This window comes from Ostrinia nubilalis, chromosome 16 (assembly GCF_963855985.1).
Source record: "Ostrinia nubilalis chromosome 16, ilOstNubi1.1, whole genome shotgun sequence".
NCBI classification, from domain to species: Eukaryota; Metazoa; Arthropoda; class Insecta; order Lepidoptera; family Crambidae; genus Ostrinia; species Ostrinia nubilalis.
Genome location: NC_087103.1, coordinates 4,160,247 through 4,398,474, shown reverse-complemented (window position 1 = coordinate 4,398,474; position 238,228 = coordinate 4,160,247). Strand labels below are relative to the sequence as shown.

General features: G+C 38.0%; 14 protein-coding genes, 11 non-coding genes and 1 pseudogene across 43 annotated transcripts; 21 read left to right on the top strand and 5 right to left on the bottom strand.

Annotated features, from left to right (window-relative positions):
* The first annotated feature begins 3,949 nt into the window (after positions 1–3,949).
* Positions 3,950–5,982, top strand: LOC135079260 (ubiquitin-conjugating enzyme E2 J2-like). The gene has a single exon (XM_063973870.1). It carries the CDS (start codon positions 4,172–4,174, stop codon positions 4,847–4,849), a length of 678 nt encoding a protein of 225 aa, XP_063829940.1. The 5' UTR covers positions 3,950–4,171; the 3' UTR covers positions 4,850–5,982.
* Positions 5,983–6,947: 965 nt separating this feature from the next.
* On the bottom strand, positions 6,948–17,311 carry LOC135079107 (centrosomal protein of 120 kDa-like). Its single transcript, XM_063973706.1, has 12 exons — positions 17,201–17,311; positions 14,405–14,574; positions 13,170–13,445; positions 12,640–12,707; positions 12,443–12,552; positions 11,961–12,143; positions 11,131–11,307; positions 10,646–10,732; positions 10,086–10,246; positions 9,454–9,578; positions 8,875–8,917; positions 6,948–8,252 (listed from the first exon to the last, which is right to left on the bottom strand). Exons 1-12 carry the CDS (start codon positions 17,240–17,242, stop codon positions 8,108–8,110), a joined length of 1,587 nt encoding a protein of 528 aa, XP_063829776.1. The 5' UTR covers positions 17,243–17,311; the 3' UTR covers positions 6,948–8,107.
* A 205-nt stretch (positions 17,312–17,516) lies between these two features.
* On the bottom strand, positions 17,517–21,645 carry LOC135079518 (centrosomal protein of 120 kDa-like). The gene is made up of 9 exons (XM_063974174.1): positions 21,519–21,645; positions 21,305–21,452; positions 21,096–21,228; positions 20,856–20,966; positions 20,229–20,334; positions 19,902–20,050; positions 19,631–19,719; positions 18,962–19,113; positions 17,517–17,758 (listed from the first exon to the last, which is right to left on the bottom strand). The coding sequence occupies exons 1-9, from the start codon at positions 21,568–21,570 to the stop codon at positions 17,517–17,519; spliced, it is 1,182 nt and encodes a 393-aa protein (XP_063830244.1). The 5' UTR covers positions 21,571–21,645.
* Positions 21,646–22,466: 821 nt separating this feature from the next.
* On the top strand, positions 22,467–52,315 carry LOC135079517 (uncharacterized). Its single transcript, XM_063974173.1, has 12 exons — positions 22,467–22,551; positions 22,745–22,840; positions 27,926–28,712; positions 29,442–29,623; positions 30,569–30,686; positions 41,912–42,155; positions 42,524–42,855; positions 42,937–43,084; positions 43,949–44,142; positions 49,577–50,357; positions 50,804–50,960; positions 52,093–52,315. The coding sequence occupies exons 2-12, from the start codon at positions 22,815–22,817 to the stop codon at positions 52,313–52,315; spliced, it is 3,192 nt and encodes a 1,063-aa protein (XP_063830243.1). The 5' UTR covers positions 22,467–22,551; positions 22,745–22,814.
* On the top strand, positions 45,835–45,953 carry LOC135079579 (5S ribosomal RNA). Its single transcript, XR_010258821.1, has one exon. It is a non-coding gene; the product is annotated as a 5S ribosomal RNA (ribosomal RNA).
* LOC135079578 (5S ribosomal RNA) lies at positions 46,736–46,854 on the top strand. Its single transcript, XR_010258820.1, has one exon. It is a non-coding gene; the product is annotated as a 5S ribosomal RNA (ribosomal RNA).
* On the top strand, positions 47,231–47,349 carry LOC135079582 (5S ribosomal RNA). The gene has a single exon (XR_010258824.1). It is a non-coding gene; the product is annotated as a 5S ribosomal RNA (ribosomal RNA).
* Positions 47,952–48,070, top strand: LOC135079593 (5S ribosomal RNA). Its single transcript, XR_010258833.1, has one exon. It is a non-coding gene; the product is annotated as a 5S ribosomal RNA (ribosomal RNA).
* LOC135079581 (5S ribosomal RNA) lies at positions 48,455–48,573 on the top strand. The gene has a single exon (XR_010258823.1). It is a non-coding gene; the product is annotated as a 5S ribosomal RNA (ribosomal RNA).
* LOC135079592 (5S ribosomal RNA) lies at positions 49,168–49,286 on the top strand. The gene has a single exon (XR_010258832.1). It is a non-coding gene; the product is annotated as a 5S ribosomal RNA (ribosomal RNA).
* Positions 50,597–50,715, top strand: LOC135079590 (5S ribosomal RNA). Its single transcript, XR_010258831.1, has one exon. It is a non-coding gene; the product is annotated as a 5S ribosomal RNA (ribosomal RNA).
* Positions 52,316–52,412: 97 nt separating the features above from the next.
* On the top strand, positions 52,413–63,554 carry LOC135079264 (uncharacterized). Its single transcript, XM_063973877.1, has 5 exons — positions 52,413–52,553; positions 58,551–58,684; positions 60,003–60,114; positions 61,432–61,912; positions 62,839–63,554. Exons 1-5 carry the CDS (start codon positions 52,414–52,416, stop codon positions 63,517–63,519), a joined length of 1,548 nt encoding a protein of 515 aa, XP_063829947.1. The 5' UTR covers position 52,413; the 3' UTR covers positions 63,520–63,554.
* On the top strand, positions 57,787–57,900 carry LOC135079584 (5S ribosomal RNA; annotated as a pseudogene).
* On the top strand, positions 58,339–58,457 carry LOC135079588 (5S ribosomal RNA). The gene has a single exon (XR_010258829.1). It is a non-coding gene; the product is annotated as a 5S ribosomal RNA (ribosomal RNA).
* Positions 60,151–60,269, top strand: LOC135079583 (5S ribosomal RNA). The gene has a single exon (XR_010258825.1). It is a non-coding gene; the product is annotated as a 5S ribosomal RNA (ribosomal RNA).
* LOC135079577 (5S ribosomal RNA) lies at positions 60,615–60,733 on the top strand. Its single transcript, XR_010258819.1, has one exon. It is a non-coding gene; the product is annotated as a 5S ribosomal RNA (ribosomal RNA).
* On the top strand, positions 61,230–61,348 carry LOC135079580 (5S ribosomal RNA). Its single transcript, XR_010258822.1, has one exon. It is a non-coding gene; the product is annotated as a 5S ribosomal RNA (ribosomal RNA).
* Positions 63,555–65,980: 2,426 nt separating the features above from the next.
* On the bottom strand, positions 65,981–78,543 carry LOC135079265 (aldehyde dehydrogenase, mitochondrial). Its single transcript, XM_063973878.1, has 11 exons — positions 78,351–78,543; positions 77,729–77,877; positions 76,159–76,255; positions 74,443–74,611; positions 73,410–73,558; positions 69,465–69,567; positions 69,036–69,212; positions 68,523–68,641; positions 67,891–68,055; positions 66,912–67,046; positions 65,981–66,163 (listed from the first exon to the last, which is right to left on the bottom strand). The coding sequence occupies exons 1-11, from the start codon at positions 78,450–78,452 to the stop codon at positions 65,993–65,995; spliced, it is 1,536 nt and encodes a 511-aa protein (XP_063829948.1). The 5' UTR covers positions 78,453–78,543; the 3' UTR covers positions 65,981–65,992.
* A 2,196-nt stretch (positions 78,544–80,739) lies between these two features.
* LOC135079258 (dolichol kinase) lies at positions 80,740–85,002 on the top strand. Of its 2 annotated transcripts, XM_063973867.1 has the most exons (9): positions 80,740–81,064; positions 81,185–81,435; positions 81,516–81,733; positions 81,883–82,071; positions 82,537–82,746; positions 83,015–83,089; positions 83,397–83,577; positions 84,404–84,481; positions 84,582–84,897. In XM_063973867.1, the coding sequence occupies exons 1-9, from the start codon at positions 80,946–80,948 to the stop codon at positions 84,728–84,730; spliced, it is 1,470 nt and encodes a 489-aa protein (XP_063829937.1). In that variant the 5' UTR covers positions 80,740–80,945; the 3' UTR covers positions 84,731–84,897. The 2 variants fall into 2 exon arrangements, with proteins under 2 accessions (XP_063829937.1, XP_063829938.1); XM_063973868.1 differs by lacking the exons at positions 80,740–81,064; positions 81,185–81,435 and having other exon boundaries at positions 81,644–81,733; positions 81,917–82,071; positions 84,582–85,002.
* A 59-nt stretch (positions 85,003–85,061) lies between these two features.
* Positions 85,062–87,296, bottom strand: LOC135079259 (NAD-dependent protein deacetylase Sirt6). Its single transcript, XM_063973869.1, has 6 exons — positions 87,147–87,296; positions 86,941–87,068; positions 86,596–86,838; positions 86,179–86,352; positions 85,609–85,732; positions 85,062–85,466 (listed from the first exon to the last, which is right to left on the bottom strand). The coding sequence occupies exons 1-6, from the start codon at positions 87,210–87,212 to the stop codon at positions 85,077–85,079; spliced, it is 1,125 nt and encodes a 374-aa protein (XP_063829939.1). The 5' UTR covers positions 87,213–87,296; the 3' UTR covers positions 85,062–85,076.
* A 145-nt stretch (positions 87,297–87,441) lies between these two features.
* LOC135079257 (nuclear cap-binding protein subunit 1) lies at positions 87,442–112,452 on the top strand. Its single transcript, XM_063973866.1, has 11 exons — positions 87,442–87,622; positions 87,696–88,477; positions 88,628–89,046; positions 89,422–89,559; positions 89,645–89,748; positions 101,832–101,940; positions 102,552–102,696; positions 107,955–108,198; positions 108,791–108,906; positions 109,773–110,189; positions 111,063–112,452. The coding sequence occupies exons 1-11, from the start codon at positions 87,583–87,585 to the stop codon at positions 111,174–111,176; spliced, it is 2,628 nt and encodes an 875-aa protein (XP_063829936.1). The 5' UTR covers positions 87,442–87,582; the 3' UTR covers positions 111,177–112,452.
* Positions 112,453–113,280: 828 nt separating this feature from the next.
* On the bottom strand, positions 113,281–118,445 carry LOC135079106 (fructose-1,6-bisphosphatase 1). The gene is made up of 6 exons (XM_063973705.1): positions 118,185–118,445; positions 116,666–116,810; positions 116,219–116,325; positions 114,618–114,844; positions 113,949–114,127; positions 113,281–113,510 (listed from the first exon to the last, which is right to left on the bottom strand). Exons 1-6 carry the CDS (start codon positions 118,358–118,360, stop codon positions 113,334–113,336), a joined length of 1,011 nt encoding a protein of 336 aa, XP_063829775.1. The 5' UTR covers positions 118,361–118,445; the 3' UTR covers positions 113,281–113,333.
* A 1,261-nt stretch (positions 118,446–119,706) lies between these two features.
* Positions 119,707–122,159, top strand: LOC135079105 (mortality factor 4-like protein 1). Of its 2 annotated transcripts, XM_063973703.1 has the most exons (6): positions 119,707–119,784; positions 119,895–120,012; positions 120,152–120,264; positions 120,605–120,685; positions 121,000–121,090; positions 121,299–122,159. In XM_063973703.1, exons 1-6 carry the CDS (start codon positions 119,757–119,759, stop codon positions 121,870–121,872), a joined length of 1,005 nt encoding a protein of 334 aa, XP_063829773.1. In that variant the 5' UTR covers positions 119,707–119,756; the 3' UTR covers positions 121,873–122,159. The 2 variants fall into 2 exon arrangements, with proteins under 2 accessions (XP_063829773.1, XP_063829774.1); XM_063973704.1 differs by lacking the exon at positions 120,605–120,685.
* Positions 122,160–134,726: 12,567 nt separating this feature from the next.
* LOC135079254 (tropomyosin-2) lies at positions 134,727–170,777 on the top strand. 16 transcript variants are annotated; one of them, XM_063973855.1, is made up of 10 exons: positions 134,727–134,836; positions 141,951–142,102; positions 143,470–143,595; positions 155,482–155,615; positions 159,473–159,590; positions 160,497–160,567; positions 163,097–163,172; positions 163,527–163,589; positions 165,654–165,723; positions 170,473–170,777. In XM_063973855.1, the coding sequence occupies exons 2-10, from the start codon at positions 141,989–141,991 to the stop codon at positions 170,556–170,558; spliced, it is 858 nt and encodes a 285-aa protein (XP_063829925.1). In that variant the 5' UTR covers positions 134,727–134,836; positions 141,951–141,988; the 3' UTR covers positions 170,559–170,777. The 16 variants fall into 16 exon arrangements, with proteins under 16 accessions (XP_063829925.1, XP_063829927.1, XP_063829926.1 ...); XM_063973857.1 differs by lacking the exons at positions 159,473–159,590; positions 160,497–160,567 and adding exons at positions 158,530–158,647; positions 161,806–161,876; XM_063973856.1 differs by lacking the exon at positions 159,473–159,590 and adding an exon at positions 158,530–158,647.
* A 4,555-nt stretch (positions 170,778–175,332) lies between these two features.
* On the top strand, positions 175,333–188,583 carry LOC135079256 (tropomyosin-1). Of its 2 annotated transcripts, XR_010258767.1 has the most exons (8): positions 175,333–175,441; positions 183,135–183,301; positions 184,116–184,375; positions 185,899–186,016; positions 186,728–186,829; positions 187,096–187,273; positions 187,550–187,966; positions 188,344–188,433. XR_010258767.1 is itself a non-coding variant. In XM_063973865.1 (7 exons), exons 2-7 carry the CDS (start codon positions 183,188–183,190, stop codon positions 188,424–188,426), a joined length of 855 nt encoding a protein of 284 aa, XP_063829935.1. In that variant the 5' UTR covers positions 175,333–175,441; positions 183,135–183,187; the 3' UTR covers positions 188,427–188,583. The 2 variants fall into 2 exon arrangements, 1 of the variants encoding a protein (XP_063829935.1); XM_063973865.1 differs by lacking the exon at positions 187,550–187,966 and having other exon boundaries at positions 188,344–188,583.
* Positions 188,584–205,517: 16,934 nt separating this feature from the next.
* LOC135079471 (synaptotagmin-4) lies at positions 205,518–237,735 on the top strand (the record flags this gene model as incomplete). Its single annotated transcript, XM_063974128.1, has 9 exons — positions 205,518–205,599; positions 213,210–213,394; positions 214,746–214,900; positions 222,828–222,962; positions 223,852–223,965; positions 224,480–224,591; positions 234,224–234,351; positions 235,232–235,424; positions 236,680–237,735. Coding segments are annotated over 9 exons (1,221 nt in total), but the record flags the coding sequence as incomplete, so codon positions are not given.
* Positions 237,736–238,228: the final 493 nt, after the last annotated feature.

Below are 238,228 nucleotides of genomic sequence, written 5' to 3'. Positions count from 1 at the left end.
ATTATTATCTTCTTCTGTCTTCATTTCTTGTTTTTTTTTGTCTTATTTCTTCTTCTTTTATCTTCTGTATATTATTATTTTCTTTTTTCTTCGTTTTCTTTTATTTTTTCTTGTTTCTTCTTCTTGATATAATATCTTTATGATAAGAAGAAAGATAAGAAGAATAAAAATAGTAAAAACAAGATGAAATACAGACAGAATAAATGAATGAAGAATAAGACAAAAAAAGGATAAAAACAAATAAAATATGAGAAGATAAAAGAAAAAAAAATAATAAGAAGAAATAAGACGAAAAAAAAAACAAAGAAAATTAATTTTATTATGTATCCAACTTATAACGTATTACTTCATTCAGAGCTTCCTCGTTGTGGATAAAAAAATACTAGAAAACGATTCTAAGAACTCCACTTGCATTTTAGTCGGCCGCTTGGTGTAGTGTTTCGAAACGGACTACTATTCCGGAGGTTGCGGGTTCGATTATCGCACATTACAAACAAATTGTATGCATGAACATATTTTTGTTGGTATTGGACTGGGTGTTTTCTATGTATTATGTATGATTTAAAAAGGAAAGCATTTAATATGTTTATATCCGTTGTCTAGTACCTATAGTACAAGCTTTGCTTAGTTTGGGACTAGAAGCGCAGTCTAAAATGTCCAAGGATATTATTTATTTATTATTTCTTATTCTTCAACAGATAATCAAGAGAAAGAGGTATTTATTATAAATTGCTCTTCCAGCATTTCAATTTTATTATTCAATCTTGCTTGATGATTAATAATGATTTTGCTTGATGAAATCTTATCAAGTTTCTTTACATGGTTACAACATTTTCACCATTCCTCTGCACCAATTTGTGAGATTCAGGGTTAGTCCCAACGGCCCCGGTGGATCTGCCCCGTCAACGGGGTGGATGGGAAAAAGTGTTTCAACGACCCCGGTAGTCATAGTCTTAGCGTTCAACGGGGTGGATGGAACACATCAAGTGTCAACCACCCCGGTATACCCAAATCTCGTAATTTGTTTTGACAGGTGACAATAAAGCCATAGACAATTCCCTTATGAAAGCCACACTTTTCCAATATTTTTGTTTGCCATGAGATTCTGGTATAGATGACCCACGCTGAACTGTCCCACCAAACTCAATGACAGGGGGGCGCTACCATCGTTCAACTATATGGTTTCCAACATGGCAAAAATCTGAACCAGCGATCCGGTATAGACGGTGGCGCCCCACTGTCAATGTCATCGACAGGACAGTCCAGTATTTTGGAACTATAGACCTATACAGGAGAGCACTTGGCACTACTATCAATCAATACTTTTAAAGGCTAAATGACAAATTTTTAATTATTTGTCCGTCAGACAGATATTAGAAAATATTAAACTCATATTTTTTATTTTCTTTCATAATTAAATAATAACAGTCCTACATCGAGTTGAATTGGCGCGTTACGTCACGCTTGAGTAGATTTTTTACTCAAAAGTGACGTCACGCGACATTTCAACTCAATATAATACTGTAATTATTAGATTATGAAAAAAAAATGTCTCCAAAATATTTTTATTATCTGTCTGACGGACTGAATAGAATTTCGATTTCATTACCCAGTCAACATCCCTATTATTGCCACGTTGGACAACCTTATGACATTTACAGCAGGGCGCTACTATCAATACTTTTAGATTTTAGGAAAGTATTGGCATTGGCAAATGCACAAGTGTGCATGCCATAAAAAACAGACTTAAAAAATATCTGTATGGTATGTATTATCTGTGTCAGTGTCAACTTTCTAACTTGTTAAAAGAAATGGTGGCCATCAAAAAAATGGTGGACATCAAATTTTTCGTATCAATTTTCTCGTTAATTATTCGTCGCATTTGGTTTATCATAATATATTTGTGAGGTACATTTGAGGTACTAAATAATGGTAAATATAAGAAAACCATAACTTACCTGTTTCGTCCAATTTCAGCATACACCCGCCAACCTGATATCAGGTTGGCGGCTCATTTTGTAATTTAAATTGTTCCCGTATTAGGGAAGTACAAAATTAATAACTAAAGGTACATAAAGGTACACCTCAGGTATTAAAAATTCATATTTATATTATTCATTTCTGTGACCATACACCCGCCATTCTGACGTTCACGAATAAATGCCTTTAGGAAATAACTAAAGTTTTCCCACTTGCCTAGGCTGTTGATACAAATATTAATAAGTGCTTACAATCTTGATTCTTAGCGATAGAAAAAGTTGATAGGATAGAACTATATTACTGTGGAAAGCTAAGACCAAGTGATCCTTAATCTGAGGTGGAAAGAGACTCGGCGATCCCGAGTTCGATTCCCAGTGGGCCATTTTATAATGGCCTGCTCGGTTTGATTAGTAGGGTCTGTTCTAAGTCCGCTTGGCTAGATAACTAGGACTAGTCTCCATTGCAGCATTGTTGAAAAACGACATCTCCAATTCAGAGGCTAATGGAGGATTTAACCTGCACTACCCGCCCTAGCCAGATGGGTTGGAGAGTAGGTGGTATATTATTCTATATCTACTTCAAGTTGTGCTTGATAGCCATTGATAGCACCACAAACCACTGCAGACCCACGATACCCCTGGCGATACCCCTGGTGGTATCGTGGGTATCGTTAAAGATCTACACTTCAGACCCACGATACCCCTGGGAGTAAAGTTGGCAAACGAGGTCCGGCGCGGGCGCGGCGGGCGGGGAGGGGGACGCACAGTGCACACGGCCTGTGCATAGTGTTGTGGAATACCTCTATGAATTCTAAATTGATTTCATTGAACATGCAATAAAATGTATATCGTTAAAAATAAAATAACAACAATTCATACCTATACGAATAAAATTAATTAATAGCACTTATAAAATAACTTTAATTATTTATTTTTGTTCTGATACTTTAATCTATGTTATTTGATGTGATAAAAAGATAATTTCATCTACCACGTTGTGTGTGACAATGATTTAAAATGAGTAGTTTGCCCTTGGGAAAAAAAAGAGATATTATCAATAATTTATATTTATTCACACAATATTAATTTTACGCTATATTTTAATTTTATGAAGTGAAAATAAAGTTTTTTTTAACATTACAAAACTTCTCCTGTAGAGCAGTTTGTATGGGAAAATTATACAGTTGAACAGTTGAGCAGTCTAGTTGAGCAGTGGGGAAAAAAGGAATTTACTACGGTATATAAAAGGTACCAGGGTAACATAACCTTATGGGAGCTATTATCAAATTCTTCTTGGTTGACCCGAGAAATAAATATGTATCACAAAATAGCTCCTTTATGGTTATGTTGCCCTGGTACTTTACCTGATACTACGTAATCATTATACGAGTTTGTAGATATGAATTGCTGTTATTTTGTTTTTAACGATATACATTTTATTGCATATTCAATGAAATCAATTAAGAATTCATGGAGGTATTCCACAACACTGTGCACTGTGCGTCCCCCGTCCCCGCCCGCCCGCGCCCGCGCCGGTCCTCGTTTGTCAGCTTTACTCCCAGGGGTATCGTGGGTCTGAAGTGTAGTTCTTTAACCAGACCCACGATACCACCAGGGGTATCGCCAGGGGTATCGTGGGTCTGCAGTGCAACTAACTTGAGCAAGTAATTTTGATAGTGGCAACATCAGTTCTGTGGTAGCAACACTAAAAGTGGCACTACCAAGACCTTGTGGATGACGTATTTTTAAGTAGGTAATAATAAATCAACCAAATTACTAATGAGTTACCTACTAGGAGTGGTAACAGGCACATAGGCCTCGCTATAATAGGCCCCATACTGACGCTTGCGCCTATTCAGATACAATAAATCACTTTATTTGGTAAAAAAAGAAACACTTGTTCCACCAAAAAACCGCAGGCCTTCCGATCACTTTACTATCTTGTCGTTGTCAGTTGTGTTGTGCGCTGTCACTTTGCTCGCTTGCTTTTTGCAATATTGACGTTGTTACTCTTGATTGACGTAATATTTCATATTTATTCGTTTTATGGCGTAAATGTTGAAAATTACCTATTGTAGTGTTTCACATGAAGCTTCCTACGTCTTTCAATGACAATAAAGTGCGTTACAATTGATTGCGAGTAGCGGAAATTACGAAAGTGTTTCATGTTATACTCTTTGGAATAGTGAACAATGGCTAAAACTAAAGTAACGGGAGCAACTAGCAGGCTAAAACAAGACTATCTCAGGCTTAAAAATGATCCTGTACCCTACGTTACAGCTGAACCAGTGCCTTCTAATATTTTGGAATGGCATTACGTGGTGAAAGGGCCGGAAAAAAGCCCGTACGAGGGAGGATATTACCACGGAAAAATAATTTTCCCCAGAGAGTTTCCCTTCAAACCGCCGTCGATTTACATGATTACACCGAACGGAAGGTTCAAAACGAACACAAGACTGTGCCTTAGCATTACGGACTTCCACCCGGACACATGGAACCCCGCGTGGTCTATTTCCACCATTCTCACGGGGCTTCTGAGTTTCATGCTCGAGAAGACACCGACGCTGGGATCCATCGAGACTACGGAGTATCAGAAACGCTGCCTGGCTGCTGAATCCTTAGAGATAAATTTAAAAAATAAAATGTTTTGTGAACTGTTTCCTGAGTACGTTGAGGAAATAGAAAAACAACTGAAAGAGCGGCAAGAGGCCATGCTGCAAGCCGATAGCACCGAGCAAAGTGAGAGTGAAGTGACATCAGAACAACAGTCGCATATGTACTATATTTTGACTAATTTGTTTGTGCTTGTAGGATTTGCCTTTCTTGCATACATGGTGAAGTACGTTCTGGTATCCATATCCAATGACTAGTGGTTGCAGGTTGTACTTTATGTAAATAATGTAATTTATTTTGTAAATATGTATTCCATTAGCAGCGAATAGTATAAATACAAATAGACTTGATTTAGTTAAGTGGTAAAATGAGTTTGAGAAATGTATGATGTGAAACTAAATTACTTTTAATATTTTTTCTTTCTATATTTTTATTTTCTATGGAAGATGATGATGATTTGTTACACTATAGAATTTATTTTGATTTGTTTTTGTTCATGTTCCAGGCATCATACATCATTAGTTGCATATGCAAGGCCTTATTGCAACTCTAGAGAAAGTCGTTGTGATATTACCTTAGTTATTTAAGGCAATATTTAATTTGTTACCATTGTTAGCCATCATTAATAAAAATATCATTAGGTAGTTCTTTAATTCACTGTTTATGGTATATGCATAAATATTTTATTTCAAAAAAGTTTATTTTATATTTTCGTCATAATTACATTTATATAAAAATTAAACCTATTAAAGTACCAAACTTAACTAAACAAAAAATATAGTTTCTAGTAATCTATATTTAATTAATTCAATACATTAAATACACTTTCAATTTACATCAGCTGTAATTCAGGTAATTTTCTTTGAATAATATTCAAAGATTATGCCCTAAATATTTAAAAAATTGTCATGTTTTTGTAGATGGTATCTTTGTTTAGTTAAAGAATTTTAGCACTAAAATTTAAATACAGTGGACAGATTATATTTTATTGGTTGTTTATTTATAAACTAATTTCTGCTTCCAGAATGCAGGATATGTTATCCTTAAATAATTAATGTTTTGAAGAAATTCTTGTACTTGTAATAGCATGTACTGCATTTATTTATTGTATGTCTTATCTCAGAAAAATAATATAATTTGTAAAGGTGGTGACTGTCTTCTGTACTCGACTGGCTTTTAATGTTACCACACTGAAAGTGTGCGAGTTGTGGCACTACAAAGCTACTTTGTATTATTATGATAAAATATTAGTAATAGAGCACTTGAATTTGAAGTTATAGATAATAAAGGCATCTTGTAAACAAATTTGTATGTTATGCTTCTGCAATCACTGTAACTTGATTTTATTACTGCAGCAAAAATCAAAAGCAGTAAACTGTTATTTTTATAATTTGGGTTGTTTTATTTTATACCTATATTTTATTTATTAGGTATAGCCTGACCAGGAACATAAAAACCCTGGCATAGAGGCGCGTCAATTGCATTTGATAGTGCAACACTGAGTACAGTCGTACCTGTGTTAAATTAATAGGCTAACTTTATGTATCAAAGTTCAGGATTACGGGCTAATTTGATATTTTCATGAATTAACGAAAAAATATTATTATAGGTAACCTGGTTTAAATAAATTAAATGAAAACATCAATCGAGCTAGTAGGATTTATTTTATTATTCATCAATAAATCAAATTCAGAACTTGAATATTCAACTGCAATGTCTGCTCATGAACGCTTCAAACTCGGTACTTCTTTCCCAATTCCATAAAATTCAACAGTTAGAAAGTGACAAAAAACTTTAAAATAGGTAGTTGAAACAAACCACAGCTAATTTTCATAGTGAACTGTACTATACGATAAACATGTCAGTCAATTTGACACCCTTGTCGGAAAAATTATTCAATGAAAATATTGTCCGAACCCTTAGTATTTCTCTTCGACAAATACTTTAACACATTGTGAACCACTTTTCTTTCACGACTATAAAAAGATTTTAGCAATTTAATTCACAAAATCAATTGCGCACATTTAAAATAAAGTTTGTTTACACTTTGACAGCAATAGACTGACATGCAAGATGACATGTCGATGAAGTTTTCAGTTACTGTTGCCATTAAAAGAAATTAGTACCATTGGTTTTCCGCAACATGGCGAGGGTTTTTATGTTCCTGGTCAGGCTATACTAGCTTTCCGCCCGCGTTGAATTTTGTCTGTCACAGAAAAACTTTATCACGCGCGTCCCTGTTTCAAAAACCGGGATAAAAACTATCCTATGTCCTTTCCTGGGACTTAAACTATCTCATTATCTGTGCTATCTCTATGCCAAATTTCATCAAGATCGGTTCAGTGGTTTAGGCGTGAAAGCGAGACAGACAGAGTTACTTTCGCATTTATAAATAATATTAGTCTAAAGAATGTGTGTGACCTAGGTAAATTGAACTATTGCAGTTTAAAATGTTGTACTCCCTTATTAGAATACTTTCTGGTGTGAAAGAAAACAAGTATAGTTACATTATTTAACAGAATTTATTAAATAACAATAGTATAATACAAGTAAAAATTATCACAAAAATAATTGTTTATAACAATAATTGGAGCCATTCTTTCATTTTGTCATCATGTTGCAACATTATAATAATTACCAATATAACAATGTAATGTACAACTAATGAGCAATTAAGAATTTAAATTACAACATAATAATATTAATTGAATGACTAACTTCTAAATTGTCATTAGCATAACATTAAAGACAATCCTTGTCAAATAGTAAGTTTATTATATTTGAGATTCCGTTGATTTGAATTGATAAACGATTTTTAAGGAACTAATGAACATAGTATGTCACTCGGTGTACACATACATCGTAGATGTCGTAAAAAACTAGCTAAATCGAGTGGCATCGACAATCAAATGGCGAGGTAAATAACATTACTACCCTTTTTCCCTGCTCAACTTCAGCATGGAAGCAAACAGCTGGCTGGCAGACACAGTATGGTTGATCACTAACATACACAGCTTGAAGTTAAGACCACATTTAGTGGTGACCATCATTTTAGCCCTGATGAAGTCCATAGCTAGGTATACCGTGACAGCTTTGATATTTCACGTGTCACCCCCACCCGCACCGCTAATTCTTTTTTGATAATGGAAACAGCATAAAAAATTACCATGGTGCGTGTTTAAGGGACTGGTTTCGTCGATCGAGAGTGTAGAAACATGGCGGAGTCGGAGAACTTATGAATAAAAGAGAATTTGGCCTATTTAAGAGGTGAGCAGCTATAGTCTGGTCGCGGAGCACGTAGAATTTTGTCCAATGACCCCAAGCTACCCATCCTTATCGCTCGCGCGTAATATATTGCTGTCGCGACTGTGCGACGGGCGCCCGCAGTGAGTGTGCGAGCGCAACAGCAACATAATTACGCGAGCGATAAGGATGGGTAGCTTGGGGTCATTGGACAAAATTCTACGTGCTCCAGAGACCGGGCTTCAGTAGTGTAGTGTAGTTTGTGAGCGGCGTCACGTGGCGCAGTTGAGCAGCATGGCGCGGATGTCTGTGTTGAGCGCTTGCAGCGCGGCCTCGTCGGGGCTCCGCTGGGCCACGAGCGCCTCGCGCTGCGCTATCAGCGCCGCCAGCTTGTCGTCGGCCGGGTTGCGCGGCGGGCTGCGACAACAATCAATAAATTAGCAAAATAATATTACTAAAACACAACTTCTCTAGAGGACATTTCAAATAAGGATGATATGGATATGTAGTTTCGGTTATGGATGGATACGGTTACGGATATAGGATTAATATTATACCGGTTACGGTTACGCATATTTTTTTATTTCGGATATCCGAAAGTTGCGGTTACGGTTACGGATATCCATAACATCCCTGATTTCAAAGTATTGCGTAATGAGGGCTATCGTTTTAGCGCTCACCAGTTAGCGCCACTGTAGAGTAAGGTCCTGTCACTTGCTAGTAGCGAAGACAGTGGCGCCAACTTGTGAGCGCTAAAGTAGTAGGAGGACTATCGCATTTGCACTCATCAAGATGGCGCCACTGTAGAGTAAGATCCTGTCAATCGCCAGGGGTGCCAACTGTTAAGTATAAAAACGATAGCCCTCATTGCCAAGATAAATAGATGCGTAGGCTTGTGTAAGACTTATTTTTTATATGCTACTTGTATTATAATATAAGCTGTATGTTTTCCAAATAAAGAAAATATAATAAATTAGTACATATTTCTACAAAACACAATTTCATCGCAGCTCCAAATACTTCAGTTACATTTACTTACTTTTGGTCATCAAAGATGTCCATTCCATCGTGGCCAGAATTACCTAAAAACAAAAATTTCATAACTAATAATCCAGAAATCATCTCTTGATGGATCCGTATGCTTAGTGAATGTTCAAACTTGACTGTCGTTATTTATTTAGACGTACGGACACTCATCAAACTGGGAACAACAGAAGAAAAACAGATTTTGCATCGTGTCCTTTCTGGAAATCGAATCCCAAATCTAGTATAGGTACCTAATGATCATAATGGCGTAATTGATACATACATACTAATGTTGTAATCAATAATAATAATAAATATCCTTAGACATTTTTACACTGCGCTTCAAGTCCCAAACTAAGCAAAGCTTGTACTATGGGTACTAAACAACGGATATAAACATACTTAAATACTTTTTTTTTGTAAATACATACTTATTATACATAGAAAACACCCAGTCCAATACAAACAAATATGTTCATGCACACAAATGTTTGTACTGTGCGGGAATCGAACCCGCTACCTCCGGAATAGTAGTCCGTTTCGAACCACTACACCAAACGGCTGACAGTGTAATGATGTAACGTAAACTCACTGATGATGGAGGTGGAGTCGATGGCGGGCGTATTAGCGAGGATGTCGACGTAGAAGTCGTCCTTGAGGCGGTTGATGTCCACCGCGCGCGGGCTGCCCTCGTCCTGGTCCAGTATCGTGTCCAGTCTGCAGGGATAGATAACAGAATAAGTTAAAAGACAGTTGGTAATTGAAATCAGTGGCAACTGGCACCTAATTAACTTGACAATTTATTGGTTTCAAAGCCATTAAAATTTTGTAGTCAACGGGATTCAATACGGAAGGCTTTTTTAATTTTTCGAATTTACAATTTTTTCAGTTCGTTTCCATACGTGGCATGCATTGATGTACAAGTTGTGCAAGCCAATTAAAAAAAATAACATGATGCATGCAAGCCTGGCGGAATAAATTCGCAGTTTGGAACCCTATTCATGACTCTTTTTTAAGGCTAGAAAGATTTTTTTTTATAAGCCGTACCTTGGAAAACAAAATAAAAAAATTGTGTCGATATTCTGGCATGATTTACAAATGGTCAGTGGCATTTGATGTCTCATTTTTTTTTCTTCTGCCAGCGCTTTGAAGCCAACTTTTGGCAAATGCTAATAAAAAACGCCTTAGTGACTCTTGACAACTATCCAATGACTCTACACTGACCCCTCGTCTCCCAGTTGCTGCCTCTCTCGCTGCAGCCGCGCGAGCAACTGCCGCCGCGTGTGCAGCTTGTTGAGGTGGAGCTCTCTGACGGCGCGGCCCCACTGCTCCTTGAAGAACGCTTTGGATTGCACCGCGCTGTCTAACTTCTCTTCTAGGCAGCGCTGGAAATTACATACATATTACATATCATTAGATAATGAGGGCTATCGTTTTAGCGCTCACCAGTTAGCGCCACTGTAGAGTAAGGTCCTGTCACTTGCTAGTAGCGAAGACAGTGGCACCAACTGGTGAGCGCGAAAGTGGTAGGAGGACTATCGCATTTGCACTCATCAAGATGGCGCCACTGTAGAGTAAGGTCCTGTCAATCGCCAGGGGTGCCAACTGTTAAGTATAAAAACGATAGCCCTCATTAAGTTGTGTCCAGATACAAAAAGTTGAGATCCAATTTCAGGCACACATTGAGAATTTTGATGTATAATTTCAATATTTTAAATGGGGAAATTGGCCTACACTCCCAACGCTATCGTGCTAGAGCCAGTATGTACGATAATAATACTTACCAACTCCTGTATGAGACTGGCAGTTTGATCTTTGGTTAATCCTGAATATCGACTCTCGGCGTCCTTTTCAACATTCTTGAAATTCGTCTGAAAAATAGTTAAGACAATTAAAGATCGAATATAACACAAAAATTTGCCACACATAACCTTTTTATGTACAAATAAACTCGAAAATTACATAAAATCTATCATTTTAGGTAGATATTATGTTTATGTTATAGTCGTCGTTTCAGCCGAAAGACGTCCACTGCTGGACAAAGGCCTCCCCCAAGGATTTCCACAAAGACCGGTCCTGCGCCGCTCGTATCCAGGTACCTTCCGCTTATGTTATAATGTCTGGTATTAAATTACGAAAAAGGAAATTTCATTAATAATAATGAAGGGTTAGTGGTTATTTGAATTCACTAGTAAAAATCGAATAATAACCCTACACGAGTTACTGCTAGGTTACGCTATACAACTTATTATAAATTTACAAATATTACCCTCATCGCTTCCAGCCGTTTCTCCAGCTGCTGTACGGTAGTCTCCAGCTCTTCGATGCGCATGTCCTTGAGCTTAAGGCGGTGGTTCATGTCGTCCTCCATCTTTTGGGACGCGTCTCTCAGTTCCTGGTATTTCGCTGTATAGTGGGATTCCAGCGCTTTTTTTGCTTCGTGCAACTGATTAATAATAAAAAATCGATTAGAATTAGTTCTTCTGTTTGTGAGCTACGATGCTACAACAGAGACATCGTCACCTGTGTCAGTGCGTACCGTTCCCAAGAACATAACTGGAAATGGCTGGCTAAAAATAGCTTTTTTTTTCCATTCCATCGTACACAGTATTACAGACTTTCTTACTTTTTGTTAGTATGGTTTCCCAGTGAACCCATTCCTAACACAAACAATTCGGCTTATTTTAGCGGAGAGATTAACTGGTATAATTATTAGGAATTTGTTGACAGCAATTTAAAATGTAAGACTAAAAAAACTATAGCTGCTGCTATCGAGACACTCACGTACGCGCCAATAAGTCGTATGTACTGTGTCTTATAAAGAACTTTTCACAAAAAATGAAGGTTTTGATGTGGCCCATATAATCTGAAACATGAACTTGGGCGATGCAAACTTACTATCGCAGGAATCAGCGAGACACATTGGAAAGATAGCGGCCACTTTGACTCAGAGAAACACACTATCTACTTCTCCGGTAACGATAAGAGTAGCTTTTCGGGTGTGGCTATTGCGATCCCTAAATTGTGGAAAAACTCGGTGCTTGGATACCATCCTATTAATGATCGAAGTTTTGCGTCATATGTCGGTGTTTTAGCTACCTTCTTCTCTCGCTCGGTGTTCCTATATCCCCTCAGCCTGAAGTCATCGGTAGCTCGCGCCAAGTCAGCAGCCAACGCGCGACATTGCTGCACGCCACGACTTAGCTTGGTCTCCACCTCCAAGCGTTTCTTGGCCCACTCCTTGGCTAGGAGATCAAGGTGGTACTCTTCTTTGCGTTTCAGCTGGAAGCAAACATTTAATAATGAGAGGTTTCCCATTCTAAAAGGCTGAATGTGAATTTATTCTGTTGTTTGAAATGCCAACACTGTCTGGACAATCATAAAAAGAAACTCATTCTGCCAAGTCATTTTTGGGGCCCACTGCAGGAGTACGATCGTCTCTTTAATTTACTAGCAAATGGAAGAATTGTCCTACACTTCCTACGCTGGCCAAGCGGGCCAAACTTCCCTTGATGAGCGCATATTTGTCCCTTAGTCGCTTTTACAATCATACAAAAGTGGTAGTGGAAGAATAATCCTACCTGTATTTTAAACAGTTCCTGTTGCTTTTCCTTCCAGTCTTCTAATTCATCAACGAATTTCTGCATTATGGAGTCACGTTCAGCGTGCGTGAGAGCTATTTTTACCATATCTGAAAACATTAAAATAAATAAATATTAAAGTATTATGTTTGCACATTTAATTTTGCGAGTATAAATTGTGTAAAAGGATTACTTGCCCCTTTCATGATGAGATATGTATGTTTCGCTCTTACTCGTTTCCAGTCGGATTGGTTTACTTTCAATACTGTAACAGATACACTTAGTGATTTAAATGGAAATCCAAACAGGCAATAATATTTTACAAGATTTACTTTTACGAAAATTCGTGATAATAAAAAAGATAACTTTCTAACTAGCACCTAAAAATAGCATTACTAGTAATTTCTTATAACGCTAGCTACTAGGTACTATTATTTTTTATTTTATTTACTACCCGTTCGCGCTAAGTTAGCTGGTCCGTGGATGCGCGTCCCCTCTCCCAACCGCGATTAAACGCAATTAGTTAGTGATTAAACGCAATTAATGTGTCTTATTTTACGCAAATACACAATTTTTATCAACAGTAATAAAAAAATTATAGTTTGTTATAGTTATAGACGCTTCCCTTCGAGGACGTGACGTCATATCGGCCAGCGGCAAACTTAAAGCGAACGGATAGTAATTGATTCACCAGTTTATGATAAGCGTATTACAAAATTCAACTTACACGTCACTATTCCTATCACAATTCAGGCGGCTTCCCCCACTTTTCACGCTCCCCTCTCTGCATTCCGTTTCACCACTTTCCGTAGTACCCCGTTGCCCAACAGTCGGATTATCTTGCCCAATCCCTTCGCACTGCACCTGCATATCGCTGGTTGCAGGACGAGCTCGAGCAGCGAGGAGCTTCTCTTGGGTCAAAGTGAAGGAATCGCACATTTTCTTAATTAGTTCCGTTATTTCGTTCGTCTGGATTATTGCGTCGCCTGATGCGTTTTTGTATCTGGAAATTAGATAGATATTAAGGTTAATATTAGGGTAAGTATGGAAAGACAGTGAGAGTTGCTTATTAACAGAAAATGTATCAATAAAAAATATTAGTAATTTGTTATTACACAATGTCAGTCCCGTTAGCCCCTCGTACTAAGCTAAATATGCTTGTGTCACGAGTGAGCTCACCATAATAATAAAAAAAAAACTTTTGTTATTTTTAGTTCAATTTTATTCCGCTAGTGGCGCTAGTTTTGTTTGTGTGAGAAGTAAAATGGTTTTTTTTTTCATATTTCGATTCAAATTACCACTACATGGACGATGTATGGAGTAAGTTATCCAATTTACAACTGGACTTTAGAGTTTTAAGCTTTCAGCTTCAGTCGAAGGTCCAACCGTTTCTGCCGTTAGCTGACTTGCGCTGCGGGACTATAGCACTTATATCTACTGTAATAACAAGCAAACTAACCTGTAGGCCTAAGATGCGCACTGCGATAAGCGGTTATCACGCCATTTTATCGATTTTGCCCATACATTTTGACGTCGATAAAAGTTATCACGGCGCGCATCTTAGGCCTACTGGCAGTGTTTCCGACAGCGATGTTGGTGAAGGCTACCTCGCCTACATCTTGGTCTAGATTGGTACAGCTGCCGCTCTTATAGTCCAGTCTGACGTCACGCTCGGGCGCGGATCCTTTCTAAAGCCCGGTCTGTGAGCACGTAGAATTTTGTCCAATGACCCCAAGCTACCCATCCTTATCGCTCTCGCGTAATTATATTGCTGTCGCGACTGTGCGACGGGCGCCCGCAGTGAGTGTGCGAGCGCGACAGCAACATAATTTCTCGCGAGCGATAAGGATGGGTAGCTTGGGGTCATTGGACAAAATTCTACGTACTCGCAGACCAGACTATAGTTGGCTCGCGCTGCGGGACTATAGCACTTATATCTACTGCAATAACAACCAAACTGACCTGGCAGTGTTTCCGACAGCGATGTTGGTGTAGGCCACTTCACCTACATCTTGGTCTAGATTGGTGCAACTGCCGCTTTTGTAGTCCAGCCTGACGTCACGCTCGGGCTCCGATCCTTTCCTGCTGCTTTCGAGTTGGCTCGCACTACGAGCCGTGAGAACTGCTGGCTTCTGGAAGTAAAATATGGTAGTTATACAACCTATAATAAGGAATCGGAGACATAATGAAAGCTACAAGAGCGAAGTCCTATTCTATTAAACTCGTATTTGCGCTCACCAGAAGGCGCTACTGTCTAAGCCACTAGTAAATCACAGGACCGCAAATTCGGTAGTCGTTCCCTCAACTAGCTCACAAAAATTACGATTTTGCATGAAAAGCTATTTTCGTTCACCGCTTTATCCCAGAACCAGCTCTGATATGAATCGTATCTCGTGGTAACCAACCTCAAATATAATATCGTATATCTAACAAGTAACTAATCTCACCTGTGCCTTATCCTTTTTGGCCCCAACATACTTCAAGCTCATCTCCACATCAACAAAGGGTCTCCTATGGTCGTCACTGGGTCTACCGTCGCAGCGCAGTATGAAGCATCACTCGTGGAAACCTCAATGACAATCTAACCTACATCATTTCATCATCATCATCGTCTTCTATGGTCGTCACTGGGTGGGTCTACCGTAGCAGCGCAGTATGAAGCAGCGCTCGTAGTAACTTCAAAGACAATCTAGCCCTTACTTCATGCATCGAAGTATCAAAAATGTTATTTAAACTCACCTGTATCTTATCTTTCTTATCCCCAACATACTTCAGGCTCATTTCCACATCTACAAAGGGTCTTCTATGGTCGTCACTGGGTCTACCGTCGCAGCGCAGTATGAAGCATCACTCGTGGAAACCTCAATGACAATCTAACCTACATCATTTCATCATCATCATCGTCTTCTATGGTCGTCACTGGGTGGGTCTACCGTAGCAGCGCAGTATGAAGCAGCACTCGTAGTAACTTCAGACAATCTAGCCCTTACTTCATGCATCGAAGTATCAAAAAAGTTATTTAAACTCACCTGAGCCTTATCCTTTTTGTCCCCAACATACTTCAAGCTCATTTCCACGTCCACAAAGGGTCTTCTATGGTCGTCACTGGGTCTACCGTCGCAGCGCAGTATGAAGCAGCGCTCGTAGTAACCTCAAAGACAGTCTAACCTATTTACTGAATTAAATACGTTGTTGATCTCACCTGTGCCTTATCTTTCTTATCCCCAACATATTTCAGGCTCATTTCCACGTCCACAAAAGGTCTTCTATGGTCGTCACTGGGTCTACCATCGCAGCGCAGTATGAAGCAGCGTTCATAATACTCTCAAAGACAATCCAACCTACTTACTCAATTACAAAAGTAAATAATCTCACCTGTGCCTTATCCTTTTTGTCCCCAACATACTTCAGGCTCATTTCCACATCCACAAAGGGTCTTCTATGGTCGTCACTGGGTCTACCATCGCAGCGCAGTATGAAGCAGCGCTCATGCCATGGTAACTACTAAGATAGTCTAGAATCTACTTACTTAATGAAGTAATCTCACCTGTGCCTTGTCTTTCTTGTCCCCAACATACTTCAAGCTCATCTCCACGTCTACAAAAGGTCTTCTATGGTCGTCACTGGGTCTACCATCGCAGCGCAGTATGAAGCATCACTCGTGGAAAACTCAAAGACTATGTAACTTACTTACTGAATTAAGTACGTTGTTGATCTCACCTGTGCCTTATCCTTTTTATCCCCAACATATTTCAGGCTCATCTCCACGTCCACAAAGGGTCTTCTATGGTCGTCACTGGGTCTACCGTCGCAGCGCAGTATGAAGCAGCGTTCATAATACTCTCAAAGACAATCTAACCGACTTACTCAATTACAAAAGTAAATAATCTCACCTGTGCCTTATCCTTTTTATCCCCAACATACTTCAGGCTCATTTCCACATCCACAAAGGGTCTTCTATGGTCGTCACTGGGTCTACCGTCGCAGCGCAGTATAAAACAGTATTCCAGGTAACTTCAAAGACAATCTAACCTACTTACTGTATTCAATATGTTGTTGATCTCACCTGTGCCTTATCTATCTTGTCCCCAACATACTTCAGGCTCATCTCCACATCCACAAAGGGTCTCCTATGGTCGTCACTGGGTCTACCGTCGCAGCGCAGTATGAAGCATCACTCGTGGAAACCTCAAAGACTATGTAACTTACTTACTGAATTAAATACGTTGTTGATCTCACCTGTGCCTTATCTTTCTTGTCCCCAACATACTTCAAGCTCACTTCCACATCAACAAAAGGTCTTCTATGGTCGTCACTGGGTCTACCGTCGCAGCGCAGTATGAAGCATCACTCGTGGAAACCTCAAAGACTATGTAACTTACTTACTGAATTAAGTACGTTGTTGATCTCACCTGTGCCTTATCTTTCTTGTCCCCAACATATTTCAGGCTCATCTCCACGTCCACAAAGAGTCTCCTAGGGTCGTCACTGGGTCTACCATCGCAGCGCAGTATGAAGCAGCGCTCGTGGAAACCTCAAAGACAATTTAACCTACTTACTGCATTACACAAGTAACTAATCTCACCTGTGTCTTGTCTTTTTTATCCCCAACATATTTCAAGCTCATCTCCACATCAACAAAAGGCCTTCTATGGTCGTCACTGGGTCTACCGTCGCAGCGCAGTATGAAGCAGCGTTTATAATACTCTCAAAGACAATCTAACCTACTTACTCAATGACAAACGTAACTAATCTCACCTGTGCCTTATCTTTCTTGTCCCCAACATACTTCAGGCTCATTTCCACGTCTACAAAGGGCCTTCTATGATCGTCACTGGGTCTACCGTCGCAGCGCAGTATGAAGCAGCGCTCATGGTTATCGAAAGCCAATCTAGCCCTTACTTCATGCATCGAAGTATCAAAAATGTTATTTAAACTCACCTGGGCCTTATCTTTCTTGTCCCCAACATACTTCAGGCTCATTTCCACGTCCACAAAGGGTCTCCTATGGTCGTCACTGGGTCTGCCGTCGCAGCGCAGTATGAAGCATAACCTCAAAGACAATCTAACCTACTTACTGAATTAAATACGTTGTTGATCTCACCTGTGCCTTATCCTTTTTGTCCCCAACATACTTCAGGCTCATTTCCACGTCTACAAAAGGTCTTCTATGGTCGTCACTGGGTCTGCCATCGCAGCGCAGTATGAAACAGCGCTCGTGTATGGTGAGCGAGCGTTCGTGGTCGCAGAACTGATCCACAAACTGCTTGGGGTCTTCAGTGGGAACCAGTTTACGGAGATCCATGCTGCAGATGCCTGAAAATATTTGAATAGTTACAAAATGAATACTAATAATTTAAAAAAACTAAAAAGGACCATTTTCCCAAGTGAAGTTACTGGTCTATATTAGTAGTATTTCAAAATTAATTATTAAGAATAGAATAGAATAGAAATCATTTATTTGCGTAAGAGACACGGTACATATTTGTTCAAATTATACATAAAGCAGTATGTAAGTGCATGCGTGCTCTACCGAATGTCGGCATGCAAAAACTTAACAAAAATGTCACATTAAATAAATTAAAATTAAAAAGATGTCCATTAATAAAATCATAATAATATTACATGCTTGTCAGGTACAGATTCATTTACATTGTTTATTAGTAGTGTCAATTTATTATAGGTCTAACTGATACTCTTCAAGATCGTTCAAAACGTGTTTCGTGTTTCAAATTCATTCATTCATAGATTCAAACCTGTTAATAATTATTATGGTTCACTATCAATCATGTCATTGTTTTGATTGCAGTGTGAGAATCTAATTATGGCTGAATATTCGAGCAGGTGCTATGAAATTAAATATGCGATACATAGAACCTTCTCCTTTTTTTGAAGTGGGTTAAAAATTTGTCTTCTATGATACAAAAAGTGAGAATCCAACTTTACCATTTAATTTAAAATCTATCCAAGTTTAAAGTTGATATTCTGATCCAAAAATAATCTCAAAAAATTATAATAAAAATAAACTTTTTTAAAAACAAGCTTTTATTCTGAATTTCGAAAGTTTGTATCGCGCATGGAATTTATTCCTCTTTTTCTCTGTTTGCGCTACAAGCTTTCGAAATTCCGAATAAAAGCTTGTTTTTAAAAAAGTTTATTTTTATTATAATTTTATTTTACACTTTTTAGTTATATCTTAATCTCAGGACCCTGGACATTATCTAATACTAAAGTGCTCGAAAAGACAAATCCAACGAACCCAAACTCGATGAGTTTCCGCCGTTTTGTTTAGGAGTTCCTATGGCCACCTCCCGACTCCATCATCAGACCAGCTCAATGGTACCATAATATTGCATTGTCATCGTACTTACATAAGTATACCAAATTTCAGCTCAATTGGTTGAGGAGAACTGGTCTTAAATTCAGTTGCAAGATTTGTCCCACACATACTAACAAGTGAAGTCAATATAAAGCTTGTAAATAAAAAAAGCCCACAAAATTGATAAAGTAACTACTAACCCACGTCCTTATCGCCCGCATACACCCTGGTGACCAAGTAGGGACACTGCGCGAAGTACCGGCCCAAGGCTGCCAGCCGCGAGCGCAGCCGCAGCGACGTGCGCTGGTTGAAGTGCGCGGAGCACCCGGCGCCCGACGCGCTGGCGGCAACCCTGAAGCATTGGTAGAATATTTCATTACTAGCTAAGAAATATGAAAAAGATTAGCATTTGCAGTGGCTTCATTTCGATCTGTCAGTCCTCAGTACGTTACTAAATAAGTAGGTAGATTTGCATCATGTATGTACTTTTAAGACGGGCTGTACGGGCTGGAAGACGTAGCGTGGGCAGGCCTCCTACTAGGTGGACCGACGATCTGGTGAAGGTCGCGGGAAGAGCCTGGATGCGGGCAGCGCAGGACCGTTCATTGTGGAAAACCTTGGAGGAGGCCTTTGTCCAGCAGTGGACGTCATTTGGCTGAAAACGAAATGTACTTTTAAAAGTCAGTTGGCGTAAAAATACAATAGGCCTTCTACCACTTCAGCGCTCACCAGTTGGCGCCACTCTTTTAGCCACTAAAGAGTAAACAGTGTCTTTGCCTATGGCTTTATATCGAAAAACTATTTAAGACCCTATTTATTTAAGGTTTAAAATCTATAATAATAAAAACTTGAATAGAAAAAATAATTACCTATCTGTCATAATATTGTGTGTGAACACTGAATAACTGACGTAACAATCCACTGCATCCTTTTGAGCTCTGTTAGATTCAGGCAGGAGCTGAAATCATACCAATATTTTTATTGCAAAATGTAAATACATAGAAGGGAACATTAATTCAAGGGAATAATAATTACACAATAATCTTTATACATATAAATTCAATTTGTTCTTTCAATGACACATTAAACTTAACCAGCATCATTTAAAATTTTAGAACTACTAAAAATTAAAACACATACCATGTCCAAATTCTCCACAGCCCCTATAACGAAGCTGAGTACGTAGAGATGCCTGCCATCGCCTATTTGTATGAGGCCTTCCTCACACAACAATCGTGGCTGAAGCTCAGGAGATGACACCGTCTTCTTGCTTTCTGATATGTACTCCTCTGAGAAACAAAACAAACAAATGCTCAATTAATCAATAATTTATCTTCTTGGAGAATCATGGAAAGACTGATTGACAGTATCAAATAGTTCATTACACCAAAAGTTGATGGCACAACCTTATTCCAATTGAAACAATGACTTTGGATATTTGCGACAAGAATGGCACATTATACTTACCTAATGTAAACAAAATAGTCCTGCCTGCACTTGGATTGGGATTTGGAGCATAATTTGAAGCTGGATATGCTATTTCATTGCTGTGAAACATCCTCAACTCGTTTCTCTAGAAATAAAACATGTTTTAATTAAAATAACAGCAGTGCATACATAATAATATTAAAGGTTTCTACTTCCACCAACAACAATCTGACATTTGATTGAAAGTGATTTAGAACCAATATATTTTATGTACAATAAACCCATTAAAGCCTTGAAACAATTAATAAAATTAATACCTGCAGTGTATATTTATGCCCCTATTTATTTACTACAATTATAATTGAAGAGGTCTTGTAAATTAATATAAGATTTTAGACTTTCATGTTCCATTTCAATTAAAATCTTTGGACAATAATTAAAAGTATTTTCCCCAACAGCCAGACAGTTTTGACAGGTCCAACTCCTTGCTAGACAGTTTTTTTAGGGTAGCTCCCAAAGCCACCATGACCCAAACTTCATAATTCACCAACATTATATCATATATTGGGAGCATACGCTGACAAACTTTCAGCTTTTATACAATGACATAGGTCTGGTGTTCACTAGCTCTTAGTCTATTAGGCAATAATATTTCCTCAAACTTACAGGTGTTGGAATATTAACTCTGTCTTCAACAGAGAGGCTCATGAGCAACTGAGGATGGCAGCACTTGCCTTCTGACTTCACGCCCAAAAGCCTGTGCCATGTATGTTTTACCTAAAAATTTAAAATACCATTTTGAAGATGTTTCAGTACTTGTACTATAACTGAGTTATAAGCTTGTTGTTTTGTAATGCTTATACTTTTCATATGATCAACCAATAAACGAAATCAACTGTTTCTTACATCATTCAATTTATTTGATGGACATGGCTGGGCACCCAGCAGGCTTAGAAGAAGATATCCAATTTTGTCCTTCCTGCCCTGTGTACCCATGGTGAATACCTCCACTTTGACGGGCACATTTTGTACTCGAAGGCTGAAAACTTAGCACTTTAGCAAAAGTTATGTTTCATAGATTGTAAGAAGGCACAGAAGGTACAATAAAAAAAAACCTTCGAAATCTTCTTTTGTCAGCTTCCCAAACGAGCTCTGCATCAAAGACTGGTGCGTGTGTTGGCACCACCGGATCAGTCTCCAGCATATATCCATTCAGGGAGCCGCTTACAATAAAAGGACTCCGTAAAAATCCAAACCCAAGCCCTGAAAATTAAGTTACACTAAAGAGCAGGGAAAACAGAATGTTAAAAATACTTTGAACGTAACAACCTTCTTTGACATGAAGAACTATTTGTATATTTGGCCCTCTCAATTCGTCCATGAATGAATCAGTCGAATTAACAATAAAATCTTGTAAAATTCAATTCAAACAACGTAAACAAACTTTTCCAAATCAAACAAATGACAATTGACAGCTATGCCTATGATTTTTTCGAAAAGCACATGAAACTGGATAAAGTGTTTTTGGCCGCAAACAGTCTGAACAGTGTTGCCATGTTAATTTAGATTTTAATCTACAAATAAATATTTGCTTGTGTTATTAAATTCTTATTTAACTTTGTTGCTTCAAAGTTGATCATCAAAACTTTTGCTGCTCCAAATGGCTCCAAAGATTAGCGCATATCATCAGCTCGAAGCTTAACTCTTTTTTAGCTCGAAAGCAAAAACCTGCGAATACGGCCTCTATTTTTACTAATCTGTGGATTAAAATAATATGTTACCGGAAGTCAATTAGATCAAAAAAATAACTTTCAATTAAAAAAATAATATTTTCTTATAAAATAATTTAACACAAATATATTTTTATATTCTTTTGTATTTTTCAACTAATTTTATAAGCTTCTCCCCTGCTATAAGTTTATGGATATTAAAAATTTAACTCAGTTGTTACTTTAAGATTACTCTACGTCATAAAATAATTTTCAGATTTCCCAGTTTACCAAAGAATTTTTTAAATTTCTAACTAAAAAGCTGTGGTTTGTTATGTTAGTTACAAATGCGTTTTATCTATTTTTAATTCCGATTAATCTACTAAAATGAAAAAGTTTTTGTACGAGTATAAAGCTTTGAAAAGTAAATCCGATACAGAAACGTCAAAAGGGTAAACAATTAATTCAAATTAATAACATTTAAGTTTAAAACTACCTTACATTTGTATTTGTGTAGAATTTATAAGTACGTAACGCTACGCTTGCATTTAATTTGGTGCGGTAGACCGATCCGCCTGTGACCGCGACAGACAGACAAGCGAGGCCCAGCCTAACTGGCGCGGATGAAGTGGATCACCGGAGCGCAACGAAAAGTAATTTGTACAAAAAACTAAATTCAGCTCATTGCGAATGGCGTGCCGTTCGTGATGTTTTGTCTGACCGCACAATATATCGGTGGTCATTGTTGCTAGTTGTTTTTTGTTGCGATCGGACTTCTAATGCGCCGGTAATGCCCGCGTGCTCGCGTAGACGCTTTCAATTTTAATTATTCGCATTTACGTATAGTTACTTAGACTGACGGATAGTTTTTGTATGTAGTGTAAGAAATAGACGAAAAGTGGATTCGCTGCAGGACATGGGAGTCTTCAAGTGGCTGCGTCGGTAAGTACCTACATAATTCCCTACCTACCTGTACAGTGCACAAGTGTTTTGATGCAATACTTTTCGCCTAACGAAAAATATTGAAACTTGTCTTGTAAAGGTCAAACTTCGGTATTCTGCTTTTAATTTACTTTTCATTTTCACGGTTTTTGCATGAGTCAGTGCTATACTGTTTTTATTTGGGGTGATTGAACTTTCTGAGCCTTTAATAATCAGTATAATTATTTTAAAACTGGTCTAATAAATATCTTATTAGTTAATTAATTATTAATGCAGGACACATAAATTTATTTGTGATCCTACTCCAAATTAATTAATTAATTAGGTATTTATTAATGTATTACATTCTTTGGAGGAATGTAGCAAACCCTAAAAGATATGAATGAGGTTCCATAAGTTAAATTATCTTTTTTATCTCAAATTCTAAACTAGTATAATTTATGAAAGGTTTGTTTTGTTCTTAGTTTATTTCAATCAGCTGATACATGTTTTTAATAAAAAAAACTTGTAAGCGATGAAATTCATCCAAAATCCCTATCTAATTACTCAGAAAATAATATAAATGTTTGGGTCTTAAATTAATTTCCAATGGGGTTAGTTACATTGAAGGTCCTTTATACAGGATGTTAGGTAAATGGGTATATGAGCCGACACTAGCCCATGTTAACATGGGCATATAAATGGTAGGGTGAAGTCAGAAATTTGATATCATCATTTTAATTTTTTTTTATTTTCATACAAAATAAATTTTATAAAATCCGATTTGTATGAAAATTAAAATAATTAAAATGGAGGTATCAATTTTCTGACTTCACCATACCATTTTTATGCCCATGTTAACATGGGCTAGTGTCGGCTCATATACCCATTTACCTAACACCCTGTATAGATTTGATGGATGGATATGAAAGCTTGAAAAGTTGTGAAATTATATTTTAAAAAGTTATGATTATCATTAAAATTGCAATTTAAACATCATTTTATAGTAGGTATTTAATGGTAAGGCCCTTACCCATTTACCCCCTTACTAATAAAAAGTTACAATTCTTGTTGAACACTGATTTAAAATGACATTTCCATATTAAACATCACTTTAAAACACTGTTCAATGAGCATGTAAGTTTTATTAGTAAGGGGGTTAGTGTTCTTATTGTATTTTTGCTGATGAATAAATCCAGGATATAAGCAGAGGAAGGACTGGTCAGTGAGAAACTTATAGTCCACTCAGATTACTGTTCCCTTATATCATTATTTCTGTTAACATTACCTAAATGTTTATTTATAAATTCAATACTTTTATTTATCACAATAATTGTTTTATTTCAATAATGTGTGTATTGAAAGTAGTTTTAACCATCTTTTTACTCATATTCAATTTGATATTTTTTTATGTTTCTTTAGTGTTATAAATACAGGATAATAAATTCAACATATTCTCCACTAACAATAATAACACTAAAATGGAAAGTGCGTTTCTAAATACGCGCTCAAATTGCATTAAGTAGATTACAAATGATTGTTCATTTTTGTAGGCTGTGAATTCAATGGGTACAGGTTTTAAAAGTTCAAATAACTCATAATAAAACATGTTACAACGTCCGACAATAGCCCGTCTGCGGCATTGTGGCGGCATGATGTAACTGTCTCCACCTAGACCGCCGAATCATCAGCCCAAAGCTTTTCAATGGTATGGTCTCAATACATGGAGGCCATGCATTGTGCCGATCCTCCCGCGAGCCCATTGTTGCGTTTGATGCAGTTAATTAAAACATTTGTGAGGTACCGCTTAGGGGCTTGTGCGATCATTGACGATATGCAGTTAGGCCTACTTAGTTCGTATCTGTCGGGTTTAGCCTGAAGCCTATCGAACATCGCGATCGGCATCGGCAATCACTGGGAAAGAAGTGCCGCGGATCTATGGCTTACCAAATCTACCTTGGGATCTTCCTTAGGTATGTATTTAATACTAGATGACATGGTGAACTTCGTACCACTTAGGTACGTCTAATTGTTTCTCCCTTATTTTCTCACCGTTAACATTTCCCTGGACTAAGACAAACATTTGAAAACCAAAATTAGCTAAATCGGCTCAGCTGTTTTCGATTTTTAGCGAGCCGAAGAGCAATTCATTTTTATATTAATTAGCTTTTCGAACGCGTGTAGAGAACTGTAGACCATATAGGTACATAATTATACCTATCGTCGAACAATCCTGAATAAAATTTCAGAAATACGTAGTATGAAACATACTAAATTCCGACGCGCTTTTACAGTATCAGTCATATTGTTGGCCCGATCAAAAATTAAAGAATTCTTTTTCTTTATATTGATGAGTCACTGTCTCACTATAGTTGCAGATACGCATCTTCAGCCTTGTGTTACCAATCCTGATATCAAGGTTTGATTTACATTCCTTTCTAATTGCAAACTTCATAACTAGATAAACTAGCGTTATAATTCATTTTATTTACCTCTATACTTAATTACGTTTACTTGAACTACCAATTTACTGAGGATTTCCTCGTGAGTCAATGATGCGTACACGCGTTACCTATAACTTTCAATCAATTTCCGACGTAATATATTTGTAAGTAAATTACTGCTAAAGTAATTATTGTTTCACCTGTACAAAAGTCTTGTTAATGAAGTCACGAAGAGCAAGTTGTTTGCCAATTATTTACGATATGAGATAATTGCAAAAATTGACGCAGAAATAGGTCGACAATGTTGTATGGGTCATGGACTCATGGACGAATTTATGCCGGATATGGACACTTCGCAAATGATATGGCGAAAAATTCTCAACAATAACTTTGATCAAATGATATCGGATCTACTGACACCTTTGATTGCATAAGCCGAGATAACAATAAGATTAAGAATGCAAAATAAGTCTTCTATTAATCAATGACATAATAAAGTCAAGAAACAATGCCTGCTGCTGGTGATTGAACTTTCTATAAAGTGGTTTTCTGTGTTTTGAAATACCAGCGACATGTTCGATTTGTTTTGAGATAAAACTAGCCTTTATCAATTAACGGGGAAAGGGGAGGGCCCTATTTTGTGGTAGCTCATGGTAAAAGGCAGCCATTCTGCTTCATTGGATCACTATCCTGAAATTAATTCTTCTGATTAATTTCGGTGCGGGTCCAATGACAGTTTAACTTTCCTCCGGGATAAGTAGGTATTTGATATTCACTGGTTGGGTTTTTATTGGCGGTCAAGCTGTTGATCCTGGCTACTTAGAAGTTGCAGCTGTGGGAACGAGAGGTGGGAATAGACCCGATCCTGAAATTAAACCACATTAAGCAGTATAAGTAGTATGCATAGTGAAGAATCCCTTTTCATCAACACCAGCAGGTATTACATCAGAAGTTATGTCTGCTGAAACGAATACGAGTATAAAGCATAATTACTAACATCATGATACTTCACGAAAGTTATTTATTTATTGATTCACCTTTCGCGTAACATCTTTGTTGCCAGATTTTGAAAACCGACAAGAACTTCTGCACGAATAAGTAATTTCGCCCGACAACAAAGCGGCATCGGCGATCATGGTCGTGATTGATGCCTCCGTTAATTACCCGATTGAATCGAAACCTCTCATCGGAATCGATCTAAAACAGTATTATTGAAATTTCACTTTCACCAAACTATTTGTTGATCGCAACCGAATTATTTTCTTATTGCGTTCAAATACCTAAATTGATGGCTGGACAGCTTATTTATGTAAGCAATGTTATCGTCGTGTCACTCAAAACTCTTGATATTCAAGATGCTTTCTATTTTAATAATACGTTATGCAACTCATTGTTTGTGTACCCTTCACATTATTTCTAAGAGTTCCCAGTGAATAGGTTAATCAATGTTGCTGATAGAATCTTTATTAATTGTAATTAAAGTATCATCTAACGGTACCCAAAATGCCATGGATCATAAACCATGAGCACCTTTTTCTGTTGACACGAACATTTTCGCGCCTGAACGTCTTGGGACACGCTATAGAGAGAGACAATACGGAAAACTGTACAAAAACACCGATTATAGAGTTGATTATTTTTATAGCATCTCTTTGAAGAGATTGTCGTTCTTCCAGACACTTATCTAATAAGACCATCTTCATGTTTCTTTTCTATTCAAATGTTCTATATCAGTCGGTGCCATTTTAAATAATTTGCTCCCTTGGGTTACTTTGATGAGTTAACTGATAGTTATCTTCAGGTTAATTATTTCCAGGCCATGTATCAATACTTTGTGATCAGTTTCTTACATAAACTTTTATTCATTTACCTAATTGTTAAATTCTAGAGTTCTTTTAGTCTTTTATGCCTTCTTGTCTTCACAAATAATCTGAAGTAGGTACATCGTAGGATTGGTGCGTCCTGCTTTTGTTTTTAACGATAGCATCAAATTACTGATATCAATTTAAACCGGTTTCAGATATGCAATAAAGTAACCAGCTTGTTAGTTTACTCATTTGTTATTATGTTTGTGTGTATGCAGTTCGTATTGTAGCAAAACAGAACCTAATACAACAACATACGTTACCTTGATGCACCGCGTCTACATAAAGTTGTTAAAAAAGAATAAATATAACATATGCTCTGCTCTGTATCGGCTTACGAAAGATTTTAAATAAACTAGAAGAAATGATCGTAGCATTCATCGTAATTAAAATTGCCTTTTACTTTTTAATACATAGATTTCTTTCAATATCGTAGTCTGAGAAACGCGGTAGAGAATACATTTTAAGAAACATTTATAATTGCCTAAATGTACAATTTTAAATAAGAGTGCTGTAAGTAGTAAGGTAGTTACTTTTAATAAATTACACCTTCCAAATGTCGACAAGTCCTTGAAAACTTATGTTTTCCTCGAAACGACAATACGTTCCAACATGACAAATCCATTCGTTTACATGACTGGTACAATAAAAGTCCATTGGCCAAGTAGATCACGTCTCTCTTGACCCGCGACATTTCCACGCTTTATGCCTCGACGCGATCCAAATTATTGGAAGCGAAAAAACCGGAGTTAATCTAACCGGATGATGATCGATTATAACACCAAACACTTTTGCAGGGAACGTGTAACGGTGACCACTCGTCACGTGAGTCCCGAGCCCACGACTCCAGAAGAACAATGCCCAAAGAGTGCCTCGCAGGTGGGCACCATACGCACCGAGGAGTACAAGCGGGACTTGGCAGAGTTCCAAGCGAGGAGGTCCGCGGGAAGCAAAGACCTACAAGTCACACCCTCCAAGAAGAAATGCGGCCGCCACTCGCTACCGGTCTCCTGCACAGACTGCGCAGAACACGATAACACATTCAACTACGAGAAGAAATCCGCCGTCAAATACAAGAAGAAAACCCACAAACGAATCAGAAGCGCCATGTCCGAAGAGAAGATTTACGACGGCCTCCCAAACATACAATTTCTGTTCCAAAATCAAGTTTTTATGCCCGGAAATATGCTGGCGACGTCTACTTACTCCGAACCACACAAATCGCGGCGAAATTCTCGGCAAAGATGCTACAGGCCGCCAGATCCTGAATTCCAAGCCCAAAGGCATATAGATTTTAAAGACGAAGATCGCGTGGATTCTCCAGAATTCTGCAAAAAGAGTTCCTTGCCTTTCGACCTGAGGAATTTTTTGGATGGTACTAGAAGTGATGTGGAGGAAGTAGACGGTGCGAAGGAGGGGGGAGACGTGAAGATATCTAGTCAGTTATCATCAAACGGCGTTAACAATGACAGCGGGGAAGATAAGCTTTGGGAGGTGATGAGCGAGCTGAAGAATCTTGACCAGTGGGCAGACGAGCAACTGCAGCCCCGGTCGCCGAATACGACCAAGTCTGAAGACAGCAAAGTAAGTATCATAATAAATATGGGGTTAAGATTTCGTAATTTGTTCCTTTGTTTACGTAACTTATAGATCACAGTTTAGTCAGTGAGTGACATTGTCTTCGGTAAATCTCACTTTCTAATCAGTTATGTAATGGTCAAATTGTCCAGTAACTTTAAAAATAAATTTGCCTGGCAGATCCTAGCCTTAGATAGACGTTACTGGTGTGAGTTGGGGAAAGGATGTCCAGCTGTGGAACAAAAACAAATCAGGCTTCTGATAAAATTGGTACAACACACTGCACGTGATCTTCAGGAGACTAATAGGGGTTATGATCGCAACATAGTAGTTTTTTTTTACTTTGCTTTACTATGTTGCCGGTTCAATGACAGTTTAACTTCCCCGGGACAAACTTGACCTTCACTGGTTGGGTTTTTATTGGCGGTCAAGCTGTAGATCCTGGACATACATGAGTTGCAGTGGTGGGAACGAGAGGAGAAATAGTCCCGTTTTCATGCTTTACTATGTTGTATTTTAAGACTAGCGGCCGTCCGTGTCTCCGTACGCTTGGATCCCGTTTTACCTCCTTAGGGGTTGAATTTTGCAAAATCCCGTCTTAGTGAGCACCTACGTTCTAAAAGCAACCCCCATGCAAAATCTTAAGACTCCTAGCACTTGTAGTTTCTGAGATTTCGTGATGAGTCAGTCAGTGGCCTTTCGCTTTTATATATTTGAAGATGTGTTCCTTCATAGAGTGACACAAGCGCATTGGGGCTGCCGATCGCGAGCGCAAGCAACCTAGACGTGAGCTCAGACAGTAGTAAGGTGTGGAACCACGGCCGCTGGGGCGTGGTCCCGGTGCAAATCAAGAGGATGCCCGGTGTCACAGGCGAGCACGTCAGGAGGAAACGGAACACGGAGATAAACATATTGAGGTATGTTCTATTCTAATGAAGTGATCCCTGAAAAAAATGTAATTGGATAGGGTCCCTATTGGTCGAAACCGCGTCACTACGGGAACGGGAGCTACTTTTTAAACCGACGCCAAAAAAGGTGACCTACTACGTTTCTAATTATTATTATAGCCCAAGATTATGTTAGTTTTTTTTTTGTATCAAAAGTTTATGGTTTATCAAAGGCAAACACCAAACCTAATAAACAAACTAGTTTTTACTTCTTCAAATTGTAATTGTCATAAGTACCGTAATTGGTTTAGAAAATGTTTTCTCCTTAGAAATGGCGTTCTTTATTGTTTCTTTAGCGAGATGTCATTCGAAACTGAATTAATGAATCGAGTGATTTATAAATGCACTCTCCATGGCACTGTGATTGAATGATATCAATGTTTTCACTTGTTAAAGCAGTTAGGTGACAGCATTTTCGATCTAATTCTTTAGTTTCTTGACTCAAGTTTTTCAAGCTGTTCAAAAATACTAATATTTTTGCCTAAAACCACACTGAGGAAGGTTCTGGAATAGAGGCCACATACCGGCAAGCGCAGCGTTGAATTTTCACCGACAACGGGCCAATCTGGAAATCATTGGGGGAGGCCTATGTTCAGCAGTGGAAGTCCTGTGGCTGAAGTTATGACTGTTTCTTGCGCTGCTTCTTCTTAGCACTGCCCCATTTTAAGCTGGGTCCAGACGGGTGTAATGTAAGATTACGTGTAAATGTAACAAGAATTCTACGTGTCATACTGTCTCCATTACATTACACGATACATTTCATTACGCGTTACACCCGTCTAGACCCGGTTTTACTGTCTCGAAGCAGAGGTAGGGTTGGGACGTGTAAAAGTGATCTTTGATTTTGAAAACAATGATAATGATTTTACCGCTAGAACATAGAGGCAGTTAATTAGTTCTTCTCTTTTTTTGCAGAAAATGTCGCCACCCTAACATCATCCTGCTAATGGGGCTGTATCCCGACGTGCACAATAACGTGCATATCGTCTGCGAGCGCTGTGTCGATACGTTGTATGGCATAATACATGTGCAAGTGAGTTTAATATATTTTAGACTTTATCGTCCACAATTTTTATGATGATATACCAATGAAAGCTTTTGCTGCGTTCAGAAGTTCAGAAGAACTTTTATACTTATTAGACGTGCGCGCCGCCGCGGCGCGCCGCCGCCATAAGGAGTCAGCGCGCCGCCGCCGCCGCCGGTTGTTTAAAATTCGCGCCGAGACAAAACCCGCAAGAGAGTACAAGTTTAAAATCAATCTAATGTGAAGCGGGCAATGGAGCTGGCAGATATTGACAACCATCTTCTGGGGGCACGGCAGTGCCCCCACCAAGTCGAGCAAAAAAGCGGCACGGCCCGTACCATCCTTTTCTCGAAGCAATTCAGGCCATTTTCGACCGCCTGTAACTTCGTTGTGGATAAAACTAGAAGGCTGAATTTTCATTAGCTATGCAGGTCAATTTCGGTCCAGTTTTCTAGATACATAACTGCTGTCTACAAAATACAAAAAGAAATGAGATCCCATCAAAAACAATACTTGTCAAAAAAACAACTCAGTTGTTCTACGGTAAAAAGTTGTGAGATCCATGTAATACCAAGTCCAGGCCAGGAAATCTTTAACGTTTTACATAAATATATTGACTTGGCCATCGCATGAAAACACGTGTAAATTAAATTGTTTAGTGCGATGGCCAAGTCAATAATTTATGTAAAACGTTAAAGATTTCCTGGCCTGGACTTGGTATTACATGGATCTCACAACTTTTTACCGTAGAACAACTGAGTTGCGAGACTTGGTTTTTTTGACAAGTATTGTTTTTGATGGGATTCGTTTTACTCAAGGGAATAACGCCAGAGGCATGGAACAGAAGCGTGGTGGTGCTTTTCTTCAAGAAAGGAGATAACACCTTACTGAAGAATTACAGACCCATCTCGCTTCTGAGCCATGTTTACAAGCTGTTTTCGAGAGTCATCACGAATCGTCTCGCACGTAGGTTCGATGACTTCCAGCCTCCCGAACAAGCCGGTTTCCGGAAAGGTTATAGTACCATAGACCACATCCATACGCTGCGGCAGGTTATACAGAAGACTGAGGAGTATAACTTGCCACTATGCTTGGCGTTCGTGGACTATGAGAAGACCTTTGATTCGATTGAGACGTGGGCAATGCTGCAGTCTCTCCAGCGGTGCCGTGTCGACTATCGGTACATCGAGGTACTAAAGTGCTTGTACAAAAACGTCACCATGTCGGTCCGAGTACAGGAGCAAAGCACGAGGGCGATTCCTCTACAGCGAGGCGTAAGACAGGGAGATGTTATATCTCCGAAACTCTTCACCGCGGCATTGGAAGACGCTTTCAAACTCCTGGAATGGAAAGGATACGGCATAAACGTTAACGGTGAGTACATCACTCACCTTCGGTTTGCCGACGATATCGTGGTCATGGCAGAATCGCTGGAGGACCTCGGCACCATGCTCGAAGACCTTAATCGAGTTTCCCAACAGGTAGGCCTTCGGATGAACATGGACAAAACGAAGCTTATGTCGAACGTCCATGTTGCGCCCTCGGCCCTACCCGGTGTCGGTTGGGAGCTCGATTCTTGAGATTGTTGACAAGTATGTCTACCTCGGACAAACGATTCAGCTAGGTAGGTCCAACTTCGAGAAGGAGGTTAATCGTCGAATCCAACTCGGCTGGGCAGCTTTCGGGAAACTACGCAACATCTACAACCAATGTGTGTTACCTGTGATGACTTATGGCTCGGAAACGTGGCCCCTCACTATAGGCCTTATACAGAAGCTCAAAGTTGCATAGCGTGCTATGGAGAGGGCTATGCTCGGTGTCTCTTTACGAGATCAAATCAGAAATGAGGAGATCCGTAAACGAACTAAAGTCGCTGACATAGCCCGACGGATCAGCAAGCTGAAGTGGCAGTGGGCAGGGCACATAGTACGTAGAACTGACGGCCGATGGGGCAGCAAGGTTCTGGAATGGAGGCCACGTACCGGAAAACGCAGCGTGGGACGTCCACCCACAAGGTGGACCGACGACCTGATAAAGGTAGCAGGAAGGCGCTGGATGCAGGCCGCTACCAACCGTGCGATGTGGAAGTCAATGGGGGAGGCCTATGTTCAGCAGTGGACGTCCTGTGGCTGAAATGAAGATGATGATGATCTTTGCCTAGGGCACGCTCTCCATAACTTAGTTACGGTTGATAGAATAAAAAAACACCCGAAGTTTTAAGTCTGGTGACGTAATGCAAGAAAATAGGAAAAACAGTCAGGTATCGTTTGCCAGAATTGGAGAAAGAGGCAGAAATGAACAAAAGTTTTTAAGCTCTTTGGAGACTGTTTCTCAAGTGATAGAGAAAGATGAAGACGATCATGGATGCATTATTAGACTGTAGGTTTATGAAGCTTGGAGAAGTTGACCTCTATCTGTCTGCTAACGAATGAACTCCAGCTGGTTTCTTAGCAGAATATACCAAAGAATTAATCCCTTACTACGAACATAATCAACCATTATTACACCAGGAGGGTCACCAGGAAGAAGCGAGTACAAGTTCGTTCGTTTCAGCCGAAAGACGTCCACAGCTGGACAAAGGCCTCCCCAGTCCTGCGCCACTCGCATCCAGGCACTTCCCGCGACCTTCACCAGACCGTCGGTCCACCTAGTGGGAGGCCTGCCCACGTCACGTCTTCCGGCTCGTGGTCGTCACTCAAGAACTTTCCTGCCCCAGCGGCCATCAGCTCTTCGAGCTATGTGCCCCGCCCACTGCCACTTGATTTTAGCGATTCTGCGGGCTATGTCAGTCACTCTGGTTCTCCTACGGATCTCCTCATTTCTGATTCGATCACGCAGGGAAACTCCGAGCATAGTACGCTCCATCGTTCTTTGGGTGACCTTGAGCCTTCTTATGAGGCCCATAGTAAGCGATCACGTCTCAGATCCGTATACTATCACTGGCAACACACACTGGTCAGACGTTTGACTTGAGACACTGCGGTATTTCGGACGTCAGAATATTGCGAAGCTTCCCGAACGCTGCCCAGCCGAGCCAGAAAACAAGTAAAGTTTCAATACTTTCCCAACTCTTGCGCAAATACAGCATGCAACACAGTTCTCATGGTTCCGGCTTCGATGATGCTGTTGACCAGCTTGAAAATACCTAGCTACTGCTGATCCTGCGAAACTTGAAGACGGAGACATCTTGTCCTACTGGCAAACCAGACAATCTGCCTACCCGCGTTTATCGTCATTAGCACAAGAGCAAAAGAGTGTTTACGGTTGCTGGATTGCTTTTAACAGCCAAAAGGTCCCGGCCCGAGTCCATTTAGGGTGAATAAAATAATTTTTGTGCACGACAACTATAAAATTTGCTAAAAAAAATTTTTCTGTGAAGAAAAGTGATTAGTCATCTTATTAGTTTACTTAATAAAGTTCTTTCGTTTAAGGGTGGTTTTTCATTATACGTCTTAAGGCTTGGTATTTCTGCTAAAGTAGGTATTTCGCGCTGTCAAAATCTGCGCGCTCAATACTTTGCCGAAGACAGCGCGCCAAAGAGCTCTCGCGGCTACACAGTATAGAAATACGCAGTTGGTTAGGTTAGGTTGACTTCCTTCCGTTCAAGCGTCACACTCACAGGACTTTCTAATACAAATCATATCCAAGTGATACAAATTAAAACAACTTTCAAAATTTTTGGGAATATATTTTAGAATCGAATAAATAGAGAATATAGCTGCCAAAGTAAACACGGTTCAAAGAGGCGTGCGTCACCCGACCTTCCGGAAGTTCCGCGCCGGCTAAAAGAATTTCAAGATTACGTCACCCGACCTATCGGTAGATCCTCGGGAGCTTGAGCGATTGGAAAAACATTTTATGATCAGTTACTCGTAGTAGCGATTATTTAGAGCTTGGATAATAAATTATAGTTGTTGCAATTCACAAAGCTTTGCATGTGGTTAATTACATTAATCAGTTCACGCATCAATTTTGTTCAGTCTTTTTGTTTATTAATAAATAAAAATATCATACTAAAATTGCATACATATTTGTTTGTATTGGTCTGGGTGTTTTCTTTCCATAATTTATGTATAACGTATGTACGGGGCTCTGTATCAATAAGCATCACACACGGTTACCTGGAGTGCATTACCGCAGCAAAAAGCTTGCCATCTTAAATGAACGGTATAATATCGAGGTTTCGTCAGTACAGTTGCGAACAAAGGTGTTTGTGTAGTGTAGTTGAGTTGAGTGGTCAGATTATTGAAATAATAAAACGAACATTTTATTTTTTAAATACATTTTAAAAATAATTTAGGTACATTATCTGTAATGTACCTAAATTATTTTTAAAATGTATTTAAAAAATAAAATGTTCGTTTACGTAAGATAACAATGAGAGGGGATGACATTGCAAGGTGGTGCCAGTCCAGTCTTAAATCCGTTGATATATGCTGCATCTGCCATGTTTTTGGCTAAAAGATTCTTCTATCTTGCAGTTTAGACTTTTATTACAGACCTCAGACAGTATTTTTGGAAAACTTTTACGCATGGTGGAGGAAGGGACGCTCTAGAGACTCAAGTTTAGAAGGAGTCACATGAACTCCAAGTTTTAAATCCGTTGACATCTGCTGCATCTGCCATCTTTTTGGCTAGAAGATTCTTCTATCTTGCAGCTTAGACCTTTAGCTACAGACCTTAGACAGTATTTTTGAAACATTCTTACGCATGGTGGAGGAAGGGACGCTCTAGAGCAGTGGTTCTTAACCGGTAGTCCGCGGACCACTGGTGGTCCCTGGAGGCATTCCAAGTGGTCCACGATGTGCACTTGCACACCTTGGTCAAAACCACTTTTAACTGATTTTTGCAGTCAAACTGGTTTTGACCGATTATGAGGTGGTCCCTGACAAGACAGAAATTTGGTAAAATGGTCCCTCGTGACTTAAAGGTTAAGAACCACTGCTCTAGAAACTCAAAACTACAAGGATACACATGAACTGCAGTTTTAAATCCGTTGATATCTGCTGCATCTGCCATCTTTTTGGTTAGAAGATTCTTCTATCTTACAGCTTAGACCTTTAGCTACAGACCTTAGACAGTATTTTTTATTATTTATTTGTGTCAGTGTGCTAAAGAGTGTAAGACGATTGTATGTAGGTACTATTAAAATGTAATTTTAACACATTGGTTTTGTCTCATATTTGAGGAATGTACTACACTCGACAGCAAATAAATCGCACCACCCGCGACAAGCATTTTCAAACGTATGCATCCCTACTTCCCACCAATATTGGCACCATTTAAAAGCCTAGTTCTAAACTTCATTTTATTAAAGGAAAGGTTTTTACCCCAAAAATGTGTCTTTACAAGGATCCAGAGTCACTTCTTCAAAAAATAGGTAGTTACGCTATAGCCATTTTTATAGTCATAAAAAACTGTTAAGTTGGGATTAATCGCTATCCATCTTTTAAAGAGGACACGTGTGATCATTATTTGGTTTTATAACCATAAAATTTGGTCTAATTGATCCCAGAGGTGAGCCCAAAGTGAGGTCTTTTTTCAAGGTACATTTATGGTATATGTTAATCATTTATTAAGAAATTAAATGTGTTTTTCTTTAAGGATATTTATTGGGCTTTCAAATAACACGAATATTGTTGGGGCACCATTATTGTGTCAAAAGAAAATCTTTAAAGTTCGCGTCGCGGGTGGTGCGATTTATTTGCTATCGAGTGTATGTATCATGAGTAGAGTCTTCGTTTAAAAGGATGCGAACCATTTAAATTTCAATAGGTAGACAAAATTGATAATTTTTAATTATCAAAAATTTAAGCTTTCTCCAGTAACACTGATATTATTATACTGTGACTCATCAAAGTCATCATTGTCAAAAATATTGACAAATCGCGAACTGTCACGGCCAAAAAACTGACACGCGTCCGTCCTCCGTAAGCGCCACCGCGCGACTGATTGAGATTGTCCAAGCCGTCATGGACGATTTTTTCCACATTTTTTAACATAGTAACTAAATAAGACGCAATATAAAAATTTCATCCGTTAAAAGCCCTCAAGTTATTTCTGAACTTTAGTTTAGTAAAAGATTTAGAATCTCAAATCGCTGATTTTAAAAATAAAACCATAAATAGAAAACGAATAGAGGTAACTTTGGGAATTTATTCTATCGAGTCAACTTCATCAAATCGTGTTTCCATCCGTTAATAGCCCTAGAAAATATCCTCAACTATGCCCAATAAAAATCTTAGCCTTTAATTTTACTGTTTAGTACCTCAAAAATGAAAAATGAAAACCTCATTTTCGCCATTTTCTCTGCTACCCGGCCTTAAGGCTTGGTATTTCTGCTAAAGTAGGTATTTCGCGCTGTCAAAATCTGCGCGCGCAATACTTCGCCGAAGACAGCGCGCCAAAGAGCTCTCGCGGCTACACAGTATAGAAATACGCAGTTTAGAAATACGCAGTTGGTTAGGTTAGGTTGACTTCCTTCCGTTCAAGCGTCACACTCATAGCACTTTCTAATACAAATCATATCCAAGTAATACAAATTAAAACAACTTTCAAAATTTTTGGGACTATATTTTAGAATCGAATAAATATAGAATATAACTGCCAAAGTAAACACGGTTCAAAGAGGCGTGGCGTCACCCGACCTTCCGGAAGTTCCGCGCCGGCTAAAAGAATTTCAAGATTACGTCACCCGACCTATCGGTAGATCCTCTGGAGCTTGAGCGATTGGAAAAACATTTTATGATCAGTTACTCGTAGTAGCGATTATTTAGAGCTTGGATAATAATAATAAATTATAGTTGTTGCAATTCACAAAGCTTTGCATGTAGTTAATTACATTAATCAGTACACGCATCAATTTTGTTCAGTCTTTTTGTTTATTAATAAATAAAAATATCATACTAAAATTGCATACATATTTGTTTGTATTGGTCTGGGTGTTTTCTTTCCATAATTTATGTATAACGTATGTACGGGGCTCTGTATCGAAAATCACTATGAGCAATGAGCATCACACACGGTTACCTGGAGTGCATTACCGCAGCAAAATTTTTATAAATGTTGTGCTTTAGAGAGTCGAGAGTATAGCAGATAATTAGTCCTTTGTTTGTTTGTTTTGTGATGTCCCAGATCTCGTAAATGGCTCAACGCAGAAGTTTGAAAAAAATACCAATGATAGACCTTAATATTTCCAAATTAGTTCAAATATTAGTCATTGATTTGAATGATAAACCCCAGTGTAATTAAAAGATTTCAGAAAATCAGATAAAACGGATTTGTGAGTAAACCAGTACTCTTACAATCGAATAAAAAGGTGTAGCATGTACCCTTGGTACACCTTTATAACCACAGTATGTTTTTGGCTAAAATATTCTTCTATCTTGCAGTTTAGACTTTTATTACAGACCTCAGACAGTATTTTTGGAAAACTTTTACGCATGGTGGAGGAAGGGACGCTCTAGAGACTCAAGTCTAGAAGGAGTCACATGAACTCCAAGTTTTAAATCCGCTGACATCTGCTGCATCTGCCATCTTTTTGGCTAGAAGATTCGTCTATCTTGCAGCTTAGACCTTTAGCTACAGACCTTAGTATTTTTGAAACATTCTTACGCATGGTGGAGGAAGAGACGCTCTAGAGCAGTGGTTCTTAACCGGTGGTCCGCGGACCACTGGTGGTCCCTGGAGGCATTCCAAGTGGTCCACGATGTGCACTTGCACACCTTGGTCAAAACCACTTTTAACTGATTTTTGCAGTCAAACTGGTTTTGACCGATTATGAGGTGGTCCCTGACAAGACAGAAATTTGGTAAAATGGTCCCTCATGACTTAAAGGTTAAGAACCACTGCTCTTGAGACTCAAAACTACAAGGATACACATGAACTCCAGTTTTAAATCCGTTGATATCTGCTGCATCTGCCATGTTTTTGGCTATAAGATTCTTCTATCTTACGGCTTAGACCTTTAGCTACAGACCTTAGACAGTATTTTTGTGAAAATTCTTACGCATGGTGGAGGAAGGGACGCTCTAGACACTCAAGTCTACAAGGAGTCTCATGAACTCCAGTTTTAAATCCGTTGACATCTGCTGCATCTGCCATCTTTTTGGCTAGAAGATTCTTCTATCTTGCAGCTTTGACCTTTAGCTACAGACCTTAGACAGTATTTTTGAAACATTCTTACGCATGGTGGAGGAAGGGACGCTCTAGAGACTCAAGTCTACAAGGAGTCATATGAACTCCAGTTTTAAATCCGTTGACATCTGCTGCATCTGCCATCTCTTTGGCTAGAAGATTCTTCTATCTTACAGCTTAGACCTTTAGCTACAGACCTTAGACAGTATTTTTTATTATTTATTTGTGTCAGTGTGCTCTTCTAAAGAGTGTAAGACGATTGTATGTAGGTACTATTAAAATGTAATTTTAACTCATTGGTTTTGTCTCATATTTGAGGAATGTACTATGTATCATGAGTAGAGTCTTTGTTTAAAAGGATGCGAACGATTTAAATTTCAATAGGTAGACAAAATTGATAATTCTTAATTATCAAAAATTTAAGCTTTCTCCAGTAACACTGATATTATTATACTGTGACTCATCAAAGTCATCATTGTCAAAAATATTGACAAATCGCGAACTGTCACGGCCAAAAAACTGACACGCGTCCGTCCTCCGTAAGCGCCACCGCGCGACTGATTGAGATTGTCCAAGCCGTCATGGACGATTTTTTTCACATTTTTTAACATAGTAACTAAATAAGACGCAATATAAAAATTTCATCCGTTAAAAGCCCTCAAGTTATTTCTGAACTTTAGTTTAGTAAAAGATTTAGAATCTCAAATAGCTTATTTTAAAAATAAAACCATAAATAGAAAACGAATAGAGGTAACTTTGGGAATTTATTCTATCGAGTCAACTTCATCAAATCGTGTTTCCATCCGTTAATAGCCCTAGAAAATATCCTCAACTATGCCCAATAAAAATCTTAGCCTTTAATTTTACTGTTTAGTACCTCAAAAATGAAAAATGAAAACCTCATTTTCGCCATTTTCTCTGCTACCCGGCCTTAATATGCAAAGTTGAAAAATCCCACGCCGCCGGCGTTACGCCGCCGCCCGATTTTTTTTGACCGGCGCGCACGTCTAATACTTATTCTGTAAACTAGCGGCCGCCCGCGACTTCGTACGCGTGGATCTCGTTTTTCTTCATCTATCTTACGCGGTTCAGATTTTTTCATACAATTTTTTTTCCCGCTAACTCCCGTTCCCGTGGGAATTTTGCAATATCCTGTTGTAACTAAGCTTTAAGTTTACTAAGGTACCTGCATGCCAAATTTCAAGCGTCTATCTTACGCGGTTTAGATTTTTTCATACAAATGTTTTTTCCCGCTAACTCCCGTTCCCGTGGGAATTTTGCAATATCCTGTTGTAACTAAACTTTAAGTTTACTAAGGTACCTACATGCCAAATTTCAAGAGTCTATCTTACGCAGTTTAGATTTTTTCATACAAATGTTTTTTCCCGCTAACTCCCGTTCCCGTGGGAATTATGCAATATCCTGTTGTATCTAAGCTTTAAGTTTACTAAGATACCTGCATGCCAAATTTCAAGAGTTTATCTTACGCGGTTTAGATTTTTACATACAAATGTTTTTTCCCGCTAACTCCCGTTCCCGTGGGAATTTTGCAATATCCTGTTGTAACTAAGCTTTAAGTTTACTAAGGTACCTTCATGCCAAATTTCAAGGGTCTAGCTTACGCGGTTTAGATTTTTTCATACAAATGTTTTTTCCCACTAACTCCCGTTCCCGTGGGAATTTTGCAATATCCTGTTGTAACTAAGCTTTAAGTTTACTAAGGTACCTGCATGCCAAATTTCAAGCGTCTAACTTAAGCGGTTTAGATTTTTCATACAAATGTTTTTTCCCGCTAACTCCCGTTCCCGTGGGAATTTTGCAATATCCTGTTGTAACTAAGCTTTAAGTTTACTAAGGTACCTGCATGCCAAATTTCAAGCGTCTAACTTAAGCGGTTTAGATTTTTCATACAAAAGGATTTTCCCTTTAATTCCCGTTCCCGTAGGAATTCCTAAGTATCCTATAACCTGCCCAGGAGTATGAAAAATAATTGTACCAAGTTTTGTTAAAATCCGTCGAGTAGTTTTTGTTTCTATAAGGAACATACAGACAGACAGACAGACAGACAGACAGACAAAAATTTTACTGATTGCATTTTTGGCGTCAGTATCGATCACTAATCACCCCCTGATAGTTATTTTGAAAATATATTTCATGTACAGAATTGACCTCTCTACAGATTTATTATAAGTATAGATGTCTGAATATAGTTAATATCTCAAAAATATACTTACAGTGGTATCTTTGTTTTTTCTCTCGGTTTGGTCTCGATTAGTTTATTTTGTAACAACTTTAAAATTATGAATACTGAATGCTAATTTAATCTGTTTAAACTTTAGCAAACCTAAGAGTCAAGGTAAGTAAAGTTTAATAATAATTCCTGATTCCCATACTTCAAAATAATTACAATGATTAATTGTTTCATTTACATTCCCACGATATTTGTATTGCCTTAGCTTAGTATGAAAGGTTGAACTCTTGAACATTGTTAGTTTTTATAAATTAAAAAAACATTCACTTTGCATGCATATTCTGTCAGTCTTTCCGTCATAATAACGCAAAAACCCTCTTAAAGTAACATAAATTCCAGAAAATTAACATTCATAAAATTGTAGTTGTGCCCTAGAGCTTAATTAAAGACTTTAAGGATACAAAAACTCTTTTTCTGAGATCAAACATGTATGAAATCGATTGTTAGTCAGCTATTACCATACGCTTAGTAAAAAAAGAGCAAAAATCATCGGCGCACGGCGCTTGAATGCTAGAAAACCTATATTTAGCGAAACAAATTACATAACATCCACAACCACATGTTTGTTTTTATAGTTGTAAATACTACGAGTAGAGAGTAACACTAACTACCATGATTAGTTCTTCCTACGCTAGTAAAACGTATTTGCCCCATATTAGCATACTTTCGCGCGTCTATTGAATGCACATCCGATTTGCACCTTAGTGGTACTAAAAAGCTAATTGTTCCACGCAACCGTTGTTTTCATACACAATTTTATTGCAAAATAGAATTTAATACACCTACCGTAAGTAGCATTTACCTTGTACCTTGTTTCGACTACGAAAGCTCTTTTGTTTTTACCCAGGGCCGGATTCTAACCGCTCAAATATCGGTGCGCTACGCTCTGGACATCGCGAATGCTCTAGTCTTCCTTCGGATGCAAGGATACGTGCACAGCGAATTAAGCAGCCACAGCATCATGATAACTGGCCATGACGCGGCCAAACTGGCCGACCTTAGTCCGTGCCTGAAGCTGCCGAAAGCGAGGGAGAGAAGAGATAAGGGGTACGAGATTTACTCGCCGGAGCCGCAGTATGCTACTATTGAAGGTTAGTCAGAACTAGAAGCAGATCAAAGTTACTCGTATTTGTTATTTCTTTATGCTATCCAGTAGGCCTAAGATGCGCGCCGCGATAAGCGGTTATCACGCCATTTTATCGATTTTTCCCATACATTTTGACGTCGATAATAGTTATCACGGCGCGCATCTTAGGACTACTGGTGTTAATAGTCCCAAAAAGAAACTACTGCTTCATGCATGCGCTTCGATTTTAATATACCAGTCGCCGGCATAACGTGCTCTTCGAAATCATCTAGGTATAACGAATATTATCTTTTAATGTTGTACTTACTTGTCATAAGTTCACTAACATTTTACTATCTGAAAATATGTCTGAACTTCTTACATTTCGTACAGATACGCGTGAAACCAACAGCGCGGAATGCGAGCCTCTCATATCGGAGCGTTCGTCAGAGGCGTACCTGACCTCCCACGCGGTGTCAAAGGACTACCTGACGTGCCGGAACTCTGAGCACTACCGCTGGCAAGCGCCGGAACTATTCGAGCCAGATGAAGAAGGCTTTGTTCACGCGTGTTCTCGCAGTGATGTGTACTCGCTCGCACTCATACTGTGGGAGTGCTGCAACGGTGAGTCTCTCTCCTACCTCTTAGGACTACTGATGAATCGGAACTCTGAGCACTACCGCTGGCAGGCGCCGGAACTGTTCGAACCTGATGAGGAGGGCTTTGTTCACGCGTGTTCTCGCAGTGATGTGTACTCGCTCGCGCTTATACTGTGGAAGTGCTTCTACGGTGAGTCTCTCTCCTAGCTCTTAGGACAACTGACTTGTTGGAACTCTGAGCACTACCGCTGGCAAGCGCCGGAACTATTCGAACCAGATGAAGAAGGCTTTGTTCACGCGTGCTCCCGAAGCGACGTCTACTCGCTCGCGCTTATACTGTGGGAGTGCTGCAACGGTAAGTCCCCGCTAGCTCGAAGGACTACTGCCGGAACTCTGAGTACTTACTATCGCTAGCAGGCGCCGCCGGAACTATTCGAACCAGATGAAGAGGGCTTTGTTCACGCGTGTTCTCGCAGTGATGTGTACTCGCTCACGCTTATACTGTGGGAGTGCTGCAATGGTGAGTCTCTCTCCTAGCTCTTAAGACTACTGATGAATCGGAACTCTGAGCACTGCCGCTGGCAGGCGCCGGAACTTTTCGAACCAGATGAAGAAGGCTTTGTGCACGCGTGTTCCCGAAGCGACGTCTTCTCGCTCGCGCTTATAATTTGGGAGTGCTGCAACGGTGAGTCTCCTAGCTCTCGGGACTACTGATGAATCGGAACTCTGAGCACTACCGCTGGCAGGCGCCGGAACTATTCGAGCCAGATGAAGAAGGCTTTGTTCACGCGTGTTCTCGCAGTGATGTGTACTCGCTCGCGCTTATACTGTGGGAGTGCTGCAATGGTGAGTCTCTCTCCTAGCTCTCCGGACTACTGATGAATAGGAACTCTGAGCACTACCGCTGGCAGGCGCGGAGCTGTTCAAACCCGACAAGTAAATATGTACTTAAAGAATTGCAAAAGAGTTTAAAGGTATTCATTTGTGTGTGTGAACGTGCCCCACACGTAATATGAGCCCTCAAGCTGATGCATGCGCAGGATTCTTGCTTCTCTATTTGTTCTTGAACTCCCATTTTGTTCGGCAGGTTAAGAAGTTAAATAAAATGCCTATAGTTACGGATACATACATGTTTAGATTCGCTTAAATTCACTACATCGAATTACAAACTATTATAACTAGTATTTCCATTCACTAAATTAACTCATACCACTTCCAGCTGCGCTCCCATGGAAGACACTATCCTACGACAAGCTCAAAGAGCTCTACGTGCTATGGAAGACGGGCATCCGTCTACCAAACAACGGGACCTACCCGGGCAGCCTACTGGCCCTGCTGCAAGGCGGGCTGAAGGTGCAACGCGGGGAGCGCATAGACCTGGCTGTTATGCAGGACACTTTGCAGAATGTTAAGGTAACAGTACTATTTGTAAGAACTCTACGTGCTATGGAAGACGGGCATCCGTCTGCCGCACAACGGGACCTAAAGTCTAAAGTACGCCGAGCACGTAGAATTTCGTCCAATGACCCCAAACTACCCATCCTTATCGCTCGCGCGTAATTATATTGCTGTCGTGCTCGCACACTCACTGCGGCCGCCTGTCGCACAGTCGCGACAGCAATATAATTACGCGCGAGCAGTAAGGACAGCTTGGGCTCATTGGATAAAATTATACGTGCTCGGCGACCGGACTTTACCCGGGCAGCCTGCTGGCCCTGCTGCAAGGCGGGCTGAAGGTGCCGCGCGGGGAACGCATAGACCTCGCCGTGATGCAGGACACTTTGCAGAATGTTAAGGTAACAACACAGAATAATAATAAGTACTACGTACAGAAGGTTTTCTTCACGAAGGTACCTATTTAAAAAAAATATGCTCAATGTCATTAACAATATGGTGTAATTTAGCCTGTCTCAAGAGTCAAGCACCATTTTGTTGACAAACGTCAGTGATCGGTACTGCGCCGAAGCCATAGGGCTGACTTCGGTAAAATGATGTGTGACGTAAGGTGCCAAACTGCGGAAAATGGCGGAGGAAATACATTAATATGCATGAATTGTATTTTGTGTTTCTATTATTATTCAGGCAGTTAAAATACTGCACAGTATTAATTACACCACCGTTTTTACACACATAGTTTAATTTTATTGTCTTTACAATGCAAATGGGTGAAGAATACACGTGCGTGCGTCAATGCTCGCTTGTGATTGTCCTGTCGATTAGATATCTCAGGAGATGTAGTCGCGCGTGTTTTGTTTTCGATGCAAAGGCAAACTCGCGGAGATGAACAGACCTGGTAACAGTACTATTTATAAGAACCCTACGTGCTATGGAAGACGGGCATCCGTCTGCCGAACAACGGGACCTACCCGGGCAGCCTGCTGGCCCTGCTGCAAGGCGGACTGAGGGTGCCGCGCGGGGAGCGCATAGACCTGGCTGTTATGCAGGACACTTTGCAGAATGTTAAGGTAACAGCACAGAATAATAATAAGTACTACGTACAGAAAATTTTCTTCGCGAAGGTATTTAAAAAAATGTATGCTCAATGTCATTAACAATATGGTGTAATTTAGCCTGTCTCAAGAGTCAAGCACCATTTTGTTGACAAACGTCAGTGATCGGTACTGCGCCGAAGCCATAGGGCTGACTTCAAAAAATGGCGGAGGAAATACATGATTAAGCATGAATTATCATGAATAATATTTAGTACACCATTTTCTTTATTTTTTTCCATCATACACAAGAATACGCGTGTGTGAGTTATGCTCGTTCGTATGTGAGGCCTTGTCGAATAGTAATCCTGTAGGGTGCCATCGTGCTTGTTTTGATTTCGATGTAAACTCGCGGAGATGAACAGGCCTGGTACTACGTACAGAAGGTTTTCTTCGCGAACGTATTTAAAAACTCAGTAGAGTAGTTTTTTTTTCTTTAATTTATTATCGCGTATGAAATTCTAACGACTACTACTTTGTAAACACAAATCAACGATATATTTAATTCGTTCCTTTCTATGTATAGTCAATTCAATCCATCTATTTATAGCCAGTTTTAATTGTAAATCTTGAACATTGCTCTTGTGATGTGGTTGCTAATTTTACACAAGCTACCGCCAACGTCCATACCACGTTGAAAACACCGGTTCTCGTCCGATCACCGAAGTTAAGCAACGTCGGGCGCGGTCAGTACTTGGATGGGTGACCGCCTGGGAACACCGCGTGATGTTGGCTTTTTGCACTTAGGATTTCGCCAAAAGTAAAAAACCTTTTTTTTTGGTTAATTACTTTTATTGAAATGTAACAAAAACTAATACATTGTATAAATAATACACATAAATTAATATTTCTGATGCAAATTGTGTCAAGGTCGCATAAACACATAATGAATTAACTATATGCCTCAATAAAAAAAATATTACCACATAAAAAACACTAACTGCTATTATTCAGGTTTTCTTTTTGCGACCAAAGACAGCCTATGTATTTTTCCAACGTGATTGCAATAAAACGAAGTTAGTCTATTATAGTAAAATTAGTTTGGTTGGATTTGTCTTTTATAATACACACTCTGTTATACACAGAAGAGAAAAAATGAGAGATAAATTCATCCTAATATAAAAATAACTAACTGATCGATCTGTGTGATTGTTGCGGTGTTATTTATAGCGTTCAGTATGATCTTTCAGCAGCAATTATTTTGTTATTTACGATACATGTTTCCTTCTTTTGTTATTTGTCCAACTAAACTATTACAAATTATAATTGCATTGTAAATTATCACGTATTAATTAACGTTATGTATAGCCTCATCATAATAATATTACCAGTATCAAAAAACGATACCGATCATAGAAGATAGATAACTGACTCCGCTCTGCCATAGTATAATAATGAGTACTGCGGCTCTGTATAAATTGGACACAACTCTAGCATAAAAAATAACTCAATGATTAGTCTATGATAAATGGCATTAAACATAGAACATTGTGTTCTTAAAATTTACCTCATGTGTCGCCAACGTCCATACCACGTTGAAAACACCGGTTCTCGTCCGATCACCGAAGTTAAGCAACGTCGGGCGCGGTCAGTACTTGGATGGGTGACCGCCTGGGAACACCGCGTGATGTTGGCTTTTTGCTATTTGAGTTTGCATCTTTTTACACAAAAAGAAGAACGCGGATTTGTGTACAGCTCCACATTTTGAATTTTTTGATATCATATAAATTTTTAAATCCTTTATTTTGTTACATTTTTAGAATTCGGAGGAAAAGAAAAAGCATAATTCAAAAACTGCTAACGAAACAGATTTTAAATAGCAAAAACTGGCAAATGTATTTTTTTGTGTTCTCGATCATTATGTTTACTAACTAACTAGTAACTACATCTATCCGAATTACTCTACACGAAATCCTTAAACTGACCAAGTTCACAACAATTTAGTTCATTGTAGCCTCATAGAGGGCGGTATATAAAAGCAGCTTATCTTTATCATTTTCTGCTCCTCATTTGCCAACGTTCATACCACGTTGAAAACACCGGTTCTCGTCCGATCACCGAAGTTAAGCAACGTCGGGCGCGGTCAGTACTTGGATGGGTGACCGCCTGGGAACACCGCGTAATGTTGGCTTTTTGCTGTTCTTTCGTTTTTAACTTTTCATAACGACTATTTTATTTTTTTGTTTATTGAGTTTAATTCTACACAAAAATGCAATTTAAAATGTTGCATTATTTTTGAGCCAGTAAATTATTTAATTAACAACGTATTACGATACAAACATCCTAGTTAATTATCTTATAATGATTATATTGCATGCTGTATTTTTCTTCGAAATTAATTATTCGGAATCGGTAATTTTTTTCAATGTGGTATTTATTACTAACTAGCTTCCAAATTCTGTATTATGATATTGTCAATTTGTCATTTAATTTTAAGTTCTGCAAATGCAATGAATATGTGAGCATTATTGCCTTTATGTATTTTATTTTTACATTCATAAATAAGTAAAATAGCACTCGTTCCTTTCGGTTATAATAATTACAATGAAAATTGTTCTCAATTCAATACTAACTACATCTATCCGAATTACTTCGCACGAAATCAGTAAAAAATTTATGGTTGACAAAGGGCAAGGCACCCTTCATGCTATATACAACAATTTAGTTCGTTGTAGCCTCATAGAGGGCGGTACAAAAGCAGCTTTTTTTATTATCATTTTCGACACTGCATTTGCCAACGTCCATACCACGTTGAAAACACCGGTTCTCGTCCGATCACCGAAGTTAAGCAACGTCGGGCGCGGTCAGTACTTGGATGGGTGACCGCCTGGGAACACCGCGTGATGTTGGCTTTTTGCTATTTGAGTTTGTATCTTTTTACACAAAAAGGAGAACGCGGATTTCTGTATAGCTCCACATTTTGAATTTTTTGATATCATATAAGTTTTTAAATCCTTTATTTTGTTGAATAACAATTAAATGTTATATTTTTAGAATTCGGGGGCAAAGAAAAAACATAATACAAAAACTGCTAACGAAACAGATTTTAAATAGCAAATGTATTTTTTTGTGTTCTCAATCATTATGTTTACTAACTAGTAACTAGGTACATCTATCCGAATTACTCTACACGAAATCCTTAAACTGACCAAGTTCACAACAATTTAGTTCGTTGTAGCCTCATAGAAGGCGGTATATAAAAGCAGCTTCTCTTTATCATTTTCTGCTCCTCGTTTGCCAACGTTCATACCACGTTGAAAACACCGGTTCTCGTCCGATCACCGAAGTTAAGCAACGTCGGGCGCGGTCAGTACTTGGATGGGTGACCGCCTGGGAACACCGCGTAATGTTGGCTTTTTGCTGTTCTTTCGTTTTTAACTTTTCATAACGACTATTTTATTTTTTGTTTATTGCTTTTTGAGTTTATTTCTACACAAAAATGCAATTTAAAATGTTGCATTATTTTTGGCCAGTAAATTATTTAATTAACAACGTATTACGAAACAAACATCCTAGTTAATTATCTTATAATGATTATATTGCGTGCTGTATTTTTCTTCGAAATAATTATTCGGAATCGGTAATTTTTTTCAATGTGGTATATTTATTACTAACTAGCTTCCAAATTCTGTATTATGTTATTGTCATTTAAGTTCTGCAAATGCTAATGAAATGAATATGTGAGCATTATTGCATTTATGTATTTTAATTTTACCTTCATAAATAAGTAAAATACCACTCGTTCCTTTCGGTTATAATAATAACATTAAATAAAAATTGTTCTCAAGTCAATACTAACTATATCTATCCGAATTACTTCGCACGAAATCAGTAAAATTTATGGTTGACCAAGGCACGCTTCATGCTGTCTACAACAATTTAGTTCGTTGTAGCCTCATAGAGGGCGGTACAAAAGCAGCTTTTCTTTATCATTTTCGACACGGCATTTGCCAACGTCCATACCACGTTGAAAACACCGGTTCTCGTCCGATCACCGAAGTTAAGCAACGTCGGGCGCGGTCAGTACTTGGATGGGTGACCGCCTGGGAACACCGCGTGATGTTGGCTTTTTGCTATATTTTATGTTTTTCATAATACATACCAATACATTTTGTAACAATATATTTTTGAGTATTTTTTTTTATAAAACAGGATGTTGAAGTAAACTTAACAAAATTAATTTTTGGTTCAAGAAGATTGTAAAATAATTGTTTTCAAACAGTTTTGTAAATCCAGTTTTCCCAACCTTATTAAAAATAATTATTTTTGTTAAAGTTACTTTTAATTTTTAGCCAACAGTAGTAGTTAGTAGTCCAATGGTTTGGAAATCGTTCTAACACATATCATTTTCATTACAGCGCAACATTGACGATCTGGAGTACATAGTCATACCGGCGAGGCTAGCTAAGAAAAAGTCTGACTTCAGTTCTATGGCCTGGGACACCACATCGCCTACCGATTCCGACTGCCTGAGTCCGCGCGACATACAACACGACGTCGTGGTCCACAAAGAAAGAGACAGCTCTACTGAGAGCAGCGAGAAAGACTGCAGCAAAAGCGACAGCCCACATTACGAACAAATCCTCAAATCGCGCACCGAAACTTATACCATCCCCGAGAAATGCTTCATATCGGATGAGGACCAAGTCGATGATAGGCCAGTTCTAAAATACAACCACCTCCCAGAGAAAGACTTTTCTAGCGCCTGCTCGACTCCAATAGCAAAAATCAGGGCGCGCATCAAAGATATAGGCACGCCAGGCTTACACAGAAGCGACTCCACCGAATATTGCAGCATTCTAAGCCCGAACCGCACGAACCATTTTGCGTCTAATAACGAAACGTTCAATCTCAATGAAAGACCCACGACGAAACTCAGCAGGAGTTTCACCCCTAAATCGTACAAACCCCTTCACATCAAAGTGCCGGAGTGCAATTTGGACTCTATTAAAGATATATTGAAGGAACATAATGGCAGTGAACGTTCGTCGTACAATTTTGATATTAAAAACTACAGTTTGCCGACGACGCCGATCGCGCGGAGCAATAAGCTCAGGAAAAACGCGTGGCTCTCAGGCGACTTGAGTATGACACGACAGAGCAACGAGGCGTTGCAGGATTCAAAGAATAGTAGTAAAGGTAAGTTTGATCAAAGTGAAGTAATAATAATAATGACATGCAGGAATGAAAAAATGATGTAAAAAGAAAAAAAAAATATAGCAGTGGGACATATTTTGTGGTAGTCAAATACATTTGTTGCGATACAATATGAAGCTTATTATGCGTTCTTATGATTAAAAAATCCAAAGATCCTTTCGCCAACTACCATACATTTTCAAGCAAGTAAGTATTAGACAAAATATTTCGGCAGAGCTGTCGCCAACGTCCATACCACGTTGAAAACACCGGTTCTCGTCCGATCACCGAAGTTAAGCAACGTCGGGCGCGGTCAGTACTTGGATGGGTGACCGCCTGGGAACACCGCGTGATGTTGGCTTTTTGCTTTACCTATGTAAAGACTATTCATCACTTAATTTTGATATTTTAATTTTGCAATTTCTATTATAACACTGTTTTCTTTTCAGACAAAAATGAAGATTCGCCGCCAGACACTCCAATGATGTCTAATAACACATCGTTGGAAAAAGAACAGCCTGTTGAAACGACAGGTTTTCAATATCCCACAAAAGAATGCTCTCCGCAAAGTGTCGAGACTCAAGACAGCTTTTCCGGACTCAGGACGTAAGAAACTAATTTCTTTCATTCATCCTTCAGCTTTCATTAAAAAATAAACAGATACAAAATAATATGCACAAAGATAGCAGCGCCATCTGTTTGCATTTTATAGAAATGTTTGTCACTTGTTTCGTAAAACAAGTCACTATCATCGAGTCGGGTGATAAATCATTAATAAATTAATGCTTTTTATTTAAATCCAAGGCGGCCTATAAATTATAGTTAGTTATTGTATATTAGAGACTACCGCGACCTTGTCATAAAGAATATGAACAGTATGTTTTTCAGTAAATAGTAACTTTTTTGTGTCGCCGCAAGATGGCGTTAATAACATAATTGCAATTATTATAAAATGTGCTTTTTGTATTTCAATAATTCAAATAGGTAACTATACTAAGTTTTATTCGCTTCTGTTTTATGACAATAATTTTCTTTAGGTTGTAGTAGTAAAGATCACGTCACGAAAGCAAAAAGTGATTCGTTCCAAACTAAACACAGTACACAAGCGACATTTTAGTTCTTGCAACTCACGAAGGCGAGTGAGCTTTACTTGTGTGTGTACATGCACATAACGATAGTGTAATGTCTATCAAAACTTTGAACAACGAACAGTTAGCGAGCCACCACATATGTAAAGCTCACTCGTCTTCGTGAATGAGGGTTTTCGCGATTGAAAAATCCGCCAGATGGCAATACGTAGACGGGAGGTCCAAATGCTACATGATTGGTGGATTTTGACATATCTATGGTTTAAGACATTTATTTCTCTAAAAGAATTACATTCACTTACAAGAGAAATACAAAATTAACCTTAAAACTATAGATTATTTAAAGTTTATACAATTTTAATTGTTTACATTTTAATATTTTTTGCACGAAGCAGACGCGTACAATAGCAGTCACTCGAGTATTAATATATTGGCCATTCGTGGGTACACTAAGAAAACAGTAGTTATAATTCGTAACGACAGGTCCAATTACGTATCGTATTCTAGTTTCTATGAGAATGTTGTATCTGTCAATGTCATGTCAAAAATAACCAATCATGCAGCATTTGGACCTCGCGTCTACGTATTGCCATCTGGCGGATTTTTCAATCGCGAAAATCCTCATTGCAACAACTATCCTTCTTCTCCAGGGCGAATCAGACCCAATTGTCGCCCGAGTGCGAAGACCCAGTGCGGGAAAGAAGCAACTCCTGGTCATTCCGCACCTCCATGGACCGCAGCAAGTTCAAGATGGAGGAGGACGTTCTAACAGGCGTCAACGTGAAGCCTCTGGTGGCCATACACGAGCGCTGGATATACGAGGCCAACCGCAAGACCGGCCGGTCCATGTCGCTGCCTGAGGACCACAAGTGAGTATACGCAGAGTAGATTCTAAGACCAGAGCAAACGACACAGTCTCTTGAAGATTTACCACTAGAAATGGCTGTAACTCCTGGTCATTCGTCACCTCCATGGACCGCAGCAAGTTCAAGATAGAGGAGGACGTGCTAGCAGGCGTCAACGTGAAGCCTCTGGTGGCCATACACGAGCGCTGGATATACGAGGCCAACCGCAAGACCGGCCGGTCCATGTCGCTGCCTGAGGACCACAAGTGAGTATGCTGAGGTTAGATAAACTGATAGATTAGATACTCATTATATTCTTGACGATAACCCACTATATGAGGCGACGAACGAAAAATTAATGCAAGCTTAAGGCCTCAGCCTCGAACTTAGCGGGCAGCGGGGCGGCGGCGGCGGCGGCGCGGGAGCGGGGCGGGCAACGCAGACCCGTTCTCGAAACCAGCGGGCAGCTCGCGCGGCGCTTTAGCGGCGAAGTGTTGTGTTCGGGGTTTGTATTGTCGAGATATTTGTTTTTATTCGCAAACGAAATGTCTGAACAACGGCGACAATTTTATTTCGATTCCAATTTATTCCTAACGCTCGATTTATTGTGGGCAAAAGAAGGAGTGCGCTGCCCGCTCGTTACCCGCTCCCTCGCCGCTGCCCGCTCGTTGCCCGCTCCGGCGCCGCTGCCGCGCCGCTGTTTTCGAGAACCGGTCTATTTGATTTCACGCATAAGATCCTGCCGCTGCCGCGCCGCCGCCGCTCCCGCCCCGCTGCCCGCTAAGTTCGAGGCTGAGGCCTAAGAGTAGGCGCACACCGTGGATTTTTGTCAGCCGATAGTTTAGTCGGGCAGTTGATCAGTATGGGCATGTATGGGAGTGCGCACACTACGCCGATTCGATTTGGCCGATTCTTCATACAATTTGAAATCGGGCACAACTATCGGCCAACTAAAAATCAACGGTGTGCGCCTACTCTAATACAACTGACCTCTCCCTTCTCTTCGTTGTCTTGATAATTTTCAAGCAAGTAAGTATTAGACAAAATATTTCGGCAGAGCTGTTGCCAACGTCCATACCACCACAGAATAATAATAAGTACTACGTACAGAAGTTTTTCTTCGCGAAGGTATTCAAAAAAATGTATGCTCAATGTCATCAACAATATGGTGTAATTTAGCTTGCCTTAAGAGTCGAGCACCGTTTTGTTGACATACGTCAGTGATCGGTACTGTCTTGATGCCATAGGGCTGACTGCTACAAGAAGCTACTGTGTCGCCATCTAGCGCACCACACTTGCATTCACTGCTCTTCGCGGCAACGCGCAGCTACATGCGGCCGCCAGTTATACAGTGTGAGTCACGTTAAAGTGTACATATGAAAATAGATGAAACTAGACCTATTTTTATCGACAAAAAGAGGTCAAAAAATTTTTGAGATTTTTTTTTAATTTTTTATAGAATTTTTTTCTTCCAATTACTTATTGTAAAGAAAACGTAATAACTTTTAAACTAAGCGGTATATCCTGATAAAATAAAAACAGTAATAATGCTAAATAACAGGCGATACTATAAAAATACATAAAATACACAAAATAGGCCAACAAATGATACTTTTTGAAAAAAATCTGCTTTTAAATTCGTGTTTTTTTGGTTATTTGATAAATTTCTCAAAAAAATGCCCCTATAACCGGTGGTTTTTACTACTTTGTATTATTCTCTATCGTATTACCTTCGTAAAACCAAAAATTGCATGTCTCTATCCCTATCACAACATTTGCAATGATCGTTTGAACTAAGCCTCTCCGGGCGCGCTATTCAACGCTTCGTTAACAACGAAACTGAAAATGGCTCTAGATTTGTAATTTAGATAAAGACAAGTTAAATTTCAAATAAAAACAAAAGATTTCGAAGTAAAATAAGCATTTTAGTTAAAATTAAAATTTTCTCTACCTGCAGCGGAGAATAATGTTGTGGCAGGCCTTTGTTCAAACGCTCATAGCAAATGTTGTGATAGGGATAGAGACATGCGATTTTTGGTTTTACAAAGATAATACGATAGAGAATAATACAAAGTAATAAAAACCACCTGTTATAGGGGCATTTTTTGGAGAAATTTATCAAATAACCAAAAAAACACGAATTTAAAAGCAGATTTTTTTTCAAAAAGTATCATTTTTTATTATTTGTTGGCATTTTTTGTGTATTTTATGTATTTTTTTAGTATCGCCTGTTATTTAGCATTATTACTGTTTTTATTTTATCAGGATATACCGCTTAGTTTAAAAGTTATTACGTTTTCTTTACAATAAGTAATTGGAAGAAAAAAAATTCTATAAAAAATTAAAAAAAAATCTCAAAAAATTTTTGACCTCTTTTTTGTCGATAAAAATAGGTCTAGTTTCATCTATTTTCATATGTACACTTTAACGTGACTCACACTGTATAGTGTAAGAGCTAGCACCTAAATATTTTATAACACACATAACTGTGACAATTTATTTCACGTGGGCGAAGCCAAAAAGCTAGTAAGAAATAAAAATTCAATTCAGTAGGTATTTCAAACCAAATTTTATTACATAAACAAAAATTATACTAATTTCATTATGGGCCCTTAGTATGTGAAAACTGCAATTGACGATATTTCGCACTGTTTTCAATATTATGTATTACAGAACGTATGTGTGATGGGATGATATTTTCGAAAACACGATTAGAAAAAATTTTTCTCGAAAAAAAAAACATTTACCTCTGGATTTTTTTATAAAAGTTTAATATGACCGTGTTTTACAATAAAATTCCTATAAAATCACAAAGGTATCATGTTTGCCTCTTTGATTTCCTGGCTGTTTTAGATTTCAAAAACCTAAATATATTAATTTATTAACTTTCTGATAAAAATGTGAATGGCTCTTACGATGTCCCCCCCTTAAATCAAAATGTCTTTATTTGGTCTATATGCCCATCATCACTACGTAATAATTATAAAAAAAAGTCGCTTTCCTGTCTGTCTGTCCCTATGTATGCTTAGATCTTTAAAACTATGCAACAGATTTTGATACGGTATTTAGGGTTCCGTAGCCAAATGGCAAAAACGGAACCCGTATGAAACAGCCATTTTTTTCCGAAACTATAAGAAAAATACTGATGAAACTTGGTATGTAGATGTATTCTGTGAACAGCATTAAGATTTTCACACAAATTAATATAGAAAAAAGCAATACATTTTGGTTTTCATTAAACCCATACGTGTGGGGTATCTATGGATAGGTCTTTAAAAATGATATTAAGGTTTCTAACATCATTTTATATGTATGTACATACATTGTACATCATGAAAACTTCCAACGAAAATTGGTTTGAACGAGATCTTGTAAGCAGATTTTTTTATAATATATTTTTGAAAAACCATTTCCGGCGCCTGAAATAAACGGGTATTTCAAATAAACTCGACCTTGAAATCATATTCCATTACATTTAAGCATTCTAAGTTACTCTAGGTTAGAATTTTTATTTTTGAAAATATATTATCAAGGTTCACTTTTAAAGCAACATAGCTCATTCGACAGATTTAAAAATGTGTACATTGACCGAGAACCCTTCCACATTCATTATTAAAAAAAATACGCTGAAAAGCTTTCAAACATAAAATTAAAAAATCTACTATACCTAAGTAGCATCGCATACGAAATGAAAACATAGAACGTTTTTGTGCACTTTTTAAAATGAGTTAACCAAGTATATGGCTATTAGACTTGCACACGTCCGTCCGTTTTTTGTAGGATTAATATAATTAAGTAACATTTATTTTTTGCATTCGGCTCTTGGTCTAACCCAAACGAAACACGAACAACTAATGAACTAACAATGAACAAAGTTGATAAATTAGTAATATGTAAATAATGAATTTGTTTTACGAGCTGTCCTGGCGTACTTCGTACCGCAAATTAATATAAAGTTGTTTAAGTGATTTATAAAATCGCAATATTAATTTTTGAAAGTAGGGTCATTGTGCTGGTTTTCTATCTAACTTCGGTTTTCGTCCATTTCACTGAGCTGCCATAAACACATGCGTAAAATTTGAATACAAAGTATTGTATTCACAGAAGGCAGTAGCCATCCCGCGCTAGTTTTGTTGCAATCTATAATGCCTAAGCAACAGTTCTACCTAAATGAAAATGTAATTTAAAAAGTAGTGAGTTCCAAAAAATTACGTAAATGCGCGGCCATACACCGGTCACCGGTACATTGCAGAAATCATCGCGCTAGAAAAAAAACGTGCTGACAGGAAAAGTTTTTGGCACGTATGTCTAATTGATAACATTATAAACACAATTTTAAGTGTTTATTAAACTTCTTCATACAAAATTAAATCTTAGATGACTAAGGGTCATTTTTTTAAAGCATAGCTTAGGTCATATAGCAGGCAAATCAACTCGGAAAGGGATCAACAACGTATCGCCTTTTGTGACATGGAGGTAATAGTGGAGAGGAAATATAGATCTATACAAAAATTCGACAAATTAATGACAAACAGCTGTTTATCTCTTTCTAACTTACCCCTGGTGATGTATAAAAAAAAGAAATAGATAATGTTTGGTCAGTACTCATTCTGGCAACATTTTCATGTGACGTCACTAACTACCTGACTTGTGCCGAGTTGGTACCTACATACAAGATTTAAGAAAACAACATATTTATAGGCAGTCAGCTGAAAACTACACGCACACACACACACAAATACCTGTCAGCTGATTGCCTATATTGCGGCCATGTTGTTTTCTTAAATCGTGTATGTATTTATAATGCGTGTAAGTGTGTTCGTAATGTACCGAGTACGTTTATTCTAAAGTTACGCTAAGTCCATGAGACATTGATATACGTCAGTGTTTTGCGAGCTGTCATTGCCCTTCGCGCGCTGTCATCGGCGAGGCAAGGCGTTTACGTTACGGTGCGGATTGTGTGTGCGTTGCAGTATGGACTTTAGTTGACTGCCTTTATGAGCACTCGAACGACATAAAATAATATGATACATTTATGTAAGGGTATTTTAAGATCACAAAGTTGGCAACTCCGATAGTTGGACGAAAACCAGCGCAAAGACCCTATCCTGTTTGACACCTATAATAATTGACAATAGCTGGCTCGGCGAACTTCGGCAAACTAATGTGTGACGTGAAGTGCCAAATCGCGGAAAATGTCGGAAGAAATACATGAATTTGCATGAATTATCATGAATAATAATAACCACTTATTTACCTCTCAGTGTCTTCAGGCAACTTAAAAAAAGTACATTGTGTGTTTTTATTATTATTTAGGCAGTTAAATACTGCACAGTATTTTTTACCAAGTATTTTTTTATTTTTTTCCATAATACAAGAGTACGCGTGCGTGTGTCAATGCTCGCTCGTATCTCGTATGTGACGCCTTGTCGAATCGCCTCCTGTAGGTGGGCTATCGTGCGTGTTTTGTTTTCGATGTGAACTCGCGGAGATGAACAGGCCTGATACCACGTTGAAAACACCGGTTCTCGTCCGATCACCGAAGTTAAGCAACGTCGGGCGCGGTCAGTACTTGGATGGGTGACCGCCTGGGAACACCGCGTGATGTTGGCTTTTTGCTATTTTTAGTTTAATAATTTTATTTGAATTTATTATAATTTTATTTTAATCATTCAGCTCATTTTGGTTTATTTTCCATCAGACTTGGTGTTTCGTTTTATGCAGTTGAGCATACATTTACAAAAATAAATAAATGCTTTAATTCTTATTTCAAGGGCAAGGGACTAAGAATAAAAACAAATTACAAACTTTTGACAACATTGTATTTTAGCTTACTGCAAGACAGGCATATCATTATTGAACAAATTAAACTAAATACTCGTAAAAGCTTGTAACAATACCGGCGCCATGCCACGTTTTACTTTGTATTGCAAAGAGTATGTGTAAAATGCCACAGGGCCATATGGGGACTTACGCGGTATTGTTAGCATAATTGACGATATCGTATTTCTTTAACTCCTGCTTAAGTTCGTATATTTTGCCCAAGCTGTCGCCAACGTCCATACCACGTTGAAAACACCGGTTCTCGTCCGATCACCGAAGTTAAGCAACGTCGGGCGCGGTCAGTACTTGGATGGGTGACCGCCTGGGAACACCGCGTGATGTTGGCTTTTTGCTATTTTGTTATACCCTTCATATATTTTATTTTCCTTTAAAAATATGAAGTGATTTTTACCATTACATACTTTTTTATTTATTCATAGATGTGCTGCAATCCCAGCGGTGAAGCCAGCTTCCCACTGCGTGGACACGCTACAAAAGTCGCTGCCCCAGTTGAATGCCAGGAGGCCTTCCAAGCCGTTTAGGGCTCCAACTTCGCCGGGCGTCGGGAAGACTGGTCAGTGACTTTAAAAAAACTACATAAGTAACGCACATAGGGCATTATGGTGATTAAAAAAGATAGGCATGATGACAGATTGACATGCTTGTCTGTTTCCCAATTTTAGAGGGTCATAATAAAACGAATTAAAATTAAACTTATATCTAACAAAAAGTTTACAGATTCTTCTTTTTATCTGTATATTGCTAATTACAATCCTAGGATTAGCCATGCCTAGTATGGCGCAGTTACACTATACGCGGAATGGATCGAATTAGATAGGTAGTGTAAACACGCAGTTCAATTCGTTCTACCGTACGTCGCCTGTTCGATCAATTTCGCGCAGTGTAGCTGCACCATTAGGCTCTGCCTACTTCAAAACTTGTAGTCCGTTATTTATGATAATCGGGGTTTGAAATGTTTGTGTAACTGATGCCAAACTCGATATGCACGCCGCTAATTGCACATTGCATGTTTTATAACATTTAATTAATGCTGTAAGTTACGCTATTATTGTTATTGTGATTTGTGCATGCTATCGGTAGTGATTAACAATTTATTACTGTTCTTTGTGTTTGCCAACTAACTTATTAATAAGATACCTATAATTATGGTAATTCCTAAAAGTATTTTGTTAAAAATAATTGATTAAATCTTCGCTTAGATTTGTGGTCGTTCGTTATGTTTGTTTTTGTGTTCTGATGACATTTTTAAAATGTTGAAATGTGAATATTGATTGTCTTGCATTGCATGTCTATGTTTATGTGAAAAATTTTCTCTTATAATAAACAATACAATTGATCTAATAACAGCTGTTTCTTTCTTAACACTTGCACTTTACGCTTTCGTTCGTTCGTTCGTTCGTTTCAGCCGAAAGACGTCCACTGCTGGACAAAGGCCTCCCCCAAGGATTTCCACAAAGACCGGTCCTGCGCCGCTTGCATCCAGGTACCTCCCGCGACCTTCACCAGATCGTCGGTCCACCTAGTGGGAGCCACCATCACCACCATCATACCACTTTACGCTTTATCCTGTATCATTGTAAAATTATGATCCACAACTTGCATTATGCGACAGTATTAATGTTTCCTACTGGATAGTAGTAGTAGTAGGCCTAAGACGCGCGCCGCGATAAGCGGTTATCACGTCATTTTATCGATTTTCTCCATACATTTTTGACGTCGATAAAAGTTATCACGGCGCGCATCTTAGGCCTACTGGTCTACAATCGTACTTATTTCTTTTTCATCTTACAAAGAAACAACATTACAAAATATTGTTTAATTCAACTTTAATTTAGTAGAAACTATTACTTTGGTATTTCTTTCCTTTACAGGTGCGCAATGGGAACAATTTTGCCACGCCCGCGACACAATAGCAAAAAGTGTGAACTTCGGCTCTCGGGATTCTGAACGATTCCATACTTGGAAAAAAGATACTGACAAAGGGTAGGTCATTCGATTCGTAATTTTACTGTATCTTTTGCCAACGTCCATACCACGTTAAAAACACCGGTTCTCGTCCGATCACCGAAGTTAAGCAACGTCGGGCGCGGTCAGTACTTGGATGGGTGACCGCCTGGGAACACCGCGTGATGTTGGCTTTTTGCTACTTTAACTCAGCTTATTTTGATTTATTTTCCATCAGTGTATATGCAGTTAAGTATAAATTACAAAAAAAACTACCTTTATCTCAAGGGATTAAAAATGTTATTGTGATTAGCAACTTTTGGTATTTTTTTTAGTTTACTGCAAGACACATTAGACACATTTAACAAACAATACCGGCGCCTTCTGTATTGTAAAGAGTTTAAGTGAATCATAGTTTTTTTTTTAAAGTGAATGCCACATCACCTGGCCAAATGGGGACTTACGCAGTTTTGTTAGATTATGATGATATCGTATTTCTCTTATTTTTGCATAAATTCTTATATTTTACTCAAGCTTTCGCCAACGTCCATACCACGTTGAAAACACCGGTTCTCGTCCGATCACCGAAGTTAAGCAACGTCGGGCGCGGTCAGTACTTGGATGGGTGACCGCCTGGGAACACCGCGTGATGTTGGCTTTTTGCTATTTTGCACAATTTTCAATTTAATATGATTTAACTTATTTTTAACTCAATGAATTGTTTAAATTAGCAAATACATCGTTGAGCTATCGTAGTTTCTATTTTTATGCAATAATTTAAAAAGACTAAAGTAAAAAAAACACACAACTTCAATCTTTTCAAATATTTTGTTCATTGCAGTAGAGCTTTTTCAATTTGTAAAAAGAATATGCTAGGTATTTGGTTGTTATAAATATGATAGCTTTCAAATTGTATGATACAAACGGAAATAAATTATTTCTGGTTAAAAATAATTTTAATGGTGATATCATTTCACACAACTTTCATTAATTGATATAACTACATCTATCCAAAATTACTTTGCACGAAAATTGTGAAACTGACCAAGGTTCACATCATGTTGTCTACAACAATTTAGTTCGTTATAGGACTCATAGAGGGCGCCCGGGCGGTATAAAAGCAGCTTCTCTTTATCATTTTCGACTCGGCATTTGCCAACGTTCATACCACGTTGAAAACACCGGTTCTCGTCCGATCACCGAAGTTAAGCAACGTCGGGCGCGGTCAGTACTTGGATGGGTGACCGCCTGGGAACACCGCGTAATGTTGGCTTTTTGCTGCTCTTTAGTTTTTCATAAAACTATATTTTTTTTATCTGTTCTGATAAAATTGTTTATGATTACGTTTACTTACAGTACTGTAACCGAAGATGTGACGCCAAAACCAGAGCCGAAGGTGGATCAAGCGACGGACACGCGGAGTATCGAAGAGTTCATTCGCGAGCTGATTCGCAAGGAGTTCCAGCACCTTATACATGAGTATTCCGACGACACGGCCACCACCGCTTCCACGGACAAAAACGAGGATTTTCTTAACAAAGGCGTCGCGAACATCATGGAGAATTTAAAGCACGACGACTGCGACCAGACCTTAAAGAAAGAGCCAATAAAGTCGTTTTCGAGGGTCAAAATTAACGGCAACAACAAACCGTTGTTGCAAATAACTTTTAGCAGGTCCGGGGAGAACAGCCTGCAGGTTTTGGATAACTGCGTGAATGTTACCATTTGTGACGGGGTGGGCGCGCGAGAGAAACAGAACCAGTCGATGGCGGAAACGCTGACTGAGGACATGCATGTCAACTCGCTCAAGAGGTGCCAGGCTTTCAGTGCCATTCAGGTGAGATTTTCATATTTAAATAATTAAATACAATCAGGCGTTTTGAGACATTTTCCGTAAATCATTAATAATAGGCTAGATGACAAAATTTCAATTATTAGTCCGTCAGACAGATAATTAGAAAATATTAGACTCATATTTTTTATTTTCTTCCATAATTAAATAATAACAGTGCTAAATCGAGTTGAAATGGCGCGATACGTCACGCTTGAGTAGAATTTTTACTCAAAAGTGACGTCACGCGACATTTCAACTCAATATTATAATACTGTAATTATTCGATTATGGAAAAAAATAAAAAATATGAGTCTAATATTTTCTAATTATCTGTCCTACGGACTAAATAGAATTTCGATTTCATTACCCAGTCATCATCCCTATTGTGGTGAATTAGGTTTCCTTTTTGTAATTTTAATGACAAATAACCAAAAATGATTATGAATTAATATTATTGAATAACTAATTGAATTTATTGACATAGCTATATAATAATTATAATTGTAATTTATAATAATGATTTCATATGCACAAATTCACATGCCAGCTACGCTGGTGAGATAAGCTGCACCTCTTTTTAATTTAAGACCACATATTTTATTGTACCACATTATCTCGGTGAATAAATAATCTTTGAATCTTTGAATTCTATCGAAACAAATCGTGGGTCGAATCACGAAAAGACGTAACAGATTTTTATAAATTTCACAGCAGCGAGAAAAATGCATTTCGGGCCCTTTTTAACTGTCAATTCCTGACAGAATTCAGTTACGATCTTTTGTAAGGTTATAAAATGCACGTTTTTTAATAACATGGTGTGTTTATCTCAAGATCGCCATTTTGTTAAATACGCCTTTTCGTGATTCGACCCACGAAATATGTCTGTAAAAGTATTTCATTGTTTAAAAATAATGTCATTTCGTTTACAGGAAGCTAGAAGCACCGAGGATCTATACATAGACGACGACCTATCAACACAAATGCAAGAGAACTTCGGCGGCAAGGTGAAGCTGATCCCTCTGCACGGCTCGCTGCACGAGATCCTCTGCGAGAAAGAGGACGAGTGCTGCCTCATCAAGGTCAAGCAGGAGAACGGCTGCGACACCGTCTACTTCCGCTGCGACGCCTCCGACGACGTCGTCGACGCACCACACCCGAGAGACACCGTCGTCTTCAAACGCAGCATATCCCTAGTAGAAGAACGAATCCAGCGCATATTCCCCAAAGAAAAACGGGCGCAGACCCCCATCCTTATCCGACGCGCGAAATCTAATACGGACGCGATGAAAACGCGCCCCAAATCGGAAGTTTTCGCGCCGAATATCACCAGAGAGTCGCGAGCGCTCAGTAACAGTAGCCCGTCGTTGATAATGAACGATAAAAGTGATGAAGTCGAGGTCAATATAGAGAACGTGATGAGTTACCAAGACTCGTCTTCGGAAGAATGTCTGAAGTGTCAGGCGGAGGCAGACGACTTCGAGATGCTCGAAAGGAAGATAGAGGAGGATCTCGCGAATAGCACTCTCTCGTCACTCACTTGCGGCTGTTTGGAAAAGATCTCGGAGGAAAACCTGTCGGTGATCAATGAGGAGGGCACCGACAAGGATTGATTGTCGATTGACGTTCGTGTCAAACGATGGTATTTATATCAACTGTTGTAGATTTTAAAAGAATTCAAATTCGTTGAACGAATCATGGTGATCGAGGTAACCTTATATTTACTTTTTTAAAGTGTAGATTGAAGATTTACCGGTTTCAATTTCAAATTGCAAACCAGTGATGATGTTGATTCCGTCCATTAGATCGTGATGTCGATATTAGTATATTAGTTCCTTTATTTGTAGAGTAAAAGTTTTCAACTAACCCTGTGATCATGGCAGACCAGTAATCTGTAACTGAAAGTACAATAACATCAGGGAGTCGTTGGAGGCGTAAGATAGCATAATATTTATTACCTTCTTGCCCTATTTTGTTGTTTTAACTGATTAGCATCGATTGCTAACCGCCAGTCATTGCATGACGATATTTGACGAGTACAAAGTTATCAATTGTTTTGTTACATTCCAGAGAGTATCGATAGGTGAATAATTTTATTGTAACGTGTTTTAGCTGTGAAAAAGTATTCAGTGTTACACTGAATTCTTATTCGCCACGTCAAAGGACTTTTTAAATGTATAATATCTGTATTGTACAAAGCCCTTTCCCCGATATTCTCGCATTTAGAAAACCCAAAGATTTGCATTAGGTTTTCCCAATTTTATATTATAATTTTTTTGTTTATTAGGTTTTTAGAGTTACGCAAGGCTATGTGATTTTTAGACTAAGGAGCACGAACCATTCCACTGTTGTGATTTCTAGTATAGTTACTTACACCTTGTAAAGGTTTATACTTGCACTATTTTAATCTGTATGGTTTCTCGTTGATCTTAAATTTTATATCTGAATTTCTTTTCTATAAGTTTTTAAAATCGCCAAAAGATTGCCTTAATATTTGTCACATTTTATCATTGATTTTCTAAAATATAAATTTTTAAATCCATAATTATTGGGTGATTTTAAAAGTTTTGAGTGAAATCGAGTGCTTTACTTCAGTTTGACCAAAGACATTCAATTCTGGGGTCAAAGCACTTTAAATTTTCATTTTAAATACTTTGTTAGTAATTGATTTTAGATCTATATAATCGTTAATAAAACTTTGTATTATTCATTTTCAATCTTTTATTTGAAAATAGTTTTTACACATTTACACAAAATAATATGTATTCTTAAAACTAGTGAACATAAAATGTAGATTATAAAGGCACCAGAATGTTACAAATGAAAATGCATAATTATGGCTGTAAATACTCAGTACTATTGCTTATTATTACTTATTGGAAGACATTTTAATAGCTAAAATATTTTGACTTTTAAATAAACTAAAATAAAGAGTATCATCACAAATAATGTAGATTTCTATTGATCAAATCAATCAGAAAATAATAATATATAAGAATAATATCTAGCGATCATTTTGATTCACTTTATGACGAAAATTTAATTGGATAGCTATCATAGCCATAAATATTGCCAAAAATGCCAATTACATTGACATTTAAGTAGAGTCCCTTAATGCTAAGCGTCCACTTGTCGGTATCGTACGAAACACACCGTATCGGATGTGCGATGCGTACGATGCGGACAGGTGGACGCACTTATATGAGTTTCCATATAAATAATACTACGATCCGTTGCGTGCGATACGTCCGATGCGTACGATACCGACATGTGGACGCTTAGCTTTAGAGAACCATTACTTTTTTTTAGTATTGCACGTCCATAAAGCCCGGTTTCCACCAAGCGGAGCGGATCGGAGAATTAATTCGAATAACCAATCAGATTTCGTTCAGATTGAATGAAATTGTCTGAATGAAATCTGAAAGGTTATTCAAAACCTTTTTGTAAGCCGGGCCTTAGGTATAGAATAGCTGCATGAAGATAAAATGGCACAGTACAGACTTAACCGGTTATATTAAACTATCTAGTTTTAATTCTAGTTAGAAAAATGGCATTTGTGCTGTGCATACAGGTTGTTTCTATTGGTCGAGTTTGCGAGCCAAAAAGAATCTCAAGTTTGGCAGTTCAAAATGTGTTACACTTATCTATTGCTTACTACGTTACCTAATTATATTGGAACGAAAAGTTAAGTGAGTTAATTAGTTAGTTAAGAGTTAAGTGTTTTGTATAAGTAGCTTAGTGCCAGCCCTAGGATACAGAAATAGGCGTCAGATGACAACGGGCTTCAAAGTAGCACGCTATCTAATAACTATAGCCACATCGATTGTAATCCTGTGTTGCCGAAGGTCGATCTTCATGTAACAGACGACAAGAAATCATGTTAAAGGCATCATAATAATATGGAGTTCTAATAGGTATAATTTTACAACAAAAAGTGTTTAATGTGCGGTCGACTGTAGAGACGACGAACGTATCAGACTATTCATTTTTGTTGCATATTCAACCCTATTACAACCACACAAGACCCTACTTTAGCTTGATGTGCTGTCGACTGTAAAATCAAGGGTTTAAGATCTGTTGTATCGCTTATGAGTTCTTGTCAGTAAGTTTGACCACGACGGCCTTAACTTCCGTGTAGTTGGCCAGCCCGTATGGTCCATTCTCGCGGCCGATACCCGACTGCTTGTAGCCGCCGAATGGCACTTGGTTCGCGAATACGTTGTAGTCGTTCACCCAGATCGTACCCGCGCGGATTGCCTGCGGAATTGAAAGATTAATATGAATATACTTAGCACACACACGGGAAAGTATAAACATAGAAAACAATAAGTATTTATGACACGACCAGCGATCTAAACACATACGTATATTTTTTTAAAAATAAATATCCTTGGAAATTTTACACTGCGCTTCTAGTCCCAAACTAAGCAAAGCTTGTACTATGGGTACTAGACAACGGATAAAACATACTTAAATCCTTTTTTTTTTTTGAAATACATACATATTATACATAGAGTTCACGGTCAAGTTTTCAAACCAGAGCAATGTCAATGTTTCCCTATATTTTGATCCTAAAATACGGACGGATAGACCTCATAAATGTATAATATCTATTCTATGCAAATAAATATTTGAATTTGACATTGTTTCAAATAGCAGCGTAACAGAAACACCGCGCAAATAAGCACCGCCCTCTTTGGAAACAAATACGGAAGGTCCGCCTACTTCTTTATATTTTAGACAAGTTTTAAATTCGCACTTCTTATAACGAAGATGACAGTCTGCAACTTATCTGCTGTCTGTAAACTATAAATCGTTTTATCCACGAAGACGCGCCCCACCAATTTTGGTCAAGGGAAGCGTGGGATGCGAGGAGTTTGATCCGAGCGTCATTATTGTAGTGTGCGTGTGCACTCATGGATGATTTAGCGAGTCCCGATAACACTCAAAAATTAACGGAAGAATGGTGAGGCGTGTCTTGTGGATGAAACGATCTACAACTAACCTGCGTGAGGTAGTTGACGCGGTCGAGGTCTTTACTAAAGATGGCGGCTGCTAGCCCGTACTCCGAGCGGTTGGCGCGCTGTACTACCTCCTCGATGGAGGAAAACTTCAGGATCTGCTGCACGGGGCCGAAGATCTGCAATGAGCATGCGCATGGGATGTAGCCAAGTTGTAATTCTTAGCTTGAATGATATACTTACTTAAAATTAGACATCTTTAGTCAACTGACATACCTACTTTTTGGAACTTTTGTAAAAGGTAGTTCTCAAGTTCCATAACGTGTGGCAATAGGAGGCTATGACGTCACATTTTCATATAATTTGTTTGTAAATGCAAAGAACTAAAGAATAAGAACCTTTATCTCATGGATGCAATCTAGGATGGTACACACCTACCTGGTGTATTAAGCAGTCTATAATGAAATTGTCATCTAAAATCGAGACTACGACAAGCACAATAATTGTTTAAATATCATGAGTGCCGTTCATGTCAACATGTGACGTTTCATAAACCTTCTAATAACAATGTGTCCTTCTGTGATCTGTTTGTAAATGAGTGGTTCAGTGACGTGAATGTCTTCTATAGATGACCCACGCTGAACTGTCCCGCCAAACTCAATGACAGGGGGGCGCTACCATCGTTCAACTATATGGTTTCCAACATGGCAAAAATCAGAATCAGCGATCCGGTATTGACGGTGGCGCCCCATTGTCAATGTCATGAATAGGACATTTCAGTATTTTGGAACTACACTCGCGAGCAAAAGTATGGAATCACCCCATTCGTTTTGAGTAATCTTTGTAGCTAAACGACTATGAAGATTAAATTAAAAATGGTACCAGTTTAAAGGTTACATTAAAAACTTTAGCTTGATACCATAGATGCATAGATAATCATTGAGTTCTTCAGATCGTTGGGAACAAAGCACAAAAGGGTGATTCCATACTTTTGCTCGTAGGTATATTATCTATGCGGTGTACCTCAGTCTTAGCGATGTCCATGTCGTCCTTCACGTTAGCGAAGACAGTTGGCTGCACGAAGTATCCACGCTCGCCCGCGCGGGAGCCGCCTGCGGCCAGCGCCGCGCCTTGCTTCTTGCCGCTCTCGATAAGAGACAGAATCTTGGACTGCTGCTCGCCGTCGATCTGACAAAATGAATGATGTTATTACGGGAGATAAATTAGCCAGTTACTGTGGGTGAAGATTCCACCTTCGGCTTGATCATCACTTCCCATCAGACGAGTGATTTTATAAGATGTTATTGGTTCAACGAAAAAGCGAACAAAAAAAAGATATCAATGTTGAAAACACAACTAAAGCACGTAGAATTCTGTCCAATGACCCCAAGCTACCCATCCTTATCGCTCGCACGTAATTATTATTGCTGTCGCGACTGTGCGACGGATGGTCGCAGTGAGTGTGCAAGCGAGTAAGGATGTCATTGGACGAAATTCTGGCTCTAAATTCTACGTTCTCGGCGACCGGACTTAAGGTGTCCTCATACAAAGTGATCACCCCAATAAAATCCGAAGACTTTTTATTAGGATTCGACGTCGATATCCCGAGGAAAAATTGATATGAATCCAGTTTCTTACATATTGTATTTACATACCTGCGGACCCTGTTCCGTGCTCGCGTCAAACGGGTCTCCGACCACACGGCGGTTCGCACGCTCAGCGGACATCTGCACGAATTCGTCGTAGATCTTGTCCTCCACGAACGTTCGGGACCCTGCAAACAGTGACATACGAGATATACTTTATCTTTGCTTCCCAATTAGTTTTCAATTATGTTAAGAAAAAAATTATAATAGAAAAGTGACGTCATTAGGGGGCTACCTATTGATGCATAAAATCTAGGGAGGAATTACTCAGTTCAACAACATCTCATACAAAAGTAAGGTAAAAGCGCCAAATCAATAAAAACTTATCAAAAGTATATCTCGCTCACCCGGAGCCGTATATGAACTGATCTCATGGAGTTACTTAATAATAAGGCTTAATACATAAGCTAGTGATCCTGCTGTGTCGTTACTTTTAGCAGTGGACATTTTTAAAGCCTGTTGTGTCGTATCTTTGTAAAGCCTGGCGAAACCAATAAGATAGTAAAAACATTAAATCCTTACCAGCACAGCAGCACTGGCCCATATTATAAAACAGCGCCATATGAGCAGCCTCGACCGCCTTGGGCAGGTCGACGTCGCCGAAGATGATGTTGGGCGACTTGCCGCCCAACTCTAAAGTGATGCGCTTGATATTAGCCGCCGCGCCGCGCTGGATCAGCTTGCCTACCTCCGTGGAACCTGTTAATAAATAAGATATTACATTAGTTTTCCCAAGAATAGTTCTTTTATTAATACGTAGGTCCATAACAGGGCTTTCATACACTGTCTAGTCCCGGGAGACAGCTCACTGGCTTGGAACTCGCAACAAATTGAATCAGAAAAACAGTATAAATTTTACACATCCCAGGCTCCCGGGCACAAATAATAAAGACTTTAATATCTAAAACACGACCCGACTTAACAACTGAGACAAGTTAAATCATTATTTACCAGTAAAAGCAATCTTGTTGACGTCAGGATGGTCTACCAAAGCAGCGCCTGCGTCGCCGAAGCCCGGCAGCATGTTGACCACGCCCGGAGGAAACCCGGCTTCCTGGAGACATACATTTAATTGCCTTTGAGCTTGGGTGTTGAGTTGTTACGTGCTTACCTTAAAAGTAGGACCGCGAGATACGAAAGACACGTGAGATAGAAGCAAAGATAGTAAAATGAAGAAATACTGTGCATTTTTGTTTAGGACTCCCCAACCTGTTAAGAGAGGGTCGTCCTCCTGCAGTGGAGACTAAAGCCCGGTCCGTGAGCACGTAGAATTTTGTCCAATGACCCCTAGCTACCCATCCTTATCGCTCGCGCGTAATTATATTGCTGTCGCGACTGTGCGACTGGCACCCGCAGTGAGTGTGCGATAGGGTTTCTGCTCGAGCTTTCTCGAACTCGAGAAAACTCGAGAAATTTGGCCTCATTCGAGACGAGAAAAAATTTACCGGAGCTCGAGATTTCTCGAGTTTCGATTTTGAAGCTTTAATATTCTTGAAAGCCTATTTTCTTAGACAAAAGTAAGTTTTTAATTATTTAATAGGTTAACGTTGCTTTTAGAATGGCCTAGTCTTTCCTTTTTTAACTGATTTGATTTCCAAGTAATGATCTCAATCGAAACTAATAATGTTCACCTACGAGTATGCTATGTTTATTGTTTGTTTAACTGAATGATTTAAAGACCGAAAAATTTGTTAACTGTCTGTTAGGTTAGGTACTCTTAAATACGTTTATTCAAGTCGTTATCTTTTCAATTTTTTTTTTATAAATGTAGGTTTATGATCGTAATTTTGCTATTAATTTGGACTTGTGTTTTTTGCAAAACAAGTGATTCAATTGTAGCTCCAGATTATTATTATTTATCCTTAAAGTACACGCGACTTTATGAATTTTGTTCCTTTAGTTAATTACTAAGTTATGATTATTAGTTTAATAATTATGAAAGATTTTTTTTTTTGTTTCTTTCCTTACCCAAATAAATGGTACTAAATTTTAATATTGATTGTTGTGCAATATAAGTAGGTATACTTATTACATTTAAAAACCTGTGTTTTTTATAAAATTTCAACCGATTTCAGCAGTTTTAATTAAAAGACTCGAGACCCGAGAAAACTCGAGACTTTTGCCTCGAGAATTCCCGAAACTCGAGAAAAAAAATAGGTCGAGAAATCAGAAACCCTAGTGTGCGAGCGCGATAGCAACAGAATTACGCGCGAGCGATAAGGATGGGTAGCTAGGGGTCATTGGACAAAATTCTACGTGCTCACGGACCAGACTATAGATGACCTTGAAGTTTTGTGCGTCTAGTAAATCATGCTTTGACGAGCTGCGCTCTCCCTGATCATTAACACTATGACTAGTGTTTTATGTGTTTTGATCGTACCTTGACGAGCTGCGCGAGGTAGAGCGCGGTGAGCAGCGTCTGCTCCGCGGGCTTCATGACGACGCAGTTGCCGGTGGTCAGCCATCAAGAGAGAGAGGGAAGTTCCATGGGATTCCAAACCCTTCAATTTATCTTTAGTTCATCAGTAAGGGTCATTCTACAGAAGTCGAGACTGATGATTAATGATGTTTTGTGTCCAGCCGGCCCAGGAAGCGCGTCACAATAAAATAATTTCGTCTACTTTATATGACAAATGTATGAGCTTATCGATATCGATAAAAAATGCCTCGATAAGCTGATCGTACCTTGACGAGCTGCGCCAGATAAAGCGCGGTGAGCGGCGTCTGCTCGGCGGGCTTCATGACGACACAGTTGCCGGTGGCCAGCGCCGGGCCGAGTTTCCACGCCGCCATTAAAAGAGGGAAGTTCCATGGGATGATCCCTCCATTTATCTCTAGTTAATTAGTAAGGGGTCATCCTCCTGCAGTTTAGACTAGATGACCTGATGGCGAATGGTGTTTTGTGTGTCCAGCCGGTCGAAGAAGCGCGTCACGATAAAAATCATATCGTCGATTTTAGATGACAAATGTACGAGCTTATCGATGACGATAGTTGATATAATGGCGCATCTATAATGCGAAAGTAACTCTGTCTGTCTGTTTGTCTGTCTCGCTTTCACGCCTAAACCACTGAACCGATTTTGATGAAATTTGGCATAGATATTGTTTGAGTCCCGGGAAAGGACATAGGATAGTTTTTATCTCGGTTTTTGAAACAGGGACGCGCGCGATAAAGTTTTTCTGTGACAGACAAAATTCCACGCGGGCGAAGCCGCGGGCGGAAAGCTAGTGTTGATATAAATCACAAGCTACGCGAGGTAGAGACCTTCATGACGACGCAGTGGGTGGTCAGCGCCGGACCAAGCCGCCATTAATTAGCAGAGGGCAGTCCTCCTGCAATGGGGTCTAGATGACCTGGTGATGAAGAGTCTTTTGTCCGGATCGTACCTTAACCAGCTGAGCTAGATAGAGCGCGGTGAGCGGCGTCTGCTAGGCGGGCTTCATGACGACGCAGTTGCCGGTGGCCAGCGCCGGACCAAGTTTCCACGCCGCCATTAAAAGAGGGAAGTTCCATGGGATGATCCCTCCATTTATCTCTAGTTAATTAGTAAGGGGTCATCCTCCTGCAGTTTAGACTAGATGACCTGATGGCGAATGGTGTTTTGTGTGTCCAGCCGGCTGAAGAATCGCGTCACGATAAAATCATATCGTCGATTTTAGATGACAAATGTACAAGCTTATCGATGACGATAGTTGATATAATGGCGCACCTATAATGCGAAAGTAACTCTGTCTGTCTGTTTTTCTGTCTCGCTTTCACGCCTAAACCACTGAACCGATTTTGATGAAATTTGGCATAGATATTGTTTGAGTCCCGGGAAAGGACATAGGATAGTTTTTATTTCGGTTTTTGAAACAGGGACGCGCGCGATAAAGTTTTTCTGTGACAGACAAAATTCCACGCGGGCGAAGCCGCGGGCGGAAAGCTAGTGTTGATATAAATCACAAGCTACGCGAGGTAGAAGCCTTCATGACTACGCAGTGAGTGGTCAGCACCGGACCAAGCCGCCATTAATTAGCAGAGGGCAGTCCTCCTGCAATGGGGTCTAGATGATCTGATGATGAAGTCTTTTGTCCGGATCGTACCTTAACCAGCTGAGCTAGATAGAGCGCGGTGAGCGGCGTCTGTTCCGCGGGCTTCATGACGACGCAGTTGCCGGTGGTCAGCCATCAAGAGAGAGAGGGAAGTTCCATGGGGTTCCAAACCCTTCAATTTATCTTTAGTTCATCAGTAAGGGTCATTCTACAGAAGTCGAGACTGATGATTAATGATGTTTTGTGTCCAGCCGCCCCAGGAAGCGCGTCACGATAAAATCATCTCGTCTACTTTAGATGACAAATGTAGGAGCTTATCGATATCGATAAAAAATGCCTCGATAAGCTGATCGTACCTTGACGAGTTGTGCCAGGTAGAGCGCGATGAGCGGCGTCTGTTCCGCGGGCTTCATGATGACGCAGTTGCCGGTGGCCAGGGCCGGGCCGAGTTTCCACGCAGCCATTAAGAGAGGGAAGTTCCAAGGGATTCCAAACCTTCCATTTGTCTCTGGTATACTAATCAAGGCCGTTTTCCTGGAGTGGAGACTAGATGACCTGATGGCGAATGGTGTTTTGTGTGTCCAGCCGGTCGAAGAATCGCGTCACGATAAAATCATATCGTCGATTTTAGATGACAAATGTACGAGCTTATCGATGACGATAGTTGATATATTGGCGCGTATTCGCTAGCCGATCATGATCACAAGCTATGCGAGGTAGATGCCTTCATGACGACGCAGTGGGTAGTCAGCGCTGGACCAAGCCGCCATCAGAAGGGGGAAGTAAATTATTGAGGGTAGTCCTAACGCTTTCAATGGGGTCTAGATGATCTGATGATGAAGTCTTTTGTCCGGATCGTACCTTAACCAGCTGAGCTAGATAGAGCGCGGTAAGCGGCGTCTGTTCCGCAGGCTTCATGACGACGCAGTTGCCGGTAGCCAGCGCCGGACCGAGTTTCCACGCCGCCATTAAAAGAGGGAAGTTCCATGGGATGATCTGACCGCATACACCTGACGACGAAAAAAAATTACATGAGAATTCACAACATGTAGGTATCGAACTATGAGGTTTAGGTATATTTTGGTTGTTAAAATATGAACTTCCTCATAGGTCGTTATAAAGTATTTGAGGAAAATAACAAAATAAGTAATCAAATGCACATTTGCCGAAGACTTTAAAAACTGACGACTTTTAAATCTACCACAACACAATCTAAGACAATACCTGCTTACAATTTCAAAAACCAAATGCAATGCACGACTATAGTATGTAAAAATGCACCTGTAATATCTATCATATAAACGGCGAAATATCAATATCTTAGGTTTTCTATCACGGCCGCCACGTCCGCCATAGTAAGCTGCCGTGTATGTTCCCAAGCGACTCTACACTCAATCGTTGAGCGTTCAAGGTATATTTACCGACAGGCTCGTTTGATCACGGACGCCACGTCGCCGTAGTAAGCCGCCGTGTATGGTTGTTGCCAAACGACTCTAGACCCTAACGCTGTGTGTCACGGTGCATTACCGTTGTAAATGTAGGCACAAACATTAGTTTTTAATTTTGATTAGTTTTATTATGTTATTATTATTTATTTGTTTTTTTTTCTTTTTTGTGATCACCGTCCATAACGCCCCCTGTTGCGCGCCTTCTTGGCTGGTAGCCTCAATATGGTCTCGGTCAAGAGGGCGCGCAATCCGCAATCTTCATCGTGCGTGTGTTGGTTCCCGCTGAAAACCAGCTTCTCGACATGGCGCTTGTTATGTCGCGAATATAGCTGAGCGGACGCCTATTCAGCATAGCTTGTACTTTGTTTAATGTTATATGTAGGTACTGTATTTTTATTTTATTTTCTATGCTGAATAAAGTATTCTTATTCTATTCTTATTATTACCGACGGGCTCGTGGCGCGTGTAGGTGAAGTACTTCCCGTCGGCGGGCAGCACGTGGCCGTGGTTCTTGTCGGCCCAGCCGGCGTAGTAGCGCAGGTTCTTGATCACGGCCGCCACGTCCCCGTAATACGCCGCCGTGTATGGCTTGCCGTTGTCGAACGTCTCTAAACTCTGAAAAGATTGTTTAAGTTCTAAAAAGAGCTTCAAGTCAAGTATCAGAATAAGGGGTCGGAGTTGCCGACTCGAGATCCGAGGAACGCGGGTTTGAATCCCACCGCCGCTCGACTATTGTGGTGGGCCCACTCGTAACACAAGCTTATTTAGCTTAACACGAGGGGCTAATGGGACTATTAGTAATTTGGGCAATACAAATTGCTAAAAAAAAAGTATGTAGATAAAGGTCTCTAATAATAAGCACCTCATGCAGCACAAAATACTGTCAGAAATAACGTGCAAAAGTTTGAATTCTAAGCAGTCTTTATTTTGGCGGAGTTATCGCTAAGACTAGAATATAAATTCACCCTATTAGCTGTCAATTGTCTCGGCTTTTATCTGTCTGTATATTTTTGTAATTTTGTTAAGAGATAATGCTAATTTTATACTCTTTAGGATTCCAAGGCTACTGCAATTTAGTTCAGTCATGCGCATATTTGTTTTGTGTATCAAGTCCTGCATTTCAACGAGATATCGCATTTGATGGCGCAAGTAAACTATGCGGGAAATTGATACGTATAGTATAAACACGCAATTCGGTTAGTTTCGCTGTGGTTTCGCCGTGTGTCGCCCATACTTCGGTGTGCGAGCTCGCGCTTCGTCTAGGTCAATTTCCCGCATAGTGTACTTGCGCCATAATGTTGTGTACTTTAACGTATACCCAGCGGTCTTGTCCTGAAGTTAGATAAAGAAACAGCAGTAGTATTACAGATATTTATAGCCTTTATCAAAGCAACACGGCCATCATGTCGTGATTTTGATAACCTAGCGATTGATACCATGTTGTACAGTACAGTTAACTAATAAGATTAATGAAAGTCATCAGATTAAGTAGATAATATGCCAGTCGGTCCAGTAAATAAGTGTCATTTTCAGATAACGTTTATCGAATCATGGACATAAACGCTGAAACCGTCAATTACAAAGTTTTGTAAACTTGACAAACTTGCTAGCTAGTGTGTGGGCATAATTATTAAACAAACATGTTTCGTTTCGAGAAAAAAGCGTGATTTAAATGTTAAGTACATACAATAACCTTGACTTAACATAACATAAGCGTACAGTTGAATTCACAGCCGATGTATGTAAAATAAACTGGTTTGTTATAAATAACAAGGAAAATTAGAGCCTTTTCACATACCAATGATTTTAGAGCGATTTTTCAGCGAGATTGCGACGGTCGCCAATTTAAGTTCTTCTTGCCTTTTGACTCCTTAATTCAGTGAAGTCTCTAAGAGTGAAGATGCAAAACAATGATTTATAAGACGTCTATGGTAGTCCTAACTACTCGTAAATGAGGGTATTACTGTGGTATTACCCCCCCCAAGGATTTCCATAACGACCAGTCCTGCGATGCCCGCATCCAGGCTTTTCCCGTGACCTTCACTAGATCGTCGGTCCACCTAGGCCTGGTAGTCGTTATGAAAATTCTTGGGGGAGGCTTTTGTCTAGCAGAGGACGTCATTTGGCTGAAACGATGAACGAGAGTATTACAGTAAACTCACCGCCAAGTAAGTCCTGTCTCTCTCGACGAGGTCCGCCAACCTGTTGAGGAGGTATCCGCGCTCCGATGCATCCATGCGCCTCCACGGTGATCCCAGCCTAATGAACAAATTATAATAATCAGGCCAAGTGTTCATGTACAGTGGAAAGTTTTCACCAGAGAAGGGAAGCAACTTTAAATCCCTAATCAGCGTCATTGAGAAGTGTAAAAGCATATTATTCGGAATACGTAATGCAATAAAGAATTAAGTATTGAGTATTGAGGGAGCTTTTTTTCGCGAGCTTTAAATGTCGAAATCACGAGACACACCCGATAAAAAAAATGTGAACTGATTTGTGTATTATTATTATTATTGGTTTTTGGGCCTTCATTTGCGCCAGCTCGACCAGGTTTGATCTATTGTGGCAGCCCTTGTCTTTAGAGTTCACTGCTTAATCCCGTTGAGTCTAGCCTGATTTGAGTAGCTAGGATCAATCAATCAATCATTTATTGTGCCAGAAAGGCCAAAAATAAAACCCAACCAAGGTTGCAAGTAGTGACTTGGACACTGAGCTCAAACAAAAACTAAATTAATCAGGGAAAATGTAGGAATACAGCTTTCAATTTAAATTGATGATAATTTAGTAGTTAGTAACAAACAGAAACAATTCAGTACACCTGGGGGAAAAGTTTAATCAAGTAAGTTTCCTCGTGTGAGATATAAAATTCATTATAATCATTTACAAAAATATAACAAGCTACATTTTAGTTTAACATGTTTTATTATTAGTATTGATATTTAATGATTTTATCAAGACACATTATTATTATAGGTATCTATAGATGGTAATTTCCATTCATTAGCTTAGCTGTAAATTATCATGTTTCTTGTGTGTAAACAATTGTAAGTGTTTAAGACATTGTTTGTGGGATTGTTAACGAGAATATGCAATTCAAATGAGTATAGGAGTTATGAATGAATATTGAATAAAATTACTGTATTCTTTTAGTCATTCAATATTCAATGTAACAATAATTTGATTATATGCTTTATCAATGATAAATTTTATTGAACTACTTAGTATTTTAAAAATAGTTAACATTCATATTTTAACTACATAATTTAGTAAATTAAATGTTTACTACAGTAAGAATGTTTGAGGCAATTTATCAACAACTAGCTGACCTGGCGAACTTTGTTCCGCATTAATGGCAATAAATAAGCAGACTTTTTTTATTTCGAACGGGATAAAAAGTATCCTATGTCCTTCTCCTGGCTCTAAACTACCTCCCTGACAATTTTCAGCTAAATCGGTTCAGCCGTTCTTGAGTTATAAGTGGTGTAACTAACACGACTTTCTTTTATATATATAGATAAGGCACTGGAATCATCATCATCATTTCAGCCACAGGACATCCACTGCTGAAAATAGGCCTTCTCCAATGACAATAGGATAGGTGATAAGGTGACAAAAAATAATTCGATATTCACCTGTAAAGGAATTAGTTACTGACTAGGTAATGAGATTGTTTTAGTGCTTAGTTGAATTAGTAGAGCATAGTTTATTTTCTAAATAATTATAAGCACTTACTTAAAGGCATCATTAGCAGCTTTGACTGCAATATCTACATCAGTCTTGCCAGCCTGCTGCACGTCTGCGATCACTTCCCCTGTAGCCGGGTTCTCTGTCTTGAAAGTTTTGCCATCTGATGATTTCACCCATTCATTGTTGATGAATAGCTGCAGGAAAATAAGATGTAGGATGTGTAAGGTTGTGATTAGGATCTAATATGTTTCCTAACGTACCCTAGGGTTGGTCCTCATCTGCTCTCCTACCCCTCCCCTATTAATGTACGCTTACAACTAGTGCTTTAGTAATACCACAATCACGAAACTACCTCTACTTCCTTAGGAATAAATTAATTAGTAGGTAAAGAAAGTCTAAAGTGATATAGAGGAAAGCCATACAGGTTTCTGTAGATTATCTACTAAACTAGTTTAGCGCCGATAATAGTTTAGCCAAGAGGTTCTGCCGGTTTAAAAAGTCGTAATAAAATTGACTTACATAAAGTAGGTATAACATGTAAACTATGGGTATACTATACTTAGAAAAAACTCTATATAGAGTTCGGCAGCGGAATCAAGCTAGAGCAGTTGAATTAGTGCTGTTAATTCTTTAAAAATAAGCTGGAAACAATATTCAAAGTACTTACACCTGTATACAAAATTTCAGGGTAAGTGTGAGGTGCTGGAGCAGTAGCAGTAGCGAAATTAGCTTTTTGCAGTCGCACAATTTTAACAATGTTTCGTAACATTTTAATGCTGATGTGTTTCTCAAATAATTGTACAACAAAGACGAACGAATACCGGTCGTCTACGAGTAAAAAAAGCACTGACTGAACTAGCTACGACCTTTGAGACTAGAGCCATTTTAATATTTTCTGACATATAGACGTTGAATTCTATTCGTCATAAGTAACAATTGACCTATTTCTATTGGTAGATAGATGATTATATCCCATAGTTCCGACGCCAGCAATGTATGCGTAGTAGCATCACACGTCAAACTTGACAACCACTATTGTAGTGCTGTTACCCTACCTGGCCTATCGATATAATGTAATGTTTATTTACGTAAGAAAATTGGTTACAAAAAATGAAAACAATACAAATCAACATTATGAACAAAAATTTGCTTTGGCTGGACACAGTCTGTGACAACAGAATAAGTAATAGTACAGGTACAGAAGGATTACTCCGCAAGACGATTTAAATAAATGCGAGTCTTGCTACGACGCGATACAGTGGAATTCAGCTCGCACAGCACTAAGTACCTACAATTTTATTCACCTACAAGTTTTGTCTCTTTCTAGCGCGTGCCTCTGAACTCTTCTTACGCTGTTAGGGTTGCTGTCTAGTAGTGTCTAGTAAAAAAATAATTAATCTACTTATTTGTAAGTACGTATGTAGGTAAGTACGCATTGATTATGGAAAACCTTGGGAGAGGCCTTTGTCCAGCAGTGGACGTCATTTTTGGCTGAAACGAACGAACGCATTCTGAGCAGTAGTCATGGTAGGTTAGGTTCTTATACTATCCTAAGAATTATTGATTTTAAGAATTATACCTACATGGCCAACATACCTTTCAGCATCTTTGGGAAGCGAAAAAAAAGATAAATCCGGTAGATTTCTTTTCGAATTTAAACACCCGAACGCCGCACAATAATATTTCTTTCTCTTTATGCCCATTTTTAAATAATACTTCGATCATAGAATTAGGTACTACAACGCACGCCAGCGTCCTGACGGGCGTGCTCGTGCGTGACACTCGACTGATATAATACCCGCCGGCGGGGCTCTTCGCTGTAGGTGATTATCGGATGTACCGCGCGGAGTGAGTGAGCCAGGCCTGGCTGTGTCAACGAAACGTACTCAAGAGCAGTGCTCCGACTGCGCCCTAATTTTATAACGTCTCCAATACATTGGCGCTTCTTCACCAGTTACGCTCCGTTTTTCATTCCAGCTGAGGTGAAAATTCGGTATCGCGGTAAAGTTCACACGCAAACAAAGACGAAACAACGAATTTTATCACTTTCCAATAAAAGTCCGCACACCTTATTTTTTCACAAAAAAAAAACAGCAAAATTAAATGTTCGTGATGGCGTTTAGTTTGAGAAAAAGTAACATTCTTTCAGCTTTTACACAAAAAAGCAGTTGCGTTTTATCTTCGTTTGAACTAGCTGTCAAAGCGATACCGCGATACGAATTTGTGATTTTCGTTCGTCGTCTAATCGCGTTGTAGTTGAAAATATTTAGCGCAATCGGGGCCCAGGGATGTTAAGGATATGAAGTTTCGCTTATGGATACCGTTACGGATAAAAGAATAATATTATACCGGTTTCGGTTACAGATACGGATATGAAATCATTTACGAATATTAGAATTTAAAAAATGTAAAATTCAAATTGTAAGATGCTGTGCGACCCACATAGCCACTTTATGTACTATAACGAAACCTATGATAAAGGTAAAACAGGTGGGGATATTATATGGTGCCAGAGAGAGAATGCCAGACAAGTAACAAATAACAAAAAAAAATCGACTTTATCCAAAACTATCCGAAACTTTTGAATCGGTTTCGGTTATGGTTACGGATGTATTTTAATTTCGGATATCTGATAGTTTTGGTTACGGATATTCATAACATCCCTGCTCAAGAGCACGTTACGGCCACTGGTATTCTGCACACCATGAGAGAGACACCCATCACCCCTGTAGCTTTTCAATTTTATTTATTTTCAATATTATTTATACACTGACGGACCTAAGTAATGGTCATTTTTTTAAATCCATCAAGGGTTAAAGTATGAATTTTTTGAGCGTAATTACCTAGATATAAACATGTGTTTTAAAAGATTTATTTCTAATTCTCTGATTTTCTATCACTACAAAAATTCAAACTGCTATTTTTAACAAAAAAATAAATGTTAAATATTGAAATAAATAGTATTTTATAGAAAAAGTAAGGTGAACTATCGATAGACTGCTTGTATGCACTACACTATCGTATTGTTAATTGACATTTGTCAGTCGCTGACCAGCTGGCCGAGCTTGGTGATAATGTTGATAAGGAATTATGTATTTTTTAATATTAGACTTTATTCGAAAGCAATAAGACTTATTTTGAATCTTTTGTCAACCGGATGTAAAAATCAACAAATATAAAATTCAAGGCTAGCCTAGCTCATCACCAATTAATTTATTTCATTTTATTAAAATTGAAAGCCTTACTAAGATTATATTGGAAAATGGAAGAATTTATTGAGCATTTCGTTAGCAGGATTGAGAACAGTAATTTTTATAAGTTTTTCAGATCAATAGATGCTCAAGTATCTAGAAATGTAAAAGCAGCAGAAATTGAAACAAGGTAAGTAATGAAGTATTTATTTTTCTCAAACAAATACATACATCATTTGAAAATGCTTTTAACCATAATTTTATTTTACAAAACAATGGCCCTCATGTTCATTTCAATTGTGTATTACAGACAGTCAAAAAGCAATGGCCTATGGTGCTGCTGCCTTCTACCTATGATATTACTGATTTACACAGTGCAGTATAATGTTTCACCGCTGTACAAACTGGTGGCATTTGCTTCGATCAGTCTGCTCTTCTATTGCTTGCTGTTTACAGTTTTTTTGTCAATATCAAGTTTGATTCTTCAAGAGCCAATATATGGAGGCTGTGTATCAACTAGTCTAGTATCAGTTTTACTGATGTACACATTTCTCGGTCATGGTAAGAAAAATACTATAAACTTTAAAAGAAATATCCTTCAATAAAAATTTACCAAACAAACGTAAACTAATTCTTTTCAGATCTTACATTTTCTACAATATTCTCCGTACCAACTGTGTTCCTGTACAGCTGGCTTTTACGGACGTTTCTGAACTCCTTCCAAAATACGTTTACGATTGGGGAAGCGATGGTCATGGCACAAGCTATCATGCTGTTTGCAGTTATGGCAGTAGCCAAACTCACATGTGAGCTGGATGAGACTGATGAGGAAATGGACTTTGTTTATACCATTATTTATGTAAGTTAATCTTATTTAAATATAATTTAAAGCGTTCTTCTTCAAATTGTTTAATTAAGTTTGATAATTTGTGCTCTATTACAATCATGCACCTACTAATTTTCAAGAGCAATTGTTTTCTAGCGTAAATATTTGTTACCTATTTTCAGACAGTGTTATCAACCGTGGGATTGATTGTTACAGCACTGTTTTTGCTCAAAGACGAAAGAAGAAACATGAAATCTTTGACGTACATATTTGGTTTAGGGGCAGCGTTTGGCCTGCTCATGTTAATATCGCTCCTAGGAGTCTCATGCATCACAGATATACTCCATTATATTTTTGTAGAAAATGATAGGGTAAGTGGGCATTACATTTTCCATCTAAAAGTAGTAATTAATCATAAACTGTTTATGGCACTTGGAACACCATTATCTACCACTCTAGTCTAAAAGTTTGTCTGAAACATGCTCATCACAGTTTCAAGAAAAACAGTATTAATGAAAGACAATACCAACATGATTTGGTACCTGTATTACGTTGTGAGTTTTGTTCAAAAATTAATTAAGTAATAAAATCACATTTTTAATGTCCTCTAGGTTGTCTGGACGATATTTCTTCATAGCAATAATGCCGCATAAATTTTGCTGTCTCTTTTGTGCATTTCTTTTTTTTTCTTCTTTTATGTATTTTTTTTTATAAAAAAGATTATTAGTAGGTTAATTTCATTTGTTATTAATAGTCCCATTAGCCCCTCGTACCAAGTGTATGTGCTGTACACTTAGGCTGTACAATACTGTTACCACTCTTTTTTTCCATTCCAGTACCAAATCTTCTCCTTCTGGCTGGTTCTGGTGGTGATAGCAGTGGCAGTTCTCACCATGCGCACACAACTAGCCGTGAAAGCGAGCACGGTGACTCGCAAGTCGTTCCACGTTCTGGCGTCAGTCGTGTTCTTATCAGGGATATTGGTGGACGTGAACCTGATGGTGCTAGCTTCGGGAATCGGGTTCGGACTGCTGGTATTGGTTGAAGTGAGTTTACTAGAGATTAATTCTTGACCACTCAAGTATATGGTATAAGTTTGAAGCCGGCTACAGGCAGTAGCAGGCGACGCGACGTATCGCCGAGGCATCTGGCTTTTAAAATACCTACGACGATGGGTCGTCGCTAGCAACGGAAACTACTTAGAACTTACTTCCATAGAAACGTAGTAGTTGCTGCTACTACGTAGAGTTGGCTACGAAATCATACCTTTAGTTGTTTAGAAAAAAAAATGTAATGTTTGTTTTCTGTTTCCAGGCACTAAGAAAAAGTAACATTGAGCCAATATCATCAGCTCTTCAATCAGCTTTCCTTGTCTACAGTGATGAAAAGGTAATTATTTATTTTATGTACAATCTAAGAAATAAGTAGATATGCTTAATCTTCTTGTCTTCAACCTAAAATTTCCAATGCTGGACAACGAACTACATGCTGCTCCTTCAAGAATATTCACAATGACTGTTTGCTATATTGCTGCTTTTCTTTAATCTAGTTTTTCCTCTCTACAGCCTACATACAATAACTACGCTTCACAGTGACTTTCATAGTGAATCTAAGAAAATCACTGCGCCATACCCTATCGTTCTTGCTACAGCACTTTCGTCTCTGATACTGCTAACTGGTACTTTAATATTTTCAGGACAGCGGGTGCTTCGCAATGACCCCAATATATCTGTACCTGGGGCTAGCGTGTCCTCTAGCGCTCGTGCCTCACTACAAGAACTCAGAACTGGAGCTATTGAGCGGAGTGCTGGCTATCGGAGTAGGAGACACTGCTGCGAGCTGGTTCGGATCCAAGTACGGCTTCAATAAGTGGTCGGGTGAGTAGTTTATTCATAATGCTATGTTTATACAGGGTGTTAGGTAAATGGGTATATGAGCCGACACCAGTCCATGTTAACATGGTCATATAAATGGTATGGTGAAGTCAGAAATTTGATATCATCATTTTAATTTATTAAATTGTCATACAAAATAAATTTTATAAAATCCGATTTGTATGAAAATTAAAATTATTAAAATGAAGATATCAATTTTCTGACTTCACCATACCATTTATATGACCATGTTAACATGGGCTAGTGTCGGCTCATATACCCTTTTACCTAACACCCTGTAGATGCACGCCACGATTTAGCCTAGGCGCAGATCACCAACTATCGATTTCCAATTTCTATGAAGAATCGCCTGATACCAAGTCGGAGCACTTCCATACATGTTCAATAGCCCAACCCAACTAAAAATCGGTGGTCTGCACCTAGGTTTCCTCTTATCGAGGGATTTGATCGATTTTATCGTGGCGTTAATCATGACTGAATGAACGCCACGATAAAATTAGACTTACACCTGTCAAAATATAGCAATAGTATTGACAAGGTAAATGCCCAAGGTTGATTGTGTACCTACAAACCTAATTTTGACCAGCCGGGCTAGGATGCGCGTCACGATAAAATCTTATCGATGATTTGTATGTATGGGTTTATCGCGTAAAAGCGATAAAAGCTTATCGTGGCGCGCATCCTAGGTAGCCCTAGTACACCTAGCCTAGCGGTCTACTGGTATAAAAAGCTAAGTAGTCCTGCAAAGTTTAACTTAAATGAAATTTTCTTGGGCATAAGTTTTGATTGTGTTATTTGATATTTTCAGGTGGAAATAGAACTTATGAGGGAACAGTGTTCAACATTCTATCACAAATCGCTACTGTGTATGTGCTCATCATATTTGGTAACTATTTTACCTATTTTATACTTTATAGTAATATGTAAAGTTTATACCAGATTTTAACATAATACAAACTAAACTATAAATTATTTCTCTATTACAGAGTTGCTGAATACGAAAAATGCTCTAATACGAACTAGTATTGCAGCGAGTATCACAGGACTGGTGGAAGCCAAGACCAACCAAGTGGACAATTTAGTTTTACCTCTAGTCATGATGATTGCTTTTCAATCAACTTCATTCCTCCGCTAAAGTTATCTGAACATCGTTAATTCGTATTTCATACGAGAATTAAATTACATTTTGACATATCTTAGAAAATGAGAGGATAAATGGCATTTTGCTGACTTTCTATTCAGAAAAGGAGTTGTTAGGAGTATTTGTTACTTCAATATGTTTAGGAAACTAAAGTATGTTTGAGATATTTATGTACATAAACATGGTAATGTTGAGATTATTAGATCTTTACTATTTATTATAACTAAAATGTTTCTATTTTTATACTAAAACGATATTTTTATGCATTCCAAAGAAGAATTTATTATATTTAAGAAACTATTAATATTAATAAAGAGGCTGAATATAAAAAAAAAGTTATTTATTTCACAATTCCATTTTGTTCTGTATTACTTTGTTCAATACTTTCAGTCTTAATATCACAAGTTTCTGGAACAGCTGTTTCTGTTACTTCTAACTTAATTATCTTTGATTTATCATCTTCGTCATTATGACCATTTGTACTTGATTCTGCATTATTTCTTTTGATTAGATTCCTTTTCTTTTTTACCCCTTTGCATTTCGCTTTGTATATTTTCTCTAATGCCAGAACATCTTTTCTCTCAATAGTCCAGTCAATGATTGACGATTCCGCCATTTTGCTCAAGTCTTCTTCCTCATTGTAAGTAGGAATGTCGAGATTCAAAATATTCATCACTTTTTCTAGTACGTCATCTACATAGTAGTTTATTACTAAATCTGCTTTATTGTCCTGAAATATAAATAAAGGTTAGATTAATATATGATGTGAGTGACGATATTAGCTAGAACATCAAGTCTTATTTGTCTATGAACCTCAAGTTTTTGTGATATTACAGAAAATCACTGGTCAATTTGATAAACTTTGAACTTACATGTTTAGTTGGCTGCAAATTGCATATAACTAGTTTTCCCCCAAATTTTGCAGTTTCTATAGGCAAGTTGCCACTTGGAATGATTTGAAGTGTAGTCCCTAAGCATATACTCAGGTCTGCTATGCTGGAAATGAGAAGAATTTTATGACAGTGAAAAGTAGTTTAAAAAAATGGTTTTTCTTAATTACAGAAGAAAACAGGAGATATTACAAAAATTATAAATGCTTTTTACACAAGCATACATATACAGCTTACTTAATAGCAGTGATAGTAATTAGTTTGTCAAAAAATAATTAATAAACATGCAGCATCTTATGAGTTGAAATATGAGCAATTTTGAAACTAAAACATTGTATTCTCTAATCACATAATATGTAGTAATGATAAAACAGGACCTTTGTTCAGATCCCATCATCAAAAAGCATTTTAGTAGACCAAGATGCGCGCCGCGATAAACGGTTATCACGCCATTTTATCGAATTTGCCCATACATTTTTGGCGTCGATAAAAGTTATCGCATCTTCGGCCTACTGGACACTAATTTTCAGCGAGAATTAAAGTTTAAAATACCTAGAATGCCACTCAGCCATCAGCAAGTCGTTCTCAGGCAGGCTGTGCTCCCAGTCCAACACCCCGTCGTAGAGCCGACCGCGGCATGGCCGCACGCCTATATGCGAGGACGCACATGGCACACCACTGCATTTCTTGCCGACTGTCTCTACAGGGCGGTTGCGGACGAATTGCCTGGAATTATTGTTTAAAAAATTATATTGCTGTTGTGAAATTATTCATAGAAAGTAAACAAATATTTTTGTTTTCAGCAGGATTTGACCACCAACCACAGCTGGTTGGCCATTTGAATGAACCATCTAGCTGTTTAACATCCAGTTTTAGAGACATAAAAGAAATGCAACCCAATTGTGTTTAAAGTAAAAGCAATAAATAGTTTCAGGAAATCTAGAGGTTCTAGAGAAAAATCCAACATACCTTTTGCAAACATTGCATTCATCCACAAACATGTTTCCATGCAGCTCTGCCAAATGCTTCCTAGACAGGCCGGACTTGAGGTGCAGGCCATCTATATTCTGGCTCACTACATACTGCACCTTGTTGCACTCCACAAGCTTCTTCAATATCATGTGAGTTTTGGTTGGTTTTGCATCTGCGAATGACACATTGGTGCTAGGCTTTTTACCCTGCTTCTCGAGGGTCCAAACACCATTAGGACCTCTGGAAATGTATAGTATAGTCACATTAGTGTCTTCTTATTTAAGTTAAAGTTTTTTTGAATAATTCATACTAACTAACTTAGATTAATCTAAGCTAACTAACCTGAAATCTGGAATTCCAGCTGATGTGCTAATCCCAGCACCTGTGTGAACAACTACGTGCTTAGACTGGCTTATTAATTGGGAAAGAAGCTCACATTTTTTGTTAAACTTCTCCGGTGGGTCAAATTTCTGAAATAATCACACACAATTTTAAAATTATAGACGAGCTTACAAACTTGTTTTATCTCAATCTTTAAGCGCCAATACCTCTGGAACACCAAGAATTCCTTTATGTTCATATGGGGATAAACCTTCTGCATAATTACAAGACATATTTATTCATAAATACAATACATACATTCAGAGAAATAAATTGATTCGCGAAAATTATTTCAGATTATCCTCCATTGTTTACAATATTTTGACAACTTATAGTGATGTTGTGATAGTATGCTGAATGGGCCAATTATCACTATTCAATTGAATGTTCAATTGCTTTTGTTCTAATTATCTGTGCTATATGACAGTAAGCTAAAAAAAAATACCGTCATTAATGTCAGTTTTTGTTTGACAGAAGTGCTAGTAATTTCGCGTCCCGTATTCCCGTTTTTAATTTTCTGTTCTAACTTTATTTGATCTAATTTCTTCGAAACCGAATGAAAAGAGTTAATCACGACAGTAACTAATTAATTGTCTTTGCAAAATGAATCGCAGAAGGGCTCATGATGATGACGATGTTTACGGTAAGCTAAGAGGTTATATTCGAGATTGTTGACGATGCAAAAGCAAAAATCTTATTTCTTACTTACTTTTCAGAGCGTTTGCATAGAAAAAGACGTCGTGTGTCGGAAAATCAAGAAATAGAAGACAGGTTGGAATCCCTAATTTTAAGAGTGGGCGAGAAAAGTAGCTCAACTTTGGAGAGTAATTTAGAAGGCTTAGCGAGTGTTTTAGAAGCAGATCTCAGTACATTTCGAGTGAAAATCCTACGTATTCTCACTGAATGTGCTATTCGGATGCCGGAGAAATGCACTATTTATGCGACATTGGTTGGATTACTCAATGCGAAAAACTATAACTTTGGTGGAGAGTTTGTGGAGTACATTGTGAAAACTTTTAAGGAAAACCTGAAGACTGGCAAATGGAATGCAGCTCGGTATTGTTTAAGATTCATTTCTGATTTAGTCAATTGCCATGTGCTGGCTGCATCCTCTTTATTGACCCTTCTGGAGACATTGGTAGATTGTGCAAATGAAGATGGTGTTCCCCAAGTGAGGAGAGATTGGTTTGTGTTTGCCGTGCTGTCCGCCCTGCCGTGGGTAGGGCGGGAGTTGTATGAGAAGAAGGAATCTCAACTGGAGCATTTGCTTGTAACTATTGAAGTGTTTTTGAACAAGCGCAGCAAGAAACACTGGCCGGCACTCAAGGTGTGGTCGGCAGACTCTCCTCATTTGCAGGAGGAGTACTTAGACTGCCTTTGGGCTCAAATCAAGAAGTTGAGACAGGATAATTGGTCAGAGAAACATATTCCAAGACCATACCTTGCCTTTGATTCTATTTTGTGTGAGGCTTTGCAGCATACACTGCCTGCTATTCAGGTAATCAAAATCCACATTCTTTGTGATAGTTTAAATATAGATGTACTAGTCTAAATATTAATGAATGATTTCAGTCTAAATTCTTCAGTTCCAACATCCACTGTTTTGTGACAATAAAAAAAGCTATAAGTGAAATTTTCTGCATTTCAGCCACCACCTCATAATGACGGCGACTCATATCCGATGCCGCGCGTCATCTTCCGCATGTTTGACTACACAGACTGCCCGGATGGCCCCGTTCTCCCTGGGGCACATTCCATAGAGAGATTCCTCATCGAAGAACACCTCCACAACATTCTGGAGGCCTACCACCTTGAACGCAAGGAGTGTGCTGCTCAGCTCCTCTGTTTCCCATACAAAGCTAAAATACCATTGGAATACTGCATTGTTGAAGTGATATTTGCTGAGTTGTTCAATCTGCCCAGACCAAGATACTTGGAGATTTGTTATGGGTCTATTCTTATTGAGCTTTGTAAGCTGCAGCCGTCTACAATGCCTCAAGTACTGGCTCAGGCCACTGAGATACTGTTCCTGAGAATTGACACCATGAATGTAGCAAGTTTTGACAGGTAATATCACACACTAATTTTAGCCTCAGTTCTGACCTATTCTATGAAACTTGATTACTTGTGAGAATGTTAAAAAGTACACTAGCACTAATAGGATACAAGCCCTAAACATTATTTTGAAACACCAGTTGTCTCCTTCATAGCAGTCGAATCAACATTTAAAAGAAAATGAAAAGGTATTAATTCCCTAAAATTCTTAGTATACAACATCAATTATTGATGGTGTTATTTTCATGAGCGGGTTAGTCTCACTAGTTTATGAAGACAGACAAGGAGGTCCAAATTATGTGATATGTATTTGATTTTGTTAATAGGTCTAGAAATTGAGGATGAAACATGTATGGTGCTGAATTAATTTTTTTTATAAATTTTCAGATTTGTGACATGGTTTTCTTACCACTTGAGCAACTTCCAATACCGCTGGTCCTGGGACGACTGGGAGGGATGTCTGCAGCTGGAAGCTGACCATCCTAAGCCAAGATTCATCAGGGAAGTCCTAGGAAAATGTCTAAGGTATGTATTAAAAGATGGGACAACTTTTTTCTGTTATTATGTTAGTTTGAAGAAAGATATAAATATTTTTTTATATTATTTTCAGGCTCTCATATCATCAAAGAATTAAGGACATAACACCAGAGACATTTGCATCACTTGTGCCACTGAAACCAGAGCCCATCTACAAATATTCCATGGAAGGAGCAGGTAAGGAAATAAGTACCACATAATATTTTTTGTTTTTTCTTTATTTTATAAAAATACTTTATATCACCTAAGACTACACTTACCTAGTTTCAGGAAATATGTACATTCGGTAACATGTCTTACCAGGACTTGTGCAAACAGTGAAAGCTTGTCAATTCTAAATAAATGCTTTAAAATTGTAATGCTATAAAACCTTTCCATTTACAAGAATCGCACCCGCAGAGGCGTTTTTGTTCAGTTTACGTGAGATCGACGACAGGAATTACAGATTAAAGCTGCACAACTGAGTATTATTTGAGTAAAGAAAAAAGATCAGTCTATTCCATGGCCATTAATTCTAGTAAGCTGTACGAACGCTCGCGATAATCGTCGTAGTCCTTGTCGTTAGTGTCTCTGGACGATTCGTTCACGTCCTCGTTGTCAAACGGCGACACGTCGTCGTCTATCAGCGTCTCGTGTTCGTCTTCGTACTCTACGTCATCAACCTCGTCGGAATGTCTGTTCTTTCTATTCCCGTCTAAATTACCCAGGAATTCTTCAAAGTCCTCATCAATTTTCAAATACTTTTCGTGATTTTCACTCTCCTCTTCGTCTAATTCCTGTTTTGGTTTACTATCCTTCATATTGTCTGTCGTATCGTCGTAATTCAGTTTGTCTAATATTTCATCAAGTAAATCTATGCCTGTTGAACTTTTGGTGGAACTTGAAGTGGGTGTCGTTGTTTCCAGGACCTCTTGTTCAGGAAATAGCGTTGTCGTAGAAACTAGATGATGATTTTTCTTCTTCTTTTTACATTTTTTAGTCTTGTTCTTCGGGACGCTATGTGGTGTGGTGATAACAGTTTGTTCTGTGACTATTATATCTTCCTCGATTTCGTTAGTTCTTTCGCTTGGCGTAGTTGAGGTGACACCAAAAATGAATTCTGAGTGATCTTCGGCTTCCTGTTGATCATCGTTTTTGTTAATTTTTGCCTCCTCCATTTCTTCACTATCATCTTCATCATCTTCTCGGTCGTCGTGGTGCTGTGTGTAAGCGGCGGGATTGTGATAGTAGTCATTCGTTTCGTCGTCAGTAGGCTGCGTCGTCACTGGGGCTGCTTGTGTACTAGCAGCAGTACTGGCTAAAGTAGTGGTGCTAGTCTCAAATCTACTTGAATAGGAATCCTTTTGAACCTCATCCCCGTGAGTCGTGTATCTGGATGTAGATGACATTCCGTATCCTTGGAAGTTAGACCCTTTCCTCCTGGGTGGATATTTTCCAGTGGGTGTGACTTTTTTCTCGGTTGTGTTGGTATTTTGATTTACGCTCCACCGGTCATGTTTTACGGAAGTACCTTTTTGCATTAAAGTGGATATTCGGAAGCGGTTTTTGTTTTTGGGTTGCGTAGGTTTGGTAGTCTCGGTTTTTGCTGTGGTCTCTTCATAGGAACTTCTTGTGGTCGGTGCCGGCGTTGTTGTCGACGTGGTGGTCGTGGATGTTGTACTAGTTATTGTTGGAGGTTGCTCTGTGGTTGTTGTTGATGTTTTTTCTTTAGGTTTCCACGTTTTGGGCGCTCCAGTAGCGGCTGAACTCGCCTGTGGTGTCAAGTCAGATGGTTTCTTGATAGTCGACTTCTCGGGTGCCTTCGTAGTGGTTGTGACTCGTTTGTGTTTCTTCACTTTATCCGGTTTCACGAACTTGTGCGGCGGACGAGTACGTTTTTTGGGGCCAGGCGTGGTAGTCGTGGTTGTAGTGGTAGTCGTAGTGCTAGTTTTCTCTTCATACGCCTCTGTGGATGTAGTTGCCTTTTTATTTGACGACTCCATAGAAGGAGTGGATTCTTCTATGCTGTCTACTTGCGAATCCTCAGTCATCGGCCTCTTAGGTTTATGAGAGTCCATTGGCGTAGTTTTCGTAAAAGCACTCAACAGGTCAGCCCATTGCATGTCGTCTTCCTGGGAGTCGTTATTCACAGTAATAGTGTCGGGCGCTGTCGTTGTAACTCGTTGTGATTTTATATTTTCGTGTTTTTTCGGCGGTTTCTTACTAGTTGGTTTTCGCGTGTTTTTATCGCCATGTCTGTCACTATGGTAGACTTCTATGTCTTCAAAGTCAGACTCTGTGTTGTTACTTGGGAGTATCGGCCTAAAGGCAGACTCGTGTGATGTTTCTGGATTTGAGAATAACTGTCCATCAATGAGCTGCGGGCTCGGGCGGAAGTCTATGGGTCTCTTGGGAGGCTTTGGTGCATGACTGAACTTAAGTGGCGGCATAGGTTTAAAAGGCTTTTTACCTTCCATTGTAACGAACACTCCGGGTGGGGCATTGTAAATTGGTGGTCTGACATGTTCCGAGAAATAACTAACCTTCATTGGTCTAGGTTTCGTGTATGGTTTGTAAACCGGGGGCATTTCGGGAATTTTTGTTGTTTCTTCTACGACGGTTGTAGCGTTGGTACTATCTAAGGTTTCGTTCTTAGGTGTCGTGCTGGGATGAGACATAGGCGGTGTAGGCATAACTGCAGGTCTTGTTGTTTTCACTATATTACTAGGTGATATGTATCTATGGTCTGGGGGCTGCATGGGGAACTGATGGTTTATCCCGTCGACGTCGAGGTAATGGTGCTGCATGTGACCGACAGGAGGAGCCGACAGCGGAGGCCTGTATTTGTATACATTAGGTTTATACGCGAACGGCATTAGTCGCTTCTGTTGATGTTGATCGCTCGGCATTCCCACATATCCCACTTTGGAATATTGATGGTAAATGGGTGGCGCGTACGGATTTGGTTTATATCTGGGAGGAGGCGGTTCGGGGTACGAGTCGTCGTCCGAAAAGAACGAGGAAAATATTCTGTCCAGACCGTGACTGTAGAATCGACCCTGGTTGTTGTAATGCTTGGGAGCGATGTTTTTGTGGAACCAAACCGCCCTTTGCGGCCGGGGTGTCTGCGGGCGCGCCGCCGGCTGATAAACGGGACGCTCCTGGGAACGTTCCTGCGGAGTCCCGAGTAACGTGTCTGGAGTATTTTCACGCACAGTGAAAGTTCTGACAGGATTTTCATAAGGCCTTTTTTGTCTTTTCGGGAGTTGGGAATTCACGGAAAAGGTCAACTCATAATGGTATCTCCCGGGAGACGTTTCGGCGTCTCGTTGCCGCACGCGCTTCACTGACCAGATGGCTTTGACGCCCTCCAAGCACTTATCGTCGCCGCACTCTTCTTTCGATCGTTCGTCCTCGGCGAAGCGGAAGCCGCCGTTCTCCTCGATCAGGCGTCCCTTGGCCATGATGGTGACGTCGCCGAACAGGGAGTGGTCCTCGTCCTGGATGCGGTCGAAGGGGGCGCGTTTGATTTTCTCCCAGAGGTCGTGGTCGTCGACCTCCTTGGAGGCTTCAGGCTTGGCGTCGGGCTCGACGACGGCGCCGCGGGCGATGAGCTGGTCGATCTTGTCGCGCACGAGGGTCAGGTAGACGCTGTGGCGCAACGCGTCCTCCCAGTAGTGCGCGGGCACGGCCACGGCGGGCGGCTCTGTGCGGATGGCCTCGTGCAGCGTGCCCACGCGCGCGTCGCGCTTCTCGTAGTTCCACTCGTCCAGCGGGATCGGTATCGGCCTGAAGTCATCGTCTGAGGCCCGGCTTCCTCTCTCTATCTGAAAAAGCGAGCGATGAATAAGTAAAGACTAAAGTACGCTTTGCTTATGGAAAAAATATGTACGCTGAATATTTGTGTATGCGTTTGAAAGTAAAATGTATATCGGGAAAGTGCCGCACGCTAGCGTGCGCGGCCGCTCGCGTGCCGCCCGTCCAACCCCTCCGCGATTAGAGTTTCCAATCGACAATTTAATATGAAATCTTTTTATGATCTTCCTCTGTAACGTTAGCTTTTTCCTTTTTGGCGTTCGTTTCGCAACTGAATATTCTAAGCTGCCACCAGACCTCACAATAGTGCGGCTCCAAAAACATTAATTGGGTGCAAAATGGCGTTAAAGCATTGTTTTGAAACTCTCCCACAAGTTGAGTGTTAACCTCTTATAGGTGAAGGTTAAGTTGAATCTAATTTGGCAGTTTTGTTTCTTTTTATTAATGTTAGTTAGTAAAGTTTTTGGCAGCTTAATTATAAAATATAATTTATAATCGTTTGTCCTTAGAGTTGGTCTACACACCAACATAACTATACTATAAAACCTAGTATATAACACAGAGCTTATTGAGTCGCCTCACCATTGCCTTCGATATGATAGGATAAGTTATTTATATCGGATCAGATAGTGATCTAGCCCCACATAGCTGCCCACCGTGGCGTGACCATTACGTTTCTCAAACGTAACTTGTATTACTTGTGTGTGAATCATTAGAACATACCATGGTTATTAGGTATTATTCAAAAAACATTTAATTTGGGTTACTTTTTAATACTAATAAACATAGGGACAAAATAATATTAAAATAAATAAATACACGTTTTCAACTTGTAAAATGAACTTTTAGGGCATCTTAGATAAATACTCGCTAAATTTAAATTTATTTATTAACTTTAAATATGAGAGAAATGAGTGACAAAGTAGTTTAAAGGATGTATTTAGTTAGAGATATATTATTCATCGTTATTCGTTTTAAAAATGAATTATTGATGCAACTGGGGTCCTAAAGAAACCACTGCACTAGATATACTTTGAGGAGAGGTACTTTGTGATGGTAAAATATTATTATTTATATCGATTATGTAATAAATATTCCTATAATAAATAAAAATAACAATATCGCCTATCATTCAGTTGACGGAAAATATTTTCATTTTATTCAACATAAAAATTCCCATAACACTAGTTTACAATATGACTAAAACATCGCTTATGTTTTTATAGCGTTTCCGACTGAGCGCGATTGTCAATAGTGATGCGCCTGAGTGATGCCGTACGGAATGGGTTTTTAAAGCTAAAAATATTTTTAATATCTATAAAATAAACTGACATCACTATTTTATGTTTCAATTATTGACACGTTGATTGAAAGTTCTTCGAATTTCAGGAAACTGATATAATATTAGAACCAATTAACAAATGCATTTAATGAAATTATATTTTATGAATAATATTGTTTTTAGTAATTAAGTTACGTTATTTTTAATTTTTTTAACGAAATTATGTATACGTGAATGGATTTGTTTGTCACTTCATTGCATTTTGAATGGTATTCAAATATTTATTTATGATATTGGTAGATATTGGAAATAATATTATTGAGTAAATTTTTATAAACATTTAAAATACACAAAATTAAAGTTCTGTTATTTAATTGTCAAACTTTTTTTATTCACTTATTGAGGGACGCGCGATAGCCTTGCTTCTTGACGAACCGAAATGCACATGAGCGGAGCCGCGAGCTAAATGCTAGTCTAGAATTAAATCATATTGTTTACGTGAGATATTATTATGAATTTCCACGTAAAGATTAGATTTACAATACGCAGTCGCATTTGATTGCTCCACTTTGCCTGGGAGTATCTCATCCAGACACAATGGCTGCCATAAAGGTCATTGTCTACGGTTATTATGTAGTTTCATTTCATTAATAGGCGTAAATATTGTTGTTTTAACATAACATTGAAGTTTAACATAACACTGCAACAATGGGCGGGTTTGTTTATTTAATTTTTCAAAATTTATTTATCACACTTAAAATTCACATCACTATTTAATAGTTTTAAACTTTTTCATCGATATTTTATAATACTCGAATAAACTTTTTTTTGTTTGCCTTGATTGCCGTCAATTGAGACACAAATTAAAAAAATAACTTGCAACTTAATTTTCGTACAAAAAACCGATAAATTCCAAAAATTTCTCCACATAAATCGCGATCGCTCAATTATAGCATCACCACATTGACGAAAAATATGCGACAGTGATTTATACTTACAATTAGCGCGAAGAAAACGCATAGCAACGCGGATCGCATCTTGGTACATTCGCACTGCACGAGTGTTCGCACGAATACGATCGGCGCGGGCGCACCGGGCAGCGGGCACTGTCTACTGGCGCGCCGCGGAAACTCGCTGAAACTGTCAACAATAATGTTGCCCGCGACGGCATTATTCAAATCGCACATCTTGAAGGGAAAGTGCTCGCGGCGATGTATGGACGAGGGATGTTTTATGTATTGAGTTGTTGTATTTTATGATTGGGGCATTAGGTTAAGCTGTATATCAGCGTAGCACCCTAACATTACAGTTAGGGCGGCAGTTCTGAAGAAGAAAGTTTTGGGGAATTCTATTTTTTATATATTTTAAATATCTCAGTGGAAATCTTCGTTAAGACGTTTTGATCTAAAAATTCAGCTGGTTTAATAGCTTATAAAAATTATGTTAGTTAGATTTGATACAATTAACTTAATGGAACTTTAACAGCGTGTCTTTACAACGTTAGAGGCTAAAATTATCTAAATTTTCACTTTTTTTGAAGATGGTAAAAAAGCTATCTTTTGATGTCGTGTAAAGGCGGTGACGACGTGTACAATTTTTATACAGCCGTATGTTTACCAGAGTTCTCGTGCCGTTTGATCCGAATGATGTGTGAATCCCCTGAAATAAATAAAATTGTTGATGCTTTATTTAAGAAAGTTTTCCAGTTGGTAGTTTTAGAGTTAGAATTCCATTAATTTGAAAGAAAGCTTTACGTTTCATTAAACACCGTACACTAACTGCTACTTGGTTGCCAGTCTAACACAAAATTGTTTCCTAATAAGTAATGGTAACATAGTATGTGATTGAATTTTCTGCCGTTTGTAATTAGATCTTTGCTGAGTTAACGAGTTATCTCGCTAATGCCCGGCGCATTCCGTTCTTCTTACCGAATACAATAGGAAGTAATTGATTTTATTTAACACACTCCACTATTTTATTTGCTCATAAACACTATTTATAGTTCACTCATAATATCGTTTGAAGAAACTTATCGTATCTAGTTCCGGTATATTTTATTTCTAGTTTAATTTCATTGTACCTACATATAGACTTTTAATTCATTATTGAGTTGTTGTAAAATATTATGCGCATTTTGCGTGACATATGATGATGTAATGCGTGTATCGTATATACTCGTATAGTAATTATTTCCTACCTTTAACAATGTTTTTCTTACGCGAAAAAAGTTACTCAATTGTTGAATCACTAACGGTCACTTCGCGAGCATAAGCGACGTTATTAGTATCAAATAATACTGATTTACAAAAATATTTTCAAATTTGGGTAGTAAAATATAATAAGAGTCGTTTAATCTTAATTTTACATTGCTGCAGTCGTAATACGATGTCATTATTGGTCCAATAAACATTTTATTGCAAGCTAAAACGTTATATTCGGTAGAGAATATTACGTAATCCTGATTGACAGTAATATTAGTCCCATGGAAATGGATTTTCCCTGGCGCATATCGGGACGTATCTGATCAAGATAGTAAAACTCATTACCGTCGGATGTGGTTGCGGCATTCGCCAGGTTTAAGCAATATGTACAGTGGGCTGCACAGGAATCTGTATTCGTAATGCACTCCTAATTTTAAACCTTATGTTATTGAAATAAAGTGCAACATCTGCCAAAAGAGTACCGTTCCTTTGCAGCTGACTAAGCGAGTCTAAATTGTTTCACATACACATGGTTCCTAAACAGATACTAATCTTTTTTAATACTTAAAAACTAAATTAAACACGATGAGCTCTTTTCATCCAGCTGTTGCCAGCAATATCTTTGAGGTCGTCGGTTTATCGAGCAGGGAATTTTGGTGTTTATATTTATAATCAAACATCTCTTAATAACGTCCAACTTTCATAAACATATTTTATTTAAAAAGTATTAGAAACAAATATTTTAAAATTCAATAATACACGATCATTAATGTTGCATATCGGTCAGGAGAGCAAAATAATACAAGTATACGCATACTTGTTTTACACACGTAAAACAGTAAAAAAATAATTAATCGTTCGATATTATTTAGTGCCGCGACATTTCATGATGTCTGAAATCGCGGGCGAGGGCGGGGAGTGAAACGCGGGAGGCGCGGCGCGCGTCGCGTGCGCACTTTCCATCTCGCTTTTCGCCATTTTTTCCAACCGTTCCCGCCACACGCGGATACAAAGAACACATAAGTTTCTAGAACATGCACTTTGAATATTTTCAACAGATTTATTTTTCACGTCTAGTATTTTAATAAGAAAACCGAAATAATTGGGTTGGAATAATAAACGCTGAATGTTAATGCTGTAGTAGCGTGGTGTACATTAAAGACTGAAACCCGACTGTTATTTATGTATGATCGATCATGGATAAATAAAGTGTGTTTGTAAGTAATTAAATATGATGAAATATAGCCGATTGTGCGTCATTTGGATTTTGACGAGAATTCAGGTTGTCCCTGAATAAAACCGTCGCAAAACAACCCTCGAAGCACGGAATCGCACCTAATTTTATTTATTATCGGAGTCAGGTTGATTCCACCTGACAAATGAGGTGTATTTTTAAGTCCAAACCATATTAAAAATAATTAACAGCAACTAATTTTAGAATTCCTGAGCACATAAATATTTATTATTTCAATCGTTTTTCCTAGCGTTTTATACCTAAATTATAGTCTAATAATTAAAATAAAATAATTAATTAGTGTTCGGTGTAGTAGATAATATCTACTAGATCGGAAAACTGAAAATAGTTTCGGTTAGCATCGCTTGGAGGGTTAACGTGTATCTTAATCGAATTCAAACAGGTAAAATATAATTGTTGTTTACCGCCTGCTTTTCTAGCGTACATATTCTGTGCACGGAATGCAATTGAGAATTCGATATTTTGCTAATAAGCTACTTACTGCCGTCATTTTTGTGTGCATTAGGCAATTTTAATCCCTATATCCATAAAGCTAGAGTGAGTGTTTTTACGTGGTAGTTGTTGGATACTCCAAGCGAATGTGATCAATTGTAGTAATTATTTACGTGCGTATGAGATGTGGTTATGCATGGACAGATAGGGAATTTGTCCGCTTTCCTTGTTCATAAGTGAATAATGTTATTGAAATAGAGTAAGAGTTTTAACTTTTTTTAGAACATGTTCATATATTTTTTGTTTAATTTTGCACATGTTTACAGACTATAAAAATGCGTTGAAAAGCTGTAATTTTTTTCCTGAAAATGGAAACATTTTTCAATTATATTTTTCTTTTTTTTAGGTGTCGCGTTATATTAATATCTAAAATCTAATCACTGTAAGTCATACTGAATGCGGAAACAAGACGTTTTTATTGAAGATTGCAAAATAAATGTACCTATACGTTTAATTGTTATTTCCTGGCTAAAATACTAATAATATCGAATTCTGATTGTTTTTCAGTTTTCAAACGTGTTCGCCAAATATTACTTATTTTTTTAAACTGGTAAATTATATTTATAATTTCCGTGAAATGGTTTAAGTATTATAAATTAAAGTCGCGAGAACATTATCATCTCCTCTCATTTTAATTTTAAACCTTGTCAATTTGCATCTTATATTAATAAAATTAAACATTCCGAAAACTGTAATTCGGGCCTTTTCAAGGCCAGAGTGAATAGGCACTTACACTGTAAGTCTTACAGACTTACAGGGCATATGTGTACTATCCTAGACATCATCTCACTTAACATCAAGTGCGCTCAAAACTGCCTTGTTCTAAAAAAACATTAATTTGTCTTTCTTTATGGCGCCAATATCCACACAATATAGCATGAAATGTTTCCTCATATCCTATTACATTGCGAACCTGCAAGATCTTAGGCCTACTAGCAACGAACGAATTCCACAATTACCAATAAAAACTCCGTGTCAGTTTAGAGTTTTTTGTTCGGCAAGATTCCCAAGATCTATACGCGGGCGATAGGGCCTGTTGCAACTGCCAGTATTGTTCGGAGTACCTATCGGAACCGCGATCAACCGTAATTGCAAGCGTTGCGGACGCTCTGCGTTCGAATGTGTATGATAATTGAATACATTGCAACATTTAGCTATAGACCCACATACCATTGATTTACTACAACTATAAAATCAATGGTATGTAGGTCTCTAAGATTTTACTCTCTATGGTGATTTGGTCTAGTGGAATTTATTTAGATGCTCGTGTGTTTTAGCCGTGGCCGCAGCAGTGCTTAGAGCCATAAATTCACTTCAGTTTTGTTAATTATCTTTGTTAGTGACATTATTTGTGTCGCTTAACTTCAAACTCGGATAAATCCACTCTACCCTGTTCGGAGATATTTAATAAAAAGTGTTTATAGTCTTATTTTCATGAATTAAAAGGCAGTCTTTTTTTATTATGGCACTACTATTGAAGAAAATGATCCTGTTTATTCATTTCAGTATTTAAATCACGCATTCTCTCAAAAATTTAATATTTAGTTTGGATTTACCTTCATTTGATATAATGGAATGCAATTTATCCAACTTTGAAAAAACGCAATGCGGATTTATAGAATTTTGATTTAATAGATTCGGATTTATCTAGTTATGAAAAAACACGATTAGAGCTAGGGATGTGGTAGCACATGTGGTAGTGACGAAATCACGGTATACCATCGACAGTCAAATTTTTAGCAGCAAACTGAATAGAACAATAAAACAAAATAAGAAAATCTAGTTATTATTTTATAAAAATAGGAAGTACCCAATTTAATTATTTTAAACAAAATTCAATATTTCTTCAGTCATCTTCTTCAATTTCTTCTTCGTGAATTGGTCGCCCTATCACATTTTCAATATTAAGCATTTTTTATAATACATATTTCAATTCCACCAACAATGCCCATTATGCCCAATTGGCTAAAGTGCGTTTCCAGCCCCTAACTTAAAGGAAAAAAAATGTTAGTTTATTATAAATCATTTAAATAGATCAATATTTTATTTCACATAATTACATTTACAAATTTATTATATTTAGCAAAAAACTGCAAAACATATCCAGACGACCCAACTCCACAAAGCATGTCTTATATTCTAAAACTTACATGATCATACCTACACTTTGATCGGAGAAAGAAATGTACTCAATATTAGGTATATCATAAACATACTTATGTCCAAAATATTCTGTAACAATAGAAGGACAAAATAATAATCGAAAATGGTTAGCACAACACTAGTGCCAACTCTAAATTCCGAACGTCGCACAGGGATAGGTATTTCAAATTTACCGAGTTTTCGCCCTTTCCTCTTTCCTAAGGCGAACTTTTATATTAAGCCGCTTGCGGGCTTTAGTTGGTGACACAATTTTAATATAATTATCCATGGGAACTGTCTGAATATCGCAAATAAACAATAAAAAGCGGGAGCGCATGGTGCCACTGGTCGCTAAGTTTTCGTCAACTGGCGGCCATGTTGAAGAAACGCAATTACCTGATTGGCTCTCATGGACTTAGCTACGTTTGAAAAAAAATGTCTCATGGATCTATCTGTCTTAGATAAAATATTACGACTTTAACGGCTTATTTCTCAAGAACCACGCGAATTTATACCCAACTGATAAAAATGTTTAAAACATTTTTTTTTTCTCTTTGATTTGACACCAAAATCTCAAAAAATCTTAGAAATGGATTTAGCCGAGTTTGAATTTAAGCGACACATTTATGGTTTTTATTGTGAAGAAATAACACATAATAATTATTAATATCTTGTATTTGTATGTTTTATAGGCTTTGCATTGAGCTAGATTCTTTCGGCGCCTATTGTATTTTTTTAAATTAGTTTTCCAAGGTATTGGCGCCTAAAGCTATCGTTCTGTAATTCTACAAGGGCCGCAGCGTGTTTATCACGTAACATATATCGCACTCTTGGTGCAATAACGTCACAAGTGCAATATTTTTTTTTTTATTTCTGCCATTATTGCACCAAGTGTCCAATATATATTTTTCAGACCTAAATAAGTTCCGTTTTTTATCTTGTAAAGTTAACAGTCTTACTGTATTATGTATAATACATTTTCTTAAAAAGTAAACTAAATATTTCTTCTGTGTTGTCTATTCTTACTGTATACTGTATAGTATACATTTTCCTTTAAAAGCAAGCTAAAGTATTTCTTCTGTGTTGTCCCCAGCGGCCCTCCCGGGCACCGAAGCAGCGCACCAACTGGTGGTGAATGTGCGCAACAAATGCACCCCCGAGGAGGCTCTGAACGTCCTCCGAGACCTCCCTAACCCTTTAAGGTAACATATAACTACTTAATATTTGGACGATCCTATATTTTATTATCAACTCGAGTTCCTTAGTTAAGTTGGTTTTTCAATCTAACTTACATTTTTCACTTAAATAACAAAGAAATAAAAGAACTATTTGACCTATTATTTAACTCTTCAACGCAGTGACCATGGACCTTCTTATCTTCTTCGATCATCATCAACCTATGAAGCAATCCACTGTTGAACCTGCCTAATATGCGTCAATTTACCCTATCCATACAGGCTTGTCGCATACAGCATCCGCCTGTGAGCGTTTGCAACTCGACACTCCGTCTAAGTTTTGCAACTGCGTACTTGACTTTGAATTTATAGTCTGAGGGCTTAGTGTGAGTTTACATCAAACTTCGTTACTAGCGATCGCGAGGGCGTTAAAAAAACATTTATGAAGATTTTAGTTCTTGAAAGTTTCCGCTAGGGGTGCTGTTCAATCCGTCATACATTTAATGTCACTTTTTTACGCAGTCGACATCGAATGCGTTTGACGTAAACTCACACTACGCTCCCTCATGTGCTGTTAAGTATTCAGAAGATTTTTTATACAGGGTTATTTGTAAAGTATAATCTGTATGGTTTTAAAGGGAGGGCGAGCAGCCGGCAGCGGCGCAGGCGGCTCCTCATAATCCGCTGAAGATCGACGTGTTCGTGCAGACGCTGCTCAACCTCGGCAGCAAGAGCATCTCGCATAGCTTCGCCGCCATCTCCAAGTTCCACTACGTGTTCAAGGCAAGTTGGCTCTTACGCAGCTGCAATAAGGCTGACTTTACAACCGCTGCGATCGACGTGTTCGTGCAGACGCTGCTCAACCTCGGCAGCAAGAGCATCTCGCATAGCTTCGCAGCCATCTCCAAGTTCCACTACGTGTTCAAGGCAAGTTGGCTCTTACGCAGCTGCAATAAGGCTGACTTTACAACCACTGCGATCGACGTGTTCGCTTCGCCGCCATCTCCAAGTTCCACTACGTGTTCAAGGCAAGTTGGCTCTTATGCAGCTGCAATAAGGCTGACTTTACAACCGCTGCAGATGGACGTGTTCGCTTCGCCACCATCTCCAAGTTCCACTAAGTGTTCAAGGTAACTTGGCACTTATACAGCTGCAATAAGGCTGACTTTACAATCCGCTGCGATCGACGTGTTCGCTTCGCCGCCATCTCCCAGTTCCACTACGTGTTCAAGGCAAGTTGGCTCTTATACAGCTGCAATAAGGCTGACTTTACAATCCGCTGCGATCGACGTGTTCGCTTCGCCGCCATCTCCCAGTTCCACTACGTGTTCAAGGCAAGTTGGCTCTTATGCAGCTGCAATAAGGGTGACTTTACAACCCGCTGCGATCGACGTGTTCGCTTCGCCGCCATCTTCAAGTTCCACTACGTGTTCAAGGCAAGTTGGCTCTTATGTAGCTGCAATAAGGGTGACTTTACAACCCGCTGCGATCGACGTGTACGCTTCGCCGCCATCTCCAAGTTCCACTACGTGTTCAAGCAGGCCCCTCTTTCCCACTGGACACTTTGGGCACGTGCCCAGGGCCCCGCGACCGAGGGGGCCCCCAGTGTTACCAACTCTCAAAAATATTTATCCCTAAAGTTGTGTCAAAACCCCCTAAAATCGCCTTAATTATTGAGTTTTCCCCCTAAAAAATATTTACAGTAGACGCTTTATAAAGTTACGCTTTCGGGGGTAGCGTAACTTTAAAAAACGGACATTCAGAGGCGTGATTATGAGATTTGTAGCCAATAAATTATTTATAGCCTGACCAGGAACATAAAAACCCTCGCCATGTTGCGGAAAACTAATGGTACTAATTTCTTTTAATGGCAACAGTAACTGAAAACTTCATTGACATGTCACCTTGCATGTCAGTCTATTGCTGTCAAAGTGTAAACAAACTTTATTTTAAATGTGCGCAATTGATTTTGTGAATTAAATTGCCAAAATCTTTTTATAGTCGTGAAAGAAAAGTGGTTCACAATGTGTTAAAGTATTTGTCGAAGAGAAATACTATAGTTCATTCAACTTATGATGGTGATTTAGACAGATGAAACATTTCGTTTCATGAATCCAACTTCCTAAGAATAAAAATATTGAGGTGTAAAAATCAATCACTTTTTTGTGATTTTATCCTTCCAAAATACACTTATTAATCTTTCTCAATTAACTTAAACAAGAATTGCAAATACTTATTAGTTTATTATTTATTAAAAGGATAGTGCCAGGGTCTGGACCAAGTGCTGCCCAGAATCAACCCATAGTGCATTTTGTTCCTCAGGCCAATACTAATGTGTAAACCGAAGCGCACTTAAATCTATCCCTGGAGTTAAGAGAAAAAAAGAGTTTTGTTTTGAATTATTTACATACAAAATATCATCGATATATACGTACTACGCATAAGATTTCGTGATTTTGGCATTAAATAACACTCGCTATGTTGAACTTAACCATACTGCATCCGTACACCTTACTTTAGTGCGACTTAGACATTCTTTATTAGCGATCTAACGCTGTTGCAATATTTTAGTTAGTTGACAGAAATCATTATTTCCAAAATGAAGCAAGAAGTTTTAGTTCTCTATCCTTGCGAAAAATCAATTTATTGGTGTATTAAAATTGATTATTGAAGTTATTGTAAGCTAAAACTTCTTGCTCCATTTTGGAAATAATTAATTTCGGTCAACTAACTAAACTACTGAAACAGCGCTCGATCGCTTATAAATTATGTCGAAGTCGTACTAAAGTAAGGTGTACGGATGCAGTATGGTTAAGTTTAACATAGCGAGTGTTATTTAATGGCAAAATCGCGAAGTCTTATCCGTAGTAGGTATACATCGATGATATTTTGTATGTAAATAATTCAAAACAAAATTCTTTTTTTCTCTTAACTCCAGGGATAGATTTTAGTGCGCTCCAGTTTACAAATTAGTATTGGCCTGAGGAACGAAATGCACTATAGTTTCATTCTGGGCAGCACTTGGTCCAACTTCCATACATGGATTGGCACTGTCCTTTCGTGGACAGCCTGTTGAAATCATCACATTCCCACAATCGATCCTGACGTCAGCTAATTCGAAGACACAGCTGCCACATTATAATTTCACAACAATCGACTTGAATAAGTTGCACAATATTCAACATCAAGTACTTATGGATCCACCCGTGGCAATTAACAATGTGGACTTATCCAGCTTATACCACACAACGATACCTACCTACGTCATCGTACTGTTAAGTGCACTTGCACTCATTAGTGTGGCTTACTACCTACGGCGGCGAATCAATCTGAACCAAATTATATCTTCACAATCCCAAGATATTGAAATGGCATCAGCAGTTACTACAGCATCAATTGGAGATAGAAAAGCCGCAACATTTGCTCTCAACCTTCGCAAATAGTTGCTCGTCTAGGAGGGGAGGTGTTACGAGTGCAAGCCTCGTCTACGTCACAGCATACGTCACGCGAACATCACGTGTTGCCCAAGTGCAGGTGGCTCGATTGTGCAATAGTGTTAAAAAGTGCATAGTGGACAGTTTTCGATCAAGTGAATCTTTCGGACAGTTTCGCGGTGCCTTTGAGCTTCAATCGCGGAAGCATCAGGACGTTTAGTTAAGACCTGATCATCGTGATCACTTTAAGATAATCACCTTTTGTAATATCTATGTAATAAATATATCTATAATTAAAAGTATAGTTTTTAAAAATCCTACCCGACGGCTCAACTCCGTAACTGGTATCACAACAATTTATTAGTCGAAAATATTTGTTATTTTTCATTTCGATATTTTTTCACAAATATACGACCTAAATGTCAATGTGACAGAGCCCACAAAGTTGTGGACGCTAGTTGGCGCTGTAATCGTGCACAGAGCCAATAAGGGTTCGGACAATATTTTCATTGAATAATGTTTCCGACAAAGGTTGTCAAATTGACTGACATGTTTATCGTATAGTACAGTCCACTATGAAAATTAGCTGTGGTTTGTTTCAACTACCTATTTTAATTTTTTTTTGTCACTTTCTAAGTGTTGAATTTTATGGAATTGGGAAAGAAGTACCGAGTTTGAAGCGTTCATGAGCAGACATTGCCGTTGAATATTCAAGTTCTGAATTTGATTATTGATGAATAATAAAATAAATTCTACTAGCTCGATTGATGGTTTCATTTAATTTATTTAAACCAGGTTACCTATAATAATATTTTTTTCGTTAATTTATGAAAATATCAAATTAGCCCGTAATCCTAAATCCTGATACATAAAGTTAGCCTATTAATTTAACACAGGTACGACTGTACTCAGTGTTGCACTATCAAATGCAATTGACGCGCCTCTATGCCAGGGTTTTTATGTTCCTGGTCAGGCTATAATAATAATATTTATTTCAAGTCAAGAAATAAATATTAATGTCTCTGTTGGCTACCATTTGTATATTTATCTTAAAAACATAACAATAATAATATTATAAATTTAAAAATATGTATTTAAAGAGTCAAAAAATCCCTAAAAATACCCCTAAAAAAATCCCATCTCACTTATTTTCCCCCTAAATCTGGGGAGAAAACCCCTAGGTTGGTAACACTGGGGGCCCCTGTCTACTCAAAAGACCTTTCTCCAGATAATATGGGCCCCCCTTGATCTTTAAGTGCCCAGGGCCCCTAATAGGTTTAAGACGGCGCTGTGTTCAAGGCAAGTTGGCTCTTACGCAGCTGCAATAAGGCTGCCTTTGTTTTCTTCGCCGCTATCTCCAAGTTCCACTACGTGTTCAAGGTAACTTGGCTCTTAAACAGCTGCAATAAGGCTGCCTTTACAACCCGCTGCGATCGACGTGTTCGCTTCGTCGCCATCTCCAAGTTCCACTACGTGTTCAAGGCAAGTTGGCTCTTATGTAGCTAAAATAAGGCTGACTTTACAACCGCTGCGATCGATGTGTTCGCTTCGCCGCCATCTCCAAGTTCCACTACGTGTTCAAGGCAAGTTGGCTCTTACGCAGCTTCAATAAGGTTTACTTTACAACCCGCCGCACAACTTTGATCGGACTAGCCGACTCAACATTCAAGGAACGCGGGTTTGAAACCCGCTACCCCTCGACTATTGTGTGAGCCCACCATAACACAAGCATACTTGATACCACTTAATTTTAAGCTGCATGTGTCAAACAAGGCTGTACGTTTCTTTAATAAAGATAAATAAATAAATAAATAGCTTAGTTCGAGTAGTTAACGGGACTGTTAGTAATTTGTGCAATATAAATTACTAATTTTCTTTAAAAAAAGTTCATTTTGTTTTTCAAATATTCTTTACTCAATTATTTATCTATCCCCTTTTACTTTTCAAGTTATTATTGCCTAATAGGCTTCCTTCTTTTCGTGCCAGTATAAAATAATGTCTTAAACGTTTTTTATTAAAATAAATAGTTGGCGCTATGTTCTTTTATCGAATATGTGTAGCGCATGAAACATACGCGTTTGACATGCAATATTTTGATACAAAACAGACTAAATAACTCATATTTTATTAATTTTTAACTAGTGATTTTTATTTTATTACTTAATACTGTCTGAGAACGATATCAATCACAATATACTCAGTAATCGATCATTGCTGACATGTTAGATATTAGACTACGATAATGAACCCATTAGCCTTAGAAATGTCTTAATAACGAATATTAATCAATTAATGTAGTCACATAATTGTACTTACCACAATATTACCCGTAAATCGCGCAGTCATGTACCTCCACAGGACAGGCATTGTTTATTGGGGTGGTCAGTCTATTTTGTCTTAACTATATTAGTTAATCTGGCAATCAATATTTTTCATTTTTACTTGTATTGCTTGGTACTTGATTGGGCGACTCCATTAACCAAGGAAACCTTTTCTTTTATTTAATTTATAAATAGTTTTTTCGTGCTTTCACCAATCCATTATTATCTATTGTGCCTGCAATTGAGATATTTAGCCATACTTATACTTAATTTCCATCTTCTCCAGATCTTGGCAGAGTCCGAGGAAGCCCAGATATGCGTGCTCCGCAACGTGTGGGAACTTTGGCAACGTCACCCGCAAATGGTGTGCGTTCTTGTGGACAAGATGCTCAAGACACAAATCGTTGAATGCAGTGCGGTCGCCACGTGGCTGTTTTCTAAAGAAATGGCGTCGTATTTTACCCATGGATGCTTGTGGGAGGTGCTGCATCTGACCATTGACAAGATGAACAAGCACGTCTCTAAATTGAGTAAGTATATCACTGTAAACTTAGCATCTAGAGAGTGAGTGGACAAGATGCTCAAGACTCAGATCGTGGAGTGCAGCGCGGTCGCCACGTGGCTGTTCTCTAAAGAAATGGCGTCGTATTTCACGCACGGATGCCTGTGGGAAGTGCTGCATTTAACCATTGACAAGATGAACAAGCACGTATCCAAATTGAGTAAGTTCACTGCTGAACGTAGTTCAATTCCTCCCTAGGATCTCCGAATCAGCTGATTGCTAATGCGAAGCGGCTTGCATTCAGCTACCTGCAACCCTTATGAGATTTTTTCTACACTTTGTGATTGCATTCTAGAACGTTCGTTGCATTCGATTCTAGAACCTTGCAGCAGAGTAAATACAAATGAGTAGGTCATCTTCATAGAAACGCCCGAGCGCGGTTTGTATGTGAGCGCGCCAATACGTATGCGGCGCGCACGCACACATTGACAAAATTTAGCGTGGATTAGCGGGGAGTTGCAGTGTGCGTGAGTTGTATGTGAGCGTCCCATCGGCCATCAGTTGCCACTTTAGCTTAATTAGCTGATGTCATTATTTTAACTTTAAACGTTTGTTTCCAGGTGGCGAGTTGCAGGAAGCCAGAGAAGCATTGGCCAGGGCTGACTCCAGCAGTTCGGACTCGGAGGACGAGAGCGGCAGCAAGAAGAAGAAGGACCAGGACAAACCCACTGAAGAGGTAAGATACTCAATAATTTTCTGTGAAAGGGCAGCTCAGAATCAGCTTTTGAAGCCACGATAGCCGAATGGTGAAGGGGTCGGACTGGCCGACTCGTGATCCCGGGAACGCGGGTTCGGTCCCCGCCGCCGCTCGACTATTGTGGTGAGCTCACTCGTGACACAATCATATTTAGCTTAGTACGAGGGGCTAACGGGAGTATTAGTAATTTGTGTAATAACAAATTACTAATAATCTTACCATTTCAATAGTGGAGTAGAGTGTCTATAATGAGAATAGGTCGGTCGAGAGTGGTTTGCTGGGTTCTAAACGATCTCATTCATCATATTTGAGCTCTTCACATTTGTGAGACTTTATCAGCGCGACAAACGCGCGATAGTTGCGCTGACGATAAATGACAGCGCGGTAGCGGCGTTTTTATAATGTTAAGGCTGCCGCAATGCTGTCGCGCTTCTGACGCCCTATGTGTAAGCGGTCTTATGGCAAACGGACATAGTCGAAATGGAAACACTAAAAAGTCTATGTGAGGTTATACATACACTGTTATTGTAAAATGGCATCTATTACAGTTGTAAAGTTGTATAAAGTACTAGCTTTCCGCCCGCGGCTTCGCGCGCGTGGACTACATTATCTACATATTTTACGGAACCCTATTTTTTTCCAAAATAAAATTTAGCCTATGTTACTCGTGGATAATGTAGCTTTCGAATGGTGAAAGAATTTTTAAAAACGGTCCAGTAGTTTTTGAGCCTATTCATTACAACCAAACAAACAAACAAAGTTTTCCACTTTATAATATTAGTGTAGATTTGTCTTACAGTCGTACATTTCCAGTACCAGTAAACATATCCTGTAATTGTCCCCAGGCCGTGGAGCGTATGGAGGAGCGCCTCGAAGCCGCGCACATGGACCAGAAGCGGCTGTTCCTCATCGTGTTCCAGCGCTTCATCATGATCCTGTCGGAACATCTCGTGCGCTGCGACACCGACGCGCGCGACCCCGACACACACTGGTACCGCAGCACCGTGGGCCGCCTGCGACAGGTGTTCCTCGCGGTGAGTCCCGAGCCGTCCGTCCATCATGACCCTGGCGGGGACACCGACGCGCGCGACCCCGACACACACTGGTACCGCAGCACCGTGGGCCGCCTGCGACAGGTGTTCCTCGCGGTGAGTCCCGAGCCGTCCGTCCATCATGACCCTGGCGGGGACACCGACGCGCGCGACCCCGACACACACTGGTACCGCAGCACCGTGGGCCGCCTGCGACAGGTGTTCCTCGCGGTGAGTCCCGAGCCGTCCGTCCATCATGATTCTGGCCGAGCTAGGGTATAATGCCAGCTCCACATATTGGCCCCAACGTTTGTGCCAACGCCACTCGTCTTAAAATAGTAGGCACCAATGTAGGGACAAGATAGTTTCTAGATCCACACGTTGGACGAGTGGCGTTGAGACTAACGTGGAGCCGGCCTAAGAAGCGTAACCTATCATTACTGGGGCACCTATCATTACTGGGCTTTACCTGCGTAGGTCCCATTCATTATCATCATCAGATCAACAAATGTTACTCTACTATCGTATAAATAGGCAGCCCATTTTTTTTCGTCAGGAAATGCATGAAATTGCATACCCACTGGCCCGGGGGAACCAGTGGGTTATGTGAGGCTCTCCCTGCCAGATGGGCAGGGCCTACTTACTAAAACCTGACGGTGTCCTCCCGAAGTATTTGGGACGGAGCTGCGAGTTATTGTCCGAGCTAGAGGGCCTAGACCAGTCTTTCCCAAAGTGGGCGATAACGCCCCCTTGTGGGCGCTGCAGGCTTAAAGGGGGGCGGTAAGAGACCCAGAAAAAAAATCGGGACGTGGTGTAGAGGCTTGGGAGGCGTCATCTACTAGGAGGACTCTTAGACACCGACTGAGCTCGACTCTTGACTACAAAAATGGGGGGCGCTAAAAATAATTTATTCTCAAAGTGGGCAGTAGACTAAATAAGTTTGGGAACCACTGGCCTAGACATTCTTTCGCGGCTCCGCCCCAGACTGTGGCTCGCTCTGTTTGAGCAAGCGACGACTGGCATAAATAGGCAGCCCAACGCTGACACCGTTGCGCTATTATCGCCCTAATATCTTTACTTAACACGTGTGTATTTCGTCCGCAGCACCACGAGCAAGTGCAGAAGTACAGCAGTACCCTGGAGACGCTGCTGTTCACGCAGGACCTCGACCCTCACATCCTCGACGTGTTCCACCAGTTCGTGGCGCTTACCGCCTGAGACATCTCGCCGGACGGGGTGGGGTAGACAATGTAACGATGCAATTAGTGTCATAGCTCACGAGTGAGTACTGTCATCCTGATGCGTGCGCTTTATATTATTCTCTGGCTCGACTTTCGCCTGGCGCAGCAGGCCAAATAAAAAGCCTAACAAAAGCCGGACAGGCCGGACAAGACAATATTTGGCCGGACAAGACCGTACGACTGGCAACCCTACGTGGGACTGTCTAAAGAGAAGTAATCATCATCATCAGTCATGATGTCTACTGCTGAACATAGGCCTCCCCCAATGATAGCCAGATTGGCTGATTGGAAGCGGTCGGCATCCTGCTAACTTTATAAGGTCATCTATCCACCATGGCTGCGCTTGGATACTTGGAATCCATTTCAGAATTTTGCTGCCCTGTAGAATGTTATTGACAGATTAGCAAGCTAAAGCGGTGGCAGGAAGCAGAAATGCCACGACACGCAATCAGCAAGTCTACTCTACAATATTTTCTAACTAGGGGACTATTCTCACTTCTCTTTCCCACCACTGTAACACCTGTGACCCGCAATGAAATGAACCAGAAGGAAATATGAATGTCTAAAATCGAAAATACAGACGGAATTTTAGAGTGATGCGATGTCACTGTCATACTCACACACCGTTAAAATTTGATAAAGACTGAGTACTGATCTAATCTTGTCTTGCATCACTTATCACCTTTTTTGGATCAAGAGCGAAGTTACATTGTCTGCGGAGATGTGTTGCCGAAAAATAGTATCGATGCATCGATTAGTCGGTCAAAAATGACAAACATAATTTTCGGCAACACAGAACTGAATGATATGCACGTATAGTGCTGCCACTATATTGCTGAATATCGGTAGTCTAATAATATGTTAAGTGCATAGACAAAAATTTAAGGTATTTATGGTAATATGTATTTGACAAGAATCATCCAACCTGGAGTTTGGATAGCATTACAGCCAGACAGTGCGTTATTAGCAATAACTTATTACTTTGAAAGATTTACTTTATTTTAGGAACAGTTGTATACAACAGAAGGTTAAAACATATGCATTTAATAATTATAACAGACATGCCTCCATCATCAAGGACTTGCTAAGATATTTTCAAGTTATTAAGAATTTCAAGATTTCTATTTATGGAGTTCCTAAGAAAAGATCAACAACTATGGAGTTCAGTATCATAAAAGAGAAAGATAATTTAAGTTTCTAATTTAAGGATAAAATATGCCCGCGTTTTATGTAAATAAACAATTGTGAGCTAAGTCTTTGTTTTCATTATACAAAAATCTTATTTACTGATTAAAATCTTTCTATCGTTGTCTACAATAAGTATACGAAAGTAATCTTGACGATAAGTAGAAAGGTATAAATAGTTGAATCATAGTGACTATCGAGTTACTTTACATATTTGTGGATAGCAAATAGGTAATATACTTAAAACTTTAATTATCATTTAAAAAAACTCCGTACCGCATTTTGCATTACCACAACAAAAATTGTGTGCAGCGACAAAAATATTCAAGATTTAAATGCATAACGGTAAAATAGTATTGCTATTGGAAAATTACAAGAAAAGGGAAAAAATCGATTAGATATCAGTCTTTTAATGCAGCACCACAACAATATTCATCACACAAGCAGTTAAACATCGTATCAGTTCAGGAACTTGAGCAGTTCTTCCACATCTTTCTTAGAACCCAGGCAGCATGGTGCGCGTTGGTGGATGGAAGTTTGCACAATATCCAGGATGGGGATGGATCCGTCTCCGTGTAAAGTGGGTATTTTCCAGTGGATATTGTGCAGTTCTTACACATCTTTCTTAGAACCCAGGCAGCATGGTGCGCGTTGGTGGATGTAAGTTTGCACAATATCCAGGATGGGGATGGATCCGTCTCCGTGTAAAGTGGGTATTTTCCAGTGGATATTGTGCAGTTCTTACACATCTTTCTTAGAACCCAGGCAGCATGGTGCGCGTTGGTGGATGTAAGTTTGCACAATATCCAGGATGGGGATGGATCCGTCTCCGTGTAAAGTGGGTATTTTCCAGTGATATAATGGGAAGATTGGGTAAAGTATAAGAAAAAGAACCGTTTAGATATCAGTCTTTTAATGCAGCACCACAAAATCTTAGTTTAACATCGTATCAGTTCAAGAACTTCAGCAGTTCTTCCACATCTTTCTTGGAACCCAGGTAGCATGGCGCGCGCTGGTGGATGGAAGTGGGAACTATATCCAGAATCGGGATGGTTCCGTTGCTGGCCAGACCACCGGCTTCTGTCACGATGAACGCCATGGGGTTGCACTCGTAGAGCAGACGGAGCTGTGGAATAATTTTATTGCCGATGTAAGTACGGTTTACGATTTTTATTTAAATTTGTAATTTTTTGTCTTGTGAATAACAAAATTAGAATGTAATCAAAGTCACACCGCTTTTCGATTACATTCTAATTTTTTTGGTTGTCTATGATTCTTCAAAATCAGCAACATTTGCCAGCTGCATAGCATTTTAAATATTGCAGTAGTATGTAGTATGGCAACACCCAGTCCGTGTTGCCATATTAACTACTCTATTTTAGATTTATTATGTGCTACTGTTTGGATGTTTATACAGCGTTGGTTTACTATAGACACCCCTCTAAGTTGTGAACTGAGCCAGAGAATTCTCTTCAAAACTATTGGTCTGTTAAAGGTATAGGTCTAGTTAATTTCAAAAGAGCGACAGAGGTTTCTACTTTCTTTTCATCGCCAAAATACATACCTTTCCATTAGGCGCGGACTTAGTGGCGGGGTACATGAAGATGCCGCCATACTTGATGGTGCGGTGCACGTCTGCAACCATGGAGCCCACGTAACGCGCGCCGTATGCTTTGCCTGTAGATGGCTGCTTCTTCTCTTGTACGTACTTTTTGAGCCCGTCAGCCCATTCTGCCGCGTAGCCTGGGGCATAAGAAAATTGAACGTGAATGTGTGGTCTGGTTAAATTAATACTAAGCCTGGGTTGCACCATCTTACTTTAACTTTGACAAACGTCAAAAATCTATCAAACTCCATACAAAAAACACCGGATATCGTTAAAAGTTACGGTCAAAGTTAGGTGGTGCAACTCAGCCTTAGATATGATAGTAACGTTCCAAGACAGACAAGGTTAATATAAACGAGCAAGATAAGATATCGGTCAGTAAATTATGCAGTTATCTATGACAACTACAGTTAAAGGGGCGCGTCTTTCATTCTCGATAATAGGCTGGTTCAAGCTCGCTCTACATTTTGTATGGCAATAATTATAAGCCTAAAACGTCGATATTTTGCTTTTATGAGCGATTAAGGGCCATTGGATAGGCTATCGATACCAGCGATGGACAATACCGTAAGCTTCGTGATTTATAGTTTTTTAGAATTTTGCCAAAATGATTATTTTCCCTCCTACCTTCATTTAAGGAGTAGATCTTCCCCTTCTCCGGTATCCTCATGTTGGGGTCAGTCAGTATGAACTCTCCAATAGAAGGGTCATACATAAACCCGTTGACGCCCTTGCCCTTGCCCAGGGATAGCACCATCATAGTCGCGGAGCCGTAAAGCGCGTACCCTGCTGCTACCAGCTGGTTGCCGGGCTTCAGAGCATCTGCTTCGGATGGCTCGCCGTCCGATGTCTTTCTAATGGGTTAAGACAAAGTTTGATGAAAATCAGCTTTTTAAATTTTGACATACAGGGGGACTCAAAATTAGCACGTCGCACAGACCGAAACCTGCGATGCATTTTAGGCCCATCTAATTCCAGTGTCAGTGTGGCATGCTAATTTCGGGACATCCTGTAGATGTCGAGCCACCATTAGGACTTATCGTGGAATCTGCTGTATACGGCAGGTAATAAAACGTGATCTACTCGTTATTGTGTCTGCTAGAGAGAAACAAACAGTGACTCAGCGTCACTAATAAGCCAATGTGATTGATAAGCAGAAGGCGCGAACTTGCGATGTTTACTTCTAGTCTCTTCAGTTATCCATCATAGGTCCGGGTCAAGTTATACATCGTATGGTAAACAGGTGTAGGTACCTTAGTTAATTTATACCTACTATAAAAATCGGTATACATAGATCGTTTCATCCACGAAGACGCGCCCAACCAATTTTTGTCCGAGCGTCATTATTGCAGTGTGCATGTGCACTCATGGATATTTAGTAACACTCAAACATTAGCGGAAGAATGGTGGGGCGCGTCTTCGTGGATGACGATCTAAAGTTATGTTTTCAAAAGTTTATTTTTAGAATAAGGAAATACTGATGAAATAAATACATTTATTACATTCATTAGCAAATTGAAGTATAAGCACAGAATAAGTAATAGTACAGGTACAGAAGGATTACTCCGCAAGACGATTTAAATAAATGCGAGTCTTGCTACGACGCGATACAGTGGAATTCAGCTCGCACAACACTACGTACCTACAATTTTATTCACCTACAAGTTTTATCTCTTTCTATCGCGTGCCTCTGAACTCTTCTTACGCTGTTAGGGTTGCTGTCTAGTGAAAAATTAATTAATCTACTTATATGTAATGAGGTACGTATGTAGGTAAGTACGCATTCATTATGGAAAACCTTGGGAGATGCCTTTGTCCAGCAGTGGACGTCATTTGGCTGTAACGAACGAACGCATTCTGAGCAGTAGTCATGGTAGGTTAGGTTCCTATACTACTATCCTAAGAATTATTGATTACCTACATGGCCAACATACCTTTCAGCATCTTTGGGAAGCGAAAAAAAATATAAATCCGGTGTAGATTTCTTTTCGAATTTAAACACCCGAACGCCGCACAATATTTCTTTCTATTTATGTCCATTTTTAAATAATACTTCGATCATAGAATTAGGTACATACTACAACGCACGCCAGCGTCCTAACGGGCGCGCGCGTGACACTCGACTGATATAATACCCGCCGGCGGGGCGCTTCGCTGTAGGTAATTATCGGATGTACCGCGCGGAGTGAGCCAGGCCTGGTATAAGTGGGTTGTTTATAGTTACGCACTTGTAGATGGCGAAGATGGAGCCCACAGAGACCAGGCAGTCGATGTTGGAGGACCCGTCCAGCGGGTCGAAGCACACCACGTACTTGCCTCGTCGCTCTGTTTCTACCTGCAGATGCAGAACAAATTCTTAAAAAAGTTTCATGGCATTGTATAGGTACGTAAATCTCCAGGTTCTGTGCGTACGTAAACATGTCAAGAACCCTCATAATATTCGTATTCAAATCACAGTGCTGCGTTAAGTACGCTCTAGTTAGGCAAAGTATCATCCCTCACAGATTTACTTTGTTTCGAGATCGTTTTTCTACATCTCTCTTTGCCGATTAGTTTTTTTTACTTTTTTTGTACCTACTGATCTTTTGTGCATCTTGTATTCAGTTTTAAGAGGATTTATTAACTTCGTCAAGTGAAACAATGGTGTAAACAATTTGATTTGTTGACGTCTGTACCTGAATAACAGAGGAGTTCTCCTCAGAGACGAGGAGGCAGGTGGTGAAGGAAGACATGAGCATGTTGATGAAGAGGTCGTTGGAGAGCACGTCCAGCTTCTTGACCTCTTCGCCCTGCACGTTTGTGTTGCCTGAGATTCCATGTCTGGAATGAAACAATCATGTTAGGTAACTTTTAGTCAGTACATAAATATCTTTCCTTCTGTTAGAATACTAACTCAAATATAATTTATGAAGGAAACTAAGTAATTTTCACGATCTTCACGTAACGATTTTGTATTTAAAACCTAACGGATTTTCCCGAAAGAGTCTCGTAGCTTATGATGAAAATAAACAAATGCAAAAGAGCAAAAGGTGCCTCGCGATTCAAAACTTGACGAATAACTCAGCAGGAGTTTATTATGATTCGGGAAAAAACATCGATAAATGGTAGTTAGTAGGTATAAATTATCTTGATTGATTATAGCCATCGAATGTGTCTGGATCTTCAACTAGGAAACGATTCTGCGACTCATTACATTCAAGGTGATCGGGCACCACGCCACAAGTCATTGGACCTAAAAGACCGAAGTAGGTATAGACTATAGTACTTATTTACTTATCTAGTTATTTTATTATATTTAGGTACCAAAATTAGGTATTTGTAAATATTTACTGTATGTAACAAGCGATGTATCATCATCATGACGCTTTGTTGCAATACACATGTGTGGTTATCGCAGTTAACCTTGTTTTTACAAGGTAAGTATTGAAAAGAAAAAATAATAGACAAAGTTCATAGTATGATGAATGTATTCGTAATGTGGAATCTTTTATGATTGTCACGAGGTTTAAAATTAACAACAGATACGTTAAGTTGGACACTTAAACAACAATTTTATTTACATCTACCCACCCCAGCTTCTTAATTCCGAGCTAATTATGTAGACTGTTAATATACCTACTCTTGTTGAAGGAGTTATCAATCCTAAGTACCTACACATTATTAATATGAAAATGATAATTTAACATTCGCTCTTAATTAATAAGAGGTTGCTATGCAGCAGTAAAGGCATAATATCTTAGCATAAGTATTTATCTAAAATGTATTATGTTAATTACTTGTTTGACCTGTTATTTTGGTGATTTGGTTTGACGACGTAGGTACGAGTTTAATACCTACCTACCTACTATTTACGTAAACGGGGGTGTGTCGTGTTGCGTAGGTGTGGTGACGAAGCTAAACGATGGTAATCTTATCCAATTTTTAATAATAATCCTTACCAATTGTATTGTATCTAAGATCAGATAATAAAATAAAGATAAAGTGTACGACTTGTCTTTGATTTAGCGCCTATTTTAAAATACTTACGTTAAAGGCAGACTGATGTTATGTGCAGCATGTATAATGTAGGTACAATAGTTAGGTAATCTGAATGGAATTTACTTGAACACCGTCATTTGAAACATAAGTTCTACGTTGTAGTACCTATATAATCTCATAAATTGTGTAACACATACAATTAGCAAGATAACTCACAGTTTAGCGATACCGGCTTTCCTAACAGCAGACTGTATGGCCTTCACGGCGGTCTGTATGGAGTTCAGAAGCTGCGTCAGGTCTCCAGTGGCGCTTGGTGCTGTTCTTTGTTGAGCCAGCACCCACCGGGTGAGCGTCATCGCGTTCACATCAAAGGCCGGGCCTTGCTGGGACATGTTGACCGTGTAAATGTAGTATTGAAACAAGAATGACGGCGCTACGGCTCGGAGACGCCGGCGGACTGAAAGCTGTTGCTCTGTGCGAAGGTCAACCGATATTTTATGCGTAATACGCCTGGGGCTAGCGATGTATTTGTACTATTTGTACACCATGATAAGGAAAACACACGATTACTGCGGTGTGATTTAAACAGTAAACGATTGATTTAAACGTAAAATCGTTTAAATCAATCGTTTTAATAAAAAAATATTTCAAACGTTTTTTCTTTTCGTCTCTTTTAATTCTACATCTACGGTAGTACAAAATCGCTATAAGCAGTATCTCAACAAGCTGGAGTAACCAATGAGAGTAGCCAAACTCACATGTTTAATCAACATTCATTAGGAAGATTTCGATTTTATGAGAACGGACTTTAATAATACTTACGTACCTACTTAGTTAAAATCTAACTAGATTATTATTAGGCGGATAGGTACGGTACACCTAATAGCTATTTGTCTGTCTCCTGGTCTACATCCTTACGTCTTGATAGTTGTTGTTTGTTGGAGGCTCGTTTGATAACGTAGTTTTTTATCAAATGATGAAACAATAATGCTATTCTTGTACGAGTAAGTAAATCAAAATAACAGTTTCGTCTTATTAGATTAAATAAGTAAAGTAAGAAGTGTTAAATTTTGAAACGGCGAAGATCTTATTTAAAGACATCTCACTATTGTACACGGGCACCTAGATTATAGGGCATAAGTAGGTAGTTATAAAACCTACTAAGGTGAAACAACATAATTTCTTAACTGAATTCAATATAGCTATTTCGAACCGAGCGACCAAATGTAACTGTCGACAGCAGCAGTGCAGCGGCTGCATGAAGTCCAGCAAGCCTAATAAGTGCTCCAAGGGTGCTCCAAGGGCTTTACTGGCCATAGTGGCCATGGGCGCTTGGAAGTCGTTCCTTAGTAAACTTACATCTTATTTGATCTTATAAAACCAGTAGGTAGTGCAGCTGCGGCCGACTTCCGTCATGCAACCGCTGAACGTGCTGTCGACAGTTGCATTTGGTCGTATGGATTCGCTTGGTTCGGAATAGCCAGCGCCTGACAATCGGATGGTCATGGTCATGGTAATAAAAGATATTTGCGCATAATCTGAGCATAAATAAAAATTATAGTAAATAAAAACATCTAGGATCATAGGATAAAAGTATTATTTAAGAATTCTTATTATTTGGGTACATTGTTGAGTAGAATTTAGAGTTATATTCTAAAGCAATTGAAATGTTCAATTACTGTTGGATTTAGCTTACCAAGCACATCACTATAAAGAAAAAAAATGTCCTGAGTTCTTTCTTGTCACTCGCTGTCAAATCTGTCAATGTCAAACTGGTAAATAATAAATATGGCACCCAAGCTGAAATTTGCGGAAGGTATTATTTGCTGTTTTTTACAGTTTTCAGTTTGTTACTGCTATTTTTCTGCTACGAATTCATTGTAAATTTATTCGTTCTACCTTTATAAAATAGAACATCTTTTTCAGGTGAAAAAGTACTGTGTTTCCACGGACCCCTGATTTACGAAGCAAAATGCCTCAAAAGCTCTGTAACAAAGGACAAGCACGTTCGGTATCTTATTCATTATGCAGGGTGGAACAAGAAGTAAGCATTTGTTATAAATTTTCCAAGAATATCGTAGATTATGACCGTATTAACTTTAACTAACTCATAGGTTATGTCAGTTCCTCACAAACCCTATGTTACTGCCATTTTAAACAACAACCATCACTTTTAATTACAGCTGGGATGAGTGGGTTCCAGAAAGCCGAGTATTGAAGTACAATGAAGCCAATGTACAACGCCAGAAAGAAGTGCAGCGAGCTCATTCGGCACAGCCAGCCAAGACGAAGAAAAGTAACATACTTGTTATCTATACCATGATTTACGTATTCATGCATGACAGTAATATACTACTAACATAGATAAGTATGCAAAATGAGCATTAGACTGAAAACGCATTAATTAACTAATAGTATTACCATTAGCAAAGCATCTAATTAGTCTTAATGAGTCCATGATGTCAATAAAATCCTATAAGTTAGTGTTAGTTACTTGATAGTTTCCTCATACTGCATAGCATTCAGTCCTAATTAATGCAAGTGTCCTAGTTTGGTTTGGAGTTGAATATTGATTTATTATTAGCCTCCTTGTACCTTTGTGATGTTAATCTTCGTGTGTGCATGCTGCCCGCCAGCGCCAGCCAAAGGGCGGAAGTCAGAAGCCGCGGCCAGCGCCACCCCGGCTCGGGAGGAGTCTCGAGCTTCTACTCCTGCTGGTATGTATTAGAAATAGACAATAGCGTAACTAGTGTATTAAGTCTAAAAACTGGTAAATAGTTGTATGAGATTAGAGGTATTTTTCTTAGATTCATCCATGAGACTATAGTTTGAAAATACTTTTAAGTTATGATTTTGTTAACAATTATCTTTTTTAAAATTAGTTTCCTATGCCTAAATTATTATTCCCTTACTATTGATGTGAAATATTTGCACAGTTCTATCACAAATCAAATACCTTGTCATTCTAAATCTAAACTCTCCACCAAGCTTACCTTCATTAAAGTATAATTTTCGATGTTATATTTTTCAGGTAAAGAAGTTGAGACGACACCAACTCCTGCCAAGGCCACCAAGACTCAGAGCAAAGACACTCCTGCTGACTCCGGCTCTGATCAGCCTAAGTAAGTTCTAGATTTTGTTTTTCTATATGTTTTCATCTGTTGATCAATACAGTCCAGCAATCTCCATTCTAATCTTGTGTATGTCAAGTGTTTGGTCTAATAGGCTTTATTTCATGCCTAAAAATAAATTGAGTTATTGACCTGAATAAAAATGTAAATAAAGAACTATCACTGCACAACTCAAATCATTTATTTGTTACTTTTACAGGAAGAAACGTGGCCGCCTGGACTTGTCAATAGAATCAGAAGAGCAGTACCTTGCAAAGGTTGAGGTGAAAATCAAAATCCCGGAGGAGCTCAAGGTGTGGTTGGTGGATGACTGGGACGTCATCACTAGGCAGCAGAAGTTAGCCATACTCCCTGCAAAACTGACCGTAGAACAAATTGTGGACAATTATTTAGCTTTTAAGAAGTCTAGCAAATCTCACAATCAGGCTAAGGAGTCTGTGTTGCTGGACATAACTGAAGGCATAAAAGAATATTTTAATGCTACACTGGGGTCTCAACTTCTGTATAAGTTCGAGAGACCTCAATACAGTGAAATTTTGCAAGAGTACCCTGATACTCCTATGGCTCAGATATATGGGGCTATTCATCTGTTGAGGCTGTTTGCAAAAATGGGTCCAATGTTAGCTTACACTGCGTTGGACGAGAAGTCCTTACAACACGTGTTGACGCACATTCAAGACTTCCTAAAGTATGTGGTTACAAACCGGTCCACACTCTTGAACCTGCAAGACTACGGTAATGCCACCCCCGAGTACCATAGAAAGATCCAATGACTATTTTTATGACATAAACTTAGTATAATTCCTTGACTGTCCTAGGAAACGTAGATTTTAGGTGATTTATCTCGTTTTAAGTTCCATTTGATGTGCATAACCACACATTTACATAATAATATATGATAGAATAAAACCCTTTTTCCTAAATTTATAAGTTCACTTATAAATTTTGCTGCTGACTTATTCAGTCGAAGATGAAGACTATGCTTAATCGGACCTTAAGTGTTGTAAGTTGTATGAATGTATAGTTTAATGTGTCGAATAAAATGATATTATTAAGTTTATTTTGTATTTTATTTGACTGCTAAATCAAGCAACATGACAGACTGAAGTCATATTCACTTTAAAGGAAATCAAAATCAATTTGTTGGCAGTAAGCTATCTGGTTCCGAAATTAATTGCAATGCAAAGAAAATTGCCTGTTGAATGAATGTTGCCAACATCCAGATCGTGTTCAATTAATTTTTAATCAAGCTATATCGGGAATCGGTTATGCTGGAGCATGTCAAGGGTGTAGTCGGTAGCATATGGCGGGTGTGAACCCGCGACCTCAGCGGATTAAGCGGTTAATTACGACATGTGCACCGAATGCCGCGCCGAGTGACTCATACGACGCAACGTCGCCGCGCAGGGTTGCTCATTTATTTATATTTCAGCTAGAATAGTTCGCTGAAAAGTGGACGTTTTTTGTACGAATCTGAATTTTGTATGAAGCTACTTCGCAATGTTAGGTCGACTCATGCACAGGCAGATGCAATCTTCTTTTTCTTTAATTAATGGCAATCAAACCTCTACGGTTTATTTGTGCCAATGTCCCGTGAAAAAATGATATAACTCGATCAATAGATTATAGGTATTTTTAGTTCTATTGTTTTTATGGATTCCGTGGAATCAATTAAGTATTCCCGTAAGCAGGTTTCAAGTCCACACGACAACTCGCCGTCACTCGATGAAAGTCATACTTATCTCCAGCTTTTCGACCTGGAATCGAACCTAGGACTAGGATCCAGCGTTCATGGAAATCCACCGCTCCACTACCGGGCTTTCCCTTCCTTTCTCTTAATCTCTTTCTCTTTACTTTCGATAGTTTCTTTAGTTAAGCTCATTTTTATCAGCCCTGCGCATTACTTTGCCTGCGCAAAAACAAGATAGCACCTAGATCCTTTTGGTAAATACGGTCAAGCACGATGATCGATCGCTTAACGATCCCTACGTACTTTGTAATCAATGCTCGGAACCGCTTATTATTGCAATCGAGGCTTTTGCAGCTTTTGATCATATTGCCGACGTTGTACTGTAATAGCTAGGTTTGTAAATGGCAAGAATGAAGCTCTACCTAAATATTATGTTAATAAAACTAAATTGTTCAGGTCTTTTTTCTCAGATAAGTACAAGAATTTTTGATGTTTTTTAGTTCTTTTAACTTAGTTTTGGCACAGAGCACTAGTAGGTATTTTGGCATCTCAGAGTCAACTTTAGCCGGCCGGCCTTGGACAAGGACTCGCTTAGAAAAGTCGTGAATGCTTATCTTTTATATTTTTCTCAGTTTACAAGGTTCTTCAGCATATGGTTGCAGTGTCAACATCTGTATTCATGATTCTTACCCTTAAATAGGCACACATTTATCATATTTTCCTGGGTTTTTATGAAGTCTTAAGTAGGTACAGTGGGCCATAGTTCCAGCTACCCATTTCCGTTTTTCCTTTCGCTCTCATCAAATTATTTGTGACTAGCTTTCCGTTCGCAGCTTCGCCCGCGTGGATTTTTTCGGTTTTTTATATAACCTATGACACTCAGCAATAATGTGGCTTTCTATTAGTGAAAGAATTTTTAAAATCGGTTCAGTAGATCCCGAGATTACCCCTTACAATTTAACAAATATACAAACACACAAACTTTACCTCTTTATTTATTTATTTATTTTATAGAAACCAACAGCGATACATTGAAAATGTTAGTTGTAAGATTTGGACTGATAGTATAGCCAATGAAAGGTTTCCCTTTTTATAAAAGTACATTGTTGTTGGGAAAAAATATGAATAAAGGAGAAAAAATATGAATATAATATTAGTATAGATAGAATGAGACGACATGACCGGAAATGGGTAGCTGGAACAGTGGTCCCCTGTACCTAATCACCTAATGTTACCCAACACCTAGCACTCAATTCGTGTGGGCGGTTATTGAAAACTTATGTCTAAGTATTTGATGAAACTTGGCATCAAAGCAAAAATGTTTGGCTGGATCTGTCTCAAAACAATAGGCATGTTATCAGCAAATGTAAGATTCGTTATTCCTCATACTACGTCTATTTATATTGCGAATGGAGAAAAATATAACGACGTTCATAATCATAATTTTTACCCTACGTTAGAGTAAAAGTAAAATATTGAACTGAGTTCAAAGTGCGGTTGTATGCGGGTGGGCTGCTATCTGCTTAGGTAAGACTTATTATTTATGCGGAAGCTATGTAGCTATCTTGTAATCTAGCTTGATATTATCTACTCTATTTGTTTGTATTTTTATAAGGTATGGAGTAATGATGGTTGTCTACTGCGGGGAAATGAAAATGGTCCTGGGTTTGATTACACAATTTGGAAAATCTCGCGGTAAAAATGTTTTCAGTTTCGTCACATCAGAAACCACGTAAGTAAACCTTTTCCCCAATAGAGTCATGTCAAAATAAAATAGATAAAAATTTTATCACACGTGAGTTCATAATTTCATAGAGACTTGATGAAATCGTATAGAGTAGTGCTCACCTACCGTAGGTGAGCACTACTCTATACGATTTCATCACGTAGTGCGTAGGTGACCTACGCACTACATCGTACGCATCACCGTAGAAATTCGTTGCTGTCTCCAGTGTGCTTACCATGAGTTTACGTTAGGTGTGCTCGCTAGCGACTGCGTTAAAAAATGACATTTAAATGTATGACATATTGTGCAGCGCCCCTAGCGGCTACTTTCAAGAAATAAAATCTTCATAGAATTTTTTGACGTATTCGCTAGCGAGCTCACCTAACGTAAACTCACGGTAAGCACACAGATCGCAGCGGACAGGTGTGCATTCACCTTAACTTGCACTTGATTGCAGTTGTGAAAACGCAATCAGGGTCTGCTAGTGCCTTATATGGCAGGAAATATGTCAGTGCGCGAAGTGGCACCGCGCAAGGTCGACGCCGCGACGACGCGGTCGCGACGGTAATGGACGAACACGATTGTTGCATTACATGTTTACGATGGATTTCTCCAATTTTAAATAACACATGTTCCGATATTTAAGGACAATGACCACGATCAAGCGTGCATTTTGTTTCTTTTTACCATGGTTGGTTAAGAAAAGAAAAATGTATAAATAAATAAATAAAATAAATAAATAAAATAAATAAATCTTTGGACAATTTCACACAGCGCCAGCTAGCCCCAAAGTAAGCAACTTAATGCTTGTGTTATGGGTGCTAGCTTAACGGATAGGTATACTACTTGTATACTTTTTTTTTTAATACATAAATATTATACATATTCACACCCAGACCCGTCACAGAAATTAAAATTCATCATTTCAATTTCTGCCCGGCCGGGAATCGAACCTGGGACCTCTCGGCATAGTAGTCCGTTCTGAACCACTACACCAAACGGCCGACATTTTCACGGATAAGGAAGCTTCTCAGTGAAAATGATTTGCCGTGAAAGCTCCTATACCATACAGTTAGGTATTATGAAATGATCAGGAGTAGGTATTGAGCCAAAATTGTTAAAACACGAACTAAAAACAATCTAAACTTAATTATGAACTTTTATTATTATTTTTTTATAACTTAAAGTTTGAATTAACTGTTATAAACTTTTAAATAAGACTACTACTTAGTAGTTACTAGGTATTATTATTACCAAAACGTTTATTGTATCTACTAGCGGCCGCCCGCGACTTCGTACGCGTGGATCTCGTTTTACCCCCCCTTCATCTATCTTACTCGGTTCAGATTTTTAAATACAAATGTTTTTTCCCGCTAACTCCCGTTCCCGTGGGAATTTTGCAATATCCTGTTGTAACTAAGCTTTAAGTTTACTAAGGTACCTGCATGCCAAATTTCAAGCGTCTATCTTACGCGGTTTAGATTTTTCATACAAATGTTTTTTCCCGCTAACTCCCGTTCCCGTGGGAATTTTGCAACATCCTGTTGTAACTAAGCTTTAAGTTTACTAAGGTACCTGCATGCCAAAATTCAAGCGTCTAACTTAAGCGGTTTAGATTTTTCATACAAATATTTTTTCCCGCTAACTCCCGTTCACGTGGGAATTTTGCAATATCCTGTTGTAACTAAGCTTTAAGTTTACTGAGGTACCTGCATGCCAAATTTCATACAAAAGGATTTTCCCGCTGATTCCCGTTCCCGTGGGAATTCCTAAGTATCCTATAACCTGCCCAGGAGTATGAAGAATAATTGTACCAAGTCTCGTTAAAATCCGTCGAGTGGTTTTTGTTTCTATAAGGAACATACAGACAGACAAAAATTTTACTGATTGCATTTTTGGCATCAGTATCGATCACTAATCACCCCCTGATAGTTATTTTGAAAATATATTTCATGTACAGAATTGACCTCTCTACAGATTTATTATAAGTATAGATTAATTAAATTAATTCTGCTTTACGATTTATTTTACACTAATTTGTCATAAAAAATGTCGAATTAAATAATAATGATTTGACGATCTGAGTGAAATACATAAAAAGAAATTAATTAATAATAAAAATTACGCAAACTAATTACTTAGGTAAGTAAGTAATTAGTTATATCAAATGTGTAAATCAGTGTAGGTAAGTAGGTATTTTTTTAATGAAATATTACAAAATCAAGCGTTCGTGTAAGAAAGTAGTGCAAAGTGCATAACATGAATTAACTAGTAGAGTACCTACTTATCTTGAAATAATCTTTTGTATTCGAGAATTGCTATTAGATTCGGGCTTTTTCCCAAAGTAGGTTTAGATTTAGATTTTCCATGTTAGTCCAAATGCAACTTAGTACTTATTTATTTATTTTATATTGTGTTACCTTACCTATGTTTCCAGCAAAGCGACATGATTACAAATAATGTAGCTACTACACAGCTGTGCCATATTTGGTTTAGTTTAGAATTATTTGTTGTCAAACATGACTAATTTCTGGTCGGAAGAGAGAGTGAGTCACTGGCCAGTTTCATAACAGTTTCTTAGCTGATGAAGAATTATTTGTTAGTGCCCACTCTTGTAATGTAAGTTGTATTGGTAGTTCAGTATTAATACAAATACTTATACCTACTACGGGATCAATAGAAAAAAATTGAAAGAATAAGAACCAAACAAAAACTTCATTGATCTAAGAAACATATTTTACTACTCAAAGTTCAACTTTTCGACATAAATTGCCTGCCTAAAAACCTTATCATAATGACAAAGTTGCTTAACTGAAGGTGAAGAGATTCCTTAATTAATGAAATAAAAGCACGTCTTCCTTGATAAGGGAAAGAGGAAAAAGCCTTCGCGAGGGTCGGCAGCGTAATGTGGTATGAGCTGCATAGCATACCGCTTCATGCATATTCACGATGCGAATCAAGCATTGAAATGACTTACAGAATTTGCATCTTCGTAATGATTTAAAATCTTTTTAGGAAATCGATAAGATAATAACTGGATAAAAAGGCGTTTTCTAATCACATTACAGAATACCAAGCACAAGCACTCGTTAAAGAAACTAAAGTGAATTATTTCCATTCATCCCGCGATTAAATACTATCTTTAGAAAATTGATAGCACAAAACCTTTGACTTCTAATTGCACTGTTATAACGGCCACAAACACAATTTAAATAATTAGTTATCTAGATCTCCCCCGGGCCAATATAAAAAAGCTCCAAAAAAGCTTTGATTTTAATAAGGATTGTATTTTTTAACCTATCACAGGAATTTACTACTTAAATCCTTTTCAAGCTGTAAGCTCTTAGTGATAATCGGGCTTAATTCACACTTCTGTGCACTAAGGTGGATTAAGAACGCTTTTCGAATTCCAAGAACATACAATAGCGTGTTACCCGCTTCAGTCAAGCGAGGCAACTCCTCTTTTTCACAGGATTTCGACAAAACTTAATTAACTTGCTAATGCTAAACGTTTGGATGTTCTGTCCCACTTTTCTTATATTTTTATGAACGAGAGCAATAAACACTTATTATGCGGTAAAAATTTAAAGGCTTATTATAAAGATTTATAATTAAAAAAATAAAAAAGCTTCGATTATAAAAGGTAAGGATAGTGTACATAAAAAAATACCAACCGAATTGAGAACCTCCTCGTTTTATTGAAGTTGGTTATTAAAGGAGGGAAAAGCATGAACTTGAGGAATTGGAATTATAGTCCGTTCGTACGTTCGTTTCAGACGTCCACTGCTGGACAAAGGCCTCTCCCAAGGATTTCCACAAAGCTGTCGTATAAAAGTTAAAAAAAAATTACAGAAGCCTACTTCATTTGCATTACCTATTATTATCGTTGTTGCTATCTTAAAACAGGAACGAATAGGAAAAGAGAGTGACGTCAATAGCTGATTGATTGTAGGTAGGTGCAGCTAAGTTTTACTCCTATTAATGAAGAGTATTTTAATCTAAGCACCCATAAATAGATTAAACTACGTAATTTGGATCCGAGAAGATGTTATTACTGGTTGTAAAACTAGGTTTAATCACTCGGCCCACGACTTGTTAGTTTTCCGTTCGCCAGTGCAGTGTAAACATTTCTTTCCGCCCAACTGGGGCACCTAACATATTTAGAATCTTACAGCTGGAAGTATGAATACAATATGTTTTGGTTTTAGGTGGATTAATAGGAACAAGAAGAATGAAACGGTAAATAATGTTATCTAATAGCAGTTCCCACGATCTTGAAGGGAAAAATGTGGATTGAAGGGCTATAAAAGAAAAGCGAGAAACGTAGAAGCAAATTCAGGAAAATACCCGCAATTTTCCCGTAATTTTACACGGAAGCGCACGGCTGCGCACGGAACTTATACAATACAGTCAGATACTTTGCCATATGAAATAAGAAGATATTTTATTCAGAAATAATGTGTTTAATTATGTATTATAGATTGTACTGTACGTATAATAATATTTGAGTAATTAGTATAGATGCATTCTTATAATAATTAAGTAGACGGTAAGTCCCATTTTCATTGAAGACGCCAAGAATTTACGTAAGTAATAGAAGAATCAGAGACTGAAGATCCGATATACGAACGGATTCCATCAATGTAACGTAATATAAAAATACCGGGCAAGATTGTTGTGACGAAACGAGTTATTTGTACCGCGGCCGTGCGCCGGCGCACCGAAATAACCCGTGCTCTAGACTTCCACCCTTCTTGTTGCATTCCCTGCGACGGCATCCCTTGATGTATGAGCTTTGATGTTCAATGAGATATCAATGACTTTACATTATACAGTACGCGTACAGTCGCCAACTCAGCGTTTAATTGCAAAGTCGCACTTATAACAAAATGGCATAGTGTTTAGCTTCGTGCGGTTTGAGCAATAAGATTCACCGTAATTTACTGTACATTTTAATACTGGCTTTGCGTAGGTATGCGTCTTCTTACAATGTAAATAAAAGCTTTATTAAGATACAGCGGCCCGCCCCGACTTCCCCGGGTTGAATACCCCAGTCCCTCCTCTAGTAGTTATACCTCGCATAAATAATTATCATTTTATCTCTTGTACTATTGACATGACGACTCAGTCCAGGATATTTCTAGTGTTTTTGTTGCAAAATCATTAGGTATACTCGTATACGCGTTTGAGCTTTTATTTCAAAACTTTCAGCTATAATTTTGCATATCGTGGTTTGTTTGTTGTCGGTACAGTTCATTGGAAAATATAAAGAGAATTAGGTATAAGCCGTGGTATGACTGTGGCTACTTTAATTAGTGAAGACTGAAGTTACTTTTAGTGTAGCACTTAACATGGTTACACAATAATACTGACTGAATATCTAATTAATATAGAGCTTTGCATTTCTACTAATAAAATTGATCAGATGCAGATTTTATCGTTGCTCGTACGATTCGTTTGCACTAAATGCATGTGTAATTAGGTGATATAAGTTTATTCGTGCGAACCGCTGTTATGCGAGTGTGATTGCATCGTGGGAGCGCGCACCGGGCCACGGCATAAATGCATTGAAACATTTTTTGAATCTCTTACCGATTCACATATCATGGGCTTAAATTATGAAATCGAAATTTTAATTTGATGAAACCCATCCATTGGTGTTCTTCGTTATTCATGGGAACTCTACTCCAATTACATCAAACTGTGAAGTGTCTGTTGAGCTTAAAGTTTAATAATTTCAAACAATTTAATTAAGAAAGATATCATTTATATTATTACTAACTAGCAGGTTAGAGATAGACTTTCGGAAGAAAGTGATAAGACTAAATATTCTAATAATATCAATGCTTATAAAACGGCGTATTTTCAATGCGAACATTATTTGGGCGTCCTGAAAACAATTAATTCTTTGGGAATAAAGGTATTGGTGCAAAAAGTAGAGCTTGTATAAAATGTATGTATACTTTCCCTGTCAACTGTGTAAGTTACATAGTCTGCGAACTGAAAGAAACAATGTTGGCCTGTCAACTGCTACTGGGGCCAGTACCAGAGTGTATTTACTTACTGTCAGTGACGACAATTCTATTTCGTCATCAGTCGATAATTCGATAATATAATCGATATCACATTCGGATAACTACAGATGGCTGGCACAGCGCGGGTCACGTCGCAGCTGGCCAAGCAAACAACTCGACGTGACTATTTCTTATGTTTTTATCAGCATGAAGATGCCTTGATTAAGTACAGTCTTCAGCATATTACACTAATAACTTCTATTGAATAATCGCACTTATTTTAAGTGTATAAGATAGTGATAAAACAGACTTTTAGATTTTTTTTTTTCAACCAAACTGTACTATCTGATCAATCCATGCCACCTTAGATACTTGGAAAAACTTATCGATTTTTTAGGAAAACTAGACAAACAGTTTTTGATAAGTTTAATCTCCAACCATCCTAGATATTTGGAAAAACTTATCAAAGTCTGGGTATTTCCAGAAACCAAGAAGTAGTCAAATTCGAAAATTGCTTTAGTAAAAGCGCTTTTTAAAAGCCTATTTACCGTAAATAAAACAACTTTTATGACTGTGTAATTGGAACCCTTCATGCTAGTGATATTTTCCAGCAGATCTTTAATACCACTCGTATGTACAGGTACATTCATCATAAGATCAAAACTATGTGATAAGAGATATTTAATGTCCTTATTTCTGTTGTCCTGTCCATCTAAGGCGTTATTTACTGTAGCACAGCTCAGTCAATTCTGACTCGTATTGCTTGAGTAATTAGTCACCCGTTTGAGTGATTATTGCGCGAGTGATTATTGTACGAAGGTGAGGCACGATACTAATCCTTAAAAGTTACAACTGGGTCAACTGTAAAATAAAACGCGACTCAACTTTGACTCATCGACTCATCGCCGAAGAATTTTCTTTCGAAATCAACTCATTTTTCCCGTTTTTACGTAAATTCAACTATGTTTGGTCACACACAAGTAATTATTACGTCTTGTTCTAAGGAAAATAGCATTTGCGCAGTTAAAATTGTTGGAAACTGTGTAATTAGGTCACGAATGTAATTCAACCTAAACTTAAATTCGTTCGTTCGTTTCAGCCAAATGACGTCCACTGCTGGACAAAGGCCTCCCCCAAGGTTTTCCACAATGAACGGTCCTGCGCTGCCCGCATCCAGGCTCTTCCCGCGACCTTTACCAGATCGTCGGTCCACCTAGTAGGAGGCCTGCCCACGCTACGTCTTCCAGCCCGTGGTCGCCACTCGAGAACTTTCCTGCCCCAACGGCCATCGTCTCTACGAGCTATGTGCCCCGCCCACTGCCACTTGATTTTAGCAATTCTGCGAGCTATGTCGGTTACTTTGGTTCTCCTGCGGATCTCCTCATTTCTGATTCGATCACGCAGGGAGACTCCGAGCATAGCCCGCTCCATCGCCCTTTGGGTGACCTTGAGCCTTCTTATGAGGCCCAACTTAAATTAACGTTTGATTATTTCTTATTATTGACCGAATTATTTTAATGATTCAGTTTTCAGAAGGCTTATTTAGATATTCATAGAACCGAGTTTGCGTTTTGACATGATTGAAAAGTTTGCTAGTCCATGTCCATAATCTGAATTGTTTCACTTTCTTAACATTTCTTATCTTCTCTGCATTATATACCTATCGGTATTGGAATTGGAACGCGAATTCTTTTCCATACAAATTCTTTTCATGCAAATAAAGGAAACAGATAATGAGTGCAACATCCTTGTGCGTCATGCATTTGGGAGAAAGCGTTACGAATCGTCTTACGTTGGATCTTATTAAAAGATCGCCAATCTGATTTAAATGTTTATTAATCTTTCGTTACATTTGACAGATTATGTAAATGTATGCAAATAAATTAAAAGTGACTGTCTGTTTGATTCCTAGAAAAAAAAGATTGTTTGTCATGTGTGGATTGGATACCTAATGGATGAACAGATGATGTCTTGAGGCTTCTAATTCTCGTTTCAGCCAAATGACGTCCACTGCTGGACAAAGGCCTCCACTAAAAGGGTTTCCATAACGACTTACGATCATTACGACCATCTTAAGGCTTGTAAGCCTAAATATTCGCCATTATATCTAATTATCACGAAGCATTTATTAGACTGAGTAAAAAAAACCTTTTGCACTTTTGTTCTTAATAATTTACAAAACTGGTGAACTTCGTACCGCATTTCGTGTTGTTTTATGTTGTAGGGGAGATAAGCTATAAAAATAATCGTGGGACTGCATTAGCACATTAGCTTAATTAAACGTGATTTAATTAAGCTAATGTGCTAATGCAGAGCACTTATTGCTCGAATACAGAGCAATTTTAAAATGTTTGCAGACGATCTTAAACTGTACCGAATAATCTCGGATCAACATGACGTTACTATATTGCAAAACGATATAAATGTCATAATGGATTGGTGCGAAGCTAACGACATGCGTCTTAACCCTACCAAATGTTTCTTTTTAAGACTTACTAGAAGAAAAATACCGAAAATCGCGTCATACACAATTGGAAGTGTTCAACTAGAAGAGGTTTCGGTTATTCGAGATTTAGGTGTTATGGTTGATAGCTCGCTTAGTTTTCGAAATCATTTAGATCATATAATCGCCAAATCGTCTCGACTCTCTGGATTTGTCAATCGTCAGATGAAGTTGTTCAACCAGCCTTCTCTGACGATTAAGATATTCGTCGCCCTGATACGAGGTATTCTTGAATATTGCAGTGTTGTCTGGAGCCCCTGTTATCAAGTCCATATTGATCGATTGGAAAGAGTTCAAAGACGTTTTCTATACCACCTTGCGTATTCTGACAACAAATGCCGTAACTTAACGTCCTACACTCAACGCCTTTCGCACTATAAATTGGAGCCACTGTACATTCGACGTAAGAAGTCTGACGTAGTTTTTGCCTGCAAGTTGCTTCGTGGATCTTTGGAGTCTTCTTGCACCCTCGAGCGACTGTCACTCTCCGTCCCACGCCCAAGCAGCCGCCTACTGAATCGGAAAACTTTCGAAAATCCTCTATGCAAAACCAATCTCGGTCAGCATTCACCACTCTATCGCATTGCGTCGGGCTGTAATTCTGTTCGCACCGAAGTTGATATTTTTCACGGTTCTATCGCCTCTATCAAAAACAACCTAAGTAAATTTTATTGCTGCTCTAATGTTAAATGAAACTTTAAGTACATAGGCTAATAACTTTAACATTTTCTGTTTACACAATATTATTATATGCATGCGGTGTTAGCATCTAGGAGGTTTTACATTATTAATGCCAACTAAGTTAAGTTTATTTTATGTATGTAACTTTGTAAAACCAGTTTTGCAGACCTAATAAAAAAAAAATATTTGGAAATTGAAATAAATAAATTATAGTATGTAACACAGTAATGAAAGAAGATCTAGTGGTAATCAAGTTAAACGCAAAGGAATCTTAGTAAATACAAAATTTGTGGTGAAAAAAAGGCCTATCGAATTAATTATACTATCCAATATTCTTTTCCGACTTAAATCGTACCTACATAGATTACTGGCAACATGCGCGTACTCAAGCCAGCTGCGGCGTGCAACTTGCACTTGACCACGTTTTTTATTCTCATTCAAATCTAATCTTAACTTTACTTAACAGACGTAATAATTGTAGTTCTTTTAGTCTATTTATAAGAGCTTTGTAGTTAAGATCTAGACGCCTATCTCATGATCGGGTATGGTTTCTGTCGCTCAGAAGCTCCTATATGAACTTCTAAAGCTCAGGAGACAGTAATGGAAGTTGTATGAAGTCTGGGTTCAGTAACTTAGTAGATAAGTAGTAATAACAAAACTCCTAGGTGTAATTATTTTACTGTCCCACATTGGCTACCGGATTTCAGTTCCAGGAAACAAGTTTGTAGAAATCTCCAGCTTATGAGATATAAGGTGAAGCTAGAAACTACGGAGAGGCGAACTCTTTCTTCTCTCCATCAGAAATTAATCAGAGAATTCAAAATTGCAAAAGATGTCAATCGTAATGGATGCATTTTCTTTTCATATTTGAGTTAATTTTTTTTGCTGGTGCTTTCGTTATGTACGATTATTTTCCTGTATCATTGTCATCCGATGAGGTTTCCTTAGCTAAGGGCCCGTTTATGTTATGGTAGCCGTCTCAGGTCCCAAGTCAAGGAGCCTTCTTCCCCATGGTTGGCGGCGCGGGGTGCGACGAGCGATCTCCTTAGCCGGCCGTAAGGCGACACCGCGCGATCTCCCGCGCAGCGCGCCAGTCGCACCACAGCACGCGTCGACTCGACATGTAAGTACGACCGCTCCGAGTGTCCCAGTGTATCAGTGAGAAGTGTTCTTTAACTCCAAGGTGCATTGGTATTAGCATACGAATACGGCTATTAATTAAGCGTCGCGGTAAGTAGGCTTGTGCAGTGGTTACGGATTAACTGGAAGATTAAGGTTTTGCGGAGTTTTTCTCAAAAGTGTCACAGAAAATTGATCGCAATCGCACACACCACACTCGACACAATTATTCAAAAAGCTTTAATTACTTTATCTACGAATTTTCTTTTTAAATTACTTTAAGATTAAAGTAACTAACTACTTTCGATGATCAAATTGTTTTACAACATCAAGTTTCGATCGACAATAATAGCGGTTGATTTCTAATCGTTCCCATTTCTATTTTTGAATATCGCGGTGCTCGGTTACATTTTCGGGCGGCCAATAGAATCCATGTACGCCGAACATTTCCCGCGCTTTTGGCAGGCTGCCAGCGCCAGCCAATGGCGTTAGAGCGGGCGGGGGCGGCGCATGCGTGGTCTCACAACTTTCAGCTTTTCAGTAATGTTTATTATTAGACAGTTACTGGCCACCTACATTACGCCTTGTTCTAATTTTTTTTTTCGTAAAACTAGAGCTATGCAAACTTTTTTGTTTAAAAAAATTTAGTGACAAATTCAAATTGCATATTTATTTGCTCAAAAAATAGGGTAAATACATAAGTGGTGTTGGTATTTTATTAAAAGTGCATTCCTATTTAGCTAATGTCAGTTAGCATGCAAATTAGCATGCAAATATGCAAAGCATGCAAACAATACGATGAGATAAAAATAACTGGTTTTGATACTGGCAAGAGATTGATATTTCATTTAAAAAACATAATTTAATTAATATTGTTCTTTAATCTTAGTTGTAAGCAACGCACACACCAATTATAGCAATTAAAAAGCCATTTCAACAAAGCATGACAAAATAAATGTATCTTTCGCTCTTTACTGGAAATACCGGAAAATTGACACCTTGCAGCCATTACAAGCCGGTTGCCAAATTAAGCCAAGGTTATGACGAATTCTCCATTACGATACTTGTTGCTTTACTTAAATGTCATTCTCAGCTGTTTAACTATTTGGTTTAAAATAATTTCATAATTACTTACATCTTTTGATACTTGTATATTGTTAATCTAACGAGACAATAGATATTAAACCTTTGTAATCTCATTAAATTAATTAAATTCGAAAATAGATATTACAGCCTACACTAGTAACACATTAATAAATTCCTAGACCCTAGATTGCTACGAAAATTCGTAGCACGTAGCAGATTTTTTTTTAAAAATTAGGCAAAAAGTACGCTCATCTTAATAACCTTAATTATCACTCGTATTGTACGTTAATAACCCTTCATCGACAGATTGACAGTTAACACTTTAACGTCTACGAAAGATGTTTACATCGTACATTTCACATTGACACCCGTTCGCCAATCGCTGGCCGCTCGCCAGACATTCGCCGAGTAACAATAGAACGACGCAGCCCTAATTAGTAGTACACAATGCACAATTTACACTCGGTGGAGCCAACATTTGATGAGCCACCAGTAGGTACATAAATTAATTATAATGACTAATCTCATTAATTACCTATTCTAAACGCAAGCAGAGCTTCTGTGGCGACTAGTAAAATGTTATTTGTCAAATCAAATAACAAAATAATGTCTGTTTAACTCAGTTAAAGTGTAGTTAAAACGAATTTTCGTAGATTTAATTTTTTGTAAAAAAACTGCGTTTCGTAATATAAACATTAAGGCAGCAACAGTGTAGTTTACGACTATATCAATGAAACAATGTTTTTATTAAACATACTAAAATTATACATCTATTACCCCAACAAACATTTAACTTTTTTGATAAGAGTTAACATTAAGTAAATAACGACAAATTAGGTAAACAAATAAATTAAGGTAAGTGCCCCCTACTTCGGTATATTAAGGCTCTTACGACTTTAACATTTTATTTAAAAATAACCAAGCATGATATCAGTATGAAAGCTTTTGTATGCTAAACTTTGGTCTTTTGACAGTAAGTTAATACATAATTTATAGTTATATAGTTTGAACTTTTTTTTATATTAATTGTTCTGCGGACCTCTTGTTTGGATCCTGTTTCGTGACAAAATTTTGCTCTGTTTCTAAGTTCGTGAACTCATGTCCCCTATTTCGGGATAAGGTTTTATGCATACAGTTAGGATATTTTAATAATTATTAAGGGTTTAATAAATTTAAAAACGATAATAAAAATTTACAATAAAATAATTATGTGAAATTGACGATATTACTTACCTAAAACATTCATATAATGTGTCTAGTATAATTTATTTTGATTTGTTAATTCTAACAATATGTGAAAATATTTATATAACCATTAAAAATATATTTTATGTTAAGTCCCCTCCCCCCTCGCACCCATAAAATTGTGATTTGTTATTTCTAGCGATATGTGAAAATATTTATATAACCATTAGAAATGTGGGGTAACTTACCCCCCCCCCCCCCCCCCTTCGTATTAATAAAATTTTGATTTGTACCCCCCCGCCCCCTTCTCCCCATAATCCCACCCCTGGAGCTGTTTCAAGTGAGGGTAGCGCCCCCCCCCTGAAAATAACCCCAGATACGCCAATGACTCATAATAAAAGTAAGTAATTAATTAATTTCTTAGGTAGGTAAGTATTAAAAACTAAAAAATATGTCGATTTCTTTGATGGTGTGTATCATAAAAGTACCTAACACCATACATTTATATATCACGAACTTGGAAAAAAGTAACAATAATACGGTTCCTTGTTTCGTGATACTGATTATTCCAAATTCCCCAGGTAAAATTCATGGATTATTGTCAAAATGTGTCAATTAACTATTATCTATCCCATATACAATACAAATAAACAAAGATAAATAAGACAAATCGAAATAAAACCAAAATTATGCTGGTACTACTTATGCTAATTTATCTTAAAATTGGTCATATATGTGAACTTCAAACTCGTGTCATATAAATTCTAGTGAACGAAACATATACCGAATTTAGGTCACGAGAAACTTAAATAAATGCATTATTGGTTTCATAACTTACATTTAAATTATCATAAATAATTATTTAAAAACCAAGCATCAAAATGTTATCCATAATATCCTTGAATCGGTAGTGTCACGAAATAGGGGACACACGAAAAATAATATGTACGCTATTTCGTGAGTCAATTAATCGCAATTTTAAAGGAATTCTACGTTTTCATATAACTTTTTTCTAAGCCAAATCAATTGTCAAGGAACACATGAAACCACTATTACAAGTTTTATTTAAATGGACGTTCCTTCGCCTTTTTATAAGCTTAAGAAGTTGGAGCGCTAACCTTACGGTGAGAGCAACCTTTGCAAGCCGCACGGCTGTTTTTGGCTCTCTGAGAGTTTGAAGCTTCGTATTACTCTCATTTTTGGCGCCACAATGCTGGTACTTGGTTTTTTAGATAGCTTAAATAATAGAGTTTTTGCAGTAATGAAGAATTTTTATAAATAATATTCCATTTGCTTATTATTTGAGCTAGAAAAAAAACTTACGAACTTACGTACTATCACGAACTAGTAGCCGTTTACCTTAGTGTTTATTTTATTTGTTTCGTAGTCTCGTAGCGTTGAACTTTTTTACTCCCGAGCAAAAAAAGTTAAAAGAAATAAGTTATTTTTACAGTAAAAAGTTTCTTTTTGAATGATACCAAAGGATACCAATAAGTTTACTTGTCTTTTAGCATCACTAAAGAGATTAAACAGATTTTTGTATTATTAAATATATTGAAAACATAGAAAATTACTCTTGCGCTGGAAATACAGTACGCATAACGTACTTTGTAAGTAGACAGCGGTTAAATGTACATTAAAATACCTCATAAATAAAGCGTGTTTAGATCATTCGTGGCATAACGTTACGATGAACACGGTATCATTATAATATCTGCATATCACAGGCATAATAAGAAAATAATGACTTTACTGAAGACGCGGTATTCGAGAAATGCATTCATATTTGCCCAGTTCTGCTGTGTGCATTCTGACGTAACGTCTGGGACGAGTCATTCACTTATATTTATTGTAACGTGTGGTGTAGCTTTTAATTAATTTTATGCGTTTCATTGCAAAGAGAAGAAAATAAACGCAGTAGTGTAAACAATGTATTAAAACTGTACGCTTGTATTTAATCTGTGACTGTACGATTGCGGCTTTTGTAACGATTTTAGATTTAATAAATGTGTGTATGTAGGTAAATCTATCAGTGTTGTTTGATAAATTAATAATTTCCTAGGAACTTGATTGTTTATGTTTGCACCAAAAATGTGATTCTGAAATATTAAAATTGTTGTGGATTTAAAAGTATACGTTCAAGTATAAAGGCTAAATGTCTTCTAAGAATATCGTAGTACGTAATTTCATGTAAACAACTAAAGCTAATAAAACAAGACTATTCCCAATTAGTTAATTGTATGGACCAATAAAGTATTAATCTCGCCTTATCACCGTTGCAACTCCTTTAATAATATAATATAGCTATGTAGTGAAAATGAAAAAAGGTGCTTGAAAGTCCTGAAAAAAACAAAAATAATCAGAACAAAGCAACGGGACTATTCCCACTTCTAGTTCCCACCGCTGCAACCCCTGTGTAGCCAGGATCTACAGCTTGACCGCCAATAAAAACCCAACCAGTGAAGGTCAAGTTTGTTTCCGGGGAAAAGTTAAACTATCATCGAAATGAAGCAGGAGTTCAAAGCTCAAGACACATTATTCCAAACCGATGTAAGGCAAAATGAAGAAATCATAGTTTTATAAAGTCAAGTAAGGCAGGAAACAAGATTCTTCGTATAGCCTGTAAGGATGTTGAGAGGGATCGGACGTCATCGACCGCGTCCTTTTGAATTATCGCGAACTGTGACTCATGCACCGGAATGCTTTTCTTTTGAATCACGTATGCTCGGCATCCAAGGAATGTGTCATACTTTGTTGCTATGTAGTACCTACATAATATACCTTTACCTTTACTTATAACCGGGTATAAAATCGCGAAATACAAATGGAAGAATAAAACTCCTCAAAATGAAACAAAACAATTTTTGATGATTTCAACGATTCTTAGGACGTCTAAACACTTTTATTTATAGCTAAATAGATAATGATTAATGTCATAATAAAATACGCACACTTATAAATAACGAAAATCACTTTCCTAATTTCCTGTACACTTTTTATAACTTCATGAATTTTATTACCCAAATAAAAATCATGAAGTTGAAAGAAGTGTAATAAAGCAATTTGAACAAAAATGAAAACATCGAAATTAATGTTTCTTTTTACGAAGAATTATAAAACTATTTGTGACTTGAGTATTAATTGAATCGTCGTTTTTATAATTCTAAGGCCCGAGAAACTTTTATCCGAGAATAACTTCTGGTATACTGGTACATTGTCAGTTTCAGCATGGGAAATATGTCAAAACTGACGATTTATTCTGACATAATATTTACTTATTTGGTCGAATCCACCCTAACTTGTCTAGTCTTTGTAACAAAAAAAAAAATCATAGTTTTTGTGTTTACCAGCAGTAACATGATAATTAAAATATATTTCCATAATGCTTCTGTATTGATACTTTACGAATGAGCGCACTCCATTACAAGGCGAGTGGCACAGACTGCTGTCTTGAGATTAAACCATTTGTTCCGGTTCGCGGTTGCTGGACCGTATGAGTATTGGTTTCACATAAATAAATGCTAATAACGTTATAACTGTCAAAGCTTTACCAGCAAATACGAATGTAGCTTTGTCTGGCAGTTTGTTATCGTTTTAGTAATTTTTCAGATAACTTTTGGTTTCAGTAGTGTACAACAATCCCACTGGCCGTCCAACTAGTTCCTTAAAGTAGAAAGGTTTTTCCCGGAAAATGCCAAATAAAACAGCGACAGAAGACAGTTTTCAATACGGATCATGTTTAAAACAAATATTTTGACCTTTTCCTGTATGCTACCGTCTTGCTCCAATCCAACAGTTTAGTCATCAAATAATATAATTTATCTTCTGGCGTGACTTAGCCGACTAAAACTCGATTACCAAATTGATTGCAATTAGCGTGAACCATGTCAGGCCGCCTGTTGATGTGGAAAATGACCGGCAATGCGGGTCCTTAACCCTGAGACTGACGATTAGAAAAACGATAATCGTTCGTTAGGTAGTCTGAACCGACTGTGAAACACTGCTGGTAGTAAAATCGACGCTGAAAATGTTTGGTAAACAAACTAATTACCTAATTGTCTAACATTGGCAAATAATGTTATTGTTGTTGACGTTATTACTTATTACTTAAAATGAGTATTATTTGTAAACAAAAGAGTTTATAACAGTCTCGGACTGCTTAATGATAAATGCTTTCAATAATTTAATTCTACTAGATTGCATAATCCTTGTGGCGCTGACTGTACTCAGGTGAATTACTTAATTTGTTTCTTTGCAAGAAATGGTTAGTTACGACCGAGCGCAAACTCTAACAATGCTGTCAAACGCGTGTTGCGATGATTAATGTCAAAGATTACACTCTTTGTTCTTTTGTTTGCTAATTTTGGGAGGATTACTCCGATTCACAAGTGAGATAGGCCGTTTTATAGACAATTGCGTTATGAACCTACGAATGGTCGGTTGTAATGGCTTGCTTAATCTCTCGGTCAGATCAATGCACCTCTAGTTCCATAAATAGTCTAATGCTGCACTCAGCCCGGATTCGGTGAGGCTAACTTAACAATTGTTCTGTATTGTAAACAAATCAGACACGTAGCTCCGTTCAAAGCTATTTGAAGATTATCATAATCATCACTGAGCCACATCAGTCCACTGATGGACACATGCATTAGTTTATCCGTGCCACCTAGCTAGATCTTTTTTTTCAGTCGGAAAATCTTAAATTTTCCTTAACCTGTAGAGTGTAAAAAAGCGATTTTGCTTTAATACCAATGCACAAGGAGATAATGTTTGAAACCATGTTAAACTATTGTAAAAAACCTCGAGCCTAGTGAGATCTATCTTAACATCTGTGAACATTCTTGCAGCTTTTAACACAAGGGAGTAACAAACACAAACCGCCAAAATGGACGCGATCAAGAAGAAGATGCAGGCGATGAAGCTGGAGAAGGACAACGCGCTTGACCGCGCCGCCATGTGCGAGCAGCAGGCCAAGGACGCCAACCTCCGTGCCGAGAAGGTAATAGATCGTGACCTATAAATAGCCGTAGCATTACTTTGAACCAAACTTCTTTGCTCTTTTCAGAAAAAAAAACCTTTGTTATTCGTCTAGAAGCCTTCCTTTTCAGCCAGGAAAAAAATCTCACTTTTTCAAGAAGAAAAAAACACAAAAATTGCAATCTTAGAAAAGTAGCATTCTAAATGATAGAGGTTTCTATCATTTTTTAATTTTGAGAAAAAAATCCTGGCCGAAAAGGGTCGTCAAGCGAGATGAACGGAAAACAAAACATTTAAAATCATATGAACTGTAGTGAGCTTCATTTGTTTTATTCATTCGGTAACTATTGTAAAGTCGCAAAAGATGCCCAAAATATTGTTTGTTATCTTCAACGTCTAATTTAAGTATTGAAAAGTACCTATACATTTTATTTTTAATACTTATTAGTTAATTAGCTATGCAAGTAAATATTAGATAATACAGTACCTAGAAGCAGAAAGATAGTGCGGTTATTAAATACATAAGTAACGCCGGTGTATGTAAATGCATCGAGGCCATGACAATGATGCCTGCGTCTGTGAGTAGAAACATTATAGTAACATAATAGCATAATTACCAACTTGATTTACTTAATATATTCGTTATTCATGAAAGTTACATAAAGTAAGTACTGCTTGAATACATTAATTTGCATTTGTTTTCTATTTTATTGAGATACTTTTAGATGATACATAAGATCTTTCTATTATCTTTAAATAATGACTAAAATATGCAGACTTTTTCTGAATCACACAATTTCGAATCACAGAAAGCATTTGATTCAGATAACAGTAACTAGGTACAACATTACCGAAACAGTAACCATGGTTCTATCCGATTCTGAGCCTAGGAAGAAAAACCCTTAGGCTGTACCGAACCATAAATTAATATACATGTATGTAAATCGTAGTACTGCCACTAATAAAGATTGAGTTTACATCAGACAGATACACCTAGGTTGTATTTTTGTATCCGGCACCTTTATAAATAGGTAATTTTACTCAAAATACGTCTCTTACTTTATATTTCCCATGTAAAAGCTTGCAGTTACATAGGTTACGAGCTTTTAGCATTTCATCAACATCCTAGTTCTCTTCTGATTTGCATGGGTCTATTCGACCCACTAAAGCGTGGAACCATCTTTCTGTCTGGATCTTCCAGGATTGGGACCCTGTACAACCATTTCATCATTATTTCATAGCACAGGACATCCACTCCTGAAAATAGAACTCCTCTGATGATTTCCAGATTGGCCGTGTGGTAGCAATCTGCAACCAAAGCGCGGAATCTTCCCTTTCTTCTTCTTTCCTCTCCAACTATCAGGTCACCAACGTAATTTCTGTCTGCAGGCCGAGGAGGAGGCGAGACAGCTGCAAAAGAAGATCCAGACCATCGAGAACGACCTCGACCAGACCCAAGAGGGCCTCATGCAGGTCAACGCCAAGCTGGAGGAGAAGGAGAAGGCTCTTCAGAACGTGAGTACCTACTCGTACTTAGCACAGAATAAATACCGAAGAAAAATTTAGCTTTATGGTGCAAGTACCTACACTATGCGGGTTTACCGAGACGAAGCGCGAGCCCGCACACCGAAGTATGGGCGACACACGGGTGGGGAAAGGAAAAAGTAACCGAGATGGTGTTTACACTATTACGTCTCGGTAAGTTTGCCGCATAGTGTACTTACAGAGTGATAATGAAGAAACTTTAATGGAAAATCAACTTAAGATACTTGGAATCGTTGAATTTTTTATGAAGTTAATGATGTACAGAAATTAATTCTAGAATAGCTTGATGTTTATCCCTTGCGGAAGTAATGAGGATGACGAGGATCTTGTAAACTTTTAAATAGTGTTGTTTAGACGGAAGAACTTTTTTAAAGAAAGATTTTATAGAAAACCTTGAAAAAATGTGTCAGATTTTGGTTTAACCAGAAAATTGATTTACTAGAGATGAGTATCTTCCATATCATCTCTAGACCACAGATTAATTTACTAATCTAACATGATGTGCTCCACTTTGTACCTCTGTGACGCGATAGTAGAAACAAAAAACAATAGCGCCAATTAGTTTACGGATGAAGTGATATGCCTAAGTAAGAAATTCTTTCATTTCCCGAAGCCAAATTATTTAATTGGGCTTGTAACGTGTATGTAAGCAATGTCAAACTATGAGGAACTCATACATAACGGCTGTCAGATCCAATTATCGGGTTAGTAACTTTTTCATTAAAACACGATGATAACTGTAAATTTTCACGCAAACAATAAAATACATTATAGCCTGGCAAAAAATTGTAACAAAAATAATCAGTAAGCACCTACTTACCTACAATCTTTAAGTCGTAAAAAACGCAGTGGTGTATTATGTTACGAGAGCTATCCGTATCGACCAGTTTATTCAGTTGTTATATGTATCACTGATTGCATCACAAAAGAATGTCCGTTCAGCGGTACATTGCGGACGAAATTAAATTGAAAATGTGTGTCAGTCTGTGCAGTTGCAACGAACACGCAACGCGCCAAGAGCCCTGCCTGACCCATTGGCATCATCGCGTTGTCGAAATATACTCAAAATTTTATTGATCCAATAATTAATTTGATGCATAATCGTTTGCATTTCCTCTGCTAAGTTAACATCTCGAGGTCAGTCGACGCGACATCGTGACTCGCCAGACAGAAATTTTCTCTCGATTAAAAATGACGTCATTGATAAAAAACAGGTAGGCCATGTGGTGCATGCAGTCAGCTCGGCGGAATCCCGCGCTGCGGGGCTGCGTTCCGGCGGTTATTTCGGGCGCTCGACACCTAATATGGGCCCGATGCCCAGTTTTTCGGTAAAAATAGACGTAGCACCCGCTTCGTTCGTCAGTTTGCGCGTGCTTTAACGTTTAGGAATTTTAGACTTAACTTCCCGGAAATTATTTTACATCCTATTCAAATTGATTTTATTGCCGAACAAATGAAATCAAACTGCACGATTATTATTATTTTATGAGTAAAAAAACTTGGAACAGTTTAAATTCAAATAAGGAAGACGTTTCGAATAGTTTGGACCGATTTAAAATTTCCCGCGTTGCTGGTAAACAAAAGCGAGTGACAGCGTCGGTAAAGCAGTTCGATAAAACAAAAGATGGCCGTTTCGGAGCGACTACAGCGCCAGTGTGTTGTTTGTTGGGGCTCGCGATCGTCAGTCAACATGGCCGCCGCCAGTGCGCGGCCGGACGGACCGCGCCGCGCGTAGAAATGTCCGCGTCCGCGCCCCACGCCCCCGGGCGCACCCCCGTGAGGCGCAGGGGGCACCAGCACCACCCGCGGCTGCGGGGCGACCGCCAGCCCGCCCCCAGCGCGCCCGCAAACTACGATCCGTCCAAACAAGTGACCTTAGACAATCAAACAGACGATGTTGTGCCTTGTGTCAATAGTGTTAGTGAATCTCAAGAAGTGACAAGGACGAATAGTGACGATGCACTTTCGAATCGAAATATTATCGAGGACTATGCGATTGTTGACGATGAAATCGAGTTTGACAGTAGAATTACAGGCGTGGAATCTCGTGATAGCTCCGAAGACGATTTCTCGTTTAAAGATGAGCGGTCGGCGGGAGACGGCGCCGAAGTGACCGCTGTTGCCTGTGATAATTCTGATGACGACCCTGAAACAGCAGAACTTGCGAAACTTAGATGTACGAGCGAATGTACAGAAGTTTTAGCTGCAAGGGAAAACAGAAGGAGAAGAAGATGTGCAGATTACCCCGGTCTGGCGTTCGGCAGTTCAATTTTTTCGTCGGATACGATGATGAAATTTTCCATCATCAAAAATGAGTTGCAGAATATCAAGAACACGGCATTAAAAAGGGTAATGTCCTACGTTATTTCAGCAAATGTTTTGTTGTGTGTGTGAGGCAAGCGTGGGCCAAATGCGTACAGAACTATTTTTAATCCGGGAAAACGTCGATGTTGCTTCTTGGAGAGAGGCTTCTAGAGGCGATCTCGCGCGTGGCGATCAGCTGAGCCACTGACATTTCGTTTGACAATGTTTACTCGGTCGGTTGCCTTCATCGCCGCTAGATGTCGTTGTAATCGATGGTCGCACGTGGGACCCGTATGCCCTTCCCCTTTTCCCTTAGTGTAGACAAATATTTTATTCAAGCAATCATTGAACTTTGAATGCTGTCATAAAGTACGTTGTACCCATTTGGCTTATCCAGTCTAGCACTGGTAATTTCAAATAAGTTACCTAAGAAAACAGTTAATCTCTTTTTTTTAACCACGACTGAAAATCTTAATTAGTTATTAATCCGAAGATTATTAATCATAATTAGTCTTCATCCGCATCCAGATCTTTCAGTTTCATCAACATTAATTGGATGGTTATATAAAACTAAACATATCAAATAGACTAAGCCAATGAATAAAATTATGAACTGTTTCTCAACTTACTATTTTTACGTAAATTTCAAGTTTCATAAAATGAGAAGATCAGGAAATATTTAACTTTATTATCAGTCTGTTTACTAAAACGAAGATAGGTACGCACGATTTCTAAAATATATTTATCTCAAACCATATCATAAGCATTTACAAATGTTTTGAAAGCTAGATAACAGGATGGTAAGATGTCACGAACAATAACGAAGCTGGAAAAATAGAGCATGAAAATATAATTTAGGTTTTTGTAGCCGTTAGATGTACGACGTATTTAGAATAATGTATGATAATTTCCACTTCGGCAATTCTGTTTTATGCAAATGAAAGAAATTAACCTGGTAGGTATTAAACGTGCATAAATTGCGAAATGGGCGCATTCAGTACCTACTGACTACCTACCAATCAGAACTTCACAAGTCTTACAACTTTCTAAATTATTCACGAATAAACATTAGTGATGCGCAAACGCGAAATTCCACAAAATTTTATATCGATTGTTCGATAACGCACGCAGTCTATTTGCTGTATCGTTATTTTTATTTATTTCATTGTTTTTTAATTAAGAATAAATCGTTTGATTAACTATATTACCTAGAGAATATTATTGAAATAAATACAAAATATCCACATCAATATTTATTTACTCGAGGACTTATTAACAATAAAATAGATCGTTTACAAAAGCAAATGATTAGGAGAGGAAATACTGACGCAATGGTAAAGTTTCTCGTATTAGCAAACATTATGATTTATTCATAGGATTATGCATTTGTTTAAAGCGTTGTTTATTATGCACATGCAATTAAAACGTCTGTTTACGCACATGCGTGTAAAAATATTGTTATGATATTTTCGTTGCTACATGTATTTTATGTAAAACGTAGAAGAATTAACTGCACAGTCAAATTATTTATTTTATTTATTTATTACATACATATTATGTATATTTACCGTTACATCTTTGATTAAAATAACCACATTAATTGTAAAAAATAATTATGCGTTTTATTGGAGTCATTAATTTACTTGATACATTAACATGATGCTATTACATCGGTGTTCACCAAGTATAACTGCAGTTCTTCATTATTTACATTGTTTACACGCATATAATTCATTGTTTTAGATTTCTAGGATATTAGATATTAAGTAGGTATGCAATTCGTAATCGTGTTTCCAGCAAAATTGGAATCGAATCAGTTGAAATCTAAAGTAGTACATGGTAGTACTTAAACAGTTGCATGTTACGGTTCTATGGTGTTAACTTCGCTTAATCTGAATACATTTTACAATGCTCATTATACGAAATTTCTAACAGACAGACTTCAAATTATCTTTTTATGCTCTAATTTTTCTGTTCAATTTTTGTTACGTATACAAATGCGTCTACATGATCATGATACTAAGAAGATATTTATTTATTTATTATCAGAAAATGTATGTTTACAGACAGGTCCAAAACACATACATATACAGAACTACGTGTATCATTCTAAGAAAGTGACATAATTATTGTAAATGTCTTTACATAATTAATTAGGCTTTATTGTCAGATGAATTCACATTGTTTAAGACAATTTTTATTTATTTATAAAAGTTTACACAAATATTCGTGTTTGTAGTCATTAGAATAATGTGTAATTGTGCTATATTTTGATTTGCTCTAATTTAATCGGGCATGTATCCAATTATATTAATTTGAGCCATTGTAATACAACAGTGTTAGCATGTTCTATTTTTAATTATAACTTTAAATACGTATTTAACGCGTACCATTTTTATGAAGTGTATAATAATAATCTGTTGCGTATTTAAATTTCGATTATTGTTGACCCAACAATTGCATCATTGGTACTTGTACTTTAAGTATCGATGATGCCCTTATAAGTACTGTTCACTTTAGCCAGCCTTTGGCTCTGATTAATGGACAACTGCCATATGGCTCACGTGATCGACAGTTGACCGACTTTCTATAAAATATAATAATAGCATTAAGTCATCAACCTTATCTGAAGAAGCAAAGTTTATGTTAATACTATAAACATAAATAGTTGAACTTAATGATACAATAGCGATGTGCCCTTTTTCAAAAACAAATAAATCATCATATATCTTTAAGGAAGGTTGATGGTTGGCTTGAATCCGGATATTCTTTAGTTAGAAAATAAGAATGCTTGATTTTTAATTACAGTATTCTGTTCAAACAGTAATTAAGTAGTCGCTGACGCAGACTAAGCCATTTAATTCGTGTATTTGAATAAAAGCATCACAAGTGTGTTTGACCGGTGTGTCTGGAAAGAGCCAAGGTCAATAAAATTAACTTACCTATCCTATTTAACTGAACGCTCTAATATCTGACTCATTGTCGGATGTAAAGAGGTGGTTCACCGATCACATTTCTATTTTATGCCTTTGTCATTATTTTTAATAAAAAATAAGTAGGGTCAGATGTTCAACAATGAAACAATGGTACACAATAAAACCACAGTAGATAAATCAAACAGTACGGAAACTTAGCCCTTTCGGCGAGTTAAATACCTACACTTCAACTGAGTGTTAGGGTTGGCACTCTTAATCTTTATAAAATTAATAAGGTTCTGACTTACTTATTTATTAAAACGTTTATTTAGGTTTTTTAATTATCAAATACCTAATGGAATAAATTAATTGACTAAGTAGTTAACAAAAAAATAAAACGTTAATTAGGTTCTATAATGATCGAATACATAATCGAATAAATTGATTAAGTACTATTAGAGGCCGGTAGAAGATATTCTATTCTCATAAATAAAATACCGGATACTTACTTTCACATAGCTATTGCCTCATTTTAAATACAGTTCATCACTTAGTACAAAAGCGCGCGGAGCAAATTACTTTATCAAATAGAACACATAAATTGTTAAAAAGCGTAATTACGTAATTTAAAAAGAACTATTACAAAATCAGATGTAAGCACTTTATTTAAAAAGTAATATTTAATCATTTTTACAATTCAGAATTATTACGAAGTTTAAAAAATGAAAGTTCTGGTTTTGAAGATGCCGAGTTCAAGCAGCCGTATACTACGCAATACACTCGTGGCATGTTTTTTAAAAATACAGCGGAACGTGCATGCAATAAAATTATTATTAAAAAAAAACACAACGCGCGCGACACTCGCGACGGATGGACTGCGAGGTTCGCTTAGAGCTCGTGTAAAGCGTGCGTCTGTGTGCGTGAGTCTGATTTCGAGCGTTTGTATGAAGCTTCCGTACTGCTTTAGCTCATATATCTACTGTGATAAAACACTGCAATATTTCTTAAATGTTGCGTTGCCATATCGTGCACTATATCGCGTAAGGATACTTTCGACAATACCCCGCCGCACCTCAGTTCGTGTCGGCGCCACGTGTGAGAAGACGTGTCTGTGGAGCATTATTTATTTTTTTCACCAAAATGTAAATATTTTTGTCGTTATTAAAAGATTTTTGATAAAAATATGGTTGATAGATTTATATTTTTCATGATTACCTAGCATTACACATATATCATAGACTAAGTGGAACTAAATTATATGTTAAAAGTGTTACAAATTAGTGATTTTTTTTGGGGTTATTAAAATAAACCCTATGTAGTCAACAATGAAACAGTTGCATGATGGACACAATGAAACATTGTTTCATTGTATAATACCATATACCAAACAAAATCTACTGTCCGTGCAAATAATCATTTTTAAGGCTATAAATTACTAGGTTATCCTAAAATTTGATGTTTATTTTTCATTTAAGATGGCGCGAACTAAATCTCTAAAGAGGAAGAAAAGTGATCATTTAAGAGATAATATAATAAAAAAATATAATAGTAAATAGTAAGGAGTTATCTTAACTAGTTATAGGTAATCTGATGAGTCTGATTAAATTTCAATTATTAATAAAACCTTTTGATTGGACTCGGGCATTTTTTATTATTCACTTACTTCATAAATTCAATAAATATGAATCAATCACTCAATTATAATGTCCCATTGTTGAAATTGTAGTGTTTCATTGTGCACATCAGAACGGACACAATGAAACATTTCCAATATGTTTGTTTTTATTGTTTTGCTAATTGATTACAAATTTATTAAAAAAAACATAAATGACATCCGATACCTACCCAACTAAGTTAACTATGTAGCTTCAAAAAATTAGACTTGTATCTGTAAAAACAAAAGGTGTACGAGATATTGAATTGTTAGTGTTTCATTGTTGACACACATTTAATTATTATGTTTCATTGTTGAATTTGAGGTGTTTCATTGTGTACACAACAGTGGACACAATGAAACATTTCCAATTTATGTGAATTTATTTTTTTGCTGATTGATTAAACATCAATTAAAAAAAACATTAATGCCATCCTATACCCAATAAAATTGCCTACATACCTGTCAAAAATTAGACTTCTATCTATGAAAATAAGAGTTTTATGAGACTTTGAAATTTTAGTGTTTCATTGTTGAACACATGACCCTACCTACCTATTATATTGTTTTTAATAGAGTACAGGTTTTTAAAGACAGCTGCTAATAAATAATTTAGGATTCAATGTCATGTGATGTTTAAAAGCCGAATCATCATCGTAAACGACAACAAATTCAAAAAAAAAATCCTTTAGAAACAGGCTGACTTTTAGAATTTTAAATATCACATTGTAAAAATATTCTATTTCTCATTTTTTCGGTTCAGTTCAGACTCACCAAACCTGAAATCTGTTTTACCGACTGCTTTTAGTAAATCTGCTTGGTCACATAACGGAATACTAAACAGTGGCATATTTTTACGATGACGTCATAAACATTTCGGCTGCTCGTGACAGAATGCTTTCGGCTGGGTGTAGTTTGGACGAGTTGGGTGTCTCTGGGATGTCGCCCATAATTTACAATTTCATAACTAGATGGCGCTGTTGTTACTTGCATTCTCATTAGAGAGCCCAACATGAATCATTCTTATTACTGGCACTTAAATAATTTCTTATGCGTTTTCGTAATATTGTTTTTACCATTGAAAACATTATTAAAAGAAGAAAAATGAATCAATGAACACAATGTTACTATTTGTCCTATTTCATGAATAGCATTATTCTTGCAAGGTAATTTCCCACTATTCAAATTTACTCTTCAATAAAAGCCCTTCGCTACATTTTGATTCTCTACTTCCGTCGTTTTTTGTGTAAAGTCGTTCAACCGTATCACCCAGCCCATAATTTTGAGTTTTACTTGGTTTTGGCCCTGCGGGAAACAAGCAGTTTGGACTCAGCCTCAACAGGTGGAGCTGCTTGCTGCACGGTCGATTATGCCTTTGTGAAATGACGTTTATTCATTCGCTCATTTCGCTGTCAAAGTCTGTCAGTCTATGTGTGATTTCTGGGAATAATTGTTGTTTTTTAAATTAATTTAACTTGTTCCATTAAAGTTAGTGTGGATCAATTGTTATTCGTCGCACACAACGAGTGTGTCTAGTGTCGCCGCGGTTAAGTTGCAGCGTGTGATCGGCGGCCATTTTATTCGCCGGCTGTGTTCATTCGTGCCGAGCCCATCTCCGCGATACGGGGCAATAACGAGCGAGGCAGTCAGTTGGCATTTTCGCGAGTAGAGCGAAGGTGTCTCTAGTTTTTAGCTCATAAGTATACAATTAAAACACAAAAGTGCATAAAAATGACGACAAATATGCAGCAAGGAACGATCCTGGACGTATTGAAGAAGAAAATGCGTCAGACAAAAGAGGAAATGGAGAAATATAAGGACGAGTGCGAGGAGTATCACAAACGATTACAAGTGGAAATAATGCGGAGAGAAGAAGTAAGAAAACGTGCTATTTAATTGTGATGTGTTCGGTGAAATTTCGGACAAAGTGCATTCAATTTTGTGTTAGAAACCAGTCATTTAGAATATGGAAGTTATCACTAGTCTCGTACTATCTACCTATAGTGAGTAATGTCCGGCCATACTTAGGTGTGCAGGCAACGTACGCATGTTTGCTTCTCTTTCAGATTCATCTCGGTTCAATAGGAAAGAAAGAGATAGCGAACAATAATTCTTTTCATAGTGTATTTCTTTCGATTGGTGATTTTAGTATTGCTCCTAAAATGAGGATGGTTTACCGATCGAAGTTGTTTCGAGGTGTGAACGCTTTCGTGAAATTGGTGTTTTACATAATTATCCAGTACGTGGTCGGGTGCCGGTTTCTGTTACACGTAACAGGTTTGGTTGCGTTGGAGGTCGTATACCGGTCTATTGTGGCACATGTAGAGCGAGCCGTCTGGATTCGTAAAGTTCTAACACCCTCAATGCATTCCTGTTGTCGGACGTCCTCGAAGGACCGCTGGCGCCGCGAAGGCGTGTCCGGGCTCCTCGCCGTTATCGCCACATGACGTAACCCAATACGGCAGCATGCCCTTGCCGATTACAAACACCTATTGCTGCTAGTACCACCGAGCCTATTTACGTGCACACGGGAGGATAACATCTATTCCAATTAGCCATAATTACCACGGAACACAAAATTACATGGCTACACCAGTTCTTTCCATTTTTAAAATCTTATCGGATTACTGTATCAAATGATAAGAAGACTCAAGATAATTCGGTCAGGCGAGTCAGACTTTAATTATTATTGTGAATCTACGATAATTGCAACCGAAGATGAACATAATATAGATTGAGCGGTTAAAGTAACCAAACGTGTCAAATTAATTTTTCGTGCACAAATCTATTTTTCTGCGCTCGTGGGCGTAAACAAACATTGACTCAAACTGTTTGCTGAACAAATAACGCTGACTTCGACTTTATTAAAAGATCTTATTAGATTTATAGCTAAAGTTTAAGAAACCAAAGAGTATCCACCTAAATAAGATACGTCATATAATTTGGAAAGGAATGCAAGTCATTAGAAACTGATAAACGAACAGGTCGAAATAATGACTTATTTCATTAAACGGCTTCATGCACCCATACAAGTACATTTAGTGAAACCGGTACGACGAAATTGTTGAATCATTATTATCAGTGCCATATTATTATACTTAAAATTGATAACTTTCTGTAAGCGAAAACATTTCATTTCGTATGACTTGTCTTCATTAATAACGATGATGTATTGAATAGAAAGGAATTTAGCCTCGGGTAGGTAGTTTTCAAGCATGCCATCCAAATTGAGTGACCCTTTGCGTGATTGGGTTGCGTTGCTATTGGACAGGCTATTGTACTGCGTCGCTCAATGGACACCACACAATGGTCCTGCACCGATCCCACAAAAATTAAACAAAGCATTTTGACCATCCATGAAAGTGAACTATGTTATGCAATCGACTGTAACTTTAAATGGATCATATTGCATGAACAGAGAATGGAATATTTATTGACCGTGGATGCACTTGTTTTTACCGACAAATATTATGTTGTCGATGAGGTCTTTAACCTTTATATAAGATCGGCGGCTTAACTGGCTTCTAAGCCCAAAATAGCCTTCGCGTCAATTTGAATTATGTCTATCAAGTTCAAGGTGACCACACATCGCCACAAGCCAAAGTCTTCGTAAGACGATTATGTATATTTCATGTAAATGCTTCAATAAGAAAGAAAAATAGTTGAGCCAGTAGAAACGAGAGTTGATACGATTTTTTCTACGGCTAGATTGTTACACGTAGTGGCTTGGTTAATTGCCGCTAATGTTGAATAAAGAATGCGTTGTAGTGATACACCCGCGAGTGCAAATCGTTAGTCCCGTCACGACTATTATTAGCATCGGCATGACGACACAGGATAAAAGGAGGAGAAACTGGGACTCGTTTGTGCTTCCTCGCGACAAGGACGCGTGATGTCATCAGCATGTGGCTTGCTGAATATAAATAAACGATGCAAAATATTCCAGCGGACCTTAGATTCATGACACGTCTCGTGTTTCTGCGGGCAACAATGACTATGACATGACACGAGACCTTACATTGTTATGGCATATTTGGAAATCTTTCAAACATCGATAAATTTGAATAGACGATTGCTACATCACTATTTAAAAAAAATGCTGGTATAAAGTATTTAATATAAATATGCCTTTATGTCAGGAAAAAAAAATAATATTACCTTTTAGGAACAGTTGACTAACTACTACTCAGAATAGTTATAATTAGCCAGAATGACTAATATTTTCACAATTATTTAAATATTCTCGTCTTAAAAGGTGTTAAAGAATTACCCAATAACTCGAAAAAGCACATTCTTGAAAGCAACAATTTGTTTAGTGTGTAATAACAATCACAAAGCATCCAAAAATAAACTAGATGAAGTAACCACATTACGTTATTGGTGGCGTGGGCAAACGGTGGCCAACGGGCAAGTGATTCGCGGTTAGGAGCACTCGAGACCTATGGAAATTTTGTTTAGAAAAATATAAAATACCTACATAACTTGAGAAACATACATTTCACAGAAAAGTTCTTACCTTCTAGAAGACAAACTCAGCTGTAAATAGGAGACTTACCTACATTGTCAAAACAATGTAGTAGTAGCGTAGCAAAGATCGGCCTCATTTGTACGTTGCACCTGACTAAATGAAAATCTGGTACACTATGAGTACAAGACGCACCGGCTCGTATATTTATTGTTATATTCATGTTATTACACTTAATAAATTTTTTAGATCCTCACACACTCAATAGTTGAAAATGTTAAGGTTTTAGTTGTGATATCTTGTAAACGCTAAATCAAAGATTCAATTTATTTAACATTGCCATTAAATGCAACTGCAAGAGTTGTTTTATCAGGTGTTGATTACGTATATTTTAAGATTTCAAGAATCACGTGATCCATATCTATATTAAAAAGATGAGTTTTGTAGTTGTCACATCTAATAAAAAGTTTAGCTTATGTTTCCATCAGCTGCTTTTTCATAGAGTTGTTGCCTTGCAGGCCGAGTCCGAGGTGGCTGCCCTGAACCGACGCATCCAACTGCTGGAGGAGGACCTCGAGAGGTCCGAGGAGCGTCTCGCCACCGCCACAGCCAAGCTGGCCGAGGCCAGCCAGGCTGCCGATGAGTCCGAACGGTGAGTCCGAACTGGTTTATGGCCAAATGGCCAGCATTTTTTGTCGTTAAAGAAAAAAGTGACGCTATCTAAAGTTTTTATTTCTTTTTAAAAATATGAGGCGGTTATTTTTTAAACAAACTGGCACGAATTAAATAAAATGCCAGGGTCGCCTAAGTTTCAATCAAGAAGTCGTAGTCAAAAAGTAACTTGAGTTGACTTATTTATTTTCGAACATTAAGGCCGGGTAGCAGAGAAAATGGCGAAAATGAGGTTTTCATTTTTCATTTTTGAGGTACTAAACAGTAAAATTAAAGGCTAAGATTTTTATTGGGCATAGTTGAGGATATTTTCTAGGGCTATTAACGGATGGAAACACGATTTGATGAAGTTGACTCGATAGAATAAATTCCCAAAGTTACCTCTATTCGTTTTCTATTTATGGTTTTATTTTTAAAATAAGCGATTTGAGATTCTAAATCTTTTACTAAACTAAAGTTCAGAAATAACTTGAGGGCTTTTAACGGATGAAATTTTTATATTGCGTCTTATTTAGTTACTATGTTAAAAAATGTGGAAAAAATCGTCCATGACGGCTTGGACAATCTCAATCAGTCGCGCGGTGGCGCTTACGGAGGACGGACGCGTGTCAGTTTTTTGGCCGTGACAGTTCGCGATTTGTCAATATTTTTGACAATGATGACTTTGATGAGTCACAGTATAATAATATCAGTGTTACTGGAGAAAGCTTAAATTTTTGATAATTGAGAATTATCAATTTTGTCTACCTATTGAAATTTAAATCGTTCGCATCCTTTTAAACGAAGCCTCTTCTCATGATACATAGTACATTCCTCAAATATGAGACAAAACCAATGAGTTAAAATTACATTTTAATAGTACCTACATACAATCGTCTTACACTCTTTAGAAGAGCACACTGACACAAATAAATAATAAAAAATACTGTCTAAGGTCTGTTGCTAAAGCTAGCTAGCGTAGCTAAAGGTCTAAGCTGTAAGATAGAAGAATCTTCTAGCCAAAAAGATGGCAGATGTCAACGGATTTAAAACTGGAGTTCATATGACTCCTTCTAGACTTGAGTCTCTAGAGTGTCCCTTCCTCCACCATGCGTAAGAATTTTCACAAAAATACTGTCTAAGGTCTGTAGCTAAAGGTCTAAGCCGTAAGATAGAAGAATCTTATAGCCAAAAACATGGCAGATGCAGCAGATAGATTTCTTGAAATCTCTCTTTTGCGCAAAGCCACATCATTTATATTTACTGTGGTTATAAAGGTGTACCAAGGGTACATGCTACTCCTTTTTATTCGATTGTAAGAGTACTGGTTTACTCACAAATCCGTTTTATCTGATTTTCTGAAATCTTTTAATTACACTGGTGTTTATCATTCAAATCAATGACTAATGTTTAAACTAATTTGGACATATCAAGGTCTATCATTGGTATTTTTTTCAAACTTCTGCGTTGAGCCATTTACGAGATCTGGGACATCACAAAACATTACCCCAGCAAAATTCTAAATAACTTGAGAACCGGAACACGAACAAATTTTGCTATTCGTGGACAAATTACTACGCAACAAGAGCTACCTATCCATGTATTTGGTTCCGGGATAGAACGACTTTCAAAAAAAAATTTGCAGGGTAATGTTTGAAACGTTACCCCAGCAAAATCTGTGTTTTCCTAATAACTTTAAAACTATAATTTGAACGAATTTTGCTATTAATGGACAAATTTCTGCTCACGGTGGACTAATTATCTGCTATACTCTCGACTCTCTAAAGCACAACATTTATAAAAATTTTGCTGCGGTAATGCACTCCAGGTAACCGTGTGTGATGCTCATTGCTCATAGTGATTTTCGATACAGAGCCCCGTACATACGTTATACATAAATTATGGAAAGAAAACACCCAGATCAATACAAACAAATATGTATGCAATTTTAGTATGATATTTCTATTTATTAATAAACAAAAAGACTGAACAAAATTGAAGCGTGTACTGATTAATGTAATTAACTACATGCAAAGCTTTGTGAATTGCAACATCTATAATTTATTATCCAAGCTCTAAATAATCGCCACTACGAGTAACTGATCATAAAATGTTTTTCCAATCGCTCAAGCTCCCGAGGATCTACCGATAGGTCGGGTGACGTAATCTTGAAATTATTTTAGCCGGCGCGGAACTTCCGGAAGGTCGGGTGACGCCAAGCCTCTTTGAACCGTGTTTACTTTGGCAGTTATATTCTATATTTATTCGATTCTAAAATATATTCCCAAAAATTTTGAAAGTTGTTTTAATTTGTATCACTTTGATATGATTTGTATTAGAAAGTGATGTGAGTGTGACGCTTGAACGGAAGGAAGTCAACCTAACCTAACCAACTGCGTATTTCTATACTGTGTAGCCGCGAGAGCTCTTTGGCGCGCTGTCTTCGGCGAAGTATTGCGCGCGCAGATTTTGACAGCGCGAAATACCTACTTTAGCAGAAATACCAAGCCTTAAAATTAATAAATTATTTTAGTAATGTAGATTTAGACACATATTTTTTAATTTCTCTAGAGTTTGCACATAAGGTTAGTTTACGCCACAGTTAGGAAATATCTCTCGTTAGACCCACTAAAACAAAATCCAAACGTTTTCTTGTTTTAATGCATGTGTGTTCTTTATTTTGCCCGTAACCACCATAGTTTCAGCTACTTGTTTTTCTTTCTTCTTAAGTTTAGTTTTATCTTATCTATAAAAGATAAAGAAATTAACTCGCCAACCACACACTAAGATTTCAAGATGTTAAGTTTGTAGCTATCAGAACTTTTTCTTGAAGCGTGTTTTCATTTCATGTCATTGTCGATAAGTTAACATAATCGATGTTATAACATGCATGTGTTTGGCCCCGCACTAACCAGAATACGCAAGGCGCTGGAGAACAGAACCAACATGGAGGATGACCGCGTCGCCATCTTGGAGGCCCAGCTCTCTCAGGCCAAGCTCATTGCCGAGGAGTCGGACAAGAAATATGAAGAGGTGAATGCTTGCACAAATGTTACCCCGAAAAAAATTAGTGCTGTTCCATTGATAACTGTTATGTTTGATTACAAATTGAAAATTTAATAGTGATGAGACATCTACAATTCTACATTCTATCGATAGAACAGCACAATAGCCACGACCTGCATAAAATATACGTTGTAACATAATGATTTAATTTTAACATTTAGTTTTGACATAATTATTAATGTTACAATGAATATGTTACGCAGTTAATCGAATTATTTTTTATTTTATAAGTTATCCAAATCTCAGAAACAAGTTGATGAATAAAAAATTAATTTATTATTGTTCAACCTTTAATATTATTAAATCAAACTTGCCGTTATGAATTACGATACTATTCAACAAGTTTCTAGCAAAATTAGCTCTGAATTTTAAACACGTTCTATTAGCAAGTGTAAATATCTTCGATAATTAATGTAAATTCATATTCAATTAAGCGGCAGTAAGTTCTTATTTTTATTTATGAGTGTGTTATTCAGAGCTGATTAAAATCGTATGTTTGACAAATTAAAGTGCTGAATGCATTTTAATTTCTCTGCGTAATCATTTATGATATTAATAATAAGCTTGAAAAGAGCAAGACATTTATTGTTGCTCGTTTCAATCACGTTTTTCTTCACAGCATAAAATAGATAATTTGTTGCTTTACGTGTCCTACGCCAATGTTTAGTGTTGTTCCTTGCATGTCCTCTAACTTTGGGTCACCCTTGAGAATAGTCTACGTAATTATAACAGCGTCTAGGTAGGGATGTTCCTTGTCGATGTTTTACTCAACATTTGTGTTATGGGATTCAGTGCCCGCAAGGTCCTCGAGAACAGGTCGTTGGCCGATGAGGAGCGCATGGACGCCCTGGAGAACCAGCTGAAGGAGGCCAGGTTCCTCGCTGAGGAAGCCGACAAGAAATACGATGAGGTCTTTATGATGGAGTTTAGATGTCGTTTGGTTTGGCATGGTTTGCTTCATAGAGTACAAAATACAATCCTGTGCGTAACTAATTGTTCTTCCAAATCAGAATAAAATCCTGTGAGTTTTGGTTTTTGCTGTTTAATATTCGTCTTTAAAAAAGCTTGTGTGACTTAGATGTCATATGAGGTTATTCATATTTGTGTGTACCAGTCGTTTTAATGAGTTGTTCTTATAATTAATTACCTTTCCTCAACATGCAGGCAGACAAGGAATTGCCATGTTTTCCTACTGACACAATTAATAACATTGTTGTTCCACGCAATGTCTAAAAATATTCCCTATTAAAAACATAATTATAATGTAAATATTATTTGGAAATGATACTAACAACATTTTCCTGCATTAACGTGTGTGCCTATAAATGTTCAAATTGTTTATTTATTGAATTGGTAACCACCGAATTCATTATTGCTTAATTATTTTATTATTCTACATTTGTTTTATCTCACGCGTAAAATTTGCGATTAGATAATTTTAATTTACAATTGATACTTAACACGGCAACGTTATACCTATATGGCTGTCATTAAAGCCATTTCTGAACCATATGGTTAAGTTATAATAATGTCCTAATTCCCCTGACATATGACCCTGCGCGGTGAACGCAGTCGTAAAAGTCAGAGTCCCAAGAAGGAGTCGTATTGCGCCTGATCTTGGCTCGAACGCCTTTTAAGGCAGAACCAGTCTCCTTCGTCGCATATGTTGTTACATAAGCATTACTTCCATATAAGAAGGGTGTAGCTCAAGTTTCTCAAGAGTTACATGCACTATTATAGCGAGTGTCCGTGACATTAATGAGCGTGTAAATGGTATATTTCGGTTGTATAATGTGGTGTGGTGTGGTGTCTTCAGGTCGCTCGTAAGCTGGCCATGGTTGAGGCTGACCTGGAGCGCGCGGAGGAGCGTGCCGAATCCGGTGAATCGTAGGTTTCCGCCAATTTCGCTGAAGGACCAATGCTTCCCTCAATTCTGACCTGACAACGTCGAAATAAGAATACCGTTCGATCCATATTTGGAAACTTTCTTGTAATATTCTTATTTCACGCCGTCAGACAACTTTGAGCGGTAATGCAGTGGTCCTAAAGCCTTGTTTGCAAGTTTTCGCCACCGTTCTGCATGGTTGTTCATTTGCATTCTTAACATCGCTGCACCGTAACCCGATTTACCTACATCGGTATTTCTAACATTGGCTCTCATTTATTTTTTGCATGTCCCAATCTAGGTCGGTTACGAGTTTGAAGCAGTGAAGGAGTTTTTTTTATATATTTTTTTATTATTATTTGCATCAGCTATAACATTAATTTAGTCGATGTTACTGTTTTGCATACGAAACGGTAACACTACTTAGTTTAAGAACTGGATAGGAAAGCGCCGCTTTTGGACTCTCGTGGAACACAAGAGGCGTTCTCCTTCCAGTGTCAGACTAAAACAAGGGTTGCCCCATCTCATGGATATTTCTAAGCAAATGTTAACTATCATGTCCATGTGCCGACTAAACTTCTGTCTTCAGTGTGTGTATCTCTAAACGTGGCTGTAGATAGGCTGTCAGGAAATATGTGTGGTATAGGGCAATTTTCGTTTTCAGATATGCACCGCATTACACCAGAATTACTGGCCGTATGCGTGCCGCACATATGCAAGCGCACACATCACATAACGATTACGATAATGCACTAGATAGCACTTAGATTTTTAATGTTTTTGAAAAATTAAATTTTAGAACTAAATGTTTTGGGACAACCCTCGTTTATTACTTTTTTATTAATATGGAGTACTGACGCCGCTCTCGACATCCCGCTTGTGTGATCCTTTTCTAATTCGCCGATTGTGTTTTGTTTGGAATATATCGTGTTTGCTTCCCTAGAGTTTAATTTTAGCAGGAAAGCGCCCGGTGCAGACGCCATGACACTTGCATTCTGTAGAAGAATCTGCAGTTGCAAAATTAATTTAAATTTGTCCTTGAAAACCTTTGAGAATTAGTTTCCATATCCTATTCCTGACACGTCCTTGCACATTAGAGATTTGCTGTGTCATGTGCCCGAGGCGCTAGTCAGTCTGGCAGCACCCGTGCACTGCGGCTCGAGAGCGGCGCCCGTCCCGGTAGCGTAGTGTGTGTTGTGTGTGTGCGTGTGGGCGAGTACTAACGCTCGGCCGGCGGTAGGTGGCGCGCAAACTCGTGTTGATGGAGCAGGACCTCGAGCGCGCCGAGGAGCGCGCGGAGCAGAGCGACTGGTGAGTGCCGACCTGACCCTGGACGCGGGATCTTGAAGCGTTTGGATTCCAATTGGAAATAGAAATTGTGCACGTGAACTGTGAACTTTAGAGAGACACCTTAGTACTCACAATTTCAAGCATTTTTACACCACTCAAAAGACACTCAAATCTAGTAATTCAACCCATATTTTAGTTTCTAAACCGGAACTCAATAACTGATAGGAAAATTATTGAGTGCCTTTTCAATGAAAAGTTGTTCAATGTAGAGTTCACCAAATTACTTGTTTTTAGAAATCTGTATGCGATTTGGAATTCTAATGCTTCAAAAATTCGTCTCCTGGGCCTTGTAGACGAGCAACATCTGGCAAAGATACAGCAATATATTTCTATTGATACTCAATATCATAGGAGCACATTATTCCCGAATTTATGTCTTGAATAGTGCAGACATTTGGCAAATCTTGCTCATTTACGAAGACTTTAATATCGCATCACTGATTGGAATAAAAAAAATAGATTTTTTACTTAGACAATAAAGCAAAAAAAAATAGCAGTAATAAATTATAAGATTTATACCGAAACAAAAGAACTAGCAACGAATAATCTCGAAAAACATGTATTCGATTTTGATGAATGAATTCTTGTTGAAACAGCCGTTAGATCACTAGAATTCACTAAAGAATAATTTCATGCTTTAGTACGTGCGACTAGTGAAAACGAGAAAGTGCACAGAGTAAATTGCAATTGCAATTCTTATCAGTTTCTTAGCAAGATAAACGTTTCCATCTAATCAGTGACGCAGATAACATTTTAAATTGAATTACTTTTTTTATCATTATAACCATTGCATGCATATTTTTGTTGATAGTTGCCCATCATTGTTATCTTTGTTGGTTGATTAGTTAAATTACTTTCGAGACCTATAAACGACATAGTTTGGCAACTGTCAATATTAACAATAGTGTAACTACGATTAACAATTTACATACATCTAACAGTCACGCGCTTCATATTAACTGTTGCACCATAAGTTAAATAAATACTATTTGGGTCATCGATCAAAGAATTTATTATTAAATTGATATCATTGAGAAGCCCTTCAAAATTTCCGACCCACTTGTAATTACTAGACAATTAAATGTTTCAAGATCGATCGATGATTTTAATAACTGAATACAATTGAATAAGTTCCTTTATGTTTCAGTAGAAATTGATTGGTTCCTTTTGTTAATTTTCAGCAAAATCGTCGAGCTTGAGGAGGAGTTACGCGTTGTCGGCAACAACCTGAAGTCCCTGGAAGTCTCCGAGGAGAAGGTAAAACAGATTTGCTAACTCTTTAACCCCCTTAACTATATCTGAGCTAGATTAAAGAAAAAGAGCTAGGGATCATAGCTACTGTGACCCTAGATTCAATTTCCGTCGAATACTTGAAATACCAGTTTATATGATGCACCAACCATTCAAGTAGGATAACTATAAAATTTACTTAACTTATCTTCGAGAGTTGATACCTAGTCAATTTAAATTCTAGGCCAAGCTTATAAAAGCTAGGAAAACACTTGATATGCTAATCAGGTCTATACCTCTAACGAACAAGCCATCCTTCGAGATAGTGATTAGATGAATTCCATTACTGATGAGTAACCAAGTGTAACCCGTTTCACGCAGGCCAACCAACGCGAAGAGGAGTACAAAAATCAGATCAAAACCCTCACCACCCGCCTAAAGGAGGTGTGAATGAACGAGATCGGTTCACTTACGCGAGAGTTTTCGTACGCTTGCCTAATCGCATTCTGATGTACATACCCTCTATAGAGTGTAGACATTGTGCCTATTTTACCATCCTCATACCCGATGCCAGAATAAAAAAGAAGCTATGGTAAAATATGCACAGTGCGTAGTGCGTCTTGCGTACTTGCGTGTTCCGTTTTCTTCACACTGATTTTTCTTTATTTGGCTGCCGTGTATGTTCCTTTTCTAACAGTTATTTATCCGTATAACCTAGTTTTAGTGTTCCCACTTTTAGCCGTTGTTCGGTATCTCATAGTGGTAGTAAAGCTCCAACGAGCTCTACGAAGCTATGCGGTACAGCATGGTTTTTCGTTTTCGCTGTTTTATGTTTTTCGTTAATAAACAATAATCACAGGCGACGCAAAGGGAAGAGACATACGAGGGCCAAGTCAAACTGCTGGACGCACAACTGAAAGAGGTAAAACGGACAGCCGAGGCGGAAATAAGCCGTAGATAGCATTGGTAAAGGTTGTAGATAGGTTCATGCCATCGCCATTCTTGTTGGGAAAATTGTATCCATCGCTATATCAAGAGTGTCTATTCCTTTGTGTATGGATCTTACCTTGTCTCTTTATATAGTTTCGGCTACTGTGTCGGTGTAGGTCCGTGTAGTCTGGCTGACATCGGTTGGTGCTTCATCTATGTATCTATTTACGAGGACTCTTCTCTATTACATGTGTATAATAATTTGTCTCTGTATCTATCATGTATGTTCCTTTTGCCTATCTTGTGATTGTACGCTTCATTCAACATGCTTTTATTTTCATCCTTGTTTTTTATTTGTTCTTTCATGTGCTAGATGCCATTCCTATGTTATGGTAAAAGTTCGCGGTTGTTTTATTACCTTCATTTATTAAGATTCTTTCGTCATTTTACTGACAGGTCTTTAAAAATTTGAAAATTAACAGTTTAAAGTGCATTTCAGCCTGTAAAAGGCATTCTCCGTCTTTTTCGAGATCTTTCGAGTCTCAAACATTGTTTAAAAGATTTTGAGTGTCTCTATCAAGAGAAACTTCCATCGCATGATAAAGCGGTACAGTCACATGATGGGCAAAAACTGTGGCACGCGGTGGCTTGTCAGTAATCCGTCCTGTGTGGATAGGCCATGGCGTCGCGCGAGCACGTCGAGGATAAGATCCACAGCCTCTCGCAGAAACTGACGCAAGTAAGTTGTGCTCACCCGCAGCCGTCTGGTAGCATTGATGTACGCACTCAATATTAAAAGTCCCTATTGGTTAAATATTAGTGACGTCCACTGGAATTGCAAATGTTTAATATCAAACAAACTCGAGTTGCTCAACCAAGCGAAGTAATTATTTATTTTGGAGTCATGATTATTCAATTACCAAATTGCATTGGACTTAATTAAAAGTAAATGTCTTTATGAGCATATAAATTTAATACTCAATTGATTTGAATAACTTAACGTCAATCAGTTAATGTTTATTAGAAACCAATAGATATTGTAAAATATTTTTTAATGACTAATTAACAATGTGATGTAATCAATGCGACCAGATATATCTACTTTCTTTCCTCATGTTCATAAAGCTACTTGTAATTAAGGTAATTAAAGGGTAAACATGTGTATTGTAGTGTAGTGTCGGCCCACGGCACTTAGCTGCTATCGGTGAAGGTAAAATGCATGGGCGTGGTCGCTTTACATGTCTAACATAGTTTTGTTTTTATGTTAAACCTAATTTAATTTGTAAAGTTCAAAGTTTTTTGGAGTTAATTTAATTTGCTTTTTAAAAAACATAATTTGCATGAGTTATTATGTATGAAACAGCCTATTTTTTTTTTAAATCATTAAGTTACGAGTATAAATGTAAAGTTATTGTATTTCAAATTGATGATTAATTAATTAGAATTGTTTCAATTAATAAAGCCAAGATTTTTAACGTGAAATTGTTAAAGCTAATATTATTTCACATTATTTCCGTTGTTGAAAAATAGGCTGTTTCCAATATGAGCAAATATTAAAAGAGACCCTAAAAATTACAGGCTGAAGCTCGCGCTGAGTTCGCTGAGCGCTCCGTGCAGAAACTCCAGAAGGAGGTCGACAGGCTTGAAGGTAATTTACCTCATTTATTTATGACGGACACAGCAAAAACAAATATTTATGATATAACGAATAAAAAATATATTATGTTCCAAAGTGAAATCGTATTAATGATTACATTTTAATGCTAGTTTTCAAGGTTCTCCAGATATATTACAACGTACAGCAGTCGGTTAAGTCGAATACAAATCTCTGAAGTCAAGTTGATAACATAGTTTGAGAATAACCAAAGCTTTATACATAAAAGTGCACCTAAATTCATCTCAGCCGTCATTAGAGCTGGCTTCTTGAGTTCAATGCTGTACAATAGATTTGAAAGCTTTTTTTTACTTTCATTTTCGCTATAATATCAAGCTTATTTTTTCTTATTTTCATAGTAACAGTTTTTCTAGTTTTGATTTTATTAGGCAGAACATAGACTCCAATATAATTAACTGAACGCCCTTGTATAGTTATCGTTGTGAAATCTAATCGACTCCAGTTAATTTGCGGGCAGTTTATAATTGTATTGGAATCTTAATTCTGCACACAATTTTTATTTCGTGAGCATGTATTTTAAATGTGTCCTACTAGATGCTCGACCCTTCGATGTTTTATAATTCCTAGTATTCTGGCATGGTTTTTCAATGTCGTTTTTCTGTTCTAATATATTCGAACTTTCATTGATGTGATCCTATTCGTTTAAGAAATTAATTAGTATCATTCGGTGCTATAATATTTTCTTTGATAAACGAATTCTCAATAAATATTGCACCATGAAAAGAAAGCAAACTGTTTATAATAATTAAAGAGTCACCAGTGATATCGCGATATGCAATGAAAGTTCGAAGCATGTTACGTGTTTGTGTGTGGACTGACCGTGGCCACGTCGCACCTTGCAGACGACCTGGTGGCCGAGCGCGAAAAGAGCAAACTTCTGCAGGAGGAGATGGAGGCCACGCTCCACGACATCCAGAACATGTGAACACCTCGCGCCTCGCCCGCCACCCTCACCCGCGCGCCACCCATATCGACATCGACATCGACATCGACACTCGCACATCACTAGCGCTTTGACAGCTGTCACTGTGACACGAGCCGCCATCTTTATTTAACCCTCCGGAAAACACTGGCTCTATTTTATAGTGATGAGTTGTTATTTTTCCATAGTTTTTTACAAAATGACGCGGTAGACCGAGTGAGGTGGGCGGGCGACTAGATGTTTCTAGAGTTAGAGTAATTGCCAGCCGCTTTTTAATGTAACGTCGAGAACGAGTGTTCGCTAGACACCACTGCCATGTGCAATTTTTGTTTTAATGATACACAAATTATTCTACTAATATTTTCCGTATAAATGTTGAGAACTTTATTTCATTATAGTCATTTATGTCAAGCGTGCCTGTAAATGTCGAGCTTTCGACTTTCTTTGATGAATGCAGCTATACAATCCGCTTTCTTATGGCACTTCTAGTTATAGGATAAAACGTCAACATTCCAAAATGGGTCCAAATGTTTGAAATGTATACTCAACAAGTCACTAGGACTGATATTGTAAAAGTTGCACATCACTTGTACATTCTCTTATATCGCAAAGCGTAGAACAAATTTATTGTTTTTGTAATAATCAGTTCCAATTCCTAATTATGATTTCACTTGTCGTACGTACGTAGTGCAAAACATTAATTAATGATATTGGCAATAATAATTAGTGCACTGTTTGCTATTATTTATAATGAACTCTTATTTACTTAATATTAGAAAGAGATTAGATATTTTATTTAATGAGTGGTATGGTAACACGTAAAATATTGATATTTATAAGAATATACTTTGCTACGAAGTATTCGATATTCTATTTTGTTTCGCGTATGATTTTTCTTGTGTCATAAAATTGAGTATTGTTATTATTTATTTAAATGATTTGAAGAATAAATGATGACCATTCCATACTGTAACGCTGTCGAGGATCCGTGCGCAGGTTGTTACTTCCTAGAGCTGGCAATTCCGCGCCGCGGCGCACACTTGTCAAACAAAACGTTCGCTTACGAGATAACGTTTTACATGTTATTGATTAATGAATTGATAGTAAGTTCGTGAGAAATAAATTAATGATTTTAAGAGTATTCTAACACAAGTGTTTATAAATATATATTATTATTTTTAAAACCGTTTTCTTTTTTTACTAATACGAGTGAACCTCTCATCGACCCCTTTCCGTGCTAACTTCATATCGATTCTATCAGCTATAACCGATCAAATCATTCATTATTGTAAATCTTCGAAACGAAATAATATCCATCGAGTAACGTTCATCGACTAAATCATTCCGGGCGAACCGAAGTAACGTCGTCGAAAGAAGCGATATGAAATCGACCCGTCGCACTGTAAATACCATCGTCCGAACTCCGAAGCACGGGCATGGCACCGATGAACCCGGTAGAGTAGCATGAAGCGGTGTGAGCATGCAGCACCCGCCGAGCTCACGCTCTCGCCTGCCGCAGACGACCTCATCAACGAGATCGAGCGCTTCAACGACATCGGCGACGACATCGACGACTCCTTCGTCGAGCTCATCCCGGGCGTCGACCCCAACGAGCGCCAGGTCGAGGCCGCGCGCAAGGAGTACGAGCGCCTGCACCCCAAGGAGCCCACGCCGCCGCCCAAGGAGCCCACGCCGCCGCCCAAGGAACCCACGCCGCCGCCGCCGCCCGCGGAGCCCGTGCCCGCCGAAGGAGCGCCGCCCGCCGAAGGAGCGCCGCCCGCCGACGGCGCCGTGCCCGCTGAGGGAGCCGCGCCTCCCGTCGACGGCGCCGCTCCACCGGCCGAGGGCGCTGCACCCCCGGCCGACGGCGCGGCCCCGCCGGCTGAAGGAGCGGTTCCTCCGGCCGAAGGAGCGGCTCCTCCGGCCGAGGGAGCCGCCCCACCCGCAGAGGGAGCCGCACCGCCCGCCGAGGGAGCCCCTGCACCGGCCGCCCCGGTGGACGGAGCCGCCCCCCCTGCGGAGGGAGCACCCGCCGCCCCGGCTGAGGGCGCGGTGCCACCTGCGGAGGGAGCCCCCGCTGCGGCTCCCCCTGCCGAGGGCGCCGCTCCTCCGGCTGAGGGAGCCCCGGCCGCCGCGCCGCCCGCGGAGGGCGCTCCGGCCGCGGCTCCACCGGCAGAAGGCGCGCCGGCAGCCGCTGCGCCGGCAGCCGCTCCTCCGGCAGAAGGCGCGCCCGCCGCCGCCCCGCCGGCCGAGGCCGCCCCCGCTGCGGCCCCGGCGGAGGCCCCCGCCGCGCCCGCGCCGGCTCCGGAGCCGGCGGCGGCACCCGCGCCCGCTGAGCCCGCGCCAGCCCCCGCGGAGGCAGCGCCCGCGCCGTAACGCAATACGATTCTATCGCGCTCTCGTAAATTTAACCCGTAACACATCCGAACTGTCGTTATTGATGCATCGTAACATGAATCTATTTTTTTTATTATAATTATTGTTTCGACTTTGGAATATGGCGTCCCGTTTCTATTACCGTGTCAATCTCGTCGGAATTCACGCGAAAGAAACTGAAGTATAACCTGGTAAACGGTTGACATAATTTTAAAGTTCGGGATGTATTAGTGTAAGAAACTGCAAGACGGCGCAGCTCCTAAACGCGGTCAATGTATCGTCGAGGCTATCGTTTTATATTTTGTAAATAAAGGAGGAAAAATAGCTGATGGAATAGTTTCAATGGACGCGATGTAGAGTAGAGCCCCGCGTAGCATGCGTGTGTGTGACTAACCCGGCTGGATGACGGGACTGACGGCGGCGGTGTCCACAGACGATCTGATCGCCGGCAAGGAGATGTTCCACGAGATCGGCGGCGAGCTGGACTGCGCCTTCGACGACCTGGGCCTGAAGACGCCGGCGCACACCGTGCACGCCGCGCGCGTCTGCGAGCGCTGCACGTGCTGCCATTAACTCCACGCGCGCGTTTATGTTCTTCGCTTTTCATCTGCATTTAAATTGACAGTTAAAATTACCCCATTATTTGATAAATAAAAGAGAAGAAACACTAAAACAATTAACCAAGCATGTTCAATTAATGTGTCGTCGAAACCTTTCGAGCTTAAGGTAACATGAAGCGCATGGTTTCGGAATAACAAGGACGCAACATGTAAGCACTTTCATTAATTACTTAATTTAATTTACTTCGATTCATGGTAAACGTTTACATACGTGCATAACATTCGTGAAGGTGATAATATCGTCGATGTGCGATACCAAAAAGTAGTAACTGTTGTATGTAAACGTTTTCCTAAAAATATGCTGAACTAATTCGCTTCAAAACTTGACTTGAAGGAGTATAAAAATAGGCACACACCCACTTACAGGAACTCGTCAACGTATCGTTTGGACTCGACCAAAAAAAAATGGTGATGAAGATATTGATGATGATTTTTATGATGATGATGATTTCTTTATCAAAGGATGGCCTTCATGGGACCTGTACAATTAGAATGACTGTATTATTTAAGTTAATAGTTATTTCAAAAAATCAATTATTAAGTTTAGTATACAGTGTTTTCTAAATGAAACCATATAAATTAAATGTAAGTTCGCCTTTTGTACCTAACATTTTGTGCGCAAAGTTGAAAATAATTTATTCATTGTGAAACTACTGAAATTACAAAGTGGCAATAATTTATGATACTTTATCTTGTTAAAAGTTAGAAAACACTGTATTTTTCCACATCTTGTCTCTTATTACATACATAAAAAGAGACGAGACCTGTGAAATGAAAAATGTTTAACGCTATCTCAACTCGCAGACGAGCTTGTGGCTGAGAAGGAGAAGTACAAGGACATCGGTGACGACCTCGACACCGCCTTCGTCGAGCTCATCCTCAAGGAATAAGGTGCCATGGGCCACCTTTGACCCCCCATGGGGTCGCTGCGGGCCCCCCAAGCCCCAGCTTCACGCCGCGGAACTGCCACCCGCCCGCGATTCACAAACCATCCGAATAGACATAATTTTATATTTTATACTCCTGATTTAAAGTATTAAAATCCATAGCTATATGTACGGCGGTATTTATTTTCGAGTAATATAATATAATAGATAATTTATTACTTCTATTTTGTTTTATTTATTTTATTATAGTTGTTGCAATTCACGAAGGCGAGTGAGCTTTACATGTGTGGTGGCTCCTATTGTTTGTTTTCCAAAAGTTTTGATAGAAATAACACCATCGTGTGCATGTACACGTACACACACAAGTAAAGCTCACTCGCTTTCGTGAGTTGTAAGCTTAGAACTATACCTATGTAGGCAGTAGAATTTTACATTTCTTTTATTAAATCTCTGTAAAAAGTATTAATATTTCTAAGTTTAAGATGAAGAAAGAGATAGAAGTGTTATTACAGTTTAGTAACTAAATAGCTATAAAGTACCTAGCAAGATAAATTCAGGAATTCTGGAAGAATGAAGTTATTAAACATAGCAGCTTTATGGTCCTACATCACACAAGCACGTACCTACCTTTGTAAAGAATAAATAGCCTTTGAATATTAATTTATTATTTTATTGTTATCAATAAGTTAGCACCAACCAGATGTAGAGTAGATGAAACATTTGTAGAATAGTTCTGGCTTTTATTTACCCAATATATTTTCTTACATTGCTAGCACAAAGTAAATATGCTTTTTATATGCTGCATGGTAATTAGAAATGCTTTTCCAATTTACTTTCATCGTAGCAGACGCTAGATAGGTCTGAAACACGCACAATTCGAATATATCATAGTAATCGACCTATCACGAGAAAATAACAGAGATTTCAAGTCGAATAAGCTGAAAGCAAAAGTTATTTGTTTTATAAATGAAATGACTCCAAAGATGCATTAAAAATAACTTATTAACTTACTAATTACATAAATCAGAGTAAGTCACAATACGTGATGCTGGTTTGAATATTTGGAGAACCATTTTCGTGCCAGTCATTCTTATTTGATTAATATTTTTTAATGCCAGCTCTCATATTATACCTACTATTGTTAATTTCTAACAAACTAACACCTACTAACATTTGACAGATGAGGTGATTGAGGAGCGCAGTAAGTACAAGGCGATCGCCGAGGAGGTCGATCAGACCTTCGCAGACCTCTCCGGGTACTAAGCGGAATGAGAATCCGCCATCTTGGGAAATGGCGGGAAAGTTCCGCCATCTTGGTTTGGCGGGAAAAGTCTGCCATGTTGGGACTGGCGGGAAAAACAGCGCGTGGCAGTGAACGGGTCTGGACGGCACCACTCTGCTCTGACGTGGAAAGCTTTTAATAACATGAAAAAAAAAATAGCTGAGGGCTATCTAAAAAATTAATAGTCTAAAAGAAATCAAATCATTCCAGTGTGAGAATAAGTTATCATATTATTATTTAATATTATACATAATTTTAAGACTTAAACTTTATTGCTAATTTTATAAAGAAAACTGCGAAGCTGTTGAATCTGCTACTCTAAACGCCAATAAAATTCTAATGATAAATGATGAAATCGAGTGAATCGTCCAGATCCTAGAAAGCCAGGCTTAGAGTGTGTTCGTCGCTTCGAGTCTCCTTTGCACAGCACGATGAATCCAAAGCCTCGTATTCACTGACCTCATAATCATGTATCTATATCCAGAGATGACGTCAGACCTCATTTTACGTCACCTTTTTTTATTTATTTTATTTTTTATTTTATTGTTAGGAAAACAAACAGCATTCTATAACACATATAGAGTTACCAATTAAACTTCACATTTGCCAAAATAGTTTTCACAAATAGTTTATACATAGGTATCGTTTTTAAAAATTGAGTAAACAGAAACAGAAAAAGAAAACAATTTTTTTAGATTCTATGTTAAATATACTATGACTTGGCAATTAATTTAAACTCGAAATATCACATCGTTGTTAAAACAATAAATAGATTTTGATACATGTATCGCGTGTTCCACATTTCTAGCGATACACGTTGCTGTAAATTTTTCTCTAGTGAATACGAGGCTTAACATTGCTTTGAACGATTGAGCGTTGATGTATCGATAGGTCATAATAAGAGACAGATGCTATATTATTGCCTTCTATTTAATTAAGGAAAGTACCTATGTTTAAACGTGCGTAGGGTAGCCTCTACATAATTAATCGCCATTGATAAATTTTATGCAGATGTTCAAGTTAATTATGAACATTTCGAAGTCTAAGAAACTCAATCAAACTTTTCGATTAATTTAAATTAATGTAAGTCTGCAACTTGAAAGAAAGAGAAGTAAACTGAATACGAACTCTTATTGGAAAGTCTCACAGTTTTTTTACAAAACTTATCTTTAAAAGACTTTGTGAAGGCTATCTAACAACATCAAAACAACTGTCTCTATCAAGCCATGAAGTCTTAAAGTACCTACTTATGTATTTAATATATTGTTTTTTATATTTAACAAAACCTAAAAAAATCAAACTGAATATTATAAGAAGTAAGTTGTTTTGTACGCGCATTAAAATGGTTACACTTATGGATGTTTGTACTTGTAAGTTTAAATCTAGAAAAGAATAAATAAGTAAAAACATTAAAACTAAATTATAGCCCAAGATATTCGTAACCTTGTTGAAAAGCTCATTGCAAATTTTCAAAAATATAATTTTTGATACTTGTACAAAATATTTAGGAATAGCACAGACTTAAAAAAATAATATAAAACCTATAACTTTAGGCTTTATAGGTATAATTTTGTGTCTATCATAGTAGTTATATGTATATCGAGAGTATGCGTAAGTATACACGAGATATAAGCAAAAAAATGTGTGACACAATATAAAAATGTCGTCAAAAGATTCAGACAGAAGTACAACTACGACGCGACGTTCGTAGTAAGCTACGAAATTGCTACGGGTTTTGTAGCGCTACGAGACCACAGATAAGGAAACTACAACCTATTTCTGCTGAATTTTTTAAGACACGTCCACCATTGACCACAAATTAATCGTTACAAATAATAACTACTATGATGGATCCAAAATCGTTATAATCGATACTCAATTACATCATAATTAGTAAACTTGTTATCAATGACTAACACAAATGATGAGTTTTTAATTAATTTCTTAGTATCATTTAGAAAAACTAATGCGCGTTCTGTAAATATTTAAAGTCTATCTGCGTAATGTGATTATGCATATTTTCAAGCTTGTATGAGGCTCATACAGCGACGGGCGTCCGCGCCGTCCCAGGTCCACTGCCGAAATGTTTTCTACGCCTCTTTTGGTACGTTTTTTACGTAAACTTACTATAAACTTCAATGCATTCTTATGAAGCGTGTAACGAGTTTGATTTTAAGCACTATGGTGTAAGTTTTGTACTTGTTTAGCCTTAGTTTTTGTATGTATCATAAGCTTCACATTCCAGTTCTCCTGTGGCCGTGGCTGCATTCTCTAGCTTCCCCTAATGAAGTGTACCTAAAGCGCTTTAACTGACTATTCTAAAATAAATACCTTTGTATTATTTGTGTCTTTTATTTATATCTACTGCAATTAGTTATGCACCTATTTACTTAACAGTTTATTTAAAGACGACTGTCAACTAATTTGTACTCGGCACAATAAATCCGCGGGATAGGGTAGGTCCATTAAAAATACTTAATACAAACTTGTAGTTTCTATTTCAGTTGTTTGTGGAGAAAATAAATATTAAGTTGTTAATACGAAGAAAAGTTTTTTTAAGTTTATCCTACCTGTTTTACCTACGTAATGTACCTAAAAAGCACAAGTTATTAGGTCATGCCATTGCTGAAAATCTTTCTTCAACTCTCCTTCAGATACACTGCCGATTCGTGACTAGGATACATTGATGAAAATAATGAAAGACTCGGCGTACAAACGTAAAATCCTTCACGTGAAAGCGTATTAACTACAAATTAAAGTAGGTATAATGTATAAATAAGAATTCCCTTGAGCCCAAGGAGGTAGCGATACGCACAGGTTCAAGGAAGAGCAATCCATTTCTGAATAAAATAAGGGGTTTGATAAACGACATATTCTGTATTTGTATTTTATGTGTGATAAGATTCTATTATAGGTAAATTAATCACAAAGACATTGTAAAGCTTCTCTCTGTAAGTTTAACTCACTTGAAAGGATCGTTCATAATTATTAAGTTCATTATTTGTTTATCAAGCAAAGCTTTATCCGTGTCCCGTTGAAAGCTGGACGTCGGCGCTCTGCATCAATGGCCTGCGGTACTTATGAGTGTAGATAGCGCTAATTATAGCTGGACCCAGTAACTAACCGGAGGCGCAAGAATTTGTTAAATTCGCAACATGCGTGATTCAGGTCGGATGCGCCAGACAGGGATGGATATAATATGCGCATCTTTTTGTTACTTAGGATAATTTAAGCATTGATACTCCAATAATAATTCTGCCTTTATTAATTTAAAAAAAATACTGCACAAATGGGCAGTTTACTACTCTTTTCAAGAGCAAGAGTTTCCTGGGTTAAAGGAAATTGCGCAGTGGGAAACTTCGGGGATCAGGATCGCTGGGGTCCAAAAATTAGGGCGGGAGCTGACAAAGTCATAGTTGTATATGATTTGCGATAGCAGTTGTAGCGTGTGGGAGCGTGACGGGTGTCGCGGGAGCATCCGAGCAGCGGAATGGCGGATCGGAATCCTGGATTTTTGGCACCGAAAATAGTCGGGCGGGCGCGCGGCTGGCGAGGGCGGCGCGCAGTGCGAGTCGCTCCGCCGTGTGAATAGCCCGCTCGTGAGGTGAGTGCTGCGCTCGCGCACCCCCGCGGAAGCCCCCAGCAGTTTGGATACCCGACCCCCGAAACCACCCCCGTGTTGTGACAGTGATACACGAGTGGCACGTGAAGTGTGGAGTATCCAAGCTTCTGGAGTTACGCGGCGATTTAGTGATCGTGTGTCTTATCGGTTCTAGGTTGCGAAAAGGTTCGACAGGTACTCCAAGTTCGGATTGTGGTTGAGATATGTTTTTGCGATGGAAAGTATCTGGTGACGTTTGCATAGTGTGCGCCGCGGCGGTCCCCATGAGTGTGACTCGGATTTCAGCGCGCGCGCGGCCTCGCTGAAAATAGTGATCCCCGCGCCCCGCCCACGCCGCTAACCTATTTGCGGCATGCCCGAACATCAGTATTTATTTAGCAAGATGAGGAAACTCGTCTCAATTTTTATTTAGCTGCAGACGTGCCCCATATAACATGTAATTAGGCCGCTTTGGCCATACGTTCTGCATGACTAGTTACTATTTTTAAAGCGTGTAAAAATGTTAACAATTGAACGATGTAATTAGATTAACTCGTTTAGTAATTAGATCAAAGTATTTGGATATTATAATTAACATTTCAAATACTTAATATGTATTGCAATTAACGTTACAGTACCGACATGATTCTATTTAACATTTTCAAAGCACTTCACATTATACATTTTAACAATGAATTAGATGTTATATTTATGATACAGATACTTTACACGTAGAAACGTTTTACAAGCTACAGACGAAACACTCAACTCTTCAACACTGTTTCAATGAAAATACTCATAAAACACGGAAAATATGGTGTTATTAAATTGGATGACAGTCTATAACTTTTCACAAAACCACACTCTTAAATACATAATTTCATTATCATACAAATTAATGTTCAAAGTTTCAGTTTTTCATTGCAATTTTCAAGCTTATGAATTTACAACTATCCCAAGGCCTCATCGAACTTGATTGTAGTCCAAAGCCCGAGCTTTTTCAGTCTCAAATATCACGAATAGATATTTATACCGCTCTTTAATTACAAAAACATAAATCTAATTTTGTCAGCGGATGCATCGGACTTAATAAACGTATCGGAGAGTGGTAGTTATGAAACGATAACTAGTCGGTATGTAGTCGGGAGGCGGTTAAACGAGGAATGTTGGCAACACTTCAAAGAAGTACCTACCTATCCTGCCTGGGACGCTAGCTGTACGGGAAATATTACCTGTCATGTCTTATTCATTGCATCTGAGAAGCTTTGGGGTTCCTTACCTTGAGATGAACCAACGGAACCGTAGGGATCACTTTGATGGAAATGTGCAAAGTGGATTTGTTTTGAAATCACTACACAATATAAAACAAAGTCGCTTTCCGCTGTCTGTCCCTATGTATGCTTAGAACTTTAGAACTTCGCAACAGATTTTGATGCGTTTTTTTTATAGATATAGTAAATCAAGAGGAAGGTTTATAGGTATAAAACATGCATATTAAAGAAGAGAAAAGCCGGGAAATTCCATTGCAACCGTGCGAAGCTGGGGCGGGCCACTAGTTGACTATAATTTTTATATTGAGGAAATATTTTATGTAGCTGAGACTTTTGTGGATGCATTGAAGGGAAAGTGTAGTCGCATACGGAACCTACATTGTAAGCGTCTGACTTGCACTTGACCGAACAGATGGAATTTCAGGAACAAGTTCTTTGTTATCTCACTTCGCTTCCTAAAATTCTTTACAAGACTTGTTATATTACTGAATTCTATATACAATCACTATCTGACTGATTAAAGAAACAAAGTGTTTGTGTAGTTTTATTATTATGGTCAAAATAAAGAGGGTCAAACTGACAAACATGATAGGATATAGGATTAATTCATTTGATTTGATTGATGTTGAATGTAAGCTCCCCTTTTAAACTTTCCTAAAGCTCTACTTCCAACTACGTCTTGCTACTGCCTTAATTAGATCATAAGTTCACATTGAATTTGCTATTTGCTATGAATACTTAGTATCCCTTAAAGAAATTTCATGGATTGGCATCCATCATTTAGGTCTTTAAGTGCATCTCAAAAGCACAAAAAGTCAATTCTAAGAGTAAATACAAAAGATGAATTTATCATAGTAACACTAAAAGTAGGTACTTCGTGTATTTTTACTTCTTGTATGTCACACTTGTTAAAGTTCATTGGCACCAAAGCTCTTAGAATGCTCTGACTAGAACAAGACTCGTCTTACGTTTTTTCAACATGGAATACTCTGCCGTTTTGATTTGTACAACATCGGTCTCCAAGGTATGATATTTTTGCTAAACTTAATTCATTAGTAAGGGTAAAGTCCCTTTTTGCTTAGACACTAGCTTGTAGAGTGTTAGCCCCACCCAATAATAGATAATATTGAATTAAATCCATTCCATCCAGTCCCATTGTTCAAGGTAAATATTAGGAGGCCATGAAAATCGAATCGAATCGAAACTCACTGAAAGTTCAACAAACTAAGCGCTGTGGAATTTTCAATTTAGTTTGTAAAAATTACACACAATAAAGATGATCCTTAACAATAAACTGGTTATTGTTAAGTAGTATTTAAAAAAATCTATATGAGTATTGATAGAATGCAAAAATAAACTTAATTGCTAGAATACGGACGGTACTACACGATGAAAGTTCATGGGTCGACTGGCTTGTAGGTCGCGGTCAATACTGTAGGATCGCATTCATACATATCTACCTCAATCTTTGCTTATTTTCTTTATTTGGAAAAGAAACTCTAAGGCTGGGTTGCACCATCTTACTTTAACTTTGACAAACGTCAAAAAGCTGTCAAAATCCACACAAAAAGCACCGGTTATTGTCAAAGTTACGGTCAAAGTTGGGTGGTGCAACCCAGCCTAAGAAAGTGGAATTTATCGACTCAAAAACAAATGATGACTCATTTGTTCATAATCTTCAATTAAGATCTTATTATTTTGTAATACAAGTAATAATTTCTCCGATATAATGTTTTATTAATCTGCGCTTAACGTATTAAAGTAGTAATCATTAGTCAACTGAAGTGACTTCAATCGTTTGTAACACGAGCCGTCACCTAATAAGACTTTCCCCGAGTTCTCATTTCTACGTTCATTCACGTCCTTATTTAAATATTTACTACAATATACTGTTACACTGGTCTCTCCCAGCTGTTGCGAGCCGACTGAAAACTGGTTTATTTCTGTGAACAATATCAGCGCTTGACAGCGTGCCAGGAACGCCAGTGACGTCACTGCCGAATTCGCCTCCAGTCGCGAAAGCGCATATTTCTATTTTACAGGAGTTTTATAGTTTACTGGAGCTATTATGATGGCTAGGTATTTACCGTATCATAATTTATGAACGTGTTAAAACGTTTCGCGTAGCGACATATGTTTTTAAAGAATTTCTAAACAACTGGGTAGAGTAAGTACATAGAGTTTTATGTACTCTTGTTTCTAAATGCAATATTGGACATAGTACAAAATACACATTTGTAATACCTACATAGTATCTACACTTTGTATCTAGTAACGTTTGCAGATCAATAGCGAAATTGAACCAATACACTATTCGCTGTGTATTTAGATAAAATAGTTTCCAATACTTATACCTAAGCAATAAATATTTCACGGTTTCACAGTTTTCACGACTACAACGATATGAATTGTATTTTTATTAGACAGTTATTAGATTTGGAAACCAATCCAAAGGTCGCATCGATGTAACCTGTTATAAGTATGATACAACCCAAGGGTTATTTTTGCGGGCGCACGCAATCCGCTCGTGGCATGTAAACATACGCCTTCGCTGATCCGAGCTCTACACGGAACGAAAGGAACGCAAAACATACACATAATTTCAGGATATTATTAAAGGACAATGTTCGTTCTCCATACATTGTTCGCCGTTAGATCAACAGTGCCGAAATAATACTTTCTAGGTTCTAAATGACACAAATCTTTATGTAAGAACAATTATTCCTGGCGGACCAATTCTATAAACTTATTGATAGCAATATTGTTATCATAACCTCTTACTTACTAGTATTGTATTATATTATTTTATGCACATCGATTTGGGAGATGTTCTGTATTGTAGTTGTCGCAGCCAAATTGTATTATAATATTGGACGGGTTTTTGAAATAGCTCGGCGTTCCACTTTTATGATTTACTTACTTACATTTTGCACGTAAATAAATAACATGAATCCTATGTTTACTTTCCACTCTTGACATTTAACACGTGACTTACCAAACTAACTATCTCCATGGTTACCGTCTTAGTCTATGCATGACTAGGGATTGAACAACTTTTAATTGAATATTATTAACAATTCTCGATAATTATTATCGATTGAAAAATATTCGGTATTTGAATCGAAAGATATATTCAATTTTATCAATATCAAAATATTCAATTTTAATAATAAAATAAATATTATTTACTACCACCTATGAAATGTTCTAAAAATTGCCTGGAGCGCTCCCCCAATCCTGGGTTTTCCCTTTCCAAGCTGAGAGGATATCATTTTGGTTCTATCGATACATTATAAAGGTACTTAATATTTGAAATGTATTACCAATTATTGTTATAAGCATTTTGAGCGAATAAAACTTTCAATTCTATTAGAACTTTAGACATTTCTCTCACTTTAAGCGGCATTGGATTTTTCATCGAATTTTGAAACTATAACAGATATATTAAAGAATTCGTACGCGTGGATCTCGTTTTACCCCCCCTTCATCTATCTTACGCGGTTCAGATTTTTTCATACAAATGTTTTTTCCCGCTAACTCCCGTTCCCGTGGGAATTTTGCAATATCTTGTTGTAACTAAGCTTTAAGTTTACTAAGGTACCTGCATGCCAAATTTCAAGCGTCTATCTTACGCGGTTTAGATTTTTTCATACAAATGTTTTTTCCCGCTAACTCCCGTTCCCGTGGGAATTTTGCAATATCCTGTTGTAACTAAGCTTTAAGTTTACTAAGGTACCTGCATGCCAAATTTCAAGCGTCTAACTTAAGCGGTTTAGATTTTTCATACAAAGGTTTTTTCCCGCTAACTCCCGTTCCCGTGGGAATTTTGCAATATCCTGTTGTAACTAAGCTTTAAGTTTACTAAGGTACCTGCATGCCAAATTTCAAGCGTCTAACTTAAGCGGTTTAGATTTTTCATACAAAAGGATTTTCCCGCTAATTCCCGTTCCCGTGGGAATTCCTAAGTATCCTATAACCTGCCCAGGAGTATGAAAAATAATTGTACCAAGTTTCGTTAAAATCCGTCAAGTAGTTTTTGTTTCTATAAGGAACATACAGACAGACAGACAGACAGACAGACAGACAGACAGACAGACAAAAATTTTACTGATTGCATTTTTGGCATCAGTATCGATCACTAATCACCCCCTGATAGTTATTTTGAAAATATATTTCATGTACAGAATTGACCTCTCTACAGATTTATTATAAGTATAGATATAGATGATCCCATATTGTTGTCATTGTCTATATCAGTGTTATGATCACAATTATTTTTATTTTATTCATGACCTTCGACCAGTTGGACACATTAGATAGCTTCTTGTAGTATCGTGCAATATATTATATTTTTAACTTTTAATTAAAATCTAGTCATACTGTAGCAATTTGGACGATTTATTTTATTTACAAGATCGGTATCTTATTGTCTATGATGACCGCAGTCAACATCACTATTACATGGATTCCTAACAATGAAGTACGGCATTGCCTTGTGCCGATTTTACATAGATTTTATCGACACAAATTATGGAACTTCATAGGATATAGAGCAGGCCACGCCCTAAAATGTCCGGATGTCGTCATAGTATTATGGAATACATATAAAATACTTTTATTATTTCATTTTTTAATCCTCAAGTGTCCGTTACAATCTAATTAATATTTAAGTATTCAAAAAGTAAGAGATTAATTTTGATACTTTACTGCTGTGCCCAGGAATCTAAGGCGGTTTCTGACAATGTCCTTTGTTACATGCTTTTAGGCCAACCAGTCAGTATTAATATTTTTTGTATCACAAACTTATAACTTTTTGTTGTAATCTTTAGAAATACCACAAATATCCTTCGTGGCGTGGCAAACACTCCGTCGTGGCTAAACGCAATCCGCGACAGCTGTAGAGGAAAAAGCACTTCCATTACTGAATACCCAGCTTTCCCAAGGGACGTGATCTTTTCATGATAAATGGAAATACACATACATTTGGCAAAAAAACTAACAGTAAATAATCTAAGTATTAGCCCAGTATACCTCTATACATATTTACTCATTCTACATATTAGTTTTATCCCCAATACATGATGTCTAGACTACTTAAAGTTACTTTAGGGATAGGTACCTACTATTTACGTAACCTTTTATTTGGATAACTCGATTACATTGTGTAATGAAAACAAGCCAAGACTCATGATAACATACTCACATCATAAATCCATAACATTAAGCTTCTTCACAAACAATCTATTTTAGCTCGCGTACTACTTATCCAGGAATATGGTCCTAAATTATGCGGCTCCAGCCGACTGCATGAGGTTATAATGAACCATTAGTTCAGTATCAAGAAGAGTCATATATTAGGGAATCAAGGGTTGCGGAGGCAGGAGGGTAATTAGGTTGGATATAATTTAGTATCGGGGGCACGAACCGAATGATTATTATGCAGCATCGCATCTGCTGTGCTCTGGCGCACAGCCAATCTACCAGCGAATGAAATTCGAAGGAATTCAATATTAACTAGCAGGTCTTTCTGGAACCTGTTTTACGGAGTCCTTAATACTCGGTCTTACTGAACTAAATTACGATTTCAAAATCAAAAAACATCACAATTCAAAAGCGCCTAAGTAAAGTATTAAACCACTATTAGCAAATTGAATCGTCAGGTACCAATTCATGAAATTAATAAAACTATTAGCTCTTAAAAGTATAAAATCTGGGAAAAGTTAATTACTTTTGTAATTAGCATCAAGTCTGAAATAAATTTTCACTGGAAATCTGTTACCAGGCAGGCTGGTAGCGCTAATGTCGAATCCTAGCTCTCTTTGTATTAGTAAATAACACAGACTATTATGAACTTCGAAAACTTTCATCACTGCCCGAGGCTGCCACATCTTAATTAATAGTGTAATTAAAAGTTTTTGGTCTGTTTCCCAAAGCGACTTTTTGTTCGATAAAGTTGTAAGACATCTAATATTACACGAACATTAGGTAGATGATACATACGTAGAGGTTATCAGTAAATGAAAATGGAAAATCAGAATAAAAAGTTATTTTTAAAAATAAATAGGTATGTCGGTCTTACTCATATGGCGGCTCATTAACAGGGCTATGATCTTAGTTGTTACAACCCAAACGATACCTACAGGAGAGATGAGGGAGGGATTGAGAAGATATGAAACTGCGCCTGGTAACATCGCCAAGAACTATCTTAGTACTAGCATAGTAGATAGTTATAATAGTCAAGTCAATGTTCAGAAGCTGTTTTGATTAGTATAGAAGCGTATACGATCGTCGAACCTTATCGCAACCTCATGATTAGCGCTAAATCTTATTTCTCTTTTCCATTATTTGAAAGCCGAAACTGTCGATTTTGTAACCCATAACCAGATAAACACTCTTATAATAAAGTATCTTCCTTCTTTTCTCAGGCCGTAACTGGCGTATTTTTTCGACCGGACCGTAGAAGTAAACCGCCGCCACCATGGACGCGATCAAGAAGAAGATGCAGGCGATGAAGCTGGAGAAGGACAACGCCATGGACAAGGCCGACACCTGCGAGCAGCAGGCCAGGGACGCCAACCTCCGCGCCGAGAAGGTAACGCCATTGAACGACTGCTTTTTTTAGTTCAAGACTATAGTTGTTAATGAAAAGTCTTTCATTGATCGAATTAGAATTTCGAACTCCTATGTTCTTCTGATTATTTTCGTTGCGGGTCCAATGACAGTTTAACTTTCCCCCGGGATAAACTTGACCTTCAATGGTTGGGTTTTTATGGCGGTCAAGCTGTAGATCCTGGCTACACAGGAGTTGCAGTGGTGGGAACGAGAAGTGGGAATAGTCCCGTGATCTAGACCGTGAAAAAGTACACCACTACTTTTTATTGATAGTGATCCTATTTTATAGAAAAAAAGTTAATTAACGTTATTCAAAATTTCACCCTTAAATTGGGTAATTTATGCACACGGGACACGCGTCGCAGCAAGCCAATATTACGCTCCACACACGGCCGCTATTGCTATGACGATAGAGGAGACGTTCATGAGGTCCAAAAATGCCCCGGTGCCTCTGACTGTGCGCCGCGCCGGCTAAAGCCTTATAAAAAAATTAGCTTTGTATAAAAAAATATTTTATTATCAATTTATCACACATTTTCGCATACCCTGTTATTTTCCATGAATAAAAAGAAGTATTGTATAGAAGGAAGTTATCGTCAGAGTCAAGAAGAAAATTGACAAAAAGAAAATGTGTACGACTTCGAACTTCTTATTTTTTGTATTTTTTTCATTTTTCAAGTCATGGGAAATGAAAACGTAAGCACCACGCAAATTTTTAGTCATCGTAAACGTTGCAAATCATGAGTTTTAAGACTTCAATTTCAATCAGCTAATAAAAACGCTTTTCACCCCAGGTCAACGAGGAAGTCCGTGAGCTCCAGAAGAAACTCACCCAGGTGGAGGAGGACCTTACGCTCAACAAGAACAGACTGGACCAGGCCAACAAGGACCTGGAAGAGAAAGAGAAGACCCTGGCCGCCACCGAGGCTGAGGTCGCCTCCCAAAACAGGAAGGTCCAGCAGATTGAGGAGGACCTGGAGAAGTCGGAGGAGAGGTCCGGCACAGCCCAGCAGAAGCTGCTCGAGGCCCAGCAGTCCGCTGACGAGAACAACCGGTGAGACTCTAGAATAAAAAGTCATACGCGTATTAACAAACATTACTATGAGGTCTCACAGTGCGCGTGGACGCACAGGGTGACACATGAACCAATCACAGAGCTCTATTCAAAGCTGTGCGTTTGATTTGCTGCTTCACTTAAGCAAGCATCGTTTGTGAATACGGGCGATAGTCTCCATGACTTATGTGAATGTATTTACTTTTACATGGGCTTTTAAAAGAGCTTTTCAACCGACTTCAAAAAAGGAGGAGGTTCTCAATTCGACCCGTATGTTTTTTTTTTCCTATGTTTGTTACGCGATAACTCCGCCAATTATGAACCGATTTGAACAAATCTTTTTTCGGCGTATAGGTAATACCTCAAGGGTGGTCCCATTTAAATTTAATAATAGAAAAAACAACCCAAGAGTGGAAAATTGGGGATGAACTTTTTCATACGCAATATCTCCGCCGATTATAAATCAATTTGAACGATTATTTTTTTGTTGAATAGGTATTATCAAAAGGGTGGTTTCATGCGAATTTGAAGAAAATATTTCACCCCCAAGGGTGGAAAATTGGCGATGAACTTTTTTATACGCAATATTTTTAATTTTTAGTTTTTTTTTGTGTTCACGCATTTGAAGTCGGTTTTATTTTTTTTAAAAGTTAATTATTACGAAATTAATTACATAATATTTAGGCGTCGACATATCAATATGAACGCTGTGGCATAATGTATTCGACTACTGGTTGACTTTCCAGGCTATCAAAGAGGCATTTGAGTCAGTCTATTAAGTATAAAATTTTAAATAGTGTAATAAAAACAAATAAAATGACAATGTAATCTAATGTGCTGTAATAAAAAAATATACTTTTCATAACATCAAAAAAATCTATCAATTAACAATGAAAACTTGAGCGTGTTTTGTTTCTGACTACCTAGTTATGTCCTAATAACTTAAGTGCATTATGAAATAATGTCCTAATTACTGTTAAATGAGAAAATAAACAACACGCAACAGCTTACTTTGTGCTCCGGACGATCAACAATTTTTGTTTCAATAAAAAATATTAATACATGACATTTTGTGGACGATAAATCTTTTATATTTTTGTTTTCCGTTGTGAAAAGTAAAATTTGGTACATCAGGTACCTTTAGCCAAGGCGTCTATACCGATTTTTAGTTGGACGATAGTTGGGGTGCGCAGTTTCATACATCTCCATACTGATTAACAGCCCGACTCAACTATCGGCCAACTAAAAGTCGGTGATCTGCGCCTAGGCTTACTTCCGAACAGTTTAGCTTCTTCTCAGCACTTGCCAAATGTAGGTCTCGAAGCGCTGGTAGGGTAAAAAGATTATGAGACATGTAGAGGCTCCTTAAGAGCAAAATATTTGACGATTTGTAAGCACTATTTATTAGTCTATGTAAATAAAGAAATTTTGACTTTGACTTTTAGATACTGTATCTTTTTGTTATGTGCAAACTCAAAGTAGGTATATTTTATTAGTAACATCTCCTATTTTTCCATTTCCAGTATGTGCAAAGTATTGGAGAACAGGGCACAGCAGGACGAGGAGCGCATGGACCAGCTCACCAACCAGCTGAAGGAGGCCCGTCTGCTCGCTGAGGACGCCGACGGCAAGTCTGACGAGGTGGGTACTGTAGTCATAAGAGGTAACAGGGTAGGAGGCAGGCTGTTGATATAATAAGCACTAAAAGTTAGGTTCAAAGAAGCTTTTTTGATGCCATTTCAGCAAAATATGCGTACAGAATACCAAATAGTTACATTAAATTCTTATTTTATAAATACTGTAGCTGCGTATTGTCTTCAAGACAAATAAATTACATTATTAGAGAATTTACTTCAATTTGTTCGCTACGCAATACTTATATCTGCATGCTGAGTAAGACTGAGTTTTGCTCTTTACAATTTAATTTAATTAGAAACCTGTCACCATGCTCTAATAAAATAATAAAAAAAAAACAACTATCTCAGGTAGGGCTTGAGACTGAGACTTGAGAGCTTTCGTTTACGTGCGGCTGCTTTGGTTTATTCAAGTTTAAAACAATATTTCGTATTTAGCATTATACCTACGAGTAAATGTTAAATTCCAAATAATTACCGCATGACTTGGTTAATACGTTAATACTCTTTTAGACGTAGAAAGATTGTGGTTGTTAAGTTCACTTAATCCACGAGTAAATGTACACATTCCCGGTGTAAACAATCTGAGAGTAAACAAGTAAAGTTCATTAGCTTTAGAGTTTTCAAAAGATGTACTCGTGAGATTAATATGTTTTAATTAAATAGGTAATTAATTAATTTTAATTTGATGTAGTAATGAGGACTTGTGATGGTACAGGTATCCCGCAAACTGGCCTTCGTTGAAGACGAGCTCGAAGTTGCTGAGGACCGTGTCAAGTCTGGAGACGCCAAAATCTCAGAACTTGAGGAAGAATTAAAGGTAAATATCAAGACTCTACCATAGAATACCATAAAGGAATTTATTATTATTATTATTTATAGAAGAAGCCTACATATGTTAGGTAGTTCGTAAAGAATACAGTGATGATTGTAAGTTGATAAATCAAAATCTGTACTATTTTGATGAGCAACAATACACATCCATGAAAAAAAGTTTCATCAAAGTCCGTCAAGTAGTTTTTGCGTGAAGTGATAACAAAAGTTCACAAAGTTACTGTGTATTGATTGTTTTATTATCTCCCATAGGTCGTAGGTAACTCCCTTAAATCCTTGGAAGTATCCGAGGAGAAGGCCAACCAGCGCGTAGAAGAATTCAAAAAACAGCTGAAGACCCTCACCAGTAAACTCAAGGAAGCCGAAGCCCGCGCCGAGTTTGCCGAGAAGACTGTTAAGAAACTGCAGAAGGAGGTCGACAGGCTTGAAGGTATGAGAACCGTACTAAACCACCTAATAACATTATTAATTTGCATAAAAAAACAACTTAAAAATCTGTGATCATTCTTGACTTTTCAACTCTATTCTAAAATGATGTCGCAATAAACAACATTAATTAATACATAACAAAAAAGAGAATGGTATAACTTCTCTGGCAAAGCTTCTTAATTCTTAATTAAATCTATCTAAATATTCTCTTTAATTCTAAGCTAGCTCTGGACCCGCATAGGTATGTAAGTAATTATCAAATGACTACGTTTTACAGACGCATTGTTCAACGAGAAGGAGAAATACAAGGCGATATGCGATGACTTGGACGGAACATTCGCTGAGCTCACTGGATACTAACCGACCCTTAACGCACTTAGTTTAAGACAAATCGTCCGTCACAGTCCCTCTACCCCCCACCGGCACCTGAACCAGTCACCTTTTTATACGTACCTAAGAAACCCCACATCTCCAGTTCGATTTCCAGGACCTTCAATGTGGAACCAGTCTTTAAAGCTTTATAAATCTTTTTATCTAACTAACATAACCTTAACCCGATGTCTGAAGGTTGGCCTTCCACAAGAAATAGGGTCAGGCCCTCCTTTAGAGATCCATTTAGATGTAAGCCCTGCTTATCGTGTTGTGATTAACTTGTCTTATGCTTTGCTGCTACGCGCGGACCAATGCTTCCAAGGTACTATATCTTTCTTTAATCTCTTAAATTTCAAATTAATTACTTTCATTAAAAGCCATCGCTTCGCTATGATAAACATGAGACTATAAAAATATTTAAAACTATTAATGTGTCCATTTCATTGTTTATTCATTGGAAAGTTCATACAGTAGATGAGTTAGATATAATTTCAGACAATCTTAGATTGTTATGATGCTCAAATCGTAACCTTTTGCTCTAAAAGGATGGATCTATCAATGTAGTAATCCAGTTTTGAATGAATCTGGTCTTACCAGATTTCAAAGTAGTGGTGCCTCATTGTACCACGATGTTACGGTTTGAAAGTAGTGGGTCTCATTCACGAAAACTCCAATTCTAATCTAATATTATGTGTACAGATGAGCTGGGTATCAACAAGGACCGCTACAAGAGCTTGGCCGACGAGATGGACTCGACCTTCGCCGAGCTGGCCGGCTACTAAGCGCCGCACCACGCCACCACACCACCACCACCACACACATTCGACCGCCTGCCGCGAGCAGACGCAACACAAACGTTATACACGTGATGTAATAATATTTATTAATATTTTATGTAAATTTATTTACGATTTTCAATAAAATTAATTTATAACAGTTGTTCATCAACTTTATTTACGAAACCAAAGGCTTACATTTTAGTTTACCAATACTTTTTCCTTTTATCAACAAGGCGTAGGCGGGTCTTTATGCAATCGACATCTGAATGACGAAGCGTGCAATTTAATTATGTGCAATTTCCATGAAGCACACTGCATTGACTGCAAACCGAGTAGAGAACTCTCTTCCCATGTTTATCTCCTCGGAGCACTTAACCTAGATAGATGTCTTAAAGAGCTCTATTTTGACTAGAGTCTAGTGCAGGCTGTGCAGGCAGCTATTTCAGATCCTTATTACTAAAATACCAGGAGTCGTCAAACTCTAATACCATTTCGAAATATTTTAGACGCATAGGTACTAACGAGTTTGGTAAGTCTTTGAAGGTTTTTTCATATTTAAATATTGGTACATGTAAGTTACAAATATTTTCAGAAATGTCACCTTCAGATTCAGCCGATTCAAAAGAGCTTTGATTGAAAATTAGTAGTAGCTCTACACTCAGATTTAATTAAAGACAGATTCAATTAGTACTGAGTCACCCTTTTAAGTAATGGCTGCCCATATCCATTTCCATATTAAGATTGAAAACGGCGTCATTCGCGGGCGAGGCGGAACGGACGTCATAACCTGTCATCTGTCAAGTGACGTCTTTCCTGTCCAAAATGGCCGCCGTTCAAACGGGACGTTTTAAAACGCATGCGGGCTCGTGAGGCCACCGCGCATGCGTCGCTCGGGTCTGATCGATAGTGCACTAGTCGAAGACAACAGCCTGTTGGGCTCTCCCGAAATTCTCGCGCAAATTCCCCTTTTGGGTTGAAAAAGGAGTTTTTCCGTGTCGTTGTCGAGGAAATTAGTCAAGGTGTCGGTGTCCAGTAGCGTACTGCCGGGTGCCATCACGATGAAGATGCTGGCGCCTCACGACGGGCCCGACATCACCCCAGTCGATTCTTGTAAGTACCACAATATTATTCTATCAATATATTATTAACACAATGATTTCTGATTCTACAAAGTCCGATTAAAACATCACAATTGAATCGATTAGCTATACCTACTTATTATAATCATAAGGTTTTATTCGATGTTGTTATTGAATTATTTGATGACGCGCAATTACTCTGCCCTTTTCACAAAGGGTGTAATTCAGTCTATAAATAAATAACCACTTTCATGTAATGTCATCTAATAATATGTTATATTTTTCTGAGCATATCTTTCTCTATTGGAATAACACTTCTTTCTCGTGATCATAAGCCTCAATCTTGATACTTGATATTATGTGAATGTTATGTGGCTTAGGAAAAGAAAAAAGGGAGTGGAAATTCACTATACACTGACATGTACCTACATGGATGCCGACTATAAATATATTTTTTTAACCACCCTTTTAATAAACATACCTAATTGTACTCGTATTGATTGACATTGTTTCGTATATAAGCAGGCCACTTTTCTTTATGTTATTAAAAGAAAATTAATACATTTTCATTAAATACTTAATGGAAAATACGGCTTTTAGCATATTTGTATTGATTTTGCGAAATTACGTACAAAACATGTTACTTAGTTGCATAACTTATAATACATTAATCTTTATTAACGACAAATCGAAACTTAAACCACTGTAGTCCATTTATTACGTCGTTAAGTAAAATTAAATATGAATATCACTCGTCAATATGGCGAATGTGACCAAAAATTTTATCTTGTATATGAAACTGACAACGCGAAATGATACAGCATGCAAACGCTTCTTTCAGAACGTAATGTTCCGTTCCAGTTACCTACTGTAATGTACCAATGAGTCATCTAGATGAAATGAAAAGGTTTTCTTTCTATAGGTGTCCTCTAGGCACGGGTTTTAACGCCCTAGTCATAAACATATGCTAAGTAAAAGGAGCGTATAGTGAAATGATACACAAGTATGAGCTTATTCTCAAAAATATATTCAGCTCTGTGATTATTGAAACTCTACAAACATGAATACATGACTATAGTCGAGTGTGAATTGAGGTATCGAGCTTGCTTTTGTAGAACGAGCCATATTGACGTGCATTCTCGAAGCTTTGCGGTTGCAACTAGACGTGCTATAGCATTCGTCTGGTGCTTAAATCGAGTGACGTACAAGGTACTCGTGGCATGCTGAACTAGATTGTAGTTTTCAGTTAGCATACTGTACTAAATTGAAAGAAACGCAAAAGTTTAAGACGCCTCAGCTGTTTTTCTATTTTTAAATTAATTAACTTCGTGACTACTATTCTCAAATGATTGTAAAGATCAAAGTCGACCGACGACATGACGACACCTTTATGAAGGTAGCAGGGAAACGCTGGACGCAGGCCGCTACCAATCGACCAACATGGAAAGCAGTGGACGTACTATGGCTGAAATGATGATGATGATGATGTAAAAGATTCCGATAAATTGTTCTTTCAGTCTGGGCTGGATCTCCACATTGTAAAATGAGTGACATTTTAAGCGCAGTTTGAGCACGAACGCATGAAAACATGTACAATAATATGTACATGGCGTTGAGCACACCTTTTCACAGATTCTACCATGATAGGTACAAAAAGATATTCTGGGAAAAAGAACAAAGCAAGCTTCTACTCTCAATCATGATTAAAACCACTCTAAGCTTGGCGTTATTTTAATTATCGTGTCATAACAAAGCTTGATGACTTTTACATGCCATTCTTTAATTGGAGACTTAAGAGATCACGAGCTGCATCTCATCCGAATCCGAAACTGCTATAGTTAAGTCTCCGATTTTTCGTAGAAAATAAATTATTCTACCGGTACTTTGAACTGTCATTTCCCGGATTTAGATTGCATGCAGTAACTAATCACGCCCTTACTGTATGTAATAGGCATTAGTGAGGTAAATGCATTGAACCATGAAGACCATGCGTTAGTTCACTAGGGCATACTGTGACCTGCGCTGTGCAGTGAAGTAGGCACCAAACGAAGCATCTGGTCTGATCTGGTTGGCTTTGAACTTGGTAATTAACTGGTGATTTTGAAACTACTACATGAAGGAAAGCTGTGCCTTCACGAAATTGGTATTGGTATATACGAGTAGTTACTATAGACTGACTTTTATAAAATCACACTAGGTTATTAACATAGAATGTTAATTTTATTTAACTAAACCAAAGGTTAATTGACATTTATAGCAGTAAGTTCTAGTATAATACTAAATAATGTAACAAAAAGATTAAATAACGAAATTACCTTCTCAAATTGAGAGCTTTTGAGTACAGTCTGTTTGCCGCAATCAAAGTTTATTAATCTGTTGTTAGGTAATTTGATTCCTCTTTATAAATAAAAATTCAATTTCGAGTTATCACCGAAGGGTATTGACGCGTATTGCCGCAGAATTCTCGAGAACCTTAAATTATTCGACGTTGAAAGTTTGTTTCGGTTCGCTTTAACAATTTCTTGTTTGGAGTGGATTTCAATTTCGCGATTAATTTTCTTGACGGAGACATTCTGGATTATATCATGATATTAATTAGAATGGATTACATTCCGAAGGTACTATGTTGATGGATTAATGTTGTTTTAATGTAGACACCAAGGGACAAATTAATGATCTTGAATAGGCTTTTAAAGTGACATGTATTACAAAGTGTTTCAAATATTTAGAGAAAAATTATCATGAAAAGCTTGTTCGCGGAAAACATTTTAGACGTAATAAATGAGACTTTCTATCTGTAAATCGTATTCGTTAAAAATTATCTAAAGGACTTCAAAGTATACGAAGAGATAACTTAGTTTCATTAATCAAGAATTCATATTTTTAAGTTCGTTTTTCATATGTCTTGATAAATATGTCATAGAAATACCTTACTATTGTTTTGAGGAAACTAAATTTAAGTATCAAACCTTAAATATACTTACTTGATGTGCGTATCAAGATCATGTTCATACCTTCCTAAATTACATTTAATATCATGTAGCTACGCTTGTATAAAGATAATCTTCTTAGACCCTCATTACGATCCTAATTTACCTTCATACGACACTCAGATATTAAGAATTACCTAATTTGATAAAGTATAATTTATATTTCATTTCAGTCGTTACAAAGATTTAACAGGCGGGCAGGTTTCAAGTGGGGATTTGATGGTACTTTAATCCCATTAAACGAAGGTGAAACATCGATTACGTGATGGAACTATTAAGGTATCTATTTTGAAATGTTCGCGGTTAACTTTCCGATAAACCTACATATCTACATGTTAAATCTTGATTAAACAATACGAGTATGTATTATATCACACAGATTACATTTTTTAAACGTGTTATTAACGAATTGTAGAATCAATTGTTTCCTCATAAAAATATTATTTAAACTGTATTTGCTGATTGTTAACTAAACCTTAGTTCGGCACACTCAAACAATTCCGAGAAGGTAAACAGAATACAGAACAAGTGTTATTTCAATCTAAAATACGTTTCATTAGGTATTCCCAAAGCCTCGAAATGTTATTGTTTTAATTGGCTTTAAGATCAAAGGTTACTACGGAGGTAATGCCTGTGGAAACGGGTATTAGAGTTTACGATGTAATTTCAGATGGAATAATATTTCATGGCGGGCTCAATGTCACTGCCAACGCCGTATTGCAGACTTTGCTTTCTTTACCTAAATGGACTCACACAATTTCGTGCCAAATTTTTCTTACTTGTGCTTTTGGTAAGAGGTTAAATATTGCGGATTTTTGGTGCTTTTTTTTAATATGTTTTCTTGTCATTATAGACCTCACTTTTTAGTAATTTTACTACTATGTTTAAGGAACGTAGTGGTTAATTTTAAAAGTAAATATATTTTTTTTTCTTTATTCGAATATTAATTAAAGATTTCGTAAAGAGTCAACTGTGTATTAATGTTTCTTAGGTCCTGGATTTAAGTAGATAACTATGCTACTCTACATGAAGTGTCAATAGCTGCTCTTGTTAAAAGGGCTGACAAACACGCAATTAATTCTTGCATAATATTAGCCCGTACATTATTGCGTAGCGTACAGTTTCATCTTTCCAAAAGCTTTTTGTTTCCACTGCTATTTGGGTAATGACCCACCCACGTGTGCTCGCCGGCGGGACGTATCAACTAACATCGTTACTGGGGGTATGTCCGACAATCAGGTTAGTCTATGATACACTTTTAGCCTAAATGAGGGTAAGCAATGTTTAGGGTAATAGTTGGCTAAACTAATTGTACAGATTTTAAAAAATGACGCACATTGTCGTGTTTTTTTTTTGGTTAATAGCGCCAGCTTACAGATTTTTTTACTACTCCATGGTACTGTAGGTACCTATAGTATGTTACAGTTCCCATGTACGAGTATGTAGTTTTAACACAGGGGCAGGTTTCAAGTGGGGATTTAATGGCATTTTAATCCCATTAAACGAGGGTCAAACATCGATTACCTACATGATGGAACCATTAATTGATACCTCTGTAATCTATTTTGAATTTTATAGAAGCAACAAAATGACGCACATTATCATATTTTTTTGTTAATAGCGCCCGCTTACCGAATTTGTACTACTCCATGGTACTTACTGCATAATATCTTACATTCCCCATGTACGAGTATGTAACTATTCACTTCACGGAAAGTGATATCGCATTTTTTAAAATTAAATTTTGCAAATGTAAAGTTATAAAAAAACCTGCTAAAAGTACCTACTTTGTAGCCGATAACTGTATGTAGCTCCAAGAAGATTTACGATAACATTTTGCTCTTATCTTAGACAAGTTATAACCTGTCCTGGGAGCGGGGAACTTTTAGCTGTCCCGAGGAGCCCGGGACAAAATATTATATCACCCGGCCCCGAACTACGCGCGAAGTGTTTTAAACAGCCACGCTCAGGGTTAAATAGCAAGTTCTTCGTACTTCGTAGTTCTTCTTACGAGTTTGCAGAGCGTTGTTGAGTAAGAGCATTTAAACAAACGATCGTTACAAACAAACATTTTTGCCAGTTGTAATAAAACGTGTCTCGGTTTTAAGGCTATGCCTTTGATTTAAGGCTTTTTTACAGATATTTTTGCAATTTAAAACGCCGTTTGATTTAAAGTAATAAACCAACATTTTAAGACTGACATAGGTAAGTGAAAAAAACAAGCTTTGGCAAAACACAAAAATAAAATCAATCAATTTAATTTTATCTAGTGTCTACGAAAACCATGTTGTGTCGTAGTCGCTACGAACATGGGGCCTACGTCACGAGTCGTAGCCGTGCTACGCGAGGGCGAGATGCTACGCCGTAGCCTACGAGATAATTTCATTTTACGCCCGACCAATTCCTCTCAATGGGAATTCAATTACATTCACCATTATGACACTTAGGGAGACGGTAAAACTCCCATATTTGTATTTGGTCGTAAAAAACACCATTTATAAATCATTATTGAATGCACAGGCACCTTAACGTAACTTTTTACATTAATTTAAACGAACTTTAACTATGTGAAAAAGATATAATGATGATATTTAATTCAGTTGAAATAGGACATCTCGCAATCGCAAACCTTTTATTGAATGGCTTTTCAGTACGGATCAATAGAAAAATAGCAGCCCATTTAATAAAAATCTAAATCAAAAATATGTCTGATAGCTACTAACCGTAAATATCTGGAACTGAGGGCTTAGTGTGAGTTTACATCAAACGTTACATCGTCACTAGCGAGCGCGTTAAAAAAATATGAATATTTTAGTTCTTGAAAGTTTCCGCTTGGGGCGCTGTACAATCTGTCATACATTTAATGTCACTTTTTTACGCAGTCGACATCGAATACGTTCGACGTAAACTCACACTACGCCCCCAGATATTTATTAGTACTGTACCATGCACGCGTGTGGGCTATAATATCCCTGCGCGCTTACCATGAGTTTACGTTAGGTGTGCTCGCTAGCGACTGCGTAAAAAAATGACATTTAATTGTATGACATATTGTGCAGCGCCCCTAGTGGCTACTTTCAAGAAACAAAATCTTCATAGAGATTTTTGACGTACTCGCTAGCGAGCGCACCTAACGTAAACTCATGGTAGGTACACTTGTCAGATTATACGAGCTGTCATGTTCCTGACATGACTCATCACGTAACGCCCACCATCAGAAACTGTAACTGGGAGTGACAGCTTGATGTCCTCAGTAGTCCAAACATGGAATCAAGATATGACTTTTGATGCAATCAGACCAGAGTTTATCTTGCATGTGTTAATAAAAGGGTCTTTAAACTCCAAAATTTTGATGACTTTTATTACTAGAGAAATGTTTGATTTGCTATTGCGTAATATGACTAACCCACTTCATCCGCATGAACAGGTCTGTTAAATTCAAAATTTTGAATTTTAAAGAAGGTTTCAAATGAGTTTAACTAGTACTTTATCTATTGTACGTAGTTATTAACACTAGAGATAGTCAACTAGCAATCTGCACATACATTTCAATGGTTTTCAGACCCACAAAATGAAACATGTTTCCACAAACCCACTCTAGCTACTAGATCTTAAGAAGTGGTAGAGTACGCAGCACGACAGTAGCTACAGGATTTGAAGGAGTCTCAGAGTGCGATCAACGCCAATGAAAGGAATATGTTACTTTGCTACACTAGCTGTAATTTTCGAAGAACTTGTACCTCTCGTGAAACCACAATCCAGTACAAGGTCTGAGCACGGCTTCTACGAAACTTGATGCTTTTAGATACGTTAACCGTATCTGACATGAAAATTCGAGCTGTTACCTAAAAACATAAAAGTAACTCAACAAAAATCCTAAAAATATGACAAGGATCGTCAAGGAATTATGCAATTACTCTGGAAAAATAACAAATCTAAAAATCCTGTACTTTTCCAGCAACATTGTTTTACGATTACGTAAAGCAAGATGTTTAGATGACGCAACGTCTGGCTGCAGACTGGAGTAAGGACCCGTGTTCGCGACGTGACCGCCGAATTTGGCTTATTACCATTATTTTCAATTCAACATCTGCCCGGAATAAATGATAAGATAGGTCACGAAAACCCTCGAAAACCTCTGGAATTACGTTGTCTTTACTTCTGTTTTTGATGCTAATTTATTTAGAAAACTTTAGCTATCAGGTATCAGACTGTCAGCGACTTGACCTGGTTCTGCAAGGATAAAAGAAAGCGTATCGGCACTTACAATCTTTTTCACTCATGATGGCGTAACAGGCAGAATGAAAATAATTGTTAAAAATATCTCATTGTGGTAAAACGAAAACATTAGAAATTCCAATTTGTATTACGTAACCAATCAAGATTCCAATTAATTAATACCTTGGAAGTCACTTTAAATTAAATATTGTACAGTTAATTCTTAAGGTATTATTTCATAATGTTCATAAATACTCGAAATAAGTGTAAATACCTATGTTATAATTAATTGCGCTAGATTCTAAGCTCAAACGCGTCTATTATAAAATTACTGTTAATATTCATCTTTTTTGTATACTACATAATACAAATGAATTGCTTGTTTGCTGCTCGCCCATGGTAGACAGTACAAATTAAGAATTTGACTAAAAACGATTAAATAAAAGTAATAACTGCAAATGATAAATCAAGTGTAAATATACTCCCAATCTAGCGCAGTCCGCCCCATTACACGGCTTGGATTCTCTCGCAGACTTGATGGCTTGCTGAACAATACATTAGGTCTTAAACAATGTAGGTCACTGCTTATTTAGGCCTTCGGAACTGTTCTAAAGGGGTCGCGGGGACGCATTCTCGGTATTTACTTACTCGTGTAATGAAACTACGTTCACTTGTTTATTTATGGAACTTCAAACGAAATGAAAGTCATTGGCGTAATTAGTTTCTGCAACAACAGTTAGAGCACCGGTTCTTAATAAGTCAGATAAATAGTTATTTAGTTACACTAATATTTAAAGAAGTAAGGTTTGAATTTAACTTTCCTCCGTGACAGACTTGACCCTCACTGGTTGGGTTTTTAATGACGGTCAAGCTATAGATCCTGGCTACACAGGAGTTGCAGTGGTGGGGACGAGAACGAGGTGGGAATAGCAAAAAGTTTAAGAGTTTGTAAGAAGTAATCTCTGACTCTACTAAACATTTCTTGACCGTACAAAGTTACATTATTCATAAGTGACATGGGTTTTATCTTTCTGTAACAGACCTGTTCATGCGGATGAAGTGGGTTAGTCATATTACGCAATAGCAAATCAAACATTTCTCTAGTAATAAAAGTCATCAAAATTATTCTTTTGGCAAGGAAAAAAGTGCTTTTGATTGAGAGACACACTTTTGATAACATAGAAAGATAGTTTTATGGGATGTGAAAGACAATGAAAAATGCTAGGTATAGAGTTATGACGTCACTACCGCTCGAGTCTTTAAAAAGGTACACGTTATTACATTTTAGGTAGCTCGGATACACGAAACTTCGCCAAGATCACGTCTCAGGAGCTCATAAAATAAAATCAACCCTGTTCCTCGGTTGTAACATGTCCACCCTCGTCTTGGTGGACGTTGAGCTCGGACTGGTCAGAGATGTGACGTAAACTGTCTATTTCTTGAATAGTCTTAGGCCTTGTCCAGAAGGGCGAATTCGCCGCGAATGTCTTCGCGCGAACACGAGCGTATCTATGACTCGATTTACGCGCGAATTTGTAACTGGCGCGTGTCTTGTGGACGGAATGTATTGGCTGCTTGTGCCATGCAAAGCGCGTATGATCCTACGCGCGTAGGATTCGCCCTCCTGGACAAGGCCTTACGCCCGTATTCACAAACATTTCTATGAGGTCTCACAGTGCGCGTGGAAGCACAGGGTGACACACGAACCAATCACAGAGCTCTATTCTGCTTCACTTAAGCAAGCATCGTTTGTGAATACATTTGAGTCCTTTTCTCTTCTTGAAAATAATACATTTTATGAATTATTTTAAGCCAAGCTTATTAAGCTAGATTTATTTAAATAGGTTCTTGTTTCACAACAAATAGGTATGGATATTGTGGGATTCTGTTAGGACTTTTTTTTAGTTTACAAAATAGTAGCGTTTAGATTTAAGACAAGGTAACCTACTTTACATTCAAAAGAAATTGATGTTTAACAGTTATACCAGTTATACTGAAACTTGGAATATGCTTAAAATCTCTTGAGATTTTCTTTGGATTTAAATGTAAACTTTCAACGTTAGTGTTTTTAATCAATGAGAATTGGCTGTGGATTAAATGAAATAAAGTAAGGCACAGCCTCCATCAATATTGCCAAACTTTGATTCTCTTAATTAATTCAATTAATTAAGTAAGTAGACTTCAGAATATTACATTTTCATAAGTCGTAGATTTATAAGTACCTATTAATTTGATATTTGAATATTTCTTCGTTAGTAAGTATTGAATAGCGTAATCACAATCATGATTAGCAATCTTTATGAATAAAAGAGTTAACTTTATTTAATTTATTTATTTAAACTTTAATGCCTAAATAAATTTGTACATAAGGCGAACTTAATGCACTAAAGCATTCTCGACCAGTTTACCTTTGACATTATCGAACTGATTGTTACGTAGTACAGTAGGGGTCACTAATTTTATTCCCAGTCAGTGTAACTACTAAAGAGAAACCACAGATTTTCATCAATAAAATACCTCTTTGTCGGGTAGGCACTGCCTTGGTCGCGGCATGTGGAGTGCCTAAGAGCCGTGAAGGGTAGCTCGTCTCAAGAAGGACAAGTACCACTTCTGCTGCTAGTTCTCTTCACTTTATATGATTAAACCAAAGTTTAAACCAAAAACATCTTAACAAATGAAGATTCAATTTTTCGTCTTAATTTATTAAGTTGGGTGATTTTCATGAGTCACAACATTAATCACGACATGACAAAAGTGTCGGCCGTTTGGTGTAGTGGTTCAGAACGGACTACTATGCCGAGAGGTCCCGGGTTCGATTCCCGGCCGGGCAGAAATTGAAATGATGAATTTTAATTTCTGTGACGGGTCTGGGTGTGACTATGTATAATATTTATGTATTTAAAAAAAAAAAGTATATAAGTAGTATATCCGTTAAGCTAGCACCCATAACACAAGCATTAAGTTGCTTACTTTGGGGCTAGCTGGCGCTGTGTGAAATTGTCCAAAGATTGTCCAAAGATTTAATTTAAAAGGCTTCTAAAAATATTATTACGGAGGAGTAGGTGATTGACGTCATTGCGCCGTAAGATCCTTTAACGAGAAACTTATAATCCACCCTTTAGGTTCTAGACTTCTAAAGCCTTCCAATTAGAGAGTGTTCTTGTTTAAAGTTTATTTACTTCAGCAAAGTGCGGTCAATTCTCTTTCTTTTTGTCTGCGAAAGTTTTGTTTATTTCAACTTTTTATTCGCCATGTTGGATCCGCGATTCCATTTTGTTTTCCGAAAGCTTAATTGAAACGTTTTGTGAGATTCACCCGCTTGTTTTAGCGACAAATATTCGGATTTCTATTTCCATTCTGTTAACAGGAATAATATAAAGCAGTTCGAACATTCTCAAGTAAATTGGGAAGGGAGAAGGCTCATAGCGACAGCACAGGTGTGGATCGATAAGTCTGTGAGAAAATTGCCTCCTGCAAAGGAGAACCTTTCATGTGTAAAGGATTTGGTAAAAACGTAAATTAAACTTTACTCGTGTATGACGTAGAAACGGATTTTTGTTTTTTTAGTAAGCTGAAGACACAACAAAATAGAAATACTCGATACATATTTGCAAACAAAACATCGTATTATATTTATAGCGTAGATAATAGAATAAAAACGTCAATGCTTGGCCTTTTTATAATGCTTTGTGTAATGCCCTTGAGGTGTCGACTGGTCTCCATTTAATACGATAGGTATTTTCATAAAAACTTCAGCTTAGTCTAGTTCATTTGAGAATCCGATGAAAATCTAAATCAATGTTGGTACACGTTCGTCGGCCGGTGGGCGGCCCGAGCCATCGATTGTACGGAACTAGCGGCTGATCCGGACTTAGGGCTTCATAAACAAGCGGCTGTATTATCCTCGCCCGACAGCGATACAGCGCAGCGGTGCGAGTAAATCCCTTGTTATACAGATTGGTCTTGTTTCAAGTGCAAGAGCAAAATACCTATTTGATTCTGATTTTAAAATAACATTTCTTAGGTAGTAAGTACCAGCAGCAAACAAATTTTCGGATGTTTAAAAGTTTACAAGGCTTAACTTATTTAAAAAGATCTGAACTCATTTTCTTAATTATAATTATGTAGGCACTTTAATCAGGGTGGTAATTTAGTCCCTTAAGCTAATGCCCGTTTTCACCATCAATCCATAATGTTTAAGTGACCCCTATGATAACGAAATTTCTTATAAGTGTTACCATAGGGGTCACTTAAAAATTAGGGATTGATGTTGAAAACGGCCATAAATCTATTTGCGCTTGTGCGTAATCCCTATTCATACCTAGTACATCCCACAATCATTAATGAAACCATTCACTATCCAATATGCTCAAATAATTACACATTACACTCTAATAACTGATTATATGTACATGTTTTTGAACTCGGTGCTGGGATTATCTATTTACTCGTTAGCTTCTACGTAAATAGGTACCTAATTAAGTAGGTAATGAGTGTAGAGTGTATTTCTGAAGTTGTGACGTGCTCTATCTATCGCATTTATTAATATGTATATATAGGTACCTACTACCTACTAGTGTGTGGTAGACTAAAGCTCCTTAGGAGTGCGTATGAAGGTATAATCTGTACTATGATTATAATTATGAAGAATTTACAGTAACTATAATATGAGTGGGTATTAGAAAATCTAAAAAATCAAAAAGAAAACTCGCTACAGTTTCAAGCATAGTACAAGTAAATCCCTTGTTATACATCCCTTGGTATACAGAGAAGACAACTTATAGGTTACGTTTTCTGTATATCAATCAATTGGTTCGATTGAATAAAGTTTGACCCAATAGTAGAGTACCCAAGTAATGTGTTTGTTTCTTTTTCTATAGTGACTCATAAATCTCTATGATGAGTCATGATTCTAATCTGACTCAGTTGTTACAACCTTGTGTGGACTAGAAGATCGAAATAAATACAATTTTTGAATAGGATCGCGAGTCTTGTTTCAGATTTATTGCAGTTTATTCCAAGTTGCACTAATTTACTTTAACCGTAACTATAGCAATGACCGGTGTTTTTTGTATGGAGTTTGACAGATTTTTAACGTTTGTTAAAGTTAAAGTAAGATGGTGTAACTCAGCCTAAGTCATTGATTATTTCCAACCGGCTGAGCATAACATTAATTCTAACCATCGTATCACTTAGAAGCCAGTTTCAGCATTGTTGTGTAGTTTCACAAAGCGATGCGTGCCGAGGGGATCGTTTGAGGTAGCGATTGAAGCAAGATTTCATATTGTTGTGACGTGAACACTTGAACAGTGAACACGACCATTCAGTCTGCGAACTTGTTGTTTCATTGTTATTTCTAAGACAAAACATTATGACGTCTCACTTGAATTACATTTATATTTTAATACTTATTTCAAGTAACTTTTTTACAAAGAATGGGTGTGAATGATAAAAGGATAGATGAAAAAAATTATAACAATGTAAAATTGTTTTGCATTTTCGTAACTATTTAAAAGCTTAGCAATAAATGTCTGTCAAATCCATATCTATCCATGACACTGACATTTCACTGAATAACAATCAGACAAGTAAATAGCTCGCGCAGTAGGTACTTCCCCTACTAACGAGTAATTCCGAAACATAAATTCAGTTTTAGAGCATAGTCAAATAGGGCTACCATACATGATAAATTCAAAATCTACTAATTTTGTAAAAAGGTTCATAAATATCCGATACGTATAAAACAAATAAGTACTCAGTATTTATAAAAGGTCTTTACTTAGTATAATTATTCCGTTGAGCAGTCAAATCGTTGCTTTATTTCCATAATAATATAACAATTATTTTGGATGATCGTTTCCGTGACCATCATTACCGGGAAATAAGGAAAATCCAGTGCCATTCGGGCAAACGCGATCATTTGCCCGAACTGAGTACGTGCGAATAAGTGCTCCTGAATATTTTGTAGCGAACGGACCTGTTAATATGACGGGGAATAGCATTTTCGTATTCTATTATTTTCCTACACTTGGGGATTAAGGTTTTTGTATTTCATTGTTTATATTTTGTAGTACATTTAACACATTGTTTTCAGATTCGAGTTTTACAAACATTTACTGAAATCCTCTGGAGGTCAAGCTATATCAAATAAACAATTTAACTGTGTTCCGGCGAGCCGACATATTCCAACTTATTTTTGGTTTTAAACTTTTGAATTTTAATTAACTTATACATAGGTATATAGCCTGACCAGGAACATAAAAACCCTCGCCATGTTGCGGAAAACTAATGGTACTAATTTCTTTTAATGGCAACAGTAACTGAAAACTTCATTGTCATGTCACCTTGCATGTCAGTCTATTGCTGTCAAAGTGTAAACAAACTTTATTTTAAATGTGCGCAATTGATTTTGTGAATTAAATTGCTAAAATCTTTTTATAGTCGTGAAAGAAAAGTGGTTTACAATGTGTTAAAGTATTTGTCGAAGAGAAATACTAAGGGTTCGGACAATATTTTCATTGAATAATGTTTCCGACAAAGGTTGTCAAATTGACTGACATGTTTATCGCATAGTACAGTCCACTATGAAAATTTGCTGTGGTTTGTTTCAACTACCTATTTTAAAATTTTTTGACACTTTCTAAGTGTTGAATTTTATGGAATTGGGAAAGAAGTACCGAATTTGAAGCGTTCATGAGAAAACATTGCAGTTGAATATTCAAGTTCTGAATTTGATTATTGATGAATAATAAAATAAATCCTACTAGCTCGATTGATGGTTTCATTTAATTTATTTAAACCAGGTTACCTATAATAATTTTTTTTCGTTAATTTATGAAAATATCAAATTAGCCCGTAATCCTGAATCCTGATACATAAAGTTAGCCTATTAATTTAACATAGGTACGACTGTACTCAGTGTTGCACTATCAAATGCAATTGACGCGCCACTATGCCAGGGTTTTTATGTTCCTGGTCAGGCTATACAATGCAAATGTATTTTTTTTTCTTCGATTGTAAGAAATTCATTTGTAACCTTTTTTGATGGCGTTAAAAATAATGTTTCCGTCAAACTTCATTTGTTTCACAGATTATCATAGAGTATGTCCAAGTGTGAAGTACCCAATTTCTGGTAATTTTTTTATTGTGCTAAGTTCAAGTATAATTTTGCAGTGAAATTCCTGAATAGCAATATTATGAAAGGGCAAGCGCTTATAAAGATTATAAAATTGCTTTACAAAATTTACAATTGTAAGTATAACGTATAGATAATTAAATCAACGTTAATTTAAAACTCTCAAATTCCACACATCGAGAGTTGAATCGATTCGCTAATTTGAATCTTTTTGATATTTTTGAATTCATGATATCAAGGTGCAAGCATCAGTGTTAGTTTTTAAAAATGAAAGTACATTTAACATAATATATTTCCTATAACTTTATGGTTTTAACAGTCATAGTATGTAAGTAAATAACGTCTAAACCTAGGCAAGACATCGGGCTGTACATTTTAATTTTTAATAGTAGTTTTAGAGCTCTTTAAAGCCCCTTGCTTGGCATTTTAGAAGTTACCGGAGAAAACTCAGACTGCCGAATACAGGCTTGAAATTTTTATTAACCTGGCTGAGTCCACGTTATTCTCAGGTTGTAGTCGGGTAGGGTAACTAACCGTTAGGATTTCTCAGGACATTGGATAACTGAATCAGACAAAAGAATCCCCTGGTGGTTTTCGAACTGGATGTTGCCGGTTCGAGTCCTGTAACAGTCTTGAGGCGATGTCTGAGAATGGCAGGCTTGTTTTATTTTGTGGTTAGTGAGGTTTACAAACTTCAAACCACAGATTATAACTAAAAATACCGTTGAAAATGTAGATTTTTTAATTGAATAGTTCTTCCTGTGCTCTACTTTGTGACAGTTAAAAAAAAAGACCTTCCAGTTGACAGAAAAGTGGTATAGATGTTTTAAACTGCACCGTCCCAGCTTGACAGTGTCAGGAGGGCGCTACTATAGTTTTTGATTTTTGCTACTAACGTTTCAAAATCGTTGGTCTAATAGCCTTTTTAGTCCTTACTTTACTTTTTTCACTTTAGTGATGCCATCAATTACTTTATATTTTTCGCAAACCAAACTTTCTTAAGGTCACCCTATACCAGTTTTATATGACTCCACCCGATTGGATTTCTCCCAACATACGCGAGCGGGGAATTTTCCTATAAATCGTTCCCCTGATATAAAACCCTGTAGGAAAATAAAATGGCTCCTATTGTGCTAGCAAATGGACCGCATAGTATAGAAGTTCTTTTGTTTTACGCCTAGAAATACCGGCCGCTTGGTTTGGTGATTCGTGTATTCTTTTGCCTCTTCATTTGTAGTTCGAATGTAGGTAATAAGACGTAATAAATATTACGTAGTATAATCATTACAGCGCCAGCGCCAGCTATTGGTGGCAATGCTTCTTTAGTGGCCGTATTCACTCGCAACACGAATTGTGAAAATTAAGGACAGAAAATAAGAAAGAAGCATGTTTGTTAACAACACAAATCCTCAATGTTTTTTGTTAGACATTTTGACGAATCGTGAAAAAACACGATTCTGTATGCTATTGTTTGAACCAAATAAACTATTTTTCTTTCTTTCTTTCAACGTGAACGTCCGTCCATCATGACGTATCGTTAATGACGGATCCCTTGTGAACGCGCCCGATCACATGTTGATGATGATGATGATGATGATGATGATGATGATGATGATTGTTTGTTGCAGCCGGGGCATGGCACAGCGCCACGGTGTGGGCGGTGGTGGGCGGCGCGGCGGCGCTGGCGCTGGCGCTGCTGGCGGGCGTGGCGTGCTGGGCCGCGCGCCGCAAGAACACGCTCGCTCACAAACTTGGTCAGTACAGGTCACAAAATATACAGAAGGTAAACTTATGTATGTACTTCGCTTCGCATACCTGCGCTCGGCCGTTGCGCTAGGGTTGTCTTGTCACGTGTTGCGTTTATTTCTTTATGATAGAAAAATAATACTTTTAATACTATGGAAGAAAGACAATAATCTGTTATCCACATTATCCACGTATAATTATGTAGTTACGTTTAGTAGGTTATTATTATAGTAATAGTTTGCAAACAAATACACGAGAAGGAAGTAGTATGACGTAGTATGTAGTTGGGTGGTTGACACTATTATCCAATAATTCCTAAAACCTCTTTAAAAGACTTCGATATTCCTAATAATTGAGTTGGCTTTCAATTTGTCATTTTTTTTTGTTGTTCACTCATTTTCGCAAAAAAAAAAAATTTCACAAACGCGTGAGCAGCGTCACTCAAGCGAACGCAGTCGCGCCTCGCATTCGTCCGAGACAGTCTTGATAACGCGTACGTGAGCGTTGTCTATGTGTGCGTGGCTCGAGCGCGCTTAGTATGGAGTTTACCTTCTGTCTTTGGCGCTTAAACATAAACAACGCATTTCGTTCGCCTGATAGATAATTTATTTAAATAATTGGTTTACGGAAGTATTTCACATTGACACCTTTACTACGGTGGTGATAGTGATTCGGTGCATGGATTGTGACTATGAACTCATCTTTAAGAAAGTGATAAACTCAAATAAAAGTAAAAAACTTTGTGCACAAGCAGTATTTCGCCGCCATTGCTATCGGAACTCGTCACGCAACGTATCATCAAGCGCAAGACACTATCACGGTTGGGTACAGCGCGTTCGGGTCATAATCGCCTGCGCAGTACGCGTCTTGTGACTCAGCGTGTCCCGCACGTCGTATCGCCATAGATCGCACAAGCGCAGAAGGCGCTCACTATTTATATCAACAGTCCTGTCTCTGAGAGGTGTTACGATGTTCTGCGCGGGGTGCAAGGGAAAACTGGATGTGGGCAAAGACTCATTGAAGTGCAATGCCTGTGAGTCCTACTACTGTCTGGAGTGCTTAAATTTGGGTGCGGGAAAAAAAGTGAGTGATCTTGGTTCCGAACAATTGTCTGCATTAAGATGCCCTTCCTGCACGAATGTATCCCGTAGGAGACGTGGGAATGAATCGCCGGGTATCCTCTCGCCCTCCATTAGTAAGCACTCGCCGACTGCAAGAAACGTCTTGACAATCGAAAGCATTAGCGAACTTTTAGACCAAAAATTAGCACCGACCTCGGACGCAATGAAGAACTCACGTAGTATTTTAATAAAAGAAGTCAAAGGCTTAATTACCGCAGAAATGGGCAAGATGGTCAACGAACTGAAAGAAGAGTTCACCAAAACAACGGACTTCATTATGGAGGAGGTGAAAAGTTTAAAATCCACCATCGCTCAGAAGGACACCGTAATTAAATCTTTACAGAGCGAGCAAACGGTGCTTAAGGACGAATTACACAAAATCCGGAACCGTGTCTCTGTAATGGAGAAATTGTCGCGTGACCGCAACGTCGAGCTCCAGGCTGTTCCCGAGAACCGAAACGAAAACGTTGTATCAATGGTCAAATCCTTATGTGAAACCATTGAACTACCTATCTCGGACTCCGACATACATGCGTGCCGCCGAGTTGCAAAAATGGATACAACATCAAAACGGCCACGAAATATTGTGGTCACTTTGACATCTCCACGCCTTCGTGATAGTCTGATCTCGGCCGTGCACCGCTATAATAAGGAGCATAGCGACAAAAAGTTGAACACCAACCATATTGGTATAAAGGATGTATGTCACCAAATATACGTCTCTGAACACCTGTCACCGGAATGTAAACAATTATATGCTGCGGCCAGACGGTTGGCTAAAGACAAAGGTTATACCTACTGTTGGGTAAAGTACGGTCAGATCTATCTGCGCAAGAGTGATGAAGCTGGTGCTATACTAGTGAAATCTATTGATTTTTTAAACACATTAAAATAATCAAGCTTTTATCTATACATTATTACTGTTTTAATGTTGTTGTTTTTAAAAGAAGTAAAACATCATTAAATGTTCAGTTTTTTAGGTTTCAGTTTGTTATAGACTTAATTGTTTTATACAAAACTACTTTAGTTAAAGTTAAAATTAAAAATCAATTCAAGTTGTACTTTATTGTTTTCTATTTCTTGAGGGTGTACAAGTTGGAATGTATTTCTACTCTCGTTTATGTAAAAGTAATGTTGCGATACAGTGTTTATCACAATAATAATATGGTAAATGTAAATGAATTCATGATTTACACACACATTTTCTATTATTTAATTATTAAGATTATAATAATAATATACGTATGTAAAGATAGTAAGCAGCGTCGCTTCTATAATATATTATGTATAAATAGGATATTTTATGTACATTTCTATTTACTACTCACGTTACCACTATACTATTTTAATATAACGTCGCTTCTTGATGATTCAGTCTCCCTTCGTTTGTTTATGACCCAATTAACAAATAATTACATGTTAATTCTATGTTTTACACCACATAACGTCATAACCACTAAGAAACCTCCAGTACACCATGTTGATAACACTTATAAACAATCGCAACACTCACAAGCAGTATGGCGTAATAAAATTGAAACATATTCACTCCGAAAATGGCTGTAGTAGGTAAGAAACTGTCAATCTATTATCAAAACGTTCGAGGGTTGCGGACTAAGTGTTTAGAACTTTATAATAGCTTGTTGTGTATGAACTATGATATAATCATACTCACTGAGACGTGGTTGCAAAATGATATATTGGATAGTGAGCTGTGTGACACCCGCTATGACATCTTCCGTTGTGACAGAGACCTTAGCTTATGCAACAAGTCGGGCGGGGGCGGGGTTATGATTGGCGTTCGTAGGTATCTGGGAGTAACTGTTGTGAATGAATGGACTAGTGATACCGCTGAATCTCTGTGCGTACGAGTGCCCGCATCTGAACTGTCATCCCAGGTAGACCTTTTTTTGATAGTGGTATATACACCGCCCGATCAATCCGGGTTCTCGTTACGTTTAGACAATGTTATTAATAACATTTCTCAGCAATTAGATAAATTCCCTAATGCTAATTATTTGTTGGTGGGAGACTTTAATTTACCGTGTGTGAAATGGGACCTAGATAAATACACAATATTAAAACAAGGTAGTAGTGACCTACAGAGCTGTGCCGCGAATTTTATAGATCACCTTCACTTCCATGGCTACAGACAATATAATAACGTGTTAACCCACTTGTTACTAGCGTTCTATTAAAAGAACGCTAGTTTTTACATAAATATTTTTACTTATGTGGGTAGTTTAAACAATTTTTATGTGCAACATTTGAAAGATGAGGTGTGTCGCAGTACTGTCCAAGTCTTATAAGTACACTGACGTAAATAACTATAAAGTTTTGGAGCGATTGTTTTGAGATAAATTTATCATGACTGATTTAAGGTAAGTGATAGAAAAAGTGAACTCCGTAACAAGTGGGTTAAACTCCAAAGGTAGATTGCTCGATCTTTGCTTCAGCAACCTGCCATTGGATGTTACGCGCTCAATTCAACCGCTTTTAAAGGAAGATAACTATCATCCAGCATTAAATATCAACATATTTGATCTAAACTGTCAGCATTTTAAGGAAAATATAAATACCCGTTATAATTTTTACAGGGGTGATTATGACTCTGCTAATAAATACTTGGCCGACATTAATTGGATGGAAGTCCTATCATGCGATACAGTGGATGAAGCAGTGGACAACTTTTATAATATACTGCAAGATTGCTGTACTCGTTTTATACCTCTCTCCAAATACACAGTTAGTAGGTCACACTATCCTATTTGGTACAATAAAACACTAATAAAAGTCATTAAGCAGAAAAATAAAATACACCAAAAATGGAAACGATTTGGGAATCCCAGGGACTATGATGAGTTTTGTGTGCTCAGGACTCGGTTTAAGAGATTGCAGGAACGGTGTTTTAGCGATTTCACAAGGAAAACAGAAAGTATTATTAGGCACTCACCTAAATATTTTTGGACGTACGTGAAATCTAAAAGAGGCGGTTCAAGTTATCCAAAACAATTTATTTTGAATAATAATTTGCTCTCAGATGGACAAAGTATTTGTAATGCTTTTAATTCATTCTTCGAAAGTGTTTTTTCAAATAATTCATCATCTTCCAATCTTGCTGACCCTTCTTCTAATCCTCCCCCAAACAATCAAATAGTATCACAAATATACGTATCTGCAGCCATGGTTGAAAAACACCTTAAAGGTTTAGACAAAAGCAAGGGAGCAGGATGTGATGGTATACCCCCAATGTTTTTATCTATGTGCGCTAAAAGTCTGGCTTTACCTATATCAATTTTATTCTCTTTTTCTCTGAAAAAATGTGATTTCCCCGCAATTTGGAAAAAAGCCCATATTATTCCCATCCATAAAAAAGGTTCTAAATCTATTATTTCAAATTATCGACCAATCTCTATACTTAACACTATCGCAAAAGTTTTCGAAAAAATTGCATATGAAAACCTTTATCAAATCATTGCTCGAGGTGTACCGTCCTCACAGCATGGATTCTTGAGAGGTCGCTCTACTGTCTCCAATTTGTCTGTCTTCACCAACTATGTCCTTGAGCACATGGAAGGTGGCGGCCAGGTTGACGTGATCTACACAGATTTCGAAAAAGCATTCGATCGGGTGGATCACGTCATTCTGCTTCACAAGTTGGATTCTCTAGGCATACACGGTGACTTGCTGCGATGGATTGCCTCGTATCTAAGAAACCGTTCTCAGGCAGTCGTACTGGGTGGATACAGATCGGACTTTGTGGCAGTGCCCTCAGGCGTTCCGCAGGGCTCTCATCTCGGGCCTCTTTTTTATAATGCATACTTATATGACATTAATACATGTTTCAGTAGCGCTAAGTACCTTTTATACGCGGACGACAAAAAGGCTTTCATGAAAGTCAGCTCTATTAATGATTGTTTACTGATTCAACAGGATCTCAATAATCTAGTAAATTTCTATTCAAAAAACAACATAACAATTAGTATACCAAAATGCCAATGTATTAGCTTTACTCGCAAGAAACAACCAATCATATTCAATTATAATTTTAACAGTATTGCAATAGAGAGGGTCGAGCTAATTCGTGATTTGGGAGTCTGGCTAGACTCTAAAATGTCATTCTCGGATCACGTAGATAACATAGTTGGCCGTTCGTTTCGTAACTTGGGCTTTGTGATGCGCACCTGTAAACCTTTCACCGATCTAATTAGCCTCAAAATTGTTTATTTCGCATACGTACGGAGTATCTTAGAGTACGCTTGTTCCATTTGGTATCCATTTTACGCCGTTCATAAAAATAGAATTGAGAGCATACAAAAGAGATTTATTAACCATCTAAACTTTAAATTAAAAACAAGAACACGTACATCATACACCGACAACTGCCGCGAATACCGAATGCTGACGCTAGAACAACGCCGCAAAATGCTGGACATGGGGCTCCTGCATGACGTAGTGCGCGGGCGCCTTGATTGCCCGGAGCTCGTGGCGCAGTTGGCGCTGCGGGCTCCGGCGCGTCGCACGCGCCACACGACCTTGTTTGCCGTCCCGTCACATGCCACTAACTACGGCAGCAATGCTGTGCTAGCTAGACTCGCTAATACTTATAATAGGGAGTTCAGTGAAATAGATCTTTTCATGGGTACCAAAAAATTTTTCCTAGACAATGTCAGAAAGATATTTATGTGAAGTAACGCATTATTGCTATTATTATTTACTTTATTTATTTATACTATACAAATTTATCTTATATCGTAGTTTGTTTTAATCAAGACTAATAATTTTTTATTCAATAAAGCAATAATTTTATAATATATTTACATAAACTTAAAATTACTTAAAAACTAAAATTTAAAAATTAGTAATGATAAAAACTATTTACAAAATTGTTGTTATTGTTTGTTTTAATTAATTTTGTTTGTTTTGCGACGAGTATATTTTTACATACCAGTATTTATCAATGTGTGTGTGGACTGGATCATTTAACACAACACTTGATCTTGCCAAACATATTATCATGGGGCAGTATAGAATTGTGGTCAGGTGTCTATATAAATTTCTTTACTGTTTTTAACTTGATAGTTTAAGCAAAATTCGTTAATGCTGTGGATAACCTTTTTGGCCTAATTAGTTTAAGAAAAATATTTGATTTAAGTCTATTATATGTATCGGCTGTTGTTATTCCAAATAAATAAAATAAAATAAAAATTATATTTTGTGGTACAGGTTTACTTACTACTTACGGCCAGACAAATAGAAACTTCCCCAGGTTCAAAACTCTTCTTAAAAGAATAGATCAATCTCTATCTAGTTTATCAAAAGGATTCAGTAACTGTCAGGAAGGTAGAGAACGTGGTTAGTAAAAGCGTTAAATATTTATTGCTACGGCTTCCGTTTCCGAAGTGAATTGTTTATTTCTATGCGTTTTATAGCCACTAATGTAGTGTAGGCGCATCTCCTGAGTGACGAGTGGGCGCGTATCGTAAAACGAAACGACATAAAAAGCTTCCTTGGACTTTATGGAGTCCCGTCCACGCGAGGACTAGCAGCCCTGACTCTGATATGGTAGGACATGATAAGTTACAGAGGACAGCACATCAAGTTTTAAAAACACTGGCATCTATGTCTTTGTAATCTTACTTCTTACTAATATTATGAATGCGAAAGTTTGTATGGATGTCTGGATGTTTGTTACTCTTTCAAGCAAAAACTACTGAACGGATTTTGATGAAATTTTAAAGTATTTTTGTTGATGAAAAATTTTAAAGTATGACGATCTGTGACAAACTATATTTCACGCGGGTGAAGCCGCGGGCAAAAGCTAGTAGGTTCTATTTTGCAAACAAAATTGTACAGACCTAGGTAATCTTCGTCAATTCCAATGAATGTAAAAAATAAAATGCGGGAATTTAAGTACTATGGGCTTTCATTTTGTAAAATGGGCTTACAAATAGTTAAAAGGCATTAGTATTTTTCCCCTTCATATTTCTGTCCGTTTGAATTTTTGAAACAAAATATTCTGAAGAATGTCATGAAAGACATCAAAGGGCGAACATCTGAAAAGGAATAAACTGCAATAAAAATAATTTCATGATGCTTACCTGTAAGGGTTCTCAACAAGCCCTTTAGTAGGTACTTTTTAAAGCGATACATTTAAATTTCACATGCTAGAGTTAAGTTTAATGACTTTAAACTTTCGCACTCAAGTTCAGTGAGCTCTGTTAATTAGTTTGTGTTATTTCGTCAAGTACAACATTTGCTTGCCAACCTATTACAAAACAAAGCTTGTTATTTTGTGGGTAAATATGTTTGAAGGGTATGATTATAAGGGTAATTTTACACTGTCGATTCGCATATCTATTTATGATTTAAAACTCACTATAATTAAAAGTCACGGATGCCTATCACAATACAAAATTGTTGATAATGTGTAATTTTAATATTTTGTGATAGATTCTTCTAGCCCTATCTTTTGCTAAAGTCATGCTACATTACAGGAGGCAAGCGTGGCCCAGACAAGGCGCTGGTGTTCCAGCCTCCCCGCCGTGCTACCGCGGTCCGCTCTCCTGGCTCGGCCACGCATTACCTGAGGAAGTCTCCGTCGCCCACCGCGCCCACTGCGCCCACGGCCACCTCTCCGCCCAGGCCACAGCCCACGCCCACGCCCACGCCGCAGAACCCGGTAAGTGAAGAAAGCTGGGACGATATGCAGATTGAAGGCGCATTTGTAATATGACTATTGACTACCTACCGAGCCAACCACCACGATCTTGCAGCAACAGCAACACAAGCCGGTGAATGCATCACGAATGTATTACGCAGAATAAAAACGCATGACACGGGACTATTCCCACTTCTCGTTCCCACCAGTATAGCTATATCTACAGCTCGACCGCCATAAAAACCCAACCAGTGAAGGTCAAGTTTGTCCCGGGGGAAAGTTAAACTGTCATTGGACCAAGTTTGTCCCGGGGGAAAGTTAAACTCTCATTGGACCCGCAAAGAAATTAATCAGAAGAACATAGGAGGAGTTCGAAGTTAAGGTTCGACTTCCCTCTAATGCAGTGCGGATGACAGGTGACAAACAAAGGTTTAGTAACCTTTATGAAAAGATATGCACCACGTATGACAGACGGAGACCAGTGTATTGACATTAATTTGTGTTCTGGTGAGAAAAAAGTGAGTTTTACTTCCCCACCAGCACACTATTTGGCAAAACTACCTTGATTTTAGTATAAACTAGACATCACTTAAAAGCCATTGTCACTTGTCTTCTTGACTCGAGGGAAATCGCCTTTAAGCCTTCAGCAGTCGTTCACCTTCGATTAATTTCGTTGTGAACCCAAAGTTAAGGTTTCCCCTGGGACCACCTAACCTTCATTGGCTGGGTTTATTGGCGGTCGAGCTGTCAATCTATCAATTGCAGTGGTGGGATTATTCCCTTTAAGTGCAGGGTTAAAGTATCGCCGCTGGAACAATGAAAATAAAGAATGTATGCTCTGTGCAAGTTCGGGATTTAGCTTTGACCTCAGAATGCCTTACAACGTCGGGCAACCGCATATTGATCGACAAATGCGGTTTTGAGGTTTCATTGTTTTGGTAGGATGTATGAAACCTCTGGCATTAATGGAAACTATAATAACAAACACTTTGAAACGCAACAACAACACTGAAGTAATGTTAAAAACGGCATATAGTTCATAGATTAATCTTATACTACTCCATTGAAGTAATAAGTACATTATAACTCAATGTACTACTCAAATAAAAAATATTTCATTCAATTTTGTCAAATATTTTGGCACTTATAAAAAAAGATAGCGTTTAAGGGGGCACCTTATTATGTCTCCATATCTTTTGTGCTTACTCTTATTATTACTGTAATAATAAACAAAGCTTTTTCTTATAACATTTTATATTGTCTAACGAAGGCTTTTTACCCACACATATTGTACTTATTTACCACAAATAGACAAGAGAGGTGAAGCCAAAACAAACTTTATTCACAAAGCTCCGTCTGTTTCTCTACGCAGCCATCCGGAGGCACCAGCCCCCACACACCGACAGCGCCGGAACCAGCCCCGCTCAGCAAGGAGCTCGCCGACGCCAACGCGACCGAGAAGCCGAAGCCGGTCGACAACGAGCCAGCCGTTGAGGGCCGCCTTGGAGACCTCCACTTCAAGCTCCGGTATGTTGACGTGGAAGAAGTGGTCTGAGAATAAATCGATTTGATGTGTTCGAGCGTTTTATTCAGTTTCGTTTTGAACAAATAATACGGATCTAGCGCATAGCTGAAGCAGTGTCAGCAGCGGAAACTTTAGATGTGCTTCTTTGTATGCTCTGTCACGTCATATATGTCACCTCCCCCGTGTCGCTCCCATACCACAGGCTCATTTATACACTAGACCTGTAGTTTCTTTTGGAAATTGACTATTTTTTAATAAAATATTACAAACAGATTATGGAAAGAACATACCGTATGGAAAGTAATTCCAATGGTCTTACAGTTAAAAAACTTATTTCAGTTTGGACAATATTTTGAAGGTAAGTAGAGACCTGTTGTGTTGCCAGTGATGGTATACGGATCTGAGACGTGGTCGCCTACTATGGGCCTCATAAGAAGGCTCAAGGTCACCCAAAGGGCGATGGAGCGGGCTATGCTCGGAGTTTCCCTGCGTGATCGAATCAGAAATGAGGAGATCCGCAGGAGAACCAAAGTAACCGACATAGCTCGCAGAATTGCTAAAATCAAGTGGCAGTGGGCGGGGCACATAGCTCGTAGAGACGATGGCCGTTGGGGCAGGAAAGTTCTCGAGTGGCGACCACGGGCTGGAAGACGTAGCGTGGGCAGGCCTCCTACTAGGTGGACCGACGATCTGGTAAAGGTCGCGGGAAGAGCCTGGATGCGGGCAGCGCAGGACCGTTCATTGTGGAAAACCTTGGGGGAGGCCTTTGTCCAGCAGTGGACGTCATTTGGCTGAAGCGAAGTAGAGACCTCAACTAAATTTGTAGAAAGCGGGATATTATGCTTTGTTAATTATTCAGAACTGGACTGTCATATGTTAAGCTGAAATGATGAAACTTATCGAAATTCCGTTCACCTAAAGCTGTATAATCAAGTAGATAACGCACGTCTATAATAATTACGCTAATCTCATAAAAAGGCGGTTTCAAATAGCAAACAACCATCACGGTAATGTAACATGATGATTAGCAAAATAATTTCTAAGCGCCTGTCGCCCGAGGCTCGGGATCGAGTGGTGGGCGGCACTGGGCGGGCGGCACCGGCGATGGTAGTAATCTCATTACTGGGCCCAAACTCGAGGTCAAATGCTAATCTCTAGTTATGTGCCTGTAGATTACTAAATTATTTGGACATTTATTTAATGGAAACACGTATAATTTGTTTTTTAATGAAGAATAAGTTTGGCACATTGACAATTTTAGTATTAACAGAGGGTAACTTATTTGATTTTTTAACGACAATGCCACATAATGTGAATGTGCTAATGTGGTTAGGCAATAAACGATTCAGTATAGAGTAGAGAGAGTGAACAATATTTTAACTTTTATCGTTTCGTCTGAATCGAAAAATACCATAGTAGATAAGTTTTCCAATAGCTTCTGTTCGCATTTATCGAATGAAAATTGGCGACATTGATGTAGGTTTAGTCGACACCGCATTATGCTGGCTACAGACAGTAATCCATTTTATATAACTTATAGGCGAATTAGTTCATGTCGCAATACTTTATAGGACTTTAAAAAAGTATGTTTACTACTTTAAATCGTTCTTATAGTTTACATTTTTTGTTTCTATGTAAAAAATATTCTTTAATTATAGAGAAGAAATTAATCACCTAGTATCTAAGTTTTAATTCGTTAACTTCCAAATAATCTTGATGCTGATCACAGACATTTTGTTTAATCCTGACTTCTCTAATTGACATGCTCTTAAGAATTCAGAGAGTAAGATCTAAGTTTCAGGGAGTATCTCATTAATGAACGAATGGTCCCAATTTGCGATTCGTGAGAAATGGCAATGGAAATAGAAAAATCGAGTAAACCTACGTCAAATTTTGACAACTTTTTTTGGGGTCTGCGAAATACTTTCGTAATCGCCTTTTGTTTTCAAATATTTGTTAATGTGGGAGAAGCTAGGGATTTACCTTCATACCTCCGAACTCAAACAAAGTCTATCAAATTTCCTGTCGTTGTAACATTTTATCAACAGAGACTGACGTGTCGAGTCGAGGGAAACCCATTTATTATAAAATCGATAGCGATGTACGTGTACGTACAGTCACGGAATGAAAAGGTTCGTCAGTTTTCAAATTGATTCCTTCAACAAATCGCGAGCACATATTACCTTTTGAAACTATGTTACAGAATAATCTCAAATTAGAGAAAATAATCTTTAACTGTTCGTCAGTAAAGTTCAAAATTATTCAGATCAAAGTTGTTTGACGATTTATCTTGTCAAGAAGATTATTATGATTGATAAACTAAAACCTTCTTGTTGGTTCAACCTGCCATTATTATGTCTATTAAATAAAAAAAACTATTGTCAATTGATCAATGTCATCATTGCATTGCACTGATGGGATAGAAAAATAAACAAGCAAAACCTTATTCGTCAGCAAACGTCATATTTATTTAAATGTTAGCAGCACTGTTTCTTGCACTGTTATGTTGGCAGGTTTGACTCTTTGGTGCAAGCGAAAACCGACACTAAGGTGACGAACCTTTTCATTCCGCGACTGTACATACATACGTACTTCGCCTAGCTTTGTTCCCGACTCGACAATTACACATTTGCTTTGTACAGGCAAAAGGTCTATCGTAACTGCTATACTTTTAACTTTTATACAAACAAATGAATCGTTTTACAAACGAAGTAATTGCTATGTAACGTTAGTAGTAATGATAGTATTTAGAACTGGTACAAACGAGCTGTTAACTGAGCTTATCAGTTGAGCAATGAGGCCGCAATTAAATATGATAATAGTGTATTGACGCTTCGATATGAGTTTTGTTTTAATTACCCTCTAACTATAAGTTAATTACTTGCTGTGGATAGGTTCTTTTGTCTCTATAGCCACTAATACTGTTGTAAACGCGTTCAATTAAGTAGTAAATAAGGCTCTATAAAAAAATGTTCGCTTTTCTTAAAAAAATATTTTAGTCGGCCGAAATACTCATTCTACCGTTTCTCTTTTAATGTTCCCAAAGCCAGAATGAGCTTCTATTTAATAACGCCTAGCTATTCGCACGAATTAATTAAGATGTCCTAAAGCTTAATGTCTGCAATTCAATTTTAAAGGCCAAATTGTAGCCAAATTAAATTTCAGTGCGTCCAGCACATTAGGAAGTACTGTCGTAATTCGTTGCGAACGTGCCGCGAATGTTCTATAGCGCAATCACGGTGTTCTCGAGTAATTTGGGCGCTTATAAAGTGCTTTTGCGTTAGTACATAATGGATACTCTTTTATAGATACGTAACTAGAAAATACATTTAGTAACGTTTGTGGTCTCCGTCCCTAATAACCAGGTATTTGATTAAACCTACCTACTACTTTTTCGTTAAACCTACCGATATTTCGTTTTCCAATCGAGTTAGTAAACTAAAAATTAAGTTTCAGGGTATTTCTCATCGCCACGGTTCTCATCGTCACCTTCGTGGCAAGTTTTATTTTTAACTTATTTCAAGTTTTTGTAAACAAAAATTGTAGCGCTTGATGTGAAGAGTGTATTCTCAGTAAATCAGTCAAATAGTGAGTCTGGTTTGGAAGCTTTAACGTTTTGAATTTTTTGATGCCACGAAAGTGATTCTGTACTTCACAGCAATAATTTTTTCAAACTTTACTACTGTAAATGACTCTTAAGTATTTATAAAACATATATTTTGTCTTATTTTCATAGATAAATGGCAATAACATAATATAAATAGGTAGGTACTTAAATACAAGATAAAATTTTACCGATAACGTCACCTACTAAGTTACAAGATTCTACGCAATTGGTTTTAAGGGTGATACTGGTGGCATTCTGATATGCTAAAGAAGCAAAAAAAAAAAGGATTCAGTACCTCAATAAAAAAGAACTCTTAACTTATCAGTCCCTCAACAAAAAATATGTTTATTTATTGAGGCCAGATGGCCTCGTATTTTTGTTGTACAACTTTTAACTCAAACTTAAAACTCAATAAAAAATAAGGGCCTCGTATTTTTTTTGTCTGTATGACTGTATGTATGTCTGTATATGTGACTGTGTATCTGTTTGTAAGATTAAATTTATCTTACAAACAGATACACAGTCACATATACAGACATACATATTAGACTTATTTGTGTACTTTTTGACTTGAACCGTTAAATTCAAATTTAAGGATAATTCATAAAAAACAAAAATTTTCGTCACCTTCGTGGCATCACCTTCGTGGTGTTTTATACACGAAGGTGATTTTAGGCCACGAAAGTGATTTCTTGCTTTGGTTTATTTTAAAATATAATGACTGGTGTTTAAGTTTTTACAATATTTTAATAACGAATAAATTATACGTGTTAAGTAGAGTTCAGTACATCAATAAAAAATAAGGGCCTCGTATTTTTTTTTGTCTGTATGACTGTATGTATGTCTGTATATGTGACTGTGTATCTGTTTGTAAGATTAAATTTATCTTCCAAACAGATACACAGTCACATTTTTGTTTTTTATGAATTATCCTTAAATTTGAATTTAACGGTTCAAGTCAAAAAGTACACAAATAAGTCTAACATGTTAAGTTTTCAATGGCCTAAGTTTCAATTAAATTGTTTAAATTTTAGAGGTAGTAAATATTGATCAAGCAAGCGACGGAATGTCTATGGATAATCACAAAAAGTTACGTATTTTTTTCGCGGAGCGACGATCGACTTATCTCACCTCCGCAATGGCAGGAACGCGACTGACGTTAACCGAATAGAACACAGTGATTGGTTGATGGTGTTCGGTTTAACGGCAATCTTGTATGATTACTCAAAATTTTAGGTACCTAAAATCGTGTGACCAACGTATTTTCCTTCCTCAATTCGAAATAATTATAAGAAGATATTTTTTTGACTATTGTGTGGAAAGTATATTTAATTACGATGATTTTAGTATATGCTACACACAAATTGAATGAAAATTGTGAATGCAGTAACCAAATGTTTCATTGCAACCGAAGGTGTGACACGATGAGAACGCGAAAAATGACCCCGTTTTGTATCGTTTCATGTGATGTTTTCGTATTATTTTTGCTTCTATTACGATAAAATTTATTTTGTATGTAGCTAAATAGATATGTTATCACCTGATTTCAAAGTTATTGTTCTAACTTATACCGTTTATGAACTATTATTGTGTGACCATCAAATTTGAGTGTAAATGAGAAGTACCCTTCAACAATATGTAAGAATTAGGGACAATGATAACTTGGTTATATTACGCGTGGATCCCGTTTTACACCCCCCTTAGGGGTGGAGTTTCGTAAAATCCGTTCTTAGTGAGCAACTACGAGACTCCTAGCACTTGTAGTTTCTAAGATCTCGTGATGAGTGAGTCAGTCAATCAGTGACCTTTCGCTTTTAAAGATATAGATTTTGCTTTGGAATAACCGAATAACAACGCGTAACTACGAAATACGTAGTAGTGCGGCTACGATATTTTCTCGTAGCAACAAGCCTGCGGTGCTACGCTTCAAATAAACATAGAAATTAACTCCACACGAATTAAATGTAAAGTGATCTACCCCTTGATGAGTCTCTTTTGAAACTAATGTGTAGTAGAGTGTTGAATAGGATCTCTCACTTAAATAAATGAAAGGTGTTCACTTTTGTTCACCTTGTTTGTCATTATGTAAAGGATAATGTTCAAATTTTAGTAGATAAATAGATTATCATAGGTACTTAGTTGTTAAAAAGTAGTTAGGTCACGACCTTTGAGCCGCAGACAGTCGTAAAGGCATCAATAGCCCGTTTTTAAATTCAAGTAAGTAACTATTTAGTCTCTAGGGCCCAAACAGTCTGCAGCACGATGTTAAATCTTATTACAAACAGTTAAGGTTCAACGTCAGTCAGTTATAAACATACTTGAACCGACTGTACGTCGAATACGTCGAAGTTTACAGCCGCATACGGCAACGACATAAAACTTTCTGTCTGCAGTACTTTTCCCAGGTCTTAATGCGGTATAACTGTAATATTGCTGATGTGAAACAAATATCTTTAGTTTTCTTTTGGATCTTAACTTTATACTTTATTGCACGGTTAAACGATAGTAGCATAATCATATGACTGAATGTACCCAATGTTACTCAATCCAATGGGCTATACAAAAACAGAACATATAGATCGCCTAATATTTTAATTTGGACATTTTAAAGTCAAAACTCAAACTTTTAAACTGACAGCGTTAAGTTTATACCGGAGCTATACCTACGAGTATAAGGGCTATACCAGTGACGTACTGAAAAAATAATTAAAAATCACTGTAATCAATAAATAAATCACTTCGCAGAATTAAAAGGAGTCATAAGCCTTGTTAAATCCCAGTTTCTCCCACGCAATTTGTATGTAAAGTTATTAAACTTCGTGGCTCAATCATTGGATCTAAAGCCTTTAGCTTTATATCCGAAAACAGATGTCATTGGCTTAAAATGCGAACGAGAAACAACCTTATTAACCAAGTCGTAAGTTAACGTTAATACAGTCGCAGTAGAATATGTTGCGACGCTATTTGTCAGCGAAATTTAAGAGGCTCTTAAAAGAAAATTGGTAGCGGTACTCACTGTTATAGCACTCTTAAAAGTTGTTTAAGACGTTATGAGTAATACAATTTCGGCCTGAAGTAAATTAAATTGTCAGGAAAGATTTATTAAGGGTGGTGCTCGTGCTTGAATAAGCCTTACATTACGAAACATGATGATACCTATAACACACTCGTTGTGGTTCAGCTAACATCTTTTAATGTTTGTTTCAATTAAAAGATTTTTGTGTATTATAGAGCTATCAATAACTCGTAACTTACAAGAGTATAATCATCAACAATAAGCTAAAATGTAAGCATTTCGCAATTATTTTTATGGTTTTCTTGGAAAAAGAACTTAATCCATGCTTACAAAAGAAAGATGGAGAACTTTGGCCGAGTACATTTATTATTTTACTAAATGTAGAGTGTATCCAGTGAACATTATTCTGCCTGTATATTTATTCCAAGAATAGGTCCTATTAGATAAATGTCTTGTAAATGAGTGTTTGGTTACACTCGGACCACTTTGTAGGCTGAGCACGTCCGACGGCCCTTAGCCCTATTTTTAGATACCGCAGAGAACTATTGCTGAATTGTACGGCCATTTCCTCCTTCGTATTGGGAGTATTATGTACTTGTGTTGTAACTGACCCTTTAGCCTTAGGTGCCTACTTGACCGAACCGTTTTATCATAAGGATAATAGCTTACGATCTATTCAAGAACAGTTCTGCAGTAAGAGGCTCTTTCACGGAATATTTTTGGCGAGTCAATGTTTTTAGTCTGAAGTATAATCTTTCTACGATACTATGTATTTAGGCTAGATAATTTAGCTTATAGTAACGTAAATGCCAGAATTTTGTACAGAATGAAACTTGAAAGAGCTTAATCGTATTGTACTTAAACTACCTTGATTATTATGATGATATGAGCACCTATAAAATTTTTGCTTGCGATGTCAAACACAGAGTATGTAGACAAACTATCTAAAACTTAGCGAAATTGACAAGTAATGCTACATATATGCAGTCTTATTAAAGTAACATTTACGGAGCGGATACTCGTAAAAAACAAAAAACACGACGGGTGTATTGAAGAGCATTACCACAGACCACAGGCATTACCTAACTTATAGCACCTTATATCGTGGATCTAATGTAGATTATTTCTACGGTGAAAAGCTTACAATAGTAACAATTATTAGGCTGGGATGCACCATTTTACTTTAACTTTGACAAACGTCAAAAATCTGTCCAACTCTATACAAACAACGCCGGTTATCGTTATAGTTTTATGTGTACACCAGATAAATAATATCTATAGCCTAACCTCGGTCTTTTTGCCGCAGATATGAAAACGAGAAGAACGCTCTGGTGGTATCGGTGGTGTCGTGCCAGGGCCTCCCGGGCAGGGAGCCGGCCGGGCCCGACCCCTACGTCAAGCTGCAGCTGCTCCCCGACAAACAACACAAGGTCAAGACCAGGTATGTGGGAAAGAAAGTTTATATTTAAGTCGCCATTTCATAATGGCAGTGGGCGGGGCTCATAGCTCGTAGAGCTGATGATGGCCGCTGGGGTAGGAAAGTTCTTGAGTGGCAACCACGAGCCGGAAGACGTAGCGTGGGCAGGCCTCCCACTAGGTGGACCGTCGCGGGAGGTGCCTGGATGCGAGCGGCGTAGAACCAGTCTTTGTGGAAATCCTTGAGGGGGCCTTTGTCCAGCAGTGGACGTATTTCGGCTGAAACGAACGAACGAACTTCATAATAAGGGCTATCGTTTTAACTTTCACCCCTTGGCGCCACTGTGGAGTAAGGTCACTGTCAAATGCTAGTGGCGAACAGTGGTTCCAACTAGTGTGTGCTGAAGCGGTAGGAGTGAGGAGGTAAATTGTTGCCAAGATGCACTGTATGGTTAGGATTGAAAGTTATCAGATCTTATGTAGAGCCAAGCTTCTAAATCTATGCCCTTAACCGTAACTTTTGTCAAAATGTGACATGGCGAATCGTCACATGAGCGTAATGCTAACAGCGCCCCACTACTAGTTTTCATTTTCTAGAAGCCACGCGTCGAATTTGAAGACGCTCTTAGCCCTGACAAATTTTCGGGGCTAAAATTGTCATGCCACTAGCAAGTAACTATCTTAAGAGACAGATCAAGAACCTTTATCTTTTTCATCTTTATACATATAATTATCATTTATAATTGTCACTTGATGTTAAATTAATATGGAGAGCGGGGATATTTTACAAGTATTTAATTTACTTAAAAGAATTCCTCGATCGCAATATACAAATGTAAAAGCCCCTGGTTATGAATCAAGAAATTTGACTTTGAATTTGGATCTTTAACTAATTATGCTCCTATCACTTCCAGGGTGGTCCGCAAGACCCGCTGCCCGGTGTACGACGAGGACTTCACGTTCTACGGCATCGCGCCGCACCAGCTCGCCGCCATCACGCTGCACTTTGTCGTCCTCAGCTTTGACAGGTTTTACACCTATTTTGTTGATATCAATAGACTATTCTGTTTATTGCTTTTTGTTTAGTTTTATCCCAAGAGTCGATTGTGTTAATGTGGTTTATCCTAGCTTTACGAGGCATGAAAAGAAGACAAGTTTGCATCCTTGAATCTGATATTTTTGTTATGTTTTGTAGTTAATAAGTAATATGGATATTAAAACGAAACTAGTAACTAATGAGGACATCATTCTGAACTGACACTCGAAATTCGATATAAACTCGAGCAAAGATTCAAGCAATTGGATTAGCTAGATTTCAATATCCATAGAATCAATCAAAAGTTGGGATTTGTTATTGAAAATGAATACTCCACGGCACTAACATAGAATTCTTCGAAAGGATACAGGAGTTACAGTGGTGAGAACGAGAGGAGTCCATCATTTTCCCGACTTAATATGTAACAAATCCGATGTCTCTTTCAATTAACTATCCTGAAGTTTTTCTCAACTTCAATCTAACAAATCCTATGTGTTCCTCATCAGATACTCCCGCGACGAGATCATAGGCGAGGTGGTGTCGCCGCTGTCCACGCTGCAGCTGCACAGCGGCGAGGCAATGGCGCTGTGCCGCGAGATCCAGCCGCGCAGTCTCAAGGTACCGCCAGTAAGATAAGCACCTTAACTAGTTGTAATAGAGGCTAGTATGCAAAGAAAAGCTGTAGTACCGGGTGTACCAGTAAGCTACACTGGTAGATCTTACGTGATGAGATCATAGGCTGTACTGCAGCTGCACAGCGGCGAGGCCATGGCGCTGTGCCGCGAGATCCAGCCGCGCAGTCTCAAGGTACACCCAGTAAGATTCCTATTAGAGCTTTAGGGCTCGTTTTCATTGGTTTGATGGGCTATTCGAGGAGAGAGAATGCAGAATTCAACCAATTCCCTGATTTTGGCGCGATTGGGAATTATTGTGAGAGAACATCAATCGCACGCATTGCTGGGTACCTACTGGTGTCGACTTCGATGACTTGACATCTTAGGGACTGTTGTAACAGGCGCGCAAAACATTTACCTATGTTTCGAGTGCTATCAATTTTTGACTAACCGTATAAAATGATGCTAACCCGAACAGAATTGCAGCATTCTGGGCTCTCACCTCCGCCGCCTTTTACAAATAAATTAGTTCCTAAGATGTCAGTCATCAAAGTCAATAGGGCGGGTAGTGTACCTCCACTTAAATATTACGACAACCTAGCTCTTTATACAGTAACTAGCGGCCGCCCGCGACTTCGTACGCGTGGACCTCGTTTTACTCCATTAGGGGTGGAGTTTCGTAAAATCCGCTCTTAGCATCTATAGCGCATACATTTTAAATTTCGACTCTCTTACTTTAAACACATAGGACTTTCATAATATAAACTTCCAACCCTCCTTTTATCTCCTTAGCCCCCGTAGTTGATATTTGTAATGATACATTTTCAGTATATGTACCACCACCACCACCACCACCACCATTTCAGCCATAGGACGTCCACTGCTGAACATAGGCCTCCCCCAATGCTTTCCATGTTGATCGATTGGAAGCGGCCTGCGTCCAGCGCTTCCCTTTACGATGTCGTCGGTCCACCTTGTAGGTGGAAGTCCGACGCTACGTTTTCCGGTACGCGGCCTCCATTTCAGAACCATTCTGCGCCATCGGCCATCAGTTCTGCGTACTATGTGCCCTGCCCATTGCCACTTCAGCTTGCTAATCCGTCGGGCTATGTAATCGACTTTGGTTCGTTTACGGATCTCCTCATTTCTGATTCGATCTCGCAAAGAAACACCAAGCATAGCCCTCTCCATAGCACGCTGTGTAACTGAGCTTCTGTATAAGGCTTATAGTAAGCGGCCACGTTTCCGAGCCATAAGTTAGCACTGGTAACACACATTGGTTATACACTCTAGTCTTCAGGCATTGAGGTATTTTGGACGAAAAGATGTTGCGTAGTTTCCCGAACGCTGCCCAGCCGAGTTGAATTCGACGATTGACCTCCTTCTCGAAATTGGACCTACCTAGCTGGATCGTTTGTCCAAGGTAGACATACCTACTTGTCGACAATCTCGAGAATTGAGCTCGCAACTGAAACTGGGTAGGGCGCAACATGGACATTCGACATAAGCTTCGTTTTGTCCATGTTCATCCTCAGGCCTACCTGTTGGGAAAATCGATTAAGGTCTTCGAGCATTGTGCCAAGATCTTCCAACAATTCTAGCATGACCACAATCGTCGGCAAACCGATGTGTACACAGTACCACAGTGTACCGAACAGTATATGTACACCTCCACAATATCTAGAGATCATAGTGAGCATACATTTTAACTTTCAAGTCTCTTACTTTAAAAACCGAGGACTGCAATACAAACTTCTAACCCCCTTTTTAACTCCCATAAGGGTTGAATTTTGCAAAATTTCGTCTTAGTGACTACCTACGTTCTAAAAGGAGGTGTATTACAGCGACAATTTAGTGTCCTTTGAATTTGTTCTGTGCCTTTGATCACCCACGGATACGATGTCCTGGGTGAGCCAAGTAGACTCTAGTTAAATTATTATTTTAGTGTCCTTTGATCATCTACAAACAAATCACACATCTGAATAGTCACATGTCCAATTGTTGTACTACATAATATTTTGTTTTGTAACATTTTTGATATTTTCTAAAAACCGCAATAAACAAATTGGACATGTATGTGACAATTCAGAGGTATGATTTATTTATAGGTGTTCAAAGAACACTAAAAAATCATTTAACTGGAGTCCACTTTGATCATCTTGGTGATCAAAGCCAGGTGATCAAAGTGGAATAGATAGACCATTAACCCCTATGAGAACTCTTTTGAGACTTGTAGTTTCCGAGACTTCGTGATGAGTGAGTGAGTCACTGACGCCCGTATTCACAAACATTACTATGAGGTCTCACAGTGCGCGTGGATGCACAGGGTGACACACGAACCAATCACAGAGCTCTATTCAACGCTGTGCGTTCGATTTGCTGCTTCACTTAAGCAAGCATCGTTTGTGAATACGGGCGTTAGTCATTCAATGACCTTTCTTTCTACTAAAATTATACGTACCTATAGTAATTATCATTAAAATCAAATAAGTATTCAGTTATTAAAAGAGTATCTACCTACCAACCTAAGTAATTAAAATAAAGACCCTATCAAAAAATTTACAAATTACATACAGAAAATAAAAACGAAGTAAATCTTATCCTATTTAAGAGCGTTGTAGCAAAAAGTTGGCGTTCGAATTTTAGGTTTTTATTGCTTGACGTCGCGTAGTGAGTGCGCAAACTGCATTTATCTGTACAATTTCAACGCTGCGTCGACTGAACGATCTTAATCCGTAGTTGTATCGTACCTAAGACAGTACATCATACATAATAATAAAGAAATAATGTATAATTTACCTATTTGATTTTTTCTCAGATCAGACTTTTAGCAAAATCAAGTTACGTAATTAATGTATTTTTTACACTGGTAAATCCCGCGACAAGTTTTTAATCTTTAAATTGAGTAAAGTAATAAGTTGATGGGTTTGAAAGAATTTATGTTTTATTTTATTCTTTTTACAGCATCAAAAGCTTGTTTATGAAAAATATTTACTATTTAAATTTTACTTTTGACTTTTTAGTTTTTATGATGCGGGATGGAAAAATTAAAATTTATTCTGATTTTGTGACGTTTCCGCACATAAATATGGATAGGTTAAATAAATAGAATGAAATGTATGAAAACGAGCATGCCATTTTTTAAACGTTATCTATAATATCTGTGTCCATCAAAGAGCTCGTAACTAAACATCGTAAGCGCCATTCACATTATTATCTAAAAGTTAATAATAAATATTTAGTTTTTGTAAATCTAAACAAGTCAGGAAATCAAAGAGGTAAATACTGATATTATTGTGATTTTATAGAATTTATTATTATAAACCACGGTCGTATAATGCTAAAAAATCAGAGGTAACTTTAAGATTTTTATCCATAGAGCAAAATTTATCTAATTGTGTTTTTAAACAGTTATCCCATTAGGTACACATGCGTTCTGTAATACAAACCCATCAAAAACAATACTTGTCAAAAAACCAAGTCTCACTACTCAGTTGTTCTACGGTAAAAAGTTGTGAGATCCATGTAATACCAAGTCCAGTCCAGGAAATCATTAACGTTTTACATAAATATATTGACTTGGCCATCGCATGAAAACACGTGTAAATTAAATTATTTAGTACGAAATGAAACGAAATTTTGCATGCCTATGTAGACATGCAAAATGGCAATGCCAGATTTTGTATGGAAGGTGGCGTCTTTTTTTTTTCGCGCGGCCATTGACCAAACTTTGTTTTTTGATTACAAAATAGTGTAATAAACCAAACTTACTATGGCATGTATACCTCTAAACTCAGTCTGAACTGAGTTACGAGCATTAGAAGTTTAATGATTTTCATACTAGATTTGCTTTTTGCGCGCAAGTTTTGTAAGAAATTGTAACAAAATATTGCGCTATTTTTTTATTGCGCTGATTCTGCTGCATACTGATGTCTGGAGCCTTTAATGGATGGTATTGTTTGTTTACACATACAATGTCATTATTTTGTTGCAATTTCTTACAAAACTTGCGCGCAAACAGCAAATCTAGTATGAAAATCATCAAACTTCTGATGCTCGTAACTCAGTTCAGACTGAGTTTAGAGGTATACATGACGTCATAGTAAGTTTGGTTTATTACACTATTTTGTATTCAAAATACTAGGTTTGGTCGAAGGCCGCGCGAAAAAAAAAAGACGCCAATTTCCGGCATTGTCTTTTCAGCTCAATGGGAAAACGGGAAGTAAGTAAATTTTAAGTTGCAAGATTTTTACAACTCCAGATGTCAAAGAAAATAAAAGCTTGTAGATAGCTTTACAAAGAAAAGAAAGATTTATGAAGAAAATAAAAAGTACTGTCTACGATACATTTGTTAGGCCGTGTTGCACCATCTTACTTTAACATTGACATCAAAATTTTGGATGTCAAAAATCTGTCTAACATAAAACACCGGTTATTGTCAGTTAGGGTCAAAGTTAGGTGGTGCATCTCAGCCTTAGTGTATTTTAATTAAATTTAATACAAATTAGGATGACGAAAATAATCGATAAGTGATCTCACTCGAATATTTCTTATAGTAGGTATACAAGATGTCGAACAAATGGTTACTTACTGAAAAAGTGATTCATGAGACCTAGCAAACGGCATCAATAATATGTTTAAGAACGAACTGAATCTATTCAAAAAACCTATATTTCCAGCTTTCATACATTTAATACAGTTACAAACAAACACGAAATCAATGGTTTCTGAGAATTCTGAGTGCCTTAATGCCGTCCCCTTTATCTGTTTATTTAGTATTAAAATTTATTAATTAGTATCTCTTGATGATATTGTAGCAAGTTAAACCTAAAATCATGTTTTCCGTAAATAATTTAAATAAGAATGCAATTTACGAGTTTGTTGTTTGATTATTATACAGGGTGTTAGGTAAATGGGTATATGAGCCGACACTAGCCCATGTTAACATGGTCATATAATTAAATGGTCTGGTGAAGTCAGAAAATTGATATCTTCATTTTAATAATTTTAATTTCCATACTAATCGTATTTTATAAAATTTATTTTGTATGAAAATAAAAAAAAATGATCGCCCCGGGTGCCAACCCATGCTACGCCGCCACTGTATGTAATATTATTGTTAGAGTATTTTATCTGTAGTTATTACTGTATTTGTGTAAATCTATGTTGCATTATGTATGTTTATTATGAGTTTTTTTTTAGTATTGTACGCGCCTTAGCCGCCTCTCACATTTGCAGTCTCACTTACTAGGTGTGCTGGAAGAAATTTCTTTTTAGAAATAATCTTTTTGTAGGTGAACAATAAACTATAAATAAATAAATAAGAATGACGTCAATTTCGAAACACCCCCCCCCCCCTATCTATCATTTACCGTCATCCGCAGACCAACCCCCCCCCCCCCCCTAATTTAGAATGACGTAATATATGGACGGCCCCTAATTAAAAATCAAGTGAAATCACTTATCGTTTCCACCCTGTACCTATACTTTTAAAAATAAACTCATTTTATACGTTCATTTGTATAAGTATCTACAATACAAATACCTAAACAACTTAGTTGACGTTTTATAAAACTATTTGTCTAAATGTCATCGAGCGACCGCTGGTGGATTTTCCATTTACCTGACCTACCCCTTTATTACTAAACGTTTAATATCAGATGAATAGTTACGCACCAATTTCTTTCATTCAGTCGTCAGTAATTGAACTTTCGGAAAAACATGACGAAGCATTGTGTGACCATACAGACGCTATTCAACTTTTATTAGTAAGGAAGAGTATATTTTATGTTGGTAGAAACACAATAGCATAGACTAATGTTTTGACACCCTGTTAAAATTTTTATTAGTCATTTATTTTTTTGCGTCCGAAACAACTAAAGCATTGAATTCATCGCCAATTCTTGCAGAGTCTCTCTTAAAATCTAATTTCACCGAGTGCCAGTCTCTACTCCAGTTCAGGCATATAGATTGTAATACAGTAATTAAAACCTTCAGAGAATTGAATATGAAAAAAACCGAGGACCTTTGGGGAATCTCTGTCAGTATTATTGGGACAATTATTGACACCATAGCTCCTCACCTTGCATTCATTTTTAACACATGCATTGATCAAGGTTGCTTTCCTAGTTTAATGAAATTAAGTAAAATAATCCCATTGTTTAAGGCTGGTGATAAATGTGACCCCTCTAATTTTCGGCCGATTTCTATTTTACCAGTACTTAGCAAAATTTTTGAGAAAATTATATTTCATCAACTTCTTTCACATTTTATTTTCAACAAATTACTTCACAATAAACAATTTGGTTGTACCAAAGGTAGAAGTACTACTGACGCTGGAGTAGCACTACTGAAACACGTCTTTGATGCTTGGGAGAGTAAAAAAGACGCTGTTGGTATTTTTTGTGACCTTTCAAAAGCGTTTGATTGTGTAGACCACCAAACCTTACTAAAAAAATTGCGACATTATGGTGTTTCGGATGAGGCACTTGGTCTGTTGAACTCGTATCTCACAGGCAGAAAGCAAAAAGTTTGTATTAATGGAACTGAGTCTTCTGGAGCACCTCTTACCATGGGTGTGCCACAGGGATCGATATTGGGACCTTTGCTATTTCTTATTTATATTAATGACCTTCCCTACTTTGTAAAAGATCTATGTGATATTGTGTTATTTGCTGATGACACATCTCTCATTTTTAAAGTTGATAGAGGTAAAGTAAACCTTGATGATATAAATGACACACTCTCACAGGTTTTGCATTAGTTTACTGTTAACAACTTATTGTTAAATGCAAACAAAACTAAGTGCATTAAATTTACCTTACCTAATGTGAGGCAGGTTCCCACACAATTGATGGTGAAGAATGAACCATTAAATAGCATAAGTTCCACAACATTCTTGGGAATCACTTTAGACTCTAAACTTCAGTGGGGTCCTCATATTGAAACCTTGTCAGCAAGGCTCAGTTCAGCTGCTTTTGCAGTGAGAAAGATAAGGCAATTAACTGACATTGAAACGGCAAGGCTAGTTTATTTTAGCTATTTTCATAGTATAATGTCATACGGCATATTGTTGTGGGGCTCAGCTGCGGACATTGAAACTGTGTTCGTTCTGCAGAAGAGAGCAGTGCGGGCCATTTATAACCTTGGACCCCGATTTTCCTTGAGAGAATTCTTTAAGGAGATTAATATACTGACAGTAGCTTCACAGTTCATTTATGAAAACCTTTTATATGTTCGCAAAAATATAGAGCAATTTACTAGAAAGAGTGATTTACACAAGTTCAATACAAGAAACAAAAATAAACTTGCCGTTCCAAATTTCAGACTGCACAAGATTGGTAATTCATTTATGGGGAAATGTATTAAACTTTTCAATAAATTACCACAAACTGTTGTAGAATTGCCCATTCATAAATTTAAAGCACATATCAAAAGCACCTTAATGAAAAAGGGCTACTATAAAGTTGATGATTATATAAAGGATAAAAATGTTTGGAATGTTTAACTACCTAGCTCGCATTAATACTTATGACTATAATTTGTATATTTTAAAGACTGTAAAACCTTGAAAAGGAGGCTGACAATAGTGACTGAGTTTCTTGCGCTGCTTCTTCTCAGCACTGGCCCATTTATTGTCCCGAAGCAGTGGTAGGGTTAATATTGGGACGTGTAAAAGCGCTTTTTTAAAGCCTATTTGCAAAAATAAATGAATTTTATGAATTTTATGAATTTTATGACCAAACAGATACCATAATAATATCTTTTGTCTATTCTACTCATATTCTGTAAGTAAAATAATAAAAAGTTTGAAAAGAAAGAAATTACAAGTCCGATTTACCTAAACAAATAAATTAAAAATACTTGCGGATCAAAAGTACTCAATCATACTACAATTTACGAAAAAATCACGCGTGACGCATATACGTCAGTGGGCAGTCAACTGACATAGACCCGGCGTCTACGAGTGCCAAAGCACGACTGATTTATGCCATTTGATGCACCCGATTTTATAGTATTTTCAAATTAATTTTTCATTTGAAGATTGAAGATAGATATTTTTTCTTTTTCACACAATAATAGTACTATGTTTCTTCTTAAGTATAAAGTAGTTTATGTTGCCAAATGACTTTTAGATTATGAGATGTGACCTGTTTTCTTGCAGTAATTTTCTCGAATTTTGACTATCTTAGACATGATAAAAATGCATTTTAATGAATTAAACATCAAAATTTTCTCAATACACTTTCTTCTTCAGGGTATTCTTATTCTAATAAATACATTCTATTTTCTTACTTAGAAATAAATTTGTTGTAATATTAGTTCAAAATTGTGCCTTCGCGAGTTACCTGGAAATCGGGCTTTCGAAATTCGCTGTTTTCGTAGGCAAAAATCCAATTTGAACGAGATTTTGTCAATAGAAATTCCGTAAAAACGTATGATAATTACGATGATATAAGTCAAAAGAAGCTATAACAATAAATTATATGACTAAAATCATTTCGAAATCTGCCAAATTCTCGATTTCTGCATGAAAAATGTGACAACGCTCTTAACTACAATCGCCCACGCGCCCATCCCATTTGTCCGCCGCTGAACCGTACCCTAATATTCATCTCGGTAGATGGCGGCACATAGTAAGAATTTGCAAGGAAGTTTGTAAAAAGTCACTAATTAACACTTTGATTTGCTCGTTTAAACACAGTGAATGATTCAAATAGGTACATACAGTGAATGGTTCAATTACATAAAATATCTTTACCTATTAAATTTTCAATATTATTTAAGAACAGCGCTATTCATAGTACATGTAATATTTAGTTACTAATTTACTAATGATGTCGATAGATGGCGTTTGACAGCTTTGCCTTCATGAATATTTACGTACCTCAAACGTTTTTGTCAGGCGCAAGAAGATTTTAACCAATGACGATAGATGGCGCTTTTCCACGTCTTATGAAAATCCTAAATATTTTACGGGACCCTATTTTTTTCCAAAATAAAATTTAGCCTATGTTACTCGTGAGTTATGTAGCTTTCGAATGGTGAAAGAATTTTTAAAATCGGTCCAGTAGTTTTTGAGCCTATCCATTACAACTAAACAAACAAACAAACAAACAAACAAACAAACAAACAAACAAAGTTTTCCTCTTTATAATAATAGTGTAGATTACTAGCGGCCGCCCGCGACTTCGAACGCGTGTATCCCGTTTTACCCCCTTAGGGGTGGAGTTTCGTAAAATCCTTTCTTAGCGGATGCCTACGTCATAACATCTACTTTCAGCCCGATCCGTCCAGTGGTTTGGCTGTGCGTTGATAGAATACTATGTCAGTCAGTCAAAAGTGACCTTTAAGTTATATCATCATCATCATCATTTCAGCCATAGGACGTCCACTGCTGAACATAGGCCTCCCCCAATGCTTTCAACGTTGATCGATTGGTAGCGGCCTGCGTCCAGCGCTTCCCTGCTACCTTTACGATGTCGACGGTCCACCTTGTAGGTGGACGTCTCACGCTGCGTTTTGCGGTACGCGGCCTCCATTCCAGAACCTTGCTGCGTTGAATTATATATTTAGATATTATGTGCTATTTCGCATTTAAAGCTTGGTTGTTCAGCGTACGAGTTTTCCTTCCAGATGCGGTCGGTGGGCCGCGGCGAGGTGTTGGTGTCGCTGTGCTGGCAGCCGGCCGCCGCGCGCCTCACCGTGGTACTGCTCAAGGCGCGCAACCTGCCCAAGATGGACGTCACCGGACTTGCTGACCCGTTAGTATTACTTGTAAACACTTAGCTCTGATCATCACATAATAAATCAAATTAACTTAAATAAGTAAACTACAGATATAGCTAGGGTTGCCAGATGCCCGGGAAATCCGGGATTGTCCTGGAATTTTGCGTCTTGACCCGTGTCCAGTAATTAGACATTACTGTCCCGGATTTCCGAAAACCTAATAGTTTTGTGTCAAAATAAACTAATATGTAATAACAAATGACACGGCTGGCCTGCCTGTGAGTCCTATTATGTACGTTGACGTACATTACTTATTTAATAAAAGTGTGTATTTGAAAATAAATGGCATTTTTCTTTTGAAATACAAATTAAATAATTTGAGAAACCAAGATATTTTTACTATGGCCAAGTCCCAACACCGTTGTCCTAGTAGGATTGTCCCGGATTTGGTAAGTTTCCATCTGGCAACCCTAGATATAGCCCATCTAAGTCGATTCCTGGAGTTTAGAGCTGTGGGAGGCTGTTATTTTTAGCGAGACCTTAGATATTAAGTATAGTATCTAAGGTCTCGTTAAAAATACATTACGTCAGACATGTATTTAAAGCTTTGTCACAGACACTCCTCCTGTAACGCTCTTCTACCGCAGAAATCTGCTCGTGATGTGCTATGACTTTTGCTATGCGATTTTGCAAAGTTTTTTTTAACACTTTCATGGACAGTAAACTGCTATAGCATTCATATCAATTAAACTTATATTCTGTCTGGATTACTGTCCGGGAAATGTAATTTTTAGATACTGTTCTTTGATTGCTTTTCGGCTATGAAAAGTTTGCTTGGTGAATAGTAAATTGTTATTTTTTTGCCGACCAAAACGATGCTCGATTTAAATGAGCAATGAAATTATTTCTCCTCAGATACGTGAAAATGTACCTGCTATACAACGGCCAGCGCATAGCCAAGAAGAAGACCCACGTCAAGAAGCGCACGCTGAACCCCGTGTTCAACGAGTCGTTCGTGTTCGAGGTGCCCGCCGCGCCCAACGCCACGCTCGACCACGTCTCGCTCGAACTGCTCGTGCTAGACTGGGACAGAGTCACCAAGAATGAGGTAAATAGCAAACCTTATCACCTAACTATAAGGTTCAATGTTAAATAAGCGGACGCTGAACCCCCTGTTCAACGAGTCCTTCGTGTTGGAGGTGCCCGCCACGCTCGACCACATCTCGCTCGAACTGCTCGTGCTAGACTGGGACAGAGTCACCAAGAACGAGGTAAATAGAAAACCATCTCTGTCACAGAGCAATAAGGTTCAAAGTTGTAGAAGCGGACGCTGAACCCGGTCTTCAACGAGTCCTTCGTGTTCGAGGTGCCCGCCACGCTCGACCACGTCTCGCTCGAACTGCTCGTGCTAGACTGGGACAGAGTCACCAAGAACGAGGTAAATATTAAACCTCATTATAGTCAAAACGCTATTTAATTACGCACTAGCAGACAGGTAACGGGCAGCTGCAGCAGTATACGCCCGATCATAAATGCTCCTAAAGGAAAGTTACTGTAAACGTTGTGAAATGTGAATGTACAACGTAGCTCACCCGCTTTAGCTGTCTTTTCCTCCACACAATGCTTCACAATTGATTTTTACAAAACTATTTAAAATATATATTTTACAGTATCTAACTACTGTTGTGGTGGAATGAAGCTTCAGCTTCTGCGACAAGCCGAAAGCAACATAAAATGGCGCACATGCGCCACAGAGGGAGGCCTACACTTAGGAGAGCTCAAGGCATCAGTATTTATCATCAGATGATGGTGATCATGTTTAAAATTAATTGGGGTTCCAGGGCTAGAACCATGTGTTAGTTTAAGAAATTTGTGCCTTAGGCCTCAGCCTCGAGTTTAGTGGGCAGCGGGGCGGGAGCGGCGGCGGCGCGGGAGCGGCAGGATCTTATGCGTAAAATCAAATAGACCGGTTCTCGAAAACAGCGGCGCGGGAGCGGGCAACGAGCGGGCAGCGGCGAGGGAGCGGGCAACGAGCGGGCAGCGGCGCTTGAGCGGGCAACGAGCGGGCAGCGCACTCCTTCTTTTGCCCACAATAAATCGAGCGTTAGGAATAAATTTGAATCGAAATAAAATTGTCGCCGTTGTTCAAACATTTCGTTTGCGAATAAAAACAAATATCTCGACAACACAACCCCGAACACAACATTTCGCCGCTAAAGCGCCGCGCGGGCTGCCCGCTTGTTTCGAGAACGGGTCTGCGTTGCCCGCCCCGCTCCCGCGCCGCCGCCGCTCCCGCCCCGCTGCCCGCTAAACTCGAGGCTGAGGTCTTAGAATCACTTTTTAATGACACTGCATTCTCCCAGGTGATCGGTCGGCTGGAGCTCGGCGCCGAGGGCACCGGCAGCGCCCGACACCACTGGCGCGAGGTGCAGGCGGCGCCGCGTCGCCAGATCGCCGACTGGCACAAGCTCAAGGAGTGAGCGCCACGCCACACCCCCCACCAACCACTCGCCAGAAACCCACTGCGGACTGCTGGGACAGAGATAAGTCCACTCTCCCTTTCTTAATCCTTCAAGGCCCGCGAATCTAGACACAATAGATAAATCAATTGTTATGACATTAATGAATGCCGTCTGGGACTCAAGCGGTTAAGGTAGCCTTTCGAACTAAGTGTCACAGACGCCGCGCGTCTTTAGCTTTGGTCTTGTGCCACCAACGCCGCGTCACTAACTCTCTTCAAAAGGCTACCTTTAAGACCAAAGCTAAAGACGCTGCGTCTGTGACGCTTAGTTCGAAAGGCTACCTTTAATATCTCTACCTTCTTCGTTCACAAACTGAAAAGTACTTTCTCAATCTGGAGAGGTTTTGATACAGTCAACAGCACATCAGACTACAATTTTGTAGCCAAAAAGCACCTAATTCAACTACTTATGATGCCCAAGATTGATGTGCTGGTTGATTAGTACTTATAGTAGATTGTGACAGAATAATAATTACTATTGAACATAATTACATTTTCAAGTTTTCTTTGTTAGACGACTGAAACTTACGGTGCCATGTAATCGTGCATCGGTCAGGAATAAAATGAATTTGTCATACGTAAATTGGCGCCCAACGTGGTGCACAAAATGAATAAAAAAAACTAACCTTTCTTTAAATTATTTTATTTATGTTATGGACAAACCTCTGTTCTAGTATTCGCCGCAGTGTCGAAAGACTTTAACCCACCTCCCACTATTAGCCTATAGCTTTCCTATTCCTAGGATAAACATTGTAGAGTCAGTATTTAGCACAGTCATTTATTAATTTATGTTTTCAAAGACCTTGACGAATAAGTAGTCATGACAAATAACAATCCTTTGTTATTAGTCACAAAAATATTAATGTGTGACAAAAAATACTTAATTCTTTACCATTAAAGTACTAAATGAGTGTGCTAAACTAGCTGACTCTGACCATCCCCATACGAAACGCAAAGCGAACAAGAAAGATTACCTTCTTATTGCAACGAGATGATTTGACGATTGGAAATGAATTAATTATCGTTAATATTGTTCACTCATTATCCCCGCACGGAGTCCTGCGGCGAGGGTGGTTATAAATCGTAAGAAGGCCAAGCCAAAGTCCACACAGGAATGAATGCTTAATTTAGCGTTAATTTGTATTATAATGTTACGATATTTTCTATTAGATAGTGAAATTATCGCTTTATTTTGGACTTCATTTTATTAGTAATACGAATGTATAATTTGCTTAAAATATGTTTAACGCACAGTTTGATAAATCCCGAGTGTAGATTCCCCGATGTAATCATAGTTTGTGTCTAAGTAGTGAACACAGGTGATCGTGTGTTTGCTGTAGATGAGCGGTGTACAAGCTGCCTAATTCGGCTTGTATTCCAATTTCTCTAAT

Coding starts and splice junctions, on each gene's coding strand:
- LOC135079259 (XM_063973869.1), bottom strand. CDS start 87,212: ATGTCTTGTAATTATGCAGAAGGTTTATCCCCATATGAACATAAAGGA. Junction 86,353..86,595: donor GAATGCAATGTTTGCAAAAG/GTATGTTGGATT, acceptor CAATAATTCCAG/GCAATTCGTCCGCAACCGCC. Junction 85,733..86,178: donor ATGGCTGAGTGGCATTCTAG/GTATTTTAAACT, acceptor TCTCATTTCCAG/CATAGCAGACCTGAGTATAT.
- LOC135079518 (XM_063974174.1), bottom strand. CDS start 21,570: ATGGACGAATTGAGAGGGCCAAATATACAAATAGTTCTTCATGTCAAA. Junction 20,051..20,228: donor GACTATTTTGTTTACATTAG/GTAAGTATAATG, acceptor TTTGTTTCTCAG/AGGAGTACATATCAGAAAGC. Junction 17,759..18,961: donor TGCGGGCGATAAGGACGTGG/GTTAGTAGTTAC, acceptor AAATATTTTCAG/GCATCTGCAGCATGGATCTC.
- LOC135079107 (XM_063973706.1), bottom strand. CDS start 17,242: ATGAGCCTGAAGTATGTTGGGGACAAGAAAGATAAGGCACAG. Junction 12,553..12,639: donor CATATCTCATCATGAAAGGG/GCAAGTAATCCT, acceptor TAATGTTTTCAG/ATATGGTAAAAATAGCTCTC. Junction 8,918..9,453: donor CGACTCCACCTCCATCATCA/GTGAGTTTACGT, acceptor TTTTGTTTTTAG/GTAATTCTGGCCACGATGGA.
- LOC135079517 (XM_063974173.1), top strand. CDS start 22,815: ATGGGAGTCTTCAAGTGGCTGCGTCG. Junction 22,841..27,925: donor GTCTTCAAGTGGCTGCGTCG/GTAAGTACCTAC, acceptor ACACTTTTGCAG/GGAACGTGTAACGGTGACCA. Junction 42,856..42,936: donor AACCTGATGAGGAGGGCTTT/GTTCACGCGTGT, acceptor TCTCTCTCCTAG/CTCTTAGGACAACTGACTTG.
- LOC135079265 (XM_063973878.1), bottom strand. CDS start 78,452: ATGTTACGAAACATTGTTAAAATTGTGCGACTGCAAAAAGCTAATTTC. Junction 68,056..68,522: donor GCACGGAACAGGGTCCGCAG/GTATGTAAATAC, acceptor TCATTTTGTCAG/ATCGACGGCGAGCAGCAGTC. Junction 67,047..67,890: donor TGGACATCGCTAAGACTGAG/GTACACCGCATA, acceptor TGCTCATTGCAG/ATCTTCGGCCCCGTGCAGCA.
- LOC135079254 (XM_063973848.1), top strand. CDS start 145,363: ATGTCCGCGTCCGCGCCCCACGCCCCCGGGCGCACCCCCGTGAGGCGC. Junction 160,568..163,096: donor CGTGCCGAATCCGGTGAATC/GTAGGTTTCCGC, acceptor GTTAATTTTCAG/CAAAATCGTCGAGCTTGAGG. Junction 163,173..163,526: donor TGGAAGTCTCCGAGGAGAAG/GTAAAACAGATT, acceptor CGTTTCACGCAG/GCCAACCAACGCGAAGAGGA.
- LOC135079264 (XM_063973877.1), top strand. CDS start 52,414: ATGGACCGCAGCAAGTTCAAGATAGAGGAGGACGTGCTAGCAGGCGTC. Junction 52,554..58,550: donor TCGCTGCCTGAGGACCACAA/GTGAGTATGCTG, acceptor ATTTATTCATAG/ATGTGCTGCAATCCCAGCGG. Junction 58,685..60,002: donor GCCGGGCGTCGGGAAGACTG/GTCAGTGACTTT, acceptor TTTCCTTTACAG/GTGCGCAATGGGAACAATTT.
- LOC135079106 (XM_063973705.1), bottom strand. CDS start 118,360: ATGTCCCAGCAAGGCCCGGCCTTTGATGTGAACGCGATGACGCTCACC. Junction 114,128..114,617: donor GATCTACTCCTTAAATGAAG/GTAGGAGGGAAA, acceptor CTTATGCCCCAG/GCTACGCGGCAGAATGGGCT. Junction 113,511..113,948: donor AGTCCGCGCCTAATGGAAAG/GTATGTATTTTG, acceptor ATTATTCCACAG/CTCCGTCTGCTCTACGAGTG.
- LOC135079258 (XM_063973867.1), top strand. CDS start 80,946: ATGGAAGAATTTATTGAGCATTTCGTTAGCAGGATTGAGAACAGTAAT. Junction 81,436..81,515: donor GTACACATTTCTCGGTCATG/GTAAGAAAAATA, acceptor AATTCTTTTCAG/ATCTTACATTTTCTACAATA. Junction 82,072..82,536: donor TTTTTGTAGAAAATGATAGG/GTAAGTGGGCAT, acceptor TTTCCATTCCAG/TACCAAATCTTCTCCTTCTG.
- LOC135079105 (XM_063973703.1), top strand. CDS start 119,757: ATGGCACCCAAGCTGAAATTTGCGGAAG. Junction 120,265..120,604: donor GCCAGCCAAGACGAAGAAAA/GTAACATACTTG, acceptor GCTGCCCGCCAG/CGCCAGCCAAAGGGCGGAAG. Junction 121,091..121,298: donor TCCGGCTCTGATCAGCCTAA/GTAAGTTCTAGA, acceptor TTACTTTTACAG/GAAGAAACGTGGCCGCCTGG.
- LOC135079260 (XM_063973870.1), top strand. CDS start 4,172: ATGGCTAAAACTAAAGTAACGGGAGCAACTAGCAGGCTAAAACAAGAC.
- LOC135079256 (XM_063973865.1), top strand. CDS start 183,188: ATGGACGCGATCAAGAAGAAGATGCAGGCGATGAAGCTGGAGAAGGAC. Junction 183,302..184,115: donor CCAACCTCCGCGCCGAGAAG/GTAACGCCATTG, acceptor TTTTCACCCCAG/GTCAACGAGGAAGTCCGTGA. Junction 187,274..188,343: donor GGAGGTCGACAGGCTTGAAG/GTATGAGAACCG, acceptor TTATGTGTACAG/ATGAGCTGGGTATCAACAAG.
- LOC135079257 (XM_063973866.1), top strand. CDS start 87,583: ATGAATCGCAGAAGGGCTCATGATGATGACGATGTTTACG. Junction 89,047..89,421: donor AATGTAGCAAGTTTTGACAG/GTAATATCACAC, acceptor ATAAATTTTCAG/ATTTGTGACATGGTTTTCTT. Junction 101,941..102,551: donor GACCTCCCTAACCCTTTAAG/GTAACATATAAC, acceptor ATGGTTTTAAAG/GGAGGGCGAGCAGCCGGCAG.